Source organism: Triturus cristatus, chromosome 1_2, assembly GCF_964204655.1.
Source record: "Triturus cristatus chromosome 1_2, aTriCri1.1, whole genome shotgun sequence".
In the NCBI taxonomy this organism is placed as follows: domain Eukaryota; kingdom Metazoa; phylum Chordata; class Amphibia; order Caudata; family Salamandridae; genus Triturus; species Triturus cristatus.
The window spans coordinates 833,430,306-833,718,663 of record NC_140580.1 but is presented as its reverse complement, the minus strand read 5'-3'; the positions used below and the strand labels follow the sequence as shown (position 1 = coordinate 833,718,663).

The window sequence follows — 288,358 nt, the reverse complement described above, 5'->3', positions numbered from 1 at the left end:
GGAGAAAAGTAATAAATATATAGATCTAAGTACATGGAAGGTGTATAGATGCATAAAGGAAGTAAGTATGTGTAGTTCAAAGATGCATTAGATAAACTCTGGTTTTCAAGTGTTGTACTTTTTTTAAAACATAATTATTGTACATTTTTTATACAAAGCAATACACATATATAGGTACATATCTATAGTACAAATAAATGCTTATATACAGAGGGATACACTGTATATTACTGTTTGCGTATAGTGCTTATGTGGGGAAGAGCCAATTCTTGAGTAGTTTTCTGAAGACAAGGTGGTTATCCGTGGATCTTATGTTGGGGGGTAAAGTGTTCAGTAGTTGGGTTGCTTGAACAGAGAAGGATGTGCCACCCATGGTTTTTTTCTTGTATCTTGGGATTCTGAGGCGAGGTGCCACTCTAGAGCGGAGGTTCCTTTGTTGAATAATTATCGAATGCGTTAAATACCTCAACCTTCTTTACATTTTGGCTGGTCAAACCTGCCGAAATTTAACTGGGGAAAACCATGTGGTAATTACCTTATCATGTGGATTTTGGTGTGTTAAACACCAAAATCTGCATGTTATTCCCCAAAAATTCAAGAAAGGTGCTATTTATTGTACCTGATGATTAATGAGTAATGAACCCTGTGGTATCGTTATTAATCAGGCCCTAAGTTTTGATAAAAGTATTTTTTGAGGCTGAAAGAGTCATACTTCACAGTCATATTATCTTATGATGAGCTCAGTTTTCTCGACTAGTATATGTCAAATCACAACACTTTGTTTCGGATTGAAAATAAGGATAACAATTCTGCTGAAAAGCTTGTTTCCATATTTGAACTTAGTTTCAGAGTTCTCTAAAAGACTATACCTACCCCTAGTTAATTGATTCTGCAGTCTCGGATGGAGTAACAGTCTAGGAAGTTTTAAATAAAGTTCCCTTAGTATGTCTGATGCTCGACTACATTAGCAAATCTATTAAGCCTGGAGCTGCCGCACAGACTGAGGTCATGCACAAGTGATCTTGATGAAATAACCAATGGAAACATTGGCCAGTTTACTGGAATCAACAGGCATTAACTCTAACAATTCCCTCCCTTAATCTACATTGTTGTCTTGTTAAATACCAGATCAGTTCCAGGACATTGGGTTCCTGATATTTGGCTATGTCTCTAGTTTCCATATTTTCCTCTCTTTCTAACAATTGAAACAAAACACCGTTAGTAAAAAGAGCTGCATTCCACAGTTCATTATTTGTGGAGCTTGCTTTTCTCTCCTGTAATCCCATCAGCAAATGGATGGCGTGTTGTTGATCACATCATTCGGTGACCCCTGACCCCTCTTTCTCTCTCTTGCTCTGCTTTTTTGCTACTCATGCTTGGGTGGTGCCTGAGCTCTGCATTATATCACCATGACCTCATGATGTTCTCCCTGTTTTCCACAACAACATAACCCTAGGAAAGTTAATTCCCTCTCTTCAACTCATAATTCATCACTTTTAGATCTGAGCTCATAATATTACTCTCCGCATCAGGGTGCATCAATGCTCATTAGCAAACACGTGTTTTTAAAATTATTAAAGCATGATTTAGTATTGCAATGAACATAATATGCATAAATACATATTAGCAATGGTACTTGGGCAATTTAGAGGCAAACTGCAATTGCTGAAAATTTAAGCATTATCAGGGATCCAAGTTTGAAAGGATTTAAATGAAAATTCATACTGGGTGTGGGATCTTCTCAAGAAAATCATGGTCAGTTGTTAATTTTAATGGCCATTGCTCAAAGCTAAACCGATTTAAAATCTTCCTACATGGAAGTTGACAGCTCTTACCCATAGATATTTGGAACACTGAAGGACACGTGAATTTTGAAGAACATTAGAACAGTAACATTGGTCAAACCCTGCTAAGATTCAAAGATCATGAAGATTGAGGGGGATATTCTTAAGAACGTCTGATATTCATCACAAAATTAGCTTAAAGCAACTCTTCACATCGCAGTCTATCGCGGGAAAATAACTCAGTGTTAACGTGGTATTCCCAAGCCGGCGGCACCATGCGATAGTCCCACGACAACGCGTCAAATGAACACGTTAAAAATCAACGTGACGCTGAAAAAATGCGAAACACGAACGCGAAAAAGCAGCGATGATGCCAATCGTGATACAAAAATCAGCGAAAACCAGCCATAGGCCAGCAATCCCCAAGCGCCAATCGGGAAAGTGCACTATAAAAGTTGAAAAAACAAACACATACAAAAGCCAAACAGAAGCACAATGAAGTCACCCGGAGCAAGTGCAAAGGACAACCAGAACCCCACAAGCCCCCAGGAGGACCAGCCTTGGACTTCGGGGTCAGGGAAGGGCAAGGACAAGAAGAGTAGGAAGAAGCGGTTCAGTCCGCAGGAGAACAGGAGCCTGATAACAGAGGTGATAGAACACCATCAACTACTGTTCGTCACCTCCACTGTGTCACTGGGAACTAAAAATGGAATATGGCAGACCATCGTGGACAAGGTGAATGCAGTCGGAGTGCTGAAGAGGACAATGGAAGAGGTCAAGAGGCGCTGGAATGATGTCAAGCGCAAAACCAAGCAGAAACTCGCAAACAACCGGAAGGCAGCAATGCAGACTGAAGGAGCTGGACGAGATGGAGGAAATGGTGTCCACAGTCATCAGTGGGGAGACGGTGCCACATTTGTACATTCAAATATTCCACTCCGTGGTGAGTTGTTGAATAAATGTCACAATTCCATTTAAACTATGAACTATAATATGTATATGTTCATTACCTATAGGTTTGGATACTATTATTTAATCGGCATACTGGATCCGACATGGACTTTTTGTATGCCATAAACTAGGTAAGCCTTCAAGTAACTATGCGTAATACATTCTAAGATTTTAATTGTATATATTTTTATTCTGATTCCAATATAGTTATACACGCCCTCTTCTTCTTCCTTCCACTAGTCCCCATATTTACAGTCCTGATGAGACCCGGTATTTAGAAGTGGGTCGAAACGCCGTCGACAAACAAAATAAGAGACAGCTCTGACTGAATTATCATATTATTTATAAAACTGTCCTTGTTTAATTTTTCCCAATAAGCCTTTGCACTGTTATATAAAAAATTGTTTTTGTTTATTTTTGTCTGTGTGGTTATGGTTTCACTGGGGTCACTTTGCACTGCGAATGTAAGAATAAGAGAGGAGTAATGTATATATGATATGTTTTTATATGTGTTTCAAAAAAAAGTTTTTTTGCTAAATAAAAGACCTCGGCTGAGGCTTTGTAAAATATTGGTTGTGTGTAGGCTTACTGTGTGAAGTACTGACTTCATGTTAGTTTTGTGAGAGATTAACTCAAAGACAACTACTGATGTTGTATGTGATAGATAACTATTTTCAAATGAGTTCCTTGTGAACATTGTTTTGTAGTACATTGTACTTACCCGGTTCGCAGGGACATAAGGGTTGCTCTTGTGACTTTAAATACTCCAATGAACCATGGCTGACATCGCCAGAGTTCTGACTCTGAGACAAGAACGACTTTCTAGTCAGAGTGGCTCCAGCGAGCTCTCCTGGGAGTTGGGACTCATGCGGAGGCTCATGAAGAACATGGAGCGGACGCGTGCGGAAAGAGCGGCTGCCACGGCTGCACACCAGCGAGAGGTAGCTGGGTTCTTCAATGCCATAAAGACCCTCCTCATGGCATTGCTGCAACAAGGCCGGGCGCTGATGCATGCTGCTGCTACCACTCCACCCACATCTCCGGCCCCTGATGTCTCAATGACACACAGTGTGGCACACATTTCACCTCTGGCCCCTGAGGTGTCACTGCCACACAGTGCTGGAGACCGAACACCACCACCCACATGTGAGGCACATGCAACAGCAGAAGACGAAGATGCAGATGAATCTGCCCTCGTGGTCAGAAGGAGGTAGTAGCATTCATCTCCGCCATATGGCCTGTTTCTGCTTGGTTCTGCCCTCTGCATCATCACCTTCCACTGTCCCCCGATGCACTCTGCGACACTCACCTTGGACCTCGACATGGACTGCCATATTCTGTTTGGTCACCAATGACACAGCTATCAGACTGTGGACTGAACTCCTCCTCCACTGATGTACTTGTCATTCCCTGGAGAACTCTGGCTGGCCCTCCACGGACTAACAATGTAAAGTGGGGTTTGAATGGCCCTGTACTGCTCAAGCTGCAACACTCCACTGAATGTGCATTAAACATTCATTTTCGCATGTGTCTTGTCTATGATCTTGCAAGTGTGGAGGTATGGATGAATGTAGGGTCAATGATTTCCCCTTACGTCCATGTTGCTCATGTTGTGAGACTTGGGTCACAGGGTGACACATTGCCGATTGAGTGCCGGGTGGTGCCGACACCAGAATGGAGACACACGCACTGGTTACTTCCTTGTCCAGCCCAGAACGGAACCATGCCCAGAGCCCGGGGGTCATTGTTCACAACCTTACGCTGGACTTGCATACGCCAGGCCAGCCCACTCCGCTTATGCTCACAGGGGGGGGGCGACAACACTGCATGTCCCAGGTCTACCCTGTAGGGATCTGCCGCTCACAGGTCTAGTTGTCAGCATGCCACAGCCACTCCCTCACGGCTGGTTTACACCGACACCACACCCATCCAGCACAGCCGTCACAGGACATGTGACCCTGCCAATAAAAAGGGCCTGGCGCGCATGCTGGATGCCATTTTCACTCTGTAACTGGGTGTCTCTGCGTGTTTATCATTTATGCCTGAGGGCCTAGGGCACGGGCACAGCACATTGTCCAGTGCCGGGGGCGACATGATGGGGTCCGCACCACGGGACTCAATCATAAAGGGTCCATGGCTTGCGGTGCACAGACTTGGTGGCACCGGACACACTGCGGCAGACACAGGCACACCGCCACGGGACGGTGTCTTTTGGTGCACTGAGGTAGGTGCACCTTAAGTGGTGAGCGGGTGTGCAGCCTGCGATGATGCACTGTCCAGGCGGTCCGGAATGGTGGCATTAGTGTGAGCCCTGCTGGACCGCAGTGTAGGCCTGAGCCAGCGGGCAGTGCGGGCCTACTGACACATGGCGTCGCCTCGTGGTTCACTGAGTTAGTGGCACCTCTAGGGCTGAGCGGGTGTGCAGCCTGCGATGAGGCCGTGTGCACTGATATGTTCTCTGCCATAGCGAAATCAATACCCAGAATCAAGTGGGTGACCTGGTGGCCCGCGGTGCGGGTTGCATGATGTGGAGGGTGCCATGGTCACCGGCCACGGGCTTGGAGCTCCCTCTGGCACGTGGTGGGCCCTCTTGGAGACACGCCGGTGGCGGAAGGTGAGCAGTGAGGCCTAATTGCACATGGGCGGGCAATCTCCGCTGGGTGGCGGGAGGGGCTGGGGTGCAGTAGCCTATGTGTGCAGGGGCGGGCAAGCGATGATGGCGTGTGCTACTGTATGGACTCTGCCATTCATGTCTCTGGCAACAGTTTCAGATGAGGGACCTGGGGGACTGCAGTGTGTACCGGCACGTGGTTGGAGACACACTTGTGGCAGCAGGTGAGCAGTGAGGCCTGGTTCCGCAGTGTCGGCATTTTCGCTCTCCCTCTTTCTCTCTCTCTCCCACTCTTTCTCTCTCCCCCCTCTCTCTCTCTCCCCCTCTTTCTCTCTCCCTCCCTCCCTCTCCCTCTTTCTCTCTCCCTCTCTCTCCCTCTTTCACTCTCCCTCTCTTTCTCTCTCTCTTGCTCTCTCCCTCTCTCTCCCTCTATCCCTCTCTCTCTCTCCCTCTCTGTCTTTATCTCTCTCTCTTTCGCTCGCTCTCTCTGTACTTTGATGAGCACATGACACACCTTCTTATCTAGGTTTTTGTCTTGCAGGCTGTGACTTACAGAATATCCTGAGAAGACCCGCCATGACTCTTCGGAATTTTTGTTTTGGGTTTATTCTATAATAAATGGATTATTTGGATATTCTGAGATGAATGTATGATTCTCCTTTTTCTGATCACACATGTATGTTAGGCGTTGTGATTGTCCAAAGGGGGGGGGGGGGTACCGGGGAAGAGGGCGGGCCTGGGGGTGGTGGCGGTGGGTGTTGTTGCCCTATTGAGGCTCAGGGCTGCATTTCAGTTGCTCCAGGGCATCTGTTGTTCTTCATGTGTAGCTCCAGGCTGTGCTCACTTGTCTGGTGGTGGTTGTCGTCCGACTTTACACCAGGTCAGAGCAGGTGTTAATTTCCTGCTGCTAATGCGCCTTATCCCCTGTTTTGTGGTCTTATCGCCGATGTGGCTGGTCGTTGAGAATGTTGCGGAGTGGTGTGGTCGCTGCTTTTTGCTCGGGAACGCCTACTCTGCATCTCATTAGCGATAGTTGCCGCTGTCATCTGTGGTGATGTTTTTTGCGGCTGCTATCGCAGGTAAACTGGTGATATGGGCTGTTAGCACCAGCTTGTGAATGGTGCAATAAATTTATCGCAACTTTGGCTGCGCGAAAGTGCCGATAACTCGGTGATAGATCCTTGAGAATATGCTCCTGAGTGTTCTTGCCAAATAACTTTCAGCAAACGTAGAAGAAATTCTGGACTTTAAAAAAAATTAAACTATACAAATTTTGTTGTGGAAAACAAAACGCAGTAAATAGACAGTGTAATCATAGCAATGGAAATCATCAGGACACTGTAAAAGATACATTGCAGCACATCAATTATTAGTTAACTTGTAATAAGACCACCATTTCTCCCAGATGTGTCTGTGTTTATTCAGGCAGCCCGTTTGTTCTTGCCCACCGTGTCACCTCAGATTAGACCCAAGCATATGTTAATCGGTCATGGCCCTGCTCTAACAAGAACACCCCATCTTGAACTGCCAAGCCAGGTCCTCTCTGAACCGGAATGCAAACAACGAAAGACCGGTATGTACCTGTATGTGCCTCTTAAATCAGGTATAGATTGGTAACAGTGGCACAGTGAGGAAGGGACCAGCGTCTGGGCATACCCTTCGCCACTTAGGACATTGCACCAAATGCACACAAGGTGATGAGAGGAATTCTTGCAATAAGTCTAACCACTGGCAATCACTCGGGGTAGTATTCCAACCATCATTCTTTTGGGGATTGCCCACCATGCCACCTCAAACAATCAATCAATCAAAACTTCTTTATTCGATCTTAAAAAATGATCATAAAAGTATAGAGATAAAAAAATTAAAAATACATTAAAAATATACATACAAAATTCAATTGGCAATCTTCAATGTTAAATGCTACAAAATCATGATCTTAAAAACAGCTTAATTGATTTCATATAATCTCCATCAATTTTCTGCTTTAGATGGCCATCTTAAGATAACAATAGACATTAAAACAGATTTCTGGAATATGTAAAACAATTGGATATAAATTAGTTCCGTTCTACATTGTCGAAGAGCAGACTTAATCAAACCTCAAATTAGACCCAGCAATGTGCAAATAAGTCTTGGCCCTGCTCCATTATTTATTAGATCCGATTAAGAGTTAATGTTTATTTATCCTTATTAGACATGGTTTCTGTATCAGATCTGTCAACAATCAGTGCAAGTGAAACTTTCAAAGCTGCATGGTACATACTGTGAACTGACGCGTTAGCTATCCTTCTCTACAATTCCTTAACCATCCCAAATGCAAAGGTCACAGTGTAGTAAGTTTTCATAATTCCCCGACAAGCACACACTGCAGTTTTCTTCAATGCCCTGCGAGCAAGCATTACTATTTTGGAATGTACTGTAGGCATCACTTTGGATTTTTCCATAATTCTCCAGTTAGTTTCCTTGGCAAGCATCCACAATGACAACCATGCATGTTCTTGGCTAATTCCATGAGGCACACGTTTCCCCTTTCATGTACCATAAATACCTAGCACACACTCTTTCCAAATTTCCTAGATGGCACATTTATATTACTCTTGTTGGTGAAATGCTGGGTAGTTAGGCCCCACCAAAGGGGATGATGGACGGAGCGTTTGAGCAAATCAAACACTCACCCCCAGTCAACTGATCTGGGTTTAATCCGTCATCATTCTTTAGCTCACTCCACCACCCCAGTTCAGACATGGCCATATGCAAATCAGTCTGACCCTGTGCCTCATCGGTACAGTCCAGCCCGAACTGCCAAACCATGTCTTCCCAGGACCGGAAACAAGCATCCTGGGACCAGTTTCGGGTTCATAATCTCTGCAGCCAGGCTATCTTGAATCCAGTGGCAATGTGAGCAAGGGACTCACGTCTGGGCATACCTTGCCAACTTAGGGCGAACAAAGCGATACCAAAGGGGATGATGGACGGAGCGTTTGAGCAAATCAAACACTCACCCCCAGTCAACTGATCTGGGTTTAATCCATCATCATTCTTTAGCTCACTCCACCACCCCAGTTCAGACATGGCCATATGCAAATCAGTCTGACCCTGTGCCTCATGGGAATAGTCCAGCCCAAACTGCCAAGCCATGTCTTCCCTGGACCGGAAACAAGCATCCTGGGACTGGTTTCAGGTTCATAACCCAGGCTATCTTGAATCCAGTGGCAAAGTGAGCAAGGGACCTACGTCTGGGCATACCCTGCCAACGTAGGGCGCACAAAGCGATACCAAAGGGGATGATGGACGGAGCGTTTGAGCAAATCAAACACTCACCCCCAGTCAACTGATCTGGGTTCACTCCTTCATCATTCTTTAGCTCACTCCACCACCCCAGTTCAGACATGACCATATGCAAATCAGTCTGACCCTGTGCCTCATGGGAACAGTCCTGCCCGAACTGCCAAGCCATGTCTTCCCTGGACCGGAAACAAGCATCCTGGGACCGGTTTCGCGCTCATAACCCTCATCAGCCAGGTTATATTGAATCCAGTGGCAAAGTGAACAAGGGACCCACGTCTGGGCATACCCTGCCAAATTAAGGCGAACAAAGCGATACCAAAGGGGATGATGGGCAGAGCGTTTGAGCAAATCAAACACTCACCCCCAGTTCAGACATGGCCATATGCAAATCAGTCTGACCCTGTGCCTCATGGGAACAGTCCAACCCAAACTGCCAAGCCATGTCTTCCCTGGACCGGAAACAAGCATCCTAGGACCGGATTCGAGTTTATAACCCTCATCAGCCAGGCTATCTTGAATCCAGTGGCAAAGTGAGCAAGGGACCCACGTCTGGGCTTACCCTGCCAACTTAGGGCGAACAAAGCGATACTACAGGGAATGATGGACGGAGCGTTTGAGCAAATCAAATAGTCACCCCCAGTCAACTGATCTGGGTTTAATCCATCATCATTATTTAGCTCACTCCACCACCCTAGTTCAAACATGGCCATATGCAAATCAGTCTGACCCTGTGCCTCATGGGAACAGTCCAGCCCGAACTGCCAAGCCATGTCTTCCCTGGACCGGAAACAAGCATCCTGGGACCAGTTTCGGATTCATAACCCTCATCAGCCAGGCATAACTTGAATCCAGTGGCAAAGTGAGCAAGGGACCCACGTCTGGGCATACCCTGCCAACTTAGGGCGATCAAAGCGATACCAAAGGGGATGATGGACGAGCGTTTGAGCAAATCAAACACTCACCCCCAGTCAACTGATATGGGTTCACTCCATCACTCTTTAGCTCACTCCACCACCCCAGTTCAGACATGACCATATGCAAATCAGTCTGACCCTGTGCCTCATGGGAACAGTCCAGCCCGAACTGCCAAGCCATGTCTTCCCTGGACCGGAAACAAGCATCCTGGGACCGGTTTCGCGCTCATAACCCTCATCAGCCAGGTTATATTGAATCCAGTGGCAAAGTGAACAAGGGACCCACGTCTGGGCATACCCTGCCAAATTAAGGCGAACAAAGCGATACCAAAGGGGATGATGGACAGAGCGTTTGAGCAAATCAAACACTCACCCCCAGTAAACTGATCTGGGTTTAATCCATCATCATTCTTTAGCTCACTCCACCACCCAAGTTCAGACATGGCCATATGCAAATCTGTTTGACCCTGTGCCTCATGGGAACAGTCCAACCCAAACTGCCAAGCCATGTCTTCCCTGGACCGGAAAAAAGCATCCTAGGACCGGATTCGAGTTTATAACCCTCATCAGCCAGGCTATCTTGAATCCAGTGGCAAAGTGAGCAAGGGACCCACGTCTGGGCATACCCTGCCAACTTAGGGCGAACAAAGCGATACTACAGGGGATGATGGACAGAGCGTTTGAGCAAATCAAACACTCACCCCCAATAAACTGATCTGGGTTTAATCCATCATCATTCTTTAGCTCACTCCACCACCCAAGTTCAGACATGGCCATATGCAAATCTGTTTGACCCTGTGCCTCATGGGAACAGTCCAACCCAAACTGCCAAGCCATGTCTTCCCTGGACCGGAAACAAGCATCCTAGGACCGGATTCGAGTTTATATCCCTCATCAGCCAGGCTATCTTGAATCCAGTGGCAAAGTGAGCAAGGGACCCACGTCTGGGCATACCCTGCCAACTTAGGGCGAACAAAGCGATACTACAGGGAATGATGGACGGAGCGTTTGAGCAAATCAAATAGTCACCCCCAGTCAACTGATCTGGGTTTAATCCATCATCATTATTTAGCTCACTCCACCACCCTAGTTCAAACATGGCCATATGCAAATCAGTCTGACCCTGTGCCTCATGGGAACAGTCCAGCCCGAACTGCCAAGCCATGTCTTCTCTGGACCGGAAACAAGCATCCTGGGACCAGTTTCGGATTCATAACCCTCATCAGCCAGGCTATCTTGAATCCAGTGGCAAAGTGAGCAAGGGACCCACGTCTGGTCATACCCTGCCAACTTAGGGCGAACAAAACGATACTACAGGGAATGATGGACGGAGCGTTTGAGCAAATCAAACAGTCACCCCCAGTCAACTGATCTGGGTTTAATCCATCATCATTCTTTAGCTCACTCCACCACCCCAGTTCAGACACGACCATATGCAAATCAGTCTGACCCTGTGCCTCATGGGAACAGTCCAGCCCGAACTGCCAAGCCATGTCTTCCCTGGACCGGAAACAAGCATCCTGGGACCAGTTTCGGATTCATAACCCTCATCAGCCAGGCTATCTTGAATCCAGTGGCAAAGTGAGCAAGGGACCCACGTCTGGGCATACCCTGCCAACTTAGGGCGAACAAAGCGATACCAAAGGGGATGATGGACGGAGCGTTTGAGCAAATCAAACACTCACCCCCAGTCAACTGATCTGGGTTTAATCCATCATCATTCTTTTGCTCACTGCACCACCCCAGTTCAGACATGGCCATATGCAAATCAGTCTGATCCTGTGCCAACTTAGGGTGAACAAAGCGATACCAAAGGGTAGTCAGGCCCTAGCACACTATTTGAAGAAAGTGGTGAGAGGCAAGACTGTGGTCTTCATGAATTCACATCCAACCCATGCATTCCACTGCCTGGCTTGCCTCAAAAGAAGAAGACATCGGCAAGGCCATAGTAGTAGCAATACTAGAGGTCAAAGAGCAAAGGGGACTCTTAGAGTATGCTGTTGTTGAAGTGGTGTGATCCTATTGGGGCCTTAAGCAAAGAAATAGATTTTATGATTTGCGTGTATGGTTTCGAGCCCTCGCATGGCACTGCTATAGGAGTGGCCAACATGGCACATCCATCTTGGCCAGTCTCTCAGTTACACTTCTGGACCCACTCAGGGGCCACTAGGACCTTCATCACCCTACTTTCATTGTTCATGCTTCTGACCCTCTTCTCTGCCCAATGCAATGCCCCATCATCTTGCGTTATGATGTCGGGAGTATCCAAACTCATTTTCCAGCTCCAGTCTATCAATGCTATCTGTCAGCTACCTTTCAAACTGGACACCTGGGGTCTGATTCACAAAGGTAAACTTCCACCTTTGTGTGAGTTTACAAATGATTGCTATTCACAAAGGGATTTACGAGTAGTAACTTTACGAGTGCGGAGTGTCTGCACATAAAAAGACCTATCTTTTTATGTACGGAGACTCCGCACTCATAAAGATACTGCAGCTTATAATTAGGTGGAGCTCAAAGGCTATATTATCTGTGACTGCTGGTCTCCTAAATCTTGTTCCAATGCATGTTTCACTCAAGGCAGCTCTCTAAAATAACTTATCTCTGACTAACTGTACATGAGAAGTGTCATACATATGGTGTTTTAGAACAAAACCAGTACTCATGTAGTTATGTCATTGTGACGAGCATCCTCTGATGATGGGCTGGGCCACAGCTTCCTTGAACAGACCTTGCCTGTCATTATTTTAACTCACATTAGAGACTGCTGGGTTGTCAGGTCGTCTTCTGTGTGAGCAAGCTTGTGACAGTGGAGGCAAGGTGGGACTCAACCAGGTAAACCTCCTTCTTTAATATAAGAGGAGTGATCAGTGCGCTTGGAAAAAAGGTCTATTTTGTGATGACTCAGTTGTCCTAGTACTATCCCCACAGCATATTCGACTACCTTGCATGACTTCTTGTGTTCTGTTGTGCACTGGTAATTGGTGTGGTAGATGTGTAATTATAGGGATGGTGTGGTGACTTGTTGGTTATTGAGAATGCGCTGATGGTTGTTCCAGTCCGAAGGGCGGAGAAGCTAACAGAGGTAGCCAGCAAAGATTAGAGTACCGTTACAGTGAAGGAACTGTGGGACAAAAAATGATATAAGCAAGACCATATCCATGCCTCTGTCAGAAACCTCCATCCAGAACGTTTCCCCCTTTCTTGGACTCCAGACATACCATGTGGCTCACTCTTACCAGGGATTGCTCTTTGGAAAGTGGGCATGTGAATGGTAGAAGACCCAAAGGGGGAGGGACAGATAGCAATTCAAACATCAATCTGGCAACATGGTGGGCACCCAAAGAAAGAAAAGAAAAGATCTAAAACTCAAGAACTCATATCAAAAGCATTAATTATCTCTCTGGAAGTATTCAGGGAGGACCAAATGGAAGACATAAATCTTACTAGGGCTTTCACTCAAACATTTAAGGCAGAAAAGCTAAATTGGCAATAACATGTATTTCAGTAATGACAGAGGACTGCTTTATCAGATGGACTCCAAAGCAAGTGGGGAAAGCTGCTAGTAACAGCCAAAATTGGTCCTTTAGTACTTAAGGTGGCACACAACAGCCTTCCAAAGGCTCGTCTTGGTTTGAAGACAGTAAAAAAAATAATTTCAGTATTTTGACTAGCCAGGCATTTTTGCAGTTTTACAAAAACATTGTCGAGAGACATGGTAGACTTCCGCTTCCCTGATGGGGAAGAGGACCATTCTCTTCTTGCTTCCTTAGACCTTACTTGCCAATGCAAATAAAATTTAAGGGGCTGGTTCCCAGTATTTCACCTTCCTTGCTCAACAAATGGAGAGTGTGGATAATTTACTTCATATCTGCATTTCAACTGTGTCTCAATATCCCAGAGACCCTTTCTCATTCCTGTAGTCATGGAAAAAGCATTGACATTAGTGCTAGAGACCATGGTGATTTCAGAAAAACAACTGCTGTCTCCCAATTGGAATCCTACCCCATGGCTAATGTGAAAGACTTTCTTGAAGGATTGGGACAGGCCAAATACATATCTGCATTGGACGTAACCAAATAGAACTAGCAGATTCCTCATCATCATGATAAGGAGATAATGGCATTCTCCACCCTGGGGGGGTCTACACCAGTTTAGGGTTCACAGTTTGGGTTGCGAGTCACTGGCTATGTTTCAGTGCCTTATAAGCAAAATGTTACTGCCGCCACTTGCATATCAAAGGACCTACCCTGATGACATGTTTATGAATACTAGCCTTTGTAAAGTTCATGCCCACCACCTAAACAAAGTCTCTGCCTGTTTTTGGATTTGTGGAACATAGGCTAACCCAGGAAAGTGTTCATTAGGACAAAAATAAGGCCAAAATCACTGACCTGCAGTGAGGAATTCGGTGATTCTACCGTAGTGCTCCAAGGTACAGAAAATCATAAATGCTAGACTACCTAGTAATAAAAAGGAAGTTTGTGCTTCCCTGGTCTTGAAGAATATCGCTATTTTATAATCTGCCTGACATTACTGCCTACACCTTTAACCACCTTGATGAAAACGACTGCCTACACAACTAAATGGTGGATCGCATGTTCTGATCATGTAGTTAGTGACCTACATGTTGTGTTGTGTCAAGAATCGGCACAGGTGCAGAGGGAGTGCCCCAACATTGAGGGCCTACAGCAGCAGGCCAAGCAAATCGACGGCACCTCTGGTGATCAGCATATTTATCAAGAGAATGGTCTCCTGCATAGTGACTCTAAGGTCCCTGAACCTGGGTCAACCAGAGTGTTGGTGATATAGGGCCTTCCTACTGGCATACCCTTGGCAGGAAATCTAGGACAGGCTAAAGCCTTAGACAGCCTGGTCAACCACTTCCAATAGCTTCAGATGAGGACGAGATCAGATGTGTTCTACAGATTTTGTGTAACTTCTCAGGCCAATGGTAGTTCAAGGGTAAAGAATAAGGCTCCTTTCAACCCAGAGCCAGGAGTGAGCAAGCCCAAGTAGATGAGGCTGTGGCATGATAACCTTGACGACTGTGTGACTACAGAGACATGCCACCCCAACCCCCTGAGGAGCTTTGGTAGTGACCCAAAGTGGTCATAAATGATTTTACCAATAAGCATGGTCAGGCAAGTCTCCAGAAGCCATGCATGATATTCACATACTGCATGTGATTTTCACATAAGGTGGCTATTAGCTGCAAATAATCTGTGGCATTTAAACATCCATAAATCATGACGAAAGCCCAGGACCTTATGCAAGCCAGTGATAGGGCTGAAACATGTTGACCGAATAAGCGAGGGTCATAGGACCATACTCAACCTAGACATCCCTCCTCCTGTGATTTTCTTTTTTTAACCATACTACAGAGGCCTACCAGTAAAAAGATATCTTTGGCCCTTGATAGGTATTTTTATCTCTTTTTTTACTACTCCCTAGAAGGTTTTCATAAGTGCTTCCTGGAATATGGTTGAGACCACCTCAGCGTTTAGGGGCTGAGGGGGACCCAATGATGAAGCATGTCACTATTAGAGTGGGTGAGGGGCTTATTAAAAATAATTTCTTTTTCCAAATTTGCTAATCAGAAGACAGCCATAAGAGGCAGAATTCCTCTTCGTTTGGCTAGGGATATTTGTATTGTGTTGACAGTCTCTCCAACCCTTACCTGTGGTGGGAACGCACTTTGAGAGGGTGGGGTTGACTTTGTTGGGCATCTGGACCCCAAGACAGCCCTAAGGAACAGGTTTATCCTGGTCTTGGTGAATCGGATCACAGGGTGCCTTGAGACAATACCCCTTGGACAGTGACTGCACCTGTGGTGGCCAGGGCCCTACTGTGGATCTTTACCTGAGTGGGTGTTCCCAATCACATAGCATCTGACAGAGGCACCTGCTCATGTCTGCCTACATGGAGGCCTTGTGGAATAAGTGTGGGATTACTTAAAGGTTCTTCACCCCAGACCAATGGGCTTGTTAAAAGGCTCAACAATACCTTGAAAGGCATGATTATGGCTTATCCGAGCCCTAGGGACATAAGTTGGACACCCTTATGCCTTTTGTTTGCCGACAGAGAGGTACGACAGGCAGGCAGAAAGAAGTGGGCTTCAGCTCTTTTCAGCTTCTTTTGGAACTTCCTGTCAGAGGACCTCTTAGTCTTGTGAAAGAGTGGTAGGAGCAAGCTCCCAAGAAGGCCCCACGAGATGTTGTCAGTTACATGTTAGCCATCAGAGCCAAGGTAGGGCGCTACATGAAAGAGGCCACTGAAAATTTAGAGGCCAGTCAGGAGATGATTAAGCAATGGTACGATTAAAAGACCACTTTGGTAGAGTACCAACCTGCAAGAAATTATGAGTCATGGAGCCCCGAGGCCTCTAGGACTGATAGACAGTGCCCTATGAAATCAAAGAGAAAGGGTGAGGCAACCTACCTGGCGGAACTAGAGAAGTCCGGGAACCCCTTAAAGATCCTACAAACCACACTTTGAGCAGCCTCATGTGACAATGCTAATGTTAACAGATGGTGGTGAAGAGGAGGAGAGTGAACGCCTCCCAGACCTCCTGTCTTCCAAAGAGCAAGATGGGTTAGGAGAAGGAGTCACCCTGTACCCTAAACAAAAAAAGCAGAAGAGTGGCTGTCTCCAGTTACTGTGACAGTTCTCCTCTCTTTTCTCACTTACCCCAGGGCTCACCAATTGGTGATCTCATGAGATTGATACAAGAGACTGCATGCCTCTAAAAAGAAATGTACAGGCTGTCTGACAAAGTGAGGACCAGCATCAGATATGAGGTATCCAAGGTGCTGGAGAAGGAGGTAATTGAGCCTGCCTTTATCCCTGGTCCAGCCAAGTTTCACTGGTGCTCAAGGCTGCCTCATTGGGTAGCACACTAGAGCTGGGGATATATGTGGATTACAGGGGCATCCGTTTAGTCACCAAGACTGATGCTCATCCTATACTCAAAGCTAACGAGCTCCCTGACAGATTTGCGGCTGTCAAATTCCTCCGCACCTATGACTTGATGTTTGGGTATTGGAAGATTTTCTAACTGAAGGGGCCAATGAGAGGTCAGCATTTTCCACACCAGAAGGGCACTTCCAATTCAGGGTTCTGCAGTTTAGGTTGAAGAATGCCCCTGCCACCTAATAAAGTTTGGTTAACCGGGTCCTGGCTGGTTTGGAGTACTTCAGCGTAGCTTACCTTGATGGCATTATAGGCTTCAGCTTGTTTCAGATGGGATTGCCACCTGGACTATCTGTATTACCTGAAAGAAGCACTTCCAGCCCTGCCACTGGCACACCTATCAATGACAGTAACATAGCTGCCAAGGTTTCAGTTTGCTATGTGTGACATTTTTCCATAATTTCAGTGTAATTATGAGTGACATTTCAACGACTATGAGTGACACTTTCATACGAGCAAAATCAAGCAATCACGAGGAGGGAAATATATAAATATCAGAAATTACACCCATTTGAGCAACGAGAAAGTCTAAGATAACTGCTTCAAAACATAAGAAATAATTGTTAAACAACTAATTTATCAGACTAGCCAAAATTGCGGTAAGTAGGTAAGCGGAGTCACTCAATTGCCACAGACCACATGAGCTGTAAGCAGGGCTGCATTAGGAAGCAGAGCGTGGGAGGCGGTCATTTAGCCACAGCTAGGCTGATAGCATAGTCTCAACGACTTGACTTTCAGAACACTATCTTTGAAGGAAGGCAAAGAGCCAGCTCTGCGGTAAAAATTATGCGCAATCCCGATGGTACACACGCTTTGATGTATTTTTTGATTAGGATTTGCACATTATTTAACCAAAAACAGTGACTGGGACAGGCCATTACTTTCACCCACCTTTGTAGGTTAGACCATAGTTGCCAAGTTCTCTCTATGTCATGCTTGACTATACCAGCCAGAATGGTGTTTGAGCCAGAAGCATGTTTAATTTTGGGGCCTGTAGTTTTACTTTTAACACTACAACACAATTATTATTTATTATTATTATTTAGAAGTTTTATATAGCGCTGGCCTGACCCAAGGGTATTGGAGCGCTTTACAGAGGATACATTGGAGAGATTACAACAAACGAGACAGGAGAACGACACAATAATAATGCATGGCGTTGTTGAGGGGTCTGCTTCGTAGTCAAGGGAACGTCTGTTACCCCCATTCTGAGTGCTCCTATCTACTCCCTAGGGCACGATTAAGGAATAGGATTTTGAGTTGGCTTTTGAATTTTACAAAAAAAAGAATGGTTCTGATGTGAGGGGGAATGGAGTTCCTGATTTTGGGCACGTTTCCGGCGAAGGATCGAGCCGCAGTTTTTAGTTTTCGAGTTTTTGGTGGGATGAGAAGGAGAGAGTTTGAGCTTCTGAGGTTTCTGGCCTGACTGGCTTTTATGAGTTTGGCCGCCAGGTATTCGGGTTTGCCGGTATGTAGGGCTTTGTGAGTGAGGCAGGTTGTTCTGAAGCTAATCTGCATTTCAACTGGGAGCCACTTAAGATCTCTGAGTGCAGGAGAGATGTGGTCAAATTTCTTGATTCTAGTGACCATTCTGGCTGCCGCATTCAGAGTTGTTCTGATGGGAGCTAGGTGTGACTTTGCAATTCCTGAGCGAACTGCGTTCCCATAATCCAGTTTTGACAGTACCAGTGTTTGAGTGGCCTGTTTGAGATCACTAGGCGGAATGAAGGGTTTTATTTTGTTCAGTAGTTTAAGGTTAAGGAAAGCGTTCTTGGCCGAATTCTTGATATGTCTGGTCATGTTTAGTTTCGGGTCTAGTGTGATGCCTAGTGATTTGACAGAGTCAGCTAGGGTGAGATTCCCGTTGAGCGCGTCCAAGGCCTTTAGCCATTCAACAATTCGAGGGTTCTCCTCCTTGTTCAAAATGAGAAGTATCTCGGTTTTGTCGGGGTTTAGTATAAGGTGATTCGAGGACAGCAAGTGTTGGACATCTCTCAGCACGTCATTGAGTCTTTGAATGTCACTTAGGGAGGGGTTTCCGGATATATCTGAGTATCGTCTGCATAAAGATGGAAACGGATGTTGGCTGCTCTGAGTAGTTTGGTGAGAGGTTCCATGTAGATGTTAAAGAGTTGCGGGGAGAGCACTGAGGCTTGAGGGACTCCCTTGTTGACAGGGTGCGAGTCAGAAGCAAAGTTTTGAATTTTTATTTTTTGAGTGCAATTGTGTAGGAATGAGGAAAACCATTGGAGGACCGCCTCACCAAGACCTGCTCTTTCTTGGAGAGCCCTAATGAGGAGTTTGTGGTCTACTGTGTCGAATGTTGCCGATAGGTCAAGGAGAATGAGGAGGCAGCATTGATCAGAGTCAAGTGAGTGGTGGATATCGTCGATGATGTTGAGGATCGCGGTTTCTGTGCTACAGCCTTTTCTGAAACCAGATTGGTGGGAGTCCAAGAGATTGATGTTATCCAGGTGTTGGGTTAGTTGTTGGAGTACGCACTTTTCTAGGATTTTGGACAGAAGGGGAAGGTTAGATACAGGTCTAAAGTTATTCAGATCCGTTGTGTCAAGGCCGGGTTTTTTCAACAGGACCTACTTTAAGGCAGTCTGGGACGTCTCCATTTTTCATGGAGCTGTTTGTTATCGCACACCAAAGCGGTGCTATGGAGGGCTTCAGCTTTTTGGTTAGTAGGGGTGGAATGGGATCAAGGACATGGGAGGAGGGTTTGGAGTTGGAAATCAGCGTGGTTATCTCATGTTCCTGAATGGGGCGGAAGCTTAGCCAAGAATTGGAGGAGGGGCAAGGAGCGACAACGACCGCTCCGGGCATGGTGCTCTTAGTGGATCGAGTATTAGTGGTGTCCAGAGAGTGCTCGATCTTAGTAATCTTGTCGTTAAAGAAGTTGGCGAAGTTGTCACAGAGTTCTTTGGACGCCTGTATTGAGGAGATAACGGGTTTGGAGGTTTGTTGCCTGATGATGCTATAGAGCTCTTTAGGTGTATTTTTTGCGCTGTCCAGCGCAGAGCGGAAAAATGCGTGTTTCTTGTTTTTGATGTGATTGTTGTATTTCCTGCGGGCTGTTTTGAGTTGCTCGCGGAGAGAGGAGGTAGGGTTCTTCCTCCAGTTTCTTTCTTTGGCTCTTAGGTTTCTCCTTTCGGAATGAGAGTCAGTGTTGAACCAAGACCTGAACGGAATGGCACTACTTTTTTTCAACTTTCAGCGAGCGAGTTGGTCCAGCATAGTCACCAAGTTAGAGTTGTACTGCGCCGTGAGTTCGGTAGTGGAGAGGTGGTTGTTGGGGCAGGGAAGGAGCGAGCTTATCCTTTCTTCGAGGACTTCCATGGGAATCTGGGAGAGGTTTCTGACCCATTTGGGGGGGTTTTGCAAAGGGGGTTGAGGGGGAATTTGTTGGTTGATATGGAATAGGATCATGTGGTGGTCCGACCAGTCCGCGGGGAATACGTGTTCGATTGAGATTGCGTCTCGTTGGGCGATGATGGCATCAAAGGTAGCTCCTTTGTAGTGCGTCTCCTCTGTGCAATGTTGGGTTAAATTATTGTCACCGAGAAGATTGGATAGCGTTTGAATTAGCGGATTATGTGTTTCGTTCCATCGCAGGTTAAGATCACCAAGAATTAGGTTGTTGGAGTCTCCGAGAGCACAGTGAGCAATCAGGTCTGATAGTTGTTCCCCAAATGCTGAGGTGTTGCCTGGTGGGTGATAGAGAAGGCGACCGAGAAGTGTTCCATTATCTTTGGTCTTTATGTTAGCGGTAAGTCATTCAAAGGTGTTGTATTTGCATGAGTCTGTTTCCAAGATGGAGATGTTGTCCTTATGGATGATGGCTACGCCACCCCCTCGTTGGTCTTTTCTGTTTTTGTTAATAATGGAGTAACCTGGGGGCACAAGCATGTCTAAGCATGGTGAGGAGAGGTCATTGAACCAGGTCTCCGTGATGAACGCAATGTCAACGTCTTGCGAGAGAATGGCTTCTGCTAGTTCGGTAGCATGCATGGATGCCGATCTGCAGTTGATGAGCATGCAGTTGGTGGAAAGCTCTTTTTTGCTAGGGTTCAATTCCTTGGGTGCCCTGGGAAGGGAGGTGAGGAAAGGCAGTCTGGGGAGTTTTGTGCACGGAGGGTCTCTTCCGAAACCCGTGATCACATGGATCTTGGATTTTGGAGAGTCAAAGGGGGGTGCATCATACGAGGAGGCTAGATTGGCCGCTTCTTGGTCGGACATCGCAGCTTCAGTCCTGGTAGGTCTAGAGGAGATGGGTTCAATGTCGGTATTTGAGAGACTCTGAGCTCTAGTGACGCAGGCTGTGTTTCTTAGGATTTTTTGGGACAAGTCCACCTTATCCGATCTTGGGGGTCTCTGTACCTGTGTCACGGGGATTGCTACGTGCCTAGTGGGGCACTGGTGGTGGTTGAAGTTGAATAACGATGGTGACCTGGAGGGGGATTGTTGGGGCCTTCGGGCCTTGTCGAGGTTGGTGAAGATTTCGTTCAAGCCCCGGGAAATTGTTTCTAGTTGGTTTTCAAGTGAAGTGAGATGCTGCGCCATGGTGTTGTGGGAAGGGGTGAGGGCATCATGGGGATGTCGAACTGTGTAGTGACGGTCGTGTTTATGATGAGATGTCTATTACTACTGGAGTAGAGCATGTTGTTCCCTTTTTGTACCCTGGGAGGAGGGTGTATTGTGTCATGGCGTGTAATCGACCTTCTAAGATCTGGGTGAGTACTAGTGTTATTAGGGGACGATGGCGGCTGAGCGGGTTCAAGGAGATGCGGTGGGTGGATCAAATTAGGAAGTCGGGTTTGATGTTCTTTTGAGAGTAGGGGAACACTCTTAGTGGAGGCACTAGAGTGGGGGGTGGCTCGGAGGTGGCGGGAAGGGGAGGTGTGCTGCGAGGCGGGGACAGTTTGGATTTCCTGTTGGGGTCGGTTATCTGTAGGTGGGAACTGGGTCGGGAAGGAATGAGGCATATGCGGAAGAGTGGAGCGGAGTGTGAGGAAGAGGGAGTCGAAAGCCACTAGGTTCTCATTATTTGCTTGAATCAGGACAGTACCATTCGTGTAGATGGTCACAGACGTGATCCCATCCCTTGACAAACGGTTAGGGAGCGAAGTGGTTAGTTTGCAGCTATGTGAGGTAGTTGTGGTTTTGGAGATGTAGAGTTGTGTACTATCCCACACCGTAAACTGCTATTTGGTTTTGGTGTACTTGATATCCATTTGAGAGTTGAATACCACAGTCTCAGCAGGGTGCGAGAAAAACTGTCCAAGAAAGGATCCGTGCACAACAGGAGCTACTTGTGTTAGTGGTTGCACTATATAGAAACACAGCGAGAGGGCATGAACCGGACGTGACGTTCCATGACCAATGTACAGAACATTCTCTCAACCTTTCATGCGTTCCCCAAAGACACATATATGTACAAAACTTGCCAATCATTGAAAAAACACATTCAAATAACAAGGCAGACTTATGGCATTTGTGAAGGTTTGCATAATAGTTCTTGACATTTTGTAAATCACCATTGTCACTTATTTTGGCTTGCTTGTGGACAAATGGGTTTAGTCAAATATTCAGCACATGCTGTTTTGGCTAGGGCGTAAAAGCACACACACACTGGGGTGGCTGGTACTTACTTTGATAAGCAGACCGAGAGTTTCCGTGGCAATTCAGGTTTGACTCCCGCCTCCTATAGGCCAGGGCCTAGCTGCCATCAAGTCTGCTGTTGTCCAGTGACAGACTTTCCTGGGTGGCAGTTGCAACCGCCGGTCACTGACTCCATGACATGAGGCTGAGGTAATGAATAATTAAATTCACCGTGGAACTGCACACGAGGGCGGCCCGAGCAGGTGCGAGCAGCAGGCAGCGCTGCTAGCGCCATGATTGCTGCAGCGACCACACACCAGTAGCTAGCCCAAGCCGCTTCCTCCCAAAACAAACTCTGCGCCTTCCACAAAAGGACGTGACATCCCCCGCAGTGCCAGGCTAATGGATTTATCATATTTATCAACACAGGCCTAGGTCTCAGAAGGTATATTTATTGTGAGCTGTGGTTCAAATCCTATCGCTTTAGGTATATTATACTCCCCCTATTTTTAAATTTGAGGTAGTCACCAACAAGCTAGTCACCTTCAGTTTTAAATTAATAAAAGTTTTACTTCTGGCAATCACCCCAATGAACCTAACGGTGTAAGAACTCACGTACAATACACCGGGTATTTTTTCTAGTACAAATCAAAGAAAAAATATGGAAAACAATGTGTAAAAAAATGTGAGATGGCACCTCACGTGCGCAACCCCAATTGAGCCTGCTGATTGGTACTCATCAGCTCTGCCCACTCTTATCATCATTGGTTGCCATCACGCTCCAAAAAATAATAAATAAACAACGTGTCCACAAAAATAAGCCAAAACTGTGAAGGTAAGTGGTGAGGAAATCACATACCAAAGTGCGACTGAATAGTGAAGATAAAAAATGAAGAAGATGCACCCTCAATAGGTTCAAACTTTATTCTTCCTTAGATGTGCACCCAATTCAAAAACTTAAAAAGGTTGCTTAATGTGCATACCATTATGTTGTGCCAACATGTTTCATCGCCAAATATGTTTGTGGCGATTTCGTCAGGGCAACTCCAGTCGCTTGGCACACGCAGGGGACACTGCTTAAAATTTCATTCGGGGACTGACAAAAGTAAAAGACACACAACACTCAACTCTTTCACATCCCATTCTACATGGATGGAGATATATCTCTCATTTGAATCCATCAATTACCCTTATTGAGCCATGGTCTCGCGTACCAGCTCGTTCTTACAGGTCACTCACGGGCTCCCTGTGTGAGTCCTCGTGGTGGTTCGGCATTCAGCTGTAATGCGAATCTACAGATAGGGCAATTATAATGTGATCAAATTTCTCTTCTTCACATAGTCTTATCAGCAATATACGATCTCACACGGATGCATCAAACCCCTTGTTTATATTGTTTTAGTGAAACTTCTCCTTTTATAGGACCTTTTCTACATACTCCTTAACGCTGGAAATTAAAAAGGCAGGATATGCTTTCATCATGTCGATGTATTATCACCCATAGTTCGCACCCCCCCACACACAGCTGGGATGAGGGAGACCCTTCTTTTAGCTATGTCTGGCCAGCCTATGGATGTCTCGGAAGTTCCGATGTATACACCGGAAAGCTATCTACAGGTGGGATGTGTTGTTTGTGACAAGGGGATTTTATCTATCACCCATGGCTTCCAGCCTCAATTCTGTGATGCTTCCACCCCCATTTTCTGAAAGGGTATGGTCACAGTTATACCCTGGTCATGCTATTGAAACAGCATAATTTAGATAGCGAGATCGTAAACAGATGGAGTAGTCAGCCTCGCACACAGCCCCCTCCTTCTCAAACACGCCTCCTTACCACCCAAAGCCTCACGGAGCTCTTTCTCTCCGCCGGTCACGAGTGTACTGTTCCCGTGTCCATTTTTATACTGGGAACGCCCGCATTCTCGCGCGAAACTCGTACGCGCCATCTTGGATTGGGGAGATTGCATATTAGCGCTCAAGGTAGCGGATTTATCAGACTGGGCACTACTGTGACATCAGGCTGTGTTAGAGCTGTGCTGAGGAAATCACAATGAAACATTGTTGCACTGTGCAGCGAGCCTAACAGCCTTAACTCAGCTGCAAGACCCAACCCTGCAGCGGGAACAGCGTGCGAAGCCACGGTCTGCGCGCTGCCACAGTGTCACTCCATGATATAGTTTACACAGCGCCAGTGAGACTGAGCTACAATGCGAATGCGTGACAATGCATTTCAGTGTGGTGATGCGGATCACCACACTGAAATACGTTAGTCTAACGCCTGATGCGTGGTACTTGGCAGGACTGCATTAAGTGCCAGATAGGGCAGTGATGTGTGGTGAGCCTGGGCCACCAAGTTAGTGGAGGCCATGAAGAAACTGTTCAGCTCAGATTACAAACCAGTGAAGCCTGGGCACTCACTGCCTCCCTCCACCAAGACCCAAGTGGGAGCTTTTTTAGGCATCACTGGACTGGGTATTACAAGAGATTTGTCAAGGGATATGGCACCAATGCTGCCCCCCTGACTGAGATGACTTCCAAGAAGCATCCAAAGAAGGTGATCTGGACAGAGTTGTGCCAAAAGACATTTAACACCCCGAAGGAAACCATGTGTTCAGCACCCGTACTCTAGGCACCTGACTTCACAAAAGGATCCTTGTGCGGACAGATGGTTCAGAGCATGGTATTGGAGCTGTTATTTGACAGCTGAATGATGAGGGCCGGGACCAACCTGTAGCCTTCATCAGCAGGCAGCTACTACCTAGGGAGTAAAGGTGGAGTGCAATTGAAAGGGAAGCATTTGCAGTGGTCTGGGCACTGAATTACCTGTTTGGGATTCATTTCCAGGTTCAGTCAGACCATAGACCCCTTAGATGGTTGATGTAAAAGTGGGGTAAGAATGCTAAACTGTTGAGGTGGTCCATCTTCCTACAGGGTATAGACTTTATAGTGGAACATCACCCTGGGACTAACCACACTAATGCTGATGTCTTTCCAGGGTTTTCCGGTTTAGTGATTAGAGCTCCCATGGGGGAGGGTATCTCTCACTGCCCTCTGTCAGAGGAGATACTTGTAGAGAATAACCATCTTTTGAGTGGTGTACCCCCAGATGATGAAATTGTCATACTCCTATTTGTCATATTTAACTCACATATAGGTCCCTAGTATATGGTACAAAGTGTAGCCAAGGCCTGTAAGTAGACTGAAGCACAGATTGTGCCATCCACTACAGTGACCGAGCACACATGGCTGAAAGCCTACCTTTTGTAGCTTAGCTGTTGCAGTTTTAAACAACAAATTTGATTTGTCAAAATAATACCTTTTGGCAGGTCAAAACCTTCCTTTTAAATATTTATAAGCCACCCCTAAGTAGACCTTATTGACTACAAGGCAGAGTGCATGGTATTTAAAAGTAGGGCATGTAAACGTTTAATGTTAAACATGGGCTGGCAGTGAAAAGCTCCAAAAGCTATTTTCACTGTAGCAATGCTGGCTGTTCCATTGGAAAACACTAGGTTACATTATTACAGTGGATAATCATTATTTTGGTTCAGAAACAGCTGCTAGGCATCAAATTCAAAGACTCTTTTTAATAGGTATTCAAAATTCAATCTAATGGTCAAATTGAATTTTTAATACATAGAAGGGAAAAGGTTGGTGAGGTATAACAACTGTTCCCAGAGCGGTACAAAAGCCTTAGGGATGTTGGTCTTCTGACTGGATATCCAGTGGGCTGTTACCAAGAACTTGATTGACTTCAATGAGGCCTACCCAGTCACAGGCATATATTTGCTGACACCTGGGCAGGCCCTTCCTTATCCCCCTATACCCACTTCCTTGTCAGGCACCAATCCCAGTGGGAGAGAAGCTGCTGCCGTACCTGGTTTTTAGTGTTCACAGATGGAGTGTTGCTCATTTTCACAGCCACACCTCTGGGATGGGCATACAAGCTCTGTACAGGGGGAAAAGAGTTCTGTCTTCTTTGTTTTAGGTATAAAGGGCACTGTGGGATTGTCTGCTGTAGGACACACAGAAAACTCTGCAAAAGTTGGTACATTTACCCCTAGGAACTTTCACTCCATTGCTTAAGGAAGAGCCAGTAACCACCCTCACACACAGACTGGTGCCATGCATAAATGCGGCACCCACAATACCCTCTTTAGAACACTTCCAGACCTGTGGAAAATCAGAAGAGGAATGGACCTGCTGTCTGAGATGTGAGAAAAGCCTAGAACATGGACTATTCTGCCTATTGTACAAAGGACAAGCAAGTGAATTCCTAGGGTCATACAGCAGACCTCCCGTTCAAGCTACAAGGACACAACAAGTTTTATGAAGCCTTTACTGAAAGTGCACTCTGAGAAGTTCCAACTCAAACTGCCCTTGACCCTGGTCCAGGTCCCTGACGTAGTGAGTATTGACCCTAAAGTGCTGTTCCTGAGGTCCTGAAACCCTAGGGTGTGTCAAAGTGTAATCCTCCTAACATTTCCTGAAACCTGGAACTTAGAATCTTTTTGGCTCCAAAGACCTCTGGAGTACCAGGGCCACCCTGCCAAGCAAGTCTGATAAAAGGGCATAGCCGCTGGCCTGAAGATTCAGGTTGCTCCCACGCAACTTTTCAACAATAGCAAATCTGATTTAGCAGGACTTTGCAGAGAAGATATCTGGCCTCATAGACCCTCTTCAGCTGCTGCCTGCAGCATTGCCTGTTTGTAAAATCTGAGCTTTAAAAAGGTGACTTAGTACTAACATAGAAATCTTCAACGGGCAAGGGCGCCAAAAGTATCCTGACACCAAGGGACCTTCTCTGGGGTTGAAATTCAAACTTCTCCGGCTCTGAGTTTTCCCGCAAAAAGTCAACGACTTCACCGAGACCTCATCCAGCGGCTATCTTCGTCCACAGCCTACAACCTTGCCCCACTGAGGGTTTTGACCTCTATTTCAGAGACAAAATCAAAAAGGTAAAATATCCGACTGGGTCGAACCTATTTTCTGTTGCCTACCTGCGCCCCATCACAGTTGGCTATAACTCGCGCCTAGGTGAATGTCAAGGGCAGCCAGATGACTGCGGTTGGTGCTTAATGCTTTTTGACCCTATATTGAACCTTAAACTTTAAAACTTCATGTCTCTGTCCTCATTGGATTATTGTCGTTTTAGTGTAATTTTATTTCTGAAAATGGATTTGGAATTTTTCTTCTGTTTTGTCTTGACTTTATTACCGTTTTGGGACCACATGAATACTTTACGCATTCCTTCTAATGTAAGCCTGTCTTTTCTGTGCCACAGCTATCAGGGTGTTGAGCTCAGGTTTATTAAGGGACTTTAGTGATTCACCCTAACAAGGGTTGTGGTTATAACACGAGGAGGGAACCTACCCCCCCCCCCCAACTAATACCGCAGTTTCTTAAATCTCCCCTCCCATAAAAGCAGAAAAACTATAGAACAGAGAACCATTGGTATTTAGCCTGCCTATCACAGCAAAGATATTTTGACAAAGTTCTTAAGATAGATGCCAAGTACGTGATAAAAAAACACAAACAACTGAAAACATTTTCTCTTAGGGCCAAAAGGTTGAGAAGCGCAGATCTATCTGTAAAATGGTATCTGCAATAGGCCGTTTAGAGTCATTAGGCTTAATGCAGACTGATAAATGGTTTTGTTTATCCTTGTATGTCATATGTGGGAGGAAAAGGGAGTGCCAGATCTAAACAAGTTCTTCACAGATTAAGACAGAAATTTGCCTGTGATAGAGGTGTTTAGGGAAAACCCGACATAGACACTGCTAAACCCATCTCCGAGGCCCTGGACCTAACTAGCAAATGGATAATTAATTTATTGGAGGGGTTCTGGCACCCCAAACACTCCCCACCCTGAAGCTACCCCCGCCCCGGTCCTATTCTTTTTTGGTTATAAATCATTAAAGCATTGAACAATCTAGTGTGAACTTTCTGTTGTTACGCTGGTCGGTCCTCTTGTTGAGCATACCTGATGCGCTAAAGGATGCCGTACCTACATTCTCAGGGCCACTTTCAGCCTGATGTTGTGAGTCACCTGTATTTGCCACCTCAAAGAATGGAGTGGAGACTCACTGCTCAGCCCATTACAGTCTAGCTCTGTTCTTGGCTGGTGACGTCAATGCCAAAATAGGTAGAGTGTGCAATGCCTCCTTCTCAGACTCTAACTGTTCCCAGTATGAGTTACTGGATTCCACCCAACACTTAGCTGTCACAGAGATGTCCAAGGTGATGTTTTATTAAAGATTGTTGCAACTTTGAATTTAACTGTTCTCAATGAATCCCTGTTTGACGTTAATCCACCTGTGCCCAGAAATACAGCAAGATGGGCATCTAGCATAATAGATTTGATAGTTTTGACTGTCTGGAGCGATTATAATCCTTTGTTCATGACTTTTTTCAATACTTTGGTCTAGGTGAAAGTTGGTGACATACAGAGGCCTTAGCCGGACATGGGTGAAAATTGACCCAATGACGCTTTTTAATAAAGTCATTGACTCATCCATGGATAGCGATATGATCTGCATGGATGATAGTATTTTTGGGGCTGGGGTAACCGTCAATATTGTAAGTATGATGTGCTTATGGCTTTGAAGACATTGCACCGAAGCAGAGTTAGACCTTTTTCTAAGTGGCTTGACAAGAAAGAGTAAGGAGGCCATCAATGAAAATACAGATATTATTTCTTTGTGGTCTACTTTTCACATGGCAATCCTTTGCTACCCTTTCCTACTTAAGCAGTAAATAATTTTTCCTCAAAAAAGTTGAAGATCTGGAATGAATAAAAGCCACGATCACCTTGCTGCACCTCTTTCTTCTGGATAGCCGTATGAAGGACATGATCTCTCCATTCCATTGAGCTCATCACCATCCCATAGAGAGAGCTAAACGATCTCTTCACCAGTTTTTCCAACAAATTAGACTGTGTGGGTATCAAGCTGGCCAATGCTACAGATGTCCTACAGGTCTTCCAAAGGCGCATCCACCTTGTCAGGTGAGTGACTCGCAACACGTTGTCAAGCTGTTCAATTCTCTCATTAAGATTTGCCATGGCCTCCACAGCGATCGTTTTGAGTGACTATCTCTTTCATCGTGCGAGAGATCTCCTCTGCTTCCCCCTCCAGTGCTTTCAGCCTGCCCTGAGTTGCCTATAACATAAGCTCAGCTGATAACCCTTCCAGCTTCTCTTAAACATTGTTTACTGTTGATGTACTGAAGTAACTTTTCACTCCTAGGTCTGCATCTAATGCGTTAACAGAGTGGAGGTGGGTCTGTTCCTATTACGAGAATTATGTCCCACCCGAGGTAACCTGAGCTGGCTCCTTTCAGCCCTTTTAGATGTCACCCCTGGAGTCACAAAAACTCCTCCTTACTTTTTTCCTTCCCACCTTTACAGCTCCCACCAACAGTAAGATCACAGTGCGAGACAATAGCAGTACTTGATGCCATTACGACTCAATGTACAAGGTTTTAACATACATGCCAAGTGCCCTACTCTAGCACTTCTCGGGTAGCCTTTCTCTAATGCTTTTTTTGCTGAGGATTCAAAGGTGCCACCATCTGTGACTAAATCACCCTCAGACCATACCAGAGTTTTGTTGTTCAGCATAGGCGTTGCAATGCTCTAGACCCTGCTGTACTTTTTGCTTGCTCCTCATCTGATTCATGATTGCCTCTAAGGGGCAGATGACAGCTCTGGTGGCTGTCTGTCCTGACCCACATTTTTGGATAGCTGCTGTTGCAGAGGACAAACTCACAACACTCTCTCAACTTTCCTACTACCGTACACTCTGTGCTGCTTCTTTAACACCATGGGGGCCACTTTTAGCGGTGGGCTTGGCAAGGTTCATGATCTGGCACTGATGAAGGACTCCCATCAACCTGCATTATTCTTCTGATTTTCTGTGTACACTATTGTTTTTAGATCTCACCTGAGACAGCACATGTGCTGTCACTTGCAAGATGTTTTTGTTTGCTGACGGGGGCTTAAGCCCTGCCCATTGCTTACCATTCTTTGGCACTCTTATTTGCTGACTCATTTTTGATTCCTGTGTTCATGTTTGTTCCGTTTTACTTTTTATCCTTTCCCCTTCTACTATTTGACGTAGCATAGCAACACCAGTAGACCACAGGTTATTAGTGTCGACTTTAACAATGATTTTAAAATACATTAATGGCTTTCTCTATCTGTATTAAGTAATCACTTGTTTAGTTTACAACAAAGTGATTTTTGGCATATTTCAAGATTTGTAGGATGATTGGGGATGCTTAAAAATGTTTTATGCAAAAAAAGCGTTTTTTTAAATGGGTTTATGTTTGCACAATTTTGGGTTGGATGGAACAAAATAACATTGTATTGTAAAGTGCTTTTTCCTTGTTTGTCCATACCATACCATACCATGACCAGTCATAACATACTCTACCATACCAAGTCATAACATACTCTACCATACCATACCAAGTCATAACATACTCTACCATACCATACAATGACAGGCTATACAATACTATACCATATTATTCTTTGACATAACATTCCATACCATGACAGGCCCTACCATACCATACATACCATACCATAACATACCATATAACACACTACACACACACACACATATATAATTAGATAATATATTATGCTATAATAATCTTTTTGCACAAAATTTGTACAACATACTAAAAAAGCTTTGACAATAAGCGAAACATATTGACTTTGCCAATGCTTGTGGTTTTTACCTGGCATGCTGCATGTACTTACAGCCTGCCTTTACCTAATTTTTTTTTACAAAAGGGGCATGTGGGATGGCAATTTCTCTGTTTAGGTTTTACAAACCTCTCTCTATTTACTTTTTAGCTCTTGGCTCCAGACATCTTTAGGTGTCACTAAGCAGACCTATTTTTCCAATACACCTATTTTTCCAATACATAACATATACTTAGATGGGGCTTTAGGTCAGTTGCTAGCACATGACAGGATAGCTCTGTTGTCTATCGCAGTTGTCTGATAATTTTCTGCTCTTGATTCATTTGCTTACCTCCCTATTCTAGGGTTTGTCCCACACAGGGGGAATTCCATCTCACAATGTTCTGAGTGGTAAAGTCGTAACCTTCCACTGCACGCCTTAGGGGATTCCTTTTATTTAGTAATTAGTACTCAACGACAGTGCATTTGTTCTTTTAATCTCTCTACCCTTGCATTTTTCTCTGCACCTACCCCTGTGTTGTCTCTCAAATAATATTAGCAACGCCAATGGCATGGCTGTTAAAGCTGGGAACGATTGGCTATGCCAATGCTTGTTTTTGTTTGTCTCACTCTTTTTACCTCCGTGCTTTGCAACAGCTCCACTAGTTTGATAGTTCCGCAGAAATAAACCAGCATGTGGTGAATTTCCCACATTCAGTTGCCCACTACCACCATGAGGATGGCAGAAGAAACCCACCTATACCCATGAATGAGACGCCATTATACCTTACCAGTAGTTTTGCAGTGCTCAACGGCTCAACGGCTCAACCACGTTTTTTCTTAAGTGTGTTCCCGAAAACTCCTACTCCTTCCTTTTAAAAGATGCTTTATCAGAAATCTATGCCTTGATCTGATGTTTGAGTTCCTCCTGACAGAACTCAGAATGCAACTGTAGGAAACGACAACACTCATTGGGGCATATTTACGCTGGCATTGCGCCAGTGGAACATCACTTGTAATGACGTTACTATGGCGCACTGCCCTGCACCATATTTACAAAGGGGCGTTAAGCCACTTTTTGTGACTTAACGCCGCTTTGTAAATATGGTACCCTTTCACGCATTCTGCGTGAAAGGGGCATGCATTGGGTGTTGCTTTGGGCTGTTCACTGCAACACCCATTGCTTTTTGATCTGAGGCAGCGCAAGAGCAGGTGTTAGAATGGCAAAACATTTTTGCTTTTTCTATGTGTACTGCATTCTGCAGCACACATAAAAAGAGCAAAATACCATTAATGATTGTTTATGTGCGAGAAGGTGTCCCTTCCTGCACATAAACAATCAGTAAATAATGATAATTTGCTACTTCTATGTATGCTGCATTCTGGAACACACATAGAAGTAACAAATGGCCAATATGGATTGTTTATCTACAGGAAGGGACACCTTCCTGCACATAAACAATCATTCCCTGCAACTCAGACACCCTTGCACTATGGTGCAAGGGTACAGGCGTTGGCACTAGGCAGCTACATTTAGCACCAGCGCTAGGGAATACACAGGGGTGTGGCGTATTGTAGTATATACTGTGCATCCCTGTGTTTTCGAAATGTCGGAGCGCAGTGCTGCCAAATTTGGCACACCAACGAGACCCGACATTTTGTTGTAAATATGTCCCATTATTCTACCAAACATTATTTCGTTTTTCTTTCAATAAAGTTTAAAACAAGCATGGTATTTCACTCGCTGTGAATTCAATGGTTAGTTCGCATAGATGCAGTTATGCTAAGTGTGTTTGTGCTTTAGTTAGTGGCATCAGCTGCAGGGACATGTTTGTGTATTACTGTTTTTCCCAAACGTAATAAATGATTTTCAAATCTGGAGACCCAGAGTTCTGTCAGAATACTCTTTTGATGCCCACCTTAACACAGGTAGCTGATTGACCTTTCCTAAGCCAAGCAGCATGCTAACCCTGGGAAGTCCCATGGGAGGGAACTAGAGGCATGGGGTATTCAGGGTGAGCTGGCCTCCAACCTTAACATGTATACACAAAAGAAGCTACCCTGAATGAAATAGACCGGGGGTTTACAAGGGACTTGGTAGGGTACCGAACATCTCACAAAAAATGAAGGACTGTCCTCACACACCACCAGGTGTCATGCTTCATCATTGGCAGTCCTCGCTCCCTAGAAACTTTGTTTGGTAGAGAGTGGGCCTACACCTGGAAACAGGGAGGCACTTCTAAATCTAAATGGGGGCCCGTGAAAGTGAGGGATTATTTTAAAAACCAATGTAAATGCCAAAATACATTTATTTAGACAGGCAACTACTTGGTATTAAAAATGAAAAATGGGAAATGGGGGAATTAGTACCCCATCACCACAGTGATTGAAGTCGTCAACTTGTTTCTGCCTAAATGCCTCAAAAGGTCCACGGCATTCATCAGGACGGGATAAAGAATGTGGGCTCCTATCTTACCTAAGTTGGTTCGAAATTACCACTGGGTAGGTTGACCTGTGTAAGACTCTACCTGAAAGAGTTTCCTTAAACCTGTAATTTAGAAAATGAGATTGCTATCAGGAATGAATCAGAGCTTATCTGAGAAATATCCGGTCAGAGTACAATGAACATTGCCCCACATGCATCAATATACATATAGGGGCTATTTTTTGTGAGACACATGTCACTGCAAACGTGAAACACACAGTTTATTTTGCACAAAGGTGTGAGACCAGCTCACAACCTTACCCTAATGGAAGTTCCTAAATACCCCATGGGAGGAGGGTGAAGGAGAGACCCCTGTAGACACACTCTGAAAGAAAATTTTTAATTTATTGGGAGATAATTGTGCGTTCAGTATTTCCCTGTGGAAATAGTTAAAATTGCACACAAGCACACATTCACACCACCACTTGTACTCTTACTGCCTCAAAGTGCGTCTTTCGCAGTCTGCCCAGTTGTGTTCGCTCCTCTTCCCCGATGTGGAAAGAAGGTGTGCGGGATTGTAACCTTAAATAGGTCCCTTAATTGTTTGATTGGTAGCACGCAAGCCCACAGGCTTGTTTAGTGGGTTTCTGGTGGCCGGAAAGTATCCTGCATGCTTCTCAAATCAGGTGCCTGATCCTCGCGTCATAAATGCCCTTGCGTTGATTGCTGTGTTTGCAGCCGGTATTTCAAACACGAGTGTGTGCCCCGGTGTCCCGGCTGAGACTGCTTGGGCCTCGCGTCAGCTGTGCGCTCACCTCCACGCTGGACCGCTGCATGCGTGCGAGCCCAGTTGTCCCAGTGGGGACTGCCTGGGCTTTGCGTTGCTGTACAGCGCGTGTAGGCGTTGCCCGTGCCGCTGAGTACAGAGCGTCACAAGTGACGTGGTGCGGGGGGATATCTATCCATAAAAGAGATGGGATGAGAACCAGATCTTTGGGTATAAGTTATGTTGCTCGCATTGAAAAACCTAGTTAATAAAGGAAGCAAAATGTGATTTAGTTAGGTAGATGTATACTTCCTAAGAATGCACCCATTCTGGCTAATTTTCGGTTATTACGTATCATACTGTACGGAAATTGAACACCCACTTCTATATGCAAGAGGTTAAAAGCCTGAAAAAAGGCCATCTGTTGGTATTACTATGGTCACAGAGGGCCCCACCTTATCTCAAGGTATGCCCCTCCCGGTAACAGTGTGGTTGGAGGATTTTGCATTCCCGGGATGACAAAAAATAGTAAAATTAATGTTAATACATGGGATACAGGGAGGTTGTCTGTTATTTCAAAAGGAATTTTTCCCCTCAGCTCCGGCACTGAATTAACAAAAGCCATGTTTTCTAGGCAGTCACATCCCTCCTTGTGAGGTAAATATTAATGATGATATGTGGGATGCAGGGAGGCTGTTTGTTCCCTTGAAAAGGTGTATTCCCCTAAACTCTAACTATAAGTCTGTAAGGGCTATGTTTCCTAAGTAGTCACATCATTCATAGCAGCGTTTTGTGTTTCAGTGAGCTTGTGTTCATAATTACTCTATTTCCCAATGTGTAACCATGGGATGTCATCATTTAATCCGGTTTCCCATGTTCTGAGGCGATACACCCATCATTGTTCCCGGGTGTGTAGTTTTTTCTGGCTGTCCGGACTTGTCCTTTTGATTACCTCAAGAACTACCCATTTCAGATCCACATCCCTCTGGATTTTCTCCAGGTAGTGTTGTGTCAACTTGGTGTTTGTCTTCTTGCAGCTGATGGTGCCACCATGTTCGTTAATACGTATCTTAACCTTTCTTGTAGTCATTCCCACATACATCAGGTTGCATGGGCACGAGATCAGGTAAATTATGTTTCCGCTGTTACAATTGCTGTAATTTTTCAGCACCCATGGTCTGTCTGACTTGATGTCCACCTCCTTAGTTGTACTAGTATAATTGCACACTATACAGTCGCCACATGGGTAATGACCGACTGGTCTTTGGTTACCCCATAGTGTTGTCTGGGTCTGTGGGGACGGTGTCTTAGCATGGACCAGTTCGTCCCGCAAACTCGTGTTTTGCTTAAAAGCAAACAGTGGTTTGGAGCCAGTGTTTAGTTGTTCCATTGAGGATTTGCCAATGCTTCCGTACGATGTTCTGGACTTCGTTTGATATCGGGGTGTACGTAGTGACGCACACTAGTCTGTCGTTGTCCTTCTTTTCTTGGTTCTCAAGCAGTGCGTCTGGGTTGTTATTTCTTGCTCTTTTCCTTGCTTTCTTGATTCATTTTCTAGGGTACTGGCGAGTTATCAGTTTGTTTTCCAGTGTCTCAGCTAGTTCGTCAAATGTTTCAAGGGAAGAGTTATTCTAAGAAACTGACCCACCGGAAGGTTTTGCCGGAGGGATTTCGAATGGAAGCTTTCGAAAAGGAGGAGGCTGTTCCTATCCGTTGTCTTGTTGTGGACCTTAGTTATGATGCCTTCTTGGTCAATGTTATTACCAAATCCAGAAAAACTGCCTCTTCTTTGCTGATTGTGTGCGTGAACTTCAGGTGTTCGTCTCTGGTATTAACCCATTCAACAAAACCCTCGGCTTGTTCTCTGTTGCCGTGCCACACTATGATGACGTTGTCAATGTACCATCGCCAAAGCTTCAGTTTTGTCCTGTAGGGCTTGTCCTGGTGGAAGACTTGGTCTGCTTCAAATTGGTGCACGTACAGGCCTGCCATACTGGGAGCGAACGTGCTCTCCATTGAAGTACCTCTAATTTGATGGTATATCGTGTCCTCATATTCTCTGTCAGGGCTAGTTCCGCACACTCTAGGATAAAATGTCTTGAAGTCATGTTGTCCTACTCCCTCTCAAGTAGGATATGTTCGACCACGATAGAGGTACGTCTCTGAGGTATATTAGTATAGAGCCTCGATATCCATTGTGATGATCTAGTCTTACATGTGGTGAATCTCCATATCTTTGAGTAGGCAAAGGCCGTCTTTTATGTCTCTCAGGTATGAGGTAGATGTTTGTACAATTGGTCTCAGGAACCAGTCGCAAAACTGTGACAGGAGCTCCAGTACTGAGCCAATACCCGACACTATACCCCGGTGGGGGAAATCTATTTTTGTGAATCTTGGGGAGAGTATAGAACCTCGGGTGCAAGGGTTTTCACACACCAGATACTCTGCTTCATGTTTCGTAATCCAATCATTCATAAGACCCTCATCAACCATGCTTTTGATTCTGATGATAAGTCTGGGTGTGTGGTCGGTCTGGTGAACTTCATAGCTATTTTCATCAGACAACAGTCGAATGCATTCCGCATGGTACATCCCTTTGTCCATAATGACTATTGCTCCGCCTTTGTCTGCTGGTTTTATAATAAGTTCGATATTTTCCTTGAGATCCATAAGTGCTTTTCTTTCACCCTTCCTCAGATTCTGGAAGCCCTTGTTATTTTGGCAGTCAGTTGTGTCTATCTCCTTTAGGACTGCCTGTTCGAAGGCCATCACATGAAAGGGGATCGATTGTGTAGGTCAGGGGTTCCCAATCTGTGCGCCACGGCACCCTGGTGCGCCTTTAAAAGTAAACAGGGGCGCCACGAACAGATGCTGTAAATATTGATAATGTGCGTCCTCTCAGTCAAAGTCTCGGGCAAACTTTAAGCTCAAATTACAGTTCCCATCATCCCGGGCGCGCTGAGATGCCAACAAATGCAACAGTGTGAAAGGCTGTTTGAACTCTGAGGCAGAAGCTGCAGCACATTGGTAAGGAGTATTTCAGTATTTCACTGCAAAATACACGTTAAGTTTTTTTACCTCGCAACATGAAACCAATTGCCTTGAATAGACACCAATAGAATGTAGGTTGCATTACTCACACGCACAGATTACTGCTGCTGTTTGTTAGTCATTTTAACTCCAGCTGCACCCAAATTCCGGATTTTTGTTAATGGCTGAGTGAAATTGTTTCCGTCAGTAGAAGGCTGTGTCTTACAGGAGCCAATCGAGCTACAGATGTTGCAGCAGGCCTCGTGGACCAAGGGGGGCGTTTGAAGGCCTGGGTTGGGGTGGATGGGAGATTCCAGCAAACGTCTCAGCATGCATCACAAATTCGGGGTGTGATGCACGTACTGTGAAACGCACCAATTATTTTATCTTAACATCAGAGTCAAGTCATTCCCACCATAGATGGTATCAGTGTTTTATTTGGTAGCTGTGCATGTTGAGGGGGATTTGGGTATGATACACTGCACAAAAGAACAGACACTTCCCTGCTAAGCTCCTAATTGTCTCAAGGATTGTATATGAACAGCAGGGCCTGGAGCTGTGTAGTGGACTGGACAGAAGGCGGTTTGCAAAAACGAGTTTCATCTGGTGTGAAATTTAGCAGCATTGGTCCAGCGAGCCTAAAGCTACAGCTATTTAGGTGGATGCTAGTAACTCTGAGTGAGCAGTCTGTACAGCACACTCACGGAACTGAGTTACTTCTTGGCACTATGTGAACTTTGGTGTGGGTTTTGTATCTTTAAAAAAATGCTTTGTTTAGAGCCAATGGAAATAAACACCCCGTAAAGTTAATAGCTTTTTGAGAGGCAAATGCTCTTTTGCTCAGTCTCTTACCCTCTCTTCTGAGTGTGCCAAGTTTTGCCACTTTTGCTTTTGTGCACTGCACACAGACCACCAAGTACTGTACCACTTCTGACCGATTTAGATGAATAGTGACCTGTGTCCAAATTGAACTATCAACCCAAAGGGGTCAGTCAGATGCAGTTACTTTCTCCAGGAACAAGTGATTCGATCTTTCTCCCAGTATCTGTAACACACGCTGGCATTTGTACTTTGACTTGATAGCACTCAATTTATTTCTGACCCATATGTATCTCGGTGAAAAATTTACTTTGTGGATTCTCTTTCTTGGCCCAGTCTGTCTGTAGACACTGAGCTTCCACCTCCATCATGCAGTTTGTCATAAAGCGCCCCATCGGAAATGTAGGTCATGCGCCGGTTGTGTAAGTGGTGTCCTGAACTGCAGCACAACACACATTTTAGGCACCTTTACTTAACAATTTTCTGATGAAAATTTTGGAGTGTGATCTTTTTCTTACAACATAACATTTCATCATTACTAACATAGTGCTAGTTTGGGACCTTCAGTGCGCTTGAGGCATTGCACAAAGGTGTCATTTCGTGTCTTGGCTCTGCCCAGTGGAGTGTTCATCCATTGGCTTTTTCGGTATATTTATTCATGTCCACTTGAGTGCTTGCATTGAACTGGATGACAAATAATTTGCTGACTAACTACTCTACATTCACTCTACTGCTGCTGGCATGCTGCATTGGCAGATCAACGCAATCTTGCGAAAGGTGTAAATGAGAAATATTTAAGTCGTCCTCCACCCTTGGCTCCCTGGAATGAGCCCCTTTAGAGGCAATTTCTTTAAACGAAAGTTAGTTTTTAGAAATTTCATATGCAGACCTCAGATTAATGTTTCTGGCTTACTTAACCAATTCAAGTTTTTCATTAAACAGCTGTCATATTTTTAATTTGTTACATCTATGATTTTATAATGCCTTCATCTGCTTCATCCCAATTATTTTCAGGGTGAAAAACGGAAGTAGCCCCAAAGCTGGGCTTACATCCCTTCACCCACAAAAAAAAAAGTAAAATAATGGGGAGCCGTGGCCAACGGCCAATAGGTCAAGGGAGCCGTGGGTCGAAAAAGTTTGGGAACCACTGGTGTAGGTGGTAAGAATGTGGATTTCTTCTTTAGTCCCATGTTGGGTGTCTCCTGCGGGCTGTGTTCCAAATCCTCAAAGAAGCTTTTCAGTTTGATCCTTCTAAAGAACTGGGCTAGTTTAATGTGTAGGGCAAAGAGGTCATTTCTCGGTGTTGGTACGAACCCTAGTCCTTTGGAAAGGACAGAGTCTTCGTCTGGGGATAATGTGTGTCTTACGCCAGCCCTGAACCAATGAGCTCAAACAATCCACCAGCCTCCTTCTCCCAAAAAGATTGGACGACAGGCATGTGCCAAAGGGTTCATCTGTAAGAGGACGGACCCGGAATCATCCAATAAAAATAGAAGGTGAGGTCCTAGTTTAATACTCCCAGGAAAGAGGTGTAGACTGAGTTAGAGACTGGGTATAAGTATTTGTTTGAAAGTTTATTTTAGGGCTAAGGTAGGTATATCCTGTCTGTGTAGCAAGGTAAACCTCATGATGTAAGGACAGGGATGAGGAAGATGAAGGAGGACATAGTGGTTGTGTTTCAAGAGAGAGAAAGCATCCTGTGATCGAAACCTGTTAATAAAGCATTTTAGATTCTAAGGGGCATATTTACAAGAAAGAGGCAAAGCTGTTGTTGAGCCAAGAACGCCAAGGACGCTCCTTCACTTTAAAAATGCAGGGCTGCACCCACTGTTACCATTAAGCTGCGCGCATGCACGCCCGCGAACCGCGGTTGCCATGAGCACGCAGTCCCGTGTGTGGATCGCTACTTTCAATATAGCGAGCGGCGCGAAAAACTGGTATTTCCTGGACGAATAAACTAATTTGAAAAGAAGACGAGGAAGCGGCAGGTAAGTCTTGCGGCAGCCTGTGGGATTATGGAGGGCACTTGCTTTATTCTTTTGTACCTAGAGTGCGCTGCGGGGCGCACTCTAAACCTGAAAACCTTAGCTAAGTCACACAATCACCCCGCTGCCCAGCTCTATTAAGAAAAGAAATGCAGCAACTCTACAAACACGGCGTGTGAAGCACAGCCATGTTTGTAGACTTGCTGAATTTCTCTTCTTAATAGAGCACAGCGTGGGGGTGATTGTGTGACTTATTCAACTTTCTGTGCTGGGCATAGTGTGCCACTCAACTTGTATTTTCCTGTTTCTGTAATTGCATCCAGATTTATGATACAAATGTTTTCTGAAGAAAACATTGTCTAAGGTGTTCATTCTCATTCTTTCTCTCTCTTACTCTCTCTCTCCCTCTCTAACTACGGCCTATGCCTTTCCCTGGCTAGCACTTATAAACTCTAATGTGCCACTGCTGACTCATGCCTGTTTACCTGCTCTGAGGCCCTCCAGTAAGTAACTCTTGCAGAAGGCAATTACAGCTATGGAACTTGAACTCAGATATCCTGCGGTTGAGAGTGCAACACTCTTCATAAGGGCAGCTCTGAGTTGTACTCGTCTGGTGCTTTGAGATTATGCACACAGGGTTTAATCGTATCTGAATATTAAGCGCCCTTTATTCCATACGCTCACATTCCAATCCACTCGGGTTACAACTGCTCAAATCCCCAAACTAAGATATATGTCCAGTCTGACACAATATTATGTTACGCCTAAATCAACATCATTTCCCTTTATCCAGGGCTTTAAGTGGGATGAAAAACCCGGGGGTCTCATAAAGGGGCGTGGCCAATGCAATTAAGGGCGTGGCTTAAAAACATCTAAGCTAAAAAATATGTGTTTAGCATAGTGTGCCGCCCGACTTGTATTTTGTTGTTTCTGTCATTGCATCCAGATATGATACAACAAGTAACATCATACCTACAACAAGTTGGACTATTGGCTTTGTCAGTGGTTGTTAGTTGCATAAGATAAATAAGCAGCAACTAGGGCTTATATATAATATTGAAAAAGCTTCCACTTAAAGCCCTGGTGACACCATGACAATGTTGCTGCCCCTGAGTTTCAAAAAGAGAAGGGAAATCGAGAGAGAAAATTACTCTTTGTAGGATTTCCTTCCCCTACAACGCTCACCTGGCATGACGTCATGCCATAACTTCTCTACTAATGAGAAGTGAGCAGTGTGAGCACGTGCACATTGATGTGCCTTCTGTCACTGCAGTCTGGAAAAAAAGAGGACCGCCTGTGCCAGGGCACAAAACAGAGCCCGATAGAGACATGTTTCGAGACCCCCTTTAAAAAGCTGCCGGTGCTCAGCACCGGTGAGACCCGGTCCACTTAAAGCCCCTAACGTAGTGTCCATCATAAGTCACCCACTGTCAGCTAGGAACATCACACAATCAGAATGTGAGGAAGGGCACTTTAGGTGCTGATTAACAAAGAGTCTGAATCTGCCAGCTAGCACATGAGACCTGGCACCACATGTGAGATTTGGAGACTACCAGGAGGAAATGTCACGAACAAGGGAGCTTTCTCGGTGGAAGCCAACAGCTGCGGGAAGCGCTGGGTCTTCCATGCAGGGGGGTCACTTTGGATAGACTCCGTGCCAGTGCAAGACTAGTCCATTCATAGCACCTGCAGCCCGAGCTCGTGCCTGCAGGAAGTGGTTTGGAGAGTGTTGTAGGAAATGAGCAAGTGTTAGTGAAGAGAATACTCCAGACAGATGGATCAGTCATTTACACACTTGCAGCTGCCATCTGCTCAGACCTGCATCTTGGCAAGATTCAAAACCTTGTCAAGGCCTAACCAGCCTTCCACCCTTCTTAGTTCGTTCAAGTGAGCACGGTTACATAGAGCGAGCGTTTAGAAATGACAAGATGGCAAAAAAGTCTCCTTTAGAACCCCAACATGAATATGCAGAGATGCTACTTCTGAAGTCTTGCCATATCACACTCGCTGTCTTCTCTGACACATCTTTTGTCCTTTTTTTCTTCCATTCCACAGCTGCTCTTGCCGTTTCCTTCTCTTCTTTTTCCTCTTCCTCATATCTGTCCCACTCCACGTTTACCCACTTTCCCCTTCTCCCCCATCCCATTCTTGTCTCCATTTCCCTCTTGCTACCTGTTATTTGCTTTCTCTCTTACTGGTTTTCCATTCTCCGTTCTCCCTCCCAGTTCTCCACATCCTTTGTCTGCATTTCTCTTTCCGTCCCTCTCTTACCAATTTCTCCATTACACCCTTCTCCATTTCTCAACTTTGCGCCATGACTTTTTTTATCCTTTTTTCCTCTCTCCCCCTTTCTCCGCCACAAAATCCTATTTCTCACTAGTATCCTCTCATTTTCCTTGTGGCTGCTATGTTACAATTTTGAAAACACATATTACTATCCCCGAATATTAGATGGAAGCACATTTAGAATTTGGCCTCTGCAGTGTCGGTGACCTGACCAAAAAGGACATGAAGAAAGCTGAAATTGGATCATAAATCAAAAGCTGTTCTGATCAGAGGCCCCAGAAATAAGTTTGGCCCAGAGTCCTCAAAATCCTTAAGATATCCCTGTGCCTTTGTTAAAGTTTTCATGTTAATCGCAGCACCCATCATGAGCAGCAATTAACACGAAAACCTTAGCAAGTGCACACAATCACCCCGCAGCCCAGCCCTATTAAGAAAAGAAATGCAGCAACATAGCTGCCAAGGTTTCAAATTGCAATGTGGGATGTTTTCATAATTTCACTGTAATTATTAGTGCCATTTGAACAGGGCAGGCTTTAGTGCTGGAGCCGCCTGGTGTGACAATGTTTTTTGGCGCCCCAATGACCACCGCCATGGATACTCTAATTACCAACCTTTAACAGTGTCCCTCAAGTCCCCATAACCCATCTCTCTTTCATATTTATTTTGTTATCAGCACCACTCATACCATTGAAAGGTGTAAAGCACTTTACATTGCATACACATTACAGAGAGACACTGAATCATAGTGTGTAAATCAATGTATAGGAAATGGTACATCAGACAGAGGAATACAATTTCTCTTCTTAACAGAGCTGGGCTGCGGGGTGATTGGTTTTTCAAGCAAAAGTTTGGAGTGATATCTGGCGCTGCACACACATATGGTCTGGTTCCTGGCGCACATAGCCATGGCTGCAGCGCACAGAGACCCTACACTGCCGCTCACAGAGGAAAAAAATTAGAGGGAACATTGGCTGTACCATATTTACTAGAATATCGTGATGCTCTACGTTTCCCCCTGCGCTAGCACTAAATTTAGCAGCCTTGCGCCAACGCAGGCACCCGTACACCATAGTGCAAGAATGCCTGTGTTGAGGGGAAGATTGTTTATGTGCAGGAAGGTCCTCCTTCCTGCACATAAACAATCTCTGAATGCCGTTTTGTAACTACTCTGTGTGCTGCTTAATACTGCACACACAGTAGTTGCAAAACAGTATTTTTTTTAATGATTGTTTATGTGCAGGAAGGGGGACGGGAGACCTGCCTGCACATAAACAAGCATTGGCGTTATGCTGTTTCTATGTGTGCTGCCCAAGGCAGCACACATGGAAACAGCAAAAACGAGGAGAAATATAGCATTTCTCCTCATTTCGCCTTTTTAAGACCAGGTTTTCCCTGGTCTTAATTTTGGCACTGCCTCCTATTTTCGCAGCTTTTATAAATAGGGGACAGCGTAAAAATCAATGGATGTTGCGGTGGAACGCCCACCACAACACCCACTGCTCACCCCTTTCACACTAATGGGTCTATGGTAATAGTGGGCGGATCGCCACCGCCTGTATGGCGGTGGCGATCCGCCCGCCAAAAGTCACCGCCCGCATAACTTTCCCCCCCGCCATATTACGATGGCAGGGGGGACCCCGGCGGACAGGAAGACTGTCCGCCGGTTTTCCGCCGGTTGGAATTCGCCCGATTGCCTACCGGGCAGAAAAGCCCAGCAATATGGTGGCGGTGCCTTGCAGGCACCGCCTTCCATATTAGTTTCATGGCGGTGAATTGCCTTTCCATGGCGGAGACTCCGCCATGGAAAGGCATGCGTTTTTTCTTTGGGGGTTGGGCCCCCAGGGTGTTTGGGGGTGGGGGTGCACATGCACCCCCCACCCCCCGAACAAGGTGGAAGGCTCCTTTCACGTTGTGCATGCAAATGCACAACATGCCTTTTTTGCATTGCCGCGGGTGCTGCTGACAGCACTGCCCGCCGCAATGTAAAAAATGCGGGATGCCACTGGCACCGTGGCAGTGGCATCCTAATTGCCGGTGCGGGACCGCTAGGGTGGCGGGCAGACTTTCGTCCGCCCGCCATCCTAATAAGGCCCCTAAGTGTAGAGTGAAAGGGCGCCCTATTTACAAGGCAGCTTTAAGCCATGTTAAGTGGCTTAATGATGCCTTGTAAATAAGGCAAAGCTCCTATCGCCAAGTGACGTTGTGGTGCCAATAGGGGCTTGTAAATAGGTCCCCAAATTCTTTCAGCTCAACAATTCGAGAAAAGACAATCTCTTGATGTCGATTTTAACTTAGTCACCTAACAGTGGAATGCTTTAAATTAAATACTCGTTCTGGAAGAATGTTTTATGTGCTTGTGGAGCAGACATAATTGTGGGTGCTTTGTAGATATTGCACCTTTTCTGGGGAGTGAAGAGTGAAGGCAAATAGAAGTGTAGCAGTAGAGCTGTGGGACTCCTCGGCTTAAAGGAAACATGTTGGTTGAATGAGAGCAGAGAGCCTTAATTTCAAACTTTTTAAAAAATGTACACCGGAGAAGGGACACAAACATCATCAGTTTCCATTCATATGCCTTGTGCTTTGCTAGTTTGACATTTCGCTCTTTTTATTTATTTTTTGTTTCTTAGCAGCCATAAATACAAGCATTTGGCTTTCTCAATGGACCACACGTGTTCTAAAGCCTTACAGATACGAACAAACGTTGTAAAATTCTTCATTTTTTGTTTTTAATAGCCAAGTTTATTACTGATGGCAGGTTTAAAATTGTTGGTATATTTTATTTCGAAAGTTTTTTTCTTGGATGGCACAAATGTACAAATGTTAAATGTGCTTCTTTACCCCGAAAGCTTTACCCTCAGTGCATTTCAGTTCTAGTTGCTCACTTTTGGTGAAGAATCAAGAACATGAGAGGTAAGCTGTAAATAGGAGCTTATAAAGAAGGAAGAGGGCAAAGGGGAGGGCTGATAACTCGGCGAGTCTTCCTAGTGCATGTTCCGTAGTTGATTTTTAAAAGTTCTCTGTGTCTTTGCCACCATGTTTTGCCCGATGCTCATTTTTTTGCAGAATTGGGGCAGATTTGCTACATTGTGTGGACGGGCATTGATAAAGTGGAACTCCAACTTCTGTAGGCGATTGAGCATATTTTTTCCTGCATGCCCTGCGCAGGTTCATTTTATTTTGCTACGGGTCACTAGAAGTGAAGGAAATCAATCCACAACAATCATGTTTTGTAAACTTATAAGATGGAGTCTTGTTTGCTCACTGTTTAATTACTAGTACTTATATGTCAGTGCAGCAGTGTGAGCGGAGGAGGGGCACAGGCCATGCCCGGCAGACCGGGCAGTCAGTCCAAAGGCAATGAGGCTAGGATGCTGTGCAGACAGGGCTTGGACTCATGTGGGTCATGTTGGAAGCTTGCGATTGCCAGTCGCAGCGTCAGATTCGATTTGAAATTATTGTTCATGAAATAGACATTAATCACAAACAGTTTATTGTTATTGAAAATCACTTATTCCGTGCAATCAGATCCATGCATTTTTCATCCAGCCCCTAGGCACTCATCTATCCACTCACAGTCATCTGTCCATCCACCCTTCTTCTCATATTCATCAACCCATGTACTGAACTATTTACCCTTCCATTTCTAAACATTCATCCACCCCTCAACATACATCAACCCACCCCTATGCATCAATCCACCTATTACTTTGAGTCCATCATCCACCTTCACCTGAGCTTTCATCCAGTAACCCAAAACCAGCCATTCATTAATCCACCTATATGTGTATCTATATTACCTCTCCCCTACCGAGCCACAGTGGCAAAAACAACAGGCATTCAACAGTCCACTTCTCCTTTACCAAACCCACCGTACACCACCACACCCACCGCTACCCTTACAGAAGCTGTAACAAGGTTACCGAAAGCCAGCTCCCCACCTCCCTCAGCAACCCTCCACCACCGACATCTACGGACGCCAACACCGCAGCATGCAACCTCCACCTATGGATCTCCAACAGCACCAACACACTGGCTCACCTTATTAAACCCTCAGTCAAGCAGCCCTCCTAGAAAGTCAGCTGGTTCTCCCCTGCCCTCAAGAGTCCTGACATACCAGTAGACAGCTTGAGAAAAGATGGAGGAGTAGCAAGATTTTGAAAGACCACGCAGCCTTCAAAACTGACGTCACAGCACACCACCATCTCATCAGAACAACAAAGAAAACAGCCATACAGGAATGCATCAATGCCAAAGCACACAACAGCAAAGAAATCTTCACCATAGTCAAAGATTCTGCCAAACCCAGCACAGATACAGCCGACATTACTCCCTCACAAGACTTCAGCAACAACCTTGGCACCTTCTTCCACTGCAAGATCAGGGAGCTCTACAACAGCTTTGCTACCCAATACCCACCCCCCCATCCGCAACCATCACATCCAACTATTACAGACCCCAGCAGACCCTGCTCAGCTCCCACCTCTTACAACACCCTCAAGATCATGAAGAGGATCCACTCAGGAACTTCCTCGGATCCCTGCCCTCACCACATCTTAAACAGAGCCGTCATCTCCATCGCCCCATAACTCTGCCACACCATCAACTGCTCTATCGATTCCACCACTTTCCCGGAAGACTGAAAACACACAGAGAACAAACCCCTGCTGAAGAAACCCTCTGCCGACCCAATGGATCTCAAGAACTACAGAACCATCTCTCTGCTTCCCTTCCCAGCTAAGGTCATCGATAAGGCCATCAACGCCCAACTCTCCAAGTTCATCTACATGAACCACATCTTGGACCTCTCCCAATCCGGCTTCAGAAGCAATCACAGCACCGAGACCCCTCTCCTCCCTGCTACAGACAACTTCTGCACCCTCCTCATCAGAGCAGAGACTGCAGCCCTCATCCTCTTGGCAGCCTTCGACACAATCTCTCACCACACCGTCTGCGCAAGACTCCAAGTGCTAGCATCCACGAAAAGCCCTGGAATGGATCCGCTCCTTCCTCATCGTCCAAACACAAAGAGTAAGACATCCACCGTTTCACTCAGAGCCCACAGAGATGAGCTGCCGAGTGTCTCAGGGCTCCTCCCTGAGCCCCACCCTTTTCAACAACTACATGACCCCACTTACAGCCATCAACAGAAACCACGGACTCAACATCGTCTCTTACGCCAACGACAGCACAAGAGGTTGAAGGCAGTCATCATCTGGATTAAGGACAGCTGCCTCAAGCTCATCTCAGACAAGACCGAAGTCCTCATCCTGGGCTCCACCCCCTTCCCCTGGGATGACCCCTGGTGGCCGCAGCACTCTGAAACCCTCCAACACCCACGAACCACGTGCGATACCTCTGCATCATCCTGGACTCCTCCCTCTCCATGAACCGCCAAATCAACGCCTTATCGTCCATGAAACAGTATCGCATGCGCTCGTCAACAGCAGTCTCGTCTATGGCAATGCACTCGACGCCGGCATCGCTCAAAAACGTATTAAGAAACTGCAGTACATTAAGAATGCCTCCGCCAGACTCATCCTGAACATCCCCCATTGCAGCCACATCACCGGGCACCTGAGAGACCTCCACTGGCTCCAAGTCAATAAAAGAAGCACCTTCGGGCTCTTCACACACGCCTACAAAGCCCTCCACGACGCCGAACCTGCATATCTCAATCACCGCCTCTCCTTCTACACACCAGACATCTCCGCTTCACACAACTGGCCCTGGCCACCATCCCACGGATCTGCAAGACCTTGTCTGGAGGAAGATAATTTTCCTATCTCGATGCAAGGACCTGGAACACCCTGCCTCTGCACCTCAGGCAATCACCGTCACTACCTCAATTCAGGAAGGACCTCAAGATGTGGCTCTTCGACTGAACCGCAGTTCCTCCTCCCCACCCCCCACAGCGCCTTGAGAACCTTACGGGTGAGTAGCCATGCTATATACATACCGATTTATTGAGACTTGTAAATAACTGCACAACCATCAATTCATCAAACTTTCGCTTGTGTCTGCATGTACCTAATGGCGCGCAAGTCAAATTAATTGAATAAGTTCAACCCGTGACTTACAAAGGTGGCTCCAACTCGGCGCTATGTTCGTCTTCAGGTGAATGGATCTTGGCCAACGTTTTAGAATGGAGCATAAATCAAAAACATCTCAATAGACATCATCATTACAGTTGTTCAGTCAATGATGAGAGTTTGGGATCTGCTCACAAACTTTTATTTCTCCTTATGAGATTAGTGACTTGTTTTTCTTGAATGTATTCAATTAGTAATTCAGATAAATCTGTTTACAGAAATATCAATAAAATCATTGTTAAAGTCGAAAATAATGCAACGAATGACGAGTGTGTTCCATAAAGAAAATGAGTCCCTATTCTATATATATCAGTTCAGAATTTAGGCAGAAACTATGATTTTTTCTTGCAAAGAGTGAGATTGATGGAGCATTTAAGTAATCAAACTCCCCATAAAGGGTAGTTCAGGAAGACTCAGCCGACCCTCCGTATGCGAGCAACAGATGCTGGGGTAGCTACACCCGTAAAGGCATGAGAAAAGAAGGTAAATCAGGAAAAGTCACCGCCAAAGTGGCAAATAACAAAGACCTGTCAGCAGTAGCTTTCAGCAAATCTCTCAGCAAAAAGACCAAGTGTAAAGGAAAGTCTCCTCGAAAGCTCAAAAGAGGTTGGGCTGATAACTAGGAAACACACACTTATATAAAACACATGTATCAATCCATTTCGGTGTTAGATCATGTCAATTCTATGAAGAGAAATTGTCCGGTGGTCTGCAGCTTCTTCCTTCGTTCCCACTGTAAACACACGATGTGGACAGGGTACTACCTAAAAGTATCAGTTAGTAGCTAGATATTCATATACTTGTAACATTTGTCTTTGGTTCCCATGAGCAACTTCAGCAATATCTAACTATTAACTATTCAGTGTTCCCCTGTGTAACAATGAACTACTCTAAAGACAGAATCATTTTATTTGAAATGTCCTGGTTAAATCATGTGATTCACATTTTTATGTAATCATTATTGTTTTAATATACTGTTCACTATTCAGCATTGTATGAGCATAGGAAAGCTACATACAATAAGACCATGTAGCTTGGTAAATAGAAATACATTTTATAAAGTCAACACATTCTATAGCAATGACAAGTTTCAGCAAATCACATTTGGGTCATCTATTGTATATGATTCAGCATTTCTTAAAGTTGTTTATTTATTAAAGTGAGAAAATAGGGAACAATAGAAAGAGAAATAAGACCTAGTCTGGGCTAGCCATGGAAATACGATAGAAACGAAAGCTTAGTGCATTTTGCACCAATTCTCTTCATGACGTTTTTAAAGAAAAACCAAGATGTATGTTAACTCTGTACCCAAGTTTCTGTAGGTTTAATAAAGTACATTTTCCGACATGTTACTCTTCTGTGTGTTTTACGTTAATGTCTAAGGCAAATTATCAGTTCTGTTAATAGATTTTCAACCTAGATTTTTCCTGCTCTATCATACCATAAGTGTGCTGTCGGACTTCATGGGTGTGTGTCTATCTGTGCGTTTTCAGTCACGCCATCCAAACATATCATTCACCAATATATGGGTATGTAAAACAAAAAAAACACATATATATCTACAACTAGCCCGACGTAATGGTTTTGACACTTTTTATTTATAAATTGTATTTTAGACGCAAGTAAAGAAAATGTAATGCACTCAAAGGCACTAGGCACAGAAGCTGTAGTTTGTGCTACACCCCCCCTGACACTCTACTGTTTTCCTTTAAAATCACATGCATACTTCCTTCTTTCTGGCCACAGAACAAACTGTTCCAGGAGAAATAAAGACAAATGCAGGAGGGTGAAAATAAACTTAGTGCACATGCTCTCAGCTGATGCGTGGTTAGCAAGAAAAGAAGTCACTTACTAGGTCACAAATAGAAACATTACCAGGCATACAGCCATGGTATTTTAAATATTGTTACATCCTACGTGTTGTTTCACAACACATTCTCAATGAGTGGCAGGAGAAAGAAGCAAGGGTCACATTATTGTAGGGGTCTTCACTGACAGTGGAGGGACACGATAGCAAGTCTGGTCACATGATTTGAGGTGCCAATTTGAGAACTTTTCTAAATATAATGTGTCCTTTTTAGGTCTGGCTAGAAGCAGCATAAGCTGTGGGCTAGAGCTCAGTTAATCACAAAAAGATCAAAAATGCGATGTAGAGAGAGGCATGTCAATTGATGTTTTAGAACCGTGTATATCTTGGCTCCTGAGATGAGAAAGTTGATTAGCTTGCTGAGCTGTATAAAAGTTTACGTTCAAATGGGGCCCACAACTAGACAAGGCAGGCTTGAGGCTAGCGCAGATAGTGGGGGGAATGAAAAATTTCCTAGCTAACGTAACGGAAAGTTTCAATTCTATTAAGGACTCGGAGGCGAGGATTATGTTAATCTTTCTTCACTTTAATGATTAGCAGCACTTCAAAGTTAAACAAAAAAAAAACACTGTTCCCATGAACCATAGGGAACAATAACACAGAACAATAGAGTGTCCATGGATAGATAGTCCTCTGTCTCTATCCATTCCTCCTCTTGCATCGCTGTAGGCCAGTCAGTTCCAGATCCTCACGAATCTTGTTTGCCAGAATCGCCTGGAGAAGCAAAGCACAGTGTAAGCGAGAGCGGTGGCTAAGGCTTAACCCTACAGGGAGAGGAAGGCCCTGTAACACATTCAATGGGTACATCATAAAAACCCAACATTCAGAAAAAAGACCAATTACTTACCCCAGTATGAGGGCAGGAAAGGTAACCACAGAAATGGTACCCTGGGTGGGATAATCCTCGCCTCCGAGTCCTTAATAGAATTGAAACTTTCCGTTACGTTAGCTAGGAAATCTTCCATTCTATGTCAAGACCGGAGGCGAGGATTATGCTAGTTTAAAGCTTGCTCGCCACCAAATGTGCCATATCCAGCACCGGCTTGAAATCAAACCGTTTAAAGGTGGTATCCGAAGACCAATCTGCCGCATTGAAAATGTCTTCTACACGAGCTCCCAGGGTAAACGCTTTAGAGGCCATGGCCCCTCTGGTAGAATGGGCACCAAAAGCCCGGAGATCAATTCCCGCCTCCTGCATCACCCACCGCACCAAACGGGCTATCGTGGGGGAGGAGACTGCCTTGTGGGGCTTTTTTAGTGTGATAAGCAACTGTCGTTCCCCGGGAGGGCGGAATTCTTCCGACATATCTTCATAATCCCTGAGGCAAGACACCACGCAGAGCTTGGGAGAATCCGGAAAAGCTGGGTAGGATATGGAGGTGGTAACGCATTTCGTCCGGACAGTGAAGGTAACCCCAGAAGGGGAGACTATCCTGCCTGAGACATCCAGAGCCCGGACGTCCGAAACCCGCCTACAAGGTATAAGACAAAGAAGCATTGCCAGTTTGGCCAAAAGTTCCTTTCTGGACAGAAACTGGTTCGGTTGCCATGACAAAAACAGGTTCAGGACTTGATTGACGTCCCACAGCTGGGAATATCGAGGCTCCGGCGGCAAAGAAAGACGAATGCCTCGAAGGAGGCGACAAACCAAAGGGTGCTCGCCCACCAGGGAGCCATCCACCAGGGAGTGACTGGCTGATATGGCTGACCGAAAGGTATTAATGGTCCTATAAGCCAAACCGTCGTCCGTCAAGGCGGCCAAAAAGTTTAAGATCGAAGTCACATCGGCCGCTGCGGGATTGAAACCCCGTCGCATACACCAATGAACCCATCGCCTCCAAGTGGAACGGTATCGCTTGACCGTACTATCGGCCCAGGCCTTGGACATGAACTTCTCAGCCGTTCCCGAAAGGCCCGGGAATGCCCACCGTCCCCTGTAATCCGCCAAGCCATCAGGGCAAGGGATCCTTGTGCAATGAGCGGATGAGGAACTCCGTCGGGATCGAGGAGAAGAGTCGGGAAGCGGGGTAGTGGGAGTGGAAAATCCCAGGAAAGTTCCAGAAGAACTGGAAACCAAGCTTGAGATCTCCAAATCGGCTATATCAGCACAATGTCTGCCCCCTGGCGACGAACCTGGGCTGAAACCCTCGTCAGCATGGTGAACGGGGGAAAGGCGTAACCCGCCTCTTCCCACCAGTCCTGGAGAAACGCATCTGTGCTCGTCATCAGGGGGTCCGGCCGCCAGCTGAAGAACTGGGGCAGCTGGAAATCCAATCGCGATGCGAACAGGTCCACTGAAAACAGACCCCTGGTGCTCTGGAGGTCCGCGAACACACCCGGGTGTAGTTTCCACAGGCTCACATCCTGAAAATGCCTGGTATGAAAATCTGCCACCTGGTTGTCGTGACCTGGGAGATATTCCGCCGTGACCGAAACGTGATGGTCTAGGCAGTACTGCCAGAAATTCGCTGCCAGGTCGGAAAGGGCTCGCAAGCGGGTACCCCCTAGGTGGTTGATGTAACGCACCGCTGATATGTTGTCCATCTTGAGGAGGACGCAGGATCGGACCGAGTCCTTGGTCCAGCACTTGATCGCGGATGAGCCCGCCAACAGCTCCAGACAGTTGATATGGAGCCGCTGCTCCTGTGGCGACCACACACCTCCGGTAGCAAACTCTCCACACCGTGTGCCCCATCTGGACCTGCTGGCGTCGGACTCGATAACGATATCAGGCGCGGAACCGAAGATCGCTCCCCCGTTCCAGGCTTCCATATTGGCAAGCCACCACTGGAGTTCTTCCCTGGCCTCGACCGAGAGAATGACTTTCTGAGAGTAAGAGAGGCCCCTGCGAAGGTGGCGGGCCTTGAGGCATTGCAGGGCCCTGTAGTGCAGAGGGTCCGGAAAAATCAGCTGGATGGAGGCTGATAGAAGACCTACAATGCGGGCCAGTTGAGGCAGGGACAGGCGTGACTGCACAACTGACCTCCTGATCTCGTGACGGATCTTGGTCATCTTCCGAGAAGGGAGGCTGAGGGTGGATGCCACCGAGTTGATCACGAACCCCAGGCACACCACCTGTTGGGCTGGAACCAGGATGGATTTTGCTTCATTGATAATGAAACCCAGGCCCTGAAGGAGATCGACCGCCGTCTGAAGGTGAGTCGATAAGACCCAGGGACATCGGGCCATAATCAGGATGTCGTCCAGGTATATGATCAGGTGCATGCCGGACGCCCTCAAGCGTTCGATCGAAGGCCAGAGAACCTTGGTGAAACACCAAGGGGCAGATGAAAGGCCGAATGTAAGGGTGGTGAACTCGTACACCTTGTCCCGCCGGGGGAATTGCAAAAACCTCCTGTGAGGAGGGAAAATCAGAATCGCGAGATAAGCGTCCTTGCGGTCCAGGTGCGCCATCCAATCATTGGGCCTGAGGAGATCGCGCACGAGATGGATGCCCTCCATCTTGAAGTGGCGGTACACCAGCCACCCATTGAACTCCCGCAGATTGATGACTGGACGCTGCGTCCCATCAGCCTTGTCGACCAAGAAGATATTGCTGAGGAAACCTCTGGGGTGCGGAAGCGTCTCCACGATCGCCTGTTTGCCTAATAAGGCGGAGACTTCCTGATCGACCAGCGCCATGTCGGCAGCCGAGAAAGAGAGAGGGCGTGGGGGAACCAGTTGCGAAGGCTCCCCGTGGAGCTCTATGTGAAACCCTCGGACAGTTTGAAGCACCCAGGCGTCCCCTGTGACAGAAGTCCAGGCCTGGAAAAAATATGCCAGACAGCCCCCCACTTTTAGAAGGGAAGAAGGGAGAACACTCACCGGAAGAGTTGGAGGCTCCACTGCCCCGACCGCCTCTGTTTTTCCCTCGGCGACCTCTGGTCGAGTAGAAGTTCCCGAATCTGGCTTGGTCTTGGTAGTTGCTGTTACCAGAGCCTTGCCCTCTGCCCTGATTAGGACGGACGGATGAGCGGACCATGCCTCGTCCGGCCCCCTGGAAAACATGAGGGCGGAAAACCTTCCTGATGGAAGTCTGGGCCCTGTCTAAAGAGGTAAAGGTATTAACAAATTTGTCCAGTTATTTGATAAAGGGCTCTCCAAAAAGACTGCCTTGGGCTACGGAGCCCTCCTCGGAATCGGCCAAGTCTCTGAGCTTAGGGTTCACCTTGATGAGTAAGCTCTGGCGTCTCTCAGTGGAGAGCGCACAGTTGGCGTTCCCTGGGAACACCACCACGTGCTGGGCCCAAGCAGAGAGGGTGTCTGGGGGATATCAGGGAGCCTGACAGTTTGGCTTCCTCAGCCATATCGAGAATCTTTGTGGCGGGCCCAAGGATGTCAAGGAGCTTGTCCTGACAAGCACGCCATCCTGCTGATAGGCCTCATCGTCGTACGCTTCCCTGTGGACAGGAAAGGAGCGTCGAGCAGGTGAGTGGGTACAGAACAGGGTAACCTCTATATCAAGGGGGGCTGGGTGTCAGCCTAACTCAAGTGCGGGCAGAGCTCGCTTGCAAGAAGGGTATGAAACCCAAGGGACAAACAGCCTTGGTGCAGTGAAAAATAAAGGGCAACCTGCCTAGTAACTACAAAGTCGCAATACATACTCCCTTCTTGAGCGTGCGTGCAGGCCTAAGCACTACAGACCCACAGGCGATTAGAAAACCGCCGAGAAAAAACGCTGCCTAATAGCAGGTACCGACTCGTGTTATGCGAGCGTTCACGTGAGATCACGTGAGAAACCAATAAACACTGCCTAAGCACCACAGAACCAACGGCCGTTAGGGAACTCGAATGCTCCAACGGCCGGGCGAGGGAAAACCGAGTAGCGGTTACCTCGCTCAACAACACGCAAAGAAAACTGTCAACGCTGTTTAAACAAAGCGCATTAGTGTAGACGCGCGACACAGCATAGTCTGACAATAAAAACAGAGACTTTGGCACATAGGCGAAGCGCGCACGTTTAAGATAAGCAATACAACAGCATAGCATAAACGTATCTGAACTGTCAAATTCACACTAAGCATATGTTAACACCAATATCCACAAGTTATGAGGAAAAGGAGAAACAAGGCACTTATCTGGCTGCAAGCAGCAAAGAAAGAGGAGGAATGGGTAGAGACAGAGGACTACATACTTCCAGGAGCCCTGTGATTGGTGCATGAAAGGAGGACTATCTATCCATGGACACTCTATTGTTCTGTGTTATTGTTCCCTATGGTTCATGGGAACAGTGTTTTTTTTGTTTAACTTTGAAGTGCTGCTAATCATTAAAGTGAAGAAAGATGAGTATAATCCTCGTCTCCGGTCCTGACATAGAATCACTTAAACCTTTAGGAATTCCCTATACAAACCGCCTGGCCCGGTTGCTGAAATTTATAAAGTACAAGTAAGGAGTACTGTAATGTACGGGGCGGAATTATGGGGTGACCCCCCCTCTGGCGGATTGGCCAAAATAGAGAACGAATTTATGAGAAAGCTCTTGGGCCTACTGCCTAGCACTCCCCTCATTCCCCTGCGCCTGGATCTAGGAATCAAACCCATTGCAGAGGAGATCGGACTAAGACCACTGACCTTCTGGCGCAGATTGTGGGCGACCCCTGAACTAACGTCTTACCAAACAGAACTCAAGGGGCTCCTGGGACTTCCGGGGGCTGGAAAATTGCCATGGTTCAAGTACATCAAAGAAGCCTGCACCAGAATAGGCATGCCTAACCTGTGGAGCAATCCCGAGGAAGTGTCCCCGATAATATCTCGACTTCAACTTATAAGGGCATATAGATTTCTCTAACTAGTCGATCTGCAGGGGAACACCAAACTCTGGCACTTAACGGCTGATTTTCTTAACATAAAAGCCGAGTATCTCTTTGAGCCTTTTCTTGCTGATATACAGCCCTTTATGGCCAGGAAGCTGTGTATCCAGTTTAGAACAGGGACCCACCCGGTTAATGCTTTTACGAATAATTGGTCAAAAGATCCCTTTGTTGGGTGTCCCGCTTGCAACAGCCCTGATGAGACCAACATTCATGTTCTCTTTTTTTACCCTGGCTGCAAATCTGCCAGACGGCGTTGGCTCATACCATTATGTAGAAACATGGGCTGTACACAGTGTTTGGAGATGTATAGAATTTTAAGATCTGACACACACCCCCCCATAGTTTTTGCTGTGTCTCGATTCCATAATTCTATGCGGCACAGGCGTAGGGTCTTTTTTAATACCTCTCAGCAATTGTAAAAAATGTCATCCGCAATCTTGACATTTTTAGTTTTAAAATTTTTAAAAAATGTTATCTGGGTTTAATCATCCTCGTTTTTAACTGGTGTAAAGATATTGGACAAACTAAAATGCTTCTTTGGCTATATTTTGTAACCTGTTATCAATGAACTCTCATCATTTGTCTTATCAGAGCTATATATGAATATGTATTTTTTACTTTTTATGGCCTCATATGACCGAAATAAAGTTTGTTGACTGGAATGGTATACAAGTTTACATTCTTGTTACAAATGTAATTTCATTTTTTATAATCTAAGACACCTGTGTACTTCCTGTTTTTAACTATGTAATGTATTCTGTCCCAGAAGCATGTATGTAAAATCTCATACATTTGTGCCTTACCTTTGTTTAGGGAGCTGGATTGACCAAAAATGTGATTCACAGATAGACAATTTTCCTTTGGTTATTAAGCCCTTTCAGACTTCGATTGGAATGTGCACAGGTTGTCTTTAACAGGCGTTTTAGGCTCACCCCCTTGTTGATTTGCCTTTTTAGGGCCGAACAACATTGAATCGGTCAGAAGTTGTAAAACTCTGCGCAGGGAGAGGTCAATCAATGAATCAATCAGGGGAACTGTAAGTGCACTACTCACCCGTGAGGTTCTCAAGGCGCTTGAGGGTGGGGGGGGTTTAGCAGCTCCGTGCAGTCGAAGAGCCAGGTCTTTAGTCTCTTCCTGAAGATGTTCAGGGAGGGGCCGCGTCTGATGTTGATCGGGAGTTCATTCCAGGTCTTGGCTGCAAAATAGGTGAAAGCTCTTCCCCCTGTTCTGGCTCTGCAGATCTGCGGGATTACAGCAAGGGCGAGGTCTGCGGATCGGAGGTTTCGCTTGGGTGTGTGGAAGGAGATTCTCTTGTTGAGGTATTTGGGTCTGGTGTTGTGAAGGCATTTGTAGGCGTGGGTGAGTATCTTGAAGGTGACTCTCTTTTCTATGGGGAGCCAGTGGAGATTCTGCAGGTGTTGGGTGATGCGCTTGTGTCGAGGGATGCCGCGGACGAGTCTGGCTGCGGTGTTCTGTATGGTCTGGAGTTTGCGGAGCAGGGACTTGTTGATCCCGGCGTAGAGGGCGTTTCCGTAGTCCAGTCTTCTGGTTATGTGAGTGGGTAACGGTCTTTCTTGATTCAGGGGGATCCATTTGAAGGTCTTTCGAAGGATGCGGAGGATGTTGAAACAGCTGGAGGCGACTGCGTTGGCCTGTCGGGTCATGGAGAGGGAGGAGTCGAGTACAGGTTATGGTCGTGGTCCGGTGTGCTGGGAGCCCCGCAGAGGGTGCTGGGCCACCAGGTGTTGTCCCATGCAGAGGGGGAGGGTCCAAGCACAAGGACCTCTGTCTTCTCTGAGTTTGGCTTCATTCCTTCCTGGAAGTTGAGCCTGGTGGTGATGCGGTCCTTGGTGAGGGAGAGGATGAGCTGGGTGTCGTCAATGTAGGATACTATGCTGAGTTCGTGCTGTCTGACGATGGTGGAGAGGGGGGCCATGTAGATGTTGAAGAGCGTGGGGCTGAGCGATTATCCTTGGGGTACTCCGCAGTTGATTTCCGTTGGTTCGGAGAGGAAGGGTGGCAGTCTGATTCTTTCAGTTCTGCCGGTGAGGAGGTGCATTCTATCTTGTCAGCTTTTGTATTTGGAAAATAATGGGCAGGCCTTGGCTTTAAAAGGGTCTTTAGAGGAAAGGATATAAGTTAGGAAGCAGTGTAAGTGGACGGTTAGACCATGTTGGGACTCCTCCAGGTACCAGTGAGTGAGTACCCAGATCTGCTCATGCTTGCCAAGGACAGAGTACAAAAGTAAAATGCAGACAAATTAACTGGTCTTATTAACCACTGGGGATATTTCCCTTATACAAGATGGCTAGCGCAATTGCATGGGCAAGTACCACGTAACATGACACTGTTTATTTCCTGTTAATAAGATTGCAATATGTAACAAGTATGCCTCGATGTATCACGGCAACTGTGAGTGAAAACCCTGGACACATGGATCTGAGTCTTGGTTCCCCCCCCCAGCTCAACCAGGTGGGAGAAAGGATTACTTTTCTTCCTGTTTGTTAGCAGCCTACATGGAGAAAAGGCAGAGTGGGCATGACTGGTTTGGGCGGCTCCAGGGGGCCAACCAAACAACATTTGTGCACTCGGGAGTGGGCAGGCATACCACTCCTCCCTTCTCCTGCTTTCAGAGCAGCCCCGCCCATCCGCAACCAAACATAAATTAGTAATAATAAAAGTTATTACCATTTTATGTTTCCCCTTCTCGCACTGCGAGAAGCAGTGGAGCGACGCTTCTCCACTCTAGTGGAGGAGCCGCCCCTGCCTGCAGGAGCAGCTGTGGAGCTGCACACAGAGGTGCTGGAGGGTGGCCATGAGCTGATGCGCCTGTGCAATGTTAGCTGGCTTTGCATCTCCTGAGTCCTAAGCAGATAATCCCCAGAAGGAATTCAGAGCTAGTCACACAATGATGGGGGGAAATGTGAAATCTCACCCTTTATCCCTGGATATAGGGCAGTGGACAGCCAATTCCTACCATGGTCAGGAATCACAACTGGCCCAGGCTTCTGGGTGACAGGCAAAAGAGGTAAAACCTTGCTCACCTTCATAGACAAGAGACGATGACATGGCACCCACAAGCTGGGTGTGTTGAGGACACTTCACAGCGGGTCAGTTTCACCCACCAAGACATGGGCAGAGTTAATAAAAGGATGAGGGGGAGTGCACAGAGGTAGTGTTATAATCTCTATGTATTGCTATTCTATTGCTTTTCAAATGTGTTGCACTGTTGCTAGGATGTTTATAGAATCTAGAATGCCTTCTGGTTCAGTTTACTTCTGCTTAACCTCCCTGAGGCAAGACGTTGGATGCCAGGGTGTGCTGAGCAGCCAATGGGAAAATGTTTAAACTTTACAGAAGAAGAGGGAAGACCAGGAAGATATGGACGATGGCTCCACATGGCATGTTCTACACTCTGTCTTCACAGTTGACGACACCATGCCGCAAAGTTACATACAAATTGGGACTAACCCTGTCACAGCAACCATTGATACAGGCACCTCCATAAACATCATGTCGGCAGACACATACCAAGACTTTACAACCCCACACCTCCTGACTGAGGCCAAGGATTGGGTTTTTGCATATGGACAACTAGACTTCTCCCCATGCTGGTAAGGTTTAAGACCCAGATTTTGCATGGCAATGAAAGGGTGGACACTACCATCTACATTGCAAAAGGTGAGCAGGGCGTGCTCCTGAGCAGCCACACTGCTGTGGCACTGGAACTTGTTCAGTTTGCATTCGGATTTCACATCAAAGAATTAGCCCACATCCTTGCTGAATTCTCTAATCTGTTCAAAGGGAATAAGTGCATGAAAGACAAAGTGGTCCAGGTAAATATTGACTGGTCCATTCTGTTGGTGGCACAGAACCATTGCAGGATAGCGTTCTACTTAAGACCAAAATTCAAAGTCGAGCTAGACAAGTTGGAAATAGCAAGGATTATTAAAAAAGTCAGCAGGCTGACCCCATGGGTGACCCCAGTCGTCACAGGAAAGAAACTTATGAAGCCTGGTGAAGTCTGCATCTGTATGGACATTAGGCTACCCAATGTAGCAATTCGCCACAAATGTTATCTCACCCCCACCATCAACAATCTAATCTGGGAGCTGAGCAGCACTAGCTGGTTTTCCAAGGTAGACCTTTGATCAGGGTATCAATAGCTGACTCTGCACCCAGAATCCAGGTAATCACTACCTTCTCGACACAAGGGCTTTGACACTACACTTCGGTATTTCCAGTATTGCAGGAGTTTTCCAAATGCTGCACAAGACATACTAGTTGTCTTCCCCTGAATCGTCAGTGTGAGCTACGACATCCTTGTGTATGCCACAACAATCCAATAAAACCATGACTGGCTCAAAGGGGTACTGTACAGGACCCAAGACTTGGGGCTTACTCCGCACCAACATAAGTGCAAATTTCTGAAGCAAATGATGAGTTTTTTGGGATAAACGTCCTTGGCAGACGAAGTGGCCCCTGGCTGTGCTAAAGTGAGAGATGTGACGGAAGCCCCAGCTCCCTCCTGTGTTTCAGAAATGAGAAGCTTCCTAGGCTTGGTCAACTACTGTGCTCGCTTAATACCAGATCTGACAAACCTAAGTCCACGACTCCGTGAACGTGCAGCAAAGAGCAAACTAAGGACTTTCAGGCACCGAAAGACAGTGTTAGCAGACACTACACTAGCCTATTTTCACTCATCAAAACCCACAACCCTGGTCATTGACGCCAGACAGACAGGAATAGGAACAGTTCTATCACAACAATAGTCCTACGGAGACTGAGCCTCGGAGGTCTATGCTAGTCGATCTTTGACCTCAACTGATCAAATGTACCCTCAAAATGAAAAAGAGGTTCTGCCATCCATTCAGCATGCTGACACTTCCACCTCTATGTCTAATGACATTCCTTTGTTGTAAATACAGACCGCAAACTGTAATTCCCATGATGAGAGGCACCTCCTCTAAGCCACCAACCCATATAGAAAAGTGGATGCTCCAGCTCCAAGACTAAGAGGCTGATTACGATGCCATTCTATTTTGAACAAATTGGTCTCAGAATTGTTTCTGAACTATTCGGGTCCTGTGAGTCCAAACGACCAATTACGATGCGTCCCAACATCATTCGGTCAGACTTGCATTGACTTCAATGGGAGCCTGTGTTCCGAACGAGAACACAGGCTCCCATTGAAAAAAAGGGTTTTGGGGAAAACCTTGCATCGTGTAGCGGGCAGCCCATGGTGCCTGCCACATTAAGCAAGGGTGGTAAAATGTGTCCATTGGGTACCCCCAAGGGGCCCCATCGGATGCCTCCTGGTGAAGGGAGGCCCACAACAGACCCCCAAAGACAGATTCCGACAGCCGTTCGTGTCCTGCTGTTCCTAATAAATAAATGAATCAAAACAAGGTACTACCACATTCCATGTTTTTTAACAAAAAAATGTATTGGAAACAAAAGTGCTCAGCACAGCTTTTTGCACACAACCCGGAGGCCGGCAGCATCAATCGCAAGAACACTGGTCTACTAATACACAGCTTACATGCCTACAACCCAACGGGCCGGCAGCTAACAAAAACGAGTTGGAGTGCGGAGGTATCACTCCGCCTGTTGATGAGTCCGTTTCAGCATGTGTCATATTTGTATTCACACTTCAACTTAATATAACCACCCAAATAGAAAAACCCCTCCCCCCATCCACCCCACGCATACCCTACACACATGATCTATTCCGCTACCCTATTTGCCATGTTATGCCTTGTGGTGTCATAATTTATCGAAGCGCCCATGTCCGGACATGTCACCGAGCCTGGAGTCACACCTCTCCTGTACCACATTCCTTCACACCCATGAAAGACTGACAACTTCCAACTCCCGTTGCAACCCTCTGCCCACTGGTCAAACTACTAATTTTTGCAAAGGTCCGAACCTCCCGCCTCCAGCCAAGAGATGAATGGCTGCCAAATATCTAGAGGTCTGGATCTGGTAGGCATTAGTTCCCAGTAAGTGGACAGCTGGTCTTTGCAATATATGACATTATTTACCCATGCCGCTATTGTAGGACCCTGTCGTTTCTTCCAAGTAAGCGCGATCTGTCTCTTAGCCAGCAGAAGTAGCATGGACGTAAGTTTGCGAGATTTTTTCGGGACATCCGCAACATGACCCAACAACGCTGTCAGCGGGGACACCTGTAACTCGACATGTGTGATCTGTCCTATATGTCTCAACACCTCCATCCAATATCTTTCAACCGGGTTACAACTCCATGCAAGATGTGCAAAAGTGGCGTCCCGTACCCCACATCTCCAACATGCCGTGTCCGGGCAAATGCCCATACGATGCAGTTGGGCAGGTGTTCTGTACAATCGATGTAAAAAATTAAAATGAATCAATCTGAGTCTATAGCTAGGGGATACATTTTCTAACTGTGAACAGCAATACTGCCATTGTTTTTCCGTTATACTGAAGTTGAGGTCGTTTTCCCATTCTACCCGTGCAGTGCATATGAGCAAGGGTGACTCTTTTTGCGTTATTTTATAAATACGCGTAATCAGTTTCTTGGGTGAAGGGTTTGTCAGTATGTTCTCCAGTGCTGGCAGTGTAGGGGGGGACCTGTGGAAACGATGCATATCGGGCGCGGCATGCAGCCCTGAACTGATAATACAGCAACATGTCTGACGCCGTAGGGGTATCTGGGCCGCACATCTGCTGTAAGGACAGAAACGTGTCGCCAGGGAAGAGATCTTTACCTGTGTCCAATGCACGTGTCTGCGCTCTAGAGGCAACTGCTTTATCCATTAATGGAGTTAATAGCGGGTTTCCCCCAATTGGCATTGCTGGGGCATAGAGTTCCCCAATACGGGCACGCTGCGCAATTCTGCGCCAAGCCCACTGCACGGTCTCCACCTTGTCTATTTCTAAACACGTTCGTTTGTAAGGCTGATATACCACCGTGTGCAGTGGCACGGGGGCTGCCCTGTCCAATTCTATCGCCGCATGTGGCTGAAATGGCGTCGGGTGTTGCCAGAAATGCAAGTACTGCGCCTGAGCGCTATAAGCATATAATTCGAAATCGGGAGCCCCCAACCCGCCTTGATTAAATGGTAAACTTAGCAGCTTCCCTGCAGCCCTAGGCTGCCTACCAGCCCAGACCAGACCTATCATATTGGAGCGCAGTTTCCGAAAGAAGTGTGCATTCAATGGCATTGGGATGTTAACAAACAAATATAGTAATTTTGGTAGTATTACCATCTTAATAAGAGACACACGTCCCATCAGTGAGATGGGTAGCTGTCTCCATCTCACTATCTTGTTCTCTATTCAGTCCATCACTATCCCATAGTTAGCAAGCCATATCTCCTGGAGGGACCTGCTCACCCTTATCCCCAGGTATTTGACCTCAGCCTCCGCCCACTGTATAGGAAACTCTACATCCACCGGAGTGGTCCCCTCCGTGAGTGGGAAGATCACCGATTTTGCCCAATTAATCTGGATTCCTGCAAGCCCACCGTATCGGACCAACTCTCTCATAACAGTTGTGAAATTATCTTTCGGGTTCGTAAGATATATTATCATATCGTCTGCGTACATAGATATCAACAGCCCCCTGGACGTGAACCCTATACCCCTCTGTGCGTGGTGTTGACGTAGCCGAGCCGCCAGGGGCTCCGTGGCAATGGCGAATAGTAGGGGCGACAGCGGGCACCCCTGCCTTGTGCCCCGGGTTATAGCAAACGGTTCGGACATCTGTCCATTAATCCTGACTCGTGCAGTAGGATCCACATATAGCAGCTGTATTTGTCGAGTGAATAAGGGGCTAAATCCCAACCGGGGTAGTAGTGTAAACAGAAAACACCATTCCAGCGAGTCAAACGCCTTTGTGGCATCTAGCAATGTGGCTACGGCCTGGACCTGTGGGGCTAGATAATGCAGCAGGCCAAATAGCGTACGCAGATTGTGTGCTGTAGAGCGGCCTGGTATAAAACCTGATTGATCCGGCAGTGCTATCTGCGTCAGCATAGGTTGCAGTCTGTTAGCCACAAGTTTGGCGTATATTTTTGCATCTAAATTTATTAGAGATAAGGGTCTTTCCGATTCAGGCGTCGTGGGGTCTTTATCTGGTTTCAGCAGGGCTATGATGGTAGCCTCACGCAGAGTGGGCGGGAGACGCCCACTCTCCATCGCCTCCAGATACACCTGTAGGTGATGAGGGGCTATTAGGTCAGCGTATTCCTTATAAAAGGCTGCCGTCAACCCGTCGACCCCCGGCGCCTTACCCGCCGGCATGCCGCTAATCACCTGCTTGATGTCATCAACCGTGATGGGTAGTTCCATGTGCTGCCTGGCCCTGTCGTTAAACCATGCCAACGCCACAGTGTCCAAGTAGTCCACCACGTCAGAGTGTGAAGCGGTAGTCTGGGAGGTGTATAGCTTCTCATAAAACCCGGACATAGTAGTAAGGATTTGCGGCGGCGTTCTGACCCGCATTCCTTCCGCTGTAATTAATTCGGTTATATAGTCGGCACCTCTTGGTTTTCTCAGTAGGCCTGCCAGCGTTTTCCCTGCTCTATCACCCTCTCCATACCGGCGCGCTGTGGCATGTTTATATAGATATGCTGTCTCCCTATCCGCTTCCGCTTGGAATTCTGACATTTTGGTCCGGATTAGCGCTGCTGTAGTCTGGGACCAGGAATGCTCTTGAGCCCGTTCGAGCTCACCTATCTCCCGTTCCAATCTTTGAAGTGTGTTGCGGATATCTCCAAGCACCCCTTTCTTGAGTGCTATACAGTCTCCCCGTATCACCGCGTTAAACGCCTCCCAGAGTACGCCGTATGATTTCACCGTAGCTATATTAATTGTAAAGTAGTCTTGTATCTTCCCCCGTAGTTCCTCACGGAACACCTGATCTAGCAACGCCCCCGATGGGAATCTCCAGCTGAATGGGGTGATATATGGGTCTGGTATTTTAAGTGTCAGTTGTACAGGAGCATGGTCCGACAGGGTGCGTGAGTGGTGAGCTGCCTCAGTGACCCACGTATGCATATCCCTAGATAATAACCAGTAGTCAAGTCGTGACCATGTATCGCGATGGTATGACATGCATGTGCCTTCTCTAAGTGTGGGGTGCAAAGATCTCCAAGAGTCTACCAGCGCCAGCTCCGTTTTGATGTCCTTGATCAAAGTGGCCGCCCTCTGGTGGTGTTCTCGAGATGTACCACTTCTGTCTACCCCTTCCGAGAGCACTACATTAAAATCTCCCCCCCAGAGTACCGCAGCAGGGGCTAAGGACTGTTCCAGGCGTCCGACATGTTGAAAAAAGTCAGGAGCATCAGTGTTCGGGCCATATACATTGATTATTACCATGGGCGTGTTGTACAGCGTACCTTGTAGAATTATGTATCGACCTTCACTATCCAGCATTGTGTTGTGTGTGCGCCACTGCAGTCTCCTACGGAGCAGTATCGCTACCCCCCCGGGAGTAGCTGGAATATCCACAGTCCACAACCTCTCCCCACCTGTTGTGTCGAAGCATGCATGCCATGTCTCCCATTAGGTGCGTTTCTTGTAGTAGACAAATATCAATCCCGTGTCTAATGAGGTATGAATGCACCAGTCTCGCCTTTCTACGGTCGTTAAGACTCCGTACATTCCACGTTAGACATTTCAGCTGTGACATGTCAAGCATAATAGTAAGCTACTTGGCATACTGCAAATATCATTTCATACACTGTGATTTCTATTCCCAGAGCCATACCCCAGGTCCTTGAAGCCATCTCCACGGCTGCGGTAAACATCAGGTAAGCAATTGCGGGTAGCGGGCGCCGCTGCTGTCTTGGGGTACATTTCCCTTGTACTAGAGTTTTCGGGCCGAGCGTCACATTCCCCCCCTCCCCACCCACACCAACCCCCCAATCAGGTTGTGTACCACATTCCATGTTAGTTGTAAGATGGTATTGGTTGGTAAGAGTCAGGCTGCATTATGCTCACCATAACATGGCATGAAATTGCACCAACCTATAGTATATACTCACCTTGGGGAGGGTGCACTGGGGGAAATGAGACAAGAGTGCTGCTAAGAATGGGCTTTACAATAATGGTAGCTTCAAACACATACCTTAAGTTAGAGTGGTTGCTATCCTAAAAACTAATCAATCATGTGTACCTCTAAATCTCCAGAGACTGTGCCCCAGGAGCCTATGCAACCAATCCATTCATGGTCACACATAATGAACTAATGTCTATTACCAAACCCCTTTAAGATGGGCGCTTCCATTTCAAAGTGGTCCATGAATCAATACCATCATTGCATAAAGCAAGGGGAGTCTTTATAGAACCTGTGTCTATCTTTGTACAGTCTTGCTGTCACTACAGGCCCAAATACAATACTCTCATGATTCTTTGGCACTTTCTCCACAGACTCAAAAATAATCAACTTACAAGATGCTACTATCTGCCTTCTGTAAGTGTCCTGAGCTCTTTAGAAACTGCTTCTTTCCCAGAACCGTACCAAGTCTTCGGAGAAGGAGAGGACGAGCTGGGTGTCGTCGGCGTAGGAGACGATGTTGAGTTCGTGGGTGCGGGCAATGCTGGCCAGAGGTGTCATGTAGGTGTTTAAGAGGGTGAGACAGAGGGAGGTGCCCTGGGGAATGCCGCATATGATGTCTTTGGTTGCGAAGCCGAAGGGTAGAAGGAGGATACTCTCAGTTCATCTATGGAGGAAGGAGGTGATCCAGTCAAGGGCCCTTGCCTTGAATGCCAATGTAGTGAAGTCTGGTGATGAGGATGTGTTGAGAGACCGTGTCAAAGGCCGCCAAGAGGTCGAGGAGGATGAGGGCAGATGAGCCGGCATGGTCGAGAAGGCATCTGATGTCATCTGTGGCTGTGATCAGGGCGGTCTCAGTGCTGTGGTTAGTCGGAATCCTGACTGGGAGGGGTCGAGCAGGTTGTTCTCTTCAAGGCAGTTTGGGATTTGGATGTTGATGGCCTTCTCCAGGACTTTGGCGAGGAAGGGAAGGAATGAGATGGGTCAGTAGTTTTTGAGTTTGTTGGGGTTGGCTGAGGGTTTCTTCAGGAGGGGTTTGGCTTTGGCATGCTTCCAAGCATTGGGTACGGTGGCCGTGGTGATGGAAATGTTGAGGAGTCCTGCAAGGGTGTTTTCTTAGTCCTCTTTTTGCTTCTCTTTGTAGTGCAGCACTTTATGCTTCTGCCCAAAGAAATACTGCTTTTTGTTACCTAGGTAAGTGTGTGGGTGTTGATGACTCCCATGACTAAACTGCCTGTTCAGGAACACATGCTTGCTTTCAGCATTACTTCAGTTCAGCTTCAGAAAGGTCCATGGGCAGGAGTACCCCTGAACTGTGCCATATCTCTGGCAATGAGTATACCACATCACATCCCAATTCGCACCCCAGCTGCCCCAGTTCATTTGTGGCATCACGACCAGAGCCCTTATCCTCAGCACTGCCACATCATCTACCTATCCATAAAAAGGTCATGTCAATGAAGATTACAGGTACATTTATCTGAGGATTTTGTGAATCATGAACAAGGACGTCTTTTCAATATGTGTCAATAGATGGCGATGCACCATAAGACACCAAATGGTTGAAGCTTAAATCAGCTGTGTTTGATGGCAGTAATAAATAAAGCCAAGTAAATTTGAGGCATGCCCCAAATCGCTTCCAGAAGCTGTGAAGGTTCCAGTAAATGATCAGAAAAGATAATGTATGTAAGTTGTTACAGGTTAAACAAGCATTTGCAATGCAATCGGTCTCGCATTTAATGAAAGTTGGAGCTCAGATTTGATTTAATTCAAGTCAATTTCATATCTTTATTCGAATTTTTCAAATCCATAAAAGCAATCACATATATACAATCCCAACAAGTAATTATAATTCTAGATATATATTTAAACAACACACATTGCAGGGTTACATATTATTTGGCAACAAGATTATTTCAAGGGTTTTCCATTGTTTTGCGTACATGGGTTACAACTCTCAAGAAAGTGCTAACACGAAAAATCAATTCATCAGTATGCAGGGTGAGCAACATCACATAAGACTGCTCCAGGGAAAGTGGTCTTTGTTTCTTAAAATATGGGAGTAAATACCATTTAATATATTTAAGATAAAATTTACAACAAAAGAAGAAATGTAAATCATTTTGTAGACTCACTCCATCACATGGGCATAACATACTTTCGGATTTCGATGAAAAATAACCTAATGGAAAACATAATACAAATCTAACAGTACCTGCCCTTAGACGGGACAGTTGATTTAGTTAATTCCGCTTCCAGTCTCACGTTACTATAAAGTGCATACAGTGCAAACTTAGTTTCATTTTTATCTGTGGGCTCAATCTTAGTAGGATCAATAAATAAGTGGCCTTTACCCACACTGCATAGTTTCTTAAAAGCTCCAGCAAGCCACGGGATTCTCATCCCTTTCTCGCAGTTTAAAAAATCTCTTATAATTTCATGGGTTAAAGAGGCCGCTGTATTCCTCCAAATTGCCAGCCAGAACAGGGCCGGTCTTTTTGTAATAAAATCTGTTATGTAATGCAAATTTAATTCGCAGTGACAAATATACTCCGATGTAGCAATAGGGGCTCCAAGGAGTTTCCTACAAAAACGATTTTCCTCGGTTTGGATACTAGGTGTCTTAGCCAAACCCCATATCTCAGCCCCATATGTTGCTACCGGTACACACTGCAATTTAAAAAAAATTAAAATTGCTTTAGTAGCTCCTATTTTCTTAGGCCGTTGGAGACTGAGAATAGAATTAATGGCTTTTGAGAACTTGCTCGTGGCGTGGGCCAAATGTCCACTCCACGAGCCGTTCGCAGCAAAAACCATTCCTAAATGGGGAAAAGTATTTGTGGAATATAACTTATCAGTTCTCACCGAAATAGCACTAAGCTGTCTTTTCCCTGGCCCACAAGACATAATAAAAGATTTTTTTAAATTTACTTTAAGATCTAAGTTATCCATATACTGTACAAAACTTTTAACCAGAATACGCAGGGCGTTCGGTGTAAGACCCATAAGGACCGCATCATCTGCGTAAAGCAATGTTGGTAACGGCCCCCCCCTTATTTTTGGAACATCCGTAGTTGCCGATTTTAGGGAGTTACTTAACCCGTTAATGTAAATAATAAACAACAGGGTTGCTAGGACGCACCCCTGCCTAACTCCTCTTTCCACTCTTATGGCCCCAGAGGTTTCCCCCGCAATCCCAATCCTTACTTGGGCTTTTGTATCAGTATCCAAATAGGCCAAAAAATGTACAAGGGGCGCATCTAGACCATAATTTACAAGAATAGACCACAGTTTAGACCTATTCACAAAATCAAATGCGGACGATAAGTCCATAAAAGCTAAGAAAATTGGTGACGACCTGGCGATGTTATATTTGCCAACTACTAAATTTAAATTCAGGCACTGCTCTGTCGTCCCAACCCTACTTCGAAAACCCATTTGGCACGGGTCCAAAGTACCTGATTCCTCTGCCCAAGTATTTACTCTATTGTATAAGACTCGTCCCAAAATTTTCAGAGTATTATCTAAGAGTGAAATAGGTCTATAATTTACTGGATCTGTTCTCTCCCCTTTCTTATATATTGGCACTATTATACTTGTAGACCATTTGTCGGGCATAGGTACTAGAGGTAGGCTATTAAAAACATTCATTAAAGTAGGTGCCCAAAATTCAGGTTTCCATTTAATTATGTCTATTGGGAAACCATCTGGCCCAGGGGCCTTATTGCCAAGACTTTGTTTAATGGCCACAGTCACCTCACCTAAACTAATCTGTATAGAAAACAATTGACCAGATATGTACTCATCATTAACTTTTGGGGCTATGGCATATACTTTTGAAAAATGATCTTCCCACCGGTAACTCGGGATAGTACAGCTAATTGTAGATAGTTGGTCTCCCATGTTACGCATCTTTTTCACTACAGGCCAGAAAGTAATTGCATTCTTTCCTGTTGCGGCATCAGATAGCTCCTCCCAGTGCTCTTTCAGAATCGCTGCCTTACGTGCCTCTATCGTAGATTTATATTTCTTTCTTGCCACCCTAACCTCCGATTGGGGTCTCGGTTTTGCACTCAGTGCCTTACGTAAGGCCCTGTTGGCAACTGAGCAATTTCTGTCAAACCACCTGGGATCCTTATCTATCCTTTGATTAGGGACAGATAGGAGTGACTTTATGACTATACATAAACTAGTAAAATCTTTAATTACCCTTAGATTATTCCCATCTGAAAATGTGCATGAATCAATCAGATGTTGATGCTTGTTTATAACATGCTCAACTATCTTTCCACTATCAACCCCCCTCCATTTCAACCTCAGATTATTTGTAACGGGGATAATATCTCTAGCACCTAAAAAGCGTGCAAATACTGGAGAGGGACCCGATTTGATTTTTACCACTAGTGCATTGTGATCCCCAAAGGCAGTTTCTAAAACCCTAGCCATTAAAAGGCAATCAATTAACTCAGGTGACATAAAAATATAATCAATGGTTGAAGAGTGGTCTCTACCTCTAAATGTCGGAACATAATTAATTGTAGAGATATGGTTTATATCCATCACGTTAGTTAAAACATGCTCACGAATAAAGCAATCCAATTCTATGCCCCGTTTTACTGCACGGTCAGTTTGCATATTTCCTTCATTTAGTTCAGATTTGGGAATCTTTGCATTAAAATCCCCTGCTAGGATAATCCTATTACCCCTGCTATTATCTGATGGTTCAATCATGTCAGATAAAAATTTAAAAAGTTCTATAAATTTTTTATTTGGGTTTGAATAAAAATCATTATTATAAAAATTAATCACAAAAATGGGAGCCTTCCTTTTATATTCAATAACCTGAATATTGGGGTTGTTAGTTGGCATTATCTTTATACTTCCACCTGCCGCTGTCCTAATACCAATCAATAACCCGCCCATAGGGCAGCCAAAATCGAGCTTAGTTGCAATTACACTATTACAATGGAAGCCCTCTATGTGAAGGTCGGTAGTAGCCCAAGTCTCCTGAAACATTATTATGTCTTTATCCAGTAGTATCCTTGACCAATCGGGAGCCGATAATCTAGACTCCAGCCCTGCAACATTCCAGCTAAGGATACTAAGGTCAGTTTTAGTCGACTTATTTAAACAAGGTTTTTCGCTTTCCCCATTTTCAATCTCCTCAGATTTGAAAATGACAATATGTTTTACTTTTGTTTCTAAGTTTGCAGTGGCATGATGATACTTGCATGGCGCTATTGCCATTCGTATGATGGTGCCGCGCTGTACAACCAGAAAATGGAAAATAGGTTATGAGACTTTTTTGCGGGAAATTCTTCCTTGCGTCCAAAAGGATGTGAGGTTGCATTTTGTACTTAAATATGGCTACAAATGTCAGCTTTTTATCGCCCATAGTTTTGCATTATTATTCCTAAATTTGGCATCATTTCTGCGAAAGGAAATTACACAAATTTCACACACTCCTAGAATTGAATTCACTAGCTGAGTAACCAGTCAGTTATGTGGGCCAGAAACCTATCTAAGATTAGTGCTGCCATCTATGCTCTGGCAGGTCTGTACACCTTCGGATATTGTACTGGCAGTGCATCACCTCTACCCCTATTAGAAAGCTCATCTCACTATACACTGATTTAGATTGGCAAACAATAAATCCTACACAAATAAACTTCTCCTGAAATGTTGAAGAACCCTGCAAAGGTGCTTAAGGAAATCAGAACTCCCCATTGACCTCACAACATGCTCGATTTATGATTAGAATAGAATCCCATTCCAATCTTTCCTTATTAGTCCGACTTCTTCACACAAGGACTATTCAAGAGACTACTAACAACAGCACCCTTCACCCCAGGCCCATCCACTCTGGCCAGTTCTACTGATTGTGCACCGACTGCATGCTTTCTCTGAGACAAAAGAGACGGGTTTGGGCCTGGGAACTCACACCTGTGAGAGGTTGAGCCGCCTTCATAGAATTCAAGGAAGTCCAATTACCCCTCGAATTGAAACCTGCAATGACAAAGCCACCAAACTGTGCCAACCCTGCTGCTTTACTGCCAATTAACGTAGTTTAACAATAACTCGCTTGAAGCCCAAAAATGCTCTCCAGCATTTACTGAAAAACACCTTTACAGCCTCTCTGCAGAAGAACCCCAGCGCTGATCTAGAAGACTATGTGATGTACATTGCAGGTATAGCATTTGGGGTGTAGATATTATAATCAGGTCAGTACTGACTGTGCTGCTTCAATTCACATGCACACTATATGATACTATGCCACCGACTCACAGGCCTTCCTTCCATAATGCGAATGGAGAACGGGGTTGCAGACAGTCTCTGTGGCGTAAATGGTTCTTCGAGCCCGCAAAGGTATCTTAGGTTCAGATAGAAACGTATTTCAAAGTTACATTTAAGACAACTCTTCCCTCCTCTTACAGCAGAGAGGAATGAGAAAGTAAAGATTATTGCAATAGGAAGAATTCTCGCGATTTATTGTGATTATGTACAAAATATTGAGGTGGGGTGACAGCTCCTGGTTGCGTTATGAGGCATATGGTGACAGCATGAGCCGTAATCCACAGCTGGTCTACTGTGTGTAGTTTATCTGCGGCACCAGAGCGTGGGCTTTCAGGATATTACATACCAGGTGTAGCACAGCGACATCTAGAGGCCATGTATGACATTGAGACCAGCTAATGGCTTATAATAAAGTGCATAATGACAAAGTAGGATAAAAATAAAATTGACAATTAAGTTTAAAATTAGATTTAAAAAAAAATAGGGGGAAATAAATCTGTTCGTCGGTACATGGAGGAGGGAGTGGAAATGAGGTGGCTGGATTGAGATGCCACAGAATGGGGAGGCAGGCTCAAGTATCGGCGTGAACTAGCATACTGTGAGGCTGGGCAAATCACTTAATCTCTCTACGAAAAGGAAATGAATGTGAACTTGTGTAATGGCAATTAGCCCTTCATGTCACCGCTGCTCACCCAAAGCAGGGGCTGGCTGGCATGCCATGGCTCTGAGGTGGGGCCGGATGGGACGACCAGCTCATCACCTTTCTTAAACAAGGTGGAAATAAACAGCGCAACGTCACGGCATGCAGCAAGCCTTTCCAGGTCTCTGGCGCAGGAGCGGAGGGGATGTAGTATAATAAACACAGCTGCTGACCTCTGTCCTCGGGGCAACGGTTCGGGCCTTGGCGTGGGCTCCATAAAAAAATATGCTGATAGCATTTACTAAATGCAAACTGTAACAAACACCATTAAGCAATGGTTGAACCTGCACAGTTACAGGATCGGGTGAACAAATGTTGCTGATCAAAAGAAAACAGACCTGGTCTTTACATGCACAGCAAAGGGGCAAGATAAGAGCAAGATTTACAGCCCTATTTACAACAGAACTTTGTAAACCACGAGCACTGGTCTCCAGTAGTCTGGCATAAAGAAACAAATAGTGCCACAAACTGTCTGAGTAACAACACAAGTGACAGGGGCAGTACTTGAAAATGGGCAGAGCTTAAAGCCCATATCCAGACTACAAAATGTCTCGCAGAGACAGCGCAGGCAAGACCTAAACATGTGAGGTCCTATTCACAAAGGTAAATTTACATGTAAGTAAATTTACTCTTAAGCTTTGTAGTAAATGTACTACTTTAGGCCATTTCACCTGAACCAACTTTATGAAGGTGAAGTTACTATAGCCAAAAAAGACTCAAAACAGTAGTGAATGTACTCCGGCTCAGAATTGGAGTACGTCTAGCACCATACACTGCCAACCACAGGTACTGCAGCGCCATTCCATAGAAACTAGTGAAGGCGGGACAGGGTCGGCTTTAGAGCTGTTGGAGCCTAGTCCAACAGTTATTTTTGGCACCCTCCATTACCACCTCCTCCGATTCCCTCATGACCACCAGGCAAAAGGGCCCCTCCTCTCTCCATAGGACCTCCGGCACATACATTTAATTTATTTTAAATAAATGGTAAAGGGTGGCTTTACTAATAAGAATGTATATCTACCCAAACAAACCCTTTAAGTAACATTAGGAACAGTTAATGAAAGACTGGGTGGGGTAATGGGGGGGGGGGAACATAGCATTCTCACCTATTATATGCAGTTTGCATGCAGCTCTTTGATGACAGTTCTTAACAGTCACTGTTCTATATTAGGGTTGTAATTTATGAACTGTAGTAACAAAATGATACCTGTGATAAAAGCAGTAATCCAGTCAGCTATCCACATAAAACACAGATCTGTGACTTGCAGAGTACACAGCAGGCATATTAACCCTTTGCACTACTTTATGGCGAGTCAAAACTGCCCCTAGACAAAACTCTGATCTCTCTCTCTTTAGCAGGAATATTAATCACGAGCGTTGTCGTGACATTTTTATTGCTACCTGAAAACTGGATGCACAAGGTACTCTGCTGACCGTGGTTTTAAATTGTAAGTTATTGCTTAACACAGCACCCCTGCCTGAGGCCAGTGCCCCCTCCCCAGGTCAGCGCCCAGTGTGGTTGTGCCAGTTGCAGTGCCTTATTTTGACTTTTTAAACAAATGAACATTTAATTTAATGTTAAATAAATATGTATATGTGTGTGTATATATATATCACTGAAAAAACCATAGGTTTCACACATGTTATAGTTAGCGGAAATTTTACTGATAAAAAACCAATGAAATTCCCCCGTTATAGTTAGTGCAGGAAACTATAACTCACGCGACCGCAATCCTCTGCTGATGCTAATACTGTATTTAGACACTTATTTGCCCATGTCTTCTTCCATAAATTTTTAGCTATACATATATTACAAATATTTTTTTTTCATAAAGACACATATGTCATCAGCAGAAGATTGCGGTCGCGTGAGATATAGTTTCCTGCACTAACTATAACGGGGGAATTTCATTGGTTTTTTATCAGTAAAATTTCCGCTAACTATAACATGTGTGAAACCTATGGTTTTTTCAGTGAATTTGCAAGGTTTTTTAAATGCTAATTCCTAACTATAACGTGTGTGAAACCTATGGTTTTTTCAGTGAATTTGTACGTTTTTTTAAATGCTAAGTTACTTTACGCCATTCGTGGCGTGCGCGCCCACTTAACGCAGTTCGTTCCGTGCGCGCACGGTGCGCTTCGCGCACCGTGCGTGCACAGTGAGCACGCGGTGCGCTACGCGCACCGCGTGCCCACGTTACGCTAGATGGGCCATGTACGCACGATGCGCTTCGCGCACCGTGCGCACATGGAGGACATATTAAGCGCTTCCTTGTGATAGGTAATCTGTTGAAATTTTTTGGGGAAATGCTGTGCTCTTATATGCGACCGCCAGTAGGTAATATATATATATATATATATATATATATATATATATATATATATATATATATATATATATATACACCAACATCGATTCCGATACTTGCGTAGAGGCTGTCTTTGTGGGGCGGTCCTCGCACAGGGTATCGGCACCCTGTAATATAGGTACCAGTTTTTCAAATACGATGAAAAAACGCCAGGACACTTTGAAATTGCAGAAAGATAATACTGACTGCACCAGCAACGCGTTTCAGCTTTCACCTTGATCACGCTGAGGTAAACGCAGCAACAGTATCTTTTTTATTTTGATTTTTAGTGCAATAAACATAGTGAAAGGACAAGTGCATTGAGGAATACCTATTCACTTAACAATTATTTGGCGGCCATCTTATAGCTATAAATGCCTCATACATACTACTTACAATAATGTGTAAATAAATACTGAAATAAAGCACAGCACCAGAAAACGACTCAAAATTACGCCCCAGTGGGCCAGATGAAAAAATGTATATTGACATAACGGGCCTCGCTTGTTTGTTCAGTAAACATGAAGAAAAGGCCAATACACCAATAGCAATTCCCTTTGCGATTATTGGCGGCCATCTTACAATGCTTGTAATGCTGATTACAAATATCTATATTTAACTGTAAGAGACCCACTCCACATTCCGCCCCAGTGGGCAAATTGTAACCACAATCTGGTTAACACGTTGAATTCCCTCGTGCTTACGTCCAAAAGTGATTGATCTGATTTTATAATACATCTCACCTGAAAAATATACAAAAGAAAAAAGATTTTTTATAGTGAAAAAAATATTAAATTACATACAGAACCTATTTGTTAAAAAAGGGCATACTAATACAAAATTCATCACAATAATTCCCAAGATGTCTCTTTCCAAGTTCTTTACAATATATACATCTCACTTAAGTCTGGTTCAGATAGTTCATTTTAAATTGTACACAGATTGGTTAATGTCGTAAATGCACAACTCGTGCACATAGCGTACTAGCTGTTACAGACACCTAAATTGGTTTTGAATTCACCGAACGAGAGCCGGCCATCACACCGGTGCACTGCCGAACCCCAGGCACCGCAACACCGCCTGGATGCACTCAGCTGACTAGAGAAGCCCCCATTACGGTTCCACCTCACGGTACCCAATTTGGACCACTCGTGGCCTAGAAACACCCTTCTCCTTTTTGCAGCCGGAGAAGAGTGAAGCCCAGATTTTGGCTCCACCTATGGTCTTGATTTTGGACCCCTCATTTATTTGGACAAATACTCACTTTCATTAGCCAGCCAGGACGGTACAACCAGCAGAGAGATCCAAGGTCTCTTTTTCATTGCCTTAAGCCCTGACGAAGTCTTAGGGTACCTCCCCACACGAAACACGTGTTGGCTGGGCAACCGTTCAGGATTAAAAGAAGAACACAATACTCCTGATTGTTCATCGTTATTTTTATTACATTTCTGTACATTGAATGTTCCATCTGAGAAAATTTATGACACAGAGTACTTACTCTGCAATTGATATTGACGTGTGCACAGTCTTGCAGCAATTATGTGTGACCTCTGGTCGATGATTCAGGGGGATCAGGGTTAACCCCCTTCTGTCTCACGTACGCTACAGCTAAAGAACACGTACACTCGTTGCAGGCGTCAATTACGTACCACATACGTTTAAAACCCTGTCCCTTGTCTTCAAAATACAAAATGCAACAGCACTATTAACATGATCAAGAAACAAATATTCAATTAATTTTGATATATTAAATAATTTTTTAAAGATGTATTAAATAAATGCAGCCTAAAGTAAAATGTTTATATTTATTTATTATATATCAACAATAACAAAATGTTAGAATGCATTTTTTCAACAATGTTATATTAATTTTTACATTTATAAAAGGTCATTAAAATATTTTATCAATAGTTATTTTTTATTTATATATATTTTTATATTACATGAATTTTTACATGTTTTTAAAAAGTCTCAATAAATAATTGTATTTTAAGAATATTACTTATGGCGTTCTATTTTATGTACCTGCCACTGTTTTTTTCTATGGGAGTATGCATCAGTACCAGTCGTTGGCCATGTGTAGAGCTAGAGTATATATGTTTTTGATCATCAATTTTATTGATTGTTGATAAAGAAAATTTACAAAGGAAAATAAATTAACATTTACATTAACATTGCAGCACAGATGATCATCATAATTAGCTTTGCAGAACGTATCTGTATGGTCAGCCCATATACATGCATAGAAACTACAAACCACGCTACCTATCCAGTGTTGCCAGGGAGAATGTACATACATAGAGATTTTGTCAACCTAGTTGCTGCAACCATTCGCCCCATATCCTTTCATGTTTCTTTGGGCAACCTCTGGCTATGAACAGGGGATTCTCCTGGGCAGCACACCAGTCCACCCCTCGGCGCCATGTAGCTACTCTTGGGGGGTCAAATTGTGACCATGTTGCTGCAATATCGCGTTTGGCCACCATGGTGACCGTTCCCAGGAACAGTTTGTCTGCCCGGAACCCATCTAGGGCGTCCATAACTCCCAGGATAAGTTGTAGTGGGTTGTGGGGCACCTGCCAACCTAGGAAATTTGTAAGTTCAGATTCTACCCTACTCCAGAACGTGGTGATTCGGAGACAGGACCAAACCATGTGAAAGAAGTCTGCTGAAAGTTGCCTGTAGCGTGTACATTCTGGTGAAATGTGTAGGCCTTAATTTCCCCGTGCCCAACAAAAATGTATGTGTCCTCATGTAATGCAACTGGTGCTATGTAAAGCGCTCTGATACCCGATTCGGGTAAGGTTTGCGCTATATAAAGCTCTGAAAGAAAGATAGAAAGAAAGAAGAAAAGCCTGCCTTATGAAGACGTTTGAGGGTGAGATAGGCGGTATGCAAGTAGTATAGTTAAATTAGTCTGAGTTTCGTGGAAGTGGTAATGGTCTTGGGGGGGGCATAAGGGCGTCCCTCCAATCCTCGTCCTCCTATGGGCCCAACCATTCCTCCCATCTGTGTCGGATTGAGTTGAGTGATGCGTGCCATTGTTAGTTAGGGTGCGGTATATCTGTGATACCCCTCCCTTACCTAGGTTTCCCATCATGATTTGCGTCTCTGGAGGGCTAAACTCGGGGAGCTCGGTGCCTGTGGTTAGGTGGGTGCTGAGGGCGTGCCGCAACTGTAAATATTTTTAAAACTGAGAGGTATGGAGGGTGTAGCACTTTTGTAAGTCTTGAAATGTCCTTATGTGATCACTCGTCCAAATGTCCCCCAGTTGTGATATACCGATGTGTTCCCATCCCCTGAAACCCTCCAGTGTCGCCACCTCACCCAACCACTTGCCCTGCCAGAGAGGTGTCTGTTGAGTCAATTGGTTGTCCCAGTTTGTGTGTCGTAGGGCCTTGCACAAGGCCAACAGCACTGCCCAGGTCACCGTCGGGAATGCTCTGGGTATAGGGCAGCCGTATAGGATGGCCTCGATGTTGGGGAAGTCCATGTCCCTCAATTCGGTTTTGTAGGCCTAGTCAGACCAGCCCCCTGTAAACCAATCATGGAGGACGAGCAATTGAGTAGCTAGATAATAAAGGTAGAGATCGGTCATACCCATTCCTCCATCAAAGGGTGGGATTCAACATCAGGCTAAGGCTATGCGTGGCCTCGCTTCGCCCCATAAAAACCTGGTGGCCATGTTATCGATCTCTTTGAACCAACTCAGTGGGAAGTGGAAGGGGGTATTTTGGATAATATATAAAAAACGGGGGCGGATCATCGTCTTGAATAGCGCGACCTTCCCGAGTGGATTCAGTGGTAGATTTTGCCAGCAACGGAGATATTCCTTGGCTTCTTTAACAAGGGGGTTAATGTTTAGTGCTCATTCTAGCTCGGGGAGCAGTGTGACCCATATGCCCAGATATTTGAATGACTGTCGTCTGATAGGGATGGTTGATTGCCAATCAAAACATTCTCTGGAGAGGTGGAGGGGGATCAAAGTCGACTTTGCTGGGTTAAGCCGGAGGCCTGAGACACACCTGATGGATCTGAATACATCTAGGGCCTGAGTGGGCTGGATCCGCTAAAAAGAGCAGGACGTCGTCTGCGTATACACCAATTTTATCAGTGTGATGGCTTCCCCAGGTCCAGCCTTGAACTCGGTCATCTGCACGAATAAGGCACGCTAGGGGCTCCATCGCTAAAGCGAAAAGAAGCAACGAGAGGGGGCAGCCCTGCCTTGTACCTCTTTGAATCAAAAAGGCTTCCGAGAGAGCCCCATTGACGAGTACTCTTGCTCTGGGGTGGGAGTACAGAGCACGTATAGAGTCGCGAAAATGTTGACCCAGACCAATCATTGTGAGCTCATCCTCTAGGTAAAGCTAGTCCACTGTGTCGAAGGCCTTTTCGAATTCGACCAGGAGGAGCGCAAGATAGGGGTTAAGCCGTTGGCGGTTTGCAAGATCCAAATAGAGGCATCGCAAACAGTGTCTGGTGCTTCGTGCCGGCATAAAGCCACACTGGTCCGGGTGAATCAATTTATGAAGGAATGGACACAGACGTTGGGCGAGAATATTGACATAAAACTTAATTTCCATATTAATTAAGGAAATCGGGCGATATTCTGTGCAGGTTGATTAGAGCGATTGAGGCTTAGGGATAACTACAATCGTCGCTATATCCATTTCAGGGGGAAATGTCCCAATGTCCATGATGTGCTGGAGTAGCGCAGAGAGATGAGGAACTAGGCGGTCCCGGAATGCGGCATAGCACTCCTGGGAGAGTCCATCAGGACCCGGCGTCTTTCGGGCTGCTAGTGAGGAGATCGCAGCATTTATCTCCTCTGGGGTAAAGGGGAGGTCCAGATCAGCTGCCTCAGACTGTGTTAAGCAGGGAAAGATGACTTCCTCGCTTTCGAGCAAGTCTGAAAGGGAGGCCTCTGCGGGCGGAATGGAGGCAGGCATAATAGTAAGCGAACGTTTGTGCAATCGCGGGCAACGGGCGTTGGGTAGTTCCAGTGGGGTAGCGGACCTCGGGAACAATGCGGTTTGCCAGGGGGTAAGAAGTCAATCTGTGTAGCAGGTTCCCGTTCTTGTCCCCCCAACCATAAACTCGGGTGATGGAAGAACGCCAAAGCAGTTTGGCCAATTTCAGCAAGATTTGCTTGATTTCTTCGCTGACTATCACAAGTTGCCTGTCTTGTGTTTCGTCTGGGGATCTGACAAGTTCGGATTCCAAACTCTAAGAGAGTCAGTCGGCAATTTTGAGTTATGTGCTGTGTCCGGAGCAGACCTTGTGCCACTCCTCTGGTGGTGGCTTTACCTGCCTCCCAGATGGTGCCCGGGGAGGGAACAGAATCGATATTAGTGAGGAAGTACTGATGCAGTTCTTTCTCAATACCTTTTTTAATCTCCTTGTTTTGTAGGAACCAGGCGTACCTGCCATACCTGGTGGATCACGCCAGGGGGTTTGCCCAGATGCATAAGTAGGGGCAAATGATCGGCGTTTCCTCTGAGAATAATAACTATGTCTGCTACTCTATTGCATTCGGGGGCAGGCACGAAGATCATGTCAATTCTTGCCTGCGTGTGGTGTGCTGCAGAGGTGTGAGTGTAATGGGGAGTTCAGGGGTTCCAGGTTCTCCACATGTCGCAAATGCCCAATATGGCTGCCCAGTCGGTTAGTCTTTTTGCATGTGCTATCCCAGCGGGAGAGGGTGTGCCAGTAGTGTCGAGTGATGGCTGCATGACTGCATTAAAGTCGCCCCCTAGTATTGTTTGGCCTAAGGGCAGAGTAGAGGTTATGTCGGCGAGATGTTTCAGTGATAGTGCGATTGTGGCTGGTGGGAGAGCTAGAGTATATTTACCACTGTTTTGAGTACTTTTTAATAAAATGTATAAAACTATTCCTCATTTCAAGACTGATCCAAGGGAATTGTTGTTGCGTTTGCTACACATTTAGATTTTGGTGCACTTGTCAGTGGTCTTATATCAGAAATTGTGGGAATCTGGCTGCTTCTCAGAGTTGTTTAAAGTTTCTAGAGATGTGCATAGCTATTTTAAGCTTATTTATTGTTACTGCTGTGCATTCCCCGGCATAGTAAATATATAAGACATCCTCTCCCGCCTCCCTGCATCCAGCACCATTCTCACAAATCATTATGTGCTGAACCTTTTCCCACCATCGATCAAAACGTGGTTTCATAATACTCATCCACACATCCTTTCTCTCTCGTCAACCAGTGATGGATAGCCTGGTAATAATGTGAGTTCATACGCTTATCCATTTCTTTTTGTGAGAGGCGTAACAGTGCACCCCCTGGCACAGTAAACATGTCTAGCCAGATGCCACCAGCTCTGCTTCCTCATTATAAATGCCTGGATGTGAAAGTCCACTCAGGGACAGGAGTGTACACTTCCTTATGCAGGATTAGTTGAGGTTGTATATTTGTAAATGGAAGTTTTAAAAAGACTGGACTCGTCGTAGCTGCTCACTCCTAGCTACGGAGACATCTACTAATTTGGAGATCTTTAACAGGTAGATTCCCTTAGGAGACAAAATGAACCAGGAGCGTTACACGGGCCCTTCTATTGCAGAGCAGGATGTACCATTCAGGGTGGGGGTGCGAGGGGCGAGTTGGGGTGAGCGGCACTTCCCTCGTCCTTTGTGCATTCCAAAGATAACTAAATGCTCATTACTGACTGATCCTCCCTTCATAGTGGCAATATCGGCACAATCCCCAGCCCTCCCACAGCAAAACATGTAATAACTCAGACACACACATATTGGTGGAGATATTTGCTGCAGGTTTATTAACATAACAATATGTCATCATGGTGGGTTATCTTACGGGCGATCCCAGGGCAGGCGGCCCCTCGCCGCCTGCCCACCTGATGAGCCATAAAAACCCGGTGGCCGCGACCAACTGGTGTTTGTCCATTTGGGGGAGGGGTTAGCCCCTCCCTCCGGCAGACCGCCAGTCTGCCCCTTACTCACGCCCCTCCCAGCTATGAGGGGGGCGGAGCGTTGCAGGCAACCCCCCGTTGCTCATGTGCACAACCGCCCGTAGGACTAACGGGGCGCCGTCGCTCCTCCAGGATCCCCCGCGAGGACCTCCCTGGGGATAATTGGCTTTAGCACCCTTACTGTGCTCCCGTAGACGGTACCCATCTGTACCTTACAGCCTTTGGATCGCCCTGTAACTCCGCCACAGCCCTGGTGTGGCCCCCGTCACCCCAGGGCCCCCCCACCATGTAGCGCTACCTACTCACACCCTGCTGTTTCCAAGGCCTCCCCCAGATCCAACAAGAATAAGTCCATGCCCACTTTGGACAGGTGAATCCCATCTGCCTTGAAGCACCCTGTGCATTTAGCATGTAGCATCCCATGGCGTATGAACCCAAAACCACTTTGCTCCGTGAACTTCCGCATAGCGCTGTTCACCCTTCTGCGCGAGGTCTCCATGGCATCCCTGGAACGCGCGCCCCACCAGACCTCCCGTGGTGTGATTTCGGACCACCATAATTCACAAGTCCCCAACTTGTTGCTCAGATCACACATGGTGGCCCTCATCTCGTGAAGCAGGTCCCTTCTCCCCAGGCGGACCAGATCATTCCCCCCTAGGTGTATCACTAATAAATCGGGCGGTGGGACACCCTCCCCTAAACTCTGAAGGACTCTCTTCACCAAGCTATTCCAACGCATGTCTGGTGTCCCAATCCATATTATCCTTGTGGCTGTGAGCCCGTGACGCCATTTTCTCATATTCGCCCACTGAGACACCCTCTGGACTCCTGAATGGCCCATCACCCAGACCGTCTTCCCTGGCAAGTAAAGATGAGGGATTTTGAAAATCAATTTATTACACAGAGCACTGCAAACGTCATTACACATGCAAAAGCACACCAAAAGTATAAACACCGACGTAAGTCGCAACCTCTTTGACACAACTAAACCCTTCCTTGTTCCGTGTGTGCATGTGGCCCCTTATGGGCGAATGTATCTTTTGTACGAATTGGACTCCCAACGCCCCACCAGTTTGATGCTTTCCACCGGAAAACCCGCCTGGAAAGCCGTGGTCGCTGCCCCAATACGGAATGAGTGACTGCAGAAACGAGTGCCCTGGATCCTTTTACCAGACAGCTCTAAACACACCGCCATTACGCGCTGTACCTAGTGTTTGGTCAAGGGAGAACTGTCAGCGTGCACTAGCAGGTAACCTTCTGTTGTGGGCCGCAGCGCCAGGTAGGCCGCGACTAGGCGCACCGGACAATACTTGGCGATCTCCAGATTGTTGAGCACAATGAGCTTCCCTACCCTTGCCTGGTCCGTTTTGGATCCCCGAAGTCTAATTGTGAGGGAACCGCCTGCCAACGCCGTGTCCTGAACGTTCAATGCCACCCCCGACGTGTCCTGTCTTGATCTCGCTACAAGTTCCCCCTTCCTAAAAGCCCCAAAGAAGGCCAGGCTAAAGGTGGCCGCGAAGAGGGCTGCCTCAAAAGCAGAGTGGGTCGCCCTGCCAACCCAATCCAGCATCCCTTGCAGCGTTACGAAATCTATGGCTTCCCTGTTGTCCGGAGCTCTAGGTTCGCTCCTGGCCCAGCCTTTGAGTGCCGCCCGGATCAGGTAGGACTTTGTGGGGTCTTCCTGTCCCCTTCATCTTGCTTGGTGGCTTATTGCTGACAGGTGTCCCCCGATCCACGGTTGGCTCTTCCCCTGGTCTTTTGCCCACAAAATGAAGTCCAGGGTCCTGCTCTCCAGGGATGACCTCCCTTCGTCCCATGCGCCAGTTATGGAACAGAATTTGTTCACACACGCCCTGTATCGCTTGACAGTCCGAGGTGCTAACGACAGCTCGCCCATCCCCCTCAAGCGCCTGACAGATTCAGTAGGAACCATAGATGTGCTGGAAAAGGGGTCATCTCCTCCCTCGCTCTCGGCCACGCCTCCCGGAACCTGTGCCACTGAAAACGAGAGAGAGCATCAGCCGCTATGCTCTGCACCCCCTGAATATGTCGCGCCCTACACTCAATGTTGTTCACCAGACACACCCTCACCAGTTCCCTCAGTAAACACAATACAAGCGGGCAGGATGCAGACTGTGAGTTGATTGCCTGGACCACCGCCAGGTTGTCGGACCAGAAAAGGACCCTGCGTGCAGACAGAACAGAGGGCCATAAGTGGAAGGCCGCCACTATAGGGAACAACTCAAGTACTGTAATGTTGGCCGTGATCTTCTTCCTGCGCCAGGCATTGGGCCAACTCTGCGCACACCACTCTGAATCCAGGATGACCCCAAAGCCCTCTCTGCCAGACGCATCTGTGAATAAGGACAGATCAGGAGAACCCGCCCAAGGTGCCCTTCATAAAACTGCGCCATTGAAGCTGTCCAGGAAGCTTGCCCACATGCCCAGGTCTTCCTTCAACCCCTTGCTTAGCCTGACTAGGTGGTGCTTCTTCCTGACCTTAGCCGTGGCCCTGGCAATCCTCCGTGCGAAGACCCTCCCCGCAGGTATTATCCTGGCAGCGAAGTTGAGCTTGCCCAGCAGGCTCTGCATGAAGCCCAACGTGACCTTCACCTCCCCCAAGGCTGACTGGATGTGCTGTGCAAGGTCCTGGACCTTGTCCGCTGGGAGCCTGGATTCCCCTGCTAAGGTGTCAAGTTCGATCCCTAAAAAGGTTAGAACTTGCGTAGGACCTTCCGTCTTCCCTGGCGCCAGAGGGACACCCAAATGACTGGCCAGCCGCTCAAAATCCTCGAGGGCATTGCTGCAGTCCTGTGACCCATCCGTCCCAACGAATAGGAAATCGTCTAGGTAGTGGGTCACCCCTACGACTCCATAGCATGTCTGCAGGGCCCACTGGAGGAAGCTGCTGAATGCTTCGAAATAAGCACAAGAGACGGCACAACCCATGGGCATGCACCGGTCGTAAAAGTACCTGCCTTCTAGCTTGAAACCTAGCAGGTGCTGGCTGCTTGGATGCACCGGTAGCAAGCGAAACGCCAATTCGATGTCCGCTTTAGCTAACCATGCGCCCTTGCCCGCCCTCCTGACTACGTCCAACGCCACGTCCAGTGTACAATACGTGACAGAACAAGCTCCTACCTCCAGTCCATGGTTGACAGAGCCCCCTTCTGGGTAAGAGAGGTGATGTACAAGGCGAAAAGACCCAGGCTACTTCTTGGGCACCACCCCCAGAGGGGAGACCACAAAATTCTCCAGGGGCGGGCGCACGAAAGGGCCCGCCACTCTCCCAAGTGCCCTCTCCTTCTCTACTTTGGCCCGCACAACTTCAGGCAGTTCTTTGGCTGACCTGAGGTTATCGGCCTCTCTCGCCCCTTCCGGTCCCACAAAAGGTATTCTGAAGCCCTCGCAAAATCCAGATAGAAGCAACTGACTGTCCTGTGTGAGGGGGTACTGTCTGAGGAGAGGTAAGAGGTTAGACAAACAGACTGGTGAGGGACCTTTGATCGTGCCCCCATCTACCTGGTGTCGGTCCCCCGTCAAAAAGGTGGTGTGTTGCAAGGGGAAAACTGAGTGGACCCAGTACTCGCTTCTTCACGGGAGGGGGCGGGAGAGGGGGAGGGACCCGAGATCCCCCCACTAACTAGCGGAGTCTTGCTTGCCCTTGTTGGAGCCTCCTTGTTGTGTGTGGCAAGAAGTCGCTGGGTGTGGCCCCCCACATCTGTTGCATGCGTGTAAAAATGTGCAAGTTTTACCCCACGAGCAGGACCCTGTGTTGAATAAACGGCAGGTCCCAGGTGACGATCTTCTAAAACCCCCTCTATTGCCCCCACTCCACCTGTACCCCCCCCCCCGAAAGGACTGTTTGTCCCCCGTGTCTCAGAGTGAGAGGTAGTACCGCTGGCTTCCTTGGTAACCTGACTTTTAGTCTGTGCCCCTGCAACCAGCAGCGTGCGTGATCCCATGTGGTCCAGCCAAAGCTGTACTTCTTTCTGATCCCACCGCATCTCTGGACACAAGGACATCCGCTTCCTAAACTCCCTGTCATAGGTAACCCAGCCCTGTCCCCCCCACTTCACCGCCTCAGTGCGGATTAAAGCCCCGTATTGAATCAGACCCTGCGCCTGGTCTGGATGTTTCTCAAGGATGACTGCTGACAAGATGGCAAACGCGTCTAGCCAATTTTCTATGGTCTTTTCTGGCCACTGCTGGTACTTAACCTTCTTGTCGTCCTCATTGACCCCCGCTTTTCTGACATCTACCCCATCCTGAGCCAACAAGAGCAGAGAGAAGATGTCTATCAGCTCACGCCTCCAGATAAGCTCCTTAGCCGCTAAGGGAACCTGCCAGGCCAAGGAGCAGTGACCAGACAGTAACGGAGCTGCTGCGACGAGCTGAACTGGAGCGGGGGGCGCGGTCTGCTGAGCAGGTGGGACTACCAGCAGCACCGAGCTGGCCGGGGAAGAAGGCGTTCCTAGCGCAGCCTGACTAGCACTAGCAGGGGAGCTAACAAGCACACTGGCAGCAGGCTGGGAGCTAACTGGCGCACTGCCCATATGAACTGCTGCCTCTTGTCCGCTAGGAGGCGCTGGGAGGGTGGCAGGTGTAGTGGAAAGGGAAGCCTCGCCCGCTCCCTCCAGAGCCTTACATGATGCAAGCGTGGCAGACACTCCAGACGACGCCCCAGAGATGACTGGGCCAGGCGCCACCAGCAGGTTATGCTGCATATCCGTCTGGCTAGCCCACACCCTTGCAGCTGCCTGAGCCCCTACCCCCCCGCAGGAGTGCTGTTGTTCAAAGGTGGAGTGCAGGGGCTTAGCTGTCCCCCTCTTAGCTCTGCCATGAAGTTTTTGAGCGTGTCAGTGAGCTTACCAAGGTCCTCTCGTGTAGCATACATAGATGAGGCCGGATTGTCTTGTTGGGTCGCTGGCCCCAAGGACTGAGAGGTAGCTTGCTGGGGGCCCATCTCCTTCTGTGCGTACAGGGCCCTGGATTTGGCAGGCAGCGGGTCTGCCGGGAAGTCCTTTGACGTTGGCTTCCGGACCCGCTTGGAAGCTCTCGATGGCCCGGCCTCAACGTTAAGGTCCAGCTCCGGAGGGGGTGGCTCGCAGACGACGCCAGAGTCCTCCGCTTCTACGGTCTACAGGATTCCCGTGGACCAAGACAAGCCCTTCCCCTTGGCCATCTGAATAAACGCCGCCCACTGAGCTTCCTGCGTGGCCTCCGGCAACGAATCATCCACCTGCGACGTCTGTGTGAAAAGGGGTGGTGACCCTTGGCTCTCCATGACCGATCGTCGGATACCGTGTCCCTCAATTCAGAGAAGACGTCAGAATGCTTGTGTGCGTTCCAAGACTGAAAACAGCGAAATTCTGCTACAATGTTCTGCGTCTCCCTTTTAGTATTTCCGACTTGGATGTCTGTTCACTGGACTTCTGAAAATAGAAGAGAAGTGTTAGCCACTTTGCCTTGCTGCCCTTGCCCACCACACACTGGCCCTAGTGTGCTCTGCCCCTTTTTTGCTGTCGATGTTACTGGTGTTTCCTTGATGAGTTGGGCAGCGGTCAGCGCCCACAAAAGGGTGGGCCAAGCCCAATGCAAAATGGCGGGGAACAAATGCGTCAGAGACAGCAAGAGTTGGGGTGAGCGGCACTTCCCTCGTCCTTTGTGCATTCCAAAGATAACTAAATGCTCATTACTGACTGATCCTCCCTTCAGTGTAGAGATGTCAGGTAGAGCCTAACTCGATAATTGCCCAGGGCCCAATCCCCCACCTTTAAGGCCCCCTCCCTGGGTAAAGTGATCGGGAGAAGCCGATAGTTAAAAAATAACGCGTGTTAAAAAACTGTTATTCTCTCTTTTTTTTTGTGAACTTATTATTATTTTCACTAACTGCCTCACGGACTGACTGTTAGACAGGGCTTCAAGTGGGCCGGGTCCTGCTGGAGCTGGCAGTTCTCAAAAAGCAGGTGCTGGAGCGGCCCCTATTGGGCTGTACATTTCTGCCATCACTCTCCGGTGAAAAAAAATCTTACCTCTGCAGCAGCACCACTCTTCACAGCCTTTGAGGTAACTTCAAAGAGACTCCTTATAGTTCTTTCACAGTCTCATCATTTCAGAACGGATGCATTTTTCATATTGTATACAACAAAGCCATAGTTGTTGTTTATTTATCTTATTAACTAACAACCATTGACAAAGCCAATAGTACTGCTTGTTGTAGGTCTAATGTTACTTTTATTATATACAGATTTTTAGGTCACGTGTTTTTAAGCCATGCCCCTAATTACATCGTCCACGCCCCTTTGAGAGACCTCCCAGCCTTTTCATTCCATTTAAAGCCCTGCAGTTAGTGTATGTCAGAGAGAGAGCATTGTAAGAGCAGACAGTGGGTTCAGAACGGTGGGCGTGGTGCAGGCAGCTTCCTGGTTATTTTGATGCGCTGAGCCGGCTGTCCAAGGAATGGCCCGTCCTTTGGGATTACGAGCCGACTCTGACTGGCCGACGGGCTCCATGTGCCTGTCGTAAGCCAGCCGGAATGACCATCTGGTTTACTTTCCGACCGCCAGCATCATAATGCAGCAGTCGTAAAGTAAACCAAGCGGCCCATTACAATGCGGCCCGGAAGACTCTGACCATTGGTCGGAGCCTTTACGGGCCGCATCACAATCAGCCCCTTAGTGTGCAGACAACTCCTGTCTCTGCATGTACTTCCTCTCGTTTCTCTGATCAATAGGTAGAGTTATATGAATTTGTATTACTTTATCCTAGGTGTCCCTCATTGTTAGGTCCTGATAAGGCCACCTACTGGATGTGGGGTCGAAACGCCCTCAACACGCATCAAAACTAACCATTTCTCAGCCCCTACTATTAAGTCAGAAGACTGTTAACAATGATTATATATTTTGCAAATGGTTGTTATGGTTGATTGTGAAACCTTGTAAATATATCACAATTTTGTCACTTTTGATACATCGGTTCTGATTTCACTTGAGGCACCAATCACTTTTTTCCAGCTGTGATAGAATATAATTGCAATGTTTGCAAAAACAACATTGGTCTCCAGATTGTGTTTTATATAATTGGTCTTCTCTTTCGGTGTCCTTACACAAAGCCATAACAAAAATAGCCAATAACAAATAGCCAGTATATCTTTCCACATGAACCATTGTTTTCCTTGTTGCAATTACTCATGCTGGTGAGAGCAGCGCCAGGATTGGTTAGGGGAGTTTGTTGCGGGGTCCTGCGTTTGAGCCTACCAGAAGACCGAAGGAGGATGTCGCATCGCGTCAGTGATAAGTCAGTTTTATTATTATTTTTTGGGTCACTGTCCGTAGTAGCCACCACTATGGGCTGGGCGTGGGCAGTCTGTAGCCATGGTCTGGTCCACTGGATAGTACATAGATCTGGTGAACTGGTCTTGAATCCTGGCTGTATATGTGTTCTGTGGAGGCCTCTGAATCTGCCCCTGAGATTGCAACTATCCATCCGATTTGGTGATTGAGCCTGCCTTCCCACCCTTGGTCTCTGGCCCGTTGGCATCTCTTGCGGAATACTTTCTGCCCAGTTCTGGTGCTCACATCTGTAGGGTTATATGGAGTTCTAGATGCAACATCTGTAGTATTGTGCCACGTTTTGAAGGCCCTATCTAGATTATTGTGCCAAATGGCACAGGCCACGTTTAGAATGTTCTGTACAGTTTTGAAGCCGTGGAGAAAGTATTTTCTGCATTTCTGATGGCCTCATCTGGTGACGTATTCTGTTCTGTTGCCTTCCTTTGGGGTAGTGTGTGCCACTTTGGACACCTCATCTACAGTGTTTTCCTTGGTCCTGCCCTCTCACCAGTTCTGAGATCACATCTGTACAATTGTGCTCAGATCTAGCCACGTCTGTGCTATTGTGTCACGGTCTGGAGGCCCTAGCTAAGGTATAAATGCAGGTCTGTAGGCTACATTTGGAGCATCACTTTCAGCTTAGAAGGCCTCGTCTGGGATACTGCATGCAGAAATACAGGCTTGCACATCCAAAATGTCAAATGATGGCCAACAACAATAGCCTCATCTCAGAAATCACATCAGTTGAAGAGGGATATTATGGACCACCTATGTTTAATCGGAATAACTCTTCCTGGAAAGTCATGCAGTAGAAAAGAACAATTCCCGAAGACAATCTGTGCACTGCACAGTCACCCTTCAGGTAGTGCCTTTAAAGTTACAGTGGACTATTCTCTGTGAGCACTGACGTTAGGCTTCTGTTTGTATCTCCACTGTGGAATGAGATCCTTCTGTGCTGTGAATTATGAGACTCAAGACATTATGGGGCTGATTACGAGTTTGGTGGTGCGGCAGCGGGACCGCCTGCCGCTGCACCGCCAAATCCGCATGAGAATCGTCTACAGCATTGTGAATTTTTTAGTCACTGGCGGGAGTTTTTAGTGGTATTCTCATGGTGGCGCCTCTAAAATAGGCACCGCAATGGGAACGTCAAAGGAAGTTCCTCATGGGATGGACTGTGAAGTTCATGCCGTGCTGGAACTGGGGGTGCATGCAAACAGGGGAGGCACATGTAGTGACCCCCTTGTGTGTCACCACATAGAGTGAGGCACAAGGGGGTCCTGTAGGGCCCCCTTTCTTTGCTCACCGTCACTGTTTTCATGGAGAAAAGACTTCCATGATATATCAGTGGCGGTGAGGAAAGTCATAATATGCTTGGTTCTGCCAAGCATATTACTGCCTCAAGACCGCCGCGCCACCACCAGAGAACGGTGGTTCCCTGGCAAACACAGGCATGCACAATTGTGCAAAGACCATTTGTGTAATGTCTCTGTGAAACCTGTCCCATTCTTCTTGTGTCCTTGACCTGATTTTTATTGCCTAAGCTTTTGATAATCTTTTTGATGCCCTTAACTTGTAATGCTGCTGCCTTGCTACAAAGCAAGTTAGGCAAATAAAAAATAAGGGTCAAGAATTAATTTATGGATATCGAGTAGAAACATTTACAGTATTTCTATTCAATATTTGGATATCATTTGTATTAAATGGATTGTTGGATGTTATGAATCTGCACCTGTCTAGAAAACGTTTCCATTTGAATCAAGTTTTATGAGTGCCATGTATATGCATGAGATTAGCTAAGTGAAATCCATAGGAATGTGTATCTTTGTCTGTCCCAAATCCATCCTATCCTTTCTCTCTCTCTCTCTCTCTCTCTCTGTCAAAGTATTTTCTTGGATTGGTTTTTATTTTCTTCTGTATGGAGACCTGTGTCTCTGGGCACAGGTGAAATGTGACACAGAGCAGCTACCGGCAGCCATGGTTGCAGCTGCTGGAATGGGAGCTTCACAGTGGCCTTTTCATGTCTCATGGCTTCTGAGGTGTGACCTTGCATCATTCTGATGGCACATCTGCTGGACTCCTGCTGTCACAGCAGAACCTGAACTTTGAAATGAGGGTTCCTTACTTAGGGACAACTAAGGGGAGTAGCCGACTGGTTAATGCCAATCTTTTGACTCCAGTCCTGCATCTAGTTCTCCTGTGATCCCTGAAACAAATGTAACTGAGAGCACAACTTTATTTTTGCATATATTAAGTTGGTGATGAGAGTGCAATTGCTATCTGTGTTATTTTGCCTTTATGGGAATTAATTTGAGAGGAGCCCCTCCCCATATACTGATATGGTAAGTTCTTCTTCTTGGTCACTTTATCTCACTGGGAGTAAGGGGTGTCAGATGCCCCATCAGGTTATGTTATGTCAAGCAGTGATGTTGTTCTGCATAAGAAGTTATTGTTCCAATGTATTGTATTGGCTTGTGCAAAGAGATGATTGATGCTATCTGTTCTCCAAAAAAGCCTGGTTCTGATATCCTTTATCAGACTAGCTTAAAATATTATGATAGATGGTAAAACAGATACACACATTCTAAATCACACAAACATGTTCTTCAGTTGGCAGTGATAAGCGCACATTTTATCGCTGAAATACAAAGAATAATGTTATGTTATTTTTGAAGGTGTGTGAAGTGTACCATCTGTTTGTACAATGCTGTCTAAGACAAATTGAACTTTGCCATCCTTCCTTTCTGTTTGACCTGGTATTTTCCTTATCTAGTAGACCCAACGCTCAAGCCCAGTGATTGGTTCGCCCAGTTTACTTTAGTTGCTCCCTCTAGCAGCTTATGTTAAACTAGGAATGCACACAAACTGCACCCTTCACCCCTGGTTGAGGGTGACTACTCCAGTCACCAAACTTTGGGGTGAATGATGTTTGATGGCTTCTGGTAACAGCTGGCAGATGTATGGACATTCCTCACTGCACCATTGGATGAGCGGTCTGCTTGTCATAGTGGTGAAATCAAATGAGCCTTTTGCACATAGGAAGACTTTCTTCCTGTCGAGTGCTGTATTTGTGCTGTATGTTTGTGGTAACAATAAGGCTAGTGCATTTTAACGAAAGCACAGTATAATCCAAAATGGAGGTCCACTGAGGTTAGTGAAAGCCATTTCTGCTCTCTCCCCCTAGAATGTGCCCCTGTCCTGGCACTGGCCTTATCTGTTGCCTCGGAAATAATATTTCCTTCCCATGGTTGTTTTTCTGTGTCTGGCTTTGAGCTTCCAATACAAATAGCTCATAATCTGTCCCAGCGAAGGACACCTGGAGTCCTAAGTAGAGTAGAGTGCCCTTCCTTCGGATGTTAGTGAGGAAGATTGACCTGACCAGCAAAAGGAGCATGGGCACAGGGCAGGCTTGGGTGTGTGGCCCCAACATACATGCCAGGGCATGTAGTGCTACCTCTCTTCCATCCATATGTTTATGTGGAGAAAATCTGACAAGATGGGATTTGAAGAGACTAAACTTCAGCTTAAATTTCAAAGGTGGAAGCCCCCAGGATTTGGCAGTGCATTTTCCACCTCTGAACACCACATGCAGGGCAATTTGTCACCTCTAAATGGTACTTTGATTCTTGTTGAGTTTTTAAGAGTTTTTCTGCATGTAGAGTGAAGCTTGGACCAATGGCAGGTTTAAAAATCTCAAACAAAATTAGAAAAATGATGTAAAATTTAATAAACAAAGTGATATCAAAATCACAAATATTATCTCCAAAAAGCATAAACCACCCATGACTGTCAATGGTCGTAGTAAACCATGATCTAGGCATAATTTGAGGCTGACCCCAATTGACCGCAGGTCAGATATACTTACCAGGTCTGTCACGGTCAAAGATGTTACCTTCTAACTTAATCTTTTAAATCCCAATCCACCAAAGGAGTACACTTCTAAAACCCCCATAGGGAACCGCACAGGGTGTCAGGCAGAGGTTGAGCCCAGGTCCAGTTGCTACTGGTCAGCTGGGCACTTCTAGGAAAAGCCCTCATGTAGCTTGTTGTATCGCTATAGCTTGAAGAAGCGGTCAGCCTCAAGACCCTTGGAGTCCATTTCCTTGTCCTGGATAGAGGAAGCAGCAGGTCCAGTCCTGTTGGGCTCCTCTCAGGTGTCAGACAGCAGCTTCATCCCTCTTCTCATCTTCCTTGGAACCAGTAGTGTTCGGAGGAGGGTAGTGGAGAATGCCACATTTACACCTGGCTCCAGTGTGTGGGTGGGGGTGGCTCTTGTTCCATCATAACTTATGGGGTAAAAATTCCCAGGGGTTACTCTATCCACTTTTGTGGCATTTCCTGTGTGCCTTGATAGAAACAATTCTATATTAACCCTCTCTTCCTAAACCCTTCTTCCCTTAGACAGAGCCTATGTGCCCATCCAGACCTGCCAACTCACACAGCGCCACTGTGTGTCACATGATATCGTCTCCCTCCTTACGGTCATTTGTTGAGGAGCGGATATCTCACAATTAGCTGGAAACTCCTGCAGAGAGCAGGTTTCCATCTAATTGTGTTGAGGTTCTGCACAGCCGATGTCCATTACGTCCATTGGTGTTGTCAGATGGGGCGAGGGGGGGCCGGTAGGGGGGTTAAATGCTTGGAGGCAGTTCATTTAAAAGTGCCTCGATGGGCTCACCACTAAGCCCTGCCCTTCAAGTCCCCGCCCCCTGCTCACATGGAGAAAAGGTTTTAAAAGTTGGCAGGTATGCCCACCCCAAAGGTGTGGTCAGGGAAATGAGCAACCTCTTCTCGGCGGTAACTTCATACCAGTTCTGGGGGCAACTCCCTCCTCAATGGGATTGCTGTCTGCCTGACTGGAAGAACAAAAGAAGGAGCTAATCCAGACGGCATCTGACATTTGCTTATGAAAGGGAAGTAAATTAAGTAAATTCATTTCATATGCACTGCACAAATGGCCATCTTGCCAGAGGAACAGAAAACACCTCCCCACAACTCGGCCTTTGCGTCTGCTCTTAAGCTCTCAGAGGGCTACAGGTGGAGGCTAATGCAAATTAGGCCCGAGGAAATCCAGGCAGGAAAACTTTAACTTTCTGAATGTACCTTTTCCTTAATATTTATTACAAATCCGACTTCACAACTGAACTGAGCTTTTAAAAAATATTACCAGTACAAGAATCATGTTTCTAGCTGTTTCCTAAGCAATTATAACATTATTACTATGAATAATGCAACTATATTTTGCGGGACAGGCAGCCTTGCTACAGTGAAAATAGCTTCTGGGTGCTAGTCACTGTAAAGAGATGTTTAACATCAAATTTCTACATGTCTTACTTTTAAATAACATGCACCCTACCTTATGGGCTATAAGGCCTACTTAACATATTAATATTTAAAATGAATATTTAGACCTGTCAAAAGGGCTTATTTTGACAGGCCGAATTGCAGTTTTTAAACTGCTACAGTCAGACTATAATGGTCGGCCGGAGGCCACGTTTGCATTGCCACTGTAGTGGATGGCACAATAGGTACTACTGCCCCTGGGTACATCTTGTACCATATACTGGGAAGTTATAGGCTAGTTAAATATACCAATTAGGTTATGTCAATTAACCCATGTTAAAAGGAAGAGCACTGGCACAACTGGTTAGCAGGGGTATATTGCAGAGTTCTACAGCCAGCAAAAATAGTATTCAGCAAAAAGGTGAAAAATCCAGGATGACCAAACAAGAAAATTGCATTTCCTACAAGAACCTAGATAACTTCCATCCAATGTTTAATCCTCAATGTCATGTCAAAGTGGTGAACAAATGATAATCATAAGATTCCACTGTTTCTTTAACTACTTTTCTGGACACTGTCCAGGTAGGTTTTAGGCTTTAATATCTCCTTCATCAATGATTTGAGATTGGTGGCTGATGGTGGCACTTTGAAGGCCCTGATTGTGTTTGTGTGTTCTTTAACACTGTCATCCATGAAACTCTCACCTTAAAGATCTTGGCATTCTAATTAAGGGGCAGAGGGCCACAATAGATTGTATCATTCTTGTAAGACAGAAGCAAGACTTTCTAATTGCCTAATGTCTTCTGTTTCTCCTGAGGGCAGGACATTGCGTGATTTCAACTGTTCTGTACTTGGCAGGTGCGAGGTAAGGGCGGCGCCTTCCTAAAGCCACTGTGTTTCTGCACAATACAATAACATGCAAGAAGGTTGGAGAATGCAAAAAAGGGCCCCAATGCTTAGGGAAAAATCAGCAAGTCAGAAAAAAAACCTCCAAGTTCCAAGCAGATCAACGATTATCCAAGGATGCACTTTAAAGAGGGAAAGATAAAGTGCACCACAAACACACGACAAGCCGCCTCTATGATAGGAAGAAAGCTGCAAATCACTCAACCAATGAGGAGAGAGCTGGCATGCCAATCGCTCCCCTTCGAGCCATGTGAGTGATTTTCGAAGAAGTGAGCACACGCCCAGCAAACTTGACCAGACTCTTCTACTGTGATCGCAGAGCAGGCGCAATAGTGGCACAACAGATTGAATGTGGAATTGACCCGGGCTTATCCCTGTAAACTCTAATCTTCTACATATGCATGATTGCATTTGTTAATATGCTTCACTCATTCTACCTGTTTTTGACAATCATAGTGAGAGAAACCTTCTAATATTTAAGTTAATGAGGGAGTGCTGCCACTCTTCACTGGTTCCTGCTTCTAGGCATCAGCTGTACCCCTTCTCTTAAAGCAAGTTCGAGCTTTGTGAAAATGGTTCATTTCTCCTGTCAAGTGTCCTAAAGTTCATAATTTCTAACTTTGTGCTAGTGTTTTTGATTGAACTTCTCACCATCCCAGACTCAATACAAAACAAGGTCCAGTGTGGTTCAGAATGACCATTTTTGAATGAGTGTCTTCAATTAACTATATCACCACCCTAGGAGCAGTACAAACCTGGCCCACTGCAACCAATGCTCTGACTGTTGGATTGTGGTAGAACATCAAGTTCTGAAAGTGCACACAGGACACATCCTCAACAAGATATAAGACTCAGAGGCGTAGCACGCAGAAGGGCCTGTGTATCTGTGTGGAGTCTGTTATCATGCTGGGCAAGTGCAGGCCAGCTCATATAGGAAAGCATGGTTAGCAATTCAAAAGTGACTCTGCATAAACCTAGAAGTGTCAAGACTGTTTGCAGACCTCCTGCTTCCTTCTCAGATGTGGGCGTACAGTCTAGATCCAGTTTGGTTCCTTGTATGGTTTTCTCAGCTCATTGCCTGTATCTCAATTAACTGCACTTAGGCATTTGCCAAGTAACGAAGCTACCCATTAACATTTGATTGATGAAACTATGGATTCAACTAGGGCTCGGATCCCTAATGTGATTACTAATTCAGTCCTATATTTTGCCCTCTGTATCATGAAGTGTGCAAACATTCCACGCCATGCAATAGGTCCGTAGGGCTTCAGTCCGCACACAGTGATTATAAGAATAGTGAGCAGTGACTTGACAGTCCTGTTAATTCAACTACTGGTTAGAAATTAAATAAGCCAAGTTTCATTTTCGCAATGGATTTAGAGCAAAATACACATACATAATATCTAATCAACATTTGCCGCCTCGTTAGGACTTTGATAATGTGTCTTAAATGCTTCTAGGGTTTTTATTTATGTATCATATCAGTCTCATCTTGTTCTAAAGATGTTTTTACAAATGTATAACTATAATGCAATGTACACTTATGACGTCGTATGACCCTAAAACTTTGTTTTACTTAGCTACAGAGGTATAATTTCATTGATAAATTCTCGAGTATAATTTTTTTTGATCAAATTCAGTCAAATTGTTCCATTCACTTCCCTTTCCAAACCATTTCCTTCTTAAAATGGAAATTAAATTATTTAACTATTCTTTGGCTGTGAGCTTTGTGTTTATTGGCCCACAAGATGTATGTGAATCTCATCATCCTGCCCAGCACAGATGAGAAATGATGCACATGTGACAAACCACATTTGATGAACTGAGGGCGTGCCAATCAGATGCAGGAATATATGGCTTGGGGTTTCGAAAGTGTAGGTTTGTAGGTGTTACAGGGACATTATCGACCGGGCAACTGGGTAATCAGTGACACTTACAGACTGTATGCAGGTATATTGAGGTATTTCTAAAGCGCAAAACTAACTGGTGTGCAACGGAGTGATGTACAGGGGAAAGGCCCTGTGGGGGATACAAAGGAGGAGGAGAGAGAGGGAGAAGGTAAAGCTAGTGGAGGGTGAGAAGCCAGCCTTTTTAGGTAGTATTGAAGAGATGAGTTGTAAGTTTTTTCCTAAGATTGTAGGCAGCTTCTAATGTCGGAGAAGGGATGTTGTTCCAGATCCTGGGAAAGTAAGCTGAAAAGCCTTCTTTACTCCTTCCTGTAGTGTTTATTCTCTAATCTGGCAATATCGAAACTCATTTGACATTGAGCTCCAGATGTTGTAGGCAGACAGGGATCTTGGTATGGAGGTCTGGTAAGTGATGCAGCTGATATTGAATACAATCCAGGCAGGCAGGGAAAGCCACTGTAGATCCTGTATTGTGAGGGTGATGTGGTTGGATTTCTTCTGCAACTTGATGAGCCGAGCTATTGTGTGAAAGATGAGTTCAGGAGACTGGTAGTGATCTCTGGAACGCCATTAAGGGCATTGCCTCCATGTAAGTGGAAGATGACTAGAGCTTGAACTGTCATTCTGAAGTCTTTTCCTGGGAGAAAAAGGTTCACTTTCTCAGGAGAGTTAGTCAGAACAAGGCTGTTTTGGTCTTCTTGGCAATGTGTTCTGTGAATGCGATGTTTGAGTTGAGGGAGAATCTTAGGAATTTGCCCTGTTCTGTCATTTGTGGTGTGAAGCCTGTTAATTTTAAGTTGGAGTGCCATGACTGAATCCGAGAATGTTCTGCATTATTGGCAAAAGCGAGGAATTTGGTGTTTGTGAAGCTTAACATAAGACTTCAAGGTTTGGAAGCATTTGTGGCAGGCTTTGAGTCTCTATGTTGTAGGTTGAGATGATTTTAAGAAAGAGTTGGTTGTCAAAAACATACTAGTGGAGCTTGTTGCTCTCTGCAAGGATGGCTCCCAAGTGTTCGTATAAAGTTTGAATGTGATGGGTGACAGGATGTAGCCCTGTGGGACTCTGCAGGTGATGGGGACATTACGGGATCTGATCTGATCGAATTGCTGTTGATTGGTAAGGTTCGATGATGCTGAGGTCCATTGTAAGATTGTGCCTGGTGTGGATCAATGCAGGATGTTTTAAGATGTCAAAAGCTTGGAGAGGTTGAACAGGACCAGGATACAAAGGTTGTTTTTGTCATTGAGGAAGTGGACTTCGTTGACTACTTGGAATGTGACTGCTTCAATACTGCAGTGAGGTCTGAACCCCAACTGATAGCCTTGAAGAAGGGTTTTCTTGCTTATGTGCTCCTGTAGCTGGGTAGTGAATGCCTTTTTCAATGATATTTCCTACAGATGGGAGGTGAGCTACAAGGCAGAGGTTGGCAAGGTTGGATGGATCTAGTACAGAATTTTTCAGCAGGGGGATGATGTATCTATCTTTTAGGCTGTCTGGGAAGGTGCCCTAGGTTGGTGAGGTGTTGACAATGTGGAGAAAGGGTGTACGTGCTACTCCTCGCAGAGGCTTGGTGGAGAGAATCACACCATCTTTGTAGGATGTTTTGAGAGAGTTGAGAATGTTGGAGAGGTTTGTGTGGGAAATAGTTTTGAAAGATGACTAGTTGGATCTGCTGCAGCTGGGTGTAGGTGGTAGTGTGGCATATGGTGATGAAAGGGTCATGTTAGGCCCACTGTTGTGGATTTCCTCTGTGAAGAAAAGGTTGGTAGTGTTGCATCTGTGAGCTGATGGTCAGATAGTGGATTCTGGGATACGGCTGGCACTGCTTAACAGCTTTAAAGAGTGCTTTTCTTCTTTTGATTGCTCTTTTGATGGTCTTGCAGTTTGTGGCTTTAGTTGTGGTGATGATGGATCGACAATAGGAAAGGAATGCTTTCAGAAGGGTATATTGATCTTCTCCATTGTGTGGCATTTTGATCTTCTCCATTTCTTCTCCTGTCTTCATATGGCACGCTTGTTGTCAGTTAGTTCTTGGGTGTACTAGGCTGCTTATGGCTTAAATCAAGCATTCTAATCATCACCTTGCCGTTATTGCAGTTTATGCCCTTAGTGCAACAGGTATACTCAGACGTGGGTCCCCTGATCAATGTGCCATAGGACTGAAGCTATACCTCACTGATGAGGCTTAAGTAGGGCAAAATATTTCTGGGATTGCTTGTCGTCCCTTCTGAAGGAGGCCTTGATTGGATGTATGGGACAAACTGTTCCCATGAGCAGCAGAGTCGCTACAGATTTACATAAGGCAGGCCAGTGTCTTGAGTGGCATGGTGTACGAAAAATGAGCGATTACCAGTGGCTGAGATTATTTAAGTATTCCATCCATGACCTTCTTGTTGTTGCAGTTTAGGCTTAGAGGCACACGGTTTTAAAGGTGCACAGCATTCTATGTGATTCTTTCGAGAGGTGTTCTAGATGCTGAGAGGTGTGCTGGCATCCGTTGATGGCTGCAAGTGTCTGTGTAGGTTGATTACTTCTTCTTGGAGTTCTTCTAGATGAATGTTGTTGAAATGAAAGTTACATTTCTCTTTTTTCTGCTACCCTTCATGGGGGGGGGGGGAGTGGCATGTGTGATGGTGAATGTAACAGCAAGATGATTAGTCCAGGAGTATGAGGGTTTGGCAGTGGATGTTGAGGGATACAGAGAGGATGAGGCACATTGTTTTGCTTTTGGAGTGAGGCGGTTGGTGATGTGGTGTTTTATTTCTAGGTTATTGAGTAGAAAGACCCATGGTTTTAGGGCTGGAGTTGCTGGGTAGATTGATGTCTCCAGTAATGTGAGATACTTTATTGTGTTATATTATAGAGGTCTTTATACAGTGCTTTCAATGCCCCTTGCAAGGCATAAAACACATGTCAGATGCTCAGACTGCCTTATTTATATAGCAACCCATACCTCCAACATGTACCCAGCACGCACATATTTTATGTGCAATCTTCCCTAGGAGAGGCCATAGCTCTACAATTATAAAGGGCGGTCCTCACAGATCACTAAACATACTTGTTAAATTACATAGAATATGGTACTCTGGCCGCAGTTGACTACGTACATTCCCCTTCGGTTTAAACTCAATAAACTAGTGTTACATTTTCTTTTAAATATAAAGTCTCGTTTTTCAAAAACCTGAATTAAAAAAGATACAACCAATATGAAACTTCATAACGCAATATACTTAGCTCAATTAAATATAAGAATATACCTGTTTTATTACTGTCTTTAGCAACTGTGAAATAACAAAATAATGGCAAATTCACAAAGGAGTCTCTATCTGTCATTGAGAATCACATATTCTAACATCTCTTTGCTATAATGCTGGATATTTACTCTTTTATTGATGCTAATGACATTAGAATAAAACACAATTTGAAACACAGTTTAACCATAATTTGAACAAAGGGGTGCGTGCGGTGCTGTGTGTGTAGGTAAGTGTTTGTTTACAAGTGATTTCCTCTGTCGACATTGAATCATGTATGTGTGCTCTTGAATATATGTTTGAAAATGACTGTGGACGTGAGACAATCTATTGTTTATTGTATGTACGAGCATTAGGCTCATATGTGGGTGGTCCTTAATATATGTGATATCATTGTGGGTTATTTCACATCATTTATGTTCATTTCAGCATGTTTGTGGTGATGTTGATCTAAATAATTACGATCCTGTGTATTTTAAGCACTCCAGAGTGGGTGGCATAGTCTGTTCTCTTCTGAAATCAGGATTGCACTTCCCCCATCTCTTCTTTCTTGCTCACAGTGACCACAGTGCTCATGAACATGGTTTTCCTAATAAAAAAAGGAAAAAACACACAGTAAGTAGAAACACGAGGAAGTGGACTGATACCAAGTATAGAGTTTTCTTTAACCTTTAGAGAGAGGAAGTCTAAAAATTCCATGCACAGCAAGCTGACTTTTTTTCCTATAAATTCCTAATATTTATATTTTGCTAGTAAAAAGAATACTTTTTCCCACCGAGAACAAAATGGAAGGTAGTGCAGCTAGTATGATTAGGGAGAGTTCCCACTTGACCAGAGGATCCCTGTAGGGAGAAGATGTAGGAAACATGCACTGGCAAAGTCAATAGGTTTGTCTATTTGCTAAGTGAAATTCCTTCTTCCATGAATGGCAGGTTTGTGTATGTGTTTGAGTGGATTAACAAGTAAATATAAGAACGTGTAAGCGCTTGGAGGGATGAATGAGTGCATGAATGAATAGATGAGTTGGCATAGCTTCTTTCTCAATCATTCCCGTCAACATTGCATTTTGAAGATTTAGTCCTCGTGTCTCACTCACTTTAAGAGTCTTTCAAATGTTATTTGCTGCTATCAGACCTAAAGGGAGTCCCTTGGATTATCTGGAGTGAGAACCGTAGCCACAGACTCCAGCTGTCTGGGCTGGAGGACAACTCTGGGAGACAGTCAAGAACACCGAGTTTTGATATATGGCGATCTAAGTTATTTAATTTGTATAACCTTGAAATTAGTATGTATATGTTGAAAAAATTACGTAAGAGACGATTTGGCCTTACTATTTGGCGCCCGTTAAAAGATTATTTTGATGAGTAAATAATTATGATTAGTTTTGTTACAATGGTAGTTATGTATAATCATCTTTGGTTCTTATGCTTGTTTATAACTGTAATTGTACGGCTATTGTGGAACAATAAAAAATTATTTAAAAAACAAAAAACAAAAACAAACATGAGGACTAAATTTCAGGGGCTTTTTCAACTTGCCAAGTTGTGTCCAGGGATGACCCGCATTGTGATGCATAAGAGGGCAGGGGCGGCTTCTCCGTTATGGAGGAGGAACGTCACCCCCCCCCCCCTTTCTGAAAGCCAGCAGAGTCAAAGGACAAAAATAAAATGATAATGAAACATTTTTACTATCATTTTATTTTTAGCCCTGCAGGCTGCGAGTGAGGGGCATGGCCTCCCATCCTGACGCTGCAGCTGCAGCACCATGGAGCAGGGGGTAGTGGTAGCACTGCTAAGTGCTAATGACGGTTTGCCCGGCACTCTGCGGCCGGCCAAACCGTCATGCGCACTTAGCCTCTCTCCACCTAGCTGTGTTGTACAGCTGTGTGGAGAAACCAACACACGTTCACAGTCTGTGCCTAAGCGCCGAACCGAGGCGCTCTGACCAATCCCAGCGCTGCTCACATGCTGGGAATTGCATACGCAGCATGTGAGTAACCCTGGGATTGGGAGCCTGCGCAGTGTGCAGCAGGCTCCTGACAAGGACATGAAGATCGGGAGCAAGGCGGGGGCCGTCGGAGCAGGTAAGTTATATATTTTTTATTTATACTTGTTATGTTTTTGGGTGTTCCGCCTTCCCCTGTCCCACCACTTCATAGTACGAGTGGCCGCTACTGTAAGAGGGAGAGCCAGATGTATCTCAACTGACATGGAGGAACAAGATTCAGACTTCTTGGACAGCCTCTGATTGTTTCAGGAACTGAAGTAGAAGAATATTTTCTTAATTTGCCCGCAGAACATATCAGGTGGAATATCAGCAAAAACTAACAGATTGTACAGGACTGGTCTTGAATAAGAACAGATCTGTCTCTGTGTCCAAACTCTTTGCATTATCTGTGCTGCATATTTGGGAGGCCAGTGCTGACTTTGGGTATGTAGAACTATCTGCTATCCCAATTGTGCATAAGGTTTCAAGAAGATATGGTATGGGGGTGTATGTGTGCTCCTGAAGAAGCTTGCTGGTCTGCAATGTGCCTTCCCTCTGTTTCCTCTGATCCACCAATTGCTGAGGTTTGTCTGCACGGTATTAGTAGAGTGGAACAAATATTGGTAGCCTAGTTTGGCCCTGGCAGAGATGGTTTTTACCTTCTTCAACAGAGTCCATAAAGTTACTGCAGAGTCCGTTGCACGGGCACCACTTATGTGCAGGTGATTGGCGCAACAGACACTTTAGAAGAACTAGGCCTGAACAGAACTAAGATCACTGGTTGGTCGGGAGTCAGTGGGCTGAAGCTCATTGCAGTCCAGGCCAAGGTCATTCTGCCTGGCCCAAAGCAGATATGTGCAACCCTTTTTTATGGCCACATCCCTCAATTACTTTACTAGTCACAGAGCATATGGCTTTACTTAGGATGAGGACACGAGCCTTAAACCTCATACTGATGACACAGTCCGGGACTGCTGGTTCCAAGATGTACCAATTTTGAAGGGTACTGTGAATTTTATCTTCAGCACCCCACAAAATAGTGGCAGCAGCACTCATCAATTAAACATTGGCCTCTAAATGGAGGTCTTTCAGAAATATAGATGGTTCAACTGCTGTAGGTAACAATGCTGCAGTTTGCTTCATCACTGGATTCTGTAAAGTAGACCATGTTTCCAATTGTAGTAGGTCCATCCAGTATCTATCAGTAAAGGGCAGTATGTATTCACAATTCTAAAAAAAACTTGTACTCAAATGACTGCATGAAAAGTGACTTTTCTATCTGACGAAGATGCTCTACCTGTAAAAATCTGGAAGGATACTATTTTCCATGGACCACTGCCTTCTTGTGGTCGCTTAAGCTAACTGTAGACTTCAGGGTGACTGGAGACTGTCATTGCTAGGACCCAAACTCTGGAATAAATGCATCTATGCCTACGGAAAGAGAAGCTCTTGTTATCTTTAAGGAAATCTGTTGAGGGCAGGCTCTTTTGCTAATCTGACTTTACTGCTTGCTGTTCCTAGTAATTGTTTTGAGGTGAGTATGCGTGGCTTAGTCGTCGGAGTATGGCATGTAAATAATAACAACTAAATTAAATTTAAAAAATACAATACATTTTGGAAGATCTATCAGGGGTTGTGTGAACTGGGGGAGTATCATCGTCTGTTTTGCAAGATCCTTTGATGCTTCAGTTCCTACCGGAAGGTGTTGTGTTAACTTTCTCCGTGACCTTATTCGGGAGTCATTGGGCTATTGGAGGTTGGATTGAAGATGAATGGTTGATACTGAGGCCATTTCCTAGTTTTCTGATTACCAGGCCATAATCAAGGCATACTTCTGTGATTATGTCGCAATCCTCCACCAGTTGGCACAATTGACACAGTTTCATTTTCTCACAAACAAGATAATATCAACATGATTGTGGATAGATTTGTATATATTTAGCTCCTTAAGATATCTGATCATGACATATTTTGAAACTGATACTCGAGGTAGTAATTCCAATTCACCTCCTGCTGTAAATGCCTTTCTCAAATTACATTTACTTCTTGTTGTATTTTTAGAAAGTTGTTCCCTCTTCTAAAGTAACCATCCCTTGTTTGGTATTCCATATAACTTTCACATCATTTCCAATCCCAGATAGCATACCTAGCCAGACCTCTTCAGAAAGGGATCCTTAGTCAGCTTCAAGTTCCTTGAGGTTCTAGGCCGTGCCTGCGCTGCTCTCAGACAGCGTTTAGACTTTTAATCAGTACTCACTCTTTCTGTTCTTCCTTATGAATGAGTTCTTCTTATTAACTGATGTTTGTGGTATTTTCATTGTCACTTTACACGAACCTTCACCAGGGTTTAACATAGTTGAGTACAGGACCTTGGTCGGCTGGCTAAGGATCTGTTGTCGTGCCCTCATCGTGACAGCTTTCTTGTGGGATTCCAGAAAGATCTTCTCTTAGTCCTGTATAATTCAACAGCTATATGCACCCTTTGACTAAGCTCATGTCTAGTTCAGACTTTACATTTTTCACTTACATAGATGATATACAAATTGTTCACCACAAAGTTTTGTCTTGGGACTGGCTACTGTTCAGACCGGGTTGCTGTCAAATCATAACTTGAAGCAGCCCAATTACATAAAACTCAAATTAAGTAAATATGGGGTCTGTATATCTGGTGGCAATGAACACCTAGGGGCATATGTACAAAACAATGCCAGAGCTCGGTGCTACACCAAATATAGCAGCACCGCACTCCGACATTTTTTAAATGCAAGAATGCGCCATATTGACAAAAATACGGCGTACCCCTGTGTTTTCTCTAGCCTTAAAAAAGCTGTCTAGCGCCAGTGCAGGCACCCTGCCGCCGTGTTGCAAGGGGGCCTGCATTGCAGGGGCAATTGTTTATGTGCAGGAAGGGAACCTACCTTCACATAAACAATCCGTCATGGCGATTTTCTCTTTCTATGTGTGCTGCATTTTGCTACACACGTAAAAAGAGCAAAAAACGAGCCGAAATTAATAATTGCTCCTCGTATCGCCATTCCAAGACCAGGTATTACCTGCCTATAGTTTTTGGTGCTTTCCCAGCCTTGTAAATCTGGGGCAGCGTCAAAAAGCAATGGGGATTGCGGTGGAATGCCCACAGCAACAGTTTTTGGATGCCCCTTTGCCGCAGAGGACTGCGGCAGAAATGGTCATATTTACAAGGTGGCGTTAAGCCAAGTTAACTGGCTTAACGCCACCTTGTAAATATGGAGAATGGCGCAATGCCACCGGAGCGTCAAAAAAAGTGATGCTCCAGTGGTGAAAGTGGCTTAAAAATATGCCCCCTAGAGTCATGAAAATGTTGGTATGAGACACTCTCCTCCTGCCCCATTCCTTCCATTTCTGAAGGTAATCTTGGTGTTCAGCTCAATGCTGAGCCATCAATGAATGTCTAAGTTACATCTGTGTCAGTATCATATACTTGGCAACTTAAGTTGTTGTACAAAGTGTCTATTTATAAAATGAATGTACATGTGTTATCAGGGAGAGTTAAGTGCACGTAAAAATGCTTCAATAATTATACTGTGGCATAGGTAGAATATTACGACGTCTCTTTACACAGATCCCACCATGTCCTACAGGTTGTCTTTGCTCAGCCTCTCTTCATCTCACACGTCCATCTCTATTCCAGCAGCACACTCTCAAGCATGGGATGCTCACGTACCATATGTTTGACTACTGAAACGGAGCACTGTCACAATCAGCATAAATTGCATTGTAGGATACAATAACGCGAAGAGGACTCCCCTGTCTTCAATCATAAACAACGTTCCCATGCATTCTCTATTAAACCTTCCACTTCAAACCACCACGGTACAATTACAGACTCCAAACATACAGTACTCTAACCAATACTAGCTCCATTATGTGCATTTAGGTGCATAATAGTGCCATTAGATTATCCAATAAACAACCCAAACTGCACGTCTAGAGATAGGTTGCGCAATCTCTCAAACTGCTAAGGCTGTCTCTTTTGCAGAACCAACAGCACTGACCACAGCCTTGACAAAAATACAACACAGACACAGTATGATTGTAGGGTCTCTAGCCAAAGCTCTCTCACTTTGTGCCACCATCCGCAATTGGCGCTCACACCCTTGCCTTTCAGAGAAAAACAAGAACCAATAACTAACAACAACTGCTGCAGGGCCTCAAACACTGCAAATGGATACAAAACACTGATACTGTAGCTAATAATGGCACATGGGATATAGTATTAGTTTGATTTCCCAAAACTGCTAAATCCACCACGATCGGATTAGTATGCGTCCCTCTACCCACTCTGTCCAACTCTGAGGGGGAAAGAGTGGGAGGGGTGCTTTTAGTAGTTATTGCTCTTGTACTTGGGGCAAAGATAATGACAGTCTCCTTTCTGCCAATTCAATTTCTTTACTCAAGACCCCTACCGCCTGCTGAAGATTGTCATCCAGGGTGGAACGGGGGCCCGGGTTCATGTGGTCTGCTGGGGAAGCTAATGATGTAGGTGTTGGTGTTGCTTTCTTTTTCCCATTTCTCACCACAAACCTTAAAACAGAATTACTACAAGCAAGAGAATTCAGAAAATAAATGGCTTTCTATACTGTCCTTGGGCGTAGATGTTGTGCTGCTGCCGCTGCCCCTGTGCAGGTAGGTGTTTGAGGCCTTCCTCCACCCGCAGGCTCCTACCTGCACCTCATCCCTGGTGGTCCAATGGGAGAGCCTTCCTCTTCTGCTGGTCCGCTATTGTCTGTCTCTGTGTTTGTGCCCGTTTTCTGCCTTTTGTGCCCGTTTTTCTGTCTTACCTCTATCTTTTTACTGTCTTGTTATTGTGCCTGTGTATACATTTTTTGCATTGTGACTTCTGCATCTCAGTCGATTTTTTCCTGTTTTTCCTGTGCTCATTGTTCTCTGTGCCCTTTTCTGCTGACCCCGTGGCCCCGCCCCCCTGCCAGTTACCACTCCTGCCTCTCAGCTGCACTTCCCTCCCTCCTTCCCTATTTAATGGCGGCCACTGTTCGGAAGTGCAGCGGGCGCGCCACTGGTGCGCCAAAGGCAAGCCCGTCTGCATCCAGTACCAAGGACCCTGAATCTCCGACTTCCCACCGCTCCGACTACGCTGCCCTCCTCGCACTCAACCCTGGAAGGAACAACAACTGCCAGCGGTCGACGATGAACACCACCCATGGCCAGTTCTCCTGCCGGCACTGCAGACAATCCTTCACCATCCACAGCACCCCTACGACTGCCACACGCACCACCGAAGCCGGGAAGTGCATCCTCCTCAACGTGCGCTCCCTACGCTGTTGAGATCTGAGACCTCCTCGACACCCTCTTGTCAGACGCCTCCTTCTTCACGGAAACCTGAACAAAGGCCGCCTCCGGCCCCGACATCGCTACCGCCATTCCCGACGGGTACAAGATGTAGAAGAAGGACCGCCCCCACCGCCCAGGAGGGGGAAAGGCCATCGCACACAAGAGCTCCCTCTGACTCTCCACCTGCAGCAAGAGCGACTCCCTCTTCCTCTCCAACACCGAACACCTCCACTTCCAGATCCAGACTAGCCCCATAACCACGCTTAGCGGCACTCTCACTTACAGACCCCAAGGGTCTCGTGCTTCCTTCCCCACCACCATTGCCGACCTCATCGCACCCCACGCCATCGCCTCCATGGACTACATTCTCATTGGAGACCTGAACTTCCACCTCGACAACCGCAGTGACCCTGACTCCACAGCCCTCCTGGACAATCTCGCCAACTTCGGATTGAAGTAGCTCGTCACCACCCCCACCCACAATGCCGGACACATCCTCAACCCTGTCTTCGCAGGAGGGACCAACATCCATTTCAGCCACACCTCGCAGCCCCTCTGGATAGACCACCACTGCGTGCACTTCTCCTTCAACACCACCACAGCACACAAGCCGCCCTGCGCCCGCCACAAACGAATTGGAGCAAGGTCACAGAGGAGCACCTCAATTCCACCCTCATCCACGACCCCCCTTTCCCGCCATGACCAACGCCAACTATGCAGCCAAGGAACTACACTGCTGGATCACCAACTGTGCAGACAAGCTCGCACCCCTCCGCCACCCCGACAGACAACACCCCCTGAAGGCCGCCTGGTTCACCACTGACCTCCAAGAAGCCAGACGCTCCTGCAGACATCTCGAAAAAACGCTGGAGAAACAACAAAACCCCCAAAGACCAGAACGCCTAAAAAAACGCCATGACAGAATAACATCAATGCATAAGAACCACCAAGAGGACCCTCATCCGGATCAAAATCCTCACCAATGCAAGCAACTCAAAGGAACTCTTCAACGTCTTCCAGCAGTTCACCAAACCCCCCACCGAAGCCACGGACGTCATGCCATCCCAGGACCTCTCCTACTTCCACCTGAAAATCAAGGCCCTGTATGGCAACTTCAGCGAAAAGACTCCAGACACCACCCTCCCACCCAGCAATGACAGCCAGCCCACCATCTCCACCTGGACACCGGTCACCACAGAAGATACCACCACGACCATAAAGAGCACCCACTCAGGAGCCCCCACGGACCCCTGCCCGCCGCACATCTTCCACAGACCCGCCGTCGCCATAGCACCCGAACTACGCTGCACCATTAAGACTCCTTCGAATCCGGCATTTTCCCTGATGACTGTAAGCGGCCAGAGGTCAAGCCCTTCCTCAAGAAACCCTCGGCTGACCCGACTGACCTGAAAAACTACCTGCCCATCTCTCTGCTTCCCTTCGCAGCCAAAGTCACCAAGAAATTCTTCAACACCCAGCTGACCACCTTCATCGAAGAGAACGCCATCCTCTGCTCCTCCCAGTCCAGGTTCTGCAGTAACCACATAACCAAGACCGCTCGCCTTGCCTCCACCGACGACATTTGCGTGGTACTCGACCAGGGCCACACCGTGGCCCTCATCCTGCTAGACCTCTCCACAGCCTTCGACACTGTCTCCCACCACACTTTTGCAGCCAGACTCCACGACCCCGGCATACGGGGAACCGCCTTTGACTGTATCCGCTCATTTGTCGCCGGCAGAACCCAAAGGATCAGACTTCCACCCTTCCTCTCCGAACCCACAGAGATCAACTGCGGAGTACCCCAAGGATCATCACTCAGCCCCACGCTCTTCAACATCTACATGGCCCCCCTCGCCGCCATTGTCAGACAGCATGGGCTCAATATAGTATCCTACGTCGATGACACCCAGCTCATCTTCCCCCTCACAAAGAACCCAGATGACACCAACTCAGCTCCCAGGAATGAAAGATGTCACAGCCTGGATGAGCAACAGCTGTCTAAAGCTCAACTCAGAGAAGACAGAGGTCCTCATCCTTGTACCCTCCCCCACCGCTTGGGACAACACCTGGTGGCCCTTCACCCTCGGAAACCCAGCCACCTGACGGACCCCGCCCGGAACCTCAGCATCATTCTAGACACCTCCCTCACCATGACTCGCCAGATCAATGCCTCCACCTGCTTCAACTCCCTCCGCATCCTCCGCAAGACCTTCAAGTGGATCCTCCCTGAAGCCAGAAAGACCATCACCCACGCACTCATAACCAGCAGACTGGACTACGGTAACGCCCTCTACGCTCAAGAGTGCTGGCGCTCTTTTAGCGCGATGGGTGTTGCCCCCGCCCCTCCTAGCACACATTGGCCTGGGGGACTGTGTCCCAGCCCAGTTGTAGGGAAACAAATGCTGCGGTCAGGAGACAGCTGTGATGCGGAACATTTTGCTTTGTGAGTGCTGGCGTGCTTTAAGTGGGATTAGTGCTGGCCCCCTCATTCGGCCACACGTTGGACCGGGGGACTCTTTCCGACCCCAGTTACAATGAAACAAACACTGCGATCAGGAGACCGCTGGGGTGTGCAACCCGCTCTGCAGGACTACTAGCGCCCTTTTAGCACAATCTGTGCTGGCCCGCCCCTCCTAGCATACGTTGGCCTGGGGGACTGTGTTCCACCCCAATAGTAAGGAAACATACACTGCGATCAGGCAACAGCTGGGGTGCGGAACCCGCGCTGCAGGGGTGCTGGTGTGCTTTTAATACTATCATTGCTGGCCCGTCCCTCCGGGCACACATTGGACTGGAGGACTGTCTCCCACCTCAGTCGTACGGAAACAAACACTGTGGTCAGGAGACAGCTGGGATATGTCAGAGTCATTTACAGTCCAATGTATCAGGAAGGGCACTGGGCATGTCTAAAGAAATCCTGTCTCATCACTCCACTTCATCATTAGCAGCAGTACGTTAGAGGAATGGACCAACAGGAGTGCATTCATGACTCACAGGTAAAACGGCCCACTACAATAATTCACTAACCCAATATGCTGCAGCTGCAGCGCTCTACGACGCATGACACCCCCAGAGATGGTAGGCCTCTGTCACTATGAGGTTGAGCTGGCTGTGCCTCTCTTGGTTCAGAACTGATTGTTGTCAAAGACATGGGGCCTAGGTTAGCGCATGCACACGGGATGAGTGCAACAGATTTATGATATGCAGATTCCAGGGCTGGAATAAGAGCCCGTCAATTACACGATAATTTGCCCAGAACGGGGAATAATCATGTGGACAGGGGTAACCTGGTACTTTCGTACTGGCTGTTCCAAACTTTGGAGACATGTCTAGTCAGATGTACTGTCTAATTGAAGCAGGTGGTAAATCTGAGTGGGGTGTAGGTCAATTGGGGTCACGGGAGGGAGGTGGGGGTGTAAGGCAATTGTGGGGTTGTGGGCTTTTACGACAGGCTCTGACAGGATTGTGGGGGTGAGTAGCATGCTCTCCCCATGCTTTGATAATGAGATAGGTTTCCAAAGGCCATTTCACAATCATTCTGGTTTGCACGCGCCAAGTTTCTCCCACATTCCCTTAATTCCCAGCACTACCATAAATAAACACTTACCTGCACAAAACTGAAAGGGGCAGGTAAACCGCACCTCGTAATCTAGACACGACGATCCGTCGACCTGTTTTTTATTTACACAGGCAAACCCGAATGTGGCATCATATCTGTTTAGAGACAGAAGGAAAGAAAGTGAGGGAAAATAACTCAATACACTTCCAACAGCACAGGTCCTTCTCTAGAATGTGAACAACAATGCTGCCCTCTGCTGGCAAGTAAACTGATCTGTATAATTTCTAGTTTAGAGACAATGGGCCTGATGTACGACCATGGCATTTATCAGTCGCAAATTGCATGGTTCATGCATATTAATGAGGCACTTGCAATTTGCGACCCCATTAGGAATGGCTGGCCCTCCCAGGTATGGTGGCCTACTGGGCTCAGCAGACCGCCATGTCTGAGATTGCTTTTAAATAAAGCAGTCTTTTTTTAAAATGAAGCCCGTTTTCTTTAAAGGAAAACGGGATGCATTTAAAAAAAAGATAAACAACATTTTTCTGTTTCATTTTTTAAGGGCATTTAGAGGTCCCTGGGACCACTGCCTGCCCCTAAAAAATATTTTCCCCTGTATTCGCAAAGGGGAAGAGGTCCCCTGGGGACCCCTTTCCATTTGCGAGTGCTTTACCACACTCTTGAAGAGGGAAGTATATTCTGAGTGTTTTGCGACCGCAATTGTGGTTGCAAAACATTCTTACATTGGCCTCTGACTCTCTATTAGGAAGGGATGCCCTTGGAACGCCCCTTCCTAATAGCGACTCGCAATTCCTATTTAGCGAGTCGCAAAAAACTGCGATTCCGCTAAATAGGGATTGTACATGGCCCTATTAGATTTTGCATGTCAAACGTGTCACAAACCCATGGCATGCAAAATAGGGTCGTACATTTGACCCAATATGCTGCAGGGATATCTCCTCTCTGCCTCCAATGTTTCGAACTACCTGCTCGGGACAAGTGCCTCTCTCCTGTTTTTAAATTTTTTAAGGTTAAAAACTGAAAAGGGTTAAGAATCTCGAACTAAATCAGGGTCCTGGAAAGCGATCTTGGGATGTGAAAGGCGTCTTTTGAGTTCGCACTGGAGGCCGTGGCATATCAATTACACATTTTGAAAGCAACATTGTTCAACACGAAAAGCTCCTTTTTGTCAAAAATTCTATATTTATGTCTAGGCAAACAGAACTGATGAATATTAGAAGTCTCAAATTCTTCATAAATTACTTAGCATTATTAGAGATGTGGTCTGTGCTGGTCATTCCTCTGCTAGTTAATGTTCAGTCTTTTATGGTTAAAACCTCATCTGCCTTCCTGGTCACAGTGCCTACCTATAAGCAGTACTTACCTTCAGCTGGGGGTTTAAGGTGGGGCCAACCACCTCTAATTTTTGGGGTCCGACTCAAATTTTCCCTGGCAAGACTTTGACCCATAGTAATAAAGAGAAAAATAAAAAAAACGGGAAAGAAAGATGAAAAAAACTGAAAACAGTGACAAAGGAAGAAAGCAGGGAAGAACAATAACCTGCAAAATTGAGATAAAAGGGCAGGAAGTGTCTCGTGGTGGATCAAAGAGCCATGAGGTGGAATCAAGACCACGCAGCCTTGATATTCAGCAACCCTGACATTAGGGAGCACCATCTCCGGGCTTCTGAGAAATCTTTGGGCACCGGCACTTAGTTTACAAATTAAGTCCTACCTATAGGGTACGCCCTTAACCAGGAGACAGGCAATCCATATGACAGTTGTTTTATTGTAATCTCCATCTCCCTGACCCACAGCTTCCACTTTTGTTTTTATAATGTTTTTATTCCTCTTAGCTTAGTAAACCCTTGTACTGCTTCCAGCATAATGTCTAGTTAGTCTGTTTACGAACACGTGGGGCCTGATTCACAAAGGTTAACTTACACTTTTGTGTAAGTTTACGATTGTTTGCTAGTCACCGAGATATTTTACTTGTAGTATCTTTACGACTGCGAAATCTCCGCACAATAAAAGATAGGACAATCATATCTTATTATCTGAGGAGACTCTGCAATTGTAAAGATACTACTAGTAAAATTCCTTTGTGAATAGCAAACTAACATAAAAGTGTAAGTTTACCTTTGTGAATCTTGCACCGAGTCAACAAAATGCTTTGGGCAGCAGAAGTATACCACACACCTTTCTACCCCTTTTGATAACACAGGGTTGACGCCTTGTGCCTCCCTTAGCTAGTTAGGGGCTTGGAGAATGGGGAGGAGTTGAAACTACAGGCTGTAAACAAGACTTTTGAGCCCTGTTCACTGTCTGTTTATGGAGCCTATTTAATTCCATGTCATTACAGACCCAGATTCCATTCCTGGGCTTTTGTGTGTCAGCCTTTTGAATTCTGGGTGTTGTAGTCTTGGTTTGTTTCCATGAAGCTAATTGGATTGACACAACTGATGGCAATGATTTGTAGGTGAAAATGTCTGGACAGAATGCTATATCTCTTCCTGTCACTGCCTTCATAGGCCCAAGACTAGGGTAAAAAGAGCAGTGCAATTCCACTACCAATAAGGATTCATCACCCACACTGGATACCATCCCAATCACTACCTCAAACCTGCTAAGAGAACCTAGTACCAACTTTAGGTCCATTAACAAATACAACCTACTAGAAGTGACCATTACTCACCAAGATTCACTAGTAGCCAAATCTCATCTCAGACCCTGCTTCTTAACTGCAGGTCTGCGGTAAAACATGCTACTGACATTGCAGATTTCATTCTCGCACAAGACCTTGATCCCCTAATTTTAATGGAAACTTGGCCTAATGATTCCTCATCACCCATCCTACACTTTCTTGTGCCACCCAACTATGACATCATCAGACTAGACAGAATGGGAAAAGCCGGTGGTGGCTTAGCTGGCATCTACCGCTACATGCTTACAGTTAAACAATCACAACAAGGCCAATACCCTCCTGTGAATACCTATGTATCGAATGTACCTATGTATCGAAAAATGTAGTAATGCAAACTCCACACGATTTACCACCCCTGGGCAATAACCTTCTCTTCATCTAACAATTCATGGAGACCATCTCCTCTAACATGGGCCAGCACACCAACCACATCTTCCTCTGTGATCTCAACATACACTGGAACAACACTAATAACCTTAACCTTACACAATCATGAGATGAACAACAAACATTAGAGGCTCTACCTTTGATCTAATCATTGCTAAGGATGATGCCATCCAACTGGAATCCATAACACCATGGGACTGCTCTGACCACTATCAAATCAACTTCTTCAACCTGGTTACGGGGTTGACTAGAAAGGGATAACCTCTCAAACCCAAACAATGGTCGAGAAACTTGAGAACTATTAATCTAACTTCTATTAGCAATAACTTTCCTCCTCTTTTCCAAGCACAGCAAAGGTGAATGATTTCACGGAGCATCACTTCCAATCCATATCAGACATTCTTGACACAATCGCTCCTAAGCAACTAAAAAGTATACTGAAGATGCTCCCCCAACTCTGGTTAAATGGCTTGCTTAAACAAGGAAAGGCGTAATGTAAGGCTTGCGGAGAGATCATGGAGAACATCTCCCTCCACTGCTCACCTAAAAAATCTGAGGACCTCAAGAAGCTCCTATTATAAAAACATCCGTAGTTCCAAAGCAGAATACTTTAGGGCGCAACTGGACTATGCAAAAAAAAAAAACCTAAAAACTATTCAACATCATTAAATAACAAGCAGTCTACAAATCAAACCATCACTCTGTAAATTCTGGGCCTCCTCCTAGCGGTGAAGAATTATCTTTTTATTTAATTGAAAAGACAGGAAGGATTGAATCTGAGTTGCATCCCGCCTCCCAGATGTTGCCAACTCTGGTCCAGCCCAATATTCTACCAGTACAGCTACATGTTAGTTCCCCCACTATTGGCTATACTCCCAAAAAACACACTTCCTGGAATTCCTTCAAAATCCCTGATGAAGCCAATTTACTCAAAACATTAACATCGATAAAACCATCTAACTGCTTCAATGATCCTCTGCCTGCCAAGTTTGTCAAACAGCTTATAACTTCCATTCTCCCCTTCTGGACTACCATTGTCAATGCTTCGCTCTCTCGGGCATGTTTCGTGACTGCTTAAAGTTAGGACATGTCACCCCAAATTTTAATTAAACCAAATATGGATTTATTCAACCTAAACAACTATCACGTCTTCACCAATATCCCAATACTTGCAAAACTATTAGAGAAAGTTGTACACCTGCAACTCTGCAAACACATTGAGATCTTTCAACTCCTAGATCCTTGTCAATCTGATTTTAGATCGGGTCATAGCACTGAAACAAATCTGACACAGATTTCTGATGATGCTCTGAGAATGTTAGACCAGAACATACCTTGCTTACTTATACTACTTGATCTCTCCTCTGCTTTTTGATATGGTCGACCATGACAGTATGATTGACCTTCCTGAGAATAGTATGGGGCAGTCAGGTCCAGTGTTAAACTGGTTTTCTTCCTTTCTACATAAGAGAGCACAAAGAATCAAAGTAAATCAAACTCTGTCTGACACTACTGCGTTCATGATTAGAGCTCCCCAAGGATCCTCGCTCTCACACACTTTATTCGGTTTTGCTCATGGAACCTCTTACGGAGCTCCTGAAGGTCTCAAACATTCAGTATCACATGTACGCCAATGCCACACAATTGTATCTGAAAATCTCTTCACCCGAAGACATCAAAGTGCTCAACTGTGCCTTACTGAAATTTTGACAATGGTTGACCCACAATCATCTCAAGCTTGACACACTCAAAACGGAATTCCTCCTGAGAGCCCACCACAATCACTCAGCTCCTATGAAAGAATGGCTTAAAACACTCACAGCTCTTAACTCCGCCCCACACATTATCAAATCCTCTAGATCATTAGGATCACATTAGACAAATACTTGAACATGCAAGATCATGTCAGTGCAACCAATAGGGTAGCCAACTACAACCTGAACACATAAAGGAAATTAAAGCCCTTCCTGCCGCCGGAAGATTTTCAATCAGCAGTCCATCTAGTCCCTAGTCATCTCCTGACTAGATTACAGGAGTGCTATTCTCGCAGGCCTACCCAAAGCAAAGCTGACTCAACTAAGGGATACTTTGAACTCAGCCGAGATCTGATCAAATTACCCAGCTCTAAACCATCTACGATGGCTCCCTTTTGAAGTAAGAATCCAGGTAAAAATAGCTCACATGACACACAAGGCCCTCCATAATAAAACCCCTGTTTACTGGGCCCCAAAACTTGATCCATCTGGTGAGACGCTGTCCTTAAGAAGCACTAACTTCTTGTTGTTCAAATCACAGAAGTTCAACAAAAACAAAATGTGACAACCGCTCCTTCTCTTGTCTAACCCCAGGAATTTGGAATGCTTTACCACCTGACACCAGGACAAACCCCTCTACTTTTGCCTTCAAAAGAGAAGTAAAAATGCTTCTAATGAACAGATTACTTTAAGGGCTATCTTAAAGTCAGTCGGCTTGTCTACTTGCAAGTTGATCTACCCTGGATCACCGAATTTACTAGGATGATTGATATACTGAATCTGTATTTTTTTATTGCATTCTATTTGTTTGATCTGCTCGCCGTGTACAGCGCTCTGATACCCTTATGGGTCAAGTTGGTGCTATATAAAATAAATAAAATAAAAAATAAAATATATAAGGGGTACCAAAGGATAAGCCAGGGGTAGAGACTACTACCCCCGAATACCCCTAATTGACATCCTTGAGCCAGTCTCTTGCAGAGACTGATTTCTGATAACACCTCTGTCGAAGTAAGATGTGTTTGTCATCTATGCATTTACTTTATTTCACAAGTAGCACCTTTGGGGCCTTTACTGTGGGTCATACCCAAGTTGTCTTGGGTAGTGCTAGCACAATTACAGCGTTGCCAATATACACCAAACACAACTGGTCAGTGCGGCTAGCTCTCTACAGGGGTTCTGTGTCCTGGGCACACAGTTGGCACAAGGCATACTAGGAGACAAGAGGTTGGATGTGCAGACATAAGTTTGCCTGTCTCTAACATCGAGGTTATTATAAGACGTGAGAATTCGCCGTTAACATTGACAGAAGGTTGCCCTGATGACTTGTACATGGTGTGAAAGCCTTCAGTGGTCCGTTTCTGAGAGTCAGAAGATTGCAATTACAATGAGCGATGCATTCTTGGAGTTCACAGGAGATAATAATCAGCAAAAAAGAATGCAACTCATAGACTCTCCTTCTGAATCGGAATGCCCAGGCAAAGTCAATGAAGTTGTGTATTGATCTAGAAAATGAGGTAGCCATGATAAAGAAGCAGCTACACAATGAGATTCGCCTCTAATAATGTGGTTCTACCAGATTCTTTTAACTGCAAGGTGTATATGCAGACGTTATTCAAGAATTTCCACAAGTTCTTCGATATCACCCAATAAGGAAAGGATTCATGTGCACATTTGGGAATGATGAAGGAACGGGACAGATCTGCATCTAATATTACATTTGAAAAATGGTTCTATGCCACTACAACTTCTATCTCTCTTACCTCTACAAGACTTCATGCATGGATGAAGTCATGGAAGTTGGAAGGAACCATTTAATGTGTTCTCTTAATTCATTTGAAGTTATTGGGGATATTATTAGTCGAATCAGTCAAGAAAATGTGAAAGGAACATGCTTTTCCCTTCTTTTGTCAATACTCCTCTCGAATAATAGCTTATCAAGCTGCCCATAACTTCTGCAAAATCCTTTCAGAGACTGACCAATACCTTTTATATTGGCAGACCCCATCCACAATTGTACAGCTAGTACAATTGTGCATAGTGTCTGTTGGACTTGGCTCTTTTTGCAGGGTCATCCCTAAACTTTTTGCCTTTCTCCTAGCCTTTTTTCTGACATGGTGTTGGTGGTTTTAGGACTCTGGGCCCTTTAGCACTGCTTTCCAGTGTAAAGTGTGTGTGCTCTCTGTAATAAACATGGTAAGATTGGTCTACACCTGTTTGGCCTATTTAATTTACCTGTCAGTCCCTTGTAAAGTGGTATCTCATATACCCAGGGCTGGTGAATTAAATTCTACTGGTGGGCTTGCAGCGCTGATTGTGCCACCCACCAAAGTAGCCTTTCAAACCTATTTCAGGCCTCTGCCATTGCAGGGCCTGTGCGTGCAGTGTTACTGCTGCTGTGACGTGGCACCCAAAGTGTGTGCCATGTCTGTGACCCCCCCCTTTTACTCCATGTCAGTCACCCGTAAGGTAGGCCCTAGCTAGCCCTATGGGCAGGGTGCATTGTAGGTAAAAGGTAGGGCATGTAACTTAAGTGTGTGACATGTCCTGGTAGTGACAAACAGACATTTTGGTTTCTCACTACTGTGAGGCTGCCCTCCCATAGGAATGCATTGGGGATTCCCTGATAAGTGTTTCAGTAGTAATTCCTGATATGAGAGGAGCAGCATGGTCGAGTTTGGTATATTTGGAATAGTGATAATAAATGCCATGCAATGGTGTGCGCAGATTTATTAAAAATTTTAGAAATGCCACTTTTAGAAGTTGGCATTTCTGTGTGCTATGTGTCTGCCTGCCTGATGTGGATTGCATGTCTGACTTTTGAGTGATGGGCTGGTGAGGTGTGTGTGGCTCCAGGAGGGGCAGGGTGAATCAGCGCTAGGCTGAATGCGACATCTGCATTTGGAGTAGTGGGAGGAGAAGTCCCTGGTTTCTGAATAGGTCTGTGCCTAGCCTGTACAATGCTGGCTTCGCCCCCTGTGGTGTGTCTGATCACCGAGCCCCCACCTGACAAAGGGAAAGAGGAGCCCTGTAAACAGAGTGCTCCAAAACCCCCCAGAACCAGTTGGGACTGGTACCCCCAAGCCCCGCGCCAGCTCAGACAAAGGAGAAATGTAATATAATATAGGGGCTGTGACCCCATGGAAAGGTTGTGCTTTTGTGCTTCCAGAGGACTGCTGCTGCTGGGCCCCAGGAGGAACCGCCACAAGAGACTGCCTCCCTGCTGGAGGGCCCTGTGTGCTGGCCTGCCTGGGTTCAGCCTTTGCCCCCTGGAACTTTTGGACCAGAGCGCCCTGTGTGCGCTGAAATAACTCTCCCCGGACGGAAAGAGTGCTGGGGCTTCGCAGCGCGGAGCTGCAACCCATTTAGAGGGAATCCCAACGTGGAGATTCCCCGCATTTTTGCTGATCTGGCGGGGGCCCACCCCACATTTGAGACTATTTGAAAGCGGGTGCCCACCTTGCTTGTGTGCTTATTTAGCGGGTGTCCACCCCGTTTTATGCATATTTTAAAAGCAGGTGCCCACCCCGCATTGTGATGCCGATGGCGGGTGCCCACCCCACAATGGTCTTGGTTTAAAGCGGGTTCATGGAGGGAGCCCACCCCGCAATTGTCTTTATTTTGTGGCGGGTGCCCACCCCGCACTGTGGCGTTGAAAAGAAATCACCGCCGCGGCCCGATCCGAAACAGGGAGCCGCCGCAACGAGCTGAAGTCAGGCAAATGGCAGCCAGTGGGCAGGGCGAGGAAGTGGAAGTGACCGTCTGGAGGCTGGTAAAAGCAGCTTGGCCGGAGAGTAAGTCAGGCAACGCTGTGCCTGACATGGGGCGGGGCTCCTGTATCAGCGAGGGAAGCCCCGCATCCACAGAAGAGCTGTGAGCCTTGCGGTCTCCATTCCCGCCTAGGGTGACCAACTGGCATTGGTGCAAATTCAGGACGGTGAGTGTAAAAATTCAGGACAAAGGGTCAAAATTCAGGACACAAATTCTGGACAGGAGGTAAAAATTCAGGACAAAACTTCAGGACAATAGATAAGTTTTACAGACACATCAGAGGAGGTCGCGCAATAGTATATAAGTAAGCCCACATATTCAACCATTTGCAAACCTATCCATCATGTATCCTTCCATCTATCATTTCACTCATCCATCCCTTCATCCATCCTTTCACTCATCCATCCATTATCCGTCCATCCACCCTTTCACCCTATCCATCTGTACACTCATCCATCCACTGTTCTACCCATCCATCCATGCACTCATCTATCCAGCCATTTACCCTTTCACCCATCCAGCCATCCTTTCACTTACTCATCCATCCACTCAGTCACCCATCCTTCCACCCATCCACCCTTTCAGTCATCCATCCATCCTTTCTCTCTCCATCGACCCTTTCACTTAGCCATCCTTCCTTCCATCCATCCACCCAGCCATCTACTCATCCACTCATGAATCCATCCATTGACCCTATCACTCATCCATCCTTTCTCTCATTCATCTATCCTTTCACTCATCTATTCATCCTTTTGTCCACCTACCCTCCCTTTCACTCACTCATCCATCCTTACATCCACCCTTTCACTCATCCGTCCATCCCTTCACCCTTGCACTTATCAATTCATCAATCCATCCATCATTTCACTCATCCATCCACCCACTCACTCACTCATCATCCACCTTTTCGTCATCCATCCTTTCACTCATCCATCCACCTTTTTACCCATCCAGCTACCCTTCCACCCATACATCCAGCTATTTACCTTTTCTCTCATCCATCCTTCCACTCACTCATCAATCCATCCATCCTGTCTCATCTATTCAATCTTTCATTTACCCTTTCACTAATTCATCCAGTCATCCATTTACTTACTCACTCGCTCACCTTTTCATATTAATTTTGAGCTGAGCCTTTTTGAGAAGAGGCCCATCAAGAACTTCATCCTCCCTGCAGGAGCCATTCCAGGACTGGGACAGAAGCCACCCAGGGCGGACACAGGATCCACCACAGGGGGTGGGGGGGAGGGGGACAGGAGCCATCACAGGCGGGGGCAGGAGCCACCACATGGGGGGACAGGAGCCATCACTGGGGGATGGGGGCAGGAGCCATCACAGGAGGGGGAACAGGATCCACCAGGGTGGGCACAGGGGTGGGCATGCAGTATTCTAGTATCATCTTGGTCTCTTCCAGGGTAGGGTCGGGCTCCACACCACCTCCTGGACAAGACAACGAGACGACAGGCTTTCTTTCTAAAATGTTAGTTTTGCCATCCCCCACTGTGATGTACAGTACTTAAAGGAAATACTCCAAGAGAACTGATTTAACCGATTGTCCTCCATACTTTCTTAATCAGTGTGGGTGAGTTTGTGCCATTTCTTTATTTTATTACATTATAGACTGCATGTTTGAAGAAGGGAGGTTTGCTTACAATTTAGTAACAGTAATTAAGCTCTGTGAAGAGAACCACTTGTTGCCTCAGTGTAATCAGGGCCGGTTCTGGGATGTTTGGGGCCCTGGACAGAAAGGGAATGTGTGAGGCCCCTCTAAATTGCAGAGACATGGCGCATTCAGGGCTGTTTGCATCTGAATAGATGCCCCTGCTCCTGAAGCTGCAGCCCCTCCCTCTCAGTCACCTTCAAACACCTCTTAACAGCTCATCAAGGGCTGAAGGTGTGAGGGTTGCCGTCCCGCTGTGCCTCTCCAATGCAGCTGGGTATCTGAGCTTTGGTGCTGCATCAGAGTCCGTTACACCCGACCTCAACAGCATCGGAGTCAAGCAGGGAGGTGGGTGGAAGCTGTGCCGGCTTTAGGGTGGTGCAACCGGTGCCTGGTTAAAATTATGGACAAATGGCGTCCGTTAAAGAATCCTTCACGGACAACGGACAGACTGCCGAAAATACGGACTGTCCGTGAAATTTACGGACGGTTGGTCACCCTATTCCTGCCCCCCGTCTCGTGATGAAGATCGGGAGAGTCCTGCCTTTGCCCAAGACGGATGTATGACGTTACAACGCACACTTTTACAACGCATGCACTTACAACGCATTTTTTACAACGCATAATCCATTACAACGCATGACATTACAACGCATGACACTACAACGCATTTTTAAAAACTACCTTTTCAACGCATTTCCATTACAACGCATAATACCTTTACAACGCATACCATTACAACGCATAATATTAAATTGCATTTAAGGTAAGTATTAGATAGTATAGGGGTAAAAGTTACTTTTCTAACTCCAGGGGGTTCAACAGTAGGGTAAGTGTTGGATAGTATAGGGGTAAAAATTACTATTCTAACTCCAGGGGGTGCAACAGTGGGGTAAGTGTTGGATAGTATAGGGGTAAAAATTACTATTCTAACTCCAGGGGGTGCATCAGTAGGGTAAGTGTTGGATAGCATAGGGGTAAAAATTACTATTCTAACTCCAGGGGGTGCAACAGTAGGGTAAGTGTTGGATAGTATAGGGGTAAAAATTACTATTCTAACTCCAGGGGGTGCAACAGTAGGGTAAGTGTTGGATAGTATAGGGGTAAAAATTACTATTCTAACTCCAGGGGGTGCAACAGTAGGGTAAGTGTTGGATAGTATAGGGGTAAAAATTACTATTCTAACTCCAGGGGGTGCAACAGTAGGGTAAGTGTTGGACAGTATAGGGGTAAAAATTACTATTCTAACTCCAGGGGGTGCAACAGTAGGGTAAGTGTTGGATAGTATAGGGGTAAAAATTACTATTCTAACTCCAGGGGGTGCAACAGTAGGGTAAGTGTTGGACAGTATAGGGGTAAAAATTACTATTCTAACTCAAGGGGGTGCAACAGTAGGGTAAGTGTTGGATAGTGTAGTGTAATATTATGCGTTGTAATGGTATGCGTTGTAATGGTAGTATGCGTTGTAATGGAATGCGTTGTAAAGGTAGTTTTTAAAAATGCGTTGTAGTGTCATGCGTTGTAATGTCATGCGTTGTAATGGATTATGCGTTGTAAAAAATGCGTTGTAAAGGTAGTGCGTTGTAAAAGTTGCGTTGTAAAGGTTGTTCCCCCCCAAGACCAGAGGAGTCCCCGAGCAGCCCCGGTGAGTGGGGCGGGGAGCAGGCTTTGTCGGTGCCTTTTCCCTGCTGTGAGGAGTTCCTAGACTGCCCGGTGAGTGGGGCTGATTTGAGAGAAGTGGTGCTCCCAAGGCACAGTGGGTGCCCGTTCTAGTCCCAAGAGAGCCCGGTGAGTGGGGCTGATTCAGTGAGTGCCCGTGCTTGTTTTCTTTTCACAGCTGCACACCAGTTGCAGGCAGCTACAACGTTTTGGGACAGATACTTTTTAGAAGTATCGGAGTGGGACTTGGGGGCATTTCTTTTTGAGGTCAGAGGCACAGTGGTGCCATTGCCATTCCCAGCTGCCCTGCGAGAGCGCAGGCAGCTGCAATGTTTGGGGGCCATTTCTTTTTAGATGAGGAAGGGGTGAGTTGCATCCCTCGCCCCAGTGCACTGCACACCTTGCTTCGCTGCCTTGGCAGCTACGCCCTGACATTTCTGGACACAGGGAATTTGAGCCCCAGTGGAAGGCCAGTTGGCCTGGGGTCATAGGTGTGATGGTGAAAGGGCGCAAGGCCCTAAGGTGATGTATGCACCTTGTAGTAGTGTTACTGTGGTGCACTACTGAGTTCCTGCCTAATATGTTTATGCACCATGACTGATGCGTAATGTGTTCATGCTGATGATTCCTAATGCATAATGTGTTTATGCTTATGAGGTGATTGCATAACGTGTTTATGCTGGTGAGGCCTAATGCGTAATGTGTTTATGCTAATGAGGTTTGAGCCTAATGTGTTTATGTCTAATGTCATGCTATAATATTTTAGGATGGTGTCTAATGCTAATGTGATAATGCTGAGGTCATTATTCCAGTTGTTACTGGTTATGTTTTATATTTACCTGTTCTGATGGTTCTGACAGTGGCCCGATTGGCCCTGTCCTGTATATAATCCCCTGTGAATATTGCCTAGTGCTAATTGGCACAGTGTAAATGTGTGATTATGTTTCTAATGTGTTTATGATAATACAAAGGCTATTTTTGATATAACCTTGTGTGGAGTTTCTTTTGTAGTGTGCCTAGTGTGTTGCTGCTGTGTGTGTGTGTTGCGCAAACGCTTTACACATTGCCTCTGCGATAAGCCTGACTGCTCGTGCCTAGCTGCCAAGGGTGTGAGCAGGGTTTATCTTCAGCGTGTAACTTCCTTGCCTTCACCAGAGTGGAGGTTTCTGCCTGGCTTAGGCGCATTCCCAAGCCAACCAGAAATCCCATTTCTAACAGTGTCTGTCAATGTAAAAGTCAAACTGACCAAACCCCCTTCAAAGTATGACTATGCTGCCATCTCAGAACACTCAAAGAAGTTTGCTTAGTGATAAGATAAGGGTACTGCAAAGATTTTAGCGAGGTCTTTATAGGGAATCACATACTGTTTCCTCGGTTGCTTGTTGTATCCAACACAGAAGAAGATTTGTAGGCTCTCTTACACAAGAATGTAATTAAGAAGGTGTCACAAGAGGATGAAAGAACCAGCATGTATGCTGTTCTGCTCTATTCGACTACAGGTCAATAACTAGGTGATCCTCCAATGCCCGATCAAAATATCCACTTTGCAGACTAGCCTTTTATTGGTCCAGCCTCAAAACGTTGTAGTATGGATGCATATATTTGTAAAATATATCTCCGTATTTCATTCTAAACATTCCACCAGTGCTTCAAGTGGTCTTCTGTAGGCCTCCAGCATTTTTAGTGTTGGGTATGTCTTCTAGGTTAGTGTATGCACTAAGTAATTTATCAAAGTACTTGCCCTACTTTTAGAATTATGCGCGTATTACAAGAATGTATTTTTCAATACTTGGATAATGGGTTAATTTCTGCCTTTTCTTTCTCCAAGTCAGGGGATTATAACCAGTTGTTGCACAAAGCACAGATGCCGAAATGATTTGTTATCAATATGGAGAAATTCCACCTGAGATCAACCCAAGATGTGAAATTCATTGGGGTTCACAAAGACCTGGGTAGTGTCTTTATTTCTAGAGAGTGGATGCAATGCGACAGTTCCGCTAGACACAAGGGGAGCAGTGCGTCGGGTCCAGTCGGTAGGGGGAAGCGATGCGTCGATTCTGAGACGACTCTGATCTGGGGGTGATGCGTCTGGGAAAACGTGCCGCACAGGGATGATGCGTGTAAATCTGGGATGCGTCAACAAACGATGCTGCGGTGCCGAGCAGCGCTGTGTCGATTTATTCAGCCGCGATCCCTCGATGCGTGGATTCTTGCAGCGGCAAGAGGTGCTGTGTCGGTTTCAGCAGCGGCGCAGCGGTGCGGGGAGATTCTTCCTGCACCACGGCGTTGCGTCGGAAAAATTGTTGCAAGATGAGTGGTGTGGCAATTTTTTGCTGTTGCGTTACTTTTCAGCTCTCAGCAGCAGAAACAACCTCTAGAGGCCCCACACAGTCACAGGCACTCCTGGCAGGTCGGAACTACCAGCAAGGAAGTTCAGGGGAGCTGGGGTGAAGTCTTTGTGTTCCTGAGACTTCAAAACAGGAGGCAAGCTCTACTCAAGCCCTTGGAGACTTTCCTCAAACAGAGGACACAGCACGCAGCAAAGTGCTTCTCCTTTCCTTGGCAGAAATAGCAACTGCAGGTCAACCCCAGACACACAGCAAGGGCAGTACTTCTCTGTAGTTTCTCCGGCTCTTCTCCTTGGCAAAGGTTCCTCTTGATTCCAGAAATAGTCTAACCTTCAGGGGTTTTAGGTCTAATACTTATACCCCAAAATGTATGTGTTCTATTTGTGCAGAGAAGCCCTGTGCCCAGTCAAAACCAGTTCTGTCCTCTCTGGTGCTGCTTCATGGCAGGAGGTGGAGACAGCATTAAGGAAAGCAGACCAGCCCCATTCAGGTGAAAGGAAATCTCCTCCCCCTACTCTAAATGCAGCCCAGGTCTATTCAGCCCAGCCCTGACTCATCAGGCTCTCTGGAGCCACTTCTCCTCCCCAGCCCCTGACACTCCAAACCCAGTCAATCCACATCCTAGCAGAGGCACACTGGATGGTTAGGCAAGAAAATACCTACTTTCTAAAAGTGGTATTTTCAAACACATAATGTAAAATCACCCTCACTAAAAGATGCACTTTAACATTCTGAGTTCAGCCATACTAAACTTTATTTTCCTACCTTGTTCCCAGGGACAGTTATGTTTAGAAGACGTTATAAACAAACTCCCCATTCTGTCCTATGGGAACAGGTAGCCTTGCAACAGTGAAAAACTAAATTGGCAGTAATTCACTATTAGGACATGCCACACACATCAGGGCATGTCCTACCTTTCACATATACTGCACCCTGCCCACAGGGGTACCTACCTTAGGGGTGACAGACATGTAAGAAAAGGCGAGGTTAGGTTAGGGCCTGGAAAGTGGGTGCACTTGCCAAGTAGACATGGCAGGTAACAACTGTCCACAGACACTGCGGTGGCAGGTCTGAGTTACAGGACTACTCGCATGGGTGGCACAATCAATGCTGCAGGCTTACTAGTAGTATTTATTTGATTTACCAGCTCTGACACACTAAGTGTACTCTACTAGAGACTGACCAGTAAATCAAATATGCCAATCAGGGGGAACCAATCACAAAAAACAATTTACACGGGAAGCACTTGCAGTTTGACACTGATCAGCAGTGGCAAAGTCCCCAAAGCATCTAAGCCAGCACAGCATCAAAACACAGGAAGTAGAGGCAAAATGTCTGGGGAAACCACACTAAAAGAGGCCAAGTCTAGCAGATAGTCCTCTATCTTTTAGGATTATGACACAGCAGTCTTGCTATGTCAGATCTTTAGAGTTGCACTTTAGTGGTAACAGGATACAGGCCATAATATTCACTGGAAATTTTCATTTACCATCGCCCCCTCCCTCAATACTTAAATACTGGAAGTATACCAAGAGGAACACATGGATAATGCGAAGAAAGGGGGTAGATCCAAAAAGAAAGAATACACAGGAAAGAGAAATCTATGGCAGGACGAGCTTCTTTCCATAAAAAAGTAGCAAGTGGTTGGCATGTTTCCTTTTATGGGGAGTCACTTCACAGGTAAGTACTGTAACGTGGAATCTTTGGACTCTGAGAAATGCTTCTTTATCAAATTTCCCTGGGGTGCTTTAACTGTAGGGGAGAACCTCTCTCTTTTTGTCTTCCTATACATTTGTTTTATTTTGGTGAATTTATCATAACGCACATTACCTATCTCTAAATTGTATGTCTACATTTTGTGAAAAACAGAGTAGAAATTAGAATCTCTATCACAAGCACCTACATACTTGGTAAATATTTTGAATTCCTTACGTGTCAAAAAGTTGTCCAGTCTCAGATGCAGGGACGCCGTCAACAGTCCGTGCCTCAATTCCAATGGGGTTGGAGCAAATATTTTCCCCAAAAGCCTTCCTCAACTTCTCCATAGTTTCAAAATCACCATTCATAGTGGGTTTATCCACATTGAACCAAGGCGTTCTGCAACCTGCTGTGCAATAGCAAACAGGGAGGGACAAAGCGAGAATGTGAGAGAACAGTATGGAGAATAACAAGAACAACAATCAATTCTTCTGTAAATCCTCCCTCAATGTCTAGACATGTACATAGATTGAGCAGTTTTACATAGGAATATATATATTGTGGCCACGCTATAAACTCATAATCTGTTGATAATGCTGCAGCAAGGTAAACATTCTGGTAACTAGGTGATCCTATATTTTCTCTGCCCTGCATCTTTTGCAGAAATTACAAGGGTGGTTAATGGTAACATCACAGATTCCTTGCGATGTCCGCAGATTTTCAGGCTAGCAGAGTGGGGATGCAGACATGCAGTTGTACTGTTTCTGCTGGTCATTTCCCAAATGTAATAAGCATCCTGTGCTAAATGATGATACAACGTCATCTACTTTCCATCCTTTAAACAAGGTGAAATCATTATTAAAAGAACAGGGATTGCGTGTGGCTCAGCTTGCCAATGACCACATATCTGCATCCTTTACTTTTTTGTAATGGGCTTTACAGTTTTTGTTATTTTCTAGTTAGGATTGATCAAACACAAAATATACAGTAGTTTTTTTTTCTTTCACTTTCGGGAGGAGTATTAAGGAGTTACCATATCATCTTACCCCAATGTGTGTTTCTCACGTAATATATTCACGCCTCATGTTCACCTGTCTGGATGGCCCATTAGGGAACTGCATCCATGTGGCACTTATGGGTTGCATGTCTCCGAGAGGACCAGACTGCCCGTGAACCCCTAGCGACAAGCTTGGCTACAGGGTTGATGCTTCTACCTTCACCATGAAATCTCGATACCTTTCCTCCCACCTCAGGAGAGGCTGAGTAGTCTGTCTGCTGTACTTGAAAAGGATCCATGTACTTCAGTACTGCTCTGGTCCCCATCCACAGTGACCACAGTACACCCATGTATAGGAGACCTCACCTGTTTGACTGAAGCTCTTGGAATAGTGCTGGCTTCACAGAGGTCCTAGGAATGGTAAGACTACATCTGCAGCTGTGCATGGACAGAGAAAGAGGACTAGCTGCTATGGCGTTCACTAGTGTTCTCCTAGAATTCCTTCAGAATAGAGGAGGATCACCCCACACTGGAGTCAGATGGCTTCCATACCTCACTGTAATCTTTTGGAAAAGACTGAATTGTAAATCATGCCCTTCCTTGGGGTTGGCTGTGAATGCTGCCCACCATCCCTTGAGAAAGTAGGTTGCACAAGAGCCCTGCTGCGAGAGGTTCTCTTATTTTCCGGCTGGCAAACCTGGAGTCATTACCTAAAAGACCTCCTACCATCATGTCTGTAAGACTAGTTTGGTTACACCATCAGCACAGATTGCCATAGCTGCACCTCTCAGGTGGTGCATCTCTCTAGACACTGCATGCCACCTCAGTGCTCAGAACCCAGGCATTACTAGCTCTTTTAACCCCGAATCATCTAAGAAGAGGCCTGCTGGAGAGACCTTCTGGACAATTAGAAGTCCTCTGCTGTTCAGCATATATTTGGCATACGCGGGGGGATAATTCCCTGTGGTAGGTGAATCTCTCCTGCTCCTTTAGGCTGGAGTGTTGTGGGCCACCATAGGCGGCCCGGGACTAAATAACTGGAATAGGAATAGTTTGTGACCTTTATGCTTGGTCTGTCCCACAGATCTATCCACTTTGGTCCAGGTGGGTGCTGGACCCAGATCTGTGAGGATACCAATGAGAGCTTAGACATCATACACTTTGGGGCATATTACAATGAGTGCCCTGGGGCACAACAAGCATGTGTGCCTGCTTTGCACCCCCCCGGGGCACTTTGATATTACGGAAGAGAGCGCAGACGCTTGTGCATCCCCTTCAGTAATACTGATAGCATTGGAGCACTTAAAGCGCCAACGATATCTTCAAAGGGTGTTTCCTCATTTGCATAGGGGCATGACCTATGCAAATGAGGGAATTCCTTTGCCACTGCACCCGCGCCATATTACAGACGCAGGCGCAGAGGCAAAGACGCTCTCATGGGATGCACTCATGGTGCACCGCCTTCTAGTGGGAGGGGAGAAAAGGGGTCCTATGGACCACCCCAGACATCCCCTTGCAGGCAGGTACAGTCACTGACTGCACCCGCCTGCAGGGGGAACTCTATTCCCCTGTTAAGTACAGGCGGCTGCCGCCTGCACTGTGAAAACACGGAGCAGCCGCTCTGTGTTTTCATATGAATGCGCTGTCCCCAGCGCAGGGTTAGTTTGCTGCTGCCCTGGAGGCATGTGCATTGTCATTGTTTGCGCCTGGCGCATGTTTTAAAAGGTGCGCTGGGCGCAAACAATGACAATGCGTAATACGGCCCCTGGACTCTTCATAACCAGTATATGAAAATTACCCCCAGTTAGGAGTGTGAGAGCTAATTTTCCACTAGGTTATCTGAACTGCAGTCTCTCTTCATCAGAGAGCTAATTTTCTGACCTGCAAAATCGGTTTTGTGATCCATTCCGAACGGCAATTAGGAGGGGCATGAAAAAGGCGTCCTCTCCTTATTGCAAGTTGCAGTGGCATTTATGAAAGGTCTGCAGCAAGAGATGCGACTACAAACCATTTATTGGTTACTGAGACCTCAAAGGAAGTGCAAACTGTTTTGTAAAGGGGATGGTGTCCCCTTGGAACACATTCTCCTTTGTAAATTGTGTTGGCAGCCTTGGGGGAAGAGTTAGTGGTCAGGGAACCATTGCCTGCTCCCTCCAATGCTTCCCCAAATTGAAAACCTATTTTTAAAACAGCACAGGTCCCTTTAAGGAACATTGCTGCTTCAAAAGAAGAAAAGCTTTATGTTAGGGAATGCAGATATTGAGATAATAGCCTGCTGTTTCTTGGAGGCCACCATCCATGTATGAGAAGGGAAGCACAGAGGGTCGCCAAAAGTGCCCTCCTAATTAATATACAATAGGCTGGTTGCTCTGCACCCCATGCGCCAGGGCATTTTTGCTACTATTCTTTTGGAACATCTGGTCCAAAGTTCTTACAGTCGCACTATGTAACCCTAGTACATGTTGGCTATGTAGGCGTATTATGGTTAATGTGTTGGAGTATGTGTTTGTGTTGCTGTGCTATGGTTATTCTGAGTCTGTACTATTGTGTGTTCAAATGTATGAAGTTGGATGTCTTGGTGTGTAAAGACTGAGTACTTGAAATATAATCGTAGCTTCTATGCGAAGTCAATGGACAGAGGCATGGCTTTCCATAGTGCAAGAGGTTCAGTGCCACCGAGGCCCATGGCTGTGAGGGGCTCACTCCATGCCAATAATTGATGCTTTCACGATAAGTACTGGTGCCATGCTTGCATTTGGACCCATGGCACAATCATCACGTCCTAGTCAATTGATTTTTTTTAGCAAAGAACACAGGGCTAGGCTGAAAGATCTGTTAGCCTATAGTGAACAGGAAACGGTTTGCAAGAGCTAGGAGTTCTTGATACACACTTACATGGACTGAAGTCACTTCCATACTATATAGTGCATACATCCCACCACTCACATTGACAGTTGTATCATTGATCCTCATAAACTTAAATTCTCAACCACATTTCCGGAGACAATCTCAATACACATACTTGAGGTAATGTGTAGATTTCGAGTCATGGCAGGCCCATAGTACGTTGCATCTCCTGCCATGTTGCCATATGCAATAAAAAGTACACTCTAGCCTATTCCTCATGGTGTTATCTGTAATCTCGCCCCCATGTTACCATTCCACTGCCTCCTAATCCTCCTCAAGTGATGCCAAGTTACCTCCGCAGAAATCAGCAGGGCAGCTGAACTTCACGTAGTAGTCCATGCACGTGTTTTCAGTCCTATGGTTGTAAAGGCAGAGAAAGCCCTTGGAGATATCATAGCTGGGAGAGAAGAGAGAACATAGCAGTGAAACACAGGTGTCAATAAATTCAACACAATGATCCAACCACCAACCATCCAGCTTTAGCTTCCGCCTCTCCTGTTTCAAGCACACACATCATGAACAGAAAGAAAGGAGGTTGCAAAATGGCCGGCGTCTTCGCCCGCCCAGAAGTAGCCCTAACAGCGGGAGCACAGGGGAATTAGTGCCTGGCGTACAGACCAGGATCTGCCAGGGCGTAGCACAGGGGCTTTCCTCCCTTTATGCAGGGGTCTGCTGGTCTCCTGGTCCTGAGAGGCCCCTCAGGCACCTACCCTGAAAGTCTGTCTGGGTGGGACATACTTTGCAGTAGGACTCACTGAGTTTGTGTTACGTCCCTCAGACCTGCGTGGACAGTAATAGCGCAAGCACCTTTTTTGTACACTGAATAGGTTAATAAAAAGCAGTGATAATGCTGGTACACTGTAAACACAGATTCCGTTACCTGGAAGGCTACAGCAAGGCAAACTTCCACTTATTTACTCTAAAGGTTTACATGTAGAGTCATACATAGAGAAGTATATTAGAATGTATCGGCTAGTGCGTTTTTGCCCCAGACATTTCTTTGTGTGTTGCACCCCTTTGTGTTACCTATCCGGGGTCTCTCAGTTGCATAACATGACTCGCAGAGCAAACTGATGAGATGCAATCAAGGCTTCTGTTCTTACTGTCCTTAGTTCCAGAATTGAGACTGGGCACGGCCAGGGTCTTCTGTGATATCAAGTCTCGCGCCCCTTCCTATAACTAAGCTGAAGACATATGCCACCTGAAGCCAGCCTCTGCCCCATCTTGCACCAGACACTACCAAAATACATGGGCTCTCTTTCAATTCCATGTGTCCCTGCTCTAAATCCTCAGAAGAGAACACCTACAGAACTTCCACGCTCCCTTCCTTCTCAGGTCATCCTGAGGTGCTGACAGGCAGGGAAAAGTGTCCTAAATCCCCCGCTCAGTGCCCAGTTATCGTGTATAGGCAGCGACTGCACAGTTCAGCACAATGCTTCAAGATACTGACACACTCAAGTAGGCGATACTGACAATGCAACAGACCAACCAGTGGCAGTCCTGCGCAAATGCATCACCGTCCTACTGCGCGAGTAGCTGGAGCAAGAACTGGAAAGGCTAGGGAAGATAGATATAACAGAGAAGGTGAGTGTACGCCATCAAACAACAGGGAGCTAAAGAGATTAGGCTGTGTGGGCCATGCGGTAGCCTAACTCGGCTAGAAGGCAGGCACATCTCACCAACCACTGAAGACATCTTAACAGATATCAACAGAGCAAAAGTGTTTACACCTTGAGATGAAGCAAGACCCACTTCCCTGAACCCATAACTTTCTCCACTCATGATGTCCTCAGTTTTTGGTCAGCCACTGAAGTCTTTTAGATCACTGTTCGTAGGCTGCTGGAGGGACTCCAGGAAGTTGTCAATATTTGTCACAATAGTCTGGCTCATCTTTAACCATGCGTGGATCCCAGTAAGAATGCTCGCAAATAGTGTATATGCTAAATGCACCATCAGGAACAATGTGTATTGAAATGTGTACTAGCCTTTAAGATATATACTTAAATGCTGCTCTCTCCAACCTTCTCAGATATAATATGATACCTTGCACATACATTGAACATTTATTCATGGCGCATGACGAGGCATCTAATGCAGCAAATGCCTCCAGAGGGATCCATGTGCTAGATGTGCTGTGTATTCTATTTCCTGCAGGACATTTTTAAAAGCTCTGAAACAGGTCTTCGTCCTATGAGTGAGCCCTCAGGTTTGTGGACCTGGGCCCTCCAAAAACTTCAAACGTGCTTGTGCAAGGGCAGCGACACAGTGGCTGAGGCAGGATCAACAAGGCCATGAACCCTGCACACATCAATACCCAATACGAACAAGGGTGTTCCCAAGGCACCTGCAGGTTTATGTTCCATACCTGTGGCCTCACCGTCCTTTTGCTTGGTACACTCTCTTTTTAATGCTATTCAACGTCCTTAAAAGCAATGTGGTTTCATAGGCTTCTAGAGTGTCACCTGCTTTGCAAACATGCATCACCCTCTAAAACCGTTTTCTCCATTCACTTTTATTGGAATCACCCTCATTTGGGCTGGTTGATATTTATATGTATTGCATGAAGGTGACAACAGCCAAGCTATCATTGGCATGAAAGTGGTCTATCCTTCATATACGGTTACATTCTTGACAATATTTTGGCCATGTCTGGGGTAATAGTTGTCCTTTTATAATGTATTGGCTATCCTCCTATTCTTTGAAATACTGTCACATTTTTACAATTTTTCTGCCACAAGTATGCATTACTATGGTGCCAAGAGATCCTTGCAGGGTGCAAGTTGCACTAAAAAAATAACCTTAAATACAAATTATAATATATATGGTGAGCAGCCCTTTCAACATTGTGCCCATCTTTGGCATACTAGTTGGCATCCATAACAGACTGTGGGCATTCTTGATTACTGTTATAATATTCATTCTATAAAAGTGTAAATTCCATAACCTTTTGTGGGCAAATTAGACAACAATTTGACTCTCCCTTTCCAATAGAGTGGCCCATATTTGAAATGCTTTGTGTATTTTTGACAGCAATATTGCTTTCAATGGCATGCCAGTGGTCCCCTTTGCATATTGTGGGTATTCTTGACAACAACCTGCTATCCCTTGTAGAACAATGACCCGCTCTTGGCATACTGTGGGTATTGTTGACATTCCGTTACCCTTGACATAATAGTGGCTCATCCTTGACATGTTTCTTGGATACTTCTGGGTATCTCTGGCACAAATGTGGTAAACATCCCTGACATATAGTGGACACATCTAGTATCTGATGATGAATAGGAATGAAAATCAGAATCTATCCATGTCGGTCAGTAGTACATAAGAGTAGTTGATCTAAATCACACAAGGATATTTGGAGCCTAAACATGTTTACTAAAAATAAAAAATATGTAAAATTAAAATAGTTATTGCAAGTCACACTGGGCTTTTAGAAAGTACCCAGTTTTCATACTCTTGCCTCTATATGGTCTTGGATTTCTTAAGTGAATTATAATAGTCTTATATAGTTTTCTACTTCAGACTTTATAGTTTAGGGTATATTATTGCGTATATATTAACCATCATGCTAGCTTGCATGAGAAAAAGAATGCAATGCAATATGTTTAATGACTGTAAACTACAGCAGTTGTTATATTTCCATACCTCATTGATAAGTACTGCAACATTATAATGAATTTTAAAAAATGTATGTGATCGCCATACATGCTGCATGTTTAATCATTTATTCTTTCTTTAGAACGGGGTCTTACACTGGGGGCGGACCCCCCTAGGGGGGCCTCAAGTGATCCCGGGCGGTGACAGACTTACGGCATTATGCTGATAACAGCGCTTTGTTTTAAGCAGAAGAAAATGAGCGGGCGACAGTAATCTACTCTGTAATGGGTCATCACTAACATCTTTTGTCATTTATATCATGGCTGGGAGTATGTGTCAGAAGGGAAGGGGCTCCAAATATACGTCAGAATCCCCACCTCCATTTCTAATAATTCCAGTGTGGATACTTTTACTCATTCAGGCTTTTCTGATCAGAATAGTATGTTTGGCAATTATGTATTTGACTGCATTTTTAAACCGTAAAAGAACCTAACTACAATATTTAAATAAGTCTAGACATACTCAAACTTTGCCAGTTTAATAGAATAATTGTGAAAAATTCCTTGCCATTTCCATAGATACTCATCACCCGATAGGAGACTATTGGGATGCTAATAGTGGGAAAAGACTGTCCGGGGGCAGCTCCTACATTGGAGCGGAGGAGCGTCGCCCCGCTTGAACCAAAAATGAAAAATAAAGGGTAATTCATTGCCATTTTATTTTTCAACCTCCCGTCCTGAACGGAGCATCAGGATGGAGCCCGGGCCACTGCTGAACGACAGCAGCAGGATGGAGGGTGAGCAGATTGTGCACTTTTCAAAATGCGCATGTCCATTTAGCCACCCGTTTTGCTACGGCCAGCCACACATGCACTTGAAGCCTCTAACCTAGCTGTCATAAGACCCCGGGAGTGGAGAGTGAGGCCGCTCCATCCAATCAGGGCACTATTCTCACAACATGAGAGTAGCGCTAGGATTGGTAGCGGCACTGCATCCAGTTCCTGAGTAGAGTCCGGAACGGAGGACGTCCGTTCAGGTATGTTTTTTAAATATTTACATTTGTGCGCACGCTTCCACGCCCGCTCCCCGTAGATTCCAGCTGCCACTGAGAGTATCATCTGTGTAATGTCATCAGGAGTGAGTGGAGGCAGGTTAACAGCTGAAGATGACAGACGTGTGAGCCTGCACCGTGCCATCGCTGCACTTATCCTGCGTAATCCAGCCTGTGCCTTGGTTATTGCTGTCCCAAGATGACTTACATGAGGGAGCAGGCGCTGCGGCACAGATAAATGCAAAAACAACAATTGATGGACAGAATGCAGAACAATGTCATACATTCACCCCAGTACAGAGATCTGGGCCTAAATCCATCGTTTTGTTGCTCACCATGCCATTCCAGTTTGAACCCAGCCATATGCAAATCAGTCTTGACCCTGTGCCTCATGGGAACAGTCCAGCCCGAACTGCCAAGCCAGGTCCTCCCTGGACTGGAAACAAGCATCCTAGGACCGGTTTCGGGGTTTCACCCCTCTTCAGCCAGGATAGCTTGATTCCAGTGGCATGGAGAGCATGGGACTCACGTCTGAGCATACCCGTCCCACTCGGGGTGACAAATGCAAAAACAACAATTGATGGACAGAATGCAGAACAATGTCATACATTCACCCCAGTACAGAGATCTGGGCCTAAATCCATCGTTTTTTTGCTCACCATGCCATTCCAGTTTGAACCCAGCCATATGCAAATCAGTCTTGACCCTGTGCCTCATGGGAACAGTCCAGCCCGAACTGCCAAGCCAGGTCCTCCCTGGACTGGAAACAAGCATCCTAGGACCAGTTTCGGGGTTTCACCCCTCTTCAGCCAGGATAGCTTTATTCCAGTGGCATGGAGAGCACAGGACTCACGTCTGAGCATACCCGTCCCACTCGGGGTGACAAATGCAAAAACACCAAATTGATGGACAGAATGCAGAACAATGTCATACATTCACCCCAGTACAGAGATCTGGGCCTAAATCCATCGTTTTTTTGCTCACCATGCCATTCCAGTTTGAACCCAGCCATGTGCAAATCAGTCTTGACCCTGTGCCTCATGGGAACAGTCCAGCCCGCACTGCCAAGCCAGGTCCTCCCTGGACTGGAAACAAGCATCCTAGGACCGGTTTCGGGGTTTCACCCCTCTTCAGCCAGGATAGCTTGATTCCAGTGGCATGGAGAGCACGGGACTCATGTCTGAGCATACCCGTCCCACTCGGGGTGACAAATGCAAAAACAACAAATGATGGACAGAATGCAGAACAATATCATACATTCACCCCAGTACAGAGATCTGGGCCTAAATCCATCGTTTTTTTGCTCACCATGCCATTCCAGTTTGAACCCAGCCATATGCAAATCAGTCTTGACCCTGTGCCTCATGGGAACAGTCCAGCCCGAACTGCCAAGCCAGGTCCTCCCTGGACTGGAAACAAGCATCCTAGGACTGGTTTCGGGGTTTCACCCCTCTTCAGCCAGGAAAACTTGATTCCAGTGGCATGGAGAGCACGGGACTCACGTCTGAGCATACCCGTACCTGTTGACTGGGTGTGAGTGTTTGATTGGTTCTGATGCTCCGTCCATCACCACCCCCTTTTGTACCGCTTTGTTCGCCATAAGTTGGCAGGGTATGCTCAGTCGTGAGTCCCTTGCTCACTTTGCCACTGGATTCAAGCAAGCCTGGCTGAAGACGTCTGAAATGCCAGAAACCGGTCCTAGGAAGCTTGTTTCCGGTCCAGGGAAGGCATGGCTTGGCAGTTCGGGCTGGACTGTTCCCATGAGGCACAGGGTCAGACTGATTTGCTTATGGCCATGTCTGACCTGGGGTGGCAGAGTGGGCTAAAGAACGGTGATGGATCAAACCCAGATCTGTTGACTGGGTGTGAGTGTTTGATTGGTTCTGATGCTCCGTCCATCACCACCCCCTTTTGTACCGCTTTGTTCGCCATAAGTTGGCAGGGTATGCTCAGACGTGAGTCCCTTGCTCACTTTGTCACTGGATTCAAGCAAGCCTGGCTGAAGACGGCTGAAATGCCAGAAACCGGTCCTAGGAAGCTTGTTTCCGGTCCAGGGAAGGCATGGCTTGGCAGTTTGGGCTGGACTGTTCCCATGAGGCACAGGGTCAGACTGATTTGAATATGGCATGTCTGACCTGGGGTGGCAGAGTGGGCTAAAGAACGGTGATGGATCAAACCCAGATCTGTTGACTGGGTGTTAGTGTTTGATTGGTTCTGATGCTCCGTCCATCACCACCCCCTTTTGTACCGCTGCGGCACAGATAAACAGACACCGAGACTCCAGTCATACCACAGTGGGGAGTGGAGCTGAAAGGAGCGTCGCGTCAGCCGTGATGGCGCAGTAAACTTGTAAGCCTGTAACCTACCTGAGCAGAGGGCATCACAGAGTGGATTGTACAGCGAACACGCACCTGGCAGGTGAGGGAGCCAACGAACCCTGCTCGGACGCCAAGAACGTGATGTCTCGGAAGAGCAGGGAGTCGTATCAACACACATCTGCCCCATGAGAAAGAAAAGCTGGGTATACTCCAGCAGCAACCTGGGACGTGAGACGCGGATGGAGCAGAGAGTGCCAAAGCGGAGCCCAGGCAAAGAGAAAGCTCGAAACTGAGCTGATGTGGACTCCAGCGCAAGACGGAGCTGAGGCCCGGTGGGTTACAACTAGGAGTGGGGCTGTAGGGCAGTGGCAGCAGTCCGACCGATAAGACCCAGGGAAGGCTCCCATGTCCAAGAGCCAGTGAGAATATTGAGTTTCTCCAGGCGCAGTAAGCGAAGTACCCCGCGGGATCACAAGGAAGCAGCAGTGGGAGATGAATGGGACTCAAAATGCTGGCAAAACCTAGGGCTCCAGTTGTGAAGTGCAACCACGGGGGAGCAGCACCTCTAAAACATATTTTCAGCAACAGGAGCTAGGACACAGCTCAGCCTCGGTATTCCCTGAACACTGGAGATTCAGGATGAGAGACTGCACTGGGGGGTAACAACTACATCCAGAGCTATATTAAGTAAAAGAAGTGGGGCTATGAAGGGGTACGTTACAGCCACACCCACATAGAGGGGAGTGACTCATCAGTGGTGCATGCATATCATTTGAGAGACATCTTCCCTGGAGGGCGACACAGACAGTGGGGGGTCACAGCAAAACCATTAGAACAAACATCACAGCTGCCCTGAGGGGGCCTTTGCAACCTATTGGGGTTTGGGTGAGGAACTCATTAACTTGCCAGCCAAATATCCAAGCCTCTCCCCTGGGAACTCACTGATTGACCCCATTATATACCCTCACTGCCCACATAAGGGTTTGAGGCACCCCATGACTAAGTCGGACAGTATACACAGTGAGAATGGCCAAAACTAGAGCCAGGCCCACAGAGAACACAGTAGATATGGGAGAGACCCTGGCAATGCACCGGCATGGGTCGGAAACCCCCACATGCCCAGTACAACAGCAATTAACTCAAATACTAGAAGCCATTGAAGACACCAAAGCAACACTACACCAAGACATCAGCATATTGTCTGTGGTGCTTGGGCTACTCAGAGCGGAGCACCATAAATTAGCAGAGAAGGTCCAGGTTGCAGAGGCGACTCTCGCAGACCTTGGCCCTGTACAACGACCTCTCGCCAGGTGGCTGAACTTACAGACAGGGTGTGTGCGCTGGAGCGTAGAGTGGAGGAGGCCGAAGGGAGACACAGGCGCAATAACATTCATTTAGTTGGGCTGCTGTAGGGAGTGGAAACCATGGACATGGTAGCATATCTGGAAAACTGGCTCAAGACTGCTGTTGCACCAGAAGGTCTCACTCCCTTCTACATGCTTGAAGGGCCACACAGTGTACCGGCCAGACCGCCGGCTCCAAGGCGCCCTCCATGCCTGGTGATGACAAGGCTCCTACATTACAAAGACAGGGACATTTTACATCACAAATCCAGAACAACGGGCCCCTTCACAGTCAATAACAGCATGGTCTCCATATTCCCAGACTACACGGTGGAGGTACAGAAAAAGTGATCTTCCTTCTTTGAAATCAAGAGAGCGCTAACAGAAGAAGGCCTGCAATACTCCCTGATGTTCCCTGTTAGGCTGCGGATTATGCTAGATGGTAGGGCTCATTTATGCAAAGACCCGACAGCAGCTTGAGACTAGATCAAAGCCTATAACGCAGGGGTTCATCCATCAGACGACACAGCAGGGACCAAGAAAGGGAGAGAGAAGAGGAAAAGACCCAGGAAACAAACCAGGAGAAGCCCTACAAAACAAAACACCCCCTCACAAACCAAACAGGAAAGGGCGGCTGCCCTCCAAGCAGTGGCAACAATTATGAAGGGGTCTGAGCACATCACAGAGTCTGGCTCCCCGTCAGTAAGAGGAACTGAAATATCCAGATCGGAGTCCTCTCAAGCAGATAGTATCCAAATGCCAGACGTTACTCCTGGGACAGAAGATGATATCATAAGGTACCGATAATTAAGAGTGGTGGCGCCTGCTTTCCCGGTAAGGGATCCTGGTGGCATCCAAAGCATAGGAGCCTGTAGATAGAAATGGGCTTGGCCAGACCGTTCCTGAAGAGTAAGTCTACTTCAGGACCAAACAGGCCCTCCCTATTGGAGGACTGACTCAAGACCGGGTCGGGACTTCCAATTCGTCGAGATGGTTAATTTGCAGTTTGGGCGGTTGGCAGTTGCTCTTGGGACAGGGAGTTACATTTGGGGGTAGTTGTACGTTTTATGTTGTAATTACTCGTTTTACATGCATAAGAGCCTGTTTTCGGCCGGTGTGGGTTGGGCGGGGAGGGATTAGGGGAGGTGACCCATAATACCTGATTGGAAATGACAGACCCGCATACCACTTTAAGGTTCATGACATGGAACATCCGCGGGCTGAGATCAGCGAACAAACAACACAATGTCCATAGATACCTACACAGGCGCAGAGTGCAGATAGACATGCTGCAAGAAACACATCTCATACACAGCGAAATAGAGGCATTGTGCAGGCGATGGAGAGGGCAGACAATCATCACTTCCTTTTTGGCATTTGCTAAGGGGGCACTGATATGGGTGAGGGCGGGAATCCCGTTTGAACCCCAATTTTCACTCATTGACAAAGAGGGCCGCTATGTTCTGGTAAATGGGCGCTGTGGAGATGAGAGTTAACACTTCACAGTAGATATGCCTCTAATCAAGACCAGATCCCCTTCCTGCACAAACTGTCGGCTCTCTTGGCTGACTTAGTGGGACATACCCCTCTCCTTGGGGGAGACTTCAATTGTATATCAGATGTACTGTTGGACCGTCCGACCCCTCCTCTGCCGGGAACCCAAGCCCAGCGTAATGCCAGTGGGCTAAGAGACTGGATGACACACTGGGGACTAGAGGATATAACATCCCTCTATGAAAGACTACTCCTTTTACTCACCCCTGCACTAAGTACACACACAACTAGATGCCTTTCTGTGTTCCCATACTTTGTGCGGTGCGGTCTCCCATGCTGAATACCTCGGCGCACAATATCAGATCAGTCCTCCAATGGCGAAACTACCCAAAGGCTTTAGAGGATGTATGTTACAGGGAAACACTTCACACAGCCATTGGCAATTAATTTGCAGATAATACGCGGTCAGCTTCCACTAGGCTGTTCGAATGGGACTCATTTAAAACTGTAGTGAGAGGACACTGCATGGATCAGTAGATGGGGCGCAAAGGGAAATACATGAAGAACTATGGACGCCAGAGGACAGACTGCACTGACTGGAAAACGCAAGGGGTACGAATACCACATAAGAGTGCAAGAGGAAGCCAGGCAGACTAGGAGATAAGGCCAGAATCCCGGGGTCCCCAATCAAGCGAGTAACGAGAGAAGAGGGAGGCATAGTACATGAACCGGATGGAATAAATATCCTATTTTGTGAGTATTACAGAAACCTGTATGGGGTGCTGCCCCTTATCCCTCAGACTGTACAGAGAGACTTCCTGAGGGACTTACAGATCCGGAGGCTGGACCCCCAGACTAGTGAGGCCATGGGTGGACCAGTGACGGAACATGCAAATGTCTCGATGTTGGTTCCCAGATTAGTGGCATTGTATGCGGACGTTTTAGAACTCGGGAGGCTTCCAGACTTCTTACTGGATGCAATGGTGGTTCCCCTCCCTAAAACTAATTCCCTAGAAGCCACCCACTGGTTTTTTTTGGGTCTAAAAATCCTTAGTAAAATTATGGCGCTCCGCCTGCTTCCGCAAATGTCTGCCCTGATTTATTCCGACCAAATGGTTTTATCCCCTCCCAGAATACATCCCTCAACCGGCGGAGATTGTACTCGGCATTATATCACCCAGATATACTGCCATTCTGGCAGGCGGCGCTCCTGTTGATCGACCTGGAAAAGGCCTTCGATACAGTGAGGTGGGATTAGCTGTCCCAGGTGATGCGTCAGATGGGTATGGGGTTAAAATGGATGTCTCTGCTATACATGGAACCAATGGGTGCGTTTGGATAGGCAAGACAGTTTCCCAGCAATATGAAACCCACAGGGGACTAGACAGAGTTGCCCCCTATCACCGCTCTTGTTCACACTAGCAATCGAACCACTAGCTGTGATGTTTCAAAGGGGCAGAGAGGAAATATGAATATACATACGAGGAAGGGACCATATTATCTCCTTGTATGCAGATGATTTATTAATTTACCTGAAAGAACCAACGGTGGAAACTACCACAACCCATGACTTATTAAAGACAATTCGACCTGGTGTCTGGTGTAAAAGTTAATCGAAGTAAGACATATGTATTCCCAATCGACCCTTCACTTCCCTGACCCCGGAACCTCCAAGGAGAACTCAATTGAGCCCAAGCCACTTTTAGATACCTAGGGAATCATATACATCACAACCTGGAGGATCTCCAAAAAGGAAACCTCGGAAGAGCGCTTCAAGCTCTTAGGTCCTGTGTTGCCTTTTGGCGCTCATTGCACTTACCTGTGATTTCTTTATCCAAAATGGTCATGCTCCCACGCCTCCAATATTTTTTTATAAACCTCCTGCTTACAGTCCCAAGAATCTGGTTTTGTCAATTAGATTCCCTGCTGAGAGATCTCATCTGGGATACGGGCAGGCGCAGAGTCTCCCTGACAACTCTACAATGCCCCATGAGTGAGGGAGGACAGAGAGCCCCACATTTTGAACATTATTTCTTGGCATTCCAGCTGCAGTGGATTGCCCAGTGGCTGGAAGGGATACGGCTAGAGGACACAGACCAGCAGACCAGGCGGGGAGCGAGGCCGGTTCAACATGGCTTATGGCCAAGTTGCTTAACCCTAAAGTAGAAGCCACAACCAAGACACCGCTATTAGTGACTGCCCTGAGGTGTTGGCATAGAGGGGTGGTCAAGATGGCAGACATGCCATTATATTCCCCAATACTGTCATTGATTGGACTTCCACACGGAAACCCACTCTCCATATTCTTAGCTGACAAACTGAAGGCCTGGACTGATGTGGGTTAAACCACTGTAGGAGATATTTACCACCAGGGCACACTTGCACCTTTAGATGACAATGACTGATGCAGACCTCCCGCTAGGTCTGTTCCTCCGATATGAGGCACTGTTGCACACATTCCAGGGTCTGTGTGTGGGGGGGGGGTGTAGGGAAGAACCTAAGACACACCCAGTGTTACACTCCGTTTTAACCTTTGGTACAGCTTTACACCTAGTAAAGTGGCTATGCAGCTCGATATCTGAGACATCTCGTCACTCCCTGACAAGCTTGCGTAGACGTTGGGAGGCAGCTTTAAACAGAGAGTTGTCTGACTCTGAATGGAGCAAAGTGCTTATTCATCACAGAACAGTATCCCGAAACACCAGATTGAAGTATACACGATTTAACTTCTTACACATCACTGACATGACACCTCGTAGGATAAGAATGGTATACAGTGGAGAAACTCGGGGATGCCCAAGGTGTAATGGCAAAGATTCTGACTTTATCCACATGACATGGGCATGCCCGGACCTGAAACCATACTGGGAAGCAGTGATAAGTGCAAAGCACAAGACTTTAGGACGCATACTCTCGCCCAACATCGAGGTTTGCTTGCTGGGGCTCTTCCCACACCCTCTCAAGCGAAAAGTTGGGAACAGATTTTTAGATTTGGTCTTATGTTTTGACATGAGTAGATTGGCTATGGCCTGGAAGTCCATAGTGGCCCCAAAAATCGAGGACTGGAGACGAGATGCAGACAGAAGGGCACTGATCAAGGAAGACACGAGGTGTCTGAGGCGGCGCCCCATTTTAAAGCAGTGAAGGGAGATGCTAGATACCTGGGAACACCTTGTGAGAGACGATGATTCTGGGGATCAACACTGGGATATGCTACAGACAAGTGACTAATAACAACTGAATGTAGGTGAGCCGTCGAGATGGCGACCCCACTCCCCCCATTTACAAATAGGAGACAGGATCATGCAATAACCACAGTGGTCACCCAGAATAGAGGCCATGGGGCTGGGACACTAGGGAGGAAGCACGAGTGACCAACACTTGGGTAAGCCTAATAGTCGACCTTGTTGTAACGAGAGCAGGGAGCTGCGAACCAAATGCAATACGGTCCCGCTGTCGGCTGCTTTGTTCCCCGGTCCCCATTTCCCCCCGTCTCCTCCCTTTTCCCCCACACTCCCCCTCCCCCCTTTTCTTGCCCGGTATTTCCTGCACCACGACTTAGATAGACATAGATCCAGTGGGGCATCAAGACACCATGCATGGGTTTGTTAAAAGTTTGAGTTTGTGGATTAATTTCCCTATGTTTCTCTTTTAATATCAAATTCTGATATAAAGGCATGATTGGAGAACACCCCCATTGAGGCTCCCATTCAGAGTAAATAGTACCATCAAATGAGCACAGATATGTTCATTCTGAGATGTATGTCATAGGAAGTAAGACCATATAGAGGTTTGGCACACAACACGGCATGATAAGACCGCTGATGACACAGAAGCGACAACTCCTAAAGGTTAGATTTGGTGCCAGGGAAAAAAATTCAAAGAGGGGCCGGAAGACTGGATTATACAAACCGGACACAACTCTGTAATGTAACTTACAGTACAGTGGGATGCTATGATTCCACTTGTAAATGTGCAAATATGAAAAATGCCAATAAAAATATGTTACAAAAAACAGAGGAGTGATTGGAGGCAGTGTGTTATCACTTCACTTACCCCAGCATTTTGGTGGGTTGATGTCTAATAAAAGCCTGCGTTGGTGGGGTGGCTCTTTTTTGTGCTGAGAGGGGAGCTTTGTAGAATATGGAGACTGCAGGTCAAAGGCAGTAAGAATGAGTAGCTACTTAAGCCAAAGCCCCTTGAGAGCTCTTTTGTTCTTTCCACCACATACTACTTTCATACAAGATAACAAGCATGCACAATGGAAAATGAAAATAATTACTACTCGATGACGTCTTTGGTCAGGTATGGTAACAAGCCGGACCATGTTGATGCTTCAATGCTAGTCGGTGCTTCGCACATCTGCCCCGGGTACTTGTTTCTGACGTGAGCGAGTGTCTCGTTGTCTCCTGCCTTGTCCTTGCTGGGGTGGTCGGAGTTGAACCAGACTGTTCGACACTCTCTGGGAGCTAAAAAGAGAAGATACAATCCCGAAAAGGTTTCTGAAGAAAAGCCTATCACATCAAGGGTTTTCGTGGCTTATGTTGATCGCATGTGCATTGTTACATTATACCGAATGTGGGGGCATATTATCAAGGACGGCGTTAAAATTATCGCCGGTTTAGCGGCAGAAAAAAGCCGCTAAAGCGGCGATAATGGGCTTGATAATATGCCCTGGAGAATTCCAATAGAAGCCCATGTCGACACCAGAACATGGACTTCTATTGGAATTCTCAAGGGCATATTATCAAGCCCATTATCGCCGCTTTAGCTGCAGTTTTCTGCTGCTAAACCGGCGATAATTTTTAACACCGTCCTTGATAATATGCCCCCAAATCCTTTAACACTGATGAACAGCTGTTATTTGCAGTACTTCAAGGCCAGAGTCAGTAGTCTGCAGTAAAAAGAGTGATGTAAAAAGGTTTAATAATTATAATAATAGAGATAATACCTACTAATGTTGACAATATTGATGCTAATTTATTTCTATTAATACTACTACTATTCAAACAAAAAATTATAATAATACTAATAACATTATTTTAATGTTGTTGTTAATATTGTATTACTAGTAGTAGTAGTAGTAGTAGTAGTAGTAGTAGGATGATCATTTATAAATTAGTATGGCTCATGAAGAACATGACCTTCGAGCGGTTTAATTTTTGATCCCTGGTTGTACCATCCCTACATTTGGCGGGATACCTTCTGAAAGATTTACGTCGAGGCATTGCCTGGGGAAATTGTTATGAGGGTCCCTTACTCAGGCACTATCCAGCCAGGATGCTAACATATTACTTAATTGTTGTTGGCAACCAGATTCATTGCTTTCAAAGCCCGTAAACTACACAAAATCACACACAGGCTAACAAACAACAGTAGTCACAGGCTTCAGTCTGTACTTGAGTATGGTTCCAAACACATTCTTAGAACTCATATTTATTTGCGATTGACGATCTATGCCCAGAAATGTATTGCTATCTGTGGCAACCTACAACTTCAAATCACAATGCAGAACGGGTTCTGGTTGGCTCTTCAAATGATTATCAGTAAATACCAACCACCATGTTCAGGTTCATGTTTTTCTTAAAAAGATAATGCAGGCAGTTTAATAGTGATCCCAATAAAGTCAAATATAGGAACCTGGAATGAAGGTCTGTTTAAAATTGTGGAGTTTGGCTAATCACAACATAGCCAAAACCATAGTTTACCCAACATGTATTTGTTAAACAATCTACACATAGAGTTCCAAAAAATATATTTGTTAGATTTGACCACCTCTACACTAATTTTCTATAGGATGTAAAAGCTGTACATATTATACTTGAAAGGCTACAAAAATACCCCTCTTAATGGAGGTTTGGAGGTCATGTTTCTTGAGAACCACTGTTCAGGTACCACCATTGCACATTTAAGAAACTTGTTCAAACCCACACCTTCATTAGTGAATGTACAGAAAAGGTGATAAAATGTTCAAAAATGCAATGCATGCAGCACAATCTTAGGTTACCATTCAGAGCTCAAAAAGCAATTTAGGAGAATTTTCAAGTTTCTTTAGTTAAGAAGTTAATATCACACTCCTGTTTCAGATGAGAAAGGTGTGCTATCTTCATTTTTGAGGGATCACATCAGCAGTTATTACATTGCATGGTAAGTATTCATGGTATTCATTCCTATACATCATGAGCATTTTACAATAACAGGTGAGTCAACAGATTAATTTTTAAATGTTTCTTCAATATCCATTTGCCCCTCCCATTAATAATGATATCCCGCCCTGTGGTATGGGGTCCCCGGGCCAATTAGGGCTTGGGGAGAGGGACTTCGTGCTCCCCTACCCATATAAATAGATTTCGACCCTGGGGTGGGGGTCCTCAGAGCCTACTAACGCTCGGGAAGAGGGGTCACATTGCGCCTGCTATAAAGTATGGCCCCAGGTGATGGGGTTTCGGTGCCCATTAGGGCTCAGGAAGGGGGTCAGTGCACTCCCCTCTCTGGAAGTTAAGTGAGGCCCCAGATGGAGTCCCAGGGCCTATTAAGCCCCATGCATGGCCCTCCCCTTTTCTAACAAGTTGGCCCTAGGTAATGGGGTCCCTGGGGCCTATTAAGGCTCGGGGAGAGGGGCCACGTGTCCCCATCCTCTCAACAGATATGTTTTGGCTCTGCAGGATGGGATCCCTGGACCACTATTGGCTCAGGAGGGGGGCATATGTTTTAGCCCTGGGAATGAGGTTACCGGGACCACTACTGGGTTGGCAATGGGGGCCGCATGCCCCCCCTTTAAAAAAAAGGAATGGGGAATGGGGTCCCCAGGCCCCAAAGTGGCTTCGGGAGGGGTACTCCGCCAATGGGTTGGATGTCAAAGGCCATGCACGGTGGGGGTTGACTTTACGTATGGTAATTAAATATTACTTTACCTTAAAAAGCTCCACAAATTTACTGAAAAACCCAAGGGTTAAAGTAACTTTATAGTTAATTAAGAATTTCAGTAACAATCAGAGTACAGTGACGGACAACGGCGGACAAGGTGACCGCACTTTCCTGCTGAGTACCCTTTGTGTTGAGATCAACAGTTATTCAGATTGGGTGTGCATTGACCACTCCAGCACCTGCCGTTGTTTGGTGCTAACTGCAACGCAGAGGAATGCTGAACCCACGATATGGAGTGGTGCACCACCTGATGTGTAGACAAAGTTGTTTTTCAAAAAGTCTTATAGTCTTTCTTAGATTTTCTCAAACAGTCTTTTATTTGCAAAAAATCAAATTTCAGGAAATTGTCAGCCAACGCGTTTCATTCATAACAATGAACTTCTTCAGGGCATGAGATTATGTGGCGTCTTGTATAAAATTAGGCGTGTACTTCGGGCTGCGTGGGTATCACTGGACGGAGCAGAAGGCTGCAGATACCGTGTCCTACAGATTGCGAGCCCTTATCAAGGAGGCCCACGCAGCCCACAGTACATGCCTAATTTTATACAAGACGCCACATAATCTCATGCCCTGAAGAAGTTCATTGTTATGAATGAAATGCGTTGGCTGACAATTTCCTGAAATTGGATTTTTTGCAAATAAAAGACTGTTTGAGAAAATCTAAGCAAGACTATAAAACTTTTTGAAAAACAACTTTGTTTACACATCAGGTGGTGCACCACTCCATATCGTGGGTTAAGAATTTCAGTAACATTGTAATGTTTTAAACTACAAAAACCCACTGAAATTCACCAGTTATAGTTACCTCGAGTAACTATAACTTGTGCCCTTGCCATGCACAGTTTTCTCATCAATAACTTAATTGCCATCACTTAGTTGCAGTGATATTATCAATGATGTCACAAAAGCTGTTGTGAGTGATGAATTATGTGGGGTAATTAGCTGTGCATGGGTTCAGAGTCACTGGAATCAGAGGATTAGGAAGTTCTATCCTGAGAGAGCTCAGATGAGGAAAGTGCAGCAGCAACCACAAATACAGCCAGGGGAAAGCCTGTGGGGCCAAATGGTATCCCTGATGAAGTGTATAAATTGTTGGTAGAGCATTTGGAAGGAGCTATTTAATTGTATTGTGATAGGTGACCAGATTCCACCTGCCTCTTGGGGTGAGGCAAACATAGTGGTCATATTAAAACCCCATAAAAGCCCTCTTAAGTGTGATTCTTACAGTTCTATCTCACTGTTTAATCTTGACTATAAAATGCTTGCAGGGATACTAACAAGGAGGCTTTTGGGGTTGTTGGGAAGTTAGATAATGGTGACCGGAAATTATTCATACCAGGTAGGCAGTTGGGGGTGTTGACCCATCTGGTTATTGGTATTATTGATATAGCAGTTTCTCAGCCTTGTCTTTGGCAGAAGTGGCCACAGATGCAGGCGGGGCAATTGATCAAGTATGCAGAGAATATATGTGGATGTGTCTAGGAACTCTTGGCATCCCACCCTTGTTTATTGACACTTTAAAGACCTTGTATAATAACCCCACGTCTCGAATCTGGGTGAATACCTGTCTGACCCAAAACATCCCAATAAGAAGAGGTACCCTACAGGGCTGCCCTCTTTTGCCAAATCTCTTTGATCCATATATTGAACTTCTAGCCGAGAAATTTAGAGCAGATGAAACCATACCTCCTTTTGAAGGGTTATGGGTGTGTAAGAAGGTAGCACTATATGCGGATGTTTTGTTGTTGTTCACTAAATGTCCTGAATTCGCTATCCCCAACTTTGAACACAAATTGCTGACAATTCTGTATCTCTCGCTGGCTATACTTTCAATAGGGATAAAACAAAAGTGATGTCATGGAATCTAGGAGGGGGAGGATAGAAGGTAGCTCCAAGGCAATGGACAAAGTGAGATATTTAGGAATTAACATCTGTACCGATATTGACTTAATTCCTTTAGAGAAGTTAGCCACAATTTGCCAAGAAGCCAGGGTCAACCACTTTAAAGTGGTCTACAGCGTTGAGACCTTAACCCAGCCTGCTGAGGAGGAGCTGGCTCCCCTTTCAGGGAAGTGATCACCAAAAGTCCCCTTAATAAGGTCAAGGACCGGACAGGGTACTCACAGACTTGTATAAATCATCCCCGGACTAATGGGATCCCTTGTTGTGCAGTTGTTTTAATGCCATTAGTAAGACGGGCATTCCTCAAACATGGCGATCTGCTGTCATTGTGCCTATCTTTAAAAAGGGCAACCCTCAATCCCTGGGGTGCTACCGCCCAATATCCTTACTGGGTTCGGCAGTTAAGCTGGTGGAGAGAGTTGTCCTGGAAACACTTCTGGTCTGGGCCAGGGAATCTGACAATATGCCGGAGGTGCAGTATGGGTTCCGTGAGGGATTTGGTACGATGGAGCAATGTATGACCTTACACCTGTTGATAAGCAAATATACTGTTGCTTAGAAGGGCTCCATCTGCCTGACCTTCATTGACCTATCCTGTGCCTTCATCAAGGTGGTTTGGTCCAACTTAAGGGAGATTCTGACCAGCCTAGGAGTGGAGGGTGATCTGGCCCAGTTCCTGAGAGAATTGCATTATGAACAATCTGCGTCTGTCTGGTTTGGCCCTACAGGTGACCGTACAGAGTGCTTTAGACTGGGGAAATGGGTATGCCAGGGGAGCGTCCTAGCCCCCTTGTTTTTATTATATATTAATGGCCTAGGCGGTGCCCTGTCTAGCAAAGATTTTGATGCCCCCTCTGTTGGCAGGAAACACGTTCCTGTCTTATTATATGCGGATGATGCAGTCCTACTTTCGAGAACCCCAACTTACCATAATATCTTAGTAGTAGCCCAACCGTATATAACATCTATATGACCCCTCGAGTGGCATTGGTCGAGTCTTTTGGGGCCAAGATAATCTCCTAAGCCAATGACAATCAACTGCTGTTTTCATTTAAAGAAGGTGCACCAATTGTCCAGGATGCCATTAAACCCTGTCTATCAGCTGTATTGCAGTGGACGAGTACTAACCAACTCAAATGCAACACTGACAAGACAGAGGTTATCAGCTTTGGCCATAACTTCACTCTCAACCTGCAAGCTCATTTACCAGGGGGCCCCCCACCCAACATTCAAGCTGACGCAGCAAAAAACGTTGGTGTCAAGTTTGACACACAGTAGACACTACAAAACCAAATCAACACGGTAGTCGGCACGTGTTTTGGTCTTATGGGAACTGCTGAAAAATTCTTCCAGATCCTCTCCTTGCCTGCGAGAACAGTGATCCTGGCCTTGATAGTGTCCATGCTGGACTACACCAATGCCCTTTATGCAAGCCTACTCCTATATTTGTTGATGAACCTACAAATGGTCCAGAACACAGAGGCCTGTTTGGTCCTCAGGCTACCTAGACAAGCTTCAGTCTTGTTACACCTGAAGAATCTGCATTGGCTCCCAGTTAAAAAAGGATCCTGTTCTAGGATCTGATTCTTATGCCCAGAGCTTTGCATCACTCCGGCCCTGAGTACCTGTCTTCCAGGATTCAACACTACACTCTCCTTAGAAGTCTGTGCTCTTCCCAGGCCATCTGGCTAAAATACGAAGGGTCAGGCTGGCAAAAACAAGAGGCAGATCCTTCACCCTTCTGAGCCCACAAACCTGGAACAGACTTCCTGCGGAATTATGCCAAATAGAAAGTGAGAGGCCTTTAAGAAAGCAACTCAAGACCTGGTTTGTCACTCTCTAGTTTCGATAGCTGTTGCTCTCTTACATTCCACTCAGCGCCGGGATACTCCTCGGAGTAGTTGTGCAGTCTAGAAATCTTGCTATTCATTCATTTATCAACACCAATCCTTTTGAGGTGGTTAGAAGACGATTGCGGGTGTCACCTGCGTGCCCCACCTTTGGGGTAGATTACTTGGAAGATTCAATTAAACTGGCAGCCCTGCTCCTGTGGTGCTCAATTTGGATTAACCCACCTGCCTCTTTTAACAGGGAAATCATCAAGGACTGCCTCTCTTGTGAGAAAGGCCTGAATATCCTTATCTGTACATCAGTTTTGAAGTATTTAGACCTGTAAATTATTATTATTTGAATAATTATGGGTTTGTGTTCTGACCTTTGGACAGCTCCTTGCACAAACATATAATTATATTTGACGTTTTCTGATACTATGCGTCAGAGAGAGTACTTCTGAGAACTAGGCACTCGGGGAAGTACAGGAAGGTGTGGCTTGTGTGGATCCCTCAACGTTTTCTTACCCAGAATCCCCAGCAAACTTCAAACGAAGCTAAAACAATCATATTTTACTCACATTTCTGTGTGGGAAAATTGTGGGATCACCTGGCAGGCACAAGGTTTCTACCACCCAGGGTTTCTCCCTGGTCTGTTGCATGGATGTTGGGGGATCCATACAAGCCACACCTCCCTGGACTCCCCTGGGTGTCTAGTTTTCAGAAATGTCTGGGTTTGGTAGGTTTCCCTTGAAGGCCGCCGAGCCCAGAACCAAAACCGTAGGTAAACCCCTTGTGAAACCAGGTCGTTTTGTGACAGATAATTTTTATGTCTTCACAATATGTTTTGGGCAGGTTCCCGTTGAGAGCACTAGGCCTATCCACACCAGTGAGGTACCATTTTTATTGGGAGACTTGGGTAAATGCTGGGTGGTAAAAGGAAGTTGTGGCTCCTCCCAGAGTCCAGAACTGTCCATCACAGAAATGTGAGAAAAATTTGTTTTTTTAAACAAATGTTGAGCTTTGCAAGGGATTCTGGGTAACATAACATGGTGAGAGCCACACAAGTCACCCCATCCTGGATTTCCCTGGGTGTCTAACTTTCAAACATGTACAGGTTTCCCTAGGTGCCGGCTCAGCTAGGGCCCAAAATCCACAGCTAGGCACATTGCAAAAAAAGGATCAGTTTTCAGTGGAAAAATGTGATGTGTCCTGGTTGGGTTTTGGGCAGTTTCCTGTCGTAGGAACTAGGCCTACCACACAAGTGAGATACCATTTTTATCGGAAGACCTGGGGAAATGCTGGGTGGAAGGATGTTTGTGGCTCCCCTCAGATTCCAGAACTTTCCATCACAGAAATAAGAGGAAAATGTGTTTTTTATACACATTTTGAGGTTTGCAAGGGATTCTGGGTACCAGAACCTGGTGAGAGCCACACAAGTCAACCCATCCTGGACTTCCCTGGGTGTCTAGTTTTCAAAAATGTACAAGTTTGCTAGGTGCCGACTGACCTATGGCCCAAAATCCATAGCTAGGCACACTACAAAAAAGGGTCAGTTTTCAGTGGAAAAACGTTGCATTTTGGGCCATTTCTTTTGCAGGCACTAGGCCTACTCACACAAGTGAGGACCCATTTTTATCGAGAGACGTATGGGACCAAAGAATAGTAGAGCAAGTGTTATTACCAATTGGCGTTCTCTGCATTTGTGCCTTCCAAATGTAAGACAGTGTGTAATAAAGAAATCATTTTGAAAAATGCCCTCTAATTCACATGCTAGGATGTGCAAATAGTCACTCTTCTGAACGCCATATCTTGTTCCCATTTCGGAAATACAGAAGTTTCTTGATACCTATTTTTCACTCTTTATTATTTACCAAATGAATTGCTGTATACCCGGTAGACAATGATAAACCATCGCAAGATGCAGCTCAGTCATTGGCTCTGGGTACCCCAGGTTCTTGGTGAACCTGCAAGCCCTATATATCCCAGCAACCAGAATGGTCCAGCAGATGTAACGGTATACTGCTTTAGAAAATCTGCCATTGTTAGAAGAAGTTACAGGTGAAAACGTTTGCACAAATGGCTGTTTATTCAACGCAATTTCAATCTTGTTGTATTTCAACTGTTACTTTTTAAAGGAAAATCTTAAAGTTGCTAGATAAATGACCCGTTGCTGCATTTAGAATTGTGTCTACTTTTCAGAAATGTGTAGCTTTCCAGGATCCACCATAGGTTTCACACCCATTTCTACCACTAACTGGAAGGAGGTTGAAAGCACAACAAAATAGGAAAAATGGTATGTGTCCCAGTAGAATGCCAAAACTGTGTTGACAAAAGTGGGTTTCTGACAAACATTGCCTGTTCCTGAAAACTGGGAAGAGGGTGATTTTAACACCACAAACCCTTTGTTGAAACAAATTTGCAGGAACAAAAACCAGACACTTTCTTCTGCAGCAATATTTCCACCCCCCCTCCCCCCCCAAAACAAAATGTAGCTGTATTTTGGCTAATTTCTCGGGCCCCTTCTGCGGAATCCACAAACCATGGGTACCTTTAGAAACCCGAGGATGCTGGGAAAAAGAACGCAAATTTGGCATGGACCATTTATGTGGACAAAAGGTTATGGAGCCTAAACACAAACTACCCCAAATAGCCAAATATAGGCTTGGCATGGGGTGGGGGGGTTAAGGGAGTATGCTGTGCTCCGCAGCACTATTACCTTGGTGTGTATCTGTAATGGATGATAATACGTGGGACAGAATGTTACTCACCCGTTTTAGCTTCGGTGTTGTGAGATGCCACTTGAGCTTTTCCCTTCGGCAGTTTCACCCTTCTAAAATATTGTTATGCCCCTGTGACAAAACTTCGCCCCAGAGTCTTTTGCACTTATCTTTTTTTACCAATTGTATTACTTTTTTTACTAAAAGGATTTTAATACCAATAATCAGGACCAGGGGCATTAGAAGATCCGGGGCTGCTTTGGTCTATTTGCAACAGCTTGACTGCCCATCCTATTTTATAAATATTTGCTTTTTTTTAAATGTGGAAACTATGCTCTTTAAATTGCAGTAGTGCTACGTATTTTACATATGCATTCTTGCTTGTATTTTAGTAATCGTTATTATGAATCATGTAATCGTTTTCACTTGCATTTGCACTTTATTTGATCTTACAAATGCTGGAGAGTAGGCAGTTCTAAAAGTGGTTTGATATAGCCTCAATATACTGTCCCAATGGGTTTTTCCTCTTGGAGGCTTTCATTTCTGTGTATGGCTTGTCCTAAGTTTTATTTTAATAATGTATTTTCAATGTACTTTATGGTTACCTTGTGAACCGAAACAAAGTTTCTTGACTGACTGACTGACAGTGTTAATGTTGGAAAGTCCTAATCTTAATTAAAAGCAAGTACTGTCCCACTTCTGAAAAAACATTATGTGGCATACTTCTTTGTGTTTATTTTTCCCTCCCTTTTCTTTGGTATCACGTATTTTGTTCTTTGTCGTTTCTCAGACAACAGTTCACCGGACCAACTGATCACTCTTTAGCGGATGGAGACTGGATCTTGGTTATCCTTTTTTTCTCATCTGTACTTTCCTTGTCATGTTTGTTTTTGCACCAGCTAAACTGAATCTCTAGCACCACGAAAGAGGAAGGACTTGAAAAATGGGGGAAGGGGTGATTTATAGTGATTGTACAACAGTGTTAAATGCATTGGTAATTCAACATGATGGTTTTCTGGATATTGTAGTTTTTTACTAGATTATGTTTTTTGTCTTTCACTCTCTGGCCCCATACAAATAACTGGTTCTCTCATACCCCATATTGGTTGGTCATCGGTTCTCAGAAGGTGGTGCTGGGGATACAGATTATCAGTAGAAGTGCGCTCTGGATCAGGTAGCTGACTTGGGAAGTCTGGCAGAGGGGGGACGATTATGAAAGATAAGCAAGAACAAAGACTCCCATTGCACGTATTGATTGTTGTTCTTGTGTCCCTTCATCTTCCTTGGTGTCACTGCTATCGATGGTAAGCAGCGATCTCCTAAGGGTGCAGGAAGATGCCTCTTCTAATCCAACCCTGTTGGTACAAATGCCTCCAGCCACCAGAAATGAACAGCCAAGAGTTCTGCATGGACAGGAAAGCCTGGCCGCAGCATCATTAGAGGGATGCTACGGCAGGAATAAGCAAATAAATAGAGAGAGGGAGCTGCAGAGCAGCATCATGCGAGGGAGCTGCTCCAAATACCAAACATATAATACATAAATAAAAGGACTACTTTTATCTCATCAATAGTTTCAGCTACATCTGCACTAAATAGGCGTATCGGCAAACTGCTGCAGGCTCATACATAATATGGCGGTCAATAAGCGAATTCTTGAAGGGGGCACCCCTAAAAGTAACTGAAGAGGTTGAACCAAAACCATTTTTTGTTATCTATTGTGCTGACGGAAGGTCTTGCCAGACTCCTAAAGCGTCTGTAGCAAAATCTAAAAAGAAAAAGCCAAAACCAGAAATAGGAGCTCCATACAGTCTTTTAGAATCCCAATATTTTAATATGTGTTAATTTTTGAAAGAGATAAAGCCAATTTTTATACAGAGAAGAAATGAGAGCTTAAAAAGCACCAATTCTATAGAATATACTTTGGTTGACCGGGAAAGAGCAAAAAGTGAGTAAGAATGGAGGGTTTTGCAATGATGAAGCCTGAAATACTTGTGAAACATGTTGGCATTAATAAGGACACTATGTTGGATCTTGCATTGGACTAACAATAATAATAAATTGGCTCTTGCCAAACATCAAATAGTTTTGAATTGTTGTGGTGTATTGGCCATGCACTGGGTTTAAATTTAGTGGTTGAAACTTAAGGTCAAGTGTTCCCAGGTGACACACTGCATAATTTTGGGCGTATCACTTATTTTTTGTTCCACTGCACAATCTAATCTCTAGAAGCTTCCTTTGGGCAGCGACAGCTAGGTTCCTCAATAGAAGCCTCCAGGTTTTGGTATCAAGGGAGAGGAAACATTTAAATCCCTTGGTTTAATATAAGAAGTAGGTGTGTGTGAAAGCAATACAAGAGCTATAGGAGCAGTAGATGTGTTTTACCTGTGCAGTAATCCAGAGGACACGTCAAGCGAACCTTATAATCTTGACAGGACTTCCCATTCTGATCTTCATTAAGGCAAGCAAAGCCATTGTCTGCATCGAACCTGCAAATACACATATGTGCACACTCCAATATCAGTACATCTGTGATCTATTTACTGTCTATATCCAGACGCACACAAAATATGTATATGAACATTTAGCAGCTCCCTGTCACTGACATTTTCTTTCTGGAACTATTCCTTTACATAAGGCAGCTAAAGCAAAACTTTTTTTCTGTTAACCAGAAAGTTGAAAAGCAATCTATCATCCTATTGGTTGGGTCACGTGTATCCACTTTTACAAACTTTCTTTTTCCCTGCGCTTCCAACCCACTTCTGTTACTTTGTCGCACTCCTCTCCACTTTGACCTCTCGGAAGTGGCTTTGGCAGAATTCTTTACAAAAGCCCAATAAATAAATTGATCCAATATGAAATGGAACTCTGGGCTTTGATAGGTGTATTTACTGTCTGCTCTGCGTAAGAGCCTCGGCAGCTGCAGCGGTTCCATCCACTAACACACCCACCAGTTCCTAATGTGACTCAGGGAACTGTGTGCTCTGGCAGTTGCCTGAGAATGCCCCATGCCCTGGGCAGGTTATGGGAGCAGGAATTGGTGCTCCAACAGTACCCCACACCTGGCGAGCATGAGGCAGAGTCAAGAAGGGTCAGCACATCTAGGGATCATGTTTATAGTGCATCACTCTTTTTATACATGTTCAGCAAATGAGCTCCTTGACCTGAATAAAAGGTTAACGAAAGTGGTTGTACATCTTTAGATTTAGGGGGAACTTCTATCACTTTACAGTTTTAGCTGATGTTTGTCCAGCTGTCTAGATCCCCCAGAGGTCATCTTTTAGGACATTGCATGGCCTCAATGGTGTGGTTAACTGTTAATCTAGAAGATGCTGCACCACTGAAGCATTCCCAGTCATAGCTACCCATTTCCATGATAACCTCCAATATTCCAAGACACTACTGTGAGGTTCGGGATCTACCTGGAAAAACGTCCCGTTTTTTGCTTTTGGACATTTGCTGTGGCATGGAATCCTAAATGGAGCGTCTCCCACTGTAATGCTCTTGGTAAAATGTTTTGAGCTGTACATCCAGTGCCTGCCATTTAAAATGAGGGCAGCTGCTCTGGACAGTCAACGCAAGGATCTCTGAACAGGCTGTAGTGGTATGGGTGCACACTCAAGCACACGTGCAAAATGAGTGCCGAAGAATTTTGTCGGGTACAGCTAGCATTGTGACCGAAGGATCTCACACTAAATTGTTATTATTTAATTCGAGAATGGAAGGGACTGCACCATTCTTCCTGTGTAAAGCGTACATATGTATATTGTGTCACTGTACACATTATATGTTAAATCTGATCAAACTCCAGACTGAAACATAATATAAGTGTGTCAGAGTCACTGACTTGTTTTGTATATGTGTGTGAGTGTGTGTTTTATATATATATGAAACGTGGCTGGGAGGGTTGGTGAATAATTTATAGTTTATATATGGATAATCTGTTATACTTCTAGAGTTCTGAAAAAAGGAATGAGGAGTGGTTTTGTTTGCCATTGGCTTTTTGAGAAGCAGCAGGATTATTAATGCTGCTTTTGAGCAGAGGGGATTGTTCTTATCAAGGGATGGCCTTGGTGCAACAATTTTCTTCCGAAATATGATCAAGCACTGATGATGTGATTGGCCAGAATATATTGACATTGAACATGAAAAAACTGGTTATTTTCATTATTATTGCCTAGAGTTTCAGTGCAATGAGTGTATGTCTTCATTTTGATCACTGCCTGAAATGTGACTATTGTTTGCCTAGTGGGAGTTATACTCCTGGCCTTAAGCCTATTTCCTCTACATCTGCTATGTGATGATGGAAGGTTTCTTACAGTTTGATCACGTCCCCTGTACTGGTGACTGACTGTCCAGAGACTGTTTCCACCTGGATGGCAATAGGTTCCTTGCACATGTCGGTTAGAAATTTCTTCCGAAGAAGGCACAAAAGTTCATATTCTCCCCTGTTATCTCTTGTTGTATACGCATTTAGCCACTTTGTCTGGCACTCTAGAAAGGAAACAGAAGACAGAGTGATCAGTTCCATAATGACTAAGACAGTTCCTCGTCTTTTATTTTTTGCAAAAATGTAACTTGAATTCTCATAGTAGTGCTTTGTGCAAGAGCAATAAACAAGTCCACACTAACAACTTCTTTATTAGGAGTGCCTTCACTGAAATGTGGGCCATGTCTAGGGAGTTTGTGAGAACAGTAGTGACAGTGACTCTCTGCCCCGTCACATTGTAGTTTGATGTTACTGTTGTGAAATTTGTAAAATGCCTGCATCAAGCTGCCTTTACAAGGTTGACACTAATTTTGAAGGTTGGGTGCAGTCCATCGGTAGAGAACCTGTAACTACATTGAGTATGTTGCCCAATACAAATTCAACCCCTTTCAACTCCAGCTAATGCTTGTATTGTCTTCATATTACTGCAAGATTCATGAAAATAACTCTGGTCCCATTCAACGAGTAAAACAAAATATGTTTTGCCAGGTATAGCCAGTCTCCACAGCAGATATTCTCCTGGCTTTAAGCAATATGTTTAATTTTTTTAACGTTTCAGAAGACATCACCTGTGTATTTTAGGGTCACAATCTCTCTAGCTAACTTCAATCAACTGTAGACCAATTAATCATGTTTCTACTAACCACAAGGGGCAGCTACCACTCCGTGTCCTTACTAGATTATGTCCCAGTAACATTCTTGTTACCCAAAGAAGGCCCCACATGTGTTATGTTATGTTAAGTAATTTATAAACGTGCCTGGTTACTTCAGAGCAATGTGTCCCCGTGCTAAGAATTCATCTTGGGTGCAAACTCAAGCAGACGTCCAAGACACCAAGCCATTACAACTGCGTCTTGGACATCTGCTTGAGTTTGCACCTGAGATTAATTCTTAGTGCGGGGACACTTTGGTCTGAAATTACCAGCTGCTCTATAAATTACTTAACATAACATAAAACATGTGGAGCCTTCTTCGGCTAACAACATTTTAACCAGTATATAATCTAGTAAGGACATGGAGTGGCAGCTGCTTTTGATGGGTAGCAGAAACACGGTTAATTGGTCCACAAGTTGATTGAAGTTAGCTAGAGAGAATGTGACTCCTAAAATTAAACTGGTGATATCTTCTGAAACTTAAAAAAAATTAAACATATTACTTAAAGCCAAGGAGAATATCTGCAGTGGAGACTGACTATACTAGGCCAAATAATTTTGTATTACTCGTTGAATGGGACTAGTTATTTTCATAAATCTTGCAGCAACATGGAGACAATATAAGCATTGTCTGGAGTCCAAAGGTGTTGAATTTGTATTGGGCCACATACTCAATATAGTTGCAGATCCTCTACGGGTGCACTGCACCCAACCATCAAAATAAACGTCAACCTTTTAAAAGGCAGCTTGATGCAAATGTTTTTCAAATATCACACTGGTAACATCAAACTCTAATGTGACAGGGCAGCGAGTCGCTGTCACTACTGTTCTTACAAACTCCCCAGACTTGTCACACATTTCAGTGAAGGCACTCCTAATAAGGAGGTTAATATGTATTTGACTTGTTAGTGTGGACTTATTGTACATTGGCTGAAACACATCAGTTGAACAAGCACTACAACCCTTTTTATTCAGTTAATCTACCTTATAGAACCAATTACCAAATGGATCCCTTTAGTCACATTCTCAAGTGAAAACAACCTCTCCCTCCCAAAGATCATGAATATAAGCCTCAACATATTTAACCCTAGTGAGTCTACACAAATTAATTCAGGTAGATGATAAGTTGCATAGTAAAGTTTACTATATGAAAAATGTACTGTTGAAGTTTGAATTACTAAGTAGACCAACTCTCTGTTTGCCATTTTCTTGATGTCTGTCATTATTATATTTTCTCACATTACTTTTCATCTAGTTTTCCATCCTATTCAAGAGAGTACAAAAACACCAATTTTCCCGAAATCCTTTGAATGCATTACCATGAAAAATCCTCCCTAAATAGGTTCTAAAAGGGATATCTTCCCTCCTTTGACAATGAAGTAAATTCATGTTCAAATTCAAGTTGAATATTTATATTTGTTTATATATTTTATAATAAAAACAATAGACACACTAAGTTAATCAGAACACTGAAAGTCACCTCATTTCAAAAAGCAACAATCGTTAAGAACGGATAAAATCCTCTTCAAAATGCAATTTCAAAAGTTTGCTTTCCGAGAACTCAGAAAACAAACTGTGTGTTACCTAAACTGAACTGAAAAGTGGAACATATTGTGAGCAAATCCCGTTAGATATTCCACATTTCCACATTGAATACCAATTAGTTATATCTGCTTACAATATTTTTCAATGGAAAGATATTTGCATATTTCTTGACAATACTTAAGTCCTGACATGGTGTGAATCTCAAGGGACTGTTCAAGAACTAGCACGATCAAGTATTTTACATTTTCACAATTCTCATCTAACTAGTGACCTGATCTTCAGTTGGCAATTGAGGATTTTATTAAAGGCACATTGTCCCGGTCTCTCACCTGTACAAAATTCTCCTGAACAGAGGAATTTGACTCTGTAATCATTGCATTGACTAACGGTTTGATCTTTGTTTAGGCAGATGAGTCCAACTGAAGCATTTAACCTGAAAGCGAAGACAATAAAAACACAAAAGTTAGGCTTGGGACATAGATCAATGGTTGGTGGACATTGACAGCAATTGCATGTCACTGAAAAGAGGTAAACAAAATCAACCTACCAAACCCATTGTGTCGTCTACCATTAGATCATGAAGGTCAGAATATATTTCCTATTGTTAATTCCTCGGCAATGTGTGGTACCTGGTGCAGTGAATGTAATATTTTTGTCATGCGATTTATCACATGCGATATAGTAACCTCCCACTGTGGTGTCACATGAAATTATTAGGCAATTTTACAAATCTAGAGGGACTGTTTAATCTCCCAGTAGAATAATTTGTTAGAAACCTGAAAGAATGCAGGTTGTGCCACCCAATACATCTATTTATGAATGTGTAAAATACATGCCGTGCATATGTTCTTCTGTTCTGTTCCCGTACATCCTCTGTCACACTGCTCTTAAGATCAATACATACAACAGTGTGTAAATCAAATGGAGACATTGTTCTCCCTTTTATAGTGAGGTAGATTCAAACTCAGTACCTTTAGAGTTCATATAAATAGGAGTAAAACATAACATAGAAATGTAATCAGAGGGAAAGGAAGAGCACTTTAAACCGTACAGATATTACCTTTAAAAAAGGACAAAAATATACTTACAATTTTAGGTAATTATAATGAGATGTACATAACAAGCCACAGAGAGGTTTTTTTACTGTGTTTAGTCTTTCATTGTGTAGCAATGGTAGCAAGCACACTTTCCTGTGGTTGGTACAAGCAGCACCAGAAGCACAATCAATACATTCTCTATATTTCTTCCTATGCTCTACCATAACCCCTCATTTACCTTTACTGGTGCTTTTGCCAAGAGAAACTTCATAACAGCTCTCTTCAATTGACTATGTCAGATAGAGCTCTTTCAAAATGCAATGCTTCTGATGTATGATGGCTGTGCTTCCAGCTTCTATTAGTCTCATTTTACTCCTACATAAGTTCAAATAATTGAGAAACATTTTGCATGAAATCATTTTGTAGCTGCAAACTTTGAGGTTTTTAACATCATTACATATTAAAATCTGACTATTGCATTCTATACATATATATTTATACCTGATATTTGTGTTACTTTTCTGATGCTTTCTACCTTGAACGTTATCCTTTCATTTAGGTTTGTGTCTCTTTGCAATGGGATGTTTATGGTTGAGATCCAGAATCTAACAACGCACACTAAATTCTAAACATTGAGTTGATCTGCGCAAACATAAATGATATAAATAACAAATGCACTGATATTGACCTCACAAAAATTGTTACAGATGAAATCACAGATTACATAACTGGTGAAATTGCACAGCACTTCACCAATGATATCATTGATAATATAACAATAGTGACAAAGGATTTCTCTTTTCCACATCTGTTTACCAATATTTGGTATACAGCTTATTTTTATATACATCTCTTTCTATACCTCTAGCTGTGAAAAGTCTCACTGCAGACCTCCAACTACAGATATGTATTGCTAGAGAGTGAAATTTCAGCAGCTGTTATTTTCAATAAACACAAATAACACTACATAATATGCAAGCTAATTTGTAGTCATTTTTTCAACCCAAGGAGTCTTTTGGTCCTTTTCACAAAAAAATAGATGTCATCATGTGGCATCAGTCCAGTTTCAGTGCATTGTGATTGATGCACTTCAATTCACTCACAATTTAGTTTACTCACCTTTCATTTGTATTAGCAGTCAATACCTTGCTCAGTCAGTACTGCAAATCTACTGACAAATGTTTAATGTTTTTGCCATTCTCTAGAGAAGAGCATTAATTCCTTTTGAGGGTGCTTACACACTGCTTATAGATTGCTGCAGTAAAATACCAAAGGAGGTATAGTGCATCTTGCCCGCTTCAATAACCAACTGACTTCCCCCAAGAAGGAGCCCTCAATAACATTTAACAGGTAACAATGATGAAATTCACTCTTTTGCATTTTGAATCAGTTATCCACAATGCAGTATGGTAGATGCAGTTTCATTTACTGGCAATTAAAGGGAGAGGATGTAGCCTTACGGCTAGAGCGGTCGACCTTGAAGCTGGGGAACGGGGGTCGAGTTTCGGCAATGATGCTAAAACATACTGTGATTCTGGGCAAATAATGTAATCTCCCCGTGCCTAACAACAATGAATGTGTCTCTTCGTAACGAAACTGGTGATCATGTAAAGCGCTCTGATACCCGATTTCTTGGGTCTAGTTCGCCCTATATAAAACTCCCCCAAAAAATAAAAATAAAGAATTCAGTAGGAGCCACCTAACTCTATAGGCTGTCCCCCATTGAGTGAACCTCAAGTTGCACTATTTTGAGAAAGCTTACTCAGCCAATACTAATTGCTGTCTTGAAATCTTGCCAACTTATATGTAGATGGATATGTGCTAGTCAGTAAAATATATATACCTGTGTGTCGTGTGCGTGTGTGTGCGAGTGTGTGCTCGCATATATTCACTGAAAACATCAAAAGTTAAAGTGGTGTTATAGTTAGGTATGGTAATATTATCTTATTTTGCAATAGTTACTTTGCATTACTTAGAAATTTGCTGAAAAAACAAAGGTTAGAGGGATGTTATAGTTTGGTGAAAATGTCAGTTAAAACATACCGTTTTAAACTTACAAAACCACTGAAATTCTTCAGTTATAGCTATCTCAAGTAACTATAACTTGTGCCCTAAAGTAACTATAACTTGGGCCCTCGACACGCATTATCAATGATGTCATTTCAGATGCTGCTGTGATTTCATCAATGATGTCATTGAACATGTCTTGAGTAGTGTAATATTGGAGGTAATTAGCAGTGCATGGTGAGGGTGCAAGTTACAGCTACTTTTGGACATGAGTAGTACAGACTATAAGTAAACAAAAGGAGATGATGGACGGAGCGCTGAAACTTTTCAGACACTCACCCCCAGTCACAGATCTGGGTTGAATCCATCATCGTTCTTTAGCTCACTTCGCCACCTCAGTTCAGACCCAGCTATATGCAAATCAGTCCTGACCCTGTGCCTCTTGGCAACAGTCCAGCCCGAACTGCCAAGCCAGGTCTTCCCTGAACCGGAAACAAGCATCCTGGGACCGGTTTCGGGGTAACACCCCTCATCAGCCAGGCTAGATTGAATCCAGTGGCAAAGTGAGCAAGGGACCCACGTCTGGGAATACCCTGCCAACTTAGGGTGTACAAAGCAAACAAAAGGAGATGATGGACGGGGCGCTGAAACTTTTCAGACACTCGCCGCCAATCACAGATCTGGGTTGAATCCATCATCGTTCTTTAGCTCTCTTCGCCACCTCAGTTCAGACCCAGTCCTGACCCTGTGCCTCATGGGAACAGTCCAGCCCGAACTGCCAAGCCAGGTCTTCCCAGTTTGGGCTGGACTTTTCCCATGAGGCACAGGGTCAGGACTGATTATTTTAATTTTTAATAAACTTTTAAAACTTCGTTTTGCAGTTTACCATAGGTAACCTCTGCCTACGGTGCGAAAAGATACTAGTAGGAGCTCTGTACTCTTAAATTTGACTCCATTCCTGGACATGTAAATCTACAATTTTCTCTCAGAAATGGTCATTAGCCAAGTGTAGTAAAGTTAATACAAATTGTAAGAGTAGATTTATACGTGATTAAATCTACGCATGCAAATTTACCTTTGTAAATAGGGTATGTCTAGGGTTACATACTGCTCTTAGATGTGTTTTTAAGCCTGTATGGAATCATTTAGGCATGACAAAAAGCAATGAGCTGCTACAATATAATTTCATGATTACAGATATTTGCAGTGAGTCATGTTGTTACTGAAACAGAAAATGAATGATTGGTACCATTGCCATCCAGCTGGGTTTGTGAATAATTTCTTTTCTAGATTTTGCTTTTTTGTAGGATTGACCATTGTTCTTTTGTATATTTTATTTGAAGTACTTTGCATTGTTTGTAATGATATTAACTTATTCAACCAATTTTTTGGCAATTGTAGCTATAGAAAATGCCCTGTAATTAACCCCCACTCTCGGAATTACCAACCTTTCACTCTCCCATGTATAGAGTGGGAAGCCTGTATATGTTTGTCACAACTTCTATGAGAGTTCTCGTCAGCACAGTCTACTTTTAACTGGGAGCTGGGGTCTGTAGAGAGCGGCCGCTGACAGGGAATATGGAGGGTGGTGGGAGCACCAACCTCATTCCCAAGCATTCTACGGCACGCTAGGTGAAGGCTGATTGTCACCACAGAAAGCAGAGAAATTAGGGTCCCTTGTTTCAGTGCTGTAACATCAGAGCAGGTTCATGGCTCTGACCTCAGATCAGTAAATGTAAGGATTCTAAAACCTGTGTTTATATTAATGGCTTCTTTTCAAAGTCACACATACCATGCTGAATTATATTAGTTAGTACAACATTCCAGTGTATGCGTAGCCTTCCTGAGTTCATGCCCTAACTCCATATCTCCATGACCTCTTGCGAACCTGTCATCCAGCATATTTTCTTACAGTTTTCCTTAGTGTACACATTACAGTTAAGAGCCAGTAAATGTATGTATGTCATTATAAAACATTTATCTGTATGTAATATATAACAATTATTAACCCTTTTTCAGAAGTGCTGGATCATACATGGATACAAATATCTATTAGACTGCACTGTGGACTGCTACAGGCTGAGTGCCCATGAATCACAAAACAATAAAAGGTTACTCAGATCCTATAAAATAATTATCTCCTGCAGCCTTAAATACTCATGTGCAACAGGGTGGTGCTGAAAAGAAAAATGGAACTTTCTCCAACCTGTGTCCCAAGTTATCGTTAACAGGTCTGTATTGAAGTTGGCACCAGCATGTACTCCAGAAGTGGCTATGTGGATACTATTTATTCCACAGAGCTTTTTCAAGACCTTCTGTAATCCACTTGGCGAAGAAATCTTTTCCGTGCCTGAGTTTGGTGGTTATACCTCATTCGATCTGTCTGCACCCCTCAATTGAGTCATGGAGTCAACGGTTAGGATAATAGCCATTTACACAGAATCATGAGAATGCCATGGTGGCAGAAGTGAGATTCCACATCCTTTGCCTCCAAATATTACAGTAGTGTCCCATATTTACCCCTCAACAATGCCTTATTGAATACTGAGGAACTAATGGCAGAACAAGGTGTGACGACTACTTAAAATTAGTCTGAGCTCTTGACGCGCTGCCTACTTTATGTTGCTGCCAATGCCAGATAGCTCGAGTAGCAAGCTAAGGGCATGGTAGACCAAATGACAAGCAATGGATAAAACCTACACCAACTGGCTACCCCCATTTGAGTTGCAGGTAAGTAGGATTGTGCTCCTAACCTAGTTAAATTCCCTGTTAGTTTTATGCCAGGAACCACTTACTGAATGTTGTTTTTCACCACTTCTGCAGACAGACCTTTGGTATTCTCAGCTGTAATTCCAATTGGATTAGAGCAGATTAATCCGGGAAACTTCGCTCTTAGTTCACTCAAAAGCTCACTTTCGCCGTTAATGTTTGGTCGATTCCCATCAAACCACCTGGTCCAACAGGCTATTAGAAAAAAAATTGGAAATAAACAGACCATATTTGAAGTGCTTGATTTTTTAACCTGTGCTGCACAGTGTGTAACTCACTAATTTCACCATTCTAAACAACAGAGTTAATCAATATACTGAGCATATGTTAAATAAAAAAATAATAATAATAAAAAAACAATATAGTAAATCAATCCGTTTAGCAAAAGATCCCAACCCTAAGGTCATAGAGTGAATATCGGAGCTCTGCAAAACCATGGCTTTCCCACAATGCGGACCAGGGGGGTGGAGTTTGAATCTTATTTTCACTATTTAATGATTTTTGTCATTATTTATGTCAATCTTTTAGATGAATCAAATTCTTTTTATCAGTAGACATTACATTTTTGAACACGATCACCATTTTCTGTGGAAAACATTTTGCGGAAACCAGAGGGGTGGGGGGTGATGGTGGCGGTGACCGTGGGGGTGGTGGGGCGTTGCATTTAATTTAATTTGGGACATAATATCAAAAACTGCACATCTCGCATTTTGTCAAGACTAATTTGCCCAGCCTTAAGTAAAAGAAGCACTGGATGATCAAACTGAGTCATATTTTGTGCTCCATTGCTACTTTATATGCTTACCTATAACTCACTCAATGTTTCTTCAAATAATTATTTAATTTCAAAGATGTTAAGTTCATTTTATGACATTTTTCATCACTGTGTTCCCAAAAACGCATAATGACATTATAAATAAGTATTCTTGAATCCATTCAAAATGGGTTTGAAACACACAAAGAATTATTTCAGATTTACGAAGTCTAAGTGAGAATGTCCACTTTTGTGCAGGAAAGACTAAAGGATATATGAGGGAATAAAATCTACATTAGAGACAATGGGTCTTAATCTCAATGAAAGTATTAAATCAGAACTTGCCGATTTACTACTTTCTGGAAGTCACAAACATCCCTATGAATATGCCTATGAAAAGCTGCACCTGGAGTATGTTTCCATGTGTATATCTTGAAAGGTCATGTGACATACCTAGTGGGATCCTGTTCCTAATATGTGCAGTTCTCAATAGCTAAATCTGATCCCCTGTGCAAATGCATTTTTTCCTTTGCAAAGAAAATAATTGTGCCTTCCTCTACATCCCACAAGAGCTGATAATTGTCATGGTGGAAAGGGGAAGGTTAGAAGTTTGCGAATGGCAACAAACAGCCACATTTGTGGGCGTGCACAAACGTCCAAGGCTGACCATGCCTTTGGAACATCCACTTTCCCACCACGTAAATGGGATTTGTGTGTGCAAATAACTCCACACTCATGCATAGAGGGGTTTCCCTTTGTGAATTCCTGGCAGCTGTGAGTATGGTCATTCAGCGTGTAAACAAATGTGTATGACCGAATTTACGCTTAATCCAAATTTTACCCTGTGAATGGGCCCCTAAAAGAACTTTCATACCTGATGTTTCACTGACTGGATTTTCCATTGGACAACTAGACCACTTTTGATCAGCTTACTTGGGATTTCTATATCTATGTTGTTTGCTCCAAATACTGTACATTATGCTCTGTCTGAGCGCTGTACTGCTACTAAGTTCTGTTGAACAACTATCCAGGTGGTTGACCTAAATGTGCCTGCATGCCACAGTGAGAGCATTAAGGAAACGTTTAGTAGAATTGTCCAGGCACCTAATTGTTTTATCTATAATTCTAGATTACAGAACATTCCACCCCTTTCTGTAGACCCACTGGACCTGTATGATTGGTTTTCCCCACTGCAAACACTTTGGCTGCATCCCAGTCTTTAAATACTAGAAATGTACCAGAATTATTACATTAAAATATGCTAATAAATGAAAATATGATACACTTGCTACTTTCTTCTGTAAACAATAATGTGGCTATAAAATGTAAACGGAATTATGTTCACTAAGACGGTAATGAGGGAGACCCTTTGTGTTGTCCAAGTAACTGTCATTTTTCTCTTTTGAATATAGACTGAAAAATCATAGCTCAGCTTATTACCAGTCCTTAATCAGATTCAGGTATTTATGATGACATAAAATTAAATTTATTTTAGGGCTTCCTTTCCAACAAGCCATTTTATTTAGCTTATGTATGTATGCATGTATGTATGTGCGAGATTTATATTTTGCAAACCTAGGTGTACATCCAGGATATTGGAGAGATGATTGGAAAGTGGAAGCATATGAAGATACAAATTAAAAACATGAATACTGCAGAAACGTAGACACAAAAATATAGACTTTAAAAAAAAATACTTCGCCCTACAAAAGTGTAATTGCGCTCCTAAACTCACAATCAAGAATTCTTCGCACCAAAGTAGTCAGAACTGGAGCTAGAATATCATAATAATCCAGGGTGAGCAGTGGGAGCTGGGGAGCTCCTTATTGTGGATTGACATCCTTTGGTTTGATTGATTTCAGCTTTTCTCTGACATGCAGGATTGATAAGGCAAACCTGAGTTTAACGTAGTTTGAGAAGGCCTGTCCATGGCTACTATATAGATATATAATAAATAGTGCTGGTCTTTCGATGCATAGTGCCATGTGTAATTCTATGGGGTATACCTCACACATTTCCTGCCTTTATTGTCCGGTTGCTCTGCCCATGCATAAAGAAAATTGTTTGGGGATCCTTTGATAAAGTTAATTCCAACATATTATTTTGTTTTTGAAAGATAAGACAAAATTTATTTAGTTAAGGTGGGACGAATATATAACATATGGACACCTTAGGCACCATAAGCTCCACATATGAGGCATTCATGTTTTTTTATTTTTCCCCGATTCCACCTTAATATCTTGTCTGGTGTAATGTAAAAATCAAAGATGGTTATATATTCATGTAGTCTATAATCCACACGTTTATTCACGGAATATATATCATTTAAGTATATGATAAATATCTCTAGTATTAGACTAGAGATCCAAACACTTTGCCCATTTTTTTGCTCAGGCCCAGCACATCGTCTTTTTTATTTTGTAGCAAACATTCATGTTATGCAGATATTGTTGATGAATTACTAAGCACTGTTTTAGGGAAAAGTTAATAATTTAATGATTGTGCCTTTTGGTAGATTGAATTCTCTTTGTATCTGTTAAATATGGTAACAACTTTTGAGGTCTGCCATTAGCCAAGACCTTTTGATTTTATAAAATAATATCCATTTACTTATAAGGGCATCCAGTCTGCCTTCTTCATCGATTAGTCTCTTCTTAGGTCGTTTTTCTTCCACCCTCTACAGCATACATAATGGACCAATGGGTCAGCCCACTTCACTTCATTGGCTAACTTCACTGAGTAACAACTTTCAGTCGCTTTACAAGGAGCACATCCACACCCAAAGTAGTTCTCTTCAGTTAAGGGAACTACTATGCCAATGTGTGCTTTTTGAGATCAAAAAATATTTTAGATTTTAGCCACTTTCTGGGAAATTGCGAGGGCTCAGCAGCTTTCCCAACTACAATGTTTTGCAAAAGCCATAACAAAAGAAGCAATGACAAATCCAAAAGGCTGGTAGCCAATGTGATTCCTGTTGGCGTTGCCAGTGCTTCTTTTAGACTGTTTTCAGCAACTTCTCTCTGCCTCTCAGTACATTGCCAAGTGTGAATTGTAAATGGCCACTTGGTTGCAATGCGGCTGTTTACCACATTGAGTTCTTAGCATGTAAATGAAACCACATAAACGTTGGGAAAATTGTGCAGGCTTTCATATGTTTGAACTTTTTCTGTATTACATCTTGGGTTGCTTGTATTCCAGTTCAAGGAAGACCTGGCCTGGTAATCCGAGTAATTGCCAGTGGCTGAGATTAATCCAAGCATTCCATTCATCACTTTGTTTGTTTTGTCTTAAGTTGTTTCGGGGTACAGATGACACAAGTGACCATTCATTCTCCTGACCACCAGAAAGTAAACTTACAAGCATAACCCTGTAATCCAGTCCACAGCATTACTCTGGACTTAGCAAATTCTACCTCAGGCAAACAGTTTGCTAGAAATATCAAAAATAGGAAAAGCGTCTATGTGAAAGAGCAGGAAAAGTACTTACTGACAGAAGAGTTCCCCACTGTTGTGTCACCACCTGCACAAGAAGAGTAATAATAGAGTTTGTATTTTATAAGTTAAAAGGCAGAGTGCTCAAAATCATGGCAGAGCTTCTGTGCATCAACATAAGCATAACAACATTGTATTACAACATGGTCGCAACAGGAATGAGACAGATAGAACCCTGTTGGGCATGTGTGGCAGATCAGAACTTGATCTCCATTGAGTAAATCACAAAAACCACATCAGCGGTTATTCCAACGGCTTCTGTTACTGCAAAGAATTAAGACCTTCCTTCCATCTATGGACTTCTGATCAACAGTCCAAACCCTCAACTTGTCACAGATTGACAGAGGTAACGAAGCTCTGCGTGCTGAGACCAATCAAGTTTTTATCGAGTGGCTCAACTAATCACCAAAGAGAGTCTGAGAACATTTCTCCTACCTTGAAGAATGTGAATTCTCTAGGTCCCCTTGACAGAATCCACTTCAAAACTTGTTGCGTGATCTACTTCACCTGAGAAAACATTGCTACCTGGCTTTTAAAATGAATGCATCATGTGGCACTCACACAACAAGGAGCATATTCCTAACCAGAGTAGAAACCAAAAGCCTAAGAAAGGTCTGAGGTGCCAACAGACTGTTTTTGGTATTTGGTCCAAGTCTCTAGAATGACCTCTTTGTGCACCTCAGACCATCTCACTTATTCGTGCAATACAGGAAGTATCTCAAAACCCACCCCTTCACAATCGTACTAAGATATGAGACGACATCCCCATCCCTTTTCTTCCCTCTGGGTCACTTGTACTGGCTTGTCTTCAAACTGTCCAGAAATTAGAGAGAGGGGTCCTACTCAAGCAAAGGGACAGGACACCAAAAATAGAAACTTTTGTCAAAAAGAACAATCCCTTTGGACTCTTTCTTTAAAACATACAGGAACAATTTACAACCATCCTTCAACAACCCACTCGTCCGCACCAAATAGAGACCAAAAACATAATATAAATTCTATATGTTTTTTATTATTAGGATCCTTATAGATTCAATAGATATACAAAAAGATTAAAAAACATATGTATCTTCAATACACATAATAAAAATATTTCATACACAAACAACAGGGAGAATATATCAAGCTTTTAAAAGGGTTCAACAACCAAATGAATTAAGTGAGCACTCCAAGTTCATAAACATATATTTTTGGTAACCCTGGAATGATATTCTCTCTTTTTTTACTACTCAGACCAGGTGTTGCTTGGGTGCTTTTCTTACCCAAAGCTTTGTTTATCGAACTTGGAGTGCTCACTTAATTCATTTGGTTGTAGAGTCCAAAGGGATTGTTCTTTTTGACAGAATTGTCTTCACACTGTAAACATACCTGCATCTCGTTCTCACCTCTCATGTGAGTATTGTATCATGTTGCTATGTGCGCCTCCTAGTGCCTTCCAGGGAAAGGTGCAGTTGCTATAAATATCCCCAATAAAATACACATAAGAAAATAATAAGTGGTTATCCTGTAAATTTGGCATTGATCTGCCACCGCCTAAATCTATGTTGGACACAAGATCCTAAAAAGAAAACTACTCTCCTTCCCCCGAACGACGGAAGATTAAAAAAACACAAAGAGAGCAGAGGCAACAACCTCAATTTTTCCAGACAGTTTTACTTATACACCCCAGTCCTTCCTGAATCCACATGTTCAACCACTCGTACAGTGTCATTACATCATGCAACAGGCATCCTGCAAAGACAAGTTCTGCTTCACACTATTGCTTATCTCCATCCTTTCACAAGACCATCACTTCTGCTTCTCCCTCTCTCTGATCATCTAGCATTTTAGGCACACCTCATTTAGAAAAATGACAGCAACAGGTATGCTTATAATGACAGATAAGGGAACACATTAGGTAACACCCAGTGATGCAGTACTCTTTGGCAATGTCATTTGCACTGAATCGCCAGAACAAAAACACAAAGGGGCATATTATGTAGGAGTTGTGTTGCCCTTGTTCCATGCAATGGGGCGCAAGAGCGACGCAACGCTTACGTTTCATTTGTCAAACCACGCAAGGCCACCTTGCGTTTCTTGATAAATCCAGAGTAACACAGCGCAGCGCAGCATAAATCGCTGCATTGTGTTACTGTGCCCCAGGGAGGTGTTCCATGGGTGGAGTGTGGGTGTTCCCACACATCCACCCATGGATTTTGGCGCATTCTCAAATTTACCATCAGTGGTAAACCTGGGAATGCGTCAAGATGCTACAGCTCCCCAGTTGAGGAGTCGCTCTCATGGCACACAACGGCGACACAAAACAGAAGTCAGATTTACCAAGCCACGCAAGGCCACCTTGCGTGGCCCTTCATGGCTTGAAAAATCTGGAGAAATGCAATGCAGCACAAATCGGTGCCTTGCGTTACTCTGCCTCAGGGTGGCGTTCTATGGATTGAGCGTGGGTAATCCCATGTATCCATCCATGGATTTCAGTGCATTCCCAGATTTACCACTGCATTGATTTTGTACAGGAATGTGCCCCTTTATGCACAAAAACAATCCTGCTTTCAAGGCAGGCACACTTGCACCATGGTGCACGGGTGCCTGCGTTGGCACTAGGAGGCACATTGCGCACCAGCGCAGGCAAATGACAGGAATGTGCTGTATTGTTAAGTACGGCGCATTCCTGCCCTTTCCTGATCATTCAGCGCAGCAAGGTGACCTGCTGCGCTGCGTGATAATTTCATGACTATGCCCCTAAACATTTTTGCACTAGTCTGATAGGTTTTTCACCATGGTGTCAGTGTAAATGTTATTTTTGTACCAGTCAGTTAATCCAAATGCTTCTTTTGCACTGCTTGATTATTCCTAGTAGTTTTAAAAAATAAGTAATTGTAAATCCAAAAAGCCCTCCTTTTATCCAGAAACCTTCCATGGCCGACAAACACGAGCAGACCCCAGGGACATCAGGTGTAGGAGGTGGAGTGACCAAATAATACGAGGACAAGGACAATGGTGAAAGTCTGGCCTCCTGCCAAACCGAATTCCCCCGGACGATAAACACGCTGCTCCTTGGTGCCATTTCCTGCACCAGTGACCTTGTTTACAAACATCATAATCCCTGCCTGAGTCCATATCCGGAGCCTTGACAGCTTCCCATTGTCTGAATCTGGGCCAGGGCTATCCTGATACATTCTTGAGCTCTTAGCTTCGAGCAAGATCCGTTGCAGGTCCTGCTGATAACCCCATTCATCGCTGCCTGGAGACTGACATTGTGCTTCCTCCCTGAGTCACACCTCTCTTTCTGTGCCCTCTCTAGGACCCAGAGCCCAACAGGTGGGCACAAAACCAGGGGTCTTTTTACTTTCAGTCTTTGTCCTTAGCCCACACTTTTTTTCATTACTCTTTGTTATGTTTGGACTGGGGTCTTTCAGGGTGTCCTGGTAGGTAAGGGGAGACCCCCTTGTACCACACCCTAACTGGGTCTAGTGTCCACGTGGTGCCACTGCACACCTGTGTTGTCCAGTGTCAATACATGTCTCCACCAGCTCCTTTTTCCTCCCCACTTCTGCCCTATTTCATTTCTGTCTCACTTGGAGACCCTAGATTGGCACATTGGAGCACAACTAAATAACTCATTGTAAGTGGCCTAATCACAAAGGTGAATATAGCCATGCATATTTACTCACAGGTATTTTTACAACTACATCTAGGTGTAATTCACCACTTTTTTGTTATTCACCATTTGTGAGTGTAGATTTACACCAATGTGTAAAGTCTCCACCTCCTCAAATCATGGAGTGGCGCTTCCTACAACAGAATTTGTAAGTGTAAAGTTACTTCTAGTAAATTTGCAAGCATAGGCAGAGATACCTGCCACAGTGGCGGAGATCTGCCTATGGGACAGTATTGGGACAATTATGAAAACTATTTTAATGTATAACATCAATATAAATTAGTTTAAAATATTTATTAACCGAGAATAAATCAAATAAAATGTTACAGCACATTAACTCATCAAATAAACATGTATTCAATTCTTATTTAACTTAAAATATTAATTTAAGGTATAAATAAAAAAATGTCAACAACAATTTTAAAACTCCTACCCCCGCTAACATTTGTACTTTTATTTTTGTTTACTATTTAGTAACTTTTTTAAAGATATATGTTGAATGAATTCATAATATTTTTATTTTTCTTAATAAAAGTATGATCATTTCACTCGTAAAAAACCAATGAAATTCCCTCGTTATAGTTAGTGCAGGCAACTATAACTCACGCGACCGCAATCCTCTGCTGATGACGTCAGATATTACATCACTGTATTTAGACACTTATTTACCCATGTCTTCTTCCATTAATCTTTAGCTATACATATATTACAAATATTTATTTTTCAGAAAGACACATATGTCATCAGTGATGTAATATCTGACGTCATCAGCAGAGGATTGCGGTCGCATGAGTTATAGTTGCCTGCACTAACTATAACGGGGGAATTTCATTGGTTTTTTACGAGTGAAATGTCCAGCTAACTATAACATGTGTGAAACCTATGGTTTTTTAAGTGAATTTGCAAGGTTTTTTAAATGCTAATTCGTAACTATAACGTGTGTGAAACCTATGGTTTTTTCAGTGAATTTGTACTGTTTTTTAAATGCTAAGTTATGTATTTATTAAATGTTTGTTTTTTCAGGTTTTTCACCGTGCGCGCACGGTGCGCGCACGGGGCACTTCGCGCACCGTGCGCGCGCTGTGCGCACTCGGTGCACTTTGAGCACCGAGCACCCACGGTACGCAGTGCGTAACGTGCGCGCACGGAGCGCGCACGGAGCGCGCACCCCGCGATTTGTTTGAAAAAAAAAATTGTTTTTTTCTCCCTTGGTGGTCCTTCTGTGACCCCCTGACCAAGACTAGGGGGTCAGGAACTGTCCACCCTGCCCCCTTTTGACGTTCTCCACCTTTGTTTTTCACCCCCTCAGACTGCGAGAGACAAAATGGAGGCCGACACTTCCTGGTTTCGACCGATTCGAATGTTTACCGACATCTAACAACCAATCAGAATTGCGCTCGCGCATGGCAGGGTGCGCGCACAGTGCGCGCACGGTGCGCGCGTATAGATATTTATATGCTTTTAAATGCTATTTTCTCAGGAAATACTGAACAGATTTACACCAGACCTGCAAAAGGCACTTCCCTGACCTGAGGACTACCTCTCTGCCAAATTTCAAGTAATTCTGTTCAGCCGTTCGGGCTGTACCTTCGACTAAAGGTCCTATGGAAAAATGCATGGGGAAAACGCGTTTTGGGACCCCCCCTTTTTCTCGGCCCCCGCTTGACGAATCACCCCGAGACTTTCAGGGTAAGAGCTGAACGGAGCGCCCCATTTGTTTTGAAAATTTCGCGAGGATTCGTCAACCGGCGCCAAATTTATTCAAAATAGAATTTTGAGATTTCCTATGGAAACTAGGTTGTAACTATAACTATCTACTGGCGACCGCCAGTAGATAATATATATATATATATAATATATATATATATTATATATATATATATATATATATGCACTCACGTATGCACACACACATTTATATAGCTAGATAGATAGACAGATAGATAATACATAGATAGATTAAATGTCCAAATAATTGTGTTAGTTTAACATTAGTTCCTGTAGGGTGTTATTTCATTTCTCTACCTTCATTATGTTCTATTCTATGGAAGTGTTTTTTATTACCAATGACTGGCTATGTGTGGTTCTTGACTTACTTCAAGTCTGGGCTAGAGTACTTTTGATCCTCTTTTGACACCTGGGCTTTAAAGTATGGCTTGTGAATAGATAGGTAATACTCTATTGTGGTTGTCTATTTGTTTTAGCATGTCCTTTCCTAAACCCCTCCTTAAATGTCCCTAAACCCTACCATTTAATGGTAGGTATTCCTCATTTTACAGCCAACCCCTCTTGTCATTCCCGTATTTGATACTAAAAAATATGCCTCCATGTGTGGAGCTATCGGCTACTGTGGCAGAGACCTTCGGATAGAAACGACAGGAGATGCCGAAGTCTCTGGCCCTACGTTTGTGAATAACATTTTGTAGCACGAGTACTATGTTTTTCTCGCTAGTACATCGTAGTCTTAGTATCTGCGGGCAATTCATAGAAAGATAATATCTATAATAATCCCCTGCTTAAACAACAGATTGCCATTTATCTGTGTTTATGAGAAAACATTACATTTCAAGAGACACTTCGCATAGATTTGAAATGAGAGGTAGAAGCGATCTTTTTAGTGGTACATAGGAAGATCATATTTATCATGAAAAATCAATTGTGGCTTGGGAGTGGAGGATAGTGTTATGACTAGGCATACTTAGGGGCTCATTTAGAGTTTGGTGTAGAAAGAGCTCTGCCATAAACTGGCAAAATGCCTACCCAGTCGAAGTCGCTGTTGCCCCGCCCAGTGGGCCGGCAGGGATCGGCGGTGGCGCAGAGGTGGGGGTGGTGAGGTGGGTGAGAGGAGGTAAATAAAAAGTTAAATGAAACTTACTTCCTTGCCTGTCGCGTCCTTCTCGTCGCATCTCTCCACACCTCACTCCAGTCGGAACGGGAAGCACCCAGGAAGAACCCAGGCTCCCCTAAGCCAATCACAACGCTGCAAAGCATGTTCTGGTTGGAGATCATGCTAAGTGCGAATGAATGTTTGGCTGGCCAGCCAAAAATTCATGTACACTTAGGGAGTGAAACCCACTCTTCCCCTGCCCTGCTCTGTCAGCAGAGCAGACCCACCTTGCAAAGCTGCCGTGCCTACAACAAGAAAAAAAAATGATAATAACATTGAGTTATTATCATTTTATTTGTCCTTACACTGCTGAAAAGCAGTGGGAGGACGGTCCTGCACCGTAGCGGAGGAGCCACCACTGGCCTCGCCTCATTTGGAGCGGGGGAGCTGCTGAGTTGCACCATGAGAAACCCTTGGCCTGGTGGCCTACCCACCACAGGGCCGCTCGGACCCTGTAGCAGTCACTCTGCCCTATTTAGGGTGGGGCTACTGCTATTGATATCGCCTGCTCTGCTCCTCCTGGCGCTCTAGAACAGGGAAAAAAAACAATGGCTCCTAGGTGCAGGAGGAAATCTTCCTGTGCATCACACCCATTGTTTTTTGTGTTTTTGAAACAAACTCATACTTTGAAAGTTTGTTTCACAAACAAATGACTGTCACAAAATAGAGCGGGAGATGTTTTCTAAATATGGCAGGTAGTCCTCTCTTGCAGGGAAGTGGAGGTGTGGGAGACTTGAGGGCAGCATCTCATGTCCACCTGGCTGGCCTCACGCAAGAGTCTATATGACCTCCTTAGTAGTCTGATAGATCAAGCGTCTCTCAGCATGCATACTGTCAATTGCAATGTTAAGTCTAATGATCAGGGTTTCACTGATGGACCGGGACATTTATCTAAACTGATCAAAGTGTCATGTTGTGAATAGGTATCTCAGTTTGTCGTTCATTTTCTGATATGATATTGCTCAGTGTGTCCAATTTTGTTTTAGATATCAATACTCCATACTAACTGTACTCTAGTGGTACAATGTATGGTTTATGACTTTTCATGACGTTTCATTATTAAAATGAATGTACTGGGATTTTATGAGTGAGGCTTAATGGTTCTTCTTTATGTACTCATTGCAATAAACTGAATCTTAAACAATGGACCAGGTAAGGAATTTAGAAGACGTTTTGGTCTATCAGTCGCATTTAGAGTTTTGAAGAGATGGAGGCCTGCTGTAAATCAGTGGTGTTCCTCCCACACCAAACTTGCAGTTCTCCGTCTTTATTTATAGTTGGGGAAGAACCAGGGAGCATATTTACAAGCCCCTATCGCCACTGGAATGTCACTTTTAGTGACGTTCCTGTGGCGATTAACACTTCACCTTATTTACAAGGCGGCGTTAAGCCACTTAACGTGGCTTAATGCCGCCTTGTAAATAAGGCCCCCTTTTACGCAACACTTAGCGTGAAAGAGGCGTGCGATAGGGGTAGTGGTGGGTGTTCAGCCGCAACACCCATTGATTTTGACACTGCCCCCTATTTACAAGGGTGGTGTAAGTTGGAGGCTGCGCCAAAATTAAGACCAGGGAAAACCTAGTCTTAACATGGCCAAAAGAGCAGAAATGCTTTATTGCTCCTTGTTTTTGCTGTTTCTATGTATGCTGCCTGGTGCAGCACACATAGAAACAGCAAACTGCCATGAATGATTCTTGATATGCAGGAAGGTGTCCTTTCTTGCATATACCCAAACATTTAAAAAATGACGATTTGTAACTATTATGTGTGCTGCACAATGGAGCACACATAGAAGTTACAGCTAGCCATTCTGGATTGTTTATGTGCAGGAATGGCCACCTTCTGGCACATAAAAAATAATTTCCTCAACACAGGCACCCTTGCACTACAGTTCAAGGGTGCCTGCGTTGGTGTTAGACAGCTGAATTTAACAACAGCGCAGGGAGAAACACAGGGTTGCACCATATTATTGTAAATACAGCGAATCTCTGCGTTTCCAAAGTGACGGAGCGCAATTGTTAGGAATTTTGGAGCTGACCTGCGCTCCGCCACTTTTTTATACATTTGCCCCTAGGTTTGCACAGCAGAGGCTCTGCCAATGTGAACTTCTGACCCGGCGGCCCATCCAATAAGGACTATCGGGTCCCAATTACAGTTGCCCCACCCTACTGAGGATACGGTGACTGTCAATGAATTTTCCTGCCCTTGTTTGCCATGTGAGACATGGCGACCACAGGCAGGGAAAATGTAGAAAGGAATTGTCGTGTAGGGAGAAAACGCTCTGCATGTCGAGCACATTTGTTTTTTGTTTGGAGAAAACAAACTCTGCCTTTGAGAATTTAGTTTCCCTAAACAAAAATGTTTGTCTAGCAGGCACTTTAAACATAGTGCCTGCTCGGTCATTCTGTGCGGGAGAACTGCCACACGGACAACTCCCGTCACAGTGCACAAATACCTGTCAGGGAGCTGGGGATCTCTAAATAGAGTGGACTGGCACACCAATGAGCCCCTTTCTTGCTGTGTCATTCACACCACTACAATGCAAAGCATATATTTAGAGCATTGGGCATTGTCCATCTCTTGCTTCTGTAGATATTAATAAACAATTGGGTGCCCCAGGATCCACTCTACCAACATGTGGACACCAGCATCCAGCTGCCCCAAATTTAGGCAGGAGTTTTTGTTGACCCGCTGTGGCCTACAATTGTCTTTGCATCAAATATGTCATACAACTTGTCCCTTGCTAATCTGAATAATACCACTAGTATAGGTCAAGTTATCTAATGTTTCTGGGTAGGAATAAGTGCAAAGCAAATTCATGTATCACAATGTAGATCCAATGTGTGCTGCTTCAGGCATTATTATAAGTTGGGTATCCCCAAATGCTATTAGATCTCAGAGAATTAGCATTTTTCTCTTAAGACCAGACACTGTCATTCTATTTCGTCTAGGCCCTCTACCATACTTGGTTACCTTCTTGCGGGTTTGAAATATTAGATGGAAGTGTCCATGATATTCTAAGAATTATTAAGAGGCAGTCATTGGCTTCTTTATGATGCTGTGCATTTATGGATGCTGGCATCTCTCGTTATATAAAGTTTTTTTTTTTTTAAAAAGAGTTACCAGTCCCAACGGGAATTACAAAAATTCTGCAGACTTTTCATACATTGCCTTTAGATTTTTATTTGGAAAGCAGTCGAAGTCTCTGGGGTAAATTATGGAAGAGAATGAGAAACTCTTACAAGAATCAGAACGAGAATTACTGATTCCACGAAGTAGGTCCTCATTACTAAGTGAACCTCATGGTTCAGTCTTGAACTCCCTTTAATTTTGCAACCTTGGATGCTGATGGTATTCGCGGTATTCAACTTCAGGGGTGTGGAATTAACACCTCTCTTGCACTGGGGCACGCGTAATGAGGTTCCTGCTAGAAGTGGGATATTTCTTGCTTCTTCACTGTTACTACAATTAATTTAATTTGAGTCTTTTGTAAGACCTACGCACCTTCATCCCACTTACATCGCACGCGTTGGTACAGTAACTTTGAAACACAGGCCTGGGGGGGGGGGTCAATCTTACCCCATTAAATGCTGTCTTTTACATCCCAACCAGGAGGGGGCATTTGCATTTTCATTGCTTGCATTAGGACCCGGACCCGTAGCAGCCTTGAAATGCCACTACACTTACTCTGTCTTACACCCTTGCTTCAATTTTCTCCTTAGTATGAGTCTCCTTGAGGTACAACATGTTTGCTCTTACTTGCACAGTGTGGTAAGCATGACAGACCAGGACTTCCTTAAATACCTAAGTAGATGAAGGAATGTGGACCACCTACCTGCACAGCAGACAGCCAGTAAGAAGAAGGCAAGGGACTGCAAGGAAACAAGAAGAAGGAAGAACATGTTATAACAATGTCAGAGAAGAAGAATACTGACAACCTCTTCATTTAAAGGACAGCTCACAACATTTCCCTATTAAGGAAGCAAGACATACATTTTTAGTATTGCATTTCACAGAGGAATAAGCCCATAAACAATATAGTTCGAGATAAGGAAGTGTCTTTTCGGAGGAAAGGACACCATCAATACATCAACAATCTGGCATTCTGATATGTTTTGAAAGGGTGGAAATTGTCAGTTTTAATTTGCACTGGCATTATATTCTGAACCAGTCTTGCTTAGAACTGTGTGCATCAAAGATCTGACAGTAATGAGACTTAGGGCTCAGCATCTGACAATATCCAGATTCACATACAGCTCAGCTCTATGTGAATCTGGACCTGCAACTCAATCAGATTTTTGCTTCTGATACTGACTAGTGCCTCTCAGAGCTTGTTCTTGTCAGTCCGCACAAACTCACTGAGGGCTCTGCTTCTGATGATATGTTGACTTCCACGGCAGTCTTCTCACAACAATAGCCATACTCACTTAGGGGTCTATTAGGATGGCGGGCGGGCGGCCAGTCCAGCGTTGCAACCGCCGGACCGGCGGCAGCCATCCGCCCGCCATCGAAACCCGGAAAACTGCTGGTCCGATTAGCATCGCGGTCTTGACCGCCGCAGTGTGGTTTTCCGCCCACCACTTTTCTGCCGGTTGCAGTCCGCCCTCTTGCCTGGTGGGAGGAGCTGGACCGCTACAATTATTGCACATCAGGGCCAAGCACCGCCGGCACGATTATGATGCCGGCAGTAGCCAGCCTTTCCGCTGCGGTGGAACTGCCATGGAAAGGCATGCAGAGACATGTTCCGGGGGCCCATTGCGGGCCCTCAATGTGTTGGGGGGTGTGGGTGCACGGGGGGGTACCCATGGTACCCCCCACATGTCCCTGTACAAGGTGGCAGGCACTGTGCAGTGCCTGCCACGCAGTGCAGGGATATGCAGAACATGCTCTTTTTGACATCGCGGCAGTGCTGCTGACAGCAGCGACCGTCGCAATGTTAATCACCAGAATCCGACCGCCGCGATTATGCCGCAGTCTTTTCCCGCTACCATGGCGGTCGGGGAGATTTTCCGACTGCCATCCTAATGGGCCCCTAAGATCTCAGTTTCCAATAATGCCAAGATTAAGTTAAAGCCTACTCCTAACTCCTACTCATTCACTTAGTTGTGCTTTAGTGGTGTGAATATTTTTAATTAGGCCTGCTTAGTTTGGCTATTGCACAGATGAACAAAGTTCCCTAATTCAGTCCAGTTAAATTTGCCCGGTCCCTGCAGCTAGGTATCCTGCTCATTATAAACAGGACATCAAGAGTCAGAGATTTGTGTTTGTCTGCCATTGCCTGAGAAGTAGTGGGGGAAAACAATGGTCGCTTTTTGGCCTTATAATCTCCTGGAAGTTCAGTACTAGAACCCCTTTCAGACATTACAAGAGAAGAGCACTGTGTTGCCAAGAAATGATATATGTTTTAGATGATCTCAGCTCTACGTGACAAATGGGGGAATGCTCCTGCTGCATGGAAGAGTTCCTTTTTCAGCCTTTTGTTTTAAAGCAAATCTCATACAGAATTGTATTGAGTGATGCTGGTAAACATTTGCTTGAAAATGCATGAGGTTGTGAGTTGTTATGCCCTGGAATTTCACTTTGTCGTATTCTGTTTCCGACTATACCCAGATTCACTCAAAGCTCTGCTCCTGATAATGCAAAAATTCACTGAGCGCTTTGCTTCTGATAACAATCAGTCGCGTTTAGAACTCTTGCTCATGACAGTACATGGACCCATTGTGCTCCAGAAAATTCTTCAGTTCACTTAATAAGTATTCCCACAGCTGTTCATGGAGCGGGGCAATCAAGATATACGTACACATCTACATTACAAGCAGAGGTGAACACATTTATTAGAAGACGTCTTGATTTACCTTAATCCGTACCCACTTTTACAGGTGAAGAAGCATACATTACTTATTTACAAGATAATTACATTAGCTCCTTTAGTATTATAGATATCAATTTAAACAAATCGATGTTGGGCGTGCAGGAGCAATTCGGGCTGGTGTGTTTAAACAGGTTCAACCTTTGCAAAGCAGATCAAATATGTTAAACATACCTTTATGCAAATTGGGAGGGAGCAGATGTTCGATTCACACAAATTGACAAAATACGGTCACATGCTTAATTTTTGAGAATCTGAATTGCTGGCCCTCATGGTAGAGAATTGGAAAAGCCATCTGTTAGATAGGTTGTTTTTTGAAAATATGAAGACCTTTCAGGACCTCGAAATATATTCAAACTGGCTCGAAGTAATTTTACAAGACATCTGTTAATACATGTGAGGATGCTACCTAACTTGCTGCTTTTTCTGATCATTTCAATTCCCATGGATAATTGTGCCCTGTTTCTGCCATACATTATCTATGCCAACTACTATGCTTTTCCTAATTTGATTGCCCATTATTTTCCATCAGTGGAAGGAACTTTTTGTTACTGATGCTGCATGTATATGCACGAGTCAACATAGGTCACTGTTTCTGCATATATTATTACTGGAAATACCTATGGAATAATATGTAATTTGGAGTATTTGTTCCTGTAGTCATGAGTAGCAATAAGATAAAAATATAATATATCATTAACTGATTTAAATTGCTTGGTTTGGATCGAGTAATGTATCTTCTTTGTACTGCAGCTGAAAATCTTTACGTCATATGCAGACAGTGTTTGACTAGTATAACATTTTAGAAATATAATTTTACCATAATATTGTCGCCTTTATGACATAAAAAAATTCTCATCACAAATATCATAGGGAATAATATTGTTTTTTAGTTAAAAATACCATTGTGTGTAATTGCTTTATGTTATTTTTTTTAATATTATTGTAGTATTCAAATATTTGCTTATTTTATGAGTGGGTGATTGATTTTATTTTCATATGTACATTTTTGGGGGGGAAATATTTTTAGAATGTATTCATTTATTTATATTGTATTTACTTTTTTATGTATTAATGGAGTTTGTTAATGTAAGTTTTTCATCTATTAAAATTTTGTGGGGAGAGTTTTAGAAATTATTTGGACATTTTTATAAGAATTTAAAAAACATCTGTTTGGTAAATATGATGGTTTTAATTGCAATGTATTTTCAAAAAAAGTTTTCATTCAACATAAATATATATTTTTATACATTATGTATAAAGTATATAATAATAAATATTTATTTGAAATATAATAATAAAATAAACAAAAAATATATTGTTTTTATTTTAACATTTGCTAGAATATTTTTACCTTATGTTTATTTTTAAAAGAATTAATAAAAAAGAAACAAAATTACATTTTTGTTTATGGACATTTTGGTTATTTCTAATGTTGATTTTTATTATTAAAAATGAGGATTAAGTTAGTGTTTATATGTTTTAAAAAAATCGTTACATTTTGATTTATTTATTTGTATTTGTTTTACTTTTTAATTTTTTATTATTTTATTTTTGTAGAGTTACTTTATTATTTTATTTAGATAGTTATAGAGGTTTTCTTTTCTTTTTGTTATAATACAATTAAATAAGGGATTATTTAAAGGTTTTCAAAATTACACTTTGATTAGTTTATGGTTTAATTAGATAAGATATAGGTTTTATACACCCATTTAAGTCTAATGCTTTCCCTAATGTGGCTTCAATTGTATTGGGAATAGTAAGTGTAACCCCTTTAATATCCAATACTTTCCCCAAGGAAGCAATCGGAATCTACCCCAGTTAAAGTCCAACACCTTCCACAAAGTAGGTTATATAGGAAAGGGAATATAATGTAGCTTAAGCTGGAGTGTTAACAGTGAATCTAACCCCGTCAATATCAAGTGGTTTCCACAATGTAGTTTAAATGCATTGCGAACAATAAATGTAAACTGTTAAAGTTCAACATTCTCCTCAGTGTAGGTTAGATTGGTGTGGGGATAGTAAATCAGCGTCCATTAAAGCCCAACACCTTCTCCGATGCAGTTTGGATTGCAGTGGGATTAGTAAATCTAGCCCCTTCAATGCCCATCACTTTCCCCAATGTAGCTTAGATTGGAATGGGAATAGTAGATCTACTTCTCTTACACACCCTTCCCCACCATAGCTCATATTGGTGCGGGAATAGTTAATCTAACCCTTGACAGAGAGCTTTGAGATACTTTCAATACTTTTTGGCCCTAAAGAAATGGCTGCTTACACGGAAATTGGGTATCAGGCTGCTCACATCGAAACTGGGTATAAATACCATAATTGACTGCCAACTTTGAAATGGATAGCTGACACTGCCAATTAAAAGACAGTGGGCCTGATTTTGAGTCTGGCGGTCTTCTGATCACCATACGACTTGCGGTGGCCGTCCACCGTATGCTGCATTACGACTTTGAAAGTCGTAGTGATGGACAACCCCTGGCTCCACCAGGGAACAGTCATCACCATGTGCCACAATATAATATTCTCAGCGGGTCTGGCGCAGTCCAGCTGAACATATTACAAGTTCTGCCACCACAAGCTAATTCATGGGGGGAGCACCGCTGTGAAAAGGCTGGCAGTGAAGAAACAAAGGGGGCCCCATTGCCCCACCTACCATGGGAATATATTCAGGGGGCACAACATGTGCCCCCTGACTGTATTCCCCCAAAGTTCCAGCATGACATGGACGCCACCATCCATGCCGTGCTGGAACTCTTTTGCCATTCCCATTGCGGTGCCTGTTTTTCAGGCACTGCCATGTAAAAAGCAAAGGACCGTCCGCCGCACAGGAGTTCAACTCATAATACGGTAGGCAGTACTTGCGTGAGTTTGGTGCAGCTGTGCCGGTGGAGAGCCGGTGCAACTGTGACAAACTCATAACCAGCCCCTGTGTGTTCTGACACACATACATATCATCAATTGGTTGTTGTTATAAAATCAATGAAAAAATTTGTATTGGTTGATGTGCACTTATCTGCTTTATCAAATTAATAGAATAATAAATTATTCTTTATAAGATTTATTGAGGTCGAAGAATATTTTCCTGCATTCGTTTGCTATATATTTCGGAAATTGTGACCAGTGAGATTTCCTGGTCTATATCAGGTTGAGGACAGTGGGGCCATAAGCAGACTAAAAATCTCACATTATGGGGTCAATGATGATCTCGTTTCGAAGGGTTCCAAATCAGATTCAGGCTTGCCGAATCCGATTTGGAACCCTTGTTTCTGACAGAATCGTACACAGTTACGAACAACTGATCATGATGCCGGGAAACTGTAAGGGCTATCCAAATCAGTCCCTAAAGGCATTCGGACAGGTCGAGCCTTTCGGAGCCGAATCGTAAAGCTCTATGGACTCGATTTCGAGCAAGCGATTACGATGACCGATTTGGACAGCCGTTCTGATTCGATTTGCCCAGTATAAAACGGTTGTTGGAATCTCTCTCTGGGGGCCTGTAGCAGGCCCCCCCTTGGTGCACGTTTTTCCCCAGCCACCCCTTTCTTCAATGGGAGCCTGTGTATTCAGTCAGAACACAGGCTCCCATTGAAGTCAATTGGAGTCCGACCAAATTGTATCCTGAAGCATCCAAATCCATCGATCGGACTCCCCTGATCTGAGTCATCCGGAAAGTATTCCGGAACCAATTCGTTCGGAAGGCTTTCCAAACTGGATCGTAATCAGCCCCTATATTGCATAAAGGTATGTTTGTATTGTAGTATCCATGTGTATGGTGTAGACCTGTGTAAAAGGTGGACAGCACAATTTAAATATGCCATTCATGTGCTAATTTATCGTAATTTTAGCAAGTTGTTTTCTGTTGCATAAATTATTGTTTTTTGCCATTGTTAGTGCTGTCATACAGAAGGAAGGTTTACTTGTTATTTGTTGTAGGTAGTGTTTCAGGGATATTTATGTTTTTGAATTTCTTTAGGAGTCACAGGGGTTTCAGTTGCAGTTTTTCTGTTCATTTTCTCAGTCTTTTCAAATTTGGGATATCCAGGAGTTGTCTTGCACTGTAGTCAGGAACCTTTGGTATGATTTTATTAAAATAGATGTTGTAGTTTCTTGGAAATGAGCCCTTGCCTCCCTGAGGTTTTGTAAAACATTCCTAACTTATTCTGTCACGTTTGGCAGGTGAATATGGTTTGTAACACTCAATTCTACATCGCTCCTAGCAGTAGCCCTCCCATACCAAGAATTTGAATAATACTTTGTCTTTTTGCAATATATATTGTCTGAGCTTGCGCTCTCTAGACTATAAGTATATTCCATATGGGAGAATAACAGTTTTGCTTTTTGAGATGTGTTGTAAGTAGCTGTTCCTGCCATTATATCTGTGGATTTTAGAGTTATGTTAATTAAATGTTTGAAAAAATCATATTTTTATGTAGCACTAGAATTATATGTGCGTTACAGTTTTTTACATTTTATGCTTACAGATTTGATGTTTATTTTATTTTGTAGGAATGTTTGATTGCTGAGGTCTTTTTTTGGAAAGGTATGGGATTGGTTCTTGATTTTTATCTATTTTAAAAAAGTTTTTTAGCATTACTTAATTAAAACATAGCTTTCTCAAGTTATAGGGTTAATTTTATGCTAGCTTTATTTTTTACTGGGGTTTGGTTTATTTTGAGCTAAGTTCTAAATAATTACTTGCTAAAATGTACTTGTTGAGTTGTAGTTTAGAAAGGTGAATTTCTTATTTTCGTTTTGTGTTTCGGCTTTGCTCCATTCTTGTTTCCTATGTTAGGGATATCTAAATAAAAAGCATTTCAATACTATTTGTTTAAAGTTAACCATTTACATTATCTAGTTATTAATAATTTAGTTTGTGTTACTTGAAGTTTGATTCTTCCTCAGATATGTGTTGAATACAGCAGTATGTCACTTTCCTCAAGTTTTGGCATTTTTGCTGCAAATTAAAGTACACTTTTGTGTCTTTTTGAACAGGTAATATTATTAGTAAAGTTTTGCATGAGTTATTTTGTTTTAAGTTCAATTTCATTGGCAGTTTCTTTGATGTTTCAATTGTTTATTAAGTTGACTCATCGTTTAATATAATTTATATATATATGCATGTACGAATATATACATACTTATATATATATTTTATATATTAAATGTTGTTTTAGTTATAAATAATGCATAAATATATATAGTTATTTTTTAATATATTTCAAGGAATAATTAGAAATAATGTATTCTGTGTTTATATATTAAATACATTATTATAAATATTTAAAATATTGTAAGTTAATTGAAATATACAAAATATAGTTATTTATTTATCATTGACAATATGCTGTAGAGTAGATTGTGTTGCAATTCTAAGTTTTCAGCCCAACCTTGTTCGTAAACTTAATCTCAGAGCCCTTCTTATAGAAAGGGAACTGGTTTTTGTTTTCTAGTGTTCATAATAAGCTTAGGTCTTCCATGCTTAGTCCTGTGTCGGACTCCAGAGCCTATGGCGGTCAAAGAGAAGACACTTCTCTCTCGCGGTCTCCTCTTTCCTCCGCAGTTGCCGGGACCCGAGGCCGAGAGAACCCGAGGGTATGAAAGTATCTGGCCCTTTAAGGATTCCGCTGCGGAAACAGGACACGCCTCATGGAGGGCGGACGGACCAATCCCGGAGGGCCATATCACCTGCGAGGACGAGAGAGAGGCTGTGTCGACGACCGGAAGGGAGAGAGCGCCTTCAGCAGGATCCCCTACGAATCCAAAGGATGAGAGCCGGTGCTTCCAAAGAGAGGAGGGTCAGATGAGTGCCTGCCGAATGAGCCCCGGGACCACAAGGAGGACACACCGCCCCGCCACGGCCTAGGAGGGTCGTGGCTTCAACAGGTGCGTACACGCCTTCGGGGATCCGGGTGTCGGGTGGGCTTGTCGGCCTCAGAGCAAAAGGAAGGTGAACACACGGTGGCAGGTCTATAGTCAACGGAGACCGGCCACACGTATACTCCGTCCTAATTTCCTGATATTCCCTGGTGACGGCTTCCCCATCCCGCACTCTGTTTTGTAGGAGGTGATGTGCCCCTCACTCCTTCCCCTCACAGTGACCTCAACGCTTGCACTAACAAGTGCCTCTTTCTTTTGTTTTCTTTTGAGCCATCCGGGAGTCCTGTGCCCTAAAGACGTGGTGGCGTGTTTTGACTAGAAGGAGACGAGCCCTGAAGACTACAACCAAGGGATACAAAGCGCTCCTCGAACTGTCCTTAAAATACGAAATAAAGAGAAACCAGTTAAACATATCGTATTCTCTGAGACTTCTATTCGCTTCTCATGACACGTGGTGTTTCTGCCCGGTCCCTACCTTCCATTGGGAGCCCAAAATGGAGAACTTGATTCAACACATGGTTGAGGGCCAAAAAAAACTGGAGTGGATTGTGGAGAGGCAACTCACAACCGCGCAGGTGGATCGCGAAATGTTTAAGGACCTCATGAAGGGACAAATGGATGCAATACTACGGGTTGGGGAGGAGGCGGCTCATTCCTCTGCTGGTCAAAAATCTATGAAAACCATGGATTCTGTCCCCACCGTTGCACTTCAGAAATATGTGGCTGGAGAAGATCCTGACGCTTTCCTGATGAATTTTGAAAGGGCAGCAAGGGCGTCTGGCTGGCCTGTGGCCAAATGGCCGTTTTTTTCTTGCGCTGCTCCTGACGGGTGATGCCAATCCTGCTGGGGTCACCCCCTATGAAGAGGTCAAGTCAGAAATCCTTGACCACCTCGGCCTCGGCGCTAAGACCTATCGGCTACGGTTTCGGAAAGAGAGGGGGGCTCCTGGAGACTCAGCAAAGACCCTTTACTTTAAGCTAAAGATAGCTGCAGATTTGTGGCTCAAGCCTGAGACAAACATGAAAGAACAGGTCATGCATGCCAAATACCTAGAACAGTTTATTGAAGCATTGCCATACCCCACCCAACGCTGGCTTCGCTAACATAACAATTTAAGCCCCGAACAGGCTGTCGAGATGGCCGCCTCTTTTTCTCGGGCTCAGGCCAGGGGGTCCTCTTGGGAGACTGGGAAACCGGCGAGATCCCTGCCTGCTCCTCGAAAACCGCTTCGCCCTATCAAGAAGCCCGACTGAGCAAGACAACCCAGATACGAGACACCCATGAACCGAGGACCCCAGTGTTTTGAGTGTGGGGACTGGGGACACATCTCCCGTACATGTCCGAAAAAGCGGACGAAAGAACCGATGGACGTCAGTTATATACCCCGTCCCCTGCTGTACACAGAAGAAATGGGGACCTGCTTTTATGTGAGTCTTTACTTGAACTATAATCCTGTTACCGCCCTCCTTGATTCAGGGTGTAGACAATCAGTAGTCAGGGGGGATTTGGTACAACCAGGACAGCTGCTTCAGGGAAAAAGGGTCTTTATACGGTGTATCCATGGGGATGTAAAAGCCTATCCCACTGCCAACTTGCCCCTTCAATGCCCGGACGGATCAGTCTCCAGAGTGAATGTCGGGGTTCTCCCGTCCCTTCCTGAGGAGCTCATTTTGGGTACAGATAACCCCTGGTTCCTTTACTTGTTGTTAACAAAAGTCTGAGACCAGTCTCCTGAGGCTTATAAAGCGACTGAAAATATCCCCAGAGCCCTCTTAACCCAAGAGCCATGGGAGGGGGACAAAGGTTTCCGTTGGGCACAACTTAACGATCCTACCTTGGCAGCAGGCTCGCTTGCCACAAGACCCCAACCAACTCAGGTATCCTTGCTTTCTGATAAACAATGGCTTGATATATCGTGTAGGGAGTGCACGAGAAGAACCCCAGCTCCTGGTACCAAAGCAATTCCGGGAACAAATATGTTTTTTCGCACACCCCCACCTCTTAGCGGGACACACAGGAACCCTAAAAACCACCCAGACGTTGTTAAGCTATTTCTACTGGCCCAGCATATACGCACACATAAAACGATACTGCCAGGAATGTTCGATATGTCAGAGGAACAATCCATATAAACCCCCTGGTGTTCCTCTCCAACCCCTCCCCATCATAGGCAAACCTTTTGAACGGGTGGGTATGGATCTGATTGGATCCTTGCCTCCAGTAAAGGCTATCAGTATGTCCTGGTACTGGTTGATTATTGTACACGGTTTCTGGAAGCCTTCCCACTAAAGTCCCCTACCACAACCAATATTGCCGACAAACTCTTAGAGTATTTTTTGCGTGTAGGCTTCCCACGTCAGATACTAACCGACCAAGGGACCCCTTTTGTCTCTAGGCTAATGACCCAGGTTTGTAAGATGTTAGACGTTCAACAGTTGCGTACATCAGTCTATCATCCCCAAACCGACGGCCTGGTCGAGAGGTATAAAGGGACCTTGAAACGGACGTTAAAAAAGATGTTGTCAGGCGAAGGGAAACACTGGGATCGACTTCTACCCTTGGCCCTTTTTGTCATTCGCGGACAGGTACAAAGCAGTCTGGGTTGCTCTTCGTTTGAACTGTTGTATGGAAGGCAACCCAGGACCCTGTTGGAGATGACAAGGGAGGCCTGGGAAAAAGACACTACTGACACTAGCGAGGTTCTCGAGTACACCCAGGAATTAAAAAACCACCTGGGTAAACTAAGGGAACTAGCCATGACAAACCTCGAGAAGGCGCAGCACCAACACAAGCAGCAATACGATAAGGGAAAGAAGTGGAGGTCCCTCAGAAGAGGTGTTTGTGCCTTGGTGTTGTTACCAGTGGGTCTGGGTAAAGCTAAAAACGAGTGGAAAGGCCCGTACCGGGTTGTAGAGACAATAGGAAGCACCACCTATCGATTGCAGGTCACACCACATCGCACCCAGACCTATCACATCAATCTCTTGAAAAAGTGGATAGGCCCTCCTCCCTCCGCTAACCATCTGGTTGTCCCTCAAACATCCCACCCAACCACCCTAGAGCACCTAATAGTAAACGAAGAGCTAACAACCAAACAAAAGGACACCCTATTAGAGACACTGGTGCCTTTTGCATCACTTTTTTCAGACCACCCTGGACGCACCACTTTGGTCGAGCACCACATAGACACCCCTCCCGGCCAAACAATTCGGCTACGGCCTTACCGGATACCCGCAGGACGAAGGGAGGCTGTATCCACTGAAATCAAAAACATGGTAGAAATGGGAGTGATACAGCCGTCCCATAGCAATTGGTCCTCCCCCATCATTCTAGTACCTAATCCTGATGGTAGTATCAGGTTTTGTATCGACTTTCGCCAGGTCAACACAATCTCCAGGCTAGATGCCTACCCCCTGCCTCGGGTGGATGAACTGATAGAACAGCTAGGAGACGCACAGTATATTTCCACTCTTGACCTGACGAAGGGATATTGGCAGGACCCATTACGCAAGTGTGACCAAGAGAAGACCGCCTTTATCACCCAAGATGGTCTTTTTGAGTTCACTGTCTTGCCTTTTGGACTCCACGGTGCCCCAGCGACATTTCAACGCCTGATGAATAAAGTGTTACAACCGCTCAGGTCGTTCTCCTCTGCTTATCTGGATGATATTATCACCTTTAGCTCTTCCTGGGAAGAGCACTTACAACATTGCCAGCGAATGTGTCTGGCATTACAGAAGGCAGGTTTACACATAAACTCCCGTAAATCTAGGATGGGGTTTTCTAAGGTGAGGTATCTGGGGTATCTGTTAGGAAACGGTTGCATTGAACCTCAACAAGAAAAAATCAAAACAATCGCTCAAGTCCCTTTTCCCACTACCAAAAAGGAGGTCAGGGCCTCTTTGGGTCTCCTGGGCTACTATCGAAGATTCGTTCACCTGTATGCGGAGATAGCTGCCCCTCTCTCGGACCTCCTCAAGAAGGGGGTTCCCAACCGTTTCCTGATACAACCCCCACCCGCCGCCTTAACGGCATTCCAAAGGTTAAAAGACGCCATCACTCAAGGACCCGTGCTTGTTTCCCCTGACCACAACTGCCCTTTCATTCTACAAACTGATGCCTCGGATGTTGGCATCGAGGCTGTTCTGTCCCAGATTACAAAGGACGGTCTCGAACGCCCCGTGCTTTTCATCAGCCGGAGACTCTTCCCTCGAGAGGAACCTTACCCCATCATCGAGAAGGAATGTTTCGCCATTAAGTGGGCCATAGAAAAACTGAGGTATTATGTGGAAGGGCGTCGGTTCACCCTCTATACGGACCACGCCCCTCTTGTGTGGATGTGTAGAAACAAGTGAAACAACCCTCATGTCATGAGATGGTTCCTTTCTCTCCAACCTTTCACCTTTGACGTCCTCCATCGCAAGGGTTCCCAAAACTAAAACGCTGACTTTTTGTCACGATGTCCCCTCCTCCCCGATCGGGAAGACTCTGGGGGTGGGGTGTGTCGGACTCCAAAGCCTATGGGGGTCAAAGAGAAGACACTTCTCTCTAGCGGTCTCCTCTTTCCTCCGCAGTTGTCCGCATGTTCTCATGACATCCTGCTTTAGACATCCCTAACACTATCACCTTGAGGTGATGCTACTTATCTCCTCATCGACTTAGTCCCTGAGGGAATGCACAGGAATCTCTCTAGAAGGATTGACAGCTGCTGGGAAAGAAATAATATTTTACTGATCACATCCATCACTCTTTCCAACATGTTCATTTTAGGAAGTCTATCCTAGCTCTGACACCAAGAATTGTACCTTTACTATATATGTAGGACACAGTCACTTTTCCTGACTACCAAATAGGACTCGTTCAAACTTTACCTCTTTTATGCGAACATTGACTGGTGCATGTGTTTTTCTGCTTATTCTGGGAGTAATGCCACCAGTTTCCTGTGTATGCAGAATTAGTGAAGCTCCATTTGGGGCTGTGGTTAGGGTATGATCAAGTGTGTTGTTTTGTAGACTGTCCCTGTGGACCAGCACTTTCGAAGACACAGGCATGCTATTGCCAGTGCTTGCCTGTGTCAAGACCTACCTTCTGTAGACCCCCAGTCTGTGCATACCATCTTACTTCACCAGGTTCCCATGTCCCTTCACCTCCTCTGTGACCTCTAACTGGGATTTGCTGCCAATTTCTTTGGGGTTATCTTGGGGTGGGTGTGCTGTTGACACTTCCTCTAACCTTATGACCCCCGCAAATATTTTTTTTCCAGCTGTTCTTCGCAGCAGTTCATCCTAGTTAGTGACATGGGGTAGGGATGAGTCAGTAAGGCAAACCTTTTCTCATGTGTGAATTCAACTAAAATGGAAGTTTTGGAGTGCATGTTGTTATATTAGCGGTATTTAGGGTTTGTTATGTGTGCCAGTGGAAGCATGGATGATACTCTCAAAAGTGAACATTGTTAGCATTATTGTATGCAGTCCTAAACCGTAAAATAGGTTAAATGTGGGGCTCCAGGGCATTGTAGCATCTCTGCTCGCTGATCATACATTTACACTACTTAATAGCCCTATCCCAACCACTATCCCACTGGTAACACAACCACCAAACTCTCTCAAAGCAAATTTCTTCTGAAATACAGTGTGTGCTACATTCTCAATGAATTTGGCTCAAAGTATTTCAGTAGAGCATTGAAGCATGTATAGCTTTCTCGCAAGATAGGTCTGGAATCACTCACTCCAGTCAACCTATCTTGCTACAAGGAGAACATTTCTAATGTTGGCCTAAATCGGGAATGCCACATCACTCAAATAGTTGTGCATTCACTTCAAATTGTACCTTGTTAAAACCCTACAATACATCCTCAAATTATTGTTTGAGAATATCGTTGTTGCAGTAGAGAAATTTAAACCTTTGATACTGTCTTGGTGGAGGTCTCCTTCATAACATTGAAATGATGGAAAAACCCATAATCTTGTTTCAACTGTCACTGCTCCCTCCATCATCCCATAAAAATGTAATAATGACTTGAACAGAATTCTGCAGCGATTTTATGGTAAAAAAACACAACCATGCATCGCCCTAAACAAATTATTGGCTGCCAATGAAACAAGGGGTCAACTTCCAGAATTTTCAAAGCAGGCATTTAAGTTACAGCAAGGCTTTTCGCCATCCTCTATAATCTCTATAAATCATCCAGACACCTCTAAGGGTGAAACTAATAGAGGCAACCTTCCACCGCATCCTTTTTTTCAAATATGAAACTAAACTGCCCAATGGAAAAAAAGAGAGGCACTCAAACAAAACAGAAAGATCATCAGCAGAAAAAGAGGAACTGCTCTGAGACATCGGCTTAGTCGAATCTATGACATAACACTGTCAAAAAAAATATAGTGATACTGTGGGCAACATATTGTGCCCCTAAATATCACCTTTACATATACTGATGATGTTAAGAACACAGGGGCAATAAAATAAAAATCACGCGAAATGTATAAAAATAAAACAAAAAAATAGTAGAAAAAAATGATAATAAAAACATAACCACAAAATCTGCAAATATTAATGAATACAGATGAAACTTTAACAAAAAATTATACATTTCTACAATTCTAAGTTCAATTTAATAAACATAGCAAAATATGAAATAAATATCAGGCAGCTAATTAGACTCCATTAAAATAAAAAATGAAGACAAAAACATAAATAAAGCAAAATTAACATTCCAACCTCAAAATAAAAAACATTTCACGTACATGTTAAAACTCGGAGGAATACTTTTTTAAGATTCCTACTCCAACCTATGCAACAGTGGGGAAATGGTGGACTTTGAAGGATTCAGATTTACTATACCCACTCCAACCTAATGAACAGTAGGGAAAGCTTTGGACTTAGGAGGGGTAAGAATTATTACGCAAACACAAGGAGATGATGGACGGAGCACTGAAACTTTTCAGACACTCACCCCGGTCGCAGATCTGGGTTGAATCCATCATCATTCTTTAGCTCACTTCGCCACCTCAGTTCAGACCCAGCTATATGCAAATCAGTGTTGACCCTGTGCCTCATGGGAACAGTCCAGCCCGAACTGCCAAGCCAGGTGTTCCCTGAATCGGAAACAAGCATCCTGAGACTGGTTTCTGGGTAACACCCTTCATCAGCCAGGCTAGCTTGAATCCAGTGGCAAAGTGAGCAAGAAACCCAAGTCTGGACATACCCTGCCAACTTAGGGTGAACAAATCAAACACAAGGAGATGATGGACGGAGTGATGAAACTTTTCAGACACTCACCGATCTGGGTTGAATCCATCATCATTTTGCTTGGTAAGAATTATTATCCCTACTACAACCTAAGCAGCAATGGGGAAAGTGTTGCTCTTTGGGCAGGTTGGATTTACTATTGCCTCTCCAACCCAAACAACATTGGCAAAGCATTGACCTTTGAAGAGGTCAGATTTACTATTCCTACTCTAACCTAAGCAACTTGGTGAATGTGCTGGATTTTAGAGGTGTCAGATTTACTATACCCATTCCACCCCAAGCAACGGTAGGGAAATGTTGAACTTTGGAGGAGCCAAATTTACTATTCCCACTCCAACCTCAACAACAGCAGAGGAAATATTGGGCTTTGGAGGGGTCAGATTTACTCTTCCCACCTCAACCTATGCAATAGAAGGGAATATGTTGGACTTTGGAGGGGTCAGATTTACTATCCCCACACAAACCTAAGAAGCAATAGGGAAAGCTTTGGACTTTGAGGGCACTGGAAAAGGGGTGGACAGATTTACTATTCCCAATCCAACCTAAGCAACAGCAGGGGAAATATCGGGCTTTGGAGGGGTCAGATTTACTCTTCCCACCTCAACCTATGCAATAGAAGGGAATATGTTGGACTTTGGAGGGGTCAGATTTACTATCCCCACACAAACCTAAGAAGCAATAGGGAAAGATTTGGACTTTGAGGGCACTGGAAAAGGGGTAGACAGATTTACTATTCCCAATCTAATCTAAGGAACAGTAGGGTATATGTTGGACAATTTTGGGGGTGGGATATTGGTGTCATATTTACTATTCCATTAATATACTTTGAGAGAAAATGAGGACTAAACCCCACACTCCCTCCCAAACAGACAGCTAAACCTAACTGGTGTGGTGTGTATATTGTTTGTAGGAGGTGAATTTCCCTAGCCCTAGTTATTTATCCTAGATGCAAGACCCCCATTGGGTATAAATATATTTGGATGAGGTGGACTCACCCATTTAATGTGGCATGCTTTATCATTGGCCACCTTATCCCACCCTGCTAAGATAATGCTACAATAGTGGATTCAACCTCAGTATATGAGGGAGTTTTTAATATATATTAGTTATCTGGATAAAGCATTGATCCAGTTCCTAATTAAAAATGCCTTAAGGTATACTGCAGGTATATCCTTTATTTAGTGGTACCTTAGGTATGATTACAATTGGATCATTAGATCACCGGCTTTATTAGGGTACAATGACCCCTCCATCCTTTATTTTGCTGACATGTTTCTGCCCACTATAAGTGCCAGAGAACCCGCCAGGGGCATTCCTCAGAGCTATCAGAGGATCATATTTACTATCCTTTCTCCAACCGAAGCAACAATAGTAAAAGTGTTGGACTTTAGGGAAGTCACATTTAATATTTCCACACTAACTTAAGCAACAGCAAAGAACATTTTGAACCCAAACTCTAGTCTTCTTGGCACATCATGCTTATTGACACCCAAAAGATGTTCATGAGTCTGCCTCCTTACTGGAGACAAATGCTGAAGATGTGATAACTGTGATGATCAAAGATCTATCCCTTAGCCAAACAAAACTTAAGGAGATTATGGGTTTTATTCATGAAAAAGTAATAAATCTGCACCTGTAGATTTACATCTACAATTTGTAACACTCAAACATTTCCAAATGTATGCCTGGAAACCTGAGCTAAGCATAGGTATCCTTGCTTGCTTCTAGGAATGTCATGTGACAATTCCCAAGGGCTCTGGTTTTCCCCAGTATGGAGTCCTCCACAGCTGAGAAGTTTGTGCTGGGTAAATGGAGTCCTCTGTGCAAAGACACGTTTCCTTTTTTTTCTCCACGAGGAAACCATTATTTCCTCTTGACATAAACCCCCTCCAAATGTAGGGTGATCTAGTCCCCTTCCCACCCTTAGAAGGAAGTTACTCCAGCCCTTTGCTGGAGTAAATCTCTGACCATTTCCATGGTGGAAAGGGGACAATTCGCAGTTTGAGAATGCGTATTAATGTATATTTTTGTGGCCGATCCCAAACGTCCATGGTAAACCACTCCCTGAAATGCCTACTTCCCACCCTTGGCAGTCGGACTTACGAGTGCAGACTTATCCATTCTCAGGGCAGAGAAATTCACACTTGTAAATTCCTGTACACTTGCAAGAAATAATTTCTGCTAGGCATAAAAAGGTGCATTTGGTGGTATTAATTGAACTATAAGGCACTATGTTAGCTACAGCTATTGAGACAATAACAATGTAGTAGAAGGAAGCGGTAACAGCATCCAACTAGCTTTGGTAGAATTAATTTTGCCTTACCCATCATCATACCAAGGTAACATTAAGAATGGCCTTATTTAGGGTTTGGCAGACAGGCTACTCCCTTGCAAAAGTGACAGATAATCTGTCTACCTTATTACAAGTGCATTATATAATATGGTACTTATAACAGGCCAGATGGTGAATCCAACACGTTTGTGATGGAGTTACCCATCTTCCAACCTCAAAAGCAATCCTTTGTAATTTCATGCTCTTGGCCTATCTGACTCCTGTATACATTTATTCCCCGTTTGTAATTTGTTTTGTCTCGAATTGCAGTTGGATGTGCCTGCACACTTAGGCACTCGGACTTAAAATACATCAGCAAATGCTTAAACAGTAGCATATACTTACATTAACCGCCTAGAAACACTTATTGCCCTAAGTTGCACTACTAAGGAACCTGCCGTTATTTCCCCATCCTCCCGATCCCTCTTTTCTTATCACCTCTTTTTCCTTTCAACCCTCCTAAAACTGGATTTTCTTAATATCGTCTCTTTATAGTATTGCACAGAAAACAGCTGCTCAATACTTATAGCTGGTTAACAGCAGGTTATTATCGATTGCAATTGCATGTATTTAAATTGCCTCATATGCACAAATAATCTAAGATATAATAACGATAATAGTAATAATAAGATTGTACTTCTGAATATTGAGGCTAAGAATGTCATGGTACAAAAATATAGCAGACAAACTATTGAAGACCAAAATATGGAAAGGAAAGTGCATATAGAGGCAGTATAGATTTGCTATTCTTAGCTCCACATATATGTACCTTGAAGCTATATATATTGTCATGGTATATATATGTGGAGTCTGGCATAAGAAATCTATACTTACTGTTTAACATTTTGGATTCAATATTTTGTCCTTGATATTTGCTTTCATTAAATCAAAAAGTAAAGGAATTGGAAATATGTACCAAAAATGTGAAGGGCGTGGAGCAGAGCAAGGGGAGTAAGGAGATGGGGAACTCACAGGTAGAGGTGTTAAGAGGAGGAAGAGGATAGCAACAGGGTGGGATTGGGCATGTAGGAAAATAAAATGTAAGAAAAACAAGGTCAGATGTGATACGATCTCTGTGATGACAGTGAATAAAAGACTTTGTGAATGACATTCATATTAAAGTGTTCAAGAATATAGGTTCTACACAACCTCCTTCATCAAGTTACTTTTTCACAAAGATAACAGAGTAATTTACTCGTCTCTCCTGGGCTCTTTTTGTAATGTATGTCACGCTAACAAACCACATTAGATCAACACCTAAACCTCTGAAATCAGATATTTTCTTTATTTACTCTTAAAACCCATGAAACAAACCCAATTATTTCCCTAACTTTGTCCACTCGCGTCTCTTCCTTTACTTTCCTCCCCCATTCTTTGTGATTTGGTTGTACATCAGACTATAGACTTTTAATAACACGCTGCCAAAATATCACAGCAAAAATATTGATTACCAAAATATCTAAAGGCAAGTATATATAGGCAAGAATTTGTTTACTAGTCTGATTTCCACATCTACATACATTGAATAGATATATATGTCTATCTTTTAAGTAGAGAGATGTGAAGTAAACCTACACTTAACCTATATAATTTTTTACCTAGTCGATATTTTGGTTGTCAATTTTTGTGCTAAGGTTTTTTTGTTACAGCGATATGTAAAGTTCTGGTGCCCTCCATTGTGATTGTCTCTCTCCACTAGGTAAACATTTATGCCTGTATCCTTCCGCTCAATTCATGCTAATCTACGTTGTTGCATAGTTTTCTAAAATGTGCTATTGCCCATTTTAACTCATTCAATAAATATTTATCAAAGCATTTAGAGTAACTACATTTGCATCACTTTATAATCATATTGCTCTACGGTGCATTGGCATAGAGTGGGGCAGAAATTAAACAAACACATAAATCCCAAACCTGAGTCATATGAAGTCTCATCATCGGGCTTGATTCCCTGTACAAAGACAACCAGAAAAAAGAAAGTGTCAGCAAGAAGATGAAACAAATGAACACTCAGTAGCTGACCCCAACTTTTCGTATAGAAACTTGTCATGACAGAGACTTTGCAAGTTTCTCCAGCACTGCCAATGTGCTTAGACCCTTCCCTGCGAGGACATAATTCAAGAATTCGAACTCAGTCTTTATTTTCAGGGTCAAATGTTTCTCTATAGGGACTGCTTCTAGCTATAAAAAATGAAGTCTCCATACCTGTACAAAGTGGCCCATCACCTCCCACTGAATAAGTCTCTAAGGGAGAGTGAAGAGTACAATCTCCACGCCTAGCATTACACAGAGTCACTCTAGGAGAGGGCAGATTCTTGTGTTAAGTCCACCAAATTGCAATATTCATTAATGAATTAATAACTTTGCAATTGATTCACAAATGACAGAAAGGGAAGTTACACGAGAAGGCTTATGCCTACATTTTGACTTACCTGGAATTTACAAAGCATGCCAGTAATATACTTCAAAAATTGTTTTGGTTGTAGCCTAGGAGGGTTACTCAGTAGTATTACCATTTATATATATGGAAAAAATGTCTACATTTGGAAGTGTCATGTTCAAGTGATTTTCACTTTGTAATTGTTTTTTTTTAAACCCACCAACTCTGGGTGTGTGTCTCCCTCGACTCCGATTCTGAGAACCGTTTCCTCTTGCACTTAATAGAAGTGCAGCTCCGATTATTTTCTTGGTTTTAAACAATCTGCAAAACTTTGGTGAATACCTATAAAACTAGAGTGTTGTGGGTGTTTTCCACCTTTCGCAGATGAGTTCACCCTGGAATGAACCCAAGCATTCTTATGACAGCAAATTTGCTCACCCTATTGTGCTTGCCACACAGCGCATGGTTTTACACGGGGTCCCTTAGGTACCCCCTCTGCCCCCAACCGGAGGCCTCAGGGTGAAGTGGGTCATATACATCTAGGAGGTCATCCCTGTGAAAGTTTTAACCTTCGGACTAATTCAAGTTCAGCTGTCCATGGGACTGCCAAACCTGTGGTGTGTGTCCCAGGACCGCCAGACTGCAGTCGACCCGCCGTATTACAACTACCGTGGTGGGACCGCCACAGGACTGCAGCAACTGCCAGGGATCCCTGATCCTGTGGCAGTGCCGCAGCAGTGTGAGGCTGTAATATGCTAGTGCATATTACAAGTTTCCTCACTGTGACCCCATCATGAAAAGGGTTGTGGTGAAGAAACTAAGAGAGGCCCTACAGAGCCCCCTGTTGCCTCTGTGCAGGGAGGTGCATGCAGGGGGCCACATGGTGTGCCTCCCTGTATTTTTGCACCCCGTATTCCTGCACAGATAGGAAAGCACAACATTGTGTATTTTGTCCGTGCAGGAATGACTTGCAGCGCTCCTACGGCGGTGCCTTTCTGAGGATCTCCTATGAGCCTTAGAAAGGCTCCGTTGTGGGATCGCTGCCACAGGACCGCCCGCCAGGATTACAACTGACGGCCCGCTCCAAGACCACCAAACTCGTGTTGGGTCCCTCAAAGCTGGATATGTTGTTGTGGTGGTCCTGCTAAAGCCACTGGTTTTGGCACCAAAAGCTCTCAACAGGACAACCTTGGATTTCATGGTATCAGCGATTGCTTCAGTGGTTAACTCTACCAGCCAAGGATGTTCATTCCAGCACTGCAGGTGTGAAGAGTGGCATAACTGATTTTAAGCCGGGTTTGGCTCAGGCAGCCTGAAGATCACTTTTATTAAGTTACTTTTCCACTCAAGTTATTTCAAATCTGATTTCATCATTACATCAGATATTGGAAATTAGGTTGGAAATACATTTGAATGACTTTGCTATCATTTTCCCAGGTAGAGATCTAGAATTAGGTATTTTAAATCCCAACTAGGCCTGTGTTATGGAAAATGTTGCTGATCCTACACTATGAAATAGCTTTTAGGGCAGCAGTCACTGTGAGGACACCCCTTTTAAATATCAAGTGTGCTAGATTTGTATATATTAGGCACTCTGCCTTGTGCGGATACGGGGCAGACTTTAGGGGTAACTTATTAATAAATATAAATAGCCTTTCCTACATGGCAAAAACATTTTTCCTTGGCATACATCACTCGGAACCTTTAAAATGCAGTCCAGCTATAGGAAACTGATGGTTCTAACAGCCATATATTTTTGTTATACATATGGGCGGCGTAAATACACACTGTAGCTCACATATGACATTTAAGTCTCTAATGCAATTGGTGAATTTTCTGTACTAATTTCTATGACCTTATGGGAAAGTAAAAAATTTCAATAGGGTGAAACCAATATTGACAATACCATTTGTGGGCAAGAGTACACACAATGTGTGATTCAAAAGCAATGCCACATTTCACAGTGTCCTGATACCAGCAAAAATAGGGTCCAGAAAAAATGCAGAAAAGGCAAATGTGTTGCAGGCCTTAATTACAACACAGTTACAAGGTTGAGTAATATATGTGGGCCAGAGTGCTGTGAACAAAGACGAAGCTTCACACAGATCTCTAGGAACACTGGAGCTTCTGTAACTGGATCAAAATGTTCCAGTTTCTTTTTGAAAGAAAGAAAAAGTCTTTATGTTTTTTTCTGTTTTGTAGGACGGTTATGTCTAAAAAGGATTCAAAAATGGAATTGAGGATCTGAGGCAAAGGCACCAATTCTCCCACTGTTATGTTAGCACTGGTGTACCATATCGGATCAAGCTGTTATAGATCACTAACTGCTGCATTTCTTAAGTATTTAAGTGCAGCAACAGTGAGGGCTTCAAGTCACGGGCAGCAAGATCTTAACAAGCCTACATCAACGTTTTCTAGTGTAAGTACAACATTGTCTGCCTGAGTCTTCATTTTAGAAGTTGCAACACTGGGAGGGCACAAAGTAGGTCAATATTTATGTTAGGCAATTTAAAGAGTAGAAGAATAGAAGAAATGCATTTTAATTGTTTATATGTGTTGGTTTCACTGTTATCTGCCGTAGTTTATGAGCACTTAAAGCAACACCACCACAGCGTTGACCCCAGTTTCCTGGCTCTGAAAATGGAAGTTTCAATCATGCGGATCTTTGACTTTACTTGGTTAAAAAGGGACTTTTCTGCTAAATGTTAGGAAAAGACAGTTTCAAATAAATAGTAAAGTAGAGAATGCCTTTATCGCGGGATGGACTAGTAATGCAGAACACGTGGAACATCCTGTTAGACAGTAGGTCAGTGGGCTCTTTTAAGGGCTCTATGGAAATTGGTGAATAAAGGAATTCTCACCCGTTCTAGCACTGAAAGCGGTCCAGTGGGAGCAGCACACAATTTTTTTTTAAGTAAAATAAATATTTTTCAATTGCTAAGTGTCTAAGTGTTTCAATGGTTAGTCTACGTTCGAAATTTAAGAACTCCTTTTGATGTGAAGCTGAGATAAATGTAGATAGAATATCCAACATATGAGTGCACATCACTCATGGTCTATTTGGTGCACCTGTATCACATCAATAACTCATCAACAGTCATCAAGTTGTCAAAGAAATAACAGAAATATTAATGTTTACAGAGATACGTCGATTTGGCATCATCAGGACATGGCTTTTACACTAAAATTGCTAAGACCGACAAAAACAAAATAATATATCTGCCAGGTAGAACTCATGCCGGCTAATTGTAATGGCCATGTTGATGTGAGTGTTGTCATTTTAGTGTCACATATTGCCTTATTTCCATATTCAAAACTTCCAAAATGGGGTAAAGACATAGGATGGGAAGGTTGTGACAAAACCTAATGGAGACCATACATAAGTAACAATTGACAGGGATCACATTTTCAGTGCCATCTTCAAGTAATTCAGAATTTCTGTGAAGCATCCGAAGTAAGCAGAGCAAGTATATCAGCTTCTCGTAGTCACTTTTTAACAACTACTAACAATTTATGATAATTCTATATTATTACAGATGATGTAAGCCTGACTTTAATTTGTTACTTTTCAGCATATTAATATTCACACTAACTTCTTAATGACTCAGCAGGTTTAGTTTGTGAATTAATGAGAAGTAATAACATTTAACAACGACAAAAGAAAAATAAGTTGTACAATGAAAATAAAACTTTTTCGGTGTGCCTTAACAACCATGTTTGGCTCTGTTATCAGTACACGTCTCAGTGACACAACCCTCCACCTCCATTTGCAGAAAACCATGCGGAACGCTTACAAGGCAAGGCAGCGTATGCCCTTAACTGTCCCATTCCCACATTTCATTGTTCCAGGAGCATAAATATGGCCCTTTTTTACAACTGTGACCAAATAAATCACCTACTGGGTATGTGAAATCTGGTCAAGAATCCCCTTTCAAGGACGTGTGCGCCGCATATGACTTAGCACACACTAAGGGGCCTATTTCGATGTCGGACAGAGGCTTTCCGACAGCTACGGTTTCACTTCTGACCGCCTAATTAGAATCTAGGCGGTCAAAAGTGAAACCGGCCGATCATTCCTACGGGCTCAAGGAGCCCGTCGGCCAATCAAACCGGCACATAATCCCAAAAGGACAGTATTTCTGCCATCGGGATTAGGATGTCGGTTTCCGACAGGCTTTTCATACCGTGCTTTCCGACATTCGGCCTCCGGTTGGGATTTGCACAAACTCCCATTACACTTTAGGGGCTTGTGCTACGGCTTGTTTATGGTAGCAGCATAATCTCCCATAGGGAAATGGGAGTATGCGACCACACCATGTGTGGTCACATTGTAGTTATGCGGTTGGGACTGCTGACCGGAGGTCGGCTGGTCCCAAATCTGCGATGATGATGGATAATTGGGTTCTTAGTGCCTTACAGGCAACCCCTCACAGGCATCTATCTAGGGGGATCACTATTTCCAAGGTGTCTTTTATTGATGCTTTGTGATTAGTGATTTACAAACTGCCCGAATGTGCTGTGCAAAGTACAATTGTTTATGTGAAATATATAAGCATTTTTGGCACCTTGATTGGCTAGTTCTAAAACTGTAGAAACTGATGTTAGCCAGACAGGCTGTTACTAAGTATATTTTATGGCCTGTTGTTTCAACACAATTAAAAACCTACACAGGCTCCCGCCTGCAGCCAGAAGGAAATGTAAATTAGCTTGTATCAGCTATAAGACACTATTCCCCAACAAACCTCTCACGTATCAAAGAACATAAGAAGCCTACATAATCAAGGAGTAGACTGCCAGCATTTCAATGCCCAAAAAAGTGGCCATACAAACCTTTTCCAGAATGCGACAATGCTTTAGAACTCACTTCTAGATGGTTAGAGTCTTTAATTACTTTTCATGCAGACTAAACATTTTCCTTTTAAACTTAAAGCTGAACGATTTTCACTGCTCCTCTCATATATTTAGTTACTGCATGCTTCCATTTGCCAGACACCCTCTACCTCCGCACCCCAATGATACAACCTATTCAGTTCACTGACACAATATTGTGAACATTAATTTAGAGTGACACAAATGTCATGTTAAAAAAATATTGATGGCAAAAATATTGTGGACCCATACTTATAAAGGAAACTACAAACATATTGGGGCCAATTCCGATCCGGGTCGGAAAGCACTCCGACCGAGCCGGATCCGGAGTGTTTTCCGACCGAGCCAGAGTCCTGCAATCCGACCGAGCAAGTACGATGCAGCCATATGCTGCCGGACTTGGTTCAGTCGGACTCCCATAGAAGTCAATGGGAGCCGGTCGTACGATGTGTACATGGGCTCTCATTGACTGAATGGGTACGTCTCGCGCAAGGGCGCCCCCTACAGTGGGTACGCGTTGGTGTCATCTGCACCGCACATGCCTGTGTTGGGGGGACCCTTGGGTCTCCCCTTGCATCCGAGTCATAGGGCTGCGAGTGACAGGGGGTCCGACGCGGACCCCCAAAGGCAACCACCCGGACGATTTGCGAGCCGGACACTCTGGCTCGCACAGGCTGTCCGACGCGTGCATCGTACTGGCTCGGTCGGGAATCGCATCCATTGCATGCCGCGGTTAGCTTGCGACCGAGGCGTACGGAGCGGTTCGGACCCGGAAGCGACTCGGTCGGTGAATTTCATGTAGCTCACATCGTACTTGCTCGCTCGTACAGCTGTACGAGTCGGGCGGAAAACACGCGTACGGCTTGTAGTTTTTCCGGCCGGATCGCATTCAGTGCACTTCCGACCCGGATCGGAATCGGCCCCATTGTGTCAAAAATATTGTTGACTAGAATATCAGTCAGACACAGGTAAAAATATCGGTTTTTAAAAAGAAGTATCACCTTTAAAATAATGTTTTTAAAGAATTTTATTATTTAAAAGTAATGTCATGTTTAATTAATACATGTAATTATTTTATTTAATGTTTATATATGGTTTTATATATATATATATAAAACATGTTATATATGTATCACATGTATTTATATATTTATCTATAACATGTATATGTTATGGACATAGATACATATATTATATATTTATTTTGGGCTATTGTGAGTTTCGGTGTGAGTAGGGGAGGCTCATCCCCAATTGCAAACATAGCATCCGGAGTGTGGGAAGCGCATTTTGGAGCACTATATGGTGATTCGGGAGAAGATACCACACTCCCTTCTAATCCCGATTTACTTTTCGAGCATAGACCGGTGAGTGGGACTGACTCGGCCTTTGGTGAAACCACGATCCGCTCTCTGTTTGCCGTCTCTGAGCCCCAGCAGGAGTATTGATTGCTGGGGTTTTCGAACGGCGGACGGAGTGAGGACTCCCTGGTGGATGGGGGCGAGTTTCACTTGGATCAGTCGGAGGTCATTACCCTCAAGGAAGTAGAGTCTGCAATAGCAAGGCTACTGTGAGAAAGTGGCTCTGTATATACTGTTCCCTAATAGGTACAGGGTGTACAGAGTCCACAGTCCCCCAGAGGCTGATAGAGGTCAAAGTCAGGTATGACCTTACTCTCAAAAGTGGTAGCTTGGTCGAGCAGTAAGGCAGTACCAGAGGACAGTGTAAAGCATTTATTGTACACACTCAGTCAGCAAATGGTTTCACACACTCAATAACTGAACTCTAGGCCAATGGTTTATATATATAAAATATATGCTTGTTTTATTTTTAGAACCACAAAGGGGATAAAAATATACTTTCTCAGAATGAGAGGTTGAATATCAATACTTTTGTCTTAAGCAATAAATTTATATAAACAGTCACAGTTGGTTGCAATAAACAATCCTATTTCCTAAACATAACAATGCATTGAGCTCAATGGTAAATTCAGGTTATTTGTAATTAATTACTTTTCAGATTACTTTTGGAATTCCAGGTCTGGCTCCTAGATCCAGCCTTGGGTCAGTATTCAGAATCAAGTGATGAAAGTCGACTTAATAACTGTAATGATTTTTAAATAATATTTAGCTATTTCAAAAGTTAGCACTTAGAAAATATTTCAAAGAAAACATTCAATGGATCTCTATGGCAAGAAATTCAAATTGCAGGTAGAGTACTTTATCGTTACTTTAGTAATCCAGGACTGGGTACCTAGACCCAGGACTGGGGTCCTTATCAAAAACAGGTAAGTAATTTCGTTTGCAGAAATGGTACGATTTTAAAAGAATATTTCAAATTTGCAAAAATAGACACTTAGAAGAAATTTCACAGAAAAGCAGACAATGGTTTCCTATGGGAGAAAAATGAGTTAGAGGTAAGTATAGTTGTGAACACTTTTCAGGGTCAGGGCTGGGCACCAAGATCCAGCACTGGAGGCTCACCTAGGAGCAGGTGAGTAAATTCGTTTTTGTCACTTGGCTGATTTTTGGTGAATTTTTGCAGTTTTGAAAAGTTCACACTTAGAAGATTTTTGAAGAAAAAGCCAGTCAATGTTACCCTATGAGGAAAATGAAGTTAGCGGTTTAAGGGTAAGTACTCGACTGGCAGAGTTGAAATTCCGGGCATGGACTCAGGGGTCCCCCAGTGTCAGGTAGGTACAGTTGGTTCACCCTCAGCGGTGTCAGGACGGCCGGGTGCAGAGAGAGTTAGGCCCAATGTTATCCTATGAGGGATAGGGGGGCCTTGGTTGGTGGCTGCTGTCTGGCAAGCCACGCGGCTGTGGGAGCTGGGCTCCTGGTCACTTACTCAGGACAAGTGGGGAAGTAGGTTAGTGTAGAGAGGGCACTGCCAGGGCCACTCGGGCGGCTGGGTGCAGGGTGCTTTTGAGCCTTCGGGCGCTCAATGGAAATCAATGGGAATGTTCCGGTTTGGAAAAAGGCTGCAGGCTCGGGGACGAGGATGCTTCAGGTGCCACCACCACTTCGAGAGGTAAGTTGGGTAGTTGTAGGTTAGGTGGGTACCCCGGGATTGGGCACAGGGGGCCGCAGGGCGCCGGGTGCAGGGGTGCCTTTTGATGTCGGAAATCTTACCCTCTGGTTGATCGCGGTTGGGGTGGCACTCTGTTCTGAGGCTGCAGGCTTCTTCCGGAATGTCGAGGGGGGTCCTTGGGTGCCGGACTCGGGGTCACAGTCGCCGTGGGGTCGTCCTCAGGGTCTTTGTCCACTCCGGCACTGGCCAGGCTTGGCTGGTGCAGAGTGTGTTGGGTCCGCGGTTCCGGGCTGCTGCCCAGGGTTAAAAATAGGTTTCTTGAGTAGAGCCTCTACTCATGGGAGACCCAGGGGCTTAGAGCCAACAGGTAGCCAGGTCCTCCGGGGTTGGTGAGGTTGCTGGCCACGAGAGATGCCGCGCTGGTGCAGGTTCGAGAGTCGACAGGCCGGTAGGGCTGGGGCCAAAGCAGTTGGTGTCTTCTTCTCTTTTTAGCAGCTGCAGGGCAGGTCCTTGTTCTTCTTGCTCTTCTTGTAGTTTTCTATCTGAAATCTGTCGAAGGAAGGTTCAGGGTGCCCCTAAATACTAGATTTAGGGGCGTTACAGGTAGGTGAAGGCCAGGGACCAATGGTTCCTTGTCCTGGGGTGGGTACACCCCCTATCCTGCCTCTCTCCTGTGGGAGGGGGGCAGTAGCCTAATCCTGATAGGGTAGGGCCCCCCATCCTCAAGATGGCGATAGCCCGGAGATGTGCTTCACCTCGCCTCCCCCACCTGAGGGGTGGGGTGGGCAGGCTGGCACATTCCTTGTCCTTGTATGGGGTTTCCGGCCAAGCTTCCCTCCAGAGTGGGGGGTTGCAGAGGCCTGGGGAATCTCCAAGAGGCGGCATGCCTTTGAAGCTTCCCTTGGCTCATCCTGGGGGAGGAGATTTATCACCTCACCCAGGACGTGCATTGTTGCAGGCCCGGGAGAGCAGGGGCTCTCCCACCCAGGGGTCCAGCAACGTGTCTGCTGTGTGGCAGCCTGGGCAGCCTCAGAGCAGACGTGGATTGCAGGTTAGCTGTAAGGGGGCATCTCTAGGATGCCCTCTGGGGTGCTTAGTACATTAAATCCCACACTGGCATCAGTGCGGGTTTAATGTGCTGAGAAGTTTGAGACCAAACTTCCCAGTCTTCAGGGTTGCCATTATGGTGCTGTGGAGCTCGTGTTTGACGAGCTCTCAGCACCATGTACTTGTAAATGGCAGCAGTGTACTTACAGTGCCCAGGAATGGACCTGGGCACTGTAGGGGCACAGGGCTCCTGCTCCTGTGCCCACACCATAGGCATAAGGCACCCAGCCAGAGGGGTGGCTGACATATGCCTTGGCAGTGTAGGTGATGGGCATGGCACACAGAGATGTGTGCCATGTCGACTCTTTGTTTTGTCCTGTGCCCAGACACTCAGCCTGCAAAGGCAGTGTGTGTGTGTAAGGGTACAGGGCCTCTAAGGGTGGCACAAGGAGTGCTGCAGCCCTTAGAGGCCTTCCCTGGTCACAAGGCCCTGGGTACCTAGGGTACCATTTACTAGGGGCTGACATGTGGCCAGGGTTTGTCAATTTGGAGTTTGTATTTTAGGGAAGGAACACAGGCCCTGGGCACCTGATTTGCAGGAGCCCAGGGCACAACAAGGAAAAGTGCATCAGCTTTTAGGCAAAAAAAAGGGGGGGGTTACTGCAACAGAAACCCACTTTCTCACAGCTACTACCTAATAAAGCTCCTGGATTAGATAAGATGCGCGGGGACCTATTTCGGTCCCAACCTAAAATATGGGCACCGTATCTGGTGGTTCTATTTAATTCAATCTTTATGGGGACTGATCCACCAGACACTTGGCTAGGATCGGAGATTGTCCCCATTTTCAAGAAAGGCTGTCCGCTAACCCCAGCAAACTATAGGCCCATTAGCCTTCTAGATACTTCCCAGAAACTAATGGGTAGAATTATTCTAGACAGAATTCAAGGGTGGATGGAAGAAAACGAAATATTGACCACACTACAGGCAGGGTTTAGGCCGGGTATTTCAACTATAGACCAAATGTTTCGGCTGCAGGTCCTATTTTGGAAAACGGTGAGAGTGGAGGGTGGTAGCCTCTACCTCATCTTCGTTGACCTGCATGCCGCCTTCGACCTCGTCCCAAGAGAAAAGTTGTGGAAAGTCTTAGCGGATATGGGTCTTCCACCCGATCTACTGAACATCTTAATTAGACTCCACAATGGTAACTATGCCCAAGTTAGGTGCGGGAGGCATGGCGATCTGACTGCATGTTTTCCAGTCAGGAAGGGTGTACGACAAGGGTGCGTTTTGGCACCAACGTTGTTTAGTCTTTACATCAATGGTCTTGTGGACCATTTAGCCAATGTAATTGACAACGATGCCCCCAGGTTGGCCACCGGCCGAGTGCCCGCTCTGATGTTTTCGGATGACACTTTGTTGTTATCCAAAACATCATCGGGCATTCAGCGTACCCTGGATGGCTTTGCAGCATTTTGCACTGCTTGAGGATTAGAGATAAACTTGGATAAGACCAAGTTTAGGATTTTCAATCCTCCGAAGCAGACCCGCCCAAACCCCATTCTCAACGGTTCCGCGCTTGACAGAGTTAAGACTTTTGTTTACCTTGGGATCAACTTGACGGAGAACTTCGACTGGGATTCTCAAATTTCGAAATCAACGCTCAGGCTGTCCCAAATTATGGGGGGGATTAGTAAAGTCCAGCGAATTTCGGTCTTCAAACCGGCAGCTCCGGTTATAGAAATATATCGATTACAAGCCAGAACGGCCTCATTGTATGGAGCTGAACTCTGGGGCCACAAAAATATATCCAAACTCCTTAGGGCTGAGCAGGGCTTTATAAGAAGCCTCTTGGGTCTGCCGCTAAGTACACCACTCATTCCTTTGCAATTTGATCTGGGGTTGGAATCAATCGAAGACTTAGCAGCTGTACGGCCCATGCTCTATTGGAAAAGACTCTGGTCAGTGCCTGAACTAGCACCATACAGAGAGGAATTCCTAGAGGTTTGGGCTCTTATAAAAAATAAGAATATTGCGTGGTTACACCATATCAAGAATCTCAGCATAAGGATCGGCCGGATTGAGCTCTGGGAGTCCCTGGAGGTGTCCTGTTTAGGGATACGTAAATTGGAACTCACAAGTCAGCTGAGGCAACAGAAACTACTTGCCCTATATCGATCAAGCTCTTTGGGGAGACTTTCCAGAGAGTTCCTCTTAGTAAAAGCCGAACCGCGAGCAGAAGTCTTCCTAGACGTAATCTATCTACCCCTCGCGAGGAAGCTTTATATACAGCTAAGACATGGCAGCTTACCACTCAGAGTATTTACCCATAAATGGGCAAAATCAGAAAATATTGTTTGCCCGGCTTGTAATTATAACCGAGAAGATGTATGCCACGTTATGTTCTTCTGCCCTGCTTATCAATTGATAAGGAAACATTGGTTGATCCCACTATGTAGGAACCTTGGGTTTAGACATTGTATACAGGCATGCAGGATTCTAACATATGATACTCATCCCCCCATTGTTTTTGCTGTCTCCCGTTTTTTACTTGGTATGTGGCGAAGAAGGAAAAGTTTTGGGTAAATATTGTCGTCCTCTATTGATCTTACCACTTGATAACTATACAGTTTAATTTGTTTTTAATAGTATATTAACTTGCTGTTATTTATTGTTTTTACGATTCATGCATTTTGTATGTATTTTATTTGCACTTTTATGGTCTTCGGCCGAAATAAAGTTATCGATTATATATTTAAACATTTCTCAACAATACACCATTGTTTTAAAGATTCTAATTTTGAAAATTAAGTGTACAGTAAACTAACAATTAAACATATATACAACCAATAAAAATATTTAACCTAATTAAAATATTAAAATAAACGCATTAACATCTGTTTTATTTATTTATACTGTACATTAAATTCAGTAATAAAAACAATTTTGCATACATTCGATAATATTGTAATACTGTTTGCACCTTTTCAAAAATAATCAGAAACAACAAAACCAAGTACACATTTATATATAAAATTATTAACTAAGGTAATATAGTCAATGTAAAAACATATTTATAAAAACATTTCTCTAAAAATATTATAAACATTTCTGAACTCAAAATATTAAAAAAGCAAAAACGAAACAAACAATATTTTAAATATTTAAAATCCACTGTAAGCAAAATTAGGTAAAGCGCTGGACTGTAGATGGGTTCGATTTACTATTCCCACTCCAGTCTAAGCAACAGTAGAGAAAGCTTTGGACTTCAGGAGGTATTGGATTTACTATTCCGACTCCAGTCCAAACAACAGTAAGGAAAGCTTTGGACTTTGACGGTGTAAGATGTACTATTCCCAGTCCAGTCTAAGCAACAGTAAGGAAAGCATTGAACTTTGGAGTGGCTAGATTGGCTCCTCCCACTTCAGTCTAAGCAACAGTAGGGAACGCGTTGGACTTTAGAAGGGTAAGAGTTACTATTCCCACTCCAATCTAAGCAACCATAGGAAAAGTGCTGCCCTTCGGAGGGTTTGGATATACAGTTCCCACGCTGGTTAAAGCAACAGCTTAGAAAGTGTTGGTGTCGGAAGGGTTAGATTTGCTATTGCCACTCCAGTCTAAGAAACAGTAGGGAAAGGGTTGGGCTTCAAAAGGATTACATATAAGAATACGAGTCCTAATCATTTACTACAAATATTTCAATACCTATAAGACAAATTAATAAATTGTAGTACATAAAATTTTTTACCCATCTCATATAAAAAACAATTAATATGAAAAGATGTATAACCGTAATACCATCCCACCCAATTCCCCTAAACAACACAGTCTTAAACATGCCTAATAAATATTTAAAAATTTACATACACATAACAAAACACTTAAAAAATTTAACATTTAAAACAAAATGTCATTTACATCATTAATATTCAATTAAATATTTTAATTAACAAAAACTGAGTTAATATTATATTTACATACCCAATACTAAATATGACTTACTGTTACTAATAACATTTAAATATACATTGTAATTAATAAATTGAACAAAAAAACGTATGTTACAATTAAATAATTAACATAATTAACAATCACTTCAATATTTAATTTATAGTAAAATAAAATTTAAATGATTTATTATTTGATTAAGTTCTCGCCTTATTCCCCTACAAACCCAACAACTTACTACTACTCGACAAATAACTAATTACATTAAAAAATACATTATTAAAATGCTCAATCTTACAAACTATATTTAAAATAATCAATAACAATTGCACTAACAACACTAACACCTAAAATGTATATATTAATTAAAAAAGAATACATTCATTATTAAATAATTTGTTTTACAACTATATTAAAGAAAACAATACTAAAAACAACAATTTGCTTGACAATGATATTATATACTAAAAAAATGATATTCTTGCCATCGGTATTATATCCCACAATGTTTTTGTAGACTCTTTTTAACAAAATTTATGTCTTACGATATTTAAACCTCAATATTTTGTCCAAACACCTCCTTATTCACTTCCACAGTGCATAGTTTGCCTTTCCAGTTCTGTCCTCTGTCTTTTGAATCTCATGCTCATCATTTTTAGTGAATCTTTCAAATGTTTCTGAGTCCATTAAATATTGAAAAATACCTACATATTGCTTTATGTACAGCACACTGATACCCACAGGCTGTGAGGGCTTTATAACAATGCCGAAATAAATACACAAACAAATAAATACATAAATACTTATATTGACCACAATTATGGTGGAAGGTTCTTAATTTTCTCTGAAAATATTTATCAGAGTAAAACTGCACCTTCAACACCATATTGACTATTACTATTCAGTCACCAATGTCACAATAGCAATGCTAACAAGTAACTACTGTGTCCAATGTGCTTTTATATGAGTATTCCAAATTAGATCATTCAGCAAGACCTTGAGCTCCACATCGCATGTACAAAAGCAGTCGCCTCTTATTTAATTTTTTTTATTAAATTGCTTAAATCGGGAAAACAAAATGTGTTTGGCTTGTTCTTTGTAAGCGATATAGTTCTGTAGAGAAAGGAGAAGTAGAAAATATGGATTAATTAATTCCCTATTGACGTGTTTGTGGCCACTTCTACTGCATGAAGCTGTTGGTGTGATACATTATGAGAGTGGGACATTTGCCTATTTTAAAAGATTGTTCAAACTTTAGTCCGGGCAACCTCTTTATCTGTAGATCTCAACTGTGAAAACACTTAGAACTCATTGGTATGAGAATAGAGGCCTTATTAAGAGTTTGACGGTTCCACTGTCGGATCACATTAGTGCGCCGACAGGAGGAGTGCCAAGCCAGTTGAGTGCCCGGTTGCCGGATTACGAGTGGGAGGGCATTGCAGCTGCAGTCTAATGTCGGGTCTGGTGGCTCAGTGGACTAATGCGTCCACTGCAGGGGCCTGTGATCGACCAAAATCAAAGGCAGAAAGGGATATTTAAAAGCCGCACTACCTCGTTATACACAAATTGTAAATCAACTATAGGTCTGAGTTAGAAACAATCGCAATGGACCGCACTCCGCTAGCCCCTCCTCCGGGTCGCCCCTAGGGAATCTGGTACATGGAGTTCTTTGGGGTAACACGCAGGTAGGTCAGCAGTGTGCGACCATTTTGGATTAGTTATTTAGTGGCTCTTTGAGCCGGGAAGCCGACGGGCTTAGGTTACGCACCTGCGCTGCTACGAGAGGTACATACCTGATAATGATTTTAGCAGCCTACACAGCAACCCTGCACTCTTTCCTACTCCCTGCTGATGAGAGGCAACAACCTCGAAACACGTGTCCAGGGATGGCACACGCTATTCACACTTGCACTCACGACACGAGCATAGGTGTACTCGCCGACGCTGACTACAGGGACCACAGTTCTTTGGGGTAACACGCAGGTAGGTCAGCAGTGTGCGACCATTTTGGATTAGTTATTTAGTGGCTCTTTGAGCCGGGAAGCCGACGGGCTTAGGTTACGCACCTGCGCTGCTACGAGAGGTACATACCTGATAATGTTTTTAGCAGCCTACACAGCAACCCTGCACTCTTTCCTACTCCCTGCTGACGAGAGGCAACAACCTCGAAACACGTGTCCAGGGATGGCACACGCTATTCACACTTGCACTCACGACACGAGCATAGGTGTACTCGCCGACGCTGACTACAGGGACCACAGTTCTTTGGGGTAACACGCAGGTAGGTCAGCAGTGTGCGACCATTTTGGATTAGTTATTTAGTGGCTCTTTGAGCCGGGAAGCCGACGGACTTAGGTTACGCACCTGCGCTGCTACGAGAGGTACATACCTGATAATGATTTTAGCAGCCTACACAGCAACCCTGCACTCTTTCCTACTCCCTGCTGACGAGAGGCAACAACCTCGAAACACGTGTCCAGGGATGGCACACGCTATTCACACTTGCACTCACGACACGAGCATAGGTGTACTCGCCGACGCTGACTACAGGGACCACATTTCTTTGGGGTAACACGCAGGTAGGTCAGCAGTGTGCGACCATTTTGGATTAGTTATTTAGTGGCTCTTTGAGCCGGGAAGCCGACGGGCTTAGGTTACGCACCTGCGCTGCTACGAGAGGTACATACCTGATAATGATTTTAGCAGCCTACACAGCAACCCTGCACTCTTTCCTACTCCCTGCTGACGAGAGGCAACAACCTCGAAACATGTGTCCAGGGATGGCACACGCTATTCACACTTGCACTCACGACACAAGCATAGGTGTACTCGCCGACGCTGACTACAGGGACCACAGTTCTTTGGGGTAACACGCAGGTAGGTCAGCAGTGTGCGACCATTTTGGATTAGTTATAGGTCTGAGTTGCCCACCTCACTGATCTTCTGCCAAAAGACCACACGATTACAAAACACTTAAAAAAGCACAGAGAGGCAACATAAACATTTCAAAATGCACAAATGCACAATGGATACATCGATCTGGACTCTTCAACTGGTGATAGATTTGATCCTTTAATGGAATATTGGGCCATATGTGATGGAATAGTACACACAGAGTGCAGCCAAAGCGTTTCACCCCGAATTGGGCTTCCTCAGGGCAATCGTCAAATGCTCCAATCTTATGTTGGTCTGAAAAGTACCTGGATCAATACTTCTTTCAAAATGGTGCATATGTTATTCCAAAATTTACAAATATTCTTAACGGAGACCTTTCAGTTTGTCTGCCAACTCAAATAAGAAGCCCGTAGTAAGTCAAAGCCGGGATGTAGTAATTCTCCAATATCAGTAGAGCAATCCAAGTTCAGAATTCTCCTGATCGCTATGATAGGTGATCCACATAGGGTTATTGATTCTCCGAAGTCGTCACCTCATTTCTTTCCCATTAGTAACGCCGTGCCTCCCGACCCGTCGTCACTATCCAAACACAGCGGCGTGTGACCTCATGGTCACAGGTTCAAATCCCGGTGGGTCCACTCAGCCTTTCATCCATCTGAGGTCGATAAAATGAGTACCATTGAGTTGGGTAACAATAAACATCTGTTATTCAGCGCCAAGATACCTCATTGGGGTGAACGTGCGCTTTACAAATACACATGTTATGTTATGTTATAATGGTGATGGTTGGTTAGGCTCATGGGAGACCCTAACATGAAGACTACTGCTTTGACAGCGCCGACTGCACATTCCTGCATGAAGGGGAACTCGTAATATGCTCGGCGGTGCCACAGCGGCACCACCAGCATATTCCAGCTTCTTCTTGACCGCCACAAGATCCGCAGACGCAGCAGTCCTGTGGTGGTCTGCCACCACACTCGTAATATTGCGGCCGGGCCCACAGTGTGGTGGTGGGCAGACCGCCACTGTGAAAATGGCAGTCCTGTGGACATCCATACTCGGAAAAAGGCCCTAAGTCTGCACTTACAGACAATAGCAACCATGAAGGTCAAAACAGTGTCGCAGGGATTTACTACCAGTATTTATGATGTTATGGGGTTTGATCTTAATTAAGGCTCCCTGTTTTCCGTTTTTTACTGATTTTTACTGATAAATACAGACAGAAAACCATTTATTTTCTTGTCTGTATTTATTTTTAAATGTGGATAAAAACGGAAATTGGGTGCTTTTTGAGTGATTGTAAATACACTTTGCTATGACTGCCAGGCCAATAACTGTGTAGATTGATAGTTAAGGGAGTTAAAAAAAAGGAATTTTAGTAAAGAGGCTTAAACAGCAGTAGATATGCACAAGGCTGATACTGAAATGTGCATATTTTCATATAGGTGCATAGATTTATCTTCTGCGGGTGTTCATATCACTGAAACCTGGCAGGCATTCAAGCATGACTGTATATTTATTGGTTAAATAGATGTGGAAATATACCAGTTGCAGCTTTATTTTTCACAAAACCCATATTAAATATGGATAAATACATATAAAGTTAACAAAAAATAAATATGGATAAATACAGACGGAAATGTCAAAAAAAGAAATACTATAAAACCGGGAGCCCTAATCTTAATGAACCGGTTCAAGTCATCAAGATATCTAAAGAGTATTATCAGGGTTTATAGCAGGAGAAACTTGGAAATGAGAAATATCACAAGTTTTATAGACAAGGTTTTGAGGGTGTGGATTGAGCCCCCCATTGCCTCTGACCCTTAAACATGTGGTAAAACACAATTGGGTATTCAAATTTAAAGTACGATCACAGTAAATTAATGCAAAGTATGCAACACTGGCATAAACGTTAAATGTCTCATGTGGGCTGCAGTGTTCATTTACACCATCAACATGTGAGAATGAGAATTAAAAACCTGGTTTTAGGGCTACCATTGTGGCCTAGGTGGTTGAAGCTTGTAACACTGCAGTACCACATGTCAAAAAAGATGTTTTGACACATCAAGTAGCCTATGTTTATACTCTTAATTAAGCCACGACTATGGATATCTTAAAACCCATAATAACAGCAGGACAGGCTAAATATTAAAAGTAGTAAGTCCCTATTGTAACCAACCACAAAGTCCTATTATCACTACATATGCTCATGTGACTTGATTCTGATTAAAAACTACTTTCCACCAATTGGGTAAGGAGAATATTAGAGAATCAATTCAAAGATTATTTTTAATATTTATCAAAATTCTACTTCAGTAGTGAAGGCAGATGTTTGTTCAATATATATGTGAAGGTAACTGTGTGATATATGTCTTTATACTGCCTCTAAGCTTTAGCTGTAATTCAGGTCTGCTTAGTTTCCCTTCTGGCAGTGATTAATTCTTGAAGAGGTGTGGAACAACCTCTCTTCCAAGATAAAATAGAACTGGCTGTGGGAGCAGGAAGGCTGGAACAAGTAATCACCACCCACCTATCCTACAACATAGGAGTTTGGTGTGCACAGATTGCAACACAAAGGACTAAGGTTGGCCTGGTTCTTCAGGCATGTTTAAATTAACAACTGGCTAGGGTTAAGGGGGCATTTGAACTGGGATTTGCAAAGGATTCTCGTCTATGCTATCAGGTGTGGGGAATCATGTTTCCAAAGTAGTAAGTGGGGTATTGGCAAGGGTAAATTTTAATTTCCAAAGTCAAACCCTGGGAAGAATTCGGGAGCTGTGGACTGTGGAGCATGGGGCATACCAACATGAACAAAGGCTTCTGGGATAGTTTGCAGGCAGGTATGCAGGAACTGCTGCAAACATGGGATGACTGAGGAGTGAGAATTCTGTTTGGATGGGTGTCAACAGTGACTGATAAAAATATAACCATGCCACCATCTCATAAGAGCACAGCTGGACCTGGTCAAAAGAAAGAACTTCTGTTTGGACCTGCCTGTGAAAAGACTGAGGGATAATCTTCCCTCTACTTGTGCCAAGAGATGGTAAGATCAGTGAGTCCTTGCAGGTGTGAGACCGGGCCATAGGAGTCTTCCCTGGAAGCTATAGGAAAAGCCAGGACTATTCCAACAATTGCAGGAAAGTGGGGTTTAGTCATTTTCTTAACCTTTGGAGCTCGGGGGCTGACGCTGAAACTCCCCAGAAAAGTGTGGGAACTCTGCAAGCAAGAGTTTCAGGTCTGTCCTGTGAGAACATTTTGTTAAATAAAAAAGGCTTTAGGAGAAACTGGAGGTGATGATATCAGGCCTCGTGGAGCCATGCCTGCCTGTTGAGTTCAGCCCTACTCTGCTGGCAGATTTCAAGATCCCAAAAAGCAGCCCTACTCTGCTGGCAGATTTCAAGATCCCAAAAAGCAGCTAAGTCTCAAAATAGAATATGGGACTCAGAAAAGGTAGCATAGTCACCCCGTCCATAGGAGCGCAGGAGCGTTGACCCCCGACCTCCCCACGGCAATCCACTACTGTAATGACAAACCTTAGATCTCCCCTGGACCAAGGAATGTACCGTCACTTTCCCAGGGAGAGAATATCAGTTCCAAACTTATGGAATATAACATATACACAGCACTTCCTAAGGTGGGCAAACTTTCAACACTCCCCCAAAGGCAAGGCAAGAAAACAATAATTTGCGCATCACTTGTTAGGATTAGACCAACTTCCTATAACACAATTACCTGCTAGAAGGGAATTCACCCATCCTTCTACAACAGAATACTTGGCCAAGAAGAGTCCACACCTCCTGCTACAAGGAAAAGACGAATTGGTATATCTGGGATGTATTTATTTGTACATAGCACCACACAGTAAGCCAAATGCACCTATCATAGCAGACTCTAACATATCAATAGTATGATTGAAACCCAATCAAGGCAAATATACACTGGACGTCCTGCAAGAGATCAGAAAGATATACATATATATAGAGCAGAGGAGTACTCTGGATGTGCACCTCTCACACCACAAAGAAAACACCTCCAATGATCAAAGAACCACACAACTAAATACATCACCTGGTGCATACACTGCCCACTTCTGACAGGGGGAATCACAGCCGGGGTTCAGAGCTCAGTACCAGGGTTCATAGTCCGAGATAGACACGTCTGCCCTCGCTCGGAATCCAAACTCCCAGTTTCTCAGCCTGCAACTCTCAGCTTTAAACACACTAGAAGATTCGTGAAAGACCTCCTCCCACCGCCAGAGGAATTTTACCAGAACTGGCCAAGTTCCAAGCAATCAGCTCCATGGCAGTAAGGAGCTCTCAAGTCTCTTCCTCCATTCGCACTTCTTCCAGCCTCTGTCTTGACGAAGCTCTCACAAGGCCTTCCACAGTACACTAAACAAAAACAATCGCTCAGTAAAACACCAAGACCTTGAATGTGAATAACCCGAACAACTTGCAAGCACGGCTGTGCACGCAGCAGCAAGGCAGAGTCAGACATGAGGCCCTGTCAAAGGCAATAGTCAGCACGTATAATTCTCATCCACACAACTTACAAGCACCACTGTGCACACAGAAAAGTTTGAAGCAAGGTAAAGTCAGAAGGCAGGATGACATGAGGCCATGTCAAAGAAAGACAGCAAGATTACAGGATGGAAGAGAAGCAAGTATATGCAGGACCATCCTACATTAAGGCTAGGGTAAAATAACACACTGAAGTCAGTTAAAATGGTGGTGGTCGGAGGTCATCATAGGGTGCCAGACTACAAGAGTGGCTCTTTCACTACAACTACACACACACACACATACAGAGTACATATTTTCCCTCTCATGCTTTCCACTCTCAATTATCTAGTGGGCGGGCCATGGCGGAGTTCTCTCTCCCGGCGTCACAGCAGCAGTTCAGGCTGTGTTAACTGAACTGTGCATGTTGGAATGGCTATGTTTTCACTGTGGCCAGCCTGATGTGCAGTTCAGGCTTCTGCAATCAACAGCTGAAAGGCAGCTGAGAAGAAGCACCGCCAGTAGGTGTCCGATGAAGTGCTGTTTTGCCAGCAACAGCCAGTCCTAGTACTGCTCCTATGCTGTTTAGCATTGTAAGCAGCAAGAGAGCAGTGCTTGGATTGGCCAAATGCTTTTGTCCAGCAGGCAGCATGAGGCAGGAGGAACTTTGGGTGTGTTTGCAGCCGAACATGTGCTGAAGAAGATCTTCAAGAGAGGTAAGTTTGTTTCTAATTTTGAGGGTTTGAAAGTAATGCATGTGCTCACCACTTTCTAAAGGGAGCAGCCGCCACTGGTGGTTTCAGAATCTCATTTGCTATGCGCAGAGCTTTTGGTATAAAATGTGATGGCTAGGGGCTGAACCCTGATTCAATGTGTTCAAATTCATAGAACCCTCTCAAGCTTTTGCATCCTGTCTTACCCTGCTGAGGAGTTAGACTGTGAGAAGAAAGGGTAAGTCCCAAGGTAAAGCATTTGACTGGTGTAACCCACAATGCTTAGCAGACCCCCACTCCATCATTGTCTGCCTGAAATCGCACCTAAGTCCTGGTTAACTGCAATCATTTACTTTAATTGTCTCTTTGTACTTTCTCTGAATTTTGCGTGAAAGGATCAAGAACTCATAACTCTGGTTACCTTAATCAATTGCTGTCATAACCTGTTTATTACATTTTCTCCCTTGCACTAAATTGGTCTCGGTTTTTATTGTTTGAATTTCTGATGTTAATATTGATTTGGTTCTGTGTAAATATTTGACATGCATTTCTCTGGAGCAAAAAAAACTGGTGCTTGTGCTACAGCTACGAGTGGTTGAGCAAGATTTTCTCATAGAAAATGTTTTTTGGTCGAGCAAGATACTGCATTATTAAGTTATTGGGGTAAACCATCACAAATTAATAACCCAAAATCTCAAAAAAGCCATTTTGACAACTATCGGAAGAATGTGCAGATTAAATTTCAGTGGAGTTCTATGGGGCAACCACGCCAGTGATCTCTGCAATGTTTTGGAGCAGGTTTCTAACTTTGACTTTGGGCCTTGTAGTTGATAAATTTGGAACATTCACTTGTATAAAAAAAATAAAAATCCTAAGTACTAGGGGCTTGATTACAAGTTTGGAGCAGTTACGCCGTCTCACTGTCGGCACAGCGGCACCAAACCAGCACAAGGACCGCCGGCCGTATTACATGTTGAACTCGTTTAACACTAATTCAACTCGTAATACGTCTGGAGGTTCTTTGCCTTTCCCATGGCTGTGACTGGAAAACAGGCACAGCAATGGGAACAGCATAAAGGTTCCAGCACGGCATGCACGTGGACTTCCATGTCGTGCTAGAACTTTGTGGGAATACAGACAGGGAGACACATGTTGGGCCCCCCTGAATATATGCCCATGGCGGGGGGCCTTGGAGGCCCTGTAGGTCCCCCCTTTGTTCCTCCACCGCCAGCCTTTTCATGGCGCGGCTACCGCCATGAAATGCTGGCAGCGGCCAAACTCGTAATATGCTGAGCGTGACTGCGCCAGTCTCCGCTCAGCATATTGCGTTGTGGCATAGCTGCACCACCACCAGGGAACAACTTTTCCCAGGCGCAGTTGGCGGTCAACCGCCGATACAACTTTGACAGCTGTAATAGGGCGGATAGTGAACCGTCACAGCGAGTCTGGCGGTCTTGCTACCGCCAGATTCATAATGAGGCCCCAAGGCCCTTCTTTAGAGTTTGATGGGCGACCAATCATCCAATTTATTTAGACATCTCTGGCAGGCTGGCAGAGATTTCTATGTCTTCAAAGGAAGCGCAAAAAGCTTGCTAGCACTCAACATGTTTCATGGGGCCATTCAGCAAACTTTTGTGTTTTACAAAAACAAACTTGCAAGCAGGAGTTTGTTTTCAGAAAACAAAATGCAAATCCAGACGCCCTGAAAATTTCCTCCAGGCTTTCTCTCGTGAGCCCAAACAGAAACCAAATACATCAGACCATCCTCTCTACATGGCATGAAGAGGGTGATGTACTTACACCGACAGTCCTAAGTCCAATGGGCCATTAGTGCAAAGTTTCCACCAGCAGAAACATGACAGTCCACCTGACTTTAAATAGATCGGAAGGACCATCAGTTTGGCGAACATGGCACCCACCCATGTTTATGGCCGCGTACCATGTCCACCAAACTCAGAATGACCCCCTATGTGTTTTACATGTTCTTATCTCTGATTAATGCAACCCATAAATTCTACTCTAAATTGTTAGCAATACATTTAGAAAAATCATCAATGTTACTATTTCAACATGACAGAACGAGTTCATTCTAGGGTGGGACTTAAGAGCTCATATGGTCGACATGCACCTATTGGACAATCAAAATATTTTCCATAAGTTCTCCTGGCAGTTTTTATAGTTTCCCCAAGGACAGATATACTCTGTCCCAAAATGTATAGTTTGATCTCAGGCACTATATAAAGATCTGGTTGCCTGGATAGTCAGTAGCGGGATCAAAAATAAACAAAATTATTGTTACATGGGGCACCAGGAGGAGGTGTCCCCTTTCCTTTTTATGGGGTGCTTGGAGCCACGTATAAGGTGCATTGTGGCTTTGACAATCAGTACCATCGAGAAGGAGGATAGAGACTTTGGCTCAGTTTCTGACTGTTTTGTAAATGTACATAAAAGAAAATACCTGACCGCACAGTGCCATAGGTTTTTTCAATTCTTGGCAATTTATCAAGTGAGACATACTTAGACGGTCAAAAGGAGCTGTGTGATTCGTCTCTTGGGGAGCTTTCCTCATCTTGCCCTCTTCTTGGCACCTTGAAACCACACCTCCTAATCTCTTGCCTCAACCTTCACTGGCCAGATAGATTCCCCAAACCTACCCTAAATCTAACCCAAAGCTTGAATCTTTCTGAAAAATCAATTAATGGAAACTACTGTTTTTTGTTCATAAATAAAAGGAGACACTCCTAAAAAAGAATCCAAACCTTTATCCTTTACAAATTTATATGCCAAAGATCCACTAAACCAACAACAGGATTTTCACCCTCAGTAATCCTTGAAACTTCCTTACTGTGATTTGGTGGCTAGACGTCTGACAAATCGTGAACACCTGGGCAAACGCTGGAGACCTGGGAGCAGGAACAGACCCAACTGGTCCCTAAAGTTAAAGCAGGGGACAAATAGCAACATAGTGAGATAGTTCCTATTATTTGTCTCAGTGATACCTTTTTCTTGAAAGGATCTGTTTCTCAGAATATACTTGTTTCCAGTGGTGGGGCTGTCTCAGTGGCACCGGTGGCTACTAGTCAGATGCCAAGTTGAAGGGAAAGGTGACTGCATCTTCAAATGGCAATATCTCCAAAACTTAAGACAATAGTTGGCATAATGCCAGGTTCAGGATTACCTTTTCTAGCCAATAGGATGATGCCACAAGCCCGGGGTGAAGACTATCAATCTTTGGGTACCAATGGATTTCTAATACTAAAATCAGATGTATTTGCATCAATGGTTTAATTAGATTTTACTGGATTTTAGTCTTACCATTTTTGTTATAATGCTATTTCACAATAGAACGTTTTACTGAAAACGGTGTGGCTCTTTCAAACATATTTGTGCTTATGTATATACTGGCAGCTTTGATTTCTGGGAAAAGCAAATACACCTTTTTCATATCTGATGAAAGACTGAGCGCAAACTAGTCTTAAGGGCTTCATTAACGGTTTGGTGACAAGTTGGCAGATTTTCAGATACCCGCTGTATATGTTGCCTTCCTCATACAAAGATCCACACACCTCAATATCACAGTAGTGTTCTACTGACCACTTTGTCAGATCTTGAAAACTAACCTTGCCGATTTTGAATAAGGGCCTGATTTCGAGTTCAGTGGCCTTATCGCCGTGGCAGGGGTCCCCCGCCAGCCATATTGCGATGTTACCGGACGCCCAGCGGCGGTGTTTCTGACGTCAGGGAATATTTTTTTATATGTATCGATGCATGTGTGTTTATTTTGACTGCTCAAGTGTTGAATGAATACATATGCATGACCCATGTAAAAAAGTACCCACCACTAGTACTTTACCATTGCTGGAGTCTGGCCCATATGAGCCCAGTCTAGTCAATGGGTAAATAGTACAAAACTGACTTACCTGGATTTCGGCACAAACAGGGTAATTTTCTTCAGGATCAAGATGCTGCGGTGAAGGGGGGCCCTGGAGAAAGCGATCCACATGAGAGACTGAAGGGAAGAAAACCGAATGGGCGAGTATGCTCCCCAATTCCTTCAATTCTTCCGACACGAATCAGGCAGTCTTCCTGCCACGTCGGCTCATCGGTAAGCCAACTCGTCAGACGGCGGTGAGCTTCTCTTTACTGCCCTTTGACAGCTGCTATTCCCCTACTGCAATTGAGGCGGACGGCAAATGGCCAGTGGTGTCCTAGCAGTCTTTCATTCAGCAAACTGCCAACATCACAATACGGTGGGTGGACCACCAACTGTGCGGCGGGGTGTTCGTCGCTATTTCGATGACGGTTCATTTACCGCCAAACTCGTAATCAGGCCCTAAGTGTGGGTGAGCTAGATGACCCGCGAAGTTTAACATGATGCAAAGAGGCATTAGCCCCCTACGGCAGTGCCTTAAGTCAAGACCAAGATGCCATTGGATGAAAGTGGTTATCATCTGAAACTGTGCAGTAGATTACGTGAAATTGATTTATCACCCTTACTCCAAATATTGGTATAATAGACATAACATGTAGGGATAGGCTTGTCATCCAACTGATTGTTAAACTCTACCTTTTTGGTCATTCTGGAAACTAAACTAGTCTCCATTGACTACAGTTTGGTTCAAGGTGAAATCACTGCTGAAACATTGCTGTTTCTACTTCCCTAGTGGTGAAATATCTGTAGTGAATCATCTAATTTTGCTATCAGTCTTAAGGGTGGTAATTCCCAAGCTCTGCACATGCACAAAATTCTTCACTGTTCACCAAAGGTTTTTACTCTTAGATCAGCCTGGCCTTGTACTTGCTGGCTTGGCTACATCCCACTCTTCCCCAGTCTATGTGACTAAAGGGTCTGGCAGTGCTCTGCCCAGACTTTTCTCATATCTGCATTGGTGGAGCCCTTCCAGATCAGGCAAATCCAAATGGCATGTGCTGAACATGTTTTCCCTCATACGTGGATAATGCAAAGAAACAAGGGAGAATTTGCATACCATTTTTTGTGGTCTAGCTACAGACAGGTTTTGATGTACATTGCAGACAGGATTGTGACCAGTATATTAACATATACTTACAGTGGGATTTGGTTATGCCCTTTCTTGTCTATTTCAGTTCCCTGACTCTCTCCTTGTCCCAATTCTAGGCATGCTTTGGTAACTCAAACAAATGGGATCAATCTTGGTGCATGCCTTCCCGCTTCACTGAAAATAGGAGCATATAGGACAACTGCATTGCTTTTAGTTTCTGCTTGACAGCCTCAAACCACCTACCCTGCTGCTTGACCATGGCTGTGCTGTCATGGAATGTCATAACTCTGGAAGAGTCAATGTTGAGATCAGATTTATTTCTTGCACCACAAAGCATAGCATCTCTATCATGTTGTGGGTGATCATGGCTCATAGAGGCACAACAGGAGAGGGGCGAAGCATCAAGGCATGATGTGCTCTTTCAATTTTAAAACAGATTGATAGGTTGTCGGGGGCAATCCAGGATATGAAACAGTCCATCGGAAATTTGTCACAGTGTGTGCCATCCTGGCCCTCAGGTATCCTCACTTACCGAAGGTTATTACACCTTGACCTGCCCTCTGTGTCCTCTGTTCATTTCTCAAGCTGCGATGTCTTGACTATGAAGTAGACCCCCCTGCCCTCAGCATTCGACGTATATTCTCTGCAGTTGAAATTTGGTTATCCGCTTCAGTTACTCGCTAAGCCACCTTTTTTAAATCTGCGACTTCCATACTTCTAATCTTGTCCTCCAGAGCAGTGCACATACACAGATTGCCCGGAAGATTATTTCAGGGGTGAAGAGGGAGGCCTCCAGACCCGCCATATCCCCCTCAGTAACCATCGGAAGCAGTTTTTTGATCCCCTGCAGGCCTAGCAAATTTATTAGTTTTGTTATGCTTGGAGTGTGACTGTTCCTGCGGTTTCCTCATCTTGCCAAGGTTCAATTATGGGGGATGGATCCCCCAGGAGAGTCCCAGGTGCCCAGCCTCCGTGGGTCAGCAGAGTCCTATTTCCTCAAGGTGGGATCTTCCCACACAGAAGACACAGACCACCCTCGTGACTGTCTAGTGGCATCAGTACCTGCGCTCAGTTCAGGCAGTCCAGTCATCTACCATGTGGGAGGTCCAGGGACCCACTATGTAGCATAACACCGCAGCCTCTCTTCATAGTCCCCGCGGGGTCAGGCCACACTCCTCTTGTAAGGTGCAAAAATGTTCTACCCCTGCGGGTCAAGGCTAGTAGGTCCACCGATGGCTGCTGTCTTAAGGAGGGTCTGGGGCAGGCCCACAGCAGAGTCGGGTGGCCCCTTACTATCATTTCCAGAAGGGCCCTTTCCCAATCACAGCAGCTCCATGTATCTTTAGTTGGCCCTGGGACCATAGAGAGCACCAACATCCAAGCCAGAACCCACCTGACCATACAGCAAGCCTGCCCGGATCACAGGGCTCTACTCCTGCATCATCCAAGCCATTCTCAGGCTCAGAGGGGCACAAGGTAGCGAAGTCACCATGGTGGTGAAGGTCTGGGGAGGGCAAAAACCCAGGGGAACCTTGCTCACTGCTTCAGCAAGGGGTCCTCTCAGCAATGTGCTCTCCATCTCTTGGCCAATAGGAAATGCCCACTTGGTTGTCTGGGCAGACCACTGACCCCCAGCGTGACATGGAAGGCCAGTGCCTACTCCCTGCATCTTTACAGGATAACATGTGCAGTCGGCTTTCCCACTGTGACATTGAGGCTCATGACTGCCCACATCTCCTCCAGTAGCCATGGGTATTCTGCCCACCCATGTCTTCCAGTAGCTACGGGCCTCCCGCTCATAGGGGTGTGTGCTGCCGACACAACAACGGCCCCCTCCTGCTCCTGCCGCTCTTTATAGCACCATGCCAGCCAACTCCATCCACCCAGTCCTTTATATCATCTCCGATGGGCTTGGCAGTGGCTGGACAGGCAGGAGCTGTCGGATGTGTCAGATCAGAATGGAACTACTTGAGTTTATGGCCACCATCTTGTTGGTCAGGACATACCCCCATCACTCCTACAGTTAATTTTCAATGCATGGTCCTATGGCAATACAAAACACTGATAGTAGAACAGCAGATTTTAGCACCCAAGATTCCACTGGCAAGGTATCCCATGGCAAGGGGGGGGGGGGTATTTTTTAATTTAAAGGAAGAAAATCCCGCTTTGGGTTTTTCTTTTACAGGACAAAAAAAACTTTGTAACTTTGCTGTATGGCTCCGTCATGTTTGACGCATTTATTCACAGCAGATTGTTCAAACAAAGGAGAGGGTTTTAGAGAGCAGAAGGATGGAATTACGTCTCACCATAAAACGTACAGACATCAGAATATTTTGACTTCTAATTTGCAATGGAGGCAACAAGGATGCAAACTCTTCAGATTTCAATGTATCTGGAGTGTAGTTTGAAATATACATACTGTCCATGTGCAGATGTAAGACCAATACAATATTAGCACTATTGACTTGGGAATCAATTAGAATAAGTCTTTCAAGGCATTACATTTAAAACCTTATCACATCAAGTAACACATCTAGAGCCCCAGCACCAAAGGGAATACCAGGTAACATATCAAAATAGACACGAATGAAGGACAAAGGATCTTCTCTTCTTATTTAGCAACACCATTAAATGTAGCCTGCCATCTTCGAAGGGCTCACTTTAACAACCAATTTATAAAAAGGGAAATAAATCAGATCTGAGCAATTACCAATTAATATCACTACTGGACTCAGAAGAAAAGATATTCGCTAGATTACTCTAAACATAATTAAACACATGGGCTAAAGAAAACAACATTTTAGACTACACACAGATGAGGTTCCAAACATAATGTTCATCACTGGGTAGGAAGTGATGTGATTTGATGTAATGTGTGCTTGAGGAGACAGCATCGAGAGTGTATCCTGGTGCAGAAGAGAAAGGGGCGTTGCTGAGTGGCCTGTCTAGTTCCTATGTGAAGAGCTATGTTTTGAATTTCTTCCTGAATTCTAGGACTGAGTCAGAGTGCTCAAATGAGAAGAGGAAGTTTGTTTCAGGCTTTAGGAGCTGGCTGTACATTCTCATACCTGGTTCCTAAGGTCTACTCTCTAACTACATTAGCGATTGAAGGGATATCTAATCTAAATGACAAGCTCTTGCATACCTCGCCATGGACATCAGTATTTACAAACTTTCATACATCCAGTCCAGAATCAACATCAACAGAAAATGGCACATCAGTGTATCAAAGTGTTCTCGGGCTTTATCCCTGTAGTATCAGATATCATGCCTACTTGCCTGCACGGCAAATGTTCACACTGTGATTGTGCACAGGACTGCCCCCGAGAACCTCCATTGTGGTGGAGCCAATCATACAGAATGTAACATTAGCAATATGATGTCTGTGATTACCATATGAAAAAATATCCTCCAAGGTCCAGTCCCTATGCCCACCGGTAGGGCAAAATCTGCCATCTATTTATACTTTGTGGTTGGGAGAGTCAAAACATCAAGGCTGACCCATTAAGAACTCTATTCAAGGACCAAGGCACCACCAGACCAACCCACTATAATTCTTATCTCCACCAAGGTGCACCGTGTCCAAGCAATAATAGGGTAGAGTGCTCTAGGCATGAGGCTTAACCACATCACTAGAAACTACCATAACACTGTCATGAGATCCCTTCCTTTTCTCCCTGAAATAAAAACAAATTAACCAGGTTAAAAACATCCATCAACGCCACCCGTAAAATATATCGTATTGTATTGTAATTACATTTATATAGCGCTTACTTCCCCTGATGAGGCATCAAAACGCTTTTTCGGTGAGTAGCACGCTACTACGGAACCCATTAAGGATTAGTGGTGAATTAGAATAGTGAAATATGAAAGTAATTTGAGTGGTGAATATGTTAGTCAGTTATTTGGATTCAGACGGATAGTGGAGCGATAGAAGAGGAAAAAGGTTTGCATTTATATAGCACTTGCTACCCCCTATGTGGCGTTGAAGCATTTTTTTGGCAAGTAGCACGCTACTCCAGAACCCATAAAGAATTAGTGCTGAATTAGTATAATGAAATATGAAAGTAATTTGAGTGGTTGATATGTTAGACAGCTATTTGGATTGAGAAGGATAGAGGAGGGAAAGAAGGGGGAAAAAGGTTTGGAACCAGGATTGATTTAGTACTGTTGACCTGAAACCTCTTCATAATGGTGCAGCGTCTGAAGTAGGCGAAGGCCCGAGGTTTGGGGCAGACACATGAATATCAGGACATCATCAGCATATAGCGCAATGTGATCCTTGAAGCCAGCTGGCTAGAGAAACCCCCAAATCTGTGCATCGCAATCGACCCTCTCACCAGCGGTTCAATTGCTAACACAAATAATAAAGGAGACAGCGGGCATCCCTGCCTAGTTCAGATGCCAATAGGAATTGTGGGAGAGAGGATGCCATTGACTCATACTTGGGCTCTTGGGTGTGTATAGAGTAGTTTAAATAGCGAGAGAAAATGCAGCCCAAATCCCATCCTCCCAAGGACCTGGAATAGGGACAATCAGTCTAGTGAATTAAGAACTTTATCAAAATTGAGGAGGAAAAGGGGTCAATAAGTGTGTGGTGTTGTACTAATGTAGTGTGTACTCTGTGGATGCAGTGCCGGGTTCTGCAGTGAGACATGAAGCCACATTGATCTGGATGAATGAGCGTAGTAAGCACAAGTTGTAGTCTACTGGCCAGTATTTTGGCAAAGATCTTCAACTCAGTGAGATCAGATGGTAGGTGCTTCCTGGTCTTATGGTTAACAGCTATACTGGCTAGGTCAATTTCTGGGGGAACTGACCCCTCTAAACAGCCTCAAGGTAAAGTTTATAGAGATGCAGGGCGAGCAAAGCCTTACATTTGGAATAGTGTTCGACCAGGAAGCCATCTGGCCCCGGTGTCTTACCTGTGTGCATGCCTGCTGTAGCCAATTCAACTACATGCAATGTTATCGGCTGATCCAGCATCTTTCTATCTGGTGCTGAGAAGATGGCGAGGGGTAGGTCACTGATAAGCGGTTGGGCTTATTCTCGTGACAGTTTCCTGGGTCCTAACCAGTGCAGCAGTTTCCTGATATTATCGCCCTTTCAAGAATTCTAGCCTGTGAGGTGATCCAATACTCCTTGGCTTCTTCTACGCAGAGTTGGAGTAGAGAACCCTTATGTTGTCGATTGTCAGGTTGGCGTCAGTATTGAGACTCCAATTGGAGAAGTGCTGCCTCCAGTTCCACAATTTTCTGGAGCCTCCTCCTGGTTAGTCCTGGTAAATAGGTTCAGCTAATGTTATATTTTGTCTTCCTGAATTGAATTTTTTCAGTTATTTAATTATATTTTCATTGTAGTGTAGTGGCATCTGAGGCATAAATTTCAATTTGGGTTTACAATTACTGGGGAAAGTTCTATCATATGAAACACCACTTTGTCAAGGAAATCCCCAATGTTGATTGTGTACATCAAGGGTATCCCCCCTTTCAAATTCTTGCAGAGTATTTTTTATCAGTCTCAACTATATTTTCTTTGCCACGTATTTTAACTTCCATTTCCATTCTCCCTAGTCTGGTTTCCATCACTTTATCAATAGTGTCCTTTTCGGTCTATTGTTCAGCTCCTCCATGATTGTTTCCATTTTCTTTCGACGGGCTGTTAGTGGCGGTCCCACCGTCACCATAATCAGGCCCTCTGGTAGTTTTGGTCTTTCCTTGATTTGTACTCGTTAATAGTTCTCTTGCTCTGCGTGCAAGGTCTAGGGGAAAAATTGAGAAGGCTCTTTCCTCTGCTTCAAAACTGTTTATGCTAAAGAATTGCTTATGAGTACAACTCGAGTAGGGACCAATACTAACAAAGTGTCTAATAAATAACCAGGCCTTGTGGAAAAATTTAGAAGTATTTTTCCTCTGTCTTCTGTTCCTCATCTTCTCGATCCTCTGCACTGCCTCTCTCCTGCACTATGTTTTGTCCCCTCCTGAAGAGGTGAAATTTATCTAAAAAGTAGCCTGTTTAGGGACACTGTCCCTCTCTGAGGTGTTGTCTTGCCCTATTCCAGATATATCAGTGCCCTCAGCTATTTCTGAACCCTTCTCCGAGTTCATTGTGTCGTAGTGTGTATATTTGAGGTCTTCCTTATCTCTCCAGATTGCTCCCTTTGTCATACTTTCAACTGATGTTAAAATGCATCCACTTTCACAATCCTCACAGTTTCTGTTGTACTTTCTTTGCCTACGCATTTTGAATGCCACCTTGAATTTGGATTTTACTTGTACCATCAGTAAAGACAGGAGTGAATTTCTGAATGTTTGATTGAAGTCAAAGGTGGCAGATTACAGACCAGCCTATTTTTAGAAAACCCAAAGCTGGTAACACTCTCCTGCATGCTGTCAGCAGCCACCCAGAGACCCTCAAGAGAAGTATTCCCTATAGGAGCTGTAGCACCGAAAGTACTTCCTCAATGAACAGAAAAATATGGTTAAGAGATTCAAAGAGGGGTGTAGCCCCAGTGGGTCCTGAACAGAGCTATGGAATGGGTGAAAATGAAGAGTACGATTGAGATTCTTTTCCACACCCAAAACAATGTCACCAGTGAGCAAGGTGAGACAACCAGACTCATTACTTCATCCAAGAGTAGTTCCTGAAAATTCAGGAACTTAATTGAAAGACACCGGGGCATACTGAGCAGTGGGCCCACACTAGGCAGGCCACTGAGGGGGCAGGACAAATATTACATACATGGAAATGTGTCATTCAACCTATATTACTCAATTTCTGACCTTTATCTCCCAGTCTGTTGTATATATTCCAAAATGACCGTGCAATAAGAGGTATGTGGGCAGCACCACACATCACGTGAAGATAAGGATTTTTCTACAAAGGCGAGCTATAGTCTAAAATGATCCACACTCCCCCATGGCCATACCTCTCTAAGGAATGCATTTCAGTAAAATGTATAAACTCTCCTACTATGCCATTCAACAGACCCCACTTAACATTGGAGGGGGCAACATGGGTCTGACACTCAGGAGGAATGACTCAAGGTACATTATAGATTTGGAAGCAAAGGTCACCTTAAGTTGGAGTACTGACGCAGAATTAAATGTCCACTAATTGTATGCTGTTCTGTTTAAGTATTGCTCTGTTTTACATCCTGCTGCCTTTTTGATAGATGTTTTAAAAAAGGGTTCATTTGTCTTTATTTCAGAGAGAGCAGGAAGGGAATCTCATGACAGTCATATTGTTGATGCTAGAGTTACAGTGAAACCTCGGAGCTGGAACATCCTACCCTTTTGTTCCTAGGACAAATGCACCTTGGTGGAGGATTCATTCACAGTTAATAACCTTAGTGGGTTGGTCTGGTGGTACCCCAGGACCTTGAATGGTGTTCTCTATGTGTTAGCCTTGATGTTTTGGCTCTTTTGACATCGAAGTACAAATAGAAGGCAGATTTTGCCTCACCAACTGTGGGCATGAAGACTTATATGTTATTAACTGACTTTTTATCGCTAATGTTACATTCTGTACAATTGTTTCCATCACAATGAAGGTTCTCGGGGACCGTCATGAGCACAATCACAGTGTGGACATTTGCAGTCCAGACAACTAGGCATGATATCTGACACTACAGGGATATAGCCCAAGAACACTTTGATACAATGATGTCCCATTCTCTGTTGATGCTGGACTGGATGTATGAGAGGATGTAAATCATAATGTCTGGTACGATTTCATTCCAATTTACACTGCTAAGATCTATTTGTGGACAAGATATATATTTCATTTTTTCATATTTTGTGCGATGTGTACAAAATTTTCCTTAGATGTTTAGGATATGTCAGGTTTATATTGGGGGCCTCCACTGTGGTTTTCTCTCACCTGGTTTTAGCAGAAACAAAAGTTGCTTCTGCCAGGTGGGAGCAAATCAATGCAGCTGGCTGCCTCGAGGATGGGTTCTGACAGGGGAGCTACCAGAGTCGCTGGGGCCTTTGGCCTTCCCCTCCCAGCTTAAGGCCACTTAGTGTTGTGGGTGCTCGACGTGGGACCAAGGCACTCACAAAACAATAAAAAAGATTGCCGGCTTCTGCTGATTGGGGAGTCGGCGAGGCAGTGGGGTTCATGTGCCTTCCCCCTGCGGCCCCCACAGTTTTAAAGTTGTTGGGTACCCGGAAGGGACCTTATGGTGCCCCTAGAAGGGGCAAAGGCACCACAGAGCTTTTTTTTATTTTGTGGGGACCGCAGGGAGCGCACCAAACCCCATAGGAACATTTTTATAAAAGTTGCAGTAGGTCTACCGGTTCATTGAATACATGACCCCAGGTGGCTTTATAATATTTTTTAAAGTCCTTTGAGTTGGAGCTGAATGCTCTTCGGCTGGAGAGCAGGGAGCCCTTGTTGTTGACTCGATGGCTGCATTTTGTAGCCTGAAGAGTGTTAAAGAAAGACTCCAAGACATGTTCATGGCTGTTTAGAGTAAAATACTTTATTTCAATTATTTTTGTAATAGTAATTATGATTAATGATTGCCATGTATGTACATGGGAATAAATTGGAATATAGTTATTGATAAATTATTGTGGTGATTTAATGACAAGGACATAGGTCTACTTTCTATATGCTGATGTGCTGACCCACTGATAAAGCCAATAGGTCTGCCTTTTATATTTTGGTGTTCTGACCCTTTGACAAAGCAAGTAGGTCTGGCTTACCAAAAAATGACGCCCCTTTATATTCTTACTTTTTGTTTTTAAAAAACCATCAGAAATTCACTGAAAAAAACAAAGGTTAAAGTGATGTTATAGTTAGGTTATGGTAATAATATCTTACTTTACATTTTTTTTAAACCAAAACAGAAATTCAACGAAAAATCGATGTTACAGTTAGGTAAAAGTGTCAGTAAAAATGTAACATTTTATACATAAAATACACTGAAACTGACCACTGTTAGTTAACTGGAGTAACTGTAACTCATGCCCTCGCCATGGACTGCTTATAGCCTCACAAATTACATTATTCATGATATAGTCTATAACATCATTGATAACCTCACTGATGCCGTCTGAAGTGACATCATTCATGACAACTCTGTGCATGGCGGGGTGCGAGTGATAGTTATTCAGTTTACTATAACTGCTGAATTTCAGTGGGTTTTTGAGTTTAAAATGCTGAGCTGAAAAATTACTTTGTCACTTTCTAGCTTGCCCTGGATGGCACTGAGCTAATCCTATTCCTGAACTATTACTACACAGTTGCGACTTCCTTGGTGTAATTAATATATATATATATATATTATCTACTGGCGGTCGCCAGTAGATAGTTATAGTTAGGACCGTGTTTCCATAGGAAATCTTAAAATTCTATTTTGAATAACTTTGGCGCCGGTTGACGAATCTTTGCGAAATTTTTAAAACTAATGGGGCGCTCCGCTCAGCTCCTACCCTGAAAGTCTCGGGGTGATTCATCAAGCGGGGGCCGAGAAAAAAGGGGGGTCCCAAAACACGTTTTCCCCATGCATTTTTCCATAGGACCTTTAGTCGAAGGTACAGCCCGAACGGCTAAACAGAATTACTTGAAATTTGGCAGAGAGGTAGTCCTCAGTCCAGGGAAGTGCCTTTTGCAGGTCTGGTGTCAATCTGTTCAGTATTTCCTGAGAAAATAGCATTTAAAAGCATATACATATCTATATGCGCGCACCGTGCGAAATTCTTGATTGGTTGTTAGATGTCAGTCAACATTCGAATCGGTCGAAATCAGGAAGTGTCGGCCGCCATTTTGTCTCTCGCACTGAAAAGGAAAGGGGGAAAAAAGGTGGAAAATGTGAAAAGGGGGCAGGGAAGAGAGTTCCTGACCCCCTAGCCTTTGTCAGGGGGTCACAGAAGGACCCCCCAGGGGGAAAAAAGCATTTCATTTATTTTTTTAAATCGCGGGGTGCGCGCACGGTGCGCGCACGGTAAAAAAAATTAAAAAGAAAAAATATATTAAGAAATACATAACTTAGCATTTAAAAAACCGTACATATTCACTTAAAAACCATAGGTTTCACACACGTTATAGTTAGGAATTAGCATTTTAAAAACCTTGCAAATTCACTTAAAAAACCATAGGTTTCACACAGGTTATAGTTAGGTGGATATTTCTCTTGTAAAAAAACAATGAAATTCCCCCGTTATAGTTAGTTCAGATAACTATAACTTGCGCGACCGCTACTCTATCACAAGGATGATGTCCTCAGTGATGTCATGAGTGATGCCACTGACCATGTCTTGAGTGATGTAATATGTGACGTTGTTGGACCTGTCAGCCCTAGGGTGGTCTCCCCTTCCATTTTTGATCGTGCCTCATTTTTTCCACCCTCATTTTTATGTTGGACTAGGTCTCCGGGCGCCTTTTCATTGCCAATCAGTGTTAAGGTGCAGGTGCTCCCTTCTCCCAAGATGGCTGCCACAGGCCCCTGCTACTGCAGAGTGGTCTTTCATAGTAGCACCCTAGCTGCCAGGAGCTGGCTGGAACCCCACAACAATGTTGCGACTCCAGCCCGCCTTTTTGTCCCATAGGTAGAGTGGGGAAGCTCCTGGAATGTGCTGGAACCTTCTAGAAGGGAGGTGTGGTTTTTCTTTTGCCGCCTTGGCCAGAGGTCACCTGACCTAGGGCTACTTAAGTGAGGGAGGGAACTTTTTGTGGTGAGTTGGCCAGTGGGGTGAAGCAGAGCTGGAAGAATCCACCAGGAGTGTAGGCGGTAGGGCCTAGCCAGGGACTTATGCCTCTGAGAGTGACAGGATTTAGGTGCTGCCTCTTAAGTGAGTGAGGGACCCTGTGAAACCCACTAATCTTGCCCAGCAGTAGGAGGACCCAGAGAACCTCTGCCCAGCCTGACTAGGAAGGACCTAGTCGCCTTCTCCATCCCTACCCCCGTAACAGAACCCCTTTAAGGGCGCCAGATACATCTACGCCAACAAGACTTCATCTGACATCTGAGAACTAAACCTTATATGCCAAGCACTGAGACTGCGTGTCCAGATTGAACTCTAAAACTTATATGCCAAGCACTCAATCAATCAATCAAGCATTTATATAGCGCACTACTCACCCAGAGGGTCTCAAGGCGCTAGGGGAGGGGGGTCCGCTAATGCTCGAACAGCCAGGTCTTGAGTTGCTTCCTGAAGGCGAGGTGGTCCTGGGTCAGGCGGAGGTGGGTCGGGAGGGAGTTCCACGTCCTGGCGGCGAGGAAGGAGAAGGACCGTCCCCCTGTGGTGGCTCTTCGGATGCGGGGGACGGTGGCGAGGGCGTGGCCGGTCGATCGAAGCTGGCGTTTCGGAGCGTAGAAGTTGAGGCGGCTGTTGAGGTATCCTGGGCCTTGGTTGTGTAGGGCTTTGTGTGCATGGGTGAGGAGTCGGAAGGTGATTCTCTTGGTGACCGGGAGCCAGTGCAGGTCTCTCAGGTGTCCGGAGATGTGGCTGCGATGGGGGATGTCCAGGATGAGTCGTGCTGAGGCGTTCTGGATCCGCTGAAGTCTTTTCTGGAGTTTGGCGGTGGTTCCGGCGTAGAGGGAGTTGCCGTAGTCCAGACGGCTGGTGACGAGGGCTTGGGTGACCGTCTTCCTGGTCTCGGTGGGGATCCACTGGAAGATCTTTCGTAGCATGCGCAGGATGTTGAAGCACGACGAGGAGACGGCGTTGACTTGTCTGGTCATGGAGAGGGTGGAGTCCAGGATGAAGCCCAGGTTGCGTGCGTGGTCTGTTGGTTTGGGTGCGCTGCCTAGGGCGGGGGGCCACCAGGAGTCGTCCCAGGCGGAGGGTGAGGATCCCAGGATGAGGACTTCCGTCTTGTCCGAGTTCAGTTTCAGGCGGCTGTTCTTCATCCATTCGGCTACCTCTTTCATCCCTTCGTGGAGGTTGGCTCTGGCGGTGGTGGGTTCGTTGGTGAGGGAGAGAATCAGCTGGGTGTCGTCGGCATAGGAGATGATGTTGAGGTTGTGCTGGCGTGCGATGTCTGCGAGGGGGCTCATGTACACGTTGAAGAGGGTTGGACTGAGCGAGGAGCCTTGAGGAACGCCGCAGATGACTTCGGTGGCTTCAGATCTGAACGGGGGGAGGCGGACTCTCTGTGTCCTTCCGGCGAGGAAGGAGATGATCCACTCCAGTGCCTTCTCCTGGATTCCGACATTGCTGAGTCGCTGCACTAGTGTACGGTGGCAGACAGTGTCAAAGGCTGCGGAGAGGTCTAGGAGGATGAGGGCCGCTGTTTCTCCGTTGTCAAGCAGAGCTCGGATGTCATCGGTGGCTGCGATCAGGGCGGTCTCGGTGCTGTGGTTGGCCCGGAAGCCAGACTGCGAGAGGTCGAGGGATCCGTTCGTCTCGAGGAAGGCGGCCAGCTGCTTGTTGACGGTCTTCTCGATGACATTTGCAGGAAACGGGAGCAGCGAGATGGGGCGGTAGTTCTTGAGGTCGGTGTGGTCGGCTGATGGCTTCTTTAGTAGAGCGCTGAGTTCGGCGTGCTTCCAGCTCTCCGGGAAGGTAGCGGTTTCGAAGGAGGTGTTGATGATGTCCCGCAGGTGGGGTGCGATGACAGCGTCGGCCTTGTTGAAGACGTGGTGAGGGCAGGGGTCGGTAGGAGATCCGGAGTGGATGGAGTTCATCGTGCGGACGGTGTCTTCGGTGCTGATCGGGGTCCAGGCGCGGAGGGTGGTGGTGGGGGGCGGTGGTTCGGTCATGGCATGCGTCGGTTGAGTGCTGAAGCTGTTGTGTATGTCCGCGATCTTGTTGTGGAAGTAGGAGGCGAGGGAGTTGCAGAGGTCTTGTGAAGGGGTGATGTCGTTGTTACCGGCGTTGGGGTTGGAGAGCTCTTTGACGATGTTGAAGAGTTCCTTGCTGTTGTGTGCGTTGTTGTCCAGTCGTTCCTTGAATGCGGTTTTCTTGGTGGCGTGGATGAGTTGGTGGTGTTTTCGGGTGGCGAGCTTGAGGGCAGTCATGTTGTCCGGTGTTGGGTCTCTGCGCCAGGTTCTCTCGAGGGCTCGGCAGTTCTTCTTGGAGCTCTTGAGTTCGTCGGTGAACCATGGGGCTTTCTTGCTACCGGGTCTGCTAGGCGGGGTCTTCAGAGGGGCGAGGTCGTCTGCTCAGTCGCTGATCCACTTCGTGAGGTTGGTGGCCGCTTGGCTGGGGTTCGTTGCGCTGGTGGGTGGGTTCTTGCTCAGGGCGGTCGCGAGCTGGTCGGCTGTGATCTTGTTCCAGCTTCTGCGTGCAACCTGTTGCTGGTGGTGGTGGATCGTGGTCCTTCTGAAGCTGAAGTGGACGCAGCTGTGGTCCGTCCAGTGGAGTCCGGTGGCGTGGCTGAAGGCGATGTCCTTGCTGGATGAGAAGACGGGGTCGAGTGTGTGTCCGGCGTAGTGGGTGGGGGTGGTGACCAGCTGCTTGAGTCCGAGGTTGGCGAGGTTGTCCAGCAGGGTGGTGGTGTTGCGGTCGTTGTTGTTCTCCAGGTGGAAGTTGAGGTCCCCGAGGAGGATGTAGTCAGCGGAGGGGAGGGCGTGCGGGCTGATGAAGTCGGCGATGTCTTCGCTGAATTGTGTGCGTGGTCCCGGGGGTCTGTAGATGAGGGTGCCTCTGAGGGTGGTCTTGGGGTTGATGTGGACTTGGAAGTGCAGGTGCTCGGCGGGTGCGAGGGTGTCGTCGGTGTTGGTCGTGATGCGGATGGTGTTCCTGTGGATGATGGCGATGCCTCCTCCGGTGTGGTTGATGCGGTCCCTTCAGATGATCTTGTAGCCGTCTGGGATGGCGATGGCAATGTCGGGCGCTGAAGAGATGTTCATCCAGGTTTCCGTGAGGAAGGCGACGTCTGGGGCTGTGGTGTCGAGCAGGTTCCAGAGCTCGACGGCGTGTCTGTGGACGGAGCGGGTGTTGTGCAGGATGCATTTCAGGTGGCTGCTGCTCGTCTTGGTTGGTGCTGGAGTAGTGCAGGTCCGGATGCAGGTGAACTTGCAGGAGTTGCAGCAGAAGGGTCCATGGGTGCGTCTCGGGGTGGCTCGGTAGCATCCTGGGATTCGGCCGGCGTTGAGTGCGTTGAGGGTGGCGGCGTCGTACGTCCGGCGGGTGAGCTGGGGTCTGCGGGGGCCAGGGGTCCTGGCGCTGGACGCGGTCCAGGCGCGGACTGGCGTAGACGGGCTTACCTTTGGCGCACCTTCGGCGCTCAATCGGTGCTCCCGCTGCGCGCGGTCGCTGCGCGGTCGCTCTGGGGACGTCATAAGAAGGGAGCTGGTCGGGAGGGTCTGCGGGGAGGCGGGAGCGCGAGCCAATCGGCTGGCGGGGGGCGGGGCCACGGGCTGGGGCGGCGGGAAAGCTGAAGCGGGCTTGGCGGCCCTCGGGTGGCTGAGGCTGCGGGAGGCTGGTGTGGGCTCGGCGGCCCTCGGGTGGCTGGGGCTGCGGGAGCAGGCACAGGCACAGGAGCGTGGGGGTGACCAGGCCGGAAGGCGCAGTGGTCACTCCCTGGTTCTGGTCAGGCTCCCCTTAAGAAGGGAGCCGGTCGGGAGGGTCTGCGGGGAGGCGGGAGCGCGAGCCAATCGGCTGGCGGGGGGGCGGGGCCACGGGCTGGGGTGGCGGGAAAGCTGGAGCGGGCTTGGCGGCCCTCGGGTGATGGGGCTGCGGGAGGCTGGTGTGGGCTCGGCGGCCCTCGGGTGGCTGGGGCTGCGGGAGCAGGCACAGGCACAGGAGCGTGGGGGTGACCAGGCCGGAAGGCGCAGTGGTCACTCCCTGGTTCTGGTCAGGCTCCCCTTAAGAAGGGAGCCGGTCGGGAGGGTCTGCGGGGAGGCGGGAGCGCGAGCCAATCGGCTGGCGGGGGGGCGGGGCCACGGGGTGGGGCGGCGGGAAAGCTGGAGCGGGCTTCGCGGCCCTCGGGTGACTGGGGCTGCGGGAGGCTGGTGTGGGCTCGGCGGCCCTCGGGTGGCTGGGGCTGCGGGAGCAGGCACAGGCACAGGAGCGTGGGGGTGACCAGGCCGGAAGGCGCAGTGGTCTCTCCCTGGTTCTGGTCAGGCTCCCCTTAAGAAGGGAGCCGGTCGGGAGGGTCTGCGGGGAGGCGGGAGCGCGAGCCAATCGGATGGCGGGGGGGCGGGGCCACGGCTGGGGCGGCGGGAAAGCTGGAGCGGGCTTGGCGGCCCTCGGGTGGCTGGGGCTGCGGGAGGCTGGTGTGGGCTCGGCGGCCCTCGGGTGGCTGGGGCTGCGGGAGCAGGTACAGGCACAGGAGCGTTGGGGTGACCAGGCCGGAAGGCGCAATGGTCACTCCCTGGTTCTGGTCAGGCTCCCCTTAAGAAGGGAGCCGGTCGGGAGGGTCTGCGGGGAGGCGGGAGCGCGAGCCAATCGGCTGGTGGGGGGGCGGGGCCATGGGCTGGGGCGGCGGGAAAGCTGGAGCGGGCTTGGCGGCCCTCGGGTGGCTGGGGCTGCGGGAGGCTGGTGTGGGCTCGGCGGCCCTCGGGTGGCTGGGGCTGCGGGAGGCTGGTGTGGGCTTGGCGGCCCTCGGGTGGCTGGGGCTGCGGGAGCAGGCACAGGCACAGGAGCGTGGGGGTGACCAGGCCGGAAGGCGCAGTGGTCACTCCCTGGTTCTGGTCAGGCTCCCCTTAAGAAGGGAGCCGGTTGGGAGGGTCTGCGGGGAGGCGGGAGCGCGAGCCAATCGGCTGGCGGGAGGGCGGGGCCACGGGCTGGGGCGGCGGGAAAGCTGGAGCAGGCTTGGCGGCCCTCGGGTGGCTGGGGCTGCAGGAGCAGGCACAGGCACAGGAGCGTGGGGGTGACCAGGCCGGAAGGAGCAGTGAGACTGCGTGTCCAGATTGAACTCTAAAACTTATATGCCAAGCGCTGAGACTGCGTGTCCAGACTGACCCCCGAAGCCGTATGCAAAGCAGATTGAAGAGCCACCGGGGATCGACCAGGTATTAGCGCTGTGACCCCTGCGCTCCCTGACCTGGTCTGGGACACCCGGCAGCGTGCTCCGCTGAGCGCAGAACCCCCATCCTTAACTTGAGCACCCCCCGGTGACGTGGAAGCCAGCGCGCTCACCGCCGCGGCCCGGAGGCCGGAAGAAGTGCCCTGCAGAGTCGCGAGGCCCGTGAGAAGCCCGGGGCCCCGCCGCTGCCGTCGCAGCTGTGTGAGAAGGTGCGCGAGGCCTGGACCGAGTTTCCCCATCGTCGCTGGAGCGGACGCCATCCGACGCCGAGAACGAGGTAAGCCCGGAGGCTGGGATTGCCCCTGGTGCGCCCCCTACTGGTTGGGAGCCGCACCGCACCCTCAGCCCGGGTCCCCTCTCCGTTGGAGTTCCCCCTGTCATCGCGACAGAGAGACCCCGCCGAGGGATCCTTTCCTTGTGCCCCCTTGAACAGTACTGAAGCGTGGTGCCCTACGAACTGCACCGGAGCTGAGAGACTCGCTCCGCGAGTCCCGTGCACTCCCTGCTGACAGCCCGGTGGGAAGCCTTGACTGTTCTTGAGTACGAGTAGCGCTCCGATATCCCTGCTCCGTTCTGAAGTGCTAAATGTCATTGCTTACGAGCAGCGCTATGTTAGTTATACTCCGTAGTGAAATGCTACATGCTAGTGATTACGAGTAGCGCTCTGTTATTCAGGTGCCATATTGAAGTGCTACGTGCTAGTGATTACGAGTAGCGCTCTGTTATTCATGTGCCATATTGAAGTGCTACTGATTACGAGTAGCGCTCTGTTATTCATGTTCCATATTGAAGTACTACGTGCTATTGATTACGAGTAGCGCGCTGGTATTCACGCCCATATTGAAGTGTTACGTGCTATTGATTACGAGTTGCGCGCTGTTATTCATGTTCCATAATGAAATGCTAAATGACATCTATTACGAGTAGCTCTCGGTGCTAGATGCCCCGTTCTGAGGTCGTCCCCAGGTAGCGCGCACAGCACTGTAATCACCCCCCCTAGGGCGCTACAGGAAAGTGAAGCGCGCGTGGGCACCTACGTGAATAGTAGTTGTCCCTCAGGCAGTACTGATATTTCATTAATTGCATGTAAGGTATGACCAACTGTTATAGCTCCTGACTGACAGGTATATCGCCAGGAATTGTGTTATCAGCTTATGAAATGTACTGCTACCTCATGGACTGCATCTAACGTGATCTACTTGGATAAACTTGAGTATTTACTTAACTCCTACCCTGTGGCGTCACTTATTGTGTGTGTTCCTTGTCCCATGTGAGGTGTGTGTTGTATGGTTGCTTTACACACAGCCCTTTGGTGGCCCGACCGCTCGTGTCACGTTACCGCCCCATAGGGCCTGGAGACCCCAGGTCCTACAGACGTCATCAGCAGTGGATTGCGGGCGCGCGAGTTATAGTTATCTGAACTAACTATAACGGGGGAATTTCATTGGTTTTTTACGAGAGAAATATCCACCTAACTATAACCTGTGTGAAACCTATGCACTGCTGATGACGTCACATATTGCATCACTCATGACATGGTCAGTGACATCACTGATGACATCACTGATGACATCTCAAATGACATCACTGATGACATCACTGATGACATCACTGATGACGTCATCCATGTGATAAATTAGAGCATCTTCTCACACCCTAATATAACCTTTGATACACCGACTAAAAATTTCAGACGGCCATTTTGACAACCATAGATACTCCATTACCAATAACTACTCACCCACTCATTGACTCTTAGGTCTACATACATCTCCACTCACTCACCTGTACAGTCACTCATACTTACAGTCACTCTGTGCATTTATACACCTATATAGACACTCACACTCCGCCAATCATCCATTGAGGTACTGACACATCTAATCAGTCATGCAAATAATTAATCACAGTAACATTTACTCACCTATACAGTTAAAAACACTCAAATTCACTTACTCATAAAAATACAAAAAAATTCTGTGTCTTCCTGCAGAAAAACAAACAGCACATGACACAGATATCCTTGCACTATGGCGCATAGAGCCACTCCCAAAATCACACACTCTTACATATAGATAGTTATATACTCTTACACACATATGCACTGCGTTTCACATATGTAGTTAGTGACACATGTATAACTGAGATATACATTCAATCACTAACACACCCATACATACACTCACCCAACCATACAGTCCATCACAGATGCACTTTTAAAACCATGCACCCACTGAATCACCCACTCACACATCTAGTCACAGAGTCACACACACCCTACCCACACAAACACTCAGGCACCCATACATATACTCAGACAACCAATCAATAACCCATATAGCTATTCACAAAACCATGCAGCCACTTATACACCAACACACAGACACATACAGACATTCACAACGTTTAGTCACTAGTCTGCAGTAAGATACATTTAATGACTCACTTATAGAGTCAGTTACGCACCTAGAAAATCATCCATTCACACACTTGTACACCCACTTATTTTTCAACAGGCCTTTCCCTTTATATATTAAACATATTAAAACTGTTCAGAAACACATACTCAATGGATGATGTCATCAGTGATGTCATTTGAGATGTCATCAGTGATGTCACTGACCATGTCATCAGTGATGTAATATGTGACGTCATCAGCAGTGCATTGCGGGGGCACGAGGTATAGTTAGGTGAATTAACTAAAACAGGGGAATTTCTAGGGTTTTTTACGAGGGAAATGCCCAGCTAACTATAACACCCCTGAAACCTATGGTTTTTTCAGTGAATATATATATGTATATATATATATATATATATATATATATATATATATATGTAGAACAATGGCCTTAAGCTTTGGGAGATCACTCGACGGCGCTCAAGTGTCATGCAGCCTGCCTTTTTGCTTCACATAGCATTAATTTTGCCCAACGCGTTTCCAGGTAAAAACCTCTTCCTCTAGGGCTGCAAACATCACATTTGGAGCTCGCATCACGTGTGCCATATCCGGTTTTATTATGTTATCACACCGCCCTCCAGTGGGCGTATACACAGTGCCAAACATTTTAGTGCATGATGGAACCTTTAGTTCTTAATGCGAGGAATAGCAATTTCAAATGTTCGTTTGCTCATTTCATCTGTGTTATTTCCTTAGTAGGTCGTTTTTCATATATATATGTGTATTAAATATATGTATTATATATATATGAGTATATATATATCTGCGTTGAGTACATATATATATATATATATATATGTATATATATATATCTCCAAACACAAGAGTTGCCCCTAACGAAAGAAACGTCACAAAGGTAAGTGCAACTTGATCATTTATTGGGCGAAGGCTGCAGTCAGGAAAAGTCCAAGCAATAAAAGCATCAGCGTACGAGCCTGACGCGTTTCGTGATACATTCACTTCTTCAGAGGCTCGATGTTGCATGAATCGCGCTGCCGCAGGTGCCACTATTTAAATACGATAACCAGTCCTCAGTGGGTTTGGCCGTTTCTGTGGCCTTCTGGGATCTGTAGTGAAACACATCTTACTGCAGTGAGCCGGCGTGGGATTCAGACATAAAACAAGATTATTTCCACAGTGGGTTGCTAAAATTGCTGCCTGTACACTGCTGCACTTTAATGCCATCATCCAACAAGCACCTCGCCCATTCGCATTCGTCAGCCTGGCGATGCAAGGGTCCGTTTTGACACGGCGGGTTTCCTTCGCGGCTAGGCACAGCCGTAATAATCCAAACACAAGAGTTGCCCCTAACGAAAGAGACCTCACAAAGGTAAGTGCAACTTGATCACTTATTGGGCGAAGGCTGCAGTCAGGAAAAGTATATATATATATATATCCTACGGGCAGTCGCCAGTAGGTAGTTATAGTTAGGATGTATTTTCCATAGAAAGAGCATTTTATCATTTGCCAATAACTTTGGTGTCGTTTGACGAATCTTCGCAAAAGTTTTAAAACTAATTTTGCAGTTACTTCAGCTGATGTGATGAAAATTTCTGGGTGATTCCTCAAGCGAGGGATGAGAAAAAGGGGAGGCCCCAAAATGCTTTTTCTCCATGTTAACTTCCATAGGAATCTTTAGACACGGCTACAGCCTAAACTGCTGAACGGAATTACACCCAATTTGCCAGAAAGCGTCCTTTCTGGTAAATGGTGTAAATTCATTCAGTAGTTTTGGAGATATTTAAAGAAATTACCAGTTGTATAGCTGGGGACATGGAGGATCCGCGACTCCTCCTGATCTCGTACCTGAGATCTGATTGGCTGCCAACACTTCAAACCAGGAAGTGTTGCAGCCAACTTATGACCCAATTGAACCAAGTCACATGAAAAAACATTAACAAACATCAAGGGGTCTATTATAATGGCGGGCGGATCGTCACCGCCCATATGGCGGTGGCGATCCTCTCCCGCCATTATTCACCGCCCGCATGCAATTTACTGAATGCCTGATTATGTTGGCGGGGGTACCGCGGCGGACGGAAAGACTGTCTGCCACTTTTCCGCCCGGTCGATGAGTCGACCGGGCGGAAAAGGTTTGAATATGGTGGCGGTGTCTGTTAGACACCGCCATCCATATTACTATGCATGTGGGGATCAGCATTTCAGGCATGCGGATTTCGCAGTTGGGGACCCGTTGCGGGCCCCCAGGATGTTAGGGGAGGCACATGGGGGGTGGTACCCCCCTCCATTTGCATGCACAACGTGGCAGGCACCGCGTGGTGCCTGCCACGTTGTACATGCAAATGCGGAGTGTGCAGCCACAGCATTGTGGCGGGCAGTGCTGTGTGCACCGCCCGCCACAATAATGGGGATGCCACCGCAACCATGGCGGTGGCATCCTAATTGCCGGTGTGGTACCGCCGCACCACTGGCGGCTGGCCCCAGCACCACAAAGGTGGCAGCCCGCCATCCTAATAAGCCCCTAAGTATCTTGCTATTTCCACAACAAAGTCTTTAACCATAGGATTAGTACAGTGCCATCCAAGCTGAGCTGTAAAATCAAAAAAGCCCCTTACCACTCCAGGCACAGCATTACAGCTTTGGGTTGGTAAAATACCATCCAAGCCAACCTGAATGAATAAAAGCAAACCCTGACATGTGTTTTGCTATCATTATAGCTCTTCAGAGAAGATTCTCTTTTTCCAGTCACAAGGTAGCCCACATTATAGGTCAAAAGAATACCCTTTCAGGCTTAGAATTCCGCGTAAATTATGCAAAAAAGAGGCAGAGGACTCTGGATAGTTCTCAAGTTTAGAAGGAGAGCAACACTCTGAATCTGCTCACCTCAAACAGGTTTCTTCTCTGAAGAACTATAAAAAATCTTTTGTCATTTTACAGCTCCTTGTGGATGGTAATGTGCTAATCCTGTGCTCAAAGACTTTGCTGTGGAAGTGGCAAGAAACGGTGTCCCAATCGAGTTTGGCTTAAATGGCACTGTGCTAATCCCATCCTTTAACACTTTGCTTGAAAAACAGACATTTGAAATTAGCAGATTCAGAGGGTCACTGGTGCTGCTCTCCACCAAAACATGGGAACTACCCAGAGTTCTCTGCATCTTTTTCGCTTAATTTTTGCAGCATTCTAAGCCTGAAAGGGTAGTGTTATTGCAGTTTTATATAACATGAAAAAGCCCAAGGGCATTGGAGCACTTCGCATGAGCACCATTTTACATTACATAAAGTCACATTAATTTTATTTCAAACACAGGAAATTAAGCAATTTGTCCAGAGCCAATGCCAGGACTTGAACCTGGTTCCCCAGATCCAGAGTGAGCAGCTCTGGCCGTTAGGCCACATCCATATTTCTCAATTTACACCTGAAAGTCATACACAAGTGGGATGTTTGGATACGATCATGTATAGCGACCACATTCCCTTTTGAAATGTCTTTGTGCAGTAAAAACCAGCCACAAAAAATATGGTAAGGTTCACCCTGAGAAATGTGCATCATTTTTGCTTTCCTAACTGCTGATATATTCTGAATTATGTGAAAAGTTCATTCACAGCTATTTACATGTTGTTGGGTGTTAAAAAAGGATATCCTACAGCCTTTTCTTTCACACTTCCTGCACCCTAGCAAGATTGTCACATAGTTCACTTGAAAAACGCCTCTCACTCTGCTGTCAGAGAAAGAAAACTAAACGCCATTCCCCATGTTAAAAGAATAAGCAGCAATTTAGCAGAATACATAGCCTGGAATTTGACCTTGGTCTTTGAAGCACAGCAAATGTGACAAGATAAATATAGACACCTATATTTATTGCTCTTTAACGACCCACCAGAAATTGCTGCCGACCCACCAGTGAGTGGTGACCCCCAGTTTGGGAAGCCCCGCACTAGGTGGTTTGGTACAGGACTAGCCTTGTACGCCAGCTGGCATTTTGCTGGTGGACTTCAGCCATTGGAGGCAGGTTTTGAAAGACCAGGCCGCTCCTAATGCCTCTGTCACTTTAACCAGCGTCCAAGATTATTTAAAGCAGGCACAGCAAGGGCTTTAAGAAAGAGAGATGAGGACATGAGAGATTGGAGAGGGAAAAGAGAGAGAAGGAGGGGGAGAATGGATGGATGGTGAGAGATAGACCGAGGAGAGGAAGGGAGCAGGGCTAGTTTGAGCATTTTTGCAAGGGCTGCTTTTAGCTCCCCAGTCTGGCCCCTGGTTGGTTAAGCTTAGTATGATGTTGAGTAAGTGTGACTATTGGTTGAGTAGGCAGGGCAGGTGGAGAAATACGGACTGCCTGTGGCAGCTACATCTTCACTGAAAAGATGGTGAAAAAGCACGCCTACCATGTATGCACCTGACAGTGTCTGTTCCACTCAGTGGCGATGAAAGCACCACAAACCGAAGAAGAGCTTCATCAGAGCCCGGCGCTGAAAGCTAATTTCCTTTGAGAATTAGTAAAGGACCACAATATGGATTCTCAATATAATATAAACACAAGCATTTGAGAGCCAATAGGTCTGGATTTAGTGAGCTAACATGCTAACACAAGAAGATGTCATACATTACAGCAAGACACATGGGAGGGAGCCAGCAGAAGTGGACAGGGGGGCTGTCATGTAAAGCAGTCCCTCGTGCAGTTCAATATGAGCACTGGAGCAGAGGCAGAAGGATAAGTCTAAACAACCTTCAGCATTTGGTGACAGATGAATACCCTAGTATAATGAGTCAAAATATGATTGACAAAGTGTCAAGCCAATGGTTGAAAGAGGCTGGTCAGAGTAAGCCAGTGATTGAAGGAGGTGGACCCAAAGCTATGCTTAGAACTGTCTAGGGCTATATGCAATAAGGAAATCAAACAGAATTTTTGAATAGTACCAAAAGGGGATGAGTTATGCAAAAACAGTGGCTTTGGGGGAAAGGTGAGCATTTGAATAAAAAATTATAGACCATTTTCAGAACTAATAGGAATGGAAGATTAAAAAGTGACGAACTGTAAGAGCATTTAGGTTGATTTTGGTAGCCATTTAAGGGCCATATTGTAAAGTTATTTAGGCCCATGTGGCCTCACGTCCTTCTTATACACAGTGACAAGAAACAGGAAACCAAAGCCACGAGGACATGGAGAAATCAACATGATCACTGATGAGTGACATGATAACTGGGACATGAAGAGACAAACAGTAGAGCTGAGGTATTTAATTCCACACAAGAATTGAAACTCACTACCCACTCTTCACATGCACAGGATTGGTGGAAGACTTCTAGGCACAGCCTTCAATATGGAACCCCTGAAGGGGAACTCCAAGACCCACAGACAACTGTCCATATATTATAAAGACAGAGAAACAAGCGCACACACCATAACCATAACAATAACACACGACAGAAATCAAATAACAGTTTGACCGATGATATCAAGACCCAGATTGATAACTGCAGGCGGGCAGACACTGACACTCATCACCACTAAAACATAAAACCTAAGAACACAAACAGGAAAGTAGAACACCACAACCAAAGACGACACTCTGCACCACAGGGGTAGGGATACGCATACACTGGGACACATAGACACTGAAATGAACCCATAAACTGAAACTCGATAATTCATTGACAATCCTTCTAAGGTCTGTTTGACGATTTCAAGTCACAACCCCTATTCAGATCCCCCACTGGAAAACAGGCACCCAAAAGACAACAGTCTACATACTATGGACAAGAGACACTGACATGCATGCAATATCCAAACCAAAATTCAGATCCAACAGAGCCCACTCACATGGATAGAGTTTGGTTTCAAGACCCAAAACCTTCAGAGTCTCCAGTTTTAGGATACAACCACAACCAGCAGACAACAGACTGCGCAAGAAGGATAAGAGACGCAGATGTGATGGGGTCAGTGCGTGGCCTGACTACGGGAGCGGAATAAACATAGAGACACATACCATTCAGTAGCTATGGGTAGAAGGACCCTGGGCGATCCTTGCCCCTTTATTTAATCCCTCTGACCACGCCTGGCCAGAGAGCGATACAGTGTTGGGATGCCCTCCCAGCCAGGCTCCGGGTTCCGCTCACGCGGGACTCGGATCATTACAGCAGACACCAGTTGCAGGAAGAGTGCACGACTCAAACCTCCTTTCAGAGGGCATGCTATTGGGAAACCAGCAACCATTAGACAACCGTTTGCACTGTAACATCCGGATATGCAGACATACACCAATATCTTCAAAGACAAGTACCACCAATCACATTTTCACCGGTTGCAATCCCAAACTCTCCCCTTTTCAAAGTAGGCTTAATTAGGACAGCATAAACCAGCCTGCACATTGAGCCATCGAGTACAACTGGCGAACATAGCAAAGACCTTCCAATATTACGTAACAAATAAAGAAAACAATGGGGGACTAACTTGGGTAAGGTTAAGGGAATATTCACAGAATGACTATGGTAACATTTGTTTTCAAACTAAGGAACACCTCTGGAAAAATGCAATAGCTCTTTGGGCGCTCAATAAAAATGTTTTATTTGTCAGCTATGAGGTGTCTAGCAGTTAGATGCAAAGCTTTGTGGGTTAGGTAGGAAGCATCTTTGCAGTCAAATGAAGAAAAGCAGTTGCAGATGGCATTCGCACTAAACCTATAACATTATCAATAATATGGGGTCTAATGAATAGCAGTTTCGTTTAATGAGCGTTTTGTAGAATTCAATAAGGGTGTGAACTCTGAGAGTTGTGTTGGGGGTTGTTGTAGCTTCATTTGAACTGGGCAGTTGTTAGGGGAAGTGGAGGCGGTACCCTAAAAACAACATAAGCAATCATCACACATGAACAGATTATTACACAGGGGTAGAATGTGGTAGAGTCCAAATGACTGGCCATGGCACTTGGACACCTGGGATCTAACCCCCCTCCCCCCCCCCCTTTGGAATTTGGCTGTAAATCTTGTGATTTTTGGAGAGAAAAAAAAACAATTCCGCTCTACTTCAAATTATGTAATGTAACATGAATATAGTGCAGTGCCAATATGTAACATCCCACCGAATGTACACGATCTTTAATATTTCTCTAAGTTGTCTGATATACAGCAGCTGTTGTTTCCTGCTTTATACACATGGTACAATACATTAACACTCATATAGGAATTTATAATTAAGCAAACTTGTGGATATACCTTAAACTAGATTATCCAATCCTCGCCCAAAAAGTATGTTTGTACCATGCTTGAAAAAAACATTTGTGACACTAACCACTTAACTAATTGTAGGTGCATAACTTTAAGAATGGTTAATGTGGGGAGCCAGAACACTGTATACCTCATTAACTAAAATCTTGCGTGAGTGGCGCACATGAAATCTTCAATGTAATATCGAATTTAAATATAGCAGCGGTATACTGCCATGTCAGTCCCGGCGCTACATTTAAAAAAGAATGCCAATGTGTCAATCCGTTAGATTGGGATGAATTTCCTGAGTGATTTCCTAATCTGCGTTTTTTTGTTGTTGCAGTTTTATATAGCGCGAGCTCGACCCCAAGTTATTGGAGCTCTTTACATTAGCACCAGGTACATTACACAAGGACACATTCATTTTTGGGGACATTGGGTAATTTGCCCAGAATCACAGGATGTTGAGCCACCCCCAGGCTCAAACCTGGTTCCCCAGCTCCGAGTTCGGCAGCTCTGGTCATTAGGCCACATTCCTCTCTCGAGTCTGTGGACAAGACAAGTGGAGTTGCTCCGTAGGGCCGGAAGTGCGCAATGTGTGCTTGCTTCACCTCAGTTACCTTCTCTGATGGAAGTGGTTCTTCACGGAGTAGGCGGCTGCCCTCGTCTCCCCAGCTGTCACCGGTGCCCGGCTCTTCCCCTCTGGGCCCCTGCTCCGTAGCTCGCGCAGCTCATGGGTCGTGTGTCTTACGTGAAGTGAGAGTGAGTGAGCTGCCCCTTCCGCATTTACCCCGATTCCGCCCAAGAAAACACCTCTTCGGTGGGAGGAGATTGGGTTTCATGCGGCTTCCATCCCAGGGGACGCGTGTCAGGATCACATTATCAACTAATGCCTCATAATCATCTCACACGCATTGACCATTGTGCCCTGCTTTAGGTGTTCTGTGTATACGTTTAACATGCATTATTTATCCGTGCGCATACAATGGTAAATCGTGAAAGAAATATTTCCGGACTATAGTAGAAAATGATAGCCCCAGGGGGACAATAATAGTGAGACTGTTTTACTCAAAGCCATTCATAAGAATTGTAATTGACTAAGTTGAAAGGCAGGAACAGTTAGGAGGAAGAGAATAATAGACGTTTATATCATTACATTTAAATGGAACTGTTACTCAATCGTGCCGCGGGCTATGCGTGGCGGTACCGCACATTCACAGGTTTGCAAAGAGCCATACTTCCTTCTCGTTGAAGGTGTGCGCGGGGGCAGCTCAGGGAGGGGCCGAGTTTGTTCACGGGGGGAGGTTTCTCAAGGCCGCCCCCTATTATATGAACTTTCTCGAGGTAGGTGGTATGATTTTCTTTAGATTTGCACTGCGTTTGCATCTGTCTTTAGGCAACCGATCAGTGGGCTGACACATCTTCGTCAAACTGTAACATGTATTATTGACATTTTTCAGTATGTCTGAGGGGCATGCATGTTTTCCCACCAGAGCAGTTCTCTTGAGGTTGTATATGGCCAGCCGCCCTTATGTACATCCCACAACTATGCAGTCTGAGAAGAGGAAAGGCCTGACATTCGCAGTAGACCCCTTGAGGAGGGAAACTGTGCCCAGCCTCTTGGGATGAACTTTCAAACTGGAAAGTGCACTGGCGCTGATTGGCTGTTGGCTGTTGGCTGCCACGCATGTGCTAAACACATAAGCTGAGATCTGTAGTGTCCTGCTGGACACGTTCTAGTGTCGCCTGGTGTTAACGCACACTATTTACCCACCCATCACAGGCGTCACCGGACAGGTGACCTTGCTAATAAAAGAGGCCAGGCGCACGTGCCCTGGGCCAGTTGCAGTTCTACACCACTTGTGTCTGTGCCTATTATTATTGAGCATGTGGACCTAGTGGCCCAAGACACTACAAGATCCACAGAAACCCAAGGAAGAGCTCCAATAACAATGATCGCACCTGGGTGGGCCCGGCTTTGCTATTCACAGGATTTGTAGCTGAGGGCGACTCACTTACTCCTGTTGGAAACTAGACTCAGGGCACTGCCGAAGCTGTGATGGCTAGTCCGGCTGTTGCTGGCAACTTGCTGGCATTTTAATCTCAGCCAACCCAAGAAGTCCAGAGGTGTGGACACATCACCATAAAACCTTTTCTCCCTCACTACATACCAGAGGAGGGCTGTCCCAAAAAAACACCACCAAGTGCAGGTGAGCTGAATGGTGACTGCACACACCCTCAAGGCACCACCTTTTATTGTTATTGTTTACACCCTTGGACCCAGCCTTTGACTGGTGAGCTCTAGCTGGATTGAGAAGGATTGAGAAGGGCCTGAATGATCGCATGTTTGCCCGCTGCCATGTGGACTTCTAATTGTTTGCACTGATTCCGTGAGTCAGGCAGTGATTTGACCCTATCATCATCGAGATGGCTCCCCCAACAAGTAAGTCCTCTAGAACACTCAAGATGCGAAGCACCGACATTTGTAGGAGCTGACCACCATTAGAAGTCTGGAACTCCATCGCTGTCCATCCACCCCAGTGTTTCCAATCCACCTGTGAGTCCTGGTTCCTGTCTTTCCAGAGCAATCGAGAGTTACTGGTGTCCAACTCCAATAACTGGAGTAATTTACCACTCGTGTTCCAGGCAAACAGTGCTATTGTATTCCTAATTGAACTACCAAGCACTTAAATGTCAGTGCTAACGAGGCAGAGTAGCCCAAGATTTTTTCAAGGCGACGAACACAGCTAGACACTTGGAACACAATAAAAGAGAACAATATTGGATGTCCAGTCAGTGTTTTCAAAAAGTTTGGAAAGCACTTTAATACACCTGAACTAAATGTAACATATAACAAGGGTACACACAGAAAGCAAGAACTCTCTAGCTCTTTCCCAGCCAGAGATCTGACCCCAAAATGTTCTGTTAGCACTTACACACTATAAGGGGCATATGTACAAGGAGTTAACGCCGCATTAGCAGTACTTTTCCAACGGTTTTGCGGCAAGATTTTTTTATCGCCTTATGTACAAGCTGGCGCTAACCTCTGTTAGCGGCAGTTTTCCGGCAAAAACGTCCATTATAAAGATCGCCACTTCTGTTAGCGATAATGACATGATAGGGAGGCGTTTCCATGCAAAAACTGCGGCTAACCCCACTTAGCGATATTTACAAGGGGATTCCTTAAGTTTGGAGGGCCAAAGAAACTGCCTCTAACTGCAGTTAGAGGCGTTTTTTAAGACCAGAAAATAGCTGGTTTTAAAAATGGAGATAACCCTTGGGGCCTCATTCCAGAAGGTTTTGTTGCTGGATCGCGCTGCAAGCAATGTTGCTGCGCTGCCCTGCGACAAAACTACAGGGCAGGAATGCGCACCATCAGTAAGATAGTGCGCATCCTGGGCCTCACTGATGAAAAGTGTTGCAGCGCTGTGACAAGACAACGTTGCAACACTTTTCACTGCCCCTTCTTGCGACACCACTGATGCACTGTATTTACTGGACAGCGCTCCATGACGCAAGTAATGACAGATACGTCTGGAATCCTGACGTATCTGTCTGCGCTAAAGTCACCCATTGCTGCAGTCGTGTCACAACCATGACGCAACTCCAGCAATGTATGGGGCCAGCCTATCCCTGTGGCACTGCGTCACCCATACGCCTGCCATCATGCAGGCGTAAGGTACTGATGCAGTGCCGTTCTTCAGGGGTGCCAGGGTACCGGCGCAGTTTGAGATCCATCGGTGGCGGCTGCCCGCTGCGGGGTCATCATCTGTAAGCGTTGGCGGAGTGGTATTGCTGAGGGAGTTGACGAGACGTACTTCGGTAGCCTTGATCCAGCTGCGAGGAGGGCGATGATAGCGGTCATGTGCGGTGAGCATGGTTAAGACGTGATGTATACAATGATGGTCGGTCCAGGAGAGTCCGGTGGTGTGGCTGTAGTTCTAAATCCCGATGGCGGAAAAGACGTGCTTGACCGTGCTCCCTGCTATTTGGCTTGCTGCGGTGAGTAGCTGCTTGAGTCTGATGTTGGGGAGCTACCCCAGGAGGGGGTAGTGTTCTGGTCACTGGGGTTGTCCAGGTGGAACTTGAGTTCGCTGAGGAAGATGTAGTCGGTGGATGGGAGAGTCTGGTGTAGAATGAGGTCTACAATGGTATCAGAGAATGGGTGTCCATGGCCCGGGGGCCTGCAGATGAAGGTGCCGCAGAGGATGGGGTTGGGGTTGGTATGGATCTGGAAGTTGAGGTGTTCCATGGTCACCGTTGGGTCATTAGAGTGCGTGGTCAGTCGGCGTGTGCTTCTGTAGGTGATGGCAATGCTTCCTCCTAGACGGTCGGGGTTGTCCTTGCGGGTGATTTAGTAGCCGTCAGTGATGGCGATGGTGATGTCCGGTCCGGAGCAGATGTTGGTCCTGGCAGGCGATGTGGCGTCCAGGGTTGATGGCGAGGAGGGTGCCTGCGCCGAAGGGGTCAAGTGTCCGAGAGGAAGGGTCCTTGGTTCTGAGCACGGTCCAGGGGCAGAAGGACGCAGACGGGCCTGTCTATGGCTTGCCTTTGGCACAGGAGACATCCATTACAACGCAGGCATTACATCATAATGCCTTTAGAACTCAAATCCAACAACGCAGGTGCCTTTACATCGCATTCCATTACAACGCATTGTGAGGTCAGTAATGGGGTATTTTTAATTTTCAGGGTGGATATGGGTTTCGGGTGTTGGAGATGAAACGTGGGGTGTTTTATGAGGTAAAAATTTGGTGAGTGTTTTGGGGTCAATCTTGAAAATTGGGGTGTGCATTTGGGTCAACTATGATTTTAGGGTGTGTTTTGGGGGCTCAAAATGAATTTTAGGGTTCAGGGTTTGCTTTTTTGGTGCAAGGGTTAGTTTTAGGGTTGCACTCACTGAAGTGGGAAAAGCAATGTTTACATCTCCTCAATCTAACACCTTCCCTGCTTTTGCAATATGCCTAGTATTAGTATGCATTGTAATGGAATGCGGTATAATGGTATGCATCGTAACTCCATATATACCTTTGGCACACAGATGGTACGCCTGCTGCGCATGGCCGCACAACGGCTGCCATTGAGGAGCCCTGCGGGGGGGAAAGGACGGCTGGGAGGTGGGAAACGTCAGAAAGAACACTGGATGGGGTGTGGACGTGGGTGTGTGTGTGTGTGTGAGCTGGTGTTGTAAATATTTAAATGAGAGAAATCTTACCTCGAGGCCGGGTCCCATGTCTTTGTTGCTCCTGCTCTCCTGAGTCTGCTTCCAGGAACAGGAAGTAGGCAGCCAGGCTCCCTCCCCTAAGCCAATCACAACGCTGCAATGCAGCGTTGGGATTGGTCCTTGGCTCCGGGACGAGGTATTCAGCCAGGGGCTGGAGGTGTGGGCATGTTCTCCATGCAGGCTGTAATGCAGCCTGCATTGCGAACAGAACAGTGCGTATGACTGCTTTGTGCGTCCTGAGCGGGCCGACCAAACAATCACTGCGCACTTGAGTGGGCATGCCACTCTGCCCCTGCCCTGCTCCGTGAGTGGATGTGCCAAACTAAGCAAAGTCACTTCTCTGAGTAAAGTTCTAATTTCATGTCGAGTCTGCTGTATTTCAGTTTAACGTTTTTTTCTAGAGGGGACAGCAAATATTCCTATTTGAGTTAAAATAGGAAACATTTCTTTCCTCCCCCTTTATTTTCACCTTGACAAATCTGGCATGCTAAACCTAAACTGGATAAATTCTAGTTTTGGAAAGTTTTGTGCATATTTTGTCTAATGACACCAAAGTTATTAAGAAAAGATATTGGCTTTTTGATGGAAACTCTGACATAACTATCCCCAGTGTGTAATATAAATACACATACATATAGATAACGAAATATGCGTATAAATATACAATTACACAGTGGCAGCAGCTACTGTGTAACTATAGGTAGGACCAGGTTTCCATAGGAATTTTGTTTTCTCTAAAAATCTAAGAAAAAGTAGTGAATATGAAATGAGCGTAGTAGGTACTCATTTCATATTCCCTGCTTCCATCAGGTAGCACCCCATAATGAACGCTCTCCAAGGGCTATTAATAGGTATTATTTAAACTCATGGGTCCACTAGAAAGGGCAGTGGCACCACAAAGCATTATTATTTATTTTATTAGCAAATTGCAGAGAAGACGCAGGGCTCTGTACCCCAGAGGCCACTGCTGTATCAATTTATACATCTGCAAGACAGCAACTGACCATTTTATAAAACAAAGCAACCAAAATATTTGACATTAAACATCTGTTAGGATATCTGACCCTCCATCCCCAACTTTTTCCCCCCGCACCCACCCCGAGTTGCACAACGACCCCTGAGACCAGTCCACCAGTTGATAACATAGGACTAAAGGAAATAATAGACGAGAAACCAGAACAGAAATAGAAAAGTGCCAGTCTTAGCACACACACATCCCAGGCTACCCCCCACCCCCCGTGCCAGGCCCCTCCTCCACATCTCTTCCTTCATCTGCTGCGATCGGAGGCTCCAGCCACAAGCCCCTATAGTCTGCCCACCGTTGCCATATTTTGTAGTGCTTACGCGGACATCCCCGGACCACAAAAATTGGCTGTTCTAGCCCCATGCAGAAGTCAAGGCCATTTTTCCAGGCAGCCACAGAGGGGGCCTTTGTATCCTTCCACCTCCTGGCTATATCACGTTTCGCCAATGTGAGGCCCAGCTGCATAAGATGCCGTTTATAAACATTGCCCCCGATCCCTTCCATCACATGCAGCAGGGCGAACTGTGGTGTGCGTGGAAGTGTCCACCCTAAAACCTCCGATAGGCAGGAGAATACCCCCCTCCAGAAACGATCCAGTGATGAACAGTGCCAAACCGTGTGCAGGAATGTGCCCTCCGCTCCGCCACACCGGAGGCACTCCGGGGAGGCAATCAAACCCGCCCGCCACAGTCGAACCCTAGTCACAAAGCGTTATTTAAATGTTGTGGGGGCTCTAAGGAGCACATCAGCCTCCCCCCCAGGAACATTTTTAAAAGTTGCAGTAAGTCTCCAGGATCACACTTATATTTCTTTTTTTTAAACCATACTCCAACAATCTCAAGTCTTGCTCACTCCAACAACCCCAAAATGTTAGAGAATAAACAACAACCCTTTCTTCTCTAATAACCAAAACAAACACCATTTATAGCTGGAGATCAGTGGAGGCGTACCACACACCCACCAGTTCGCCAACAAACCAGACATAACAAACTAAAGTCGACAGGGGATAATGCCAGTGAGGGCCAAATAGCTGCACAAATAAATCTCCACCAGGAGTATGGTGGCTGAAGGTAATTGTCTCTGGAGGTGTCCGCATCAATGAATCAGAAGTACAGTACCGTGTGTCACCTTGACCTGCCAGTGAAGTAGTATGGCCTTGGAGGAGCCATCGTCATGCTACCATCTCCAAAACTAAATACATTTGCCAACTGCCAATTAGTCATTGTCACTGAGGTGACTCTCAGGGCTTCTGTGATCCCCAGCTCCTTCCTGCTGCACCACCGGGACATGCCTGCACCAGAATTCTTTGGCAAGTTTGGGGTCTGCAAAAAGATTAGTATTCCCATTGATCCACACACAACAGTTGGTCATTTCTGGTGGTCGAACCATCTTCTATGTCAAACACTTGATGCTCATGTTGGTTGAGACAATCATAAGGTTTTTCCAGACGGTCTTTCATGTGGTCAAGCCTGTTGGGTTGCATATTCATTTTAAAGTCTATTGTGGCCAGACTGTGATTCATATCCAACATCAAGCCACACAAATCCTGGTCTGGCATGTTCCAATTGTCACAGCAAAGAAGATTCAGGGTCGACTGAAGTTCTGCACTTCCAACATAGTGCAAGTGCTTGCTGACTTCTACCGGGAATTATATGACCACAACCATGACACCTATTGTTCGCTGAGATCTCACTGCCCACGATGCCCCCTTCACTAGCCCGAGACCTCAAACAGCAAATTGCAGCCAAAGAAATAAAAGCTGTGCTTTTGGATATAGACACAAGTAAAGCACCCAGCCCAGATGGCTTCCTTATCAAGTACTACTGTAAATTCCACAATCCATTAGTCCCCCATATACTTGCATTGTACACCGAAGCAGCCACACAAAGTGCCTCCCCCCCAGAGCTTGACACACAATTGTGCTTATCCCTAAAACAGGCCACCCACTGGAAAAATGCTCCTTTTATAGGCCTATCTCCCTAATTAATTCTGAGATTAAGATATTCGCTAAGGTCCTAGCTAACTGGCTGCAACAAACCTTGCCCTTTTTGATCCATCCCAACCAATGTGGCTTCATGCCGGCTCGAAGCACCCGATGCTGCATTCGCACAGTTCCGATGGTCCTCTCTCAATCACACAGCCTCTGTTATCTCTCTGCCCTACTCCTGATAGAGTTTGAGAAGACCTTCTATACAGTTAATTGATTCTTCCTGAATAGTGTCCTAGAATGTGCTGGGATGGGGGCATACTTTCATTAAGGTACATACGTACCTAACCATCATCACAAGTCCAAATAAATGGTTCACTCTCCACCTCCTTCCCCAAACGCAGAGGCACCTGACAAGGCTGCCCTCTCTCCCCTCTCCTCTTTGCCCTGGCAGTCGAACCCCTCAGACAGCTCATATGCTAGGATGCCCAAATACAGGGGTGGTCATGGGAGGATGGGCCCGAGGAGAGAATTGCACTATTCACAGACGAATAGCTGCTTTTTCTTACCAGCCCACAGACTTTGGGCCCTCGTTGACTGGCACCACTCGACATATGTTCAGAGTCCTCAGACTTCTGGTGAATAAAACCAAATCCGTGCTGGTCTCGATAAAGACTCGAGTGTCTGCTCCTGGCAGTCCGTAATTCCAGTACACCGCTTAACCTTCCAATACGTGGGTAACATATTTCTTTGCTCCCAGAGCTGAAATGGAGCCTTAGTTTGACACCCCTTGTGACAAACATGAACTTTTTGTTCACATAAGGTATCCATGCCAAATGTGCTTCCTTTTTTCCCAACATCATGAGAATTCTAAATGTACTCAGGGTTTGTGGATTCCTCTGGATGGGACCGAGAAAATAGCCAAAATACATCTAAATTTGTTTTTTTGGGGGGAAAAATAGGAAAACAGTGCTGCAGAAGAAAGTGTCTGCTTTTTTTCCTGCAAATTGCTTCAACAAAGGGTTTGCAGTGCTAGAATCACCATCTTCTCAGCTTTCAGGAACAGGCAGACTTCAATCAGAAAACCAAATTCTTCAACACAGTTTTGGCATTTTATTGAAAGATAGACAATTTTTCCTATTTTTTGTGCTTTCAACCTCCTTCCAGTTGGTGGTGGAAACGGGTGTGAAATCCATGGTGTATCCTAGAAAGCTATACATTCCTGAAAACTAGATAAGACTTTGAATTCAGCAAGAGCTCATTAGTGTAGATTCGTCAAGATTTTTCCATAAAAAGTAACAGTTGAAATATAAAAATATTTTGTGTCTACATTTTCATCTGTAACTTCTTTTAACTATGCAAGATTTTCGAACGCAACATATTGTTACGTCTGCTGAATCCTTTTGGTTACTGGGATATATAGGGCTTGTAGGTTCTCTAAGAACCCAAGGTACCCAGAGCCAAAAACTGAGATGCACCTTGCAATGGGTTTTCATTGTGTAGCTGGTATACAGGAATTCATTTGGTAAAATATAAAGAGTGAAAAATAGGTATCAAGGAAACCTATGTATTTCCAAAATGGGCACAAGACATGGAGTTTAGAAACAGTGGTTATTTGATATATGATGGACAGAATGCTGAATAAATCATACATTCACCCCCAACCAAGAGATCTTGGAAAAATCCATTGTTCATTTGCTCACTACGTCACCCCAGTTTGGACCAAGCCATATGCAAATCAGTCTTGACCCTGTTTCTCATAGGAATAGTCTGTTAGAAAGTGGCTCTATATATACTGTTCCCAAATAGGTACAGGGTGTACAGAGTCCACAGTCCCCAGTGGTTTGGCAGAGGCTAAAGTTAGATATAACCTTACTCTCTAAAGTGGTAGCTTGGTCGAGCAGTAAGGCACTATCAGAGGACAGTGTAAAGCATTTGTTGTACACACTCAGTCAGCAAATGGTCTCACACACTCAATAACTGAACTCTAGGCCAATGGTTTATATATAAAACAATATATGCTTGTTTTATTTTAGAACCAACAATAGGTATTGAAATATACTTTCTCAGGATGAGATGCTTTATATAAATACCTTTGCAATATGCAATTGGCTTTTGTAGAAAGTTACAAGTGGTTGCAATAGGCAACACAGTTTTAAACACAATAATGTATTGAGTTCAATGGAAGTTTCAAGTTATTTGCAATAGATTACTTTTTGGATTACTTTTGGAATTCCAGGACTGGATCCTAGATTCAGTCCAGGGACAGTACTTAGAAACAAGTGATAAAAGTCGACTTAATTACTGTGATGATTTTTAGACAATATTTTGCTATTTTAAAAGTTGACAGAAAATATTTCATAGAAAACAGTCAATGATTCCCTATGGCAGAAAATTCAAGTTGCAGGTATAGTATGTTCTCGTTACTTTTGTAATCCAGTACTGGGTGCCTAGACTCAGTACTGGGACCTTTATCCAAAACAGGTAAGTAATTACGTTTTCAGAAATTATACAATTTTTAAAGAATATTTAAGGTTTGCAGAAATTGACACTTAGAAGAAATTTCACAGAAAAACAGTCAATCATTTCCTATGGGAGAAAATTGGGTTACTGGTAAGTACAGTTGTAAGTATTTACAACTGGGCACCAAGATCTAGCACTGGGAGCTCACCTAATAGCAGGTGAGTATTTTCGTTTTCGTTACTTGGCTGATTTTTGGTGAATATTTTTAGTTTTGAAAAGTCCACACTTGGAAGAAATTTCAGGAAAAACCAGTCAATGTTACCCTTTGGAGAAAATTGAGTTATTGGTTTAAAGGTAAGTACTCGACTGGCAGAGTTAAGGTTCTGGGCATAGACTCAGGGGTCTCCCAGGGTCAGGTAGGTACAGTTGGTTCACCCTCAGCGGCACAAGGGCGGCCGGATGCAGAGAGAGTTGGGCCCAATGTTATCCTATGAGAGGTAGGGGGGCCTTGGTTGGTGGCTGCTGACTAGCAGGCCACGCAGCTGTGGGAGCTGGGCTCCTGGTCACTTACTCAGGGCAAATGGGGAAGTAGATCGGTGTAGAGGTTGCACTGCCAGGGCCACTTGGGCGGCTGGGTGCAGGGTGCTTTTGAGCCTTCGGGCGCTCAATTGATTTCAGTGAGAAAGCTCCGGTTTAGAAAAAGACTGCAAGCTCGGGGACGAAGATTCCTCAGGTGCCACCACCACTTCGAGAGGTAAGTTGGGTAGTTGGAGGATAGGTAGGTACCCCGGGAATTGGGCACAGGGGGCCGTGGGGCGCCGGGTGCAGGGGTGCCTTTTGGTGTCGGGAAATCTTACCCTCTGTTGATTGCGGTTGGGGGGGCACCTGGTTCTGAGGCTGCAGGCTTCTTCAGGAGTGTCGAGGGAGGTACTTGGATGCCGGACTCGGGGTCACAGTCGCCGTGGGGTCGTCCTCGTGCTCTTTGTTCACTCCGGCACAGGCCAGGCTTGGCAGGTGCAGAGTGTGCTGGGTTCGCGGTTCCGGGCTGCTGCCAGGGATTAGAAGTAGATTTTGAGTAGAGCCTCTACTCATGGGAGTCCCAGTGGGCTTAGAGTCAAAAGGTAGCCAGGTCCTCCGGGGTTTGTGAGGTTGCTGACCACAAGAGATGCCGGGTTGGAGCAGGAGCAGGTTCGAGGGTAGACAGGCCGGTAGGGCTGGGCCCAAAGCAGTTGGTGTCTTCCCCTTCTTAGCAGCTGCAGGGCAGGTCTTCTTTCTTCTAGCTCTTCTTCGGATTTCGTAATCTGGAATCTGGGGAAGGAAGGTTCAAGGTGCCCCTAAATACTAGATTTAGGGGCGTTACAGGTAGGTGAAGGACAGGGACCAATGGGTCCCTGTCCTGGTGTGGGTACACCCCCTATCCTGCCTCTCTCCTGTGGGAGGGGGGCAGTGGGCTAATCCTGATTGGGCAGGGCTTCCCATCTTCAAGATGGCGAGAGCCCGGAGATGTGCTTCACCTCGCCTCCCCCACCTGAGGGGTGGGGTTGGCAGGCTGGCACATCCCCTGTCCTTATTTGGGGTTTCCGGCCAAGCTTACCACCAGAGTGGGGGGTTGCAGTGGCCTGGGGAAGCTCACAGAGGCGGCATGCCTTTGAAGCTTCCCCCTGCCCATCCTGGGGGGGAGATTTAGCACCTCGCCCAGGATGTGCATTGTTGCAGGCCCAGGAGAGCAGGGGCTCTCCTCCCCAGGGGTCCAGCAACATGTCTGCTGTGTGGCAGCCTAGGCAGCCTCAGAACAGACGTGGATTGAAGGTTAGGTTTTAGGGGGCATCTCTAAGATGCCCTCTGGGGTGCTTGGTACATTAAATCACACACTGGCATCAGTGCGGATTTAATGTGCTAAGACGTTTGATACCAAACTTCTCAGTCTTCAGTGTTGCCATTATGGTGCTGTGGAGTTCATGTTTGACAAGCTCTCAGCACCACATGCTCTTAAATGGCAGCACTGCACTTACAGTGCCCAGGAATGGACCTGGGTACTGTAGGGGCACAGGGCTCCTGCTCCTGTGCCCACACCATTGGCATAGGGCACCCAGCTAGAGGGGTGGCTAATGTATCCCATGGCAGTGTAGGTGGTGGGCATGGCACACAGGGATGTGTGCCATGTCGACTCTTTGTTTTGTCTTGTACCCAGACACCCAGCCTGCAAGGGCAGTGTGTGTGTGTGTAAGGGTACAGGGCCTCTAAGGGTGGCACAATGAGTGCTGCAGTCCTTAGAGGCCTTCCCTGGTCACAAGGCCCTGGGTACCTAGGGTACCATTTACCATGTGGCCAGGGTTTGCCAATTTGTGTTTTGGGGAAGGAACATAGGCCCTGGGCACCTGATTGGCAGGAGTCCAGGGCACACTCAGTCAAAGTACATTCAGCACTTCAGCAAAAAGGGGGGGCATACCATGCAAGAAAGATGGCACTTTCTCACATAGTCCAGCCCAAACTGCAAAGCCAGGTCCTCCCTGGACTGGAAACAAGCAACCTGGAACTGGTTTCTGATTTATCCCAGATCTCTTGACGGGGGTAAATGCATGATTTAGTCAGCATTCCATCCATCATTTGTTTGCATAGCACTTTTAGCCCTAATTGGGATGGGTTTGCCCAGACGTGGGGCCCTTGCTCACTGTGCCACTGGATTCAAGCTAACCTGGCTGATGAGGGGTAATGCCCCCAAACCAGTCCCAGGATGCTTGTTTCTCATCCAGGGAGGATCTGGCTTGGCAGTTCGGGCTGGACTGTTCCTATGAGGAACAGGGCCAACACTGATTTGCACATGGCAGTGTCTGAACTGGGGTGGCATGGTGCGCAAAATAACAATGGATTTAACCCAGATCTCTTGACTAGGGGTGTATGCGTGATTTAGTCAGCATTACATCCATCATTTGTTTGCATAGCAATTTTCGCTCTAAGTGGGATGGGTTTGCCCAGACGTGGGTCCCTTGCTCACTGTGCCACTGGATTCAAGCTAACCTGGCTGATGAGGGGTAATACCCCAAAACCGGTCCCGGGATGCTTGTTTCCGTCCAGGAAAGACCTGCCTTGGTAGTTCGGCTGTACTGTTCCCATGAGGAACAGGGTCAAGACTGACCTGCATATGGCTGGGTCTCTACTGGGGTGGCATGGTGAGCAAAAGACCGGGGGATTTGACCCAGATCTCTTGATTGGGGATGAATACATGATTTAGTCAGCATTCCATCCATCATTTGTTTGTGCAGCACTTTTCGCCCTAAGTTGGATGGGTATGCCCAGACATGGGTCCCTTGGTCACTCTGCCCCTGGATTCAAGCTAGCCTGGCTGATAAGGGGTAATACTTCGAAACCTGTCCCTGGATGCTTGTTTCCGGTCAAGGGAGGACCTGGCTTGGCAGTTCAGACTGGTGTTCCCACGAAGAACAGGACCAAGACTGATTTGTACATGTCTGGGTCTAATCTGGGGTGGCATGGTGAGCAAAAGAACAATGGATTTATTCCAAATCTCTTGAATAGGGGGCATGCATGATTTAGTCAGCACTCCACCCGTCATTTGTTTGCATATCACTTTTCGCCAAAAGTGGGATGGGTTTGCCTAGACATGGGTCCATTGTTCACTGTGTCACTGGATTCAAGCTAGCCTGGCTGATGAGGGGTAATACCCTGAAACCGGTCCCAGGATGCTTGTTTCTGGTCCAGGAAGGACCTGCCTTGGCAGTCTGCTGGACTGTTCCCATGAGGAACAGGGACAAGAATGATCTGCATATGGCTGGGTCTATACTGGGGTGGCATAGTAAGCAAAATAAGGGTGGATTTAACCCAGATCTCTTGACTGGGGGTGAATGCATGATTTAGTCAGCATTCCGTCCATCATTTGTTTGTTTAGCACTTTTCGCCCTAAGTGGGATGGGTATGCCAGGACATGGGTCCCTTGCTCACTGTGCAAATGGATTCAAGCTAGCCTGGCTGATAAGGGGTAATACCCCGAAACCGGTCCCAGGATGTTTTGTTTATGGTCCAGGAAGGACCTGGTTTGGCAGGTCGGGGTGGACCGTTCCCTTGAGCTACAGGGTCAAGACTGACTTGCATATGGCTTTGTCTAAACTGGGGTGGCATGTTGAGCAAAAGAATGATGGATTTAATCCAGATCTCTTGACTAGGGTGAATAGATGATTTAGTCAGTATTCCGTCCATCATTTGTTTGCATATCACTAGTGTGGGTAGGGGAACAACCTTTACAGCAAAACTTTTACAACGCACTACCGTTACAACAAAACGGTTACAACGCGAGTGCATTGACAACGCAGGACATTACAACGCAAGTCTTTACATCGACTTGCACTAGATGGCGTGCTAACATTAAAAATAGTGTAGTTTACTATCCCAACACCTTCCCTACTGTTACGTGGACTGGAGTTGGAATAGTAAATTACACTTTTTTAATGTTAGCACACCATCTAGTGCAAGTCGATGTAAAGACTTGCGTTGTAATGTCCTACGTTGTCAATGCACTCGCGTTGTAAAACTTTCGTTGTAACAGCATGTGTTGTAACAGCATGCGTTGTAACGTCATACATCCGTGTGGGTAGGCCTAGTACTCATATCAGGAACTGACCCAAAACGTAACATGGACGCATCACATTTTTCCACCGAAAACAGACTCCTTTTGCAAAGTGGGTAGCTCTAGGTTTTGGACCCTAGCTCAGCCGGCACCTAGGGAAACCTAGCCAACGTATAGAATTTTGAAAACTAGATTGCTAGGGTTACCTAGGGAAGGCTGACTTGTGTGGCTCTCATCACATTTGTTTTTTACGCAGAATCCATTGCAAACCTCAAACTTTGACTAAAAACACATTTTCATCACATTTCTGTGATGAAACGTTATGGAATCTGTGGGAAGTCACAAACTTCCTTGCATTCAGGTGCATCACTTATGTGGGAAAACCTAGTGCCCAAGGCAGGAAACTACCCAAAATGCAAATGGATGCAGCACAATTTGTTGAGCAAAAACTGATCCTGTTTTTCCGATGTGGGTACGTTTAGATTTTGGACCCTAGCTCAGCCGGCAAGTAGGGAAACCTAGCCAACCTGTACATTTCTGAAAACTAGACACCTATGGGCACCTAAGGTGGGCTCAGCACGTTTTTTACCCAAACTCCCTTGCAAACCTCAAACTTTGACTAAAAAACACATTCTCATCACATTTCTGTGATGGAAAGTTTTAGAATCTGCAGAGAGCCACAAACTTCTGTCCACCCCACGTTTCTCCAAGTCTCACAATAAAAATGGTACCTCACTTGTGTGAGTAGACCTAGTGCCCGTGACAGGAAGTGGGCCAAAACTATTTTGTTTTCGGGCTCAGCAGCCATCTAGGGAAACTTACCAAATCCAGTCATTTCTAAAACTAGACACCCGGGGGAGTCCAGGGAGATGTGGCTTGCATGGATGCCCAACATTTTCTTATCCACATTTTATCCCTTCCCTGGTGCACTTGGCCCACCCACACAAGTGAGGTGTAATTTGTATCGGTAGACTTAGGGAAATGCTGCCCTCTGCTCTGAAGTCTTAAGGCCATCAAAGACCTCCTACAACTTTGCAACAGCACACTGACTCTGCCATCTGTGAGTCCTGCCCTATGAAGTGGTGCCTATCCAGTCCTGGGTCCTTGATTGTGAGCTTCTGCTGTGTATTACATCATACTTCCCATTAAACACATCCTACCACCTCCCAGAGTCCGCCCAGAACCACAATGGTCCTAGTGTGCATAATATCATAATATCAACATGCTAGAAGGAGTAGTAGGCCTCAACCTCCACAGTTGGTCCCAATAACCCTTGCTTTCCCTGTGGCCCACTAAACATGGTTCTGACGCCATCTTTACTAAAAATGTATGGCTCCTGATGGCAAGGGTAACATTGGAGAGAAGTGTTTTTTCTCCAAACTTTTAGAACTTTGCATCTGTACTGTACTGTTCAGCACAATATAAACCTCAAAACATTTTAAAGTATGACTAGGCATGGTATTTTGTACTGGAAGGGTATCCCTCTAGTACAAAACCTATGTCAGACATCACACACGCACCCTTGCACTATATTGTGAGAGTGCGTGCATGGGGCAAGGCAGAATAAAGTGAACCACATGGTGTGAGAGAGATACAGCACCATATCTGAAGATGTGGGACTGTTCTGCTCTTTCCCATTCATGCAGCACAACACAGCAACTCTGGAACTTCACATATCAAAAGGACTCTTGATGTTTTCAAATTTGTGCAAAAAATGTTAATTTGCTAATATATTAGGCATATGTAAAAAAAAAAAAAAAAAAGTAAGTCCCAATGGTTTTCAAATGCGTGGTATGTGTTGGTAACTATTTGAAACCTGTTCCCCAAGCAGTACATACAAAGTGGAATAACCCCACCCTCACCCCCTTCAGAAATAGTTTTACTAATGGTCTCTGTGACAGAACAGGCCCAAGGCTTCCGGCAAACCTAGTAAATGTCGACAATAAAGCAACTATGTAAGACGGATGGTTTTGTGAGAGGGCGTCTTGTGAGCAGCATGGATAACTCCTTGAGGACACAGGCAGGCCCTGGCTGTTCTGGATTGTTCTGGGGGCGGATCTGGTTGCATGGAAGGGGTAGGGGTGATTGTTCTCGGGCAGCTGAGTGCATGGAGAGTAATGTGGTGGTGGCTCTGACACACTGACCGCCTGTGGCAGTGCTGAGGGCACGCTGGGTGCGGCGTGTGGCCCTTATGTGGGTTACACAGATTGCATTTCTCCATTGTTGGTCGGTCAGAAGGCTCGGCGATTGACTCAAGTGTCTTACCGTCTCTCCTCATGAACGGAAAGAAAGGGCGCACTAGTCAAACGCTGACCCGTTTAGTCATCAAATGTGTAAATAAATGAGTAGGGTCATTGTAGGTGGACCATTCCAGGGTTTGGATCTGGCCGATTGTTGACCTTACGTTTAAAAAGCAACTTCCGTGACGTACATTTCCCAGATTGCCAGTGTACACTGCGGTGTGCCAATGCGTGAAAAGGATTGCAAGCTTGGGTATTGTGCACATCACATCTTTTTCTTTCTGTTGTATCGAAAACAGTGTTCATTATTTAAAACTTGCATACATGCCAACACTTTAAAAAGTAATCGGGAGAATGTATTCCTCCCATTGGCGCCTATTGAAGGAGAGGCAATTTCAGGCGGGTGACAGCCAAAATATAGCCATTTTGGACGTTGATATCGGGAGTCTCCCGCCAGACTCGGGTCTCTTGGCATTAGTAGCAAATGGACTCGAGTGCAGAACGTGAGTTGCTGAAAGAAAATTACAAATTTGCAGCAGCTTTTTGTCATAATGTCATATTTTGTATAAAGCCATTCCGTTCATTATGCTGCACTTAACAGGTGTCATGATTACACATTTCAATGTTTTTCAATTTTCAGAATAAAAAGGATAAAAACCTGAGTTGTATGTCACACAGATTTCAAAAGCAAAAAGTTCACTTACTGAGATCTTTTATTACCTACCAAAAGAAGGCGGGTAGGTTACCAGCACACCGCCAACATGGCTATGCTATTTATTCGAGTACCTGACAAAAGTGTCTTACATGGAAAGTTGCATGCAATAATTTGAAAGGACAAAGATGCCTTAAAGGCAGAGATTGAAGGGAGTCCAGAGAGAGGCCAATAGATGCGGCCTGAGCAATCATTAGTGGCTGAGATTAATTAAGCTTTTGCTTAAGGTGCAATAGGAATCAAACTCCACTACACTGATGAGTCCTACATAGGCCAAGACTTGCTTGTGGTCCCACCTGGAGAACTGACCTACAGATCACGAATGGCAGGTCCTATTGGAGCAGGCCCATGGTTAATTTGCATAAAGCCGTTCTCTATTTAGAGTGGTATAGTGGGCATAAGCACAATAGAGTGGAATGCAGTTCTGAGTAATTACCTGTGGCTGAGATAAAGTTAAGTGCCCACACGGGCCAGTCCTAGAGGGTGGGTCAGGACTGCCAGGCCCACCCAAGAAATACTCTGGCCCACCCATAGCCATTCAGAACTGAAAAACAAGTGTTTTTCACCCTAATGTTTCACAGGAGCGTGCAGCTCCGGGGGCTCTTCCTTACCGTTTATTTTAATGATTAACACCATTGACATAGGCTACTTTCATGCCTGAGAAAAGGTGTGAAGTCAATAGAGTTTATTAGCTGATATGACCAGCATCGATATCCTGACAACTGAATTATGATTCTGGCTTATTGCATCATAAGTTTAAACTTCATTGCTTTGCAAAGCAAAGAGCTGCCAAAGTTTTTTTAAAACATGAAAAGCTGTAAAGTGGCTCTGTATGTCAGCAGAAACATTTCCGCTGCTGCACATGACCAGGAGCATGCTGCAGTCTTAAAGTTATGCATCTTAAAGATTTGACAAGCAGCCTCCCTACCCCAAAGCCGGAAGCACACCAAAGAACGCGAAGTATGTACCTTTTTGGGTGCTGATTACTGTGTTAAAAATGTAAAATGAGGACAGATGCCAATAAATAAAATATCAGATCTATTAAATATGTTGTTTTTTTGGCCTGTACCCACTCACCTTAATGGCCCACCAAGGTTTCTTTACGGCCCCCTAAAGAGAAAATGCTAGCACTCACCCATCACTAATGCTTGCCCATCTTCTCATCCATGACTAGACATACTAAAATGATATAGCAATGAAGGGGTGAATTGTCCAGCTAATTTAGGAATTTACCAACATCAGGGCTCATTGTTGTTCAAATTTTGGTGTTAACTGTTTTTATTTGTGAAGATGCACATAACTTCATCTACATGCTTCTGGCCAATGAGGAGCACAAGAATATTCACGCATTACCTGTTTTATAAACAACCAAACCCTCCAATTTTCCTACCCACCTCTCAGCCCACAAAATGATAAGCATCATGTGTAATCTAATCCATGGTGGAAATTCTAAAGCAGCATGTCTTATCTGTGAGGGATAACTATGTTCAGTGTAAGCAACTTGACAAATTGAGTCATTTACTTTACGCAGCTGACTTAAATTTAATTTTTTTGTGTGGGACTTGCACTGTTACAGTGTCGATTAAGCTCCACCTGGAAGACAGTGTTTGGTATGATCTCTAGCCCAACTCATACCTGTGCCAGAGGCATCGCTAGAGCACAAAGAGCCCTAATGCAAACACAGAAAATGACCCAAAACCCAAGGTTGGTAGTAAAAGATAGTCGGTGCATCTGCACCTGCTGCACCATTGATAGCTATGCCCTTGACAAGGCTTCTCACCCCATGTTCAAGCTGAACGTCCAAGGCTCTTCTCCGTATGCTTTGTTAATACACTTAATCCAACGCAAAACATTCCAACATAACACTGGACACCTTTTTTTGTTATATTAACGTTATTTAATGCCCGACTGGGGATATTTGCAGCCTACTTTGCGATACTCGTTCTCCACCCCCACAGAAAAATGTATTTATCTCTCTTTTTCAACGAGGAGTGCACAGGTGGTAAAAACTATGGGCCCGATTCACAGAACTAATTTAAGACAAAATCCTAAACTTACTACCATTTTCGTATTCACAGAACGCACTTACTCATTTTGGTATTGACAGAAGACACTTACTCCCTTCGGTATTCACAGAAGTTAGGAGTCCTAACTTTAGGACTACTAAATGCCTTCGGTGAATACCGAAAGTCTTAAAATTAGGATTTTTCTCAGTTTAGGAGTCCCAAAGTTAGGACTCCTAACTTTACTACTACTAAACTGAGAAAAATCCTAATTTTAAGGCTTTCGGTATTCACAGAAGGCATTTAGGAGTCCTAAAGTTAGGAGTCCTAACATTACTACTACTAAATTGAGAAAAATCCTAATTTTAAGACTTTCGGTATTCACAGAAGGCATTTAGGAGTCCTAAAGTTAGAAGTCCTAACTATACTACTACTAAACTGAGAAAAATCCTAATTTTAAGGCTTTCGGTATTCACAGAAGGCATTTAGGAGTCCTAAAGTTAGGAGTCCTAACTTTACTACAACTAAATTGAGAAAATCCTAATTTTAAGACTTTCGGTATTCACAGAAGGCATTTAGGAGTCCTAAAGTTAGGACTCCTAACTTCTGTGAATACCGAAATGAGTAAGTGCCTTCTGTGACTACCAAAATGAGTAAGTGCCTTCTGTGAATACCAAAATGGTAGTAAGTTTAGGATTTTGTCTTAAATTAGTTCTGTGAATCGGGCCCAAACAGTACACCACGCGTCCGAGACTAGTCTGGGCTGAGAGTGTATCTTTATTCAGAGTATAACATCAGAGTATAACACTGGAACATGTTGAGATCATGTTTCTGGTGTGGTTAGAGGATAAGGATACAAGGATAGCATCAATGGTGACTGATGGCTCAGAATTAAACTGCACAATAGTGGCAGGTTGAAATTAAATTTTGGTTGTACATACCTATCTGATAGGATTGCCTAGGTAAAAAAGTGGCCACTGAATGGAAAACTATATAAATCCATTCTACTAAGAGGTTGTACTGGGCATGATTCTGATGACCTTATATGTATGTGATGTGCAATGTGGTAATAGATCACCTTTGTGTACTGTATGTCATGAACATGTACCCAGACAGAATGTACTCCCCGTGATCAGAGTAGGAGAGGATTCATCTTAGGATCAATGAAGGTAGATGGACATAGGCATTAGGTACAATTACATTTAGACATTCAGAACATTTATATCTTGAATATCAATTTCATGCATTTAATATTGAATGCAGTTTTAAGAAACGTTCTATACTTTTAAGATGGTGTCACCATAGTGAGAGTAACATTCTAAATAAGAACAAATGTGAACTAGAATGTGGCGGCCATTTTAAACTCCAGTATATCAAGATGCTTAACCTTGTTTCCCAGTGCACATTTTTGTCTCCTTGTGTCTCACTCAGTTTGAAGACAGAATTGTGCTACCATCAACTCTGGAAAATCTTTTTTGTGTTATCAGCAGAAATTCTTCAGTGGAACTGATTGTTACTGGAGAGCCACCAACTATCTATTATTGGACATTTTTTATTCTATTCTGCGGACTGACAATCTCCAATTCCTTGACAAAGACTTTGAACCGCATACATGATTTGGTTTTCTGGATGTATTATAAACTGCATTCAACATTATTCAAGGTAGTTAAGAGATTAGGTTCTGCATGCATATATTGCATTACAACATAGAAGAGTTAGACTTTAGACTAACATTTAATATTAAATGTTGAAGGAAAACCACTTGTATTCACATGCACATATAGATGTAGAGTGTTACCCAACTCTGAAAGGCATATCATACAAAGTATTTTAGATTGTGTGAGATCTGAGCCTAACAACTACAGACCTCTTTCTACTATCATGACTCTAGCCAGACTTCTCGAGAAATATGTTTATACTCAACTCTGTAATCACATTGATCATTTTCAACTCCTCGACCAAGTCCAGCCTGGCTTCATATCAGGTAACAGTACAGAAACCGCCTTAACTCACATTGTAGACGATGCCCTAAGACTTCTAGACCAGAATGAACCGTGCCTACTTATACTATTGGATCTCTGCTCAGCATTTGATACGGTCAAACACGACAAACTAATTGACCTACTTGAAACAAAGATGGGGTTATCAGGTACAGTGTTAAATTGGTTTATCTCGTTCCTTCAAGAGAGAACTCAAAGATTCAAAGTAAACAATGACCTTTCCAACAGTATTCCTGTCTCAATTGGAGTCCCACAAGGATCCGCACTATCTCCTTTTCTCTTCAACCTGTATCTGGAGCCCCTCCCCAAAATTCTGAAACTATCTAACATTCATTACCATATGTATGCGGATGATACTCAACTGTATATGAACATTTCTTCTCCGGAAGACTTTGCTAGTCTTAACCTTGCTCTCCTAAAAACCCAACAGTGGTTATCGCTCAACCACCTTTTTCTAAATTCACTCAAACAGAATTCCTCTTGCTCGCCCCACACAATCATGCTGCGCCCATTCAGGACTGGCTCAAACAGCTCATAACCCTCAACTGCACCCCACATGTAGTTAACTCTACTAGATCACTAGGCCTAATTATGGACAAATCCCTAAATATGCAGGATCACATCAGTGCTACAACAAGAGGAGCCAATTACCAACTGTGCACATTAAGGACAATCAAAATGTTCCTGCCAACCTCTGACCTGCAACAAGCTGTCCAGTGATCTTCCGCTTAGAATACAAAATTGCGACCTTGGCTGGACTCCCCAAATCCACACTGGCACATTTAAGAGCCACTCTAAATTCTGCAGCCAGACTCTTTACCGGCTCAAGAAAGTGTGACCACATCACACCTAATCTACGCCAACTAAATAGGCTGTCCATTGAATAAGAATCGAATATAAGATAGCTTGCTTGACTCACAACGCACTGCGCCATAACATGCCCTCTTACCTAGCGGGTAGGAATCAGGCTCTAAGAAGTACAAACACTCTACTGCTGAAACCCCCAAAGTTCAAAAAGAGGAGAACTTACAACCACGCTTACTCTGGTCTTTCGCCGAGAATATGTAACGCTCTCCCACCAGAAATCAGAACAGTCCCTTCGTCCTCCTCTTTTGAAAAAAAGGTCAAATGCCTGCTCATGAATAGCCACAGGAGACAATAGTTCTGTAACTTCTTAAACTTTTTAAATGACCCTTTACCCTTGTCCTCTCCTATCTCAATGCAATCTGCTTCCTGTTCAAAATGCTGATGTTCAAATCCATTTGCCTTTCATGCTTTTAATGTTTTTGCATAGTTTTCTATGGTTTTCTGCCTTCTAAAGATCAACCAACAGTCGTCGTTGTACATTGCTCTGGTACCGACCGGGTCAGTAATCTTAGGCTCGATCATGAATAGAGTTGTGAGTCAATAGCTCTGTAACATCACATACAATTTGAAATGACCTCACAACTTCTGTCCTACCTGACCTTTGTTGCAAGGTACCTTTTGCCCAACACACTTACTTTGATCTGCCTTTGTCTGTAATCTGCTTTTACTGTTGTTACGTTGATTTCAATTGTACCTTTCTGCTCCAGCCTAACAAGTGGGTGTTGATGAACAGCGCTTTGATACCCTGTCGGGTCATGTTCGCGCTTTATAAAAATTTTCAAATAAATAAATAGCGTAGTTCAGAAGACTGTATAGTAAATGGTGTTAGTTTATTTTTTTCAAGACTCAAACGCATGGGACAAACCGTTTCCTGGTCCAAACAAAAAATTGCTATAGAAAGGAATGTATCTTACCCAATTCCATTTTTCTGCTGTGCTCTTGAGAGTGGCTTCTTAGCCTCCTCAGAGTACTGGGTAGGGAAGGTGAAGAGGTATCGAAGTCAATACATCCCTGCATAGAACCATCAGTCTAACACTGTATTGTAAAAATGCCACCTTTATGCACTACAGCAGAATGTCATATCCTTATCCACGGGCCTCCAACCTCCTAATGGGTCAAGCACAGTCACGTTCTTCCAAAAGATCAATAGATGACATCTTGGATGCTAGAGGAGACACTGATCAACTTCGATTCCTCTGGGCATATCAAAGCCATGTGGAATGCAATCAGAGTCGGTCTTTGCTACAATAGCATCTTGGGCACAAAGAAATGTAACTGTTACTGGGGATCCCTTTAGTGTTCACAAGTCAGTCTCTGGCTGATTATATCAGAGCAGTCACTGGCCCCTGAACACCCACATCTCTGTACCTCCCCAACTCACCTGAATCACTCAAATTGTTTGTTTCAGGGGTTGTTAGCATGGGATAGTGGAGGGAGGGGGTTAATGCAGCTTTAAAAAAACACTTGTGGCATGTTAATGATTCATAGCACACTAAGCTGAATTACTGGAGTCAAGTGAGAGGGACACTGCTGCCTGCATTACCTTAATGCAGATGGGTCCATGCACCCCTCTGAAGATTGGCGACCTAGACCTGGGCCAAGGTCGCCCATGCGAAAACGCAGCCCTGAATACAATGGTCATCCACAGACTTCAAGGTACATTACTAACAAATCACAGGGAAGGTGGATGTCTGTCTTTATGGGACCTTTCTGTAGCTCCGTCCAGTTTCGTTGGGACTGCAGGGGGACAAAAAAAGTTGTCAGAAACGCTATCGCCCAGGGATGTATGCCTTGACTTTGATTACCATTACTTCTATATATCGTTACTTCTACTTTATGATCTATTTTACTCTTATATCCTTGATAATAAATATCCCATATTTTGACTTCATTACTTATAAACCAAGCTCTAACACTAAAGGTAATTGTAAACTGATACTATTATTAACCATAGTCTCAGCCTTGGACGATGGCACAATAATCGCCTCTCAGCCATTAATGCTACCTTTCGTGATTATTACTGGAGGTTGTACGCAGCCACAGCTCATCTTGCTCCGGAGTTCACACACAGATTCTTTTGAAACCTACCAATGGTCAGGCTGAATCCTTTCCAACGGGCTGAATCGGACGAGCCCCTTCAATTGGACAAAATCCATGCCACTATTTCGCAAATTACCTACCGCAAGATCCCAGGCCCTGACGGGCTCCCGATTGAATTTTATGCAACCTTTGCCACCCAAACTACACAACATCTGCTGGACATGTTCACTGAGGCAAAGACGCTGGGAAGACTTCCGGTCTCGCTTTGAGTTCTTACCATCCTCTCTTATTGCTGAATCTCGACTGTAAGATTCTAGGCAGAGTACTAGCGTACCACCTCCTCCCAATAATAGGTGCTGTTGTCCATGTTGACCACTCAGGATTCATACTTGGGCAGAGCACTTACACCAACATTCGCTGCCTTCTACCCCACATACAAGATGCTCCCGCCGATGTCTATGGGCATGTGGCACTATCACTGAATATCAAAAAAGGTGTCCGACACCCTGAGATGAGACTTTCTCTTTCTCACCCTTGAATTCATGAGGTTTGGCCAGGGTTTCTTGGGATGAGTTGCACACTGTACGGTAGCCCGTCAACGTGGGTAAAGACTGACCAACTGATATCCGCCAGCTTCGTTATTCAAAGGGGCATCAGACAGGGTTGCCCACTCTCCCTGCTCATCTTCACCCTTGCCATGGAACCACTGGCTTGTCATCTCCACCAATGGGGTAGCTCAGAATTAGGTGCTCATCATATCATATCGCTATACGCGGATGATGTCCTGGTCTACTTTTGCCAAATTGAGACCTCTCTCCCTGGCCTCAGTCCTAGTTCAGGGACATATCGGGGCTCTGTATGAACTGGTCCACGCCATGCTTGTTCCGTTTGGCGCCACGCCCTGCTCCGCTCTGCACTGACCACCTGGGGACTCGTCTCCAGTGGTGTCACAACACCTTTAAATATCTGGAAGTCCATATCTATCATTCAGAGAAAGACATCAAGGAAGGCAACCTAGACAAATTGGTTGGCTCTATCCATTGGTCCTTGCCTTTCTGGCGCTCGCTACCCCTGCCTCCGTTGGGCTGCATGGTGATATCTAAAATGTTGGTGCTCCCTCACCTGCTATACTTTTTTGCCGCTCTCCCTATAGTGCTTCCCAGGAGCTTCTTTCGTGAACTGCGCACTTATTGCTCCTACAGCACCTGCTGTCTGAGGGTGGTCTAGGCGTGCCAAGTTTCAAGCTTTATTACATGGTGGCGCAGCTACAATGGCCGCTAGCCTGGTTGCGCATACCCACATGCCTGGCATCCATTTGCGTGGTCCTAGGAGGCCAGAGGGTCTATTCGTGACTGTCAGACTCACAACCCTGCCCAGGCTGGGAGACACACTAGAGGACTGTGGCTCGTGCCTAATGGCGTAGGTTTGTATATATGCAAAGGGAACCCATATGCCTTATTCACCATTCATAATGATCTCGGACCTGACCAGACTTTGCGGCGCGACACAGTGGTATAATGTGGCTCCCCAGAGAGATGCAGGAGTCAACCAACTGGGGAAACTTTATAGCAAGGGTTCCATCATGTCCTTTCAGGACATCATGGACACTTATGGAATAGTAGCTGGCAAGTTCTTAACGTTACATACGAGACCCTATGTGCTGCGCGGCAAGTGGGGCGATGGTGATGGAGAACCCCCTACATCTGCCACGCTGCATGCGCTCCTGACCACAAACTGCTCACGCCACGTGATCACTAGCCTCTACACGTCCCTCAAATTATGGAAGCCCCTGTCCCTTTCACAGCACTGCCATATATACGGGCATCAACAAGTACATTCACCCAATTCTCAATGACACCCAGTATCGTCTTAAGAATCTGTGGGACCCGGGCCAGGCATATTTTCAAGCCCCTGTTCAGAACAACCTTGAATTTTATTGCCTATTATCTGCTCTGCTGATTCAAGCCTGCATGACGGAAGCAATTTAGATACATTGAGAAAGGTGAGATTGAGTGATAGAAAGACCAAATTACCAGGGACCCTTAGAAGGTGGGTGCCTTGAGCGATAGCCCACTTTGCAGTGTGATCAGAGACGTTTTAAGGCATGGGCAAAGACAAATTGCATATCAGTGATCTAACCCTTCATTAACCTACTCATTCACTCTGTAGGGAGGAAGAACTGCAGTGGAAAACAATAAGCTGGGTTTTTTCTTTGATTTACTGCAGTGAGTGCTTGTGCTGATAATAAAACTTTAAAGGTATAATTCTTTTTCAAAATGGGTCATTTTTTATAATAGTACATATAGTTTTCTAAATCAAGGGATATGGATTTGTATCTGTTTTTGCGGATTAAATGGGAAAGATAAGTAGATATGCTGCAATAAAACAAACTGGGCCTATGGGCTTGCAAGTGGAAGTTAACTAAGACTCTTTGGAATTCTTTTTTACAAAGCGAAGAAAGCCTTAGAGGTAGTGCCAGTGATAAGCATGAAATCAACAAGCAGCCACTACCAGTCGAAATCTGGAAAACTACCTCAAAATTTGTTTGTTTCTAGTATCAGTTGTGCCTATGCCAGTTTGCAAGCCTTGATATGGAAGCGTGGTTGCAGAAAAAGGCCTGCCCTTCTCGGACCAAACAATGCATTAGCTAATGTGTGGTAGCCTTCAAGCCAAGACAAGCATTAGCAAAACCACACTGTCTGGGTTTACTGTGCAAACTCATGCATTAATGCTACCTTTCGTGATTATTACTGGAGGTTGTACGCAGCCACGGCTCATCTTGCTCCGGAGTTCACACACAGATTCTTTTGAAACCTACCAATGGTCAGGCTGAATCCTTTCCAACGGGCTGAATCGGACGAGCCCCTTCAATTGGACAAAATCCATGCCACTATTTCGCAAATTACCTACCGCAAGATCCCAGGCCCTGACGGGCTCCCGATTGAATTTTATGCAACCTTTGCCACCCAAACTACACAACATCTGCTGGACATGTTCACTGAGGCAAAGACGCTGGGAAGACTTCCGGCCTCGCTTTGAGTTCTTACCATCCTCTCTTATTGCTGAATCTCGACTGTAAGATTCTAGGCAGAGTACTAGCGTACCACCTCCTCCCAATAATAGGTGCTGTTGTCCATGTTGACCACTCAGGATTCATACTTGGGCAGAGCACTTACACCAACATTCGCTGCCTTCTACCCCACATACAAGATGCTCCCGCCGATGTCTATGGGCATGTGGCACTATCACTGAATATCAAAAAAGGTGTCCGACACCCTGAGATGAGACTTTCTCTTTCTCACCCTTGAATTCATGAGGTTTGGCCAGGGTTTCTTGGGATGAGTTGCACACTGTACGGTAGCCCGTCAACGTGGGTAAAGACTGACCAACTGATATCCGCCAGCTTCGTTATTCAAAGGGGCACCAGACAGGGTTGCCCACTCTCCCTGCTCATCTTCACCCTTGCCATGGAACCACTGGCTTGTCATCTCCACCAATGGGGTAGCTCAGAATTAGGTGCTCATCATATCATATCGCTATACGCGGATGATGTCCTGGTCTACTTTTGCCAAATTGAGACCTCTCTCCCTGGCCTCAGTCCTAGTTCAGGGACATATCGGGGCTCTGTATGAACTGGTCCAAGCCATGCTTGTTCCCTTTGGTGCCACGCCCTGCTCCGCTCTGCACTGACCACCTGGGGACTCGTCTCCAGTGGTGTCACGACACCTTTAAATATCTGGAAGTCCATATCTATCATTCAGAGAAAGACATCAAGGAAGGCAACCTAGACAAATTGGTTGGCTCTATCCATTGGTCCTTGCCTTTCTGACGCTCGCTACCCCTGCCTCCGTTGGGCTGCATGGTGATATCTAAAATGTTGGTGCTCCCTCACCTGCTATACTTTTTTGCCGCTCTCCCTATAGTGCTTCCCAGGAGCTTCTTTTGTGAACTGCGCACTTATTGCTCCTACAGCACCTGCTGTCTGAGGGTGGTCTAGGCGTGCCAAATTTCAAGCTTTATTACATGGTGGCGCAGCTACAATGGCCGCTAGCCTGGTTGCGCATACCCACATGCCTGGCATCCATTTGCGTGGTCCTAGGAGGCCAGAGGGTCTATTCGTGACTGTCAGACTCACAACCCTGCCCAGGCTGGGAGACACACTAGAGGACTGTGGCTCATGCCTAATGGCGTAGGTTTGTATATATGCAAAGGGAACCCATATGCCTTATTCACCATTCATAATGATCTCGGAACTGACCAGACTTTGCGGCGCGACACAGTGGTATAATGTGGTTTCCCAGAGAGATGCAGGAGTCGACCAACTGGGGAAACTTTATAGCAAGGGTTCCAGCATGTCCTTTCAGGACATCATGGACACTTATGGAATAGGAGCTGGCAAGTTCTTAACGTTACATACGAGACCCTATGTGCTGCGCGGCAAGTGGGGCGATGGTGATGGAGAACCCCTACATCTGCCACGCTGCATGCGCTCCTGACCGCAAACCGCTCACGCCACGTGATCACTAGCCTCTACACGTCCCTCAAATTATGGAAGCCCCTGTCCCTTTCACAGCACTGTCGTGTAATCAGGAGGGGGGACAGGAGAGCTGGTTAGTTAAAGAGGTCCTGTTCTAATGCTCCCTGGGGTCTACGTAGGAAAAACAGGTGAGAACAGTTCCTCTTGATGGCCAAGTTAGTAGGGATCGTTATTGGTCAGCTGTTAAATCTGATCTGGGAGGGAAATTTAAATTTCAGATCTTGCTGCCCTCACACACCTGTTAGGGTGTCATGCGTCATCATTGGGCGCTCCTCGTCAGACCGGCGCTGCAATGTCCAACGGGCCTGGTGGCATCTTTAGCGGAGATCTTCTGATCTGAGAACGCCGTTATGTGAAGACCATGTGTGAAATTGTGGAGGGCAGTGACTCCTAAATTATGTGGGGACTCAAAAGAGCTAAAATAGACCCTGGCCCCTAAATGATTTTAATTAGGTTATGTAGGGCTGGGACTAGATAAAACCAGGGAGGCTACTCATGTGATTCTAGGTATCAGGGTAGCCTATAGTTGACAGAGGTCAACATGTTTCATGTCGTAAGTGCTCAAAATCGAGCGACACTTCTTCAGGACCGTGGGACCACCTAGAGGTATGTATACCGCAATTCTTATCAAAGGGTATCCTGGGTCAACCACAAGTAATGCTGAACCTTAATTATGGTCCAGATTTGAAGTCTCCGCCTAAAAAGATGGAGACAAAATGGAGAGGACAAACAAAAACCACCCATTAACAGCTCGATCATGGAATCATTGTCCAAACATCTTGCGGAGGGGTCAAGGTACCACTCCAAAAGGACCTAGAGTTCCTGCTCTCAATAACAGACTAGTTAGAGAGATTAACAATAAAAAGAGAAACATAACATAAGCTAATACAAGTGAAACCATGATGAGCAAGATCTACAAGCAACAAGAGACTTGAGTGGCTTAGCACGCCACAGGAGAGTACAAGGTATCAGTTCTTACCTCTAAAGGAACGGGTCAGAGCTTCATAGATGATGGAGAAGCAACCAGACCACTGGAACGGTCCCACTATGATAAAACAGAAGGAAACAAGGGCATCGCCAGGTAACAAGCATGCTGTGCATCAAGGACGAGGGGCGTGGAACTACCCACTCTATCAACGCTATGAGCGTGGGAGGTGTTGCTCAGACCGGTCAATATGCCACAAAAACAGAATAAGGACATCTATATCCTCTCGACAAAGTTCGTGAAAGACCCAAAGTGAAGTGGGGCTTAGGGATTGTCCCCGGCTACATACGAAACGAAAGTGACGGTTCCTAAAGTGTCCGGGTTACGGGTGAATGCAGATAAGACATAGGTACTTACAAGTAAATAATGGTGCAATTATTGAGGGTGAACTGTATTATCCTGGTATTAAAGTTAAACAGGTGCACCTCAAGGGAGCCGTGCCGAGTGACAGACTGACCCCGTTTTGACTGTGTAAAGCGACCGAGCGCATCGGGGCAGTTCTATACAGTAAACCGGGGAGATAGCAGTGGCGGTGTCCCTCAATTGAATCTTAGTAGCAAAACTGTGTTCTGTCGAAGGTCCGTGCAGGGAACATGCCGTAGGGACTTACCCGAATGTGGCAGCGGGCAGGCCAAAACAGGACGCGTCTTCTCCTCACCTGGATATTACCGGTACTGGAGAGAGTTCCTGTATATGAGCATGGGCAGTGTAGCGGAGTCTCGCGAGATGGCCCGAGACGGCGCCATCTTGTCCCGAGTGTTGTGCCTGACTATGGACGAGGAAACCACTGCGAGAAATCTGCTATGTGAGTGAGCCCGCAATTGACATAGTAAAGTTGAAGTGGGACGTAACTATGTAGATACGAGACTATATTACAAAGCAAAACGACCCACAATTAGCTGGTTCAGAATAAGGAAGTGCATATTATGAGCCCACTTCCAAAATGGAATTATGTATATATGGTAGATGCAAAGTTCCTAGAAATTGCATATTTATAAGTGAGGACCCGCCAGAAGACAGCGGGGACTATCCTATATACAGATAGCAAGATGCGGTTGGAAGTGCATATTATAAGTTCACTTCAAAAGGGGTGATATGTATATCTGGATAATGCAGTGTTTTTGTATGAATCATATTTGGAAGAATAGATACCCACTAAAAATCGTCGGGGGCCTTTCTATATGCAAAATAGCAACATGAAGTATTGATAAAATGTAGTGTAAGTAAAATGTGTGGGAGGCTCCCTTCGGTGTCCACTGAGAGTGCCAAGACAGTGCATGGTATGTGTCTCAGATTACAGAGGAATAGTACAGACAAGATCCACGGGTGGTGTATATGTGTTGTAGTGGAGTGTTGAAAAGATTCAAGTTAGTTCAGTCCACGGGATATCATCATTAAGACCCCTTTCTTGGGTGGATAAGCGAAAAATCCATCTCTGCTCAGTTTCAAAGAGTTTAGTGTTGGACCATGAGGGGTTGCTTTCAATCACGGTCCAATGCAATTCATTAGGTCCATGTGGATGAGTGAGATAGTGTGTGCTCATTTTTGTCGTCGATTTTCCACACCGTATGTTGCTGCGGTGTTCCATAATCCTTGTCTTAACTGGACGTGTTGTCATGCCAATGTATCTTAATTCGCAAGGGCATGTGATCAAATAAACGCAGTTACTGAAATTACAGTTCGTGTGGTTTTTCTGAGTCCAGACTTTGCCTGTTTCAAGAATGAGCTCTTTGGTCGCCTTCGTGAGATCACATACTCCGCACTGACCGCATGGGTAATGTCCTCGTACAGGATCCATATCCCACAAGGTCCTTTGTTTTGTAGTTTTTTCTGCCTTTGGACGGGTGTGTACCAGGATGTCACGTAAATTACTTGTGCGTTTGTTCGCAAATCTGGGTAGAGGTAAGGACACTTTACCTGTAGACAGGATCTTCCAGTTCTTTTTAATGATCTTCTGGATCATGTTTGACTCCGGTGTGAAGGTTGTCACACATGTCAGGTATTCATCAGTTTTGTCTATTTTTGGTTCCAGCAGAGATTCTCGGTTGTTATTGAGTGTTCTTTTGTTTGATCTTTTTATGATGGATATAGGGTAGTCCCGTGCTCTTAAGTTGTGACTGAGAATGGCCGCTTCTTTTTTGTAATCGCTGGTCTTTTCGCAGTTCCTACGGAGACGTAGGAACTGTCCGAAGGGCAGATTGTCCCTTGGGGCTTTTGGGTGGTAACTTCCATACAATAATAAACTGTTACGGTCTGTAGGTTTTTTGAATGTCTTGGTTGACAGAACGCCATCCTGTAAGGTTATGGTAAGGTCTAGGAAGTGGATTTCTGTAGATGATGTAGACCGGGTAAACCTTAAATATGGATCCAGAGAATTAACCCATGAGAAGAATCTGTCACACGTCTCGCTGTCACCTTTCCATAGGATCAGGATGTCGTCAATGTAGCGTTTCCACAATACAATGTTGTCGCCAAAGATGTTGTCTGTCAGGTGGAGGCGTTCAAATTCAGCTACATAGAGACAGGCCAGGCTCGGAGCAAAGGTACTACCCATAGAAGTTCCTTGGGTTTGGTGGAAAAACTGATCTTTGAATTGGAAATAGTTCTCACACATGGCTATTGTGGCGCACTCCATAATGAATCACATGAGTAGCCTCCCTGGTTTTATCTAGTCCCAGCCCTACATAACCTAATTAAAATCATTTAGGGGCCAGGGTCTATTTTAGCTCTTTTGAGTCCCCACATAATTTAGGAGTCACTGCCCTCCACAATTTCACACGTGGTCTTCACATAACGGCGTTCTCAGATCAGAAGATCTCCGCTAAAGATGCCACCAGGCCCGTTGGACATTGCAGCGCCGGTCCGACGAGGAGCGCCCAATGATGAAGCATGACACCCTAACAGGTGTGTGAGGGCAACAAGATCTGAAATTTAAATTTCCCTCCCAGATCAGATTTAACAGCTGACCAATAACGATCCCTACTAACTTGACCATCAAGAGGAACTGTTCTCACCTGTTTTTCCTACATAGACCTCAGGGAGCATTAGAACAGGACCTCTTTAAATAACCAGCTCTCCTGTCCCCCCCTCCTGATTACACGTTTATGTACGGCATTCTTGCCGAGGGTCCTAAATATCCCCATACATGAGCTAATATCACGACCACTTCTTTACCAGTGTTTACCCTGAGCTTCGAGCAGCAAAATACTCTAAATCTCCAATATCCAGAGATATACCTTTAACATCTCACCATGGATAACCATGGTCTTAGCTTCTCTGACGACATGGTGTCAGAAATCCTACGGGCTCCCTCCTTACTGCAAACTGACAGTAGCACTCCGTCTTGCAGCACCACTGAAGACTGGAACTCTATTACGAATCAGAAGAAACTACAGACCAAGATTGCACTTCACGGTGCGATGATGACAGAATACTTGAGGGCAAACATCGCTCCTAATGGCCTATTGGTTACCAATGCTCCAAGAATCTTCCTGGAAGATATTGGGTTCAGAAAGGAATGGTCCCTGGTGGCCTGGAAATGTACCAGGGACTGGCTGATCCTTATCATTAAATCTGCAAAGCGTCTGGCTGACAAATTACTTATTGAAATCACCATCGCGGAGAATAACCTAAAAGCCTCAATTAACATCTCAGCTTACAAGAGTAGGTTAACAGAAATCAATGCCGAGATGGATGATCACAAGAACCATCTTATGCGTCAAAAAATCTCCAAACTACAAAAGGACATAAAGAGATTTGATAAGGAGAAAGTGTACCCTTATATCAAGGAAGATTACCAAGCGCCCTGCGGCGAAGATTCTTCAGACGGAAGCTCGGTAGAGAGCAGACCACGCTACAACTCGAACAGTAGTACATCGAGTAATGAAAGCCGTTCAAGCTTCAAGAAAAATTGGGGACAACCACCACCACCTATGTATGGATACCCAATGAATCCCTTTTACGGCCAACAACCACCTTGGAATCCGATGTATCATATGCCCGCACATATGTACCACTTCAACCAGAACCAACAGTCTTTTTTAGGAAGAGGCCGGGGCAGGGGAAGAGGCAGAAGACGAGACGGTCAATCCAAACAAGTCCAGTGGCAGGACCAACCCATCCCCCAACAGCAGGAACAAATGGAATTGAGGAGCAGGAAGAACAACAAAATCTAGTGGTCAATCTGTCCATCAAAAATCTCACTCCTATTGAAACAAAAGCATTGAATAGGGGTTTAGGATTTGTACCAACTCCACGTGTGGATCACTTTCTTCTACACAAAGAACTCCACAACTTTTTTAGAAAGATACGCCTGCGAGCT

The 288,358-nt window shown here is 45.1% G+C and overlaps 1 protein-coding gene across 4 annotated transcripts; it reads right to left on the bottom strand.

Annotated features, from left to right (window-relative positions):
- Positions 1–100,916: 100,916 nt before the first annotated feature.
- Positions 100,917–254,298, bottom strand: LOC146868100 (mucin-5B-like). 4 transcript variants are annotated; one of them, XM_085608932.1, is made up of 13 exons: positions 254,057–254,298; positions 201,410–201,446; positions 181,989–182,025; positions 171,604–171,636; positions 167,390–167,558; positions 161,880–161,983; positions 159,183–159,357; positions 157,249–157,352; positions 145,774–145,957; positions 131,980–132,083; positions 128,017–128,188; positions 111,851–111,957; positions 100,917–101,512 (listed from the first exon to the last, which is right to left on the bottom strand). In XM_085608932.1, exons 2-13 carry the CDS (start codon positions 201,431–201,433, stop codon positions 101,496–101,498), a joined length of 1,230 nt encoding a protein of 409 aa, XP_085465058.1. In that variant the 5' UTR covers positions 201,434–201,446; positions 254,057–254,298; the 3' UTR covers positions 100,917–101,495. The 4 variants fall into 4 exon arrangements, with proteins under 4 accessions (XP_085465058.1, XP_085465057.1, XP_085465056.1 ...); XM_085608931.1 differs by having other exon boundaries at positions 128,017–128,191; positions 254,057–254,295; XM_085608930.1 differs by having other exon boundaries at positions 145,771–145,957; positions 254,057–254,294.
- Between the last annotated feature and the right edge of the window lie 34,060 nt (positions 254,299–288,358).

Coding starts and splice junctions, on each gene's coding strand:
- LOC146868100 (XM_085608929.1), bottom strand. CDS start 201,433: ATGATGAGACTTCATATGACTCAG. Junction 171,637..181,988: donor ACTGGCTGTCTGCTGTGCAG/GTAGGTGGTCCA, acceptor CTTCTTGTGCAG/GTGGTGACACAACAGTGGGG. Junction 161,984..167,389: donor GTGGTGAAAAACAACATTCA/GTAAGTGGTTCC, acceptor CTTCGCTTTCAG/GTTAAATGCTTCAGTTGGAC.